The sequence below is a fragment of the Accipiter gentilis genome, chromosome 26 (assembly GCF_929443795.1).
Source record: "Accipiter gentilis chromosome 26, bAccGen1.1, whole genome shotgun sequence".
In the NCBI taxonomy this organism is placed as follows: Eukaryota; Metazoa; Chordata; class Aves; order Accipitriformes; family Accipitridae; genus Astur; species Astur gentilis.
The window spans coordinates 10,717,027-10,957,241 of NC_064905.1; the positions used below are offsets into that span (position 1 = coordinate 10,717,027).

General features: G+C 53.8%; 6 protein-coding genes across 21 annotated transcripts; 3 read left to right on the plus strand and 3 right to left on the minus strand.

The window, feature by feature from the left end:
• Positions 1-11,160: 11,160 nt before the first annotated feature.
• On the plus strand, positions 11,161-49,043 carry CSNK1A1 (casein kinase 1 alpha 1). 4 transcript variants are annotated; one of them, XM_049829157.1, is made up of 11 exons: positions 11,162-11,771; positions 12,644-12,750; positions 26,460-26,586; positions 28,388-28,486; positions 30,910-30,993; positions 34,293-34,432; positions 37,699-37,777; positions 38,794-38,868; positions 40,062-40,168; positions 41,045-41,193; positions 46,351-49,043. In XM_049829157.1, exons 1-11 carry the CDS (start codon positions 11,649-11,651, stop codon positions 46,356-46,358), a joined length of 1,098 nt encoding a protein of 365 aa, XP_049685114.1. In that variant the 5' UTR covers positions 11,162-11,648; the 3' UTR covers positions 46,359-49,043. The 4 variants fall into 4 exon arrangements, with proteins under 4 accessions (XP_049685115.1, XP_049685114.1, XP_049685116.1 ...); XM_049829159.1 differs by having other exon boundaries at positions 41,045-41,157; XM_049829158.1 differs by lacking the exon at positions 46,351-49,043 and having other exon boundaries at positions 11,161-11,771; positions 41,045-41,198.
• Positions 49,044-83,079: 34,036 nt separating this feature from the next.
• IL17B (interleukin 17B) lies at positions 83,080-85,030 on the plus strand. The gene is made up of 3 exons (XM_049829528.1): positions 83,080-83,100; positions 84,063-84,349; positions 84,579-85,030. Exons 1-3 carry the CDS (start codon positions 83,080-83,082, stop codon positions 84,832-84,834), a joined length of 564 nt encoding a protein of 187 aa, XP_049685485.1. The 3' UTR covers positions 84,835-85,030.
• A 932-nt stretch (positions 85,031-85,962) lies between these two features.
• Positions 85,963-106,107, minus strand: LOC126050826 (prenylcysteine oxidase-like). 5 transcript variants are annotated; one of them, XM_049829232.1, is made up of 8 exons: positions 104,758-106,107; positions 99,161-99,329; positions 98,181-98,262; positions 88,630-88,836; positions 87,949-88,123; positions 87,648-87,859; positions 87,409-87,549; positions 85,963-86,792 (listed from the first exon to the last, which is right to left on the minus strand). In XM_049829232.1, exons 1-8 carry the CDS (start codon positions 104,823-104,825, stop codon positions 86,134-86,136), a joined length of 1,713 nt encoding a protein of 570 aa, XP_049685189.1. In that variant the 5' UTR covers positions 104,826-106,107; the 3' UTR covers positions 85,963-86,133. The 5 variants fall into 5 exon arrangements, 3 of the variants coding, with proteins under 3 accessions (XP_049685189.1, XP_049685190.1, XP_049685191.1); XM_049829233.1 differs by lacking the exons at positions 98,181-98,262; positions 99,161-99,329; positions 104,758-106,107 and adding an exon at positions 89,157-89,250; XR_007509659.1 differs by lacking the exons at positions 85,963-86,792; positions 87,409-87,549; positions 87,648-87,859; positions 87,949-88,123; positions 88,630-88,836 and adding exons at positions 91,562-91,593; positions 95,673-96,129.
• Positions 106,108-106,229: 122 nt separating this feature from the next.
• AFAP1L1 (actin filament associated protein 1 like 1) lies at positions 106,230-130,288 on the minus strand. Of its 2 annotated transcripts, XM_049829231.1 has the most exons (20): positions 130,202-130,288; positions 120,361-120,486; positions 115,597-115,725; positions 114,947-115,030; positions 114,483-114,580; positions 114,210-114,321; positions 113,718-113,816; positions 112,801-113,012; positions 112,257-112,436; positions 111,438-111,524; positions 111,045-111,138; positions 110,746-110,898; positions 110,105-110,316; positions 109,527-109,672; positions 109,079-109,157; positions 108,832-108,946; positions 108,454-108,618; positions 108,024-108,202; positions 107,629-107,757; positions 106,230-107,234 (listed from the first exon to the last, which is right to left on the minus strand). In XM_049829231.1, exons 4-20 carry the CDS (start codon positions 115,011-115,013, stop codon positions 107,211-107,213), a joined length of 2,151 nt encoding a protein of 716 aa, XP_049685188.1. In that variant the 5' UTR covers positions 115,014-115,030; positions 115,597-115,725; positions 120,361-120,486; positions 130,202-130,288; the 3' UTR covers positions 106,230-107,210. The 2 variants fall into 2 exon arrangements, with proteins under 2 accessions (XP_049685188.1, XP_049685187.1); XM_049829230.1 differs by lacking the exon at positions 120,361-120,486 and having other exon boundaries at positions 130,202-130,282.
• A 3,081-nt stretch (positions 130,289-133,369) lies between these two features.
• On the minus strand, positions 133,370-190,353 carry ABLIM3 (actin binding LIM protein family member 3). Of its 6 annotated transcripts, XM_049829979.1 has the most exons (23): positions 189,884-190,353; positions 157,412-157,552; positions 154,677-154,860; positions 154,155-154,267; positions 151,459-151,585; positions 151,227-151,320; positions 146,078-146,165; positions 144,633-144,691; positions 143,998-144,069; positions 143,428-143,583; positions 142,236-142,265; positions 141,528-141,657; positions 140,547-140,645; positions 139,062-139,112; positions 137,508-137,642; positions 137,190-137,254; positions 136,700-136,847; positions 135,959-135,988; positions 135,471-135,529; positions 134,913-134,973; positions 134,677-134,684; positions 134,027-134,107; positions 133,370-133,615 (listed from the first exon to the last, which is right to left on the minus strand). In XM_049829979.1, the coding sequence occupies exons 1-23, from the start codon at positions 189,894-189,896 to the stop codon at positions 133,502-133,504; spliced, it is 2,058 nt and encodes a 685-aa protein (XP_049685936.1). In that variant the 5' UTR covers positions 189,897-190,353; the 3' UTR covers positions 133,370-133,501. The 6 variants fall into 6 exon arrangements, with proteins under 6 accessions (XP_049685936.1, XP_049685932.1, XP_049685933.1 ...); XM_049829973.1 differs by lacking the exons at positions 133,370-133,615; positions 134,027-134,107 and having other exon boundaries at positions 134,191-134,684; positions 157,412-157,549; XM_049829974.1 differs by lacking the exons at positions 133,370-133,615; positions 134,027-134,107 and having other exon boundaries at positions 134,191-134,684; positions 137,508-137,627.
• Positions 190,354-204,431: 14,078 nt separating this feature from the next.
• On the plus strand, positions 204,432-223,957 carry SH3TC2 (SH3 domain and tetratricopeptide repeats 2). Of its 3 annotated transcripts, XM_049829963.1 has the most exons (18): positions 204,432-204,533; positions 208,891-209,010; positions 210,133-210,237; positions 210,512-210,639; positions 211,620-211,725; positions 212,082-212,225; positions 212,352-212,553; positions 213,195-213,268; positions 213,896-214,091; positions 215,131-215,267; positions 216,023-216,064; positions 216,168-217,871; positions 217,986-218,166; positions 219,673-219,823; positions 221,261-221,383; positions 221,936-222,086; positions 222,736-222,932; positions 223,293-223,957. In XM_049829963.1, exons 1-18 carry the CDS (start codon positions 204,500-204,502, stop codon positions 223,482-223,484), a joined length of 3,987 nt encoding a protein of 1,328 aa, XP_049685920.1. In that variant the 5' UTR covers positions 204,432-204,499; the 3' UTR covers positions 223,485-223,957. The 3 variants fall into 3 exon arrangements, 2 of the variants coding, with proteins under 2 accessions (XP_049685920.1, XP_049685921.1); XM_049829964.1 differs by lacking the exon at positions 216,023-216,064; XR_007509726.1 differs by lacking the exons at positions 222,736-222,932; positions 223,293-223,957 and having other exon boundaries at positions 221,265-221,383; positions 221,936-222,047.
• The last annotated feature ends 16,258 nt before the right edge of the window (positions 223,958-240,215 follow it).

Here is a 240,215-nt window from a genome sequence, read left to right on the forward strand (position 1 = left end):
GGACTTAGTGAATTGCTGCTGCAGTTCGTGCTGCAGCATCCAAGGGATGCTCTGAATGCATTGCCCACATTTTGGCCAGTGGTGACACAGGACAGAGGAACGCTGTCACCTGCTGCACCCCATGGCTGCGGCAGGTCCACCCTTGGGTGAACGTCAAACACTCATTCCTTCCTCTCTGGTGTCAGACCTTTCTTTGTCTCCCTGCAGAGGGGAAGCAGGTCCACATGTCTGAACTTTCTTGAGAAGATTCAGAGAGTTGTAACTCGCCTGTCTCAGACAGCAGGTTGGGTGCCAGTCCTAGGAGCCTGGCACTATCAGCCTGAGTAGCACAGGCTTGCCATGGGGAGCCACAGCTCAGCTACTGCACGCCTTCCCCTCCTCTGGGGACCCAGTGGGACTCTGCGTCCCACCAGAGGCAGGATCACAAGACACCTTGGGACAGCAGGGGAACTGCCTCACGTAGGAGAGAGGTGATGAGTCTTGTGCCTCAGTCACACGAGATTTCAGTCTGCTCCCCAGGTACTGGAGGGCTTTGGACCAGGCCAGCAGCACCTGTAATCAGGGTGAGCCATCCTTGCTGTGTGACATTCCTGTGCCTGGTGTCAGTCACCACTGCACAGACGTGGCCTCACAGACCCAAAGGAGATGGCTGCAGAAAGGAGCGTCAGTACGAGAGCTCCACACCTGGAGCCTCACGCAGTGATAATAAAACTCCTGTATTTTCACTCGGTCTTAGCACCAACAAGACCAGGCACAGAGCAGCTACTAGCAGAGCTGTGTTCCCGTCATGAAGCTGCTCTGCAGCTGAATCTGGTCACGGGCTGTCGGAGGTGCCCTCCTGCCCCGCAGCAGGGACCAGTCCCCACCAGCACCCGCTCCCCCTCCGTGGAGGATGATGCAGAGGGAGCTCGTGCCGCTCATGCTAGAGCTGCAGTTGGTGCAGAGCAGAAGGGAGGCTCGCCCCTAGCTGGTGCTGCTCCCAAAATTGCATCATGGGTGTCAGCAAAGCACCCTGCTCTTCAAGGCCCCCAGCGACTTCCCAGGGCACTCAGATGACTGGCCCTGTGCATCTGAGCAGCAGGCAGCAATTCGGTCTACTGCCAGAAAACAAGGTGGCCCAAAGCTGCCTTGCTGTGTCACAGAGCCCAGGTTAAGCTGTGCCCACAGGGTCTCCCCGCCACCCAGCCCTGGGACCGAAGCTGGCATGTCCCCGGCTGGTTTGGAGCATGGGCACAGCAAGCTCAGGGCTGCCTGCAAGATCCCGCAGAGCCATTTCTGTGGCTGCCCACGTGTTGGCTGGAGCATCTGACGCGGACACCTGCTTTTGCAAACCACGGCCCCTGCTCCCCTGAGCTGTGCCGAGCTGCTGTTCAGTGGTGCTAAAATTAGCCAAAGGCCCATCAATAAAGGAACCCTTGAAAGAGCTTGCTCTCAAGAGCATGAAAGCGGGACAGCCTGCACCATTTTCATCAGCTCACTCTGCTCCTCAGATGATAAAGTGGGACCCACATGGCGTGACTGCTACTCCGGAGGAGATGTGGAGCAGGGCCTTGCGCATCAAGGGGCTGATTGATTTGTTAGTGATATTTCCAGTACTGTGGCGACAATAACATGTGATGAGCCTTTCCCCTTATCTGGCACTTTCCGCCCTGTGCCTTTCACAAATGCTAATGAACCGGAGCTCGTGATGATCTTTGGAGGATGGGAGAGAAAAAATTTAGGCATAATCAAACAGCATCTCTCAGACCATGTTTGTTTTTTTTTTTTTTTATCTCAATAAGAATCAGCTTTTGAATGACATGAAAAGCTGCTCCATTGAGTACAGAAGATGTTCAGGCCTGCAGGTGACTGTTAGAAGGGACAAGACACAAGTGGATCCTACCCCTGGGAGGACACACTCACGAAGGGGCTGGAGCCCCAGGTTTTCCAGCCATGATTTGTCTGGAATCAGGTGCTCTGGCCTGAGTCCAAATCCTGAGATACTTTGCCCAGTAGCATCCCAGTGCCGTGGCTTTGTGCATGGCTTCTGGGAGATGGGCCAGCACTCAGCATCCATCAGAGTGCAAATCTCCCCCAGGATTTAGAAATCAGGAGGGTGGCCTAGGAAATATTGTATTTAAAATCACAGAGACATTTACAAACAAGCTCCTGGAGGGATGGGACTCCTATCTGCTGTGCCATGCTCTCCAGGCTCTCTGGGGTGCTCTCAAACATGTTTTGCTTTCCAACCTTGGGAGGAAGCAACTTGCTTTAAAAAAAAATGGAAGGAACTGTAATGCTCTGACACCACAGGACTAACTCCATGACCCCCAAGGAGGTGCTGATAAAAGGCACCACATGATGTGCTGTTAGCAATAAAATCACTGGACTTAGCAGCCCTTGATTGGGTCCCTCATCTGCAATCTGCTTGAGTGCTGATCCTCATCCGGAGGCAGCCTCTAAGTGTTTTTAGAATCAGGAGGTGGGAGTCAGAGGGACGATCCCTGCTGCGGAGGGGCCTGGGGGACAGGGGGACACAGCCTCCGCGACATTTGTCCCCTAATGTTTAAAGAGATCCAGAACATCCCAAGAAGAGGGTGATGGGGACCCCACTGTGACAGACTGTGCTTAGTTGGCTCCTGCCACCAAAGACCAGCAGCGTCCACCCAGCACAGCCAAAGCCTGCACTGGGCAGACGGGACCAAGCTGGCCACATCCTGCACTCCAGGCTTTTGATCTGCTGCTGCAGCAGACAACTCTGCACCTGCATTTGTTCCTCTTATCCTCCCTGGCATCCTAAACCACAGCACGTGGCGTGTATAAAACCCATGTTCCCTAAAACTGTTCAAGAAATTATACTTAGGGGGAAGATTTACTCCCAGGTGTATCAGCCGTCATCAACAAGCTGAATTATTTTGCATTAGAGGAGACTCACCTCCGTGATTTAAACCTGACTGATTTAAGCAGTCTCACAGAGGAAATGTGCCTTGGATGCCAAATACCAGCACTCTGCACTAGCAGGGTAATTAATTCAAAAGCACTGGAGAAACTGCTGCTAAAGACTTATCCATAGCACTTGACATGCAGTGAATCAGCTGTGCCACCATTTACATATTTTTTGGCCCATGACTTCTTCGAGTCTCTCGCCCCACCTCCCAGTGCATCTGCTCAAGTACCCAAAGCAATTTCAAGTCTGACATCACCGGAAATTTGGACCTCAGCTTCACCCCCATTCAGCAAATTGAGGCTGTGCCAAAGGGAAGGAGATGCAGTTCCTCTGTATACCTACGAACACTTCTGGTGCTGCACAGCCTCTTGGCACTGGATTAGGGAAGGAACCTGCTTTTGAAATCTCGTGGACTTTCAGAGAGTTAAGGCAAGGTAAAACAAGGTAGCCCAAAAGAAATCAGATGAGCTCCATCAGGAAATAAACTTTCAGGGATCTCATGTCTCTGAACCTTTTTGCCTGGGTGGATAGTCCGGCCTCAGCAGCAGAGCCAGGGCAATCCCAGCAGCCTGCAGACACTGCTGCTTGGCACTAATAAGTTCAGTAGAGAAACTCTCCAGGAAAGTCTTCCAGGGAACAAGTTCATTGGTAGAGCTTCAGCTATGCACTAACGGCATTTCCTATGAATCACCAAAATTACTTGAAAATCCCCCTTTTCCTGCAGTACTTAACAAAACCCCCTCTCCAAACAGCCAGGAATGTCCCAGACTACAGAATTCCGCTCCAGCTTCTTGCAAGGCTCGGAAATGGCACTGTTAGCTCACAGGCACCTTCTCCCCAGACCCAGATAACTTTGGTTCAGTTCAAGCACTGCAGAAATGATATTTGTCCCACTGTCCCAGCCCTTTTCCAGGCTCTGACCCAACGGTCAGAGCCGTGGTCCAGCTCCAATGCCCCCCCGTGTCCCTTCCCTGCTGGAGGACCAGCAAGGCATGATGCTACACCAACGCTGTCGTGGCTGTGAATGATGGGGTCTGTCTGGAGACATGATGTAGTTAAATGCCAGTGTTTGGCCTAAGTGGGGAAGGCTCACCCCAGCCTTGCCTGTCGCTGCTGTCCTTCTCCTGCAGCAGTGCCAGAGACAAAATCCCAGGCTCTGGGTTGGACATGGCACAGCTGTTCATATCTTTTCTGATGCAATAAGGCATCACCTGTGCTGGCTGTAACCCTGGACTACAAGGGATATGACAACTTTCTGAGGGTTAAGTGCGAACACTTAAAGCAGGCACCCTTGCCAAAAATAATGGTGCCTCTTGCCTTGTGCCAGCACTGGCATTGAAGCTTTGTGCTGAGAGCCAGCCTGGCAAATGCAGCCAGTGTCAGACTACTCCAGAAAAACAGAGTTATTTTCAACCTGGACCAGTTCCCTGGGCTGGCTCCCCGCAGCCCCGTGCCTGGCCCTGCCAGCACAAGGGAGGGAGCAGCCGGAGGGCAGGGACAAGTGGCCCTGGCAGGGGTGGCCAGCAGCACCTCTTTGGTGCCTGTGGATGCCCTTGATGTGGGTGGGTGTCAGGCAGGACATTGCCCAAGGAATGCGGAGGGACCGGATCCCTCCCACCCCACTACAATGCCCTGGTGAGTGCCACATCACCCCGCTCTGCCAGAGGCACCTGCGGAGGAGCAGGGTTTGGCTGGATGGGTGGCAAAGCCACGCCATGAGGTGTCCTCGGGCACACAGACAGGACTGTCTGAAGGTGACCTACCTCATGTGAGGTCCCAGAACAAGCCTGGTTTGGTTCCTACTGGCAAAAGCTGCTCCTCTCCAGCTGTTTTCCCAAACACTGTAAGCTCTGCTAAAAATAGCTGGATGCAGAATCAGCTAAGGTCAGCGCAAAGCTGAAGCCCAGGGGCTCAGGAGGGAGGGCAAAGGCCCCTGCGTGAAGGGCACGCTGCTGGTGTAACAGCGTGGGCAGGGGGACTGCGAGGAGATGCTAGAGCAGAACGGGTGTCCCCAGACAAGCAACCTGCTGTGTCTACAAACCTGCAATCCAGATCTAATTTAAAACACAAATCCCTCAGCTGTGCCAGAAGCTCACTTGCCCCTCCTGCCAAAGAGCAAAGAAATACTGACATGACTTTGGCTGCCCAGGACTGAGTGAAACCCATTGCTGGTGTCTCGGTTTGTTCATCTGCACCCAGGTTTTGCTACTTACAGGGAAAATTAAGGGCAAAACTGCCTTGGGTTCTGTCGTGGTTTAACCCCAGCTGGCAACTGAGCACCATGCAGCTGCTCACTCACTCCTTCGCCCCCCCACCCGGTGGGATGGAGAGGAAAATAGGAAAAAAGAGTAAAACTCATGAGTTGAGATCATAAGAACAGTTTAATAACTGAAATAAAATATAAATCAATAATAATAATAATAGTAATGAAAAGGAAGATAAAAAAAGAGAAATAAAACCCAAGAAAAAACAAGTGATACACAACGCAGTTGCTCACCACCTGCTGACCAATGCCCAGTTAGTTCCTGAGCAGCGATCCGCTCCCACCGCCAACTCCTCCCAGTTTATCTACCGAGCATGACGTCCTATGGTATGGAATATTCCTTTGACTAGTTTGGGTCAGCCATCCTGGCTCTGGACCCGCCCAGCTTCTTGTGCACCTCCTCACTGGCAAAGCATGGGAAACTGAAAAATCCTTGACTCAGTATAAGCACTACTTAGCAACAACTAAAACATCAGTGTGTTATCGACATTATTCTCATACTAAATCCAAAACACACTGTACCAGCTACTAAGAATAAAATTAACTCTATCCCAGCCAAAACCAGGAGAGGTTCTCCATCTCTCTGAGACAATAAATGCTTCAGAGAGCAGAGCAGACCTTGGCTTGAAGATATGGACCTTGCTTTTTCTTGGCTATGCAGGGTGCACAGGGTGAACATGCCCCTCTGGAGTGGGGCTGATGCTAGGTGGCTGGAGGGACAAGTCAAAAGACAGAAGACAGCAGTTTTAGTTCTGAAGATCTTGGGCTACTGCTGATCCCACTCTTCTTTTTCCCTTGCATCAGCTCCAGCTTTGTTGAACCTTGCTGTGAGACAATTTGGTTCCCTAAACCATCCGAAAACTAGCCTGGCAAAACAAGGGAATCATCTCCTGCCAGGTTACGAGGTGCATCAGCTCAGTGAGGGGCTGGACTACTGCAGCGGCTGGCCAGGAGTGAGCAGGACTCTGCTGCTGGGCAGGGGATGGGATCTGTCAGCTCAGCTCAGCTGTGGCATGTAACTTTGCCCTTTGCAGTCCGTAACTTTACCCTTGGCGGTCTGTATTGCAGAAGCGCTCAGGATGTGCATCCCTGGTGCTCCTAGGTCCTACCCACAGCAGCAGGAGGAAAGCCCTGTAAAATGGCAGCTCCACTCCAGAGAGGCTCTGAAATTATAACTTGACCTGAATGTGAGTTGACTGCTCCGGAGCAGAAGTGCTCCATGCTCTTTTACTTTTCCAATCATGACTTTGCTTAGCTTGTCATTTCTGCCTCCCCAGGAGCCTTTAGACAGAAGCCCGGAATATCCCTGCTGCCCAGGAGGATGAGCAGTTCCCTGCCGCTCCAGCTGCACAGCAGCACGTATTTTCTGACATGGTTACAAGCATGCAAAGAGGATGTTGCTCCATCAGTGCTGCATGAAACAGCTGGTTTATTACACCGAAAACACTCCTTTCCTTTGCTGGGATTAAATTAAGAGGTTTGGGGATGCTCAGTTCCAAAGCAGGCACAAATAAAAGATGAGCAACGCTGGGATCAAGGAGGGCTGGTCACACTGGAGGCTTGGTCATGCAGCAGGACTTCTGGCCTATCTTCTGGAAAGAGAAGAGAGGGTATTTATTCTTTTCCCTTTATCAAGTGATGCAGATACAAACAGGTTTTCCTTCTCCCAGTGTCCCTGAAAAATGTGAAAAATAATAATGAACAGGAGCTAAAGAATAGCTTGTGGATGCTCTAGCTGTCCAGTTCACCCTGTCTTCTTTGGTGGTGGTGCTGAGGCTGGTGTTCTCCCTGTTAGCAGTGAATTCAACCATTCTCATGTTCTTTCCTGGGTGTCTGCAGAGCGCCTTTCCAGGCAGCAGGGGATGTTTCTTCAGTTTTCCCATCTGACCACTCCCATCTGGTGTTTTGGCTGACAGCATGTCATTGCCAACAGGGGACAACCCTTGCACTGTCCCCTGGAAGTCCTTGAGCCACTTGAGTCACTAGTCTGGCAGAACATTAACCCAGAGAAAACACTAAGAGAAACCATTCGGTCAATTTTCTGTAGGCTTGGAGAGCCAAACTGACCACAGAGAGTCTGACGAGGGGCCAAAGCTGGGCATTTGAGCGGGTTGAGTAGGAGGGGAGAAGGACGCAGAAGTGAGACCACCCTGTATGAGCAGCAGTGAGTCCTGAGATCAGGCCAGCTGCTGTGAAACCACAGCCTAAAATTCCCCTTCTGGCTTACATTTTCAGTGCTTTTAACTGATATAATTTTTAATCCAGTCGGTATCTCCGTGGATTTTATGTTTGTGCAGATCTTGGTATTGTTCGTGTTTGTCTTCACCAATTTCTGTGCTTTCCTAAAGACTCGGGACACAAAACTCAAGGCAGAGGCCATGGCAGGATTTTTACAAGGCCAGGACTGCTTTCAGATTGTCACTATCTTCACTGCTCAGCAGGGCAAACCCCAAACATGGTGCCATAGGATGTGGTTTGCTAGTGGCTAGGAGGGGAATTTTCCTGCACCATGGCATGAAGACAGAACAGATCTGTTGGCCAAAATGAAAAACAGCAAAAGCTTTTGCACAGGTGGACTTTGTCCCAGCACAGGAGAGCACAACACACCAGGTGAGACCCACCTCCAGATCTGATCACCTTCTGGGCATCTAGGATCCATCAGGCTATGAGTCTTCTCCAACTTCATGCTCTGAATAGTGCTGTTCATTTCCTGGGTTAAATTCTGCCCTCACAGAAATACACACGCACCTTCCCTCTTCTCTGAAACTGAACAAAGGTCTCTTTGCTACTATCGAGACGTAAACAGCCCCAGAGTGGCTGAGATGTAAATCTGAAAGGTAGGAGTCAACATGGTGTCCCCAACCCACAAACAGTTGTGGTCTGCAACCACGGGAGTGAGGAAATGGGAAACAGGTTGAGGTCATCTTGGTGTGGCGCACAGTGGGACACTGGCGCATGGGGCTCTCCAGCTCTTCCTTCACGGAGCAGCCAGAGTTGGAGATGGGGTGGTTTTCCCCACACTCCTGGTCCCAGTGCGGGAGGGTGTTCACAGGCATCCTCACTGCTCCTGGGCAGGGGTGATGGAGCTGCAGGTGTGCTGGTAGGTCTTTCTTCTCTTCTGTGTCCTGGTCTTAGCCTCGTTTATGCTGACTGACTTCTGCCATCTCTCTGCTACCCTCCAGCCTGTCCTGCAGTCCTTCCCGCATTGCCTAGACTGATCCTCCTTTGAATCCCCCCATTCCCATCCCTCCTGCAGGACCGTTAGTGAACGCCTGTTAAAAATAACCAAGACAAAAAAATACCAAATGCTGATTGCTGGTCTTTTTTTTTTTTTTTTTTTTGCACAACACCCAGCTAGACTCCAGACACTTTGGGGAAGATGTGTGCCTGGGTGCGTCTGCACAGGGCTCGACTCTGCCAGTCCCTGTCCTGTGTAATGTTCCCTGGTCCGAGGCACCGGCAGCGTCCCCTGGACACAGAGATGTCCCCCGGCAGGCAGGAGGTGGCAGCATTGCATAGCCCAGGAAATCCTGCTCTCCTGCATACCCATGCATGGTGTATTTACTGGCCAGGAGCTGCAGACCTGTTTTTCCAGCTCCTCCAAGGATACGTGACTCAAGCCAAATGCCTCCAAACTGCTCAAATCCCATCCAGAGCAACCATTAAAACCAACTAAACCCCAAAGGCCGCTAAGTGCACATCAGTCCTAAGCTGTGAGCAAATCACCCTTAACAGCAAAGTGAGGGCAACTGAGGACACAGGGGCTCTGCATTTAGAAATGAGTGTGATGTTTAAAGATACCTCATTTGCCCTTGAAACTCCAGCCCCCTTAACTAGTGTGCAATGTATCTGAGCTCCTCCGCACAAGATCCACATTCCCTTTGAGTGACAAGAGTGCAGATATTCTTGCTTGCGCAAATGCTCCTTCACAGAACCAAGGTGGGAATGAGTTGGAGGCTAGCTTGCTCTCGGAGCATCGTTTTCATTCTGGTGCATCTGGCACAGTCCAGGCTGATTTTGAATCCTTCGCATTTTATTTTTATTAGAGATGCAGAGAGACCCGTAGTAAAACCTTGGATCTAAGCTCCCTGAAACACAAGGGGAACTTGGAGCTGATATTTGCAGTTCAGGGCATTGCTGGCTGCCAACCTTCCCTCTCCATTCCTCCTGGTCTCTCACTATGGAGTCATCCTGTAGCTGACTGAGTCCACCACAGGAAGAAACACCGGCAAATCACAGACTTCCCTCGCTGCCTGACAGCCAGAGGGACGCAAGCCAGGACTTTTTTGCACTTGTGCAGACAGAAAGTGTTTGTACCATAGTGCCTTTCCCAAGCTAGAAAGCAACATGGTGAGTGCAATAAAAGCCTCTATCACCATGTGGATGCTGTTCTATTAAGAGGACTCCTCTACCTTTGTATGAACAACTTCCTACCAATATAGCAGTGTCCTAACCTGGACCTCTGAATCTCACTTTTCTTCAAAACAATTAGCTATTGAGAAAAAAATCTGTGTGCAGACCAGTCTTAAAATCAAACTTTTTATTATTCTCATGGCTTTGTATGCACCAGCAGGCTGGAAAGCAGTTTCTCTGACTGCTCCCTTTAAAAGCAGACACCCTGAGTAGGCTTTCCTTCTACATACATGAGCTACATTACTGTAGGAGCTTGCTTTCTTCTGCAGACTGAATCATTTCCCAAATGTAGGCTTGCACAGCAGAAGACGCTGCTCTGACAGGGAGTGATGATGAGTCACCGGGAATTCACAGTTTTGTGTTCCTGCAAAGGAAGAACTCACAGCTCCAAGCAAGGGGGGCAACGGAGGAGATCTCAGCTTTGACAGACAGCAAGAAACAGCTCCTGGAACACGAGCTGCTGGGTCAAAGCAATCTAGGGAAAGGAGAGGAACTGAGTGTAACAGCCACGTGAAGGTGGGGACCGCAAAGCCAAGAGATGTGGCTATGACGGGTGGCTCTGCCCATGATGTGGTCCTTATGGGGGGGCCACAGCCTCCTCAGGCTCCTCCTGAATACTCACCTGGATTGAGAAACGCCCAGCAGAAACACGTGCGGCCCGTCCAGGACCTGCAGTGCTGTGTGCTGCAACTGGAGCAGGCCAAGGCTGAAGGTTGGAGGGATAAATCAGACGTGGCAGGCCGAGCAGGGAAGGGTAATGAAGCAGATGTTGTGTGTGCACAGGAGCAGGGAAGGCGCCACTTGTCCCTCAGCTCAGCCCTACAACCCACCGGGCTGCGGATACCCCAGGGCCTTGGCGCCGCACAAGGACAGGAGACAGCTTGTTGCGGATTCATTTATATACAGAACCAGACCATTAATGTGCACGCAGATCGGGGTTTGGGATGTGGTAAGAGCCTTGAAACAGTGCCAGCAGCCCAGCCACAACCCCGCAGAAAAGAGGTGTGAAGCGTGCGTCACGGCGATGACTCTGGCCCGGCCTTATCTCCTGTTCCCTAGCCCCAAAGGCCACACCAGAGAGGGCGGACGCCCCGCTGCCCAGGCTAGCGAGGAGCTCCCCACCGCCCAAGGGATGCGGAGGCGGGTGGGCAGAGCAAACACCCGGGAGGCTCAGCAGCAGCCTCGCGGCTTTGAGGCCCCCCTGCTCCCAGCCCCAAGTGGGGCAGCGCCCGGAGCCGGCCCTGTCAGGGGCCGCCAGGCGATAGGCTGAGGCGCCTGCCCCTTTAAGAAGCGGGTGGAGGGCACGTATGCTTCTTTCCTTCCTCTTCCGCCCGGGCTCGGGTGGGAGTGGTGCGCATGCGCGCAGCCAGCACGCGACGAGTCGCTGGGCCAGAGCGGGTGAAGAGCGACGCCGGTCATTGGCTTTGAGGGCGAGCGGTGCGTGCGCATGCGCAGAGGGCGGATCACCGCCTTCTCGCCTCCCTCTTCCCCGCCCGCGCAGTCCCGTGCGCAGGCGCGTTGCGGGAAGGAGACGGCCTCTCCCTGGCGCATGCGCGTCGCCCGCCCCGCCCCGTTCCCAGCGTGCCCCGCGCGGTGAAGAAGCGGCGGCTGCAGGCTGGGGGCATTTTGTGTCCGCGGTAGCAGGGGTTGAGAGACAAGATGGCGGCGGCGGCCGAGTGAGGGACCGGCGGCGGCCGCGACCCGGCGGAGCCAGCGGGCTTCGCGTTTCCCTTCCCCTCCCCCCTCTCCCTACCCCTGCCCTTACAGCACCTCGGTGGCCGCCCCTCGTCTTTTCTGGAGGGCGCCGAGAGCCGAGCGCCGCCCGGCTGGGGAGCGGGACAGAGCCGCGTAGGGGGGCGCCCGCCGGAGGGGCCCGGCTGGAGCTGAGCAGCGGGGACCAGCCTTCCTTGTTCTGCCCCCCCCCCCCCCCTCCCCTCCCCTCTTTTCCCTCCCCTGCCCCTTTCCCCTCCTCTGGGGCGGCGGTAGAGCCCTCTTTCTGCCCCCGAGCCTCTCAGCGCCGGGAGGGCCCCTCAGCCGCCCCTCGCCATGGCGAGTAGCAGCGGCTCCAAGGCCGAGTTCATTGTCGGAGGCAAATACAAGCTGGTGCGGAAGATCGGGTCGGGCTCCTTCGGGGACATCTATTTGGCGATCAACATCACCAACGGGGAGGTAAGGGCGGCTCGCACTCCCTCAGCTCCTCGGGCCCGTCGACGCGGTCCTTTCCGCAGCTCGGGGGGAACGGGAGACCAGCGATAATCTTCCCGAGGCCGACTTGAAGCCTGATTTTGCTCCCTCTACCGCTGCCTGCGAGGCACCGGGCGACCCCGTCTCGCCAGGGGTGGCTAAGCCGTCCTCCGCAGGGTGGGGGAGTGAAGGTGCGTACCCCGGGGTTGAGGGGCTTTCCCCCCCCGAGGGCCATCACGCTGAGGGGGGGAGGGGGGGGTGGCACTGCCCCTTCCGACAGCAGAACCGTGCGATCGTGGTCTCCCCCACCCAGCAGTTGCATAGCTCGCTTGCGAGTGCTAGGGAGAGGAGACCACCATTGTGGGAAAACATACTTTGTCTTTTATGAGCAGCCAAAGTCACCCCTCTCCCGCCAATCACCTATCCCCCTTTCTCTCAGCTGGGGAACACTTTATCTCATTTTTGTCAACAGTAATAGAATCAAAGAAGATCCCCTGTTTCTTCGGCTTTTTTTCCTTGGTGTTTTTTTATCTTCTTCCCCCTCACGGCTCTGAGCTGTAAAGAAGAAACACCCACGTATGTTCTTCAGTTATATGGATCTGAAGACTTTACATCTCCAGCTCAGTTTCATGACCTGGGATGGATATTTATGTACAAATCATCAGGATATGGATTTTATTTGAAGATGCTACAAAATGCAGGACATTGAGCACCGAGCCTAAAAAAAAAATTATGTGTCAAAGCATTTGCAGCAGGGGTGTGTGTGGGATATTGAAGTGTTGTGCCCCTTAAACCTCAGTGGCAAGGCTGTACTTGATAGACACTCTGCTCTGACTCCTTGTTCCCTTTCGCTGTAGGAAGTTGCTGTAAAGTTGGAGTCTCAGAAGGCTAGACATCCCCAGCTGCTGTATGAAAGCAAACTATACAAGATTCTGCAGGGAGGAGTTGGCATCCCACATATACGGTAGGAATCATTCATGTATGCCAGTATGGTGATTTTTCTTTAACGTTAGTGTGAGGCAGGACACCGCCAGTAAACAGAGATTTTTGGGGGAGGGATTGGGCTGTTGGGGGGGAAAAGCTTCATTCAAAGCTGTACAACTAGTTGAGTATCCTCCACACTGGCCTGCTGTATTTTCTTACCCGTACATACAGTGCTTTGAAAGTGAGATCTTCAGCAGTCCCTGAGCTGTGAGAAATTCTTGAATTCTTGTTGTGATTAGAACAAAGAGTGAGACTGTTTTGGTGAGAGCCAGTGTTCTTGATGAAGTAGAGAGTTTGGAGCCGGTACTGGAAATGGCTGCTTTCTTTTGTTGCTTCCTTTTTTCTTTTTTTTTTTTTTTTGTTCCAACATGTCTTCCTCCTCCGCTCAGAAAATGGCGGATGGACGTGATTAACCCTCCCCCTTCTCATGTTGGGACAAGGGACGTGCTCAGGCATGTATCTTTTCCTTTCATAGTTATGTGCTGCAAGGCTTGAGACTACAGAGAACCTCAACCGGGAATGAAATGGCAGCCCCTTTCTGTGACCCGCAACAGATGCGTCACTAGGATTTCCATACTGTTAAAGTGCCAAGATTAATCCCTCCCAATTGCTCTTTATGCAGCTTCCTTGTTTCATATTCTGTCTGAAACTTTTGATAGTGTTTAATAATTTCCTGATCTGGAAGAAAATCAGTGGTGCAGCAGACTCTAGGAGGAGTTATTTCTCTTGAGATTATTGAGTTGTTATACTGGGTTAGTTCCAAACTACTGAATCTATGCATCACAGTAGATTAAATAAAACTTCAGTTTTCTCCAGAAAGACTTTGTACAAGAAGTTGTTCTTTTTTAAAACTTTATTAATAATTGGTTTGAAAGTTAGTATTTCTTATGTTTGCGCTATGGCATAAAGGAAATTTTTTCCATGAGCTGCAGAAATGGTTTCAATTTAGATATTGGGTCAAACTGTGGATTCCATTTAATCTGTTAACCCTTCCCTGAGTTTGTTGTGTGTGCATCTATATCAATAGTGGCTTGTAGAGTCTTACTGTAAGGTCATAGTGATGACATTCTAGATGATGTATTAATTTTAACAAAACCTAAAACAAGTCTGCATTTCGGAGGTTAATAGCTTCTCCCCCCTCCCCCAACACAACTGGCTGTAGTTCTGAATGTAAGTTGGAGCTATATAGCAGACAAGACAGTGTTGTTTTGGCCATCTGTCCTCATTGACTACAGCCTTTTGCAGGAATAGAATAAACATACCTGAATTAAGCAGAATACTTGCAGCTTAAACAGAGTTGCTTATGTGAAAACAGATTTAGTCTTTATTTTAGACTACAGTTTTCTTCTTTTCTTCAAATGGGTGCCTTTATTTCACAACTGAAAGAATAGAAATTGCATTTTGGAAAGCTATCACAGTATAGTTAATGTGCAGAACCAGGGATAACTGGGAAAACAGCCAAACCAAGTGGATATCAGGTGTTTCATTGCAAAACTGGAAAAGCAGACATTCTTAAACTATTTTTTGAAAAAGTAAACGAACATTTGGTGCTATAACAAGGCCTAAGTTGCAAACTTTTCGACTTTTCCGTGTTACAGAAGTGAACTACTGTTTTAAGTTCTTGGATTTGGTTAAAATGCCCTGTGAGAGTGTTTTATTTAACACTGAAATACTGGAAGTAATCTTGCATGTTGAGAAACTTGATTCTAGCTTCAATTACAGCAGTCATCTTTAAGTTTTCTTTTCACTGTATTTGATGTTCTTGTATCAGACTTTGTTTTCTGCATAACCAGTGTCTGTGGTTTAGAAGTCTAACCACCACAGGGGAACTACAACCTTTCTTTAACACACACTTCCCCCTGCCCCCATAATACAAGATTACAAGAATCTGAATAAGAATGGACAACTGAGGCAATACTCAAAACAACTCAAATTGATTCATAGACTTATTGTGCTAAAGGTATGTGATCTGTTTAATAATGTCAGTGAGTCTTAAAAGTTTTTCACTTTCAGGTTCTCACAGTGTTATTCTTTGTAGTATTCTTCTAGAAAAGTGTCTTTCAGAAAATTTTTGGAAACACCTTTTTTCTCTTCAGAAGCAGCATGAATTTTAAATCTGTTTGTATGTATCAGATGCTGCTTGACAGGTTCTTTGACTAGGCTTCTGTTACTAGTTGTCATCTTGCTCTATGACATCTGGTGAGGCTTGAAGAAATCTAAAATAATATTTTTACATTTATCTTCTTTAAAAGGAAGCTGAACAGAGTACCCAGCACAGTTCTTGTGGCAAATGTTAAAACGTGATATGTTCGGTAGAAGTAGAATCCATGGTACTGTGAATCTAAGGAGAAGGATTTGGCTTACCAAATGAGATGTATCACTGTGGTGCTTAACAAGGATATGTCTTTGGATAGGTGATTACAAAGAGTAAGACCAAAGTGAAATAACTGTGCATATTGTTTCAGACAATTCAAGCTTTTCTGACATGCGTTTTTGGCAGCAGCTAAGCTGGGAGAACGTATGACTTTGTACTTAGGTCACTTTGCATGTGTAATTGATAATACACATTCTGCCATTGTTTTATAATGGTATGCTGTCAAGTTGGAATAAGCTGTTCTTGGCTCAGTATGTTTAGAAGGATGAATCAAATTGAAGGAATATCTTTCAATACATTTGTTAAAATTTCTGTAATGTGACACCTTTAAACAACAGCAGCGCAAACAGAGCATTTGATAGAAAATTGAGGAATCATTCTAAGCTTTTCCTGTTGCCATGCTGTGTAAGCTGGGCTCAGCAGCATTTTTATCTCAGTGCTACACATCTGGCACACAGAGCCACATAATCTTGCATTCCTCATTTAAGGCTGAGGGACTTGTCTATTTTTCATCTACTTGAGTAATGCATTGGCCAAAATCAATGTACTAGAAGTTGCATTATGTGGCTTTGATTACCAAAGTGGTCTGCTGTGGTTCTTTGACTCACAAAGCTGAAATAATAGGTGAGGTATGGATTGCTCATCATTTTGGGCACCTGTTCTAAATTCTGCCCTTTAGATGTGATTGCAAACTTAGTAATGATAAGGTAGTGTATCTGGAGTGTCACTTAAATTATCTAGAACCAAGCAATTTTTTTTATAGTCTTTAAGGTTGATTTGATGGCCTTTCTGGCTGATGAAAGCTAATGAGGAAAATCTCAGGTTTGGAGTTAAGTTTTTTTTAATATTGCTTCTGTGGAATCAGCTGTGAGCCTTCACTTGTCATGATGGGTGAATAAGGGGCCTTGGTACCCCCACTGTAACAGAACATGTTTGCACATAAAATAGCAAAAATTGAGATTGGAGTGTCTTTATTTTCTGAATATTCTAAACCCTTTTAGATTTGCAAATCTTTGACTTTGCTACTTACTGTTGTTTCCTGGAACAGTAGCAAAGTTTTGGAACTTGTCTGAAGAGTTTCACAAAACCTTATATAAATGCTCTACAGATTTTTAAGCTGTGGTTTGTTCTTGATGTACAAATTTTGGTTAATTATTACCTTCCATTTTTCACAAAAGGCTCTTGAACCAAGCTTAACATTCTAACAATCTGATCTGCCTTTAGGACCCAATGCAAAGTCTGCAGTATTCTGCTGGGCTTATTCTCATTGTTCTCAGCCATCAGCTGTCTTTTTCTTTTTTCCTCTCTTTTTCAGTGGCACAGCATTTTTAGCTGTAATCTTGTTAACTGGGCACTGATCCTGTTAGTTTGTACTATCTACCTTTATTCCTGAATTCTTGGTTCTGGCTTGGAGGAATGCAGCAGAGTGTTTGCTCATTTTTGTATGTTGTTCTGTTCATACTGTAAGTGTTAAACTACTCTTGACAAAAGCAATTCTTCGAGTTGTCTGTGACAGACACTCTTGATTTTTGCCATTTATGGTGTTTATTCACTATTGTTTGTGTCCATTGCAAAGATTACCTTTAGATACTCTTTTAGACATACTTTTGAAAGCAAAGTGGGATTCAGATTTTTTTCCTGACAGTATCATGGGATAACTTGTTTTCATTATCATCCGTTTCAAATGGAAAACAGCTATGATGGAACCAGCTGTGGCTATTGGTGATGTATTAGAAGTGTTGCACTTAAGAGCAGGAAGAGAGCCTAGTGAATGTGAAACAGATACTGCATATATTCTTGTGTGGGCAAGGCCAAAGAGATACTGTACAGCATGTGAGGCTAATCAAGGTGATATTTAAGTTTAGTAATTTTGCAAGTTTAAAAACCAAAAGCTACTGACTTAGTGATTTTTTTTAAACATTCTCTTGCAAACTGAACAAGTAAAATACTTAGGTTTCTGAACTTTTCAATGCAGTAATGTCTTGCAAAATATTTTGATGTTGAGAAATTCAGTATCGCCACCCATGCATCACTACGCAATCTTCTAAATAGTGAAACATTGTAAAGTTTGTGGCAAAAAAAAAAATCTATAAAAGCATCTACTATTTTTGTTCTTCTGGTTGCTTACTGCCATGGTGTTGGATAATCAATAACAGACTGTGTTTGTATTCACCTTCATAATACATGTAATGGAAAAAAAATGTGGTCAAGTTTGGTAATCTTAGGGTTGTTCTCACAATGGATTTTTCCTTCAGCACTTCAGATTTTGATCTCTCAGCAGTGCTTAAAAATCTGTAAATACACCTTTCAAACACCTTAGTTTTAAACTTTTCCCAATAACTTCCTGCAGCATAAAAAACCCAAAACATGCACACACACAAAACCACCACTGAAAAAATACCCACCAAACCCACAAACAAAAACCCCTACCCACCCAACACTTCCCCCCCCCAGGAAAAAAAAAAAAAAAAAAGAAAAAAACCACCCCCAAAACTAGTAGTCAGGTAAAGTCTGAAAAGTTTTCTGTCGTCTTTTCATTGGTAAGACTGATACTTTCATCTAGGTCTGCAGGTAATGAGGAGGAAGGTTCTAGCAATACAGCCTCCTATTAATTAACCTTCTGTTATTACTTAAAGCTGCATACTGAAGGGCAGAACCACCTTAGTGGATAAGGGGAAGCCTGTTGTTCTGGTAGCTAAAAGTAAAATGGGAAGTTAGTCTTTTAAATTGATATCCAAAATTTTTCTACTGAGAGAATGAATATCTTGAAACAAAATGTATTTCATAACAATCTAAACTTCTGTCTTAATTGGTCTTCATGGCCCCCTTAAAAGCATCCAAGAGAGACCACAGTTTGAAAACAAATGAAGCTATCCTTTTTTTCACTTTGTGGGGTTTTTCTTTTTTTCTCCTTGCCTTAGCTCAGCCTTTGCAGAAGGAGCTGCAAAAGTATGCAGTTTCCATTCAGTGTTACTGTTTGGAATAGGTGATGAGCACAGGTACTACTGAAACACTTTTCCTCAACAATGTTCCCTGTACCTACTGTGGATTAATGGATTACCTTCTCAACTGAACTGAACCTTCTGACTTTGATGGAAGAAACTTGACTTGAGTTCTCCTCACTTCCTACCAGGTGTTAGTATACCTCATTAAACAGCTTGCAAAACAGCGAGTCAGCTACATGGAAGTATGTATGTATGCAACATAAGACTAGGCAGATAAAATGACCTTATTGCTTAGGAGATGAGTTGCACTGGCATACTTCATGTATTCATGTTTCTCTCATAACCGTACAAAAAATGATACAGAATTTTATTTATAGAGTCTATCTAACTTCATAGCGTAGGGTGTTCATTGCTGTTTCTTTCTTTAGTACTTGGGTGGCCTAATTCATACTCACCATGGCAACTAACGTTAGATGACATCTGCTAAATATTCGACTTCAGTATTTCAGTCATGCCATATTATGTTAAGATCATTTATATTACTCGTAGCTGGTTAACAGTTAAGTGCTTTTCCAGCTTCAGGGGAAATAAACTAGAAATACAAAATATGTGTCAAGTTAGACATGAATCTTATGATGCTAGATTACCTTTCTTATATGTGTTGCTTCATTATCTGTTAAGACTCAAATTAGTATATTTTTACAGGGATAATATACTTCCCAATTTGTCTGAAACTTCATTATTTGTCAGGAGATGTCTGTCCTGAGAAGTCTAGAATGTGGGACCAGAAGGAACCACTTTGGTCCAAATCCAGCACCTGTTTTGGACAACATGCTATTTTTTCTGTGAATCAGTCAGGTGCAGTGTTAAAACTTTCTAGGCTAGCATGGCAGCACTCATGATTCTGTTGTCAGAGGGAGAGCTTCTGTGCCTAAAGATAAATGCTTGTACCCATAGGCAGTCAGCTCCTATTTATTTCTTCCCTAATTTTTTTTTAATAACCTTCTCCCAGTTACAGTCCTTCTGTATCTATAAAGAATAGTTGTATAACTCTGTAGCTGCCTTGCTGAGCTGTTTGAATACATGATTACAGAGGTCACCACCTTCCCAATCTTTTCTGAAGTCTCCTGTCCCTGTTCTGATTGGGATTTCCTTTTCTGAATGTTGTTGACAGGGCTTGCACATCAGTGCCTTAAGCATTGATACAGATTGCTTCACAGTTTCTGTGTAAAATACCTGTACTTTTCCTGGTTAGGATTACTTATTATTTTTCAGTGATGCCTGGTACTAGAACTGTATGATTATAGGGAGGTCTGTGTTTTCTTTTTAGTCACATCATCTGACTAATGCCTAGTTCAGAGACTTTTGTATAAATGACTTAGTGCTTGCAGAAATGGAATACAGTTCCAGAGTGTTCATCAGTTCAGTGTCATTTGGTTTTCTTTAGGATGTCTGAATCCTTTGTGTTCATGAGGCCTTCCAGACTTGCATATTCACCCTCATGTGCCTGCTGACTTGTCAAACTTGGTAACAAGGTGATCTCAGGTAATTCTAAGTGATCTTAGGTAGTTCTAGTAGTAAGTTCTTTCCAGATTGCTTCTTCACTGTACGCTTTTAATAGCTTTCTTATCCACCTTAGTTCTTCTGACAATCCATTTTTGTCATGTGAACTCTTCCACTTAGTGTTTGAAAGCCCAAGTGCTGGGAAACTAATTGCATAGGACAGGGTAATCATAGGGTCACATACCATGAATTATGAAAGTGGCAAAAGTTTATGTAATCTGAAAGAAGTTTAAATTGGCCTTTTTTTCTTTTTATGTGACTGTAAAGGTTTCTGGAAGTCTAAAGGTTTGAGTTTAACTACTCAGGTCTTGTCACAGAAGCATTGTACTTCCTTGCAGTGAGGCACTAGGAGAATTTTTTTTTGTCTTAAAAAAGCATGACCTTCTTCGGTTCTGTTTGTCATTTCAGGTTGCCACAGCCTCCACTGGCATGATCAATGATATAACTGACAGAAGCCTTAGAGGAGGATAGATTACTTGGCAAAGCAGGTGTTGGTCAAGGAGAGCTTTTATTCAGCTGGAATGAAATAGTCTTGTTATAGTTGCTCTGTTAGTAGGAACACTTTCTTGTGGCACTGAGCTGATGTTCTGGTTTTGTATATAATAAGTTGACAAAACGACATGCCATTATGCTAATGGTGACAATACCTTTACTGCCTTCATGGTTTCAGAATGCATGGTATTTGGGGTTTCTTTACCAGTGATGAACAGCTGTGCAGTTATTCAGTAATTTAGTTCTTGATCTAAATTTGATATTTTTTTTCATGTGAATCTTCTGAATCCTTTTATTCTCACACAGCTTTGATAATTGCGCTGGTTTTGTTATCTTGTTGTTGTAATTACAAGTGCCAGTGTAATGGATTAAACTGCTGGTTGCCTATTAAAATTGTGTAAGTGGTACCATAGTCTGAAACTGAGCCTATAATTTCATGGCCTGTGTCTAAATTCTGTTAGCCCTTCGCCTACCTTTCTTTGCTAGCTGACCTACCTCAATATGACCCTTTCAAAGGATGATAAACGAGATGTGAAGAGAATATTATAATAACCAAATGAAATGTTTTCTCAGTTAATAGCTTTTGTTTGTTTTTTATAACAAATTTATTCAAACATATCTTTTGTCATTGACATTTATGAAATATGCAGTTGTTGAAATAGACATAAAATTTTTGAAAGATGCAGCTATGAAAACAAAGGGTTTTTAAGTTTGGGTAGACCTGACTACAGTACTAAGTGCTAGATGTGTGTCAGTATTTCACTTGCTTGTCTCAGGGTTAGTCAAGAGAATTAAAAAAACACCCCACATGAGTTCAAGTAAACATTCACTTGTCATGTGATCTGGCATCATACCCGCTTTACTGTATGGGATTTGGAAACTGAATACTTTCAGACTACTGTGCCATGTGACTTAGTTGTTCAGCATAGAGCTACAAATACTGAAATTCAAGATGTTACAAAATTTCAGCTGTATATGTGCACTGGGACAATATATCAGGCAGCTAAACCACTTGATTTTACAACTTGTGAGTCTTGGTCTTTCACTTTAGACAAGTCACTGAAGTCAAATTAAGGTCACTGTTCAATCTTTTAGCATGCTTTGACAGAAAGCTTCATAAAGGATATTTACTGTATTCTAACTGATCTGTAGTAATTTGATCTGTAGCTTTAAACACATGAGGTAAGGGAGAGTGACGAAGCATTTTTATGCATGCGAGAGCTTGGGCACGCCTTTCAGCTTGAATATGGACTAAGGTTCTTAACAGCTGTATCGGATGTTACAGTGTTACACTGCCAGTTCAAGGATAAATCTTAGCTCTTCAATAATAATGTTGTCCTGTTAGTGTTTTGTGTAGTCTTCAATAAGATCATCTACTGCTGTTCTTCAGGAAAGCTGATAATAATCTGTACTTGGTGTGGGCCTTTGGCATAAGGAGGTATAAATGGGCCTGTGCTACAGAATCAAAATTCTCCATTTAGAAAATATGTCCTAATGGGACGTACAGCACTGTGGGAACAAATTGGAGAAATAATGAGTTTTCCTAGTCTAGTAATTCAGCTTTTCTTTTTGAAATAATACATTGTATGTAACTATATGCAATGTCATTATCTACCCAAAGTGAACTGTCTAGTTAAATCGCCTGCCCCCACTTTCCACTCCCCTCCAGATCTCTCTCTGCTTAAAATGTATTACTGCTCTTGCTTCCTCAACTTTAGTATGAGAGAGTACTTCCAACTGTTCTTAAAAAAAAAAAAAAAAGTCCATGGAGCTCTAACAGACATGTGGGACACTTGTGTTCTGAGATGCTAGTGTCAACTAATAGTTGCCCAGGGCTTTGTATGGATCATTCCTTCATATTAGTAGTTCACTCCAAGTTTCATTGCTGATGGAGTATTAGAACTCCTGAAGATTTCTCTTTGAGACACTAGCCTTTTTTTTAGAGTTGCGCTCACTTCATTGCCATGTTGTTTTGCACTTTAACCCAGTAGTGTTAAAACATGCATGCCAAAGTGCTCTGAATTTGTGTTCATCCAAAATGTGTGCTTATATGCCATTTTAAATTGATTATGCGAATATGGGAGTAAGGAGTACTTGCCAAGCTCTTATGTATCATAATATCCAAGGTTCCTAAGAAGAGCCAAGACTTCCAACATTTTTACTCAGAGCTGCCAGTAGTAGCAGCTACTGGACTTTGAATGGACATGATGTAGCCTTACTTCTTAATCCCGTTTTCCCTGGAAATGTTCCAAGGGAAATGAAAACTTACTTCCAGTGTTAGCAAAGTAAATAAAGTACAAGTTACTCCAATACCCTAGCAGAAGTTTCAGTTGCCAGTAGTGAAAGGAATAGATGTAGCAGTCTTCTGTGAGGAAATACAGGCAGGTAAATATGAAAACGAAATGTTAAGAGGTCCCATCTTCTTTGTCTTGCAGAGTTGATTCTGCTTTCCACCAGTGCAAAATGGCCAGGAGCTTAAAATTTTCACGTGCATATGTAGAAGTAGGCCAAATGGAGGTTGTGCAATCAACCTGAATTACTGCACTTACTAAGCAGAGATCCCTATAGAGGAACCAAATGCCTTTTAAAATACAGCTCCCAGGGTAGGCTTCTTTTTCATCAGCTTCACTTTTTCTATGATGCTGTAACTAAATTTTTGTAGCTCAGTTGAAGACTGGTCTTTGATCCTTTTTGCTTATACTGTAGTCTCTTGGGCACTGAACCTTTACTGTACTGAACAGTTATGCTCAGCATTTGAATTGGACTTCAATTCTTGAAGAAAATCTTATTTTATCTAGATCTTGATTTACTCCTCTGCTTCAGTTCAGCTTGTTATTCTTTAGACTTTTTTACAACAAACCTAAATTTCATATGACAGAACAACTAGGCAGATCATTTGCTCCAGTTTTCATTACTCTAGATGGTCATAATGTTTAATTTTCAGCTGTGACCCACTGAGTTGTTTATAAAGCCTTGTCAAAACTACTCAGCCATTTGCACAGGTGACTTTGATAGGAACCAAGAAGTAGATTTACAGGCATAGTCAGTAATTCTTGAACAGAAGTTGGTTTGTAGTTAAGAACTTTTCTCAGCAGCATCTCATTTTAACTCTTTCTCCATCCTTGCATTGCATTTTTAAAATACTCTTCTTGGCTGCTCTTGCAGTTGAAACTAGCTTCTGATCACTCCTTAAAAGGCCTTAGCTAGGCAGGTCTTTTCAAAATGTTTACGTTTCATGGCTCGGTGTCAGATTGCAGTGTGAATATTAACCTTTTCATAAATTGCAGACTTTATCAAGTAATACTATCAGCATGCTTTCTTAGTTGAGTCACTTTTAAGTTGGGGCTTTTTGTACATCATAGTACATTCAGTGACTCTTGAGAAGGTAAAAACTGATAAATAGTACTTACAGTATTGGTATGATCATTAACATGTTTGAGGAAAACTGTTTTGTTGATGTTTCATTTGAATGACTGCTTTCAAAATACTTATTTTATCCATCCTCTCCTGATGTAGGGAATGAATAAAGGTCCTAGACTGATCCGTAGAACAATGAGTATGATCCACAGCTCATATATAACTTTTATCAAATTTATAACAATGCATTACAAAGTGCACGGCTTCTACTAGAATCCTGACAATGGGAAGGTACAGGCCAGTAGTTCCTGAAACAAACTGAAATATAGAATCTTTTCTCTGTGGTTTTTAAATGTTTTACTCTACTATCCCGCGTAAGCTTGGAATCCTGTGAGTAACAAGGAATTTATCAGCTTTATCAGGGGTAACTACTTTCCAGACAACTGTGCATTAGTCTTCAGGAGTCATTGCCTAAAGTGGAAATAAAATGTCTATACAGAGGTTGTGGTTTAACCCCAGCCAGCAACTAAACACCACGCAGCCGCTCTATCACTCCCCCCTCAGCTAGACAGGGGAGAGAAAATACAACAAAAGGCTTGTGGGCGGAGATAAGGACAGGGAAAGATCACTCAACCAATTGCTGTCATGGGCAAAACAGACTCAACTTGGGGAATATTAACTTATTGCCAATCAGACCAGAGTAGGGTAATGAGAAATAAAACCAAATCTTTGAAACACCTTCCTCCACCCCTCCCTTCTTCCTGGGCACAGCTTCTCTCCTGAATTCTCTACCTAGCCCCCTCCGCCCCCCCCAGCAGCATGGTGGGATGGCGAATGGGGGTTATGGTCAGTTCATCACACGTTGTCTCTGCCGCTCCCTCCTCAGGGCAGGACTCCTCACACTCTTCCCCTGCTCCAGTGTGGGGTCCCTCCCATGGGAGACAGTTCCCCATGAACTTCTCCAACGTGGGTCCTTCCCACAGGCTGCAGTTCTTTGTGAACTGCTCCAGCATGGGTCCCTTCCACGGGGTGCAGTCCTTCAGGCACAGACTGCTCCAGCATGGGTCCCCCGTGGGGTCACAAGTCCTGCAAGAAAACCTGCTCCGTGGGTTCCTGTCTCCACAGATGTGCAGGTCCTGCCAGGAGCCTGCTCCAGCGTGGGCTTCCCACGGGGTCACAGCCTCCTTCGGGCACCCACCTGCTCTAGCATGGGGTCCTGCATGGGCTGCAGGTGGAGATCTGCTCCACCATGGACCTCCATGTGCTGCTGGGGGACAGCCTCACCATGGTCTTCCCCATGGATTGCAGGGGAATCTCTGCTCTGGTGCCTGGAGCATCTCTTCCCCCTCCTTCACTGACCTTGGTGTCTGCAGGGTTGTTTCTCTTACATGTTCTCAATCCTCTCTCTGGCTGCAATTTCTGTGCTGCAGCAACGTTTTTTTTCCTTCTTAAATATGTTATCCCAGAGGCGCTACCACTGTTGCTGGTTGGCTCGGCCTTGGCCAGCAGCAGGTCCATCTTGGAGCTGGCTGGCATTGGCTCTGTCAGACATAGGGGAAGCTTCTAGCAGCTTCTCACAGAAGCCACCCCTGTATCAACCCTCCTGCTACCAAAATCTTGCTGTGCAAACCCAATACGACAGATGTTTAAGCCTCAGCTTACTACTATGTTTGAACTGAATCTGGATTTTTTAATATTTTTTTTTACCTGCATGCTCTTATTATGGGGTATATTATTGTATTCTTAGTGTATCTTGTCTGCACCTCTGTTGTTGGAAACTTAATACTCCTCCAGGAGAGAGCTGGTCAGTGCCTTATCTATTGAGTGCTGGTGCTAGGTCCTTGTCATAAGGAATAGTTGCCTAGCAAAGGCAAAATGTAGCCTTCCAATCGATAAGGAATCTTTACTGTTACGTACTACTAGTACTCAGCACAGCTTCATGAACAGTTTTTCACACACACCTCACACTTAACTGTAGGTATGTGGAATGTACAGAAGGACTGTAGAGAAGAATATTCAGGTTCTGTCTTTCAGTGCCCATTTAAAATATGGAAATTCACAGCTGAGATTTGCAGAAGTGAAGGGTGTGACTCCAGGTCCTCTCAGGTAGCTTAGATAGTGAAATACTATCCCCAAGTTGCAGATAACATAAAGCAATACTGTGGTGGAAACCCTAGATGTGTATTGGAAGGAAAAATACACATGGGAGGCCTTCTGCTTGTTCTCACAGCATTGGTTAACACTTAATTTTTTGCCCCAAATTGATATATCTACACTTAAGGGCAGATATCACAGTCTGTTTGGCTGCTAGTGATATCTTGCTACATTCTTATTTTTGCTTTTATGACATTTAAGTGTTTTTTACTTTATGATGTTGAAAACGTGGTGAAGAGCCTTTATCTTCTACTTAATAGGACAGTAGAACTTGATTGCTGTGTGTTGAATTTGGGTGAATGAACAAACTGGTCGTATGAGTTAACTGAATGAGCTGCTTTGGTCTGTTGCAAAGAAGTCGCACCTGAAAACAAAGCTTAAAGCATTTAAAGATGTTTTTATGAAGTCAAATAATGCAGGAAACAATGACGGGAGCGTAAGGTGTTCTGCAGATGAGTTTCAGTTCAGACTTTGTACACATACCTCAGTATGTTGACATGTAATGGTTTCTGCTTTGATTGCATTTTGATTTTGGTGTTTGATATTTCAGTTGCTGCTAAAGTGTAGTGGTGTTTCCTCTTAAGGGAAAATTAAACATGTGCACACACACTTGCCAACATGTGTATTCTGTTTTGTCCTCAGACTTTGCTTCCAGGGAAAGTAAGATGCTACTAGCCTTAGCTTTTAGTTAGCTTTTTGAGGTTGAACTTTACTCAGCAACGTACCCTTGTAGCTGAGAGGGCTAATGGTATCCTCGGCTGCATTAGGATTCCTGCTAATGCTGAACAATTTTCTTTGTTGTAGGTGGTATGGTCAAGAAAAGGACTACAATGTTCTAGTTATGGATCTTCTTGGTCCCAGCCTCGAAGACCTATTCAACTTCTGTTCTCGCAGGTTTACGATGAAAACAGTACTTATGTTAGCAGACCAGGTAAGTACAAATATTACTGTGCGAAAGTTAAAAACCCTAAAGCATTTTGTGCACCGTGGTTCTCTTTAAGTGTGTTAATGTTTATGCAGTGTTACATATAGCTAAGTGAACACTTGACCTATATGGGAATGAAGTAGTGGTTTCTGTGTGCTGTGACATACAAAATGAACGTAGGCCTATAGTGGGCGGACAGCGCAGGTACCAACTTCTTGATGCTGCAGATCTAACAAGTGCAGCTTTATTAAAGTATCGAGACTAATATGGGTGGATTAACTCCCAGTATCAGCTGTGGGGGTGGTGGTAGAAGGTCTGAAGCAGTCTCTGGTTATGGTTGATCTGGTTCAATGGAAACCTGCTATGTGTTGGCCAGCTGCGGTGACAGGTGGGCAACATGCAAGTCTACGGGTCTGTTCTTACTGAGTGTCACTATGCACTGACAACCTCCTGTAACTTCTAGTACCAGACCACAAGCTAATAAATACTGTTTAGGTGGTTGTGGTGCTTAAAGACAGTTCTTAAAGCTGTTGGTGGAGATGCTACTTTACCTCAAGCTCAATCAAGGCCTCTAAAACTAAGGTCCATTAAGTCTCTTTCTAGCAATTGATATTTTTTCAGCTTCGTCATGAGAGTGCAGCATTGAAACGGCCAGCCATGGTTATTTCTCGCTATTTATTAAATAGCTTGATTGTGCTGTCTTCAGCTACTTGAAAGGCAGTAAGGGTTTCTTGAGTTGAATATTCAGTGGTAGTTTAAATTTCATCTAATATTACGTAATTGATGTTAGTACCAAGTTGTCACTTAGCCAGATGCTCGTAGAATCCCAGGCTCTTGGCCAAGGAAGCTCATGGCATTTGTATGGAGACAAGGTCAGCTGTTCCTATTCTCAGCTGCCTTAAGTGAGTGGTACGCTTGCTATAGAGAGCCATTTGCCTGCTCAGTTAGCTAGAGTTTGGGTGTTACAGCATCTCCAGGGAATCTGTATGGTTTTCGTACCATATTCCTTTAGATGATAAACACTAATTAGTTGTCATCTGGGAAAAATAGATGGGATGTATGATATCAGTGCATGGAACTGGCTTTTAGGGCATAGTCCAGTAGAACAGCTGTCAAGGGTATGATGTTGTAACAGTTCAACTCAATAAAGGCTTTGTGAAGAGTGTTTTAGTAGCTGGAAAGCTTTACCTCATAAATGCATGTGCTGTGATCTCACGCACAGGAAATTGCATGGCTGTATATGATGATGCAGGTGTGCCGGGGTTTCTCTGCGTCTTCATTGCCAACTGTTATTCCTGGACATGGTAGTGTAGATATGACAGTGTGGGCCACATTCAAATTGTTACTTGCTCTGTGAAAACTGTTACCAGGAAGAGTGGTGCTTGGTGATGAATGAATAACCAGATGAATGAATAACTGGGACAGGGGGAGGGAAAGAGCTGTAAAATTGTCTTGTAGTAGGTATAGAAAACCTTTGTTTGAGGTAAGAAAAAGAAATTACTCTTTAATGGAGCGCTATAGTTAGAACATGAACTTGAATGTCTAAGAAATAGTTTCAGGTATTTAATCTGCCATTGCCTGACCAACATTATGGGATTTAAATTTATCTTTCTTACATGTTAATTTGAACAGCATTAAAAAAAAAAAAAAAAACACCCAAAAAACTTGATTTTCATTAAGCAAATACATAAACTTAAGTTGCAGAGGAAGGTAACACTAAAGATTCATGCTTTCATTGAAGGTTTAAGTGAATTGTATTGCTTTCATTGAAATCTTACCTGTTTTGTTCTTGCTGTTTTTTTTGCAGATGATCAGTAGAATTGAATATGTGCACACAAAGAATTTTATACACAGAGACATTAAACCAGATAACTTCCTAATGGGTATTGGGCGTCACTGTAATAAGGTTAGTCTAATGCTCTTTGTTTAAAAGATCCAAAGGGAATGGCGATGTTACTTGATTCAAGCTGCACAACCTTTTTAAAACTGGTTGCTAAAACTGATGTTTTGGATGCTAAACCATGCTTCTTCAATGTGAGAACTTGGATTTCTCAGTGTCTGCTTCTAAATGCAGTGGCATACACATGTGGGTCTCTGACCCACTCTGTGAGATGCACTTGATTGCAAGATGATTTCTAGGCTTGCAACAAGATTATAAACTAACCCTAGAGAATACTTAGCTACTTTTATCAATGATGAAGTTTCATTATTGAGATGACTGTTGTAATAGCATTTTTTTCCTCAATGATAAAGTCAAATCTTATCTTTGGCTTTGGGGCTGACTTCCCGGGATAAAAAGGATTCATGCCAACGTGGGAGCTCCTGACCTACAGGTCATCAGGGCATTAAATCTTGCAGTGACAGACTGATAAAAGAGAACTCTTCAGCCATCAGAATTGTAGATATGACTAATAGCCAGCATGTAAATCAGTTGTCTTTATAAATAACTGAAATTATGCAAATATGTTGGTGGAGAACTGTTAAGTTGTAGAGTACCCAAATATGTTGTACAACAAAAAACTGCTCTCAATTTGCTTTGTGGAAAAAAAAAAGCAGGGTGAGGGGTGGGCTGAGGGTGTTGCACTTGTTTTGATGGGTAAACGTAGTCAGAAGTGCATGTTTCCTGTTGAAAACCTTATATAGAAAAACTTTTTCATTTTATTTTTAGTTCTCTTGAGTGAAATATGCTTAATTCTGCAACTTGTATGTCGAGCTCGGGCAGACAGGCAGCATTGGCAATGCATTAAGCATGCTACTTAATAGAAATTAACTTCAGGACAAATGTATGTGATCAAGCTGTTTATTGGAAGCAAGATTCCCACTTATCTTCTCTATATGCCATCTGAGAATGTCTCATCTCTTTAGGCACTACTAGTATTTAAAATGTTTACCTTTGTTTGCCTGTATGAATGCCAACTTCAGGGCCATGAACATTAGAAGGGGAAGGCTTGATTAACATGAGATAACAGCTCTTGTCTGAAGAGGTGCAGTGCACTGAATGTTTAGATACAACCATTGTTGGAAAAGCTTGTAAGTCCAGCTGAAAGGCAGTCTTTATGTAATCCTGTTGCTGTTAAACTTTGCTTGTTCCCAAGTTTCATACTTTCACTCTATTTTTCTCTGCTGTGTCGAGCAGTTAGGCTCCTTAATTTTCTGGCATGACTTAGAGTATAACTTGAAAACTTTAATTTTTTTTTTCCTAGTTTTAGTTTCTGATTTCCAATTGTTCTTTTTGGGCCATTTTTCTATACTTTTGCACGGTCATGCTAGGTTGGCATTGCTGCACTCTGTTTCATCTTGATGTGGATTAATGGCCTAGAAATTGCTGCTGTGATTACTTTAGTGGAGGAACACATTAGATTTGCATCAGCTGAAATGAAGAACAAAATTGCCTGTAAACCATTATTATTTTTTTTCCCCCATTAGTAGACTAGTTAGGAAGCCATGCAGTGATATGGTGGTAAACACTGTCTGTGGGCATGGGCTTTGTTACTGTTGCAGGGTTTTAGAGATTAGGGAGTGAGTTCTTGACTGAAGTGCAAATTGATAGGTTTACAAGGAGCAAAATGAGGAATGGGTTGCTTCAGTTTGGAACCAAGTACTTTATCTAGGGAACACTTGCCACCATACAGAATTTACTTTGTTTCTTTTTGTAACTAAGTGTAGTTTTTTAGAGATGACTATACACAGTTCAAAGAAAATCAGCCACAAAGACTAGAACAGTATGGTAATCTTGTTCCAGTAGCTTCCTGTCAGTTATATTTTTTAAGAAATTAAATTGATTTTTTTCAAATTTTGATTTGGTGATTGGGAGAAATTTTGCTCCCACCTTAAAAGATGAATTTTCAGCTCTGCTAGAAGTAAGCCCTGCATGCTTATGAAAGTAAACTTTAAGGTGACTAAATGCCTTCTACCTCTTCCTTACTGAAGATTTACTTTTTCTAAATGTCTTTTGGGGGAAGGGCAGTTTGTGGAACCAAAGGATGCTTATGTAAGCAAAACTTCAATTTCCTTTTTTAATAGAGCCAAATGTCACCATTGTTATCCCTGGTCAAGGCAGTGCCATTTTGGAGCGGCTCACAGTTGAAATTTACCTTGTCATGTCTAACAAATTTTCTCCTTGGGAAAAAAAAAACAACCAAACCAAAACACCAAAAAAAACCCCAAACATACATAGTTTTTTGAAAACTACAGTGCTTGGTGGAAGAAGGATGGCATTTGGCTACCCTGTTCTTTCTCGAACGCCTCGGTGTTGCCTGTCTGCGCCAGCCATTGTTGCAATGTAAGCAATACTGTTTGATGCACTGCCACCCTCTATTGTTTGTTCAGTGTTTAGAATCTCCAGTGGGGAAGAGGAAAAGAAGCATGACTGTTAGTACTTCTCAGGACCCATCTTTCTCAGGATTAAACCAGGTCTGAACTGTCTCCTATTCCAACCTCAACCCCAAATTCATGTGCTTTATTTTTGTTTTGTTTTTGGTTTTGTTTTTTTTTTTTTTTTGTTTTGGTTTTGTTTTTTTTTTTCTGGAGAATGTAGACCTTGCAAAAGCACCTCTTATGTTGGCATTATTCAGACATACTTGGCAAACATGTAACATTACTAAGATGTTTCCTTGTGGCGCTTGTTTAAATTGTGGAATTATTTCTAAACTTGATATTAAAAAGGGCTAAATGTACGTGCTTGATTTCATATGCAGAAGCAAGTTTTATTTTTGTCCTTTGACTTTTAAAGGCAGTCTGTTGAATGTGTTGAAGGATAGACATACTATCCTAGTGAAATAGCAGGGCTTCTGCATAGGACTGTCTGCTTGCCTTGCTGTAGGGTTCCTGCAGTGTCTTTGAATGCACATGGAGAAGTTCTGTTATTGCTTCAGCCAGACTCCTTCCATTGTGCTTACAAAATGAAATTACTCCAACAAGCTGGTTCTTGGAGAATCATGAGCTTATCTTATAGTGTTAAATGTAGTACTCGTGACTCTTAAAAGAGAAGATGAATTGGAGAGAAATGAAGACATATGCCAGTTTGTAGCAGGACACCTGGAAATTGCTGAATATGAATCATAGCTCAGGAGTTTGGCCATAGAATCAGTCTGTAGCTTTCCACAGTGATAGTCTTTGTGTATTAAATTCCAGGCAGCTAGCTGCTGTATGCAAGCTGACAGGCTTCTGTTGTCTGCTTCTGAAACTTTCTTATCAGTTGAAGCAGAGACTTTGATCTACTTCTCTAGTTGCTCTTGGCAAAAATCTTGCCCTACTTCTCCAGTTTCCTGCTGATCATGCAACAAACAGAATTAAGGTGGTACGAGGTTATCTGTGGGAATACATCTGTGTTCCTGCTGGCTGGCATCGGTACATTCTGTGCTCATCCAAATCAGGCTGCATCTTCCAACTTAACTCTTCGCAAGATGAACTTACTCCTTTGCCATCCATCCATCTAGAATGGGAAATACAGAATGAGTCTAAGCTAGGGAACAGAGTAAAATTCCCCAGAGAAATCAGTGCTGTAAAATAATATCCAGTTACTTGACTAGCGTAAAGCAGGTCTGTGTTGCTGAATTGATTGGGTTTTTTTTAAGAAGTTCTGCCCATACCTCTTGAGAGAAGGCAGAATTACCTTTTTCAGGTCTAGCATTGAGAGCTTGTAGCAGCCATCATTTACTTTTATAACTCTTGAAGAAAGTAGTCTAACCATGTCTGTGCTAAACAGGGCTAGGCACTAGCTATTTATGTATTACAGGCACGCTTCCAGTATTAACTATTTTGATTCATGAACTGTGACTTTGTTCCTTCATACCATTAATTAACAGCAAGATCCTCAGGATTACCAAAAGCATGTAAAGACTGAATTGTTTGAAGTGTTTGTAACTAAATGTGCAGTGAAAATATTCTGACTGATGTGTATAGTGTTTGGTTTTCCCTCCTTATCAAGGTATAGTATTTTGCTTAAACTAATGGGCAAAGGCCCTGTAAAAGTAGCTATTGCAAACTATACATTCAGTCTGTCATCAGATCAGAAAGCTTTAATCGGAAAATAAGGGATTGCATTTGAGCTCAGGCTTTGCTTCTAGGAAAGTTGCATTTGCAGTATAGTAATCACATAGAAGCTTTATACTATCTGCTTTAGGAGTTTAGTATCAAAATAGCTAATTTCCTGGTAGATGGAGAACATGTCCGTGCTCACTAAGTGAATAACTACCTCTAGTGGTAGCTGTGGTGGGTGCAACAAAGACAAGACCCTCCACTTCCCTGAACTATCTGACCAGTGTAGTTGATTTAAAAACTTTGTTTTACATCCTCTTGCTCAAAGCATTCTGGATTTTCAGGATGCCTTTCAGTAGAACAGCAAAGGTAGTACTGCTGTGCTTTGTGGTTGTATATAAATCACGGCAAGACATGAACTCAAGGTTTTCTGCTCCAAAATCAGTAGTTTAAGAGATTTTTAGCTTTGTTTTTTCCTGTCTAGATTACTATAGTTAGAAAATCTTCTTCAACCAGAATTCTAAAACATACCTACTGTTCAGTTCGGAAACTTTCAGTCTTTCAGTCTTTGGTACTTCCATGTTGAGTGTCACTTTATAATTCACAGCACTTCCAGTGTGCCAGTGACCCTTTGTTTCAGTCTTGGATGCTGGTGTACCTGCATATCAATTTCTAGTACTTGTCTGCATTTAAAGCTGCATCTTCCATTCTAGAATCACTTTTAAGGTGTTGCTGAATAGGTTTTTACTGAGAATTTCTTGAACCTTATGTCTTCCTTCCTTCCCCCACCCAAATCACTCTTGCAGTATTCATTAATCTGTAGGGGTTGTAGTCCCTGATCCTGTAGCATTAATCCAGCGTTGGAATCAGGAGCTCAGCCTGATGATTTGTAGCTTGAAGACTGATTGCTAGAATTTGAAATGTTCCTTATGTACTTCTGCCTCAGCTTTTTTTGCCTAGTCCTGAAATCTTGTCGCAAGAAGGTACAGTCTGTATTAACCTTTGTAGATAGGCTGGCTGTTAGCACACTAATTAGCACGCACTCAGTTGTTGCTAAATATCAAATCATTGGGCAAGCTTGGTTATTAGAAACCTAAACTGGATTCCATGTACTAGGCTCTAGCTTCCTGGCTGTATTAACGTCATCAGCAAGTGTGTCATGCTGCTGTGGTAGTGTTCTGGTAGTTTTAAAATGAGCATATGATTGAAAGCAGGATGTCTTGTTTGCTGTTGAAGGTTTTGGCCTTATGCTCTGCAGAATGGCCAGTGTTCTTTGAGACATAGAGAAGAATACAGGATATGCATCATTTGCATTAAGCTGCTGAGCTGCCATTAACTATCTGTATGTGTAAACTGCTAGTGTGAGTGGGTTTTTGTGAAGTGTGCTTTTGCACTTACTAGTTTCCTTCCTAAATTGTGCACTGTAGTTATTGAGCTAATGTGATACGAACTACAATAGTAACATAAAATAGTTGTAGAACTAGGCTACAGATGCTGAGTAGCACAATCTAATCTATTCCACTGGATTGAGAAAAGGCTTGAACTAATTCACTATTAAGTTTTTGAACTGGCTAGTTAAAGCGAGTTGTGACTCTGCATTGTTACTTTGCTTCCTCTTAACTGTAGGCTGTTACATTGTGTGGATGTCTTAAAATGGAGCTAATGCCTAGTGAAAGAGGTTGGGGATTCCTTGCACTGTATAGGAATATAATCTATTTTCATTTTTCTTTAAGTTATTCCTTATTGACTTTGGTTTGGCCAAAAAGTACCGGGACAACAGGACAAGGCAACACATACCATACAGAGAAGACAAAAATCTCACTGGCACAGCTCGATATGCCAGTATCAATGCACATCTTGGCATTGAGCAGAGGTGAGTTCAAGGAGATTACTGCTGTGCTTTTGGAGGCTGCAAGATGATCTTATTTGTAAGCTTCTGAAGTGTCTGAACTAATTTTATATGAATAAGTGTATTTATCCCTTTGCAATGCTTTTCTTTGTGGCTGTCTAAACAAGGGTGGGGGGAAAATCCAAGCACCTAACTTGCTTCTTGAAGAGAGTCTAAGTCTTGCGGGCATGAGGTGGATATTCTGCATACTGTTCTGGGTTTTTTTTAAGTATAAGCTATGCTTTCATGTGGATCTGCCAGAGGACCTTCACAAATAAAATGATGCACTTTCCTGATTGTGTTGGTACCTGTTGATGCCACTGCTGACTGGCTTGAGGTGCAATTCTGTAGCCAGAAAGGGTATTCTAAAGCTGGTGTCTGTGTCCTGTTTTCTCACTCTCCCTTCAAGTGAGTACACTATTGTTTATCTTTTTGCCTGCAAGCAAGACTTAAAGATCTACTTCACTCATTGTATTTTGGTTTCTGGTATATGCAACTATAGTTGTGGTGCTGTATGTTTGTATGTACACATGTATATGTGTGTATATGTATGTTTATATGTTTCAGCTTTGCTTAATCAACAAACATGTTTTTATCATCTGGATCAAAAGCATATTGCTACTACAGTATCCTAGCAGTGGTCCAGTGGCGATAGCACTTTGGGTTGTTTGGAAGTGTATGTTAGGTACTTGTGAGATATGAAGTGATGCCTCTCTTCCTTACCTATATGCCTAGATACTGTAATGTATAAGTGTAATAGTGTGGCTTTACCACGTGGTACTGAGGTTGCTTAGACATAGTTAAAACTTCCATGAATGTCTGTGCCTCTGACCTTCAATTTAATCAGGATGGGAATGACTAAAGTCCTAGTGGTCAACTTCAACAGAACATGTGACTTACAAATATTTGGTGCTTTAAAATGCTTCATGCTTTCTCCTTGCCTTAATTTCCTTAAGGTTCCTTAAGTGTATTTTATTGTCTGTCAGTGTCATTATTTAAACCTACTCTGAAGTAAGTGCATTTCATAGAACCCATGCCTTTCTTGTAAGGCAATAGCAGTGCTAGCACCTTACAGTGAAGGGAGGGAACTGCAAAGGTCTATTGTTTTTGAATTTAGTTGGAGGTTTTGTACCATTTCTGCTGGTACTGGGAATTCTAATATAATTAGAAATGTAGCTTGGTGCATGCTGTAAGCTATTAGACTGTCTAGATCAAGCCAACAGTGAGGCAAACAAATAATATTCCTGTAATCAAGAGAAACCAGTCCTGAAGGTTATGGCAGAATATTTCAACTGTTAGTGCTGTACTTCAACTGTTACAGAACATGTTTTCCTATATGTAATGACAGCTATTCTCGGGGAGCTGTTTGCAGTGTTATCCATTTCATGTTTTAGTAATGGAGAATATTGTCCTGTTTTCCAAATCCTGAAAATCACTTTTATCAATATATGATCAAATGTAATATAACCATTACAGATTTACAGAACTAAATGTTTCCTACTACAAAATCATGAAAATAAACATTGAAACAATGAACTGGATGGGGGATGGAAACTATTAATCCCTATTGCTTCTGAATTTACCACTGCCTTCTCAGAAAATGTAATTTTATGTCATGACCCCTTACTGGTTCACTGAATCCTGTTGATTAAAATATGCAATTCTAATAGAATTAGCAAGTTTTGCAGGCTGAAATCTGTGGTCTTAGTATCATTTTTCATCCCTCACTTTGGCTGTGGTTTCGTGTTATAGCTGAGATGACTTCAGAGCTAGCTGCTGTCAAGAGAAGTAAAGCAATCTTCTCTTCCCTGACCCCTGGGCACAGCTAGTGCTTTTTTGGCCTTGTGGTGAAACAGTTTAGGAAGCCAAGCTGATTTTCTTCTCGGATAGCTCCCTGAACAGGTTCCCAAAAGGGTTAGAGAGCTGGAACATGAGTTGAGGGGCTGACAGGCAGGCCATTCTGATGATTATTAGTGGTTATACTGGGTTGGCTATAACATAAAGCATCACCTACCACTTCTTTCCTCTCATACCAAGATCTGGAGGTGGATCTGTCCAGGTTCTTACAGATTTTTTTTTCATTTAAAGGGAGCTGTTTTACACCCATATGTATAATCCTGTTTGCAATACCTCTCTCAGCCTTTTGCTCCCTTGCGGGGGTAGTAGGTGCGTAGTCTTTCTTGCCACCATTTAAATGCTTTTCTTGCAGATCTGCCTGGTTGGCAAAGCAGCAGCAATACCTGTCAGGTTCTTTTGATAAGGAAGCTGGGAGGAGAAAAAGAAGTTATTTTTCTGTCTCCTGTTAAATAGATGTCAGCTGCAGAGGGGCAGTCAGAGGAAAAATCTGATTCTACCACAGCTGGGAAGAGGCAACTTTGCCAAGAGGAAAAAAATCATGGAGTGTTTTTTCCACTTTGGTGAACTGTACTAGCCCTAGTAATCACGAAAGCTGTGTAGCAAAGTATGATGGTGTTCATGTGGCTGAAGTGTGGATCTGGAGCATATGCAGTACAGAAGACATTTGAAGCCTTTTAGATGAGAGCTTGCATGCAAATTCTCACTGAAGTCTATGGATGGATAACGTTGGAGTTCTCTAGCTGCCTTGAAACAGGCTTCATATGGGAAGAAAGCAGAGGCACCTCTCTGATGCATGCACCTTTCTAAATACTGCTTTTCTTTTAAAAATCACAGAGACAGTTCAGGGTTTTTCTTAACAGAAGTGACAAAAGAAAGGAATTATGCCCTTTTGAGGCTAGATGTTCAGCATTGGTCCCAGATTGAGGCAAGGTTCAGGGAAAAATCTTCCTTAACAAAGTTAAAGCTAACGTCATATGTCTTACAATGCATTCTGTGGTTCCTACAGGTGAAACTTCAGTTTCTATCCAAGCTACTTAATTAAATGGGAAAGACATTTAATGTTTCACTCTTTATTTTCCAAAGTTTTTGTTTCCCAAATTATTCTAATGTAACTGCAGATGGAAACTTACCACACACAATACCTACTGACTATTCCTTGCTTGAAAAATGAATAGGATCTTCCTGCTTGTGAAGACTTGTTACGTGCCTGCCAGTGGAATCCTGAACACCTAGATGTCTTAGCTGTATTAGAAAGAGACCTTCCTTTGCACCAAAGCTTAGGTTTTGTTCCTTAATTTCTATTATTATTTTTTAAATTTTTGAATAGTTGCGCTGTTTGGAAAAAAGTATGAAATGCTGAAATACAATTCATCATGTTCTTCCTCTTTCTCCAGTCGTCGGGATGACATGGAATCTCTAGGCTATGTATTGATGTACTTTAACAGAACCAGTCTGCCTTGGCAAGGATTAAAGGTAGGTTATGTTGCCTTCCCACCCCCCTCTTCCTTTTTTTTTTTTTTTTTTTATGTTTGGGTATTGTGCTTCTGCCTGCTGGTCCGGATAGGTGGTTGTATATAATGTTTAGCTTCAGTTATACAAAACGGCTTTTCCCAAGGCATGATATTTATAGAATGTAGAAGAAAAGTTCTTTCTGCTTCTCATGCAGCAGGCAAAATGTGTATTGTCTGACTGTCTTAAAATTTATGCTAAACAATAGCTTATGTCATCTTTGCAAATTATTATTGTTGTCTTGTAGGCTGAGGCCCTTTTTGGGAAGTAGAGAATAACATTGTTAGTGGCTTTTTGAATTGCTGTAGTGAGCATGGAAATAATCTCTCGCCTAGCAAGTTCACCTTTAGCGATATCTTCAGTCCAGTTTATGGCATGACTGAATAATTATTAGCCACAACAGACTTGTTTCAAGTATTTGCATGTATGGTAGCTAAGTACAAGCATGGCAAATATTTCTTTCTTCTGTTATATAGACTTCAGTGATTTGTTTTCATGTTGTAATTGTTTTTCTTCCTCCATGTGAGAATTGTGTGACTCAAATGGAGTTGCAGCTGCAAGTTTTCTAAAAAGGCAAGCAGCTTGTGAAGCACTAGAACTCTTCGTCTGCAAATGAATGTAATGGCTGCTTACTGAAACATGCAGGCAACCCTTGAATGGGGTACTGAGTGGGAATTAATAGAACTTTGGCAAATGTAAATGCAAGTCTGGTCTGTTTAACAGACAAAAGCAGCAGCTAGAACTACACGAGCTGTGCCATGTGATGGAAGCATTAGTCTGCAACAAATGGTATTAAACTGAGTCCAAATCTTAATACCAGATTGACCTTCATTCCCTTTGCAATAAGTGTGTGGGACTTGGAGATTTCACATAAAATACTTATGGTTGACCAAAGGATTTTTGTCATTTTTTTTGGCTACTGTCCTTGTTCATCCAGTGTTGCACAATATCTCTTATATTGTGACCTACATGTTCCACAGGCTGCAACAAAGAAGCAAAAGTATGAAAAGATTAGTGAAAAGAAAATGTCCACTCCTGTTGAGGTTTTGTGTAAGGTAAGAGTTTCCAAATGATGTCATACTGTGAAATGGAAGGTCTTTTCTTTATTGTTTTTTTAAAACTAGAGCCAATATATTAGACAGTCTCACATGGCATTTGCTGCTGAATAATACTTCTCTGGCAGTCATGGGTGCCTTGGGTTTGGCCACCCAGCAAGACTATATGTGTGTAACAGGGCAGGCATTCGCTGCTGTTTCTTGGCATAGTTCATGCCACCATCATACCAGTTCTTGGTGACTGTTGGCTGTGCAAGCTCTCCAGCTCTCTTAGGTGAGGCTTGTTCATTTCTTCAAGATAGAGCTGTATAGCTTGCCTGTATATACTTGTTTCTGCCTCTTCAAGATTGTTCATATTGTCTTCTGTATCTCAAATAGAGGCTGTAGTGAAAATGGATGTCAAGTGATCTTTAAAGCCATATCACAGAATGAAGTTTTTCCAATGCTATCTTTTGGGTCTTAAGATTTCTCTTGAACCGTGGCAGCCACATGCTTCTTGCCATGTATTCTCAAGGACCTTTGTTAATTCTTGCACATCAAACAGCAGCACCAAGGATTGCACTTTATAGTCAGGCACATTTATATACCCTTACAGTCTGACAGCATCTTCCAAACTGCTGAACTGTTATACCCTGTGTTTTCTTTCTTGTAGTACAGCATTATGCTGTGTGCTATTACCTATTCATATGTAGGCTTTAATATAGCATTAAATGTACAAATATGTAAAGCAGGGAATCTTTGAAAAAGGTTTTTGTGGTTTAAGTCTTCATACTTAATAATGTTAACTGACCTTGCCTCTAGTATGTTGAAGTAGATTATCAAGGAAACATAAGTGGAATCTTTTAAGAGACAATAACTACTTGTTTCAGAGACCTAGTTAATAAAAACTAGGTTTAATTAGGATGAATGAAGTGCTTTAAATATGTTGTATGTTGAAGGTTTTGGTAGCAGAGGACTTGTGATTGCAAAACATACATCAGGTAACAATTCTGGGGAAGGAACGTGTACCTCGTAACCTGCTGATCAAATCCACTTTCTGAATAACTAGAGGCAAAGTGGAACTTAAGACTTATGAATCTTCAGCCAGGTTTTTTTTCTGCCATATAGACAGAAATACAGCTTTTTGCCTTCTTATGGGTTGTTAGAAGCTTTTTGCTGCAAGCCATGGCTTGATTAACATTGTTGATTTACAGGGATTCCCTGCAGAATTTGCCATGTATCTGAACTACTGTCGTGGCCTGCGCTTTGAAGAGGCACCAGATTACATGTATCTGAGGCAATTATTCCGTATTCTTTTCAGGTCAGTCTCAAAGTGGAAAAGTACAGAAATTTCTTAGTGCTTTACCAGTTGGTAACTGTTCTGTGGGACTTGCACTGCAGAAAGCTGCTCCATATGTGTATGGTGTAGGGAGTTCCTCTGGGACTTTCTTTCATTTCAGAGTTAGAAAAGCTGTTTGAAGGACCTGAAAAATATTGTTCAATGTTAAACATGAAGGGAAAGACTCCCTTGGTTTTTGTATTGCATGATCTGACCACTAATGCTAGAGGGTTGAGCCCCATGCTTCAAGTTCTGTTGCAAGTAGTTTAAGAAATCAACCCCTCAGTAGAAGTGTTACAGGCTTTTTGTGTTTAGAGATTGGTGATGGGACTAGCAGTTGTGCCCAGGAGATAGATATCAATGGAGGGAAATAGTGCTGTTTCATTGAGCTTGTTAGAAAAACCAGAACATAAACTCAGCCTTGTGGAGTGAACAGCATCTGTCAAAAGAAGAGCTGGTACTGATCTCTCAAGAGTCTCCCCCCAGGTTTCTGGAATCCAAAGGAATTTTTTTTCTGTGATCTATGATACTGCAGTCTGTCTTTAAAACTATATATATTTAAAAAAAAAAAAAAAGGCTGAGAACCTCAGTGAAGAGAAATGTGTAAGCTGGGTTGTGAGGAAGTGCTTCTTCTACAGACTTTTGTGTAAACAGTAAAGAAAACGCTGCTTGATGGTATTTGGGCTTGCTTCAAGAATCCCTTTAAGTTAGTAATACTTAGCATTTGTATACCATTCATAATCTCCAAAGCAGCTTACAGAAAGAGTTAACCTCTAGTTCTGGGTTTTCAGCAAAGGCTTGGTATTAGTAGTAAGGAAGTTATGATGTATTACAGTAAAGTATTTCACTCTTTTCTAGGACCTTGAACCATCAATATGACTACACATTCGACTGGACAATGTTAAAGCAGAAAGCAGCACAGCAGGCAGCCTCTTCCAGTGGGCAGGGGCAGCAGGCCCAAACCCCCACAGGCAAGCAAACTGACAAATCCAAGAGTAACATGAAAGGTTAGTAGCCAAGAACCAAGTGACGTTACAGGAAAAAAAAATTACACTAATTTGGACAATGTCAGCAATTTAAGTGTTAGATCAAGGAGGTGGTTTAAAAAATGTATTTGGCTGTTAATTTAAAAAGCAAAAACAAAAGACGTCCTTGGAGAATTTGACTACTAACTTTATACCAAAATGTCCTTGTTCTTCATATCATTTCTTCTGGGGATGTTGGGTCATTTTAACCACTGCATCTTTTGCTCCCGCATTAACCACTTTCCAAAAACAAGAAACTGACTTGGTGTTGGGAATGTGACATTTTTATTTATATATATACATATATATTTATATATATAAATATATAATACAATCCAAAATCCTAGACCTAACACTTCTTAAGGGATAATTCTCATTAACTAGGCAAGGATCTAGAGACTTTGGGTTCTACTGTGTTCCAGCTGGTATAGTGCTGTGAGTTTGCTTCTGTTCTGTATGTCTTGAACACTGGAAACAGAAAATTGTGAATGATCTGGCTTCCTCCAGTGGGTTTACATTGAGGCATTTGGTCCAGAGTTAAAGGAGAGGACTAGTGAGATCAAATTGTCTTGCCTAAATCAAGGAACTGCTGTGGACTGCCAAGTCACAATTTTCTCAAGTATCTGGATGCTCTGGGGTGGGACTTCAGGTTTCTTGACTTTTTTAATGTTTGTAGGTTATGGTTTCAAAGGGAAATGTGAAATGTTCAAGATGTAATTGTGCAAAAACTGAAAACTGAGTTCTGAAAAGGCACGTGTGGTTTTTTTACACATTCTAGAAGCTTTTTAAATTTTTTTGTGTTGTAAATCTGCCAGTGTTAATCTAGTAAGTCACTAGAATGGAACTGCTACAGCTAGTGACTATTACAGCCAGTCTTGTAATGAAACTGATTCCTCAAGATGAGCTGTGGATAAAATTGAAGCTATTGAGATTGTTCAAGTGAGAATAGAGAAGCTAGATTTAAGTTATTTACTGAGGTATTGCTAGTACTTGCTATTCTTCAGGACATTCTTGTCTTGACTATCACTTTTGTATGTATAAAATTATATATTAAGCTAACATGACAGACTTGGAAGTCAAAGAAATGCTGAAGTGTTTACAATAAACTTATCAAAACATTGTATTTCATGTATTGTGGCAGCATTCGAACATTAGCAGGTGGCTTTAGTCAAAATAGCTATCCAAAAATATAACGCTTCGTCCAGAAAAATATAAAGTGAAATACCTGCTGGTCTTCCCAAGGCTTAATCTGAAATGGTTTCTTGAAGAAAAAAAATTTCCGTAGGATACCATTAAATGTCAGATGCTTTGTGGCATAAAGAATCCAACTTGTTTTGCTGGAGCTGACAGGTATTACAACACTGAAGGCTGTAAACCAGTTCCTTGAGCTGAAAAGCCAGTATGTAGCAGACTTGATGATTAAGCACCCAGGCTTAGGCTGCTTCCTGAAATACAGAAGCTCTGACTGGTGTTCAAAACCCACTGCTGAACCCAGCCTGATGTCAGGGTGTGGAGAGGTTGGCTGTTAGAGCAGGAGGAAATAATCTGATAAAAAAAAGTAGATTCTTCATAACAGCTCGTGCTTAAAGTGAAGGTTTTACAGGAGGTGATGATCTGTAAATGGACACTGCCCTGAAATCAAGTTGTATGCACTTGAAATATTGTTTTGCTGGTGAAGTATTCCAAGGTTTAATGTGCTACTCTCCTGGCTCAGGTGGTCTCTGACCAAATGCTATACCATAAGTGAAGAAAAAGTCATTATAATGATTACCTGCCTCCATCTTGTAGTTATGATTTAGTGATAGAGTGCAAAGCTGCAGCTGACTGACAAGCATGAGTAACAGGGAAGCGGTCTTGCAGTTGAACCTTATAGACCATTTCTCTCTCGATGGACATTCCTCATCACAGTCCTTTGGTAACAAGGCTCATCACTATAGCTGTGGAGAAGTTGCTGTTTTTCTAGCAGAATTTCATTGGCTCTTTCACAAAGTAACAGCCTTTTGGGGGAATGACTCCCTCCTCTCCCCTCACCATCATGAAGAGAAGGCTTGTGACCTTCGGATCAATCAAGTTGTAATGTCAGCAAAGCATTAAAGTAGTGCTTGTCAAACATCTGAAGACTTCCTCAGCTTCCTGAAATAGTTACCTTAGTCTCTTCATCAAAGTAAAGATTCCAGATTTCTAAAATCCTACATGCCTTTTTGTGGGGAATATTGCCTGTTAATGAAGATTTTCTGAAACCAGCTAAGCTCAAGCAGGAGGCTGTATGGCTTATATGTTGCTGCCACATTGAAGATTAATGAAATACCTGGTTATCTTTTCCAGAGTTCAGTTTAATTCTCATGTAGTTGCTGTAGCAAAGCCTATGCTGAAGTGGCTTAAAAGGCTTCATGGTAGCAAATTATACCCTTCTGGTAACCATATCCAGTTTAACAAGAGTACTGGAAATAGCAATTTACAGGTGCATTTATTGGTCAAAATCTTAAAGTATACTGTATAAAGTGCAAGTACTATTGAAGATGTGTATCTGGGGAGGGTGGTAAAACCTTAATTCTTTCAAACAATGTCCAGAGACTTCTTAGATTGTTTGGACAGTGTGCTCATTTATAGCTCTCCCTGGCTACCTTAACTCAGATCCATATTAAACCATCTCACTGACTCTTATAGGTTATTCAGACTGAATATTCTGTTTGGTTCCAGGGTAGCCTGTTCTGTCAATGGCCTTTTTTCTCTTTTTTTTTTTTCTCTTGTCACTCTCTGGAACCCTGTGCAGTGTCTTTTTTAACAGCAAGGTCAGCTGTTTTTTTAACTTGGGAGAGGTGAACTGTTTGAACAGACAGAGCTTCTCTGCTGACTCTGGGAAGTTTAGCTCTTGATCTTTTGACAGTGCAGCAGTTGTTCAGGTGTGATTTGTTACAATGCTTACAGTCAGCTTCCCTCAGTCATAAAACTGACTCAAGCAGTCTATCTCCAGGATAAAGTCTATCAGTTCCATTTGCAAGAGATGTTTTTAATTCACTTCAGTGCGGAGTTCCGTAAGCCTTTCAGCAGTCCCATTAGCATTCACTGGACGCCTATGGTTGTGGCAGTATTTCTCAGAACAGACTATTAGTTCACTACTTGAGATTTAGCCAATTGACAAGTAAATACTTTTCACTGTTTGTCTCTACAGCTACTTAATAGTGAAAAGGTTTGAACACTTCTCAAGTAGAGGTGCTTCTCAAAGTACAACAGTACAGTTACTCTTCCCTGGTTCATCAGATCTCCAGCTATGGTAGTAATAAAGCAATTTGAGTATCCCTGACATAGCATAGAGATTATCAAAGTTTTGGGTAACACCCCGGAAGGACAAGGAGTGATGAATGTGCAGATTTGAGCTGGCCCTGTATATAGTGAAGATTTGTTACAGAGATGCTGGCATAAACTCTTCAGCATGTTCTTCATACTGCCAAAATCTTGTGTGCTACGTGAAGTCTCAACATCTGACAGCTGTGGTCAGGCTGTGTTTGGGAACACTTCTGTGTAGTCTTAATAGGACTTGAAAGGGATGTTGTGGTTTGAATCCAGTTCCCTATTGCTCTCTGTAGAGTTGGGCATTCTCTTGTCCATAACACCTTGAATTTGAGGTATTGTAACAGATAGCAGCATATAATTTGTTAGCATGTCCTTTGTCCTCAGGTTCAGGATCCCATTTTCATTTGAAACGTCCAGGCTTCTAAAGCAATGAGTTGATCTGTTTCCACACTGGGAGCACACTTCTCCTTTGTGTACTTAGTTTTGGCTTCTTTGATGGAGAAAGTGATTCAAATGATGAATGAATGTTCACTACTCAACACACTAAATGGAAAAATGGTGTAACTTTTGGTTGTATGCATCAAGGCTTATGGACAACTTTATGCCAAAGGAACTAAGGAACCACTGGGGTTTCTGTGAGAATTTGCACTCAAGTGGGAATGACTGTCTTAATTCTGGTGCAGGATTTATTTTATTTTTTTAGAATTACGAGTGCTCAATAAAGAGAATTGTCCATCAGTGCATTAAGATTGGGTTCAAACACAGCTATTTAATCTCTTCTAAATTACCTGTAGCCTATTCTGGAAGATTAAACTGTCTTCTGGGTACTATCCAGATACATTTTTGATTGAATGTCAGGCTATGTTTAAGACTTGTCTGCACCTGCTTCTCTCTGGATGACAGCACAAGCTATAGCTGAGGTCAGCTTTGTCTGTATTTCACTGTGAAGAGGTTTCTGTTGCAAAAACTCAGAGCTGTTGCTCAGATGAATTCATACATTGACAGAATACCATGCTGTTTGGAGGGCATCCAGAACGGAAACTTGCTTGGCAAAGTAGTCTTTGATTGAGACTCTTGTTACCTCTTCAAAGCACAGTGCTACTACCTCAGTCACCAGAAATGAGTATATAAGCAGTCACATGAAGAAAAGACTGGCTTAGCTTGCAGTAACTGGTTCTTTGAGATTTGCATATATATTCCTTCACTCTCCCTTTTCCATGATGTGACACCCCCACCCCCCATCACATGAGTTGTGACTCTTGTCCTTCCAAGGACAGAAGGTACGCTGGGTTCCTAGTCGCTGTCAAAGCTTCTCGCTTCTGTTCTGGTTGCCTAGAGCGTCATACATGTGAGCATGTAGTGAACACCAGTTACTGTAAGGTAAGTTATTCCTGTTCGTTTTCCTTCTGTCTGTGTGACATGGCTGTACTGAGTCTCTGAAGAACACCACTGCAATCAGATGACAGTTTGACATTCAAGGGTATAAACATGAGACATTGCAGACAAGTAGAAAACAATCCTATGAAATTACATCCTGCTTCCTAGTGGCAATAACACATCTTGTTTTCAAACTGTTGGTCTGAATTCCTCTTTGAGGAATGTGACATCCAGCTGGTGCATAAGCCTGTTTTCCAGTGCAGCAGTAGGTGTGAGAGGTGTGTGTTTGAGCTAAAGGCTGGTGGCAAATGCTAGCTTTGGAAATGGATGCCAAGAGCTCTGCAATTCTGAGATGGAGGAGCATTTTCCCCTTTGAATGACCATAACTGATGTTTAATTCTCCTACTGTGAAGGTTATTTCTCATTTTCATCCCATATCAGTAAGTTGCCCTTGTGTTTATCTTGCAGGTTTCTGAGCATGGCGAGGATGGGACAAAGCAGAGCAGATCGGAGCAGGACTTGTCACTCCCCAAATCCTAGAAATTTTAGTTCATACGTACACTTGCCAGTGGCTGTGGGCAACCATTTACTTGGTGTAAAGAACTTAATATCAGTATAAACTGGCTCTGGGCAGTGTCAGTGATGCTGCACTTTGAGTTGTAGCAGCTGTAATTGTGAATATTACTGAGATAGTGAAACATGGTGTCCAGTTTTCTATTGCATTTTTTTCAAGTGGAAAAGTTAACTAATGGTTGACACACAAGTGGAGAAAATTGTGCATATGCCAATTTTTGTTACCTTTTTACTTTGAACTACACTGCTTATGAGATCTCATTGTTTTGGAAGAATGGCATGAACAGTCTTCGGCAACAGTTGTGATAATTGTAAATGCTCACAATTGTGCACTCTTTTCTGGTTATTCCTCCCTGGGTTTTGAAAGTTGTACACTTAAAACATTCTTAAAGTTGTTGGCTTCTATGTGCAACATACCAAGCCAGCTGACATGGTAGTAACCAAAGATTCCAGTTTTTAAGCATATGAAAGACTCTGCCTGCTTACCTGTGCTAGAAATAACAGCATCTAAAGTGAAGACTTAAGAGAAACTTAGCGACTACTAGATAATCTTTAGGACTCTGCATTAACTCTATAATGTTCTTGGTATAAAAGGAAAAACAGCATATTTGTCACAAAATTTAGTTAACATCTTACAACTGAACCTGTATGTAAGTTGCTTAGATAAATGTAATCACTGTAAACATCTATATGATCTGGGATTTTGTTTTTATTTTGAAGCGGGAGCTTTTTGTTTACAAGTTCATTAAAAACTAAAAACTGTTTCTGTAAGGAAATGAGAATTTTTTTTAATTTGCCTTGTTAATTCAGTTTAAGAAATCTACATTACCCTGTTTTTAAACCAAGTTTCGAGGCCATTTGTTAAGCAAAAGAAGTCATATTTCTTTCTAAATCATTTTAGATTTAGTGTTGTAACTCTTCCTCATTTTGTTTTTAAATAAATTTTGTATTTTTCCCTTGAGGGGGAAGGGGCAGTCTTGCATTTTTATAACTTGTTGTTTGAGACCAGCCCTCTATACTAAGATTGGACTTTTTTAAAATGAAATGGCATCTTTTGCAGACCTGGTATTGGCAGCCTCCGAGCATTGCCATGTCATGCATCGGCTGGACTGACTGTGATTGCTAGTTTTGAGAAAAATTTGAATGGAGTATTTGGATGGTTTTAAACCAAGGCATTTTCTTTCAAGTTCTTGTGAAGTGGATATGACCAGATTTACTCTTGTTCTTGGGGACAGCCTTGCACCATGCAGAGTTCACATTGGTTACTGCCCCAGGCTGTCTTCCTTCTCACTCCTATTCTAGCCCAGCTGAAAGAAAGAAATACTTTTATTGCTGGTAATTCTTTAACAGTGTAATTTATTCCTTTATAGCATGTCAGAATAAATTAAAAAAATGTCTGAAAATGCTGCCAGATGCCTATTGTGTAAATGTTGTTTGTATGTTAGCTTTTTAGACAGTTTCCATGCATGTAGCAGAGTTCCTGCTCACAGTTCATATTTTTACTGTTTGAAAAGGTCTTTCATTTTTAAAACCATTTCTTCAAGATCATAATACTTACACTGTGCACTCTCTGTCATCACGGAGTGGTAATCTGGATCAAGGCCGTACTGTCCTGCGGTCACTATGCATACTCTCTTTGAGAAGGATCTGCCCTGAGAAGATGTTAAACTTTAGCTGGAGAACATTGTGTGCTAATAAACATTTGTATAGATAATCTGGGAGTACAGGGAGGCAAAAAGTCTTCCGGGCTTCAGAGATATTGGTGCACATTTGGAAACTTCTCTTCTGAGTCAGAATGGTCTCTCTCTGTTACCTGGAAGGTGGAAGAAGAAGTGTAGCTCATTCTTCTGGCTAGGGTGTTTTTCTAGACTCTGAGTATTACCCCATCCGAATAAGGATGCTTTACAAGCAATGCTTCATATGAATACTGGTATGTTTCTAAGAACTGGTATCTAGAATACTATGTTATGTCCTTATTATATGATTTCTACTGTCTAGGCAATGCTTCTGACAACATGCATTGGCAGAAGGGGAAGAAGCATCAATGAAATGTCTTCTTGGCAGCTGTTTTCAGAGTGGCTGCTTGGAATTGTTTTGGCACAACTTTTGTTGCTTTGAGATGAGATATTTGAAAGTCGGAGGAAATTATTTGGTTTCAGAAGAAATTTTTTCCTCTGTCCATTAAGTTTACTCATGACTTTGAGGAGGGTTGTCAAATTTTAGAAACAAAACTGCCCTTGATAAGCACTGTAAGCAAGAACAGTTCATATGCTTGGAGTGTTAAAATGCATTGGTTTGTAGTTCTTAAAACTGCAAGCCTTGTCCTACGGAGGAGCGTGGAGTCCAGTTAGTCTTTCAGACATGGTTTGTTAATAGAGTTTACTTCTGCACAGAAGTGCGGGCTTAAACTGTCAGCTGTGTCATGCTGCTTTGCAGAAAACCAGCCTGCACCAGACATGCTGAACAGTGAACAAGATGGCAACCTTCCTTAAAGAGATGCTGTGATACTGAACACTCATTTGCTGTATAATCTATTTGGTTTGTAACAGACTTAAAACTGAAAGCATTAAAAACTATGTGGATCTTGACTTCTGGTTGCAGCTCTGCAAAGGTTTTGTGTGGGGAGGTTTATTCTTATCTGCTGTCCTGATGCAAAGTGAAAAATTCTTGTAAGCAATCCCAGGCCCTTTACAAGTAATTATCATTATAACAGAGGCTATAAAGCACAAGACTACAACCTCGTGCTCCCTGGAAAGTGCTAGAATTCAGGTAATGATGTTAGGCTGTGACAACAGGTACTCAGTTGTCTTACGAAGCTGTGTACAGGATTTCAAAGAAATTTATTAGCCTCCTAACAATTCTGAGAGGCGTCCCAAGGCCACCTTTTAAATGCTTGCTTAATTTGGAATGTGGTGTGCTCATGTGCAGCATACTGGTTCATTATTTTTAAACTATTTAAGCCATTCCTTGCTACAAGCAATTGAGAGCCTTTTTCTCTTCTCCCATGAAAGGCTCTGCAAGAAGGACATACTGCTGCAGGTCTCAGTTATTAGTAATGTTGTTCTCACTGCCTTGCGCACTGTTCCATGTAGTGTTGGGTATTGGCAATAAGTGATGAATTCGAGCCCTGGTTGTGTTGAAAACAGTCAGTCTCTGAAAGCTAGGTAATGTTTTTCGTAGGTGTGTCAAGCCTGTCCGGTGTGTGCTATCCTTTTGGGGGGGGGCTGATTTCTATTGAATTCTATCTGTATGGGAGTTATTTTTCAAGCTTATGTGTCAGCTTGCTCTGCTCCTGCATTGTTCTGCCTGTTCTTTCAGTTGGCTTTTTCAGGTGCGTTGCTTACAACTTGCAGGAACTTGTACGGGCTTTGTGTGCTGTGCCTTTCCTAAAACACTGCAGCAGAGGTGAAGGTGCCCAAGTCATAGCTGCACTGCTTTGCGCAGGAGGTTGGGCTAGATGCTTCCCTGCAGTCCCTTCTAGCTCAATTTGTCTGTGATCCCAAGTTGGCTTTTTGCATAAGGCTTTAATTTCTCTTGACAGCATTCTCTGATTTAGAAGATTTGTTGCTTAGCCAGCCCCATCTGCTCCTTAATTGCAGTGAAATCATTATTTCATATCAGCTTGATGTCATAATACAAGTTTATGAGCACAGCAGGCTCCAGACAAAAAGGAAGAGTGGGCTGGGAGGAAGAGCTGTCTGCTCAGAGCACTAATGCCTCTGGAAACATGAGGCAAGGGATGACACAGAGGAAGTGCCCACCCTCCTAATAGGGCCTGAGTGGAAGGACTGTGTTCGTGGCATGTTCTAATGTGGAAATGGCTCTTTAATGTAATCCTTGTTATCCAGGGTTAAACAGGAAGGGGGGGAGGGTGGTACCAGGTCTGTATGCAAAGAATCGAGATTGTTGTGCTAGGATGCAAGGATGTTCATCGTTCACAGCTGTATTAATGAAGCTTTTCAAAACTGATGCAGTATGGTGGTGTCCTTAGCCATGACAGAAAGGTGGTGTGTTAAGGGAAGCCTATGTCCAAAACACAGCACTGTGTCCTTGTTTTTAAAGGAACCACAGTGGGCTCGGCTGCTTTGCAAAGCTCAGTACTAAAGGTGTGCAGTCTTTTAAATTAAGAGGCTAACTTGACTTTTTGCATCATGTGAGATGTGACTATTGCTAGTGCTGAATTCGGGTAGTTGGAAATCAGGAGGAGCTAGTGAGTATTCTCACACCAGGCTTGAGTGATAGGTTTCCAAGTATTTTTGTCCATAAAATAACTGCAAAGGTGATGGAGCTCCTTTTTCAGAGAATAGCTTGGCATTTTGGTATTGGGGGCTGCTTCTGGAAGTACCTGAGCACACTCAGTCCTAACTTGTTTTCCCTCCCCTCCCCAGGATCTTCTTGTTCCTGTTGATAATGCAGATTGGTTTCTGTAAACACAGCTGGTCTTCATTTCTTTCTCTCTCCAAATTTGAAGGATAGCATCAATATGTGTAGCTGGTGGAGAAGCTCTTTCAGAGTTACTGTGTGCACTGGTTGTGTCCCAAAGAGCAGGCTCCTGGATCCCTGCGCTGCTCCCCGTTCGCCACCCTTGAAATAATAGTAAGCCTTGAGGTACTCTGCAGGTGATGGACTTTGAACTTTGAATGAGAGCAATTTGAGATCATCAGAAGACCTTGAAGGAGTGTACATGCTGTCGTACAGGGTAGACTGGCTTTTGAGCTTTCATTTTTGCAGTTGAAGCCCCTGTGTGTAATGATAAATCTGGGCCTAACCCTTTACAGTCCTGTAAATAGACAGGGCAGGTGCTTGACTCGGCACAATTCAGCTAACTGGCAGAGGTGGGGCAGTGGTACTTGCATGACTCAGCTGTGCTTTGTGGGACCTCGTGGTTCCCCAGACCAGGGGTGTGATGAACAAATTGTCCCTTTCCCTTCCTCAGACCTTGAACGAGTCCCTTGTGTTGCTGTGGCACATACCGATGCCAAAGCAGTGCAATGGGACTTTTCCAAATGAGACCATCAGATGTGTTTAACTGAGAGCCCCCGGGGTTCTTTGGCATAGCTTACCCTGATGGCTGGCTGGCTGGCCCTCACTGCTGCACACGCTTCTCGTGGTTTTTGTACACCAACTGGTAACTGCTTATCAGCAGGGTGGGTAGTTTTGAAGAGCCTTGTGCCCATCTCTAGATGACTACAAGGACTGATGTCCCCAGGTAGGTACAGTGGGCTGACCCCAGGCCCAGCTTGCGGCTTGCAGTGGGCTCCAGTGTTCAAAAGCAGTTTCTCATGGCTGGCCTGCAGCTGGACCAAGCTGGCTGGCCTCTGCTGATAGGATTTACCAGATCTTCATCTGGTGGCAGCTGTAGGTAGGGCTTTGCCCAGGTCACCCGAGAGGAGCAAGGAAGCATTTGCCTGCCTTGGCATACAGGCAAGTACAGTCAGGCAGTGGGGGAGGAGAGCAGAGAGGTAAAGCTAGAAACTGGTGCAAGTCCTCTGAGCTGAGAAAATCACTTGGGCAGCAAATGGATTCTTTCTTGTGTGCTGAAGCCTTCCAGCTGGCACAGCTCTGACTTGTGCTGAGCTCGTTCCTCCTCGGTGGCTGCCAGTGTGGCAGCAGCTGGTGTTGGGCCAGGACGAGGACTGTTTGCAGCAGACGTGTCTGGGTCGGGGTTACCTGGTGGGGCGAAGCCTGCGAATAGCACCAGGAGTGTTTGCACGGTGGAGCGTGTGTTCGTGTTCCTTCGGGGCTGACACTCGCATTACACCAGTCAGACCTTGTGTTATACCGGTTGGACCTCAGTGCTGCGTGGCACTGTTTGAACAGCAGGTATGGCCAGAAATTCCTGCTGACTCACATCCTGGAAGTGCTTGCCTTCCTTCCCTGAGACTCCTTTCTTCTGGGGGAGGAAAGGCAAGGAACCCAGCTGTGGCCATTCTTCCCTTGGGCTGCCCAGGAAGTATTAATTGATGGCTTTTATTAGATGGGCTCGAGCTACAATGGCCCCGCTGTGCTGCTTGTGTCTGGGTAACTGAGGAGCATCAATAAACCCTGTTTGCGTTGCTCCTCCTGCGTGGGAAGGTGCTGCTGTGCTAAAGCCGTGCTGACGTGGTCGTAGCAAGTTCCCGGCTAGCTAGCCTGAAGCTGCTAACAAATCCCATAAACTGATTATGGGCGTAAGTCACTGCTCGGTGACCTTTCTCTTTTTCACTGACAGCTTTTCACATTGCGCCTCTTGACCTTCCCCGTACCTGCTGGCGGGGGGCTCCCAGCCACGGGGCAGCGCAGGTGGGACGTGAGCTGGGCATGGAGCCGCTCTCTGCCCGCTGCCGGCCCGGGCTGGCTCACGTGCCAGCACCCAGCAGGCTCTGCCAGAGTCTGGCAGCGTGTTCCCAGGAGGCAAAGCACAGGCTTGGGAACTTGATGCTGATTGGAAGTGGCTTGTTTTTGCTTCCCAACATGCAAACAGCTCATGGGGTCCGATCTGTGCTGCGCTCAGCCTTTCCTAGTGAAAGACCGTCGGGGTTTGTCAGCCTGCTGCTCCCACTCCTGCATCTCCCAAATCCCCAGCTGCAGGCAGGGATCGCTGCGTGGGCAGGATCCCTTCTGTGGCTGCGGAGAGGTGGAATCATGGGACTGGACAGACTGGCCCAGTTGCAGCTGGGCAGCTCTTCCAGGGCTGGCTTTTCCAAGGAAGGAGTTGAACATGGGTGACAAGGGACACCTGGGCGTCTGCAGGATGTGCAGTGCAGGGTGTGTTTAGATGTATTTATGGCCCTTCACAGGGTGGGGAGCAGGGGGAGGAAGCAGTTGCTCTCACACAAGCTGGGTCCCAGTGCCAAGATCGTGCAGGCAGCTGCCTGCTCCTCTTTCCTAGAGAACTCTGGTGCGTCCCTCGCCTCGGGAAGTCCCGGGGGAGCTGCCCGGACCCTGCCCCCGTCCACTGGCAAGGGAAAGCCTGGCGCTGCCTGCTTGCTGGCCTCCCACCTTCTCCCCTGCCTTGCTGTTCCTGGGGGCTCAGCAGCTGGGCAGGCTGTGAAAGCGGAGCCAGGGCTGCTCTCCTCGGCAGGGTTGCTGGGAGACTGGTAAACACAGCAAAGGCAGTGGCAGGGGGGCTGGCTGCCCTTTGCCCCCCCTTCCTGGAACCAGGGTACAGCCGTGCCCAGCGGAGCCCGGCAGCTGGGGTGGCAGAGAGGGATCTGGCTTGAGGGGCGCATGGCCCGGTGCTTGGGGCACGGTGAGTCTCCGCTCATGGGCTCACCCCAGCCAGGCATGCGGCACATGCTGGTGACCCAAGCCAAGGGGGCTGCTGGCTGCGGGAGGAGGCTGGTTTCTTGCCCCAGCATTCGGTCTGGCTGCCCAAAGGAGCTCCACTGCCAGAGCAGCCGTGTGCTGAGCCTCCCCGGGGCTGGGCAGCCCAACACAGAGGGGCCCAGAGCTGCTCCATCCCTTCGGGCCATGGTGTCTGTCAAACGCCCAGTTTGCAGCAGCTTCTCTGTAACCTCTAGGAAGAAGTTTAAATACAAGATACTGGAGCAAGCGGGGCACGGACAAGCCTATTGCATGCTTAACTCTTCCTAGGCATGACACGGTGGCTTGCGTGGAGTGTGGCAAGCCTGCGAGGTTCTAGCACGTGTGGGGCTCCAGTGGGGCTGTTGCCTCCAGTGCTGGCAGGCTGTGCCTCTGGCAGGTAATGGGAGAGGAAAGCCATGCTGGGAGCAATCCTGCTACTCTAAATAGCTTGCCAGCTGCTGGTGTTTGTTAACATGGCTGAGCTGTGGGAATGTGGGGTACTCGGGATCAGTGTTGCGAGGGGAGCTTTGTGGGATGGGAAGGAATCCCAAACACCAGTGAACACTTTCCAGGAAAGAAGTGCTTGTGCCTAAATGCCATTTCTAGAAGGGCAGGGCAGCCTCCTGTGTGGATCTATTGCTGCTTTTATTCTCGCTGCAGTAACTGAGAGCTGGGGCTGAAGTCCTGATCTCGGCCTCTCTGCCAACATCCTGGGAGCTAAAGGCTGAACCAGCTCCATGTCAGCTCTCTTGACAGCTCTCCAGCTGCCCTGGAGCTGACTGCTGGCGTCTTGAGGGTGTTGCCCTGGTCTGGAGACCTGCATGTCTACTCCAGAGTGGCTTCGAAAGTGTCGGCCCAGCCCAGAGCTTGGTCCTGTCTGCACCCCGCTCCCCTTGGCCCCCCAGCTGGGTCCTCACCCTGGTGCCAGGGAGCAGCTGTGAGCATCCTGGCTCTGTGGGGGCAGCTGCTGTGGAGATGGTACTGAAACTGCTGCAGCAGCTCTGACTGCTCCCAGCCTGCATGTCAGCGTGCCCAGGAGGACGGAAAGCTGGGGATGTCCTCAGCAGGGCCGACCTGCAGCTGCACACCAGCAGCCTCTTTGGTAAAAGCCCTGACTCTGCTAAACCCCCCATGGATAATCTTAGGTGAACACAAAGCAGCTGGAAGCCTTAAGATCATCCTCGTGCCTGGCTGCCAGGGCTGTGACAGTCCATGGAGCTGTGCCCCAAGTGGGACGGTTGCTGGGGGACCTGCCATGTCTTTTTTCCCCCCCAAGAAAAAGGTTTTCTGCAGCGCTTTGAGTGTGGAGGGGGTTTGGAGGTACCACTGTGCCAGGCTAGCAATGGTGCTGGAGGCTGGTTGACGTGTTTAACAGCTCTGCTGCAAGAGCCTGTAAATGAGACACGGGTGGTCTGGCAGAATGGGCAGAGCATCACAGAACCGGGCTGGGGCTTGCCTCCTCTCTGGGTCTGCCAGGTCAGCTGCGTCTCTGCCTGCCTGGCCAACCTGCTGCTGCCATTTGGGGCGTAGGCAAATGTCTGTGGTGCTTTCCACGTGGGTTCAAAATGAAGTATTGAAAGAGATCTTTTTGTATCTGCTGGTTAACGCAGCTCAGTCTGGCGGCCCTCTCAAATACACCCACCCAGTTCCTGGGTCCCCATGGTCCAGCTCGAGAAGTAGCACTGCTTTTCTTTCAGGTGGGGAGAGAATAAGCTGCTCATTGCTTCAGCTTGCATCAGGAGAAGTGTGGCAGATCCCTAGTGTCTAGCCTGGTTTTGCCTAATAGCTGGAGTATGGAGGTGTTGCTGATGGAAAGCCGAGCGCAGCGTGGGAAGTGCTTCGGCTTAAAACATGTGAGCTGCCGTCCAGTCTCCTTTCTGCAGAGAGGCCTCCAGGTGCCGTGTCTGTTCCTGCTGGGGTTGGTCCGGGGCAGTTGGCTTTCCCAGGCTCTGGAGCAGGAGGGGAGGCTGCAGCTCAGGGCAGCTCTGTCTCTAGAAGGAGAGATACGCATCTGACTCGTAAGTCCTGTTAGATAAGCACTTCTTTTAACACACTTGCTGGGTAGGACCAACGCCTACCTTTCAAAGCTGCCATCGAGTTGAAACACTGCTCCCGCTGTCGGCAGGATTTCATCAGGTGAACGTGTACTCTGGCTCTTCTACCCACTGGGGAACGTCTGCTCCTGCACTGGGAGGAGGCTCCAGCTCTCACCTCCCAGCTGAGAGCATCACCATGGCCCCTGGCAAGAGAGGAGCTGAGAGCCTCCCTGCCACTGCTGAGTGGGCTGCCCCTGCCGATGCACCCTCTCTGTGCCTCTCTCCTGGTCCCTCCGCCTGCCTTTGAGGCACTGGGACTGGCTGAGCCCTGGCTGGTGGCAGGGGATGTCCCCTTGCTGGTGGGCTCAGGAAGGAGGGTGCAGTGTGAGCGGGTTTCCAGACTGGTTTTCTCTTCCCCAGCTATAAAAACTTTTAGGGAATTTCTTAAAATGCTCTGAACTGGCTTCTCTGTCCCATGCTAATCTGGAGCTCCTGGGCTCGGCCTGTTTTGTGCCATGCCACCCCTAAGCAGCCAGCTCCAGCTCCTTCATCCCACTTAGCCCAGATTTTCTTCTAAATAGGTCACTCATTAATTGAGGGCAAGTACAAAGTTGCTCTGTTTCTCCTAGTCCTCCTAGGCTGGACAGACCCACTTCAGAAGCTGCGAGACCCGGGGCAAGGCTGAGTGATGAAATCCTCTGTGGCTGCTGCAGCTCTGGCTGGATTCTCTAGCTCCAGGACTTTGGTCGCTGCTGTGTGAAGCCAGGGAGGGCAGGTTGGGGCTGACTCTTTCTCAACAGCCATGCAAAAGCCTGACCCTTGCTTGTTTGCAGGAAGAAGACAGTAAAAGCAGGAGTCTGGGTCGTGGCTGTTATGAGAGAGGGAGGAGTCCTTGTCTGGTGGGATGGGGTGGTACACGTCCACGGCAAAGGGAAAACAAGTGCTGCATGTGTTCCTGCTCTTGAAAACTGCTCAGCACAGGGACGCTGGTGCTGGGGGAAGTGACAGCCGGGGTGCCAACCCCAGCACGGGCTCAGTGCTGGGGAAAGGGGACAGCGTGAGCTTTGCTCTTCACCTCCCTCATGCCGTGTTGTCGCTGTGCTGTGCAGATCCCACAGGTGCCCCGGTTGTAAGGGGATCCTGGGGCAGCTGGGCACCGCAAGCCAGGCAGCTGCCTGCTCCTGCCCGGCGCAGGCTCTGACTCCCAGTCTCTACGCGTGTGTTTAGCTTTCCCTGCTCGTTTCCATGCAAACGAGGGTGGACGGAGGGAGCCAACTGCAGCCCCTTGTTCGTGGCTCCCATGGACCGAAGTCCATCTGGGAGCACAGCCACAGCCGGCTGGCGGCTGCGGGACCTTTTGCTGCCCAGGGAGAGGTCCGCTGGAGCGGGACAAGCCATGTCTCGGGGTCCTGCCACCCTGCTTATGGCATTACCCTGCTCCTGGATGGTCTGGGGTGGCTGAAGCAGCCCCGAGCTTTTATCCTGCGCAGGAGCTGATCCCCAGCCCCGGGGTAGGGGTTAACGCAGCCTCAGGACCCAGTGCGAGGGCAAGGGCCGCTTCCCTGGAGGAGGAGGCGGCAAGATAAAGCCGGAGCCTAGCCTGTGGCGCCGAGGTTGAGGTGCGCCTTGAATCAATATTGGTTCGCAACAGCCCGTGGGCGATCGTGACAAGGGGAGCAGGGCAGGCAGCTGCTGCCCGCCTGCCCTCTGGGGCTGAGTCTGTGCAGCGAGTTGTGCGCGTTCTCTGCGCTCAGGGCAGGCCCAGCCAGGGGAGGATCAAAGCCAGTCCTTGTCCCAGGCCCCAAGGGGACTCGGGGAGGAGGGAAAGGTGGTGGGAAACTGCCCTGTTGGTGATCGGCTTGCGCAGCCTTGTCCCTCTCTGGGTGCGTTTTGCTTTCCCAGGCTGCCGGGGGGGGCAGAGCAGGGCAAGCTGGCCCCACCTGGGTGCTGTGCCATGCCGAGCAGGTTTGGAGCTGCTGGGCCTGCTTGCCAGGGCAGGGAGGGCCGGGAGCTGCTGACGGAGGGGCTTTCGGGCGGTGCGTCGGTCTGGGGTGAGCGTGCAGGGCCGTGCCTCCTGCCCCAGGGCTGGGCTGGGCACGGCTCAGGGCGCCAGTGGGTCTGCTCCACTAGGCCGGTGGGGCTGTGCCGTGGGGGGCTCCCACAGAGACCCCTCGTGCGGCCCCCCCCCCCCCCCCCCTGCAGCCGAGCAGGGTTATGTGGGGGCTGGCGATGCGTGTGCTGGCAGCACCCTGCCTGCTTGCCTACGCTTTGCTCAACCGGAACATGGCCGCTGAGCTCACCCCACCGGGTTTGGCACTGCAGGGCTTCAGGCACGCCGGGCAGGCTGGTAAGCACCAGCTGCCGACACAACCTTCCTGGGTGCTGACCCAGCAGGGTGGGCGGCTGCGAGCCCAGACTGGGAGCTAGTGTGGCCCTTCAGTGGGCACAGGCGCTCGCGTCCCTCAGCCCTGCACATGGGCTGGCAGCCGCCTCGGTGCTTGCACCCTCCTCCGTGACTCCTGCACGGCTGGACTCCTCAGGGCACCGTGCCTGCCCCCTTCCTCTCCTCCTCCAGCTTCCCAGGAACACTAACACAGCTAATCCCATCCTGCTGCAGCAGCGAGAGTGGCTCAGCAAAAGCGGCTCAAGCCTGACAGGGCTGCGTTTGCTGGCGCAGCTCTGGAGCTGGGGGCCCTGGGATGCTGTGAGCCCCCCGGGATCCGAAGGACACAATCCTGCCTGCACGGAGCTGCCCAAGCCCACATCCCCGTGTTTCCAGCATAGCTCCAGGGAGGTGGGGGACATGGAGCAGGGGGAATGCACCATGGAGGGCCCCTGGAAGGACCGTGCAGAGCAGGCAGGACCAGGGGTGCGTGGGAGGGCCCCTGGGGATGCAGGTGGGCTCCGTTGCTTATCTGCCTCTCACTGGGTGCATGTGCGTATGTGTGCATGTGCACGCACCCTCGTCTCCTCCCAGCTCTGCTGAGCTCTTTGAAAATCTGCATATGCAAAAAGCGCTAATCCCAGGAGCCTTTCCGCAGCTCAGGGGTGTCTTGCCCTTGGCAGAGATAAGCCAAGGTACTCCAAATCACCTTGGGGCTAAGCACTGAAGCATGGTGGTACAGTGCTACAAGAGCCACGATGCTGAGCATGCTGGGCACTCAGGGCTGGCACCTCGACGTGTTGACACCATGCCAGCCTGTGGGAGCTCGGAGAAGGGCAATGGGATACCCTGCTATGGGTGCCGTGGGAGCTGATGGGGTGCAGGCACGCAGATGCCAGTGGCTGTCTGAGGGCTGTCATGCCAGCACCCACTGCCCTCTTGCTTAAAATCACCCTCTTTTCCCCTCAGGCCCTGGCAGCGGGTGGCACCACCCGGCCCCTGCGGGGGCCCTGCACTGGAGGCCAGCGCAGGACATGGGGATTAGTTTTAAGCCGATTGCTGCTGCCCGCTAGGGAAGTGCTGAGGTACTCGGCTGTGGTTCCCCTGGCAGTTGGTGGGTCACGGGGGAGCGTGGCCGCTGTGGGGCTGGCACCGCACCCCAGTGGGGCAGGAGGAGGTTTTGCCCCTTCCCCAATCCATTTGTTTTTGCCACCACAGCTTATAAGGGCTCATCATCCCGATGGCCTCTAGGAGTGAGGGTGACCGGTCCCTGTCCTGCCCCAGCTCAGTGGTCTGGTGGGACACTAGTAGGAGCCTCCTGCCCACCTCCACCCTGGGCACCCGCGGGGATGAGGGTCCCTGTGCTGGGGCAGGGATGACTGCAGGCGCTGGGGTTTGGCTTCCAGCACGGTGCCTCTTCTCTCTCTAGCTAGGCAGTAAGAGACCCCCAATATTTTTTTTGAGGGATGTGGCACACCACGCATGGTTCTGGGAGGAGATGAAGAGGAGGCAGGGAAGCACAAGCGGGCCATCCCTGCGGGCAGAGGAGGATTTATGGCTGCCGAGTTTCTGCAAAGACAATAACTGTGCAGGATTCTTGGAGGGGGAAAAGCTGCCCAAAAAAGGGAGTGTGGCAGCTCGGCCTCCCCTCCTGGGTGCTTTCCAGAGAGCGGGGAACATGGGGGGCTTGTTGTGCCAGGAATAAGGGAAGAATGAACGTGTCTGCCCGCGAGCCTGGGGAAAGGAGCCCTCCTCTGCTATTACTGCCGCGTCCCAGCTCCCTCCTCCATGCTTGGGCGTGGGGCCATGCCAGCGGGTGCTGCTCCCAGGTGGTGCCGGCTGTGCCGGCTGACTCAGGACAACACCCTTCCCGGCACGGCAGGCCTCGCCGCGGCAGCCAGCGGCACAGGGTGGGCTGGTCCCAGGCCAGCGGTAGCATTGAGCTGGTTGAGGCTGAGCTGTGCCGAGTGTCTGAGCGCTACCCAGCAACTCCGTGCCAACGCTGTCTCACCAGTGGGGAAACTGAGGCAGGGAGCGTGCAACGCCGGTGACTGATGCCATGGTGGCATCTTGCCTGGGCGGCATGACTCCCCTTGCTGCCCTTGGCACAGAGCGGCATGGCTGCCCACCCCAACCCAGCCCTGGGCCCCGGTGCTGCCCCGTGCCCGCTCTGCAAACCCCAGCGCTGCCCAGAGGCCCCAGCTGAGCCTCATGGAGGGGAGAGGCTTCGCTCCCCCATCCCATGCGACCCAGCTGTCCTCACCCCAGCTATCCTCATCCTCACCATCCTGGGACGGGTAGTGAAGCCCTGTCTGTCTTGTTCTTGAGGCACAGGACAGGCAGGAGATGTGTGCCTCAGTTTCTCTATCGGGTAGATAGGTCAGCGCTCCAGGCTTTATGCAAAGAGCTCCTGGAGCTGCTGGGGGAGACACCCAGCGAGTCCCAAGGGGGACATTCGCTGAGTGTGGGGTCTCTGCTCTCCCCTCACTGCTGCTCGGGTGGGCTTGGCAACCGCCCGGCTGAAAGCTGGTAGTGAGAGGTGGGGAGCCGAACCCCAGCCCTGCTTTGGTGACAAGGAGGAGACTCGTGCTTCCCCGCAGTGGCAGGGGCAGCTGGTGGAGGCTGGAGGCAGGTCAGGAATTCTTCAGTTAAAGGGCTTTTTTTTTGGCCAGAAATTGCCAATATTGTCCAAACCGAAATCTCACTGAGGGACAGGGTCAGCCTTGATAAATTTTCTGTCTGAAAAAAAGGAGGGGAAAGAAAGAAGGAAACAATCAAAAATCTCTGAGTTGGCATTTCCTGAACTAAGTGCCGTATTTTTTTAATTTGGCTGTGTGTGAGAGAGACATGGCTTTCCATCCTGCACCGGCATGTCATGTAACCCCCCCCCCGCCCTTCCCCCAACAACCAAAATCAAAACAAACTGCTTGGAAAAGGTTGAAACAGAGCAGTTGGAGCCATGGCAAACCAAGAGTGCTGTCACGGCAGGAGGGAGGTTGGGTGTGGGTTTTGGATTGTCATTTCCAGACAGGTTTTGTGATTTCCACTTTTCCTCCTCGTGAGGGATGGGAAGGACTTTCCCCACCCCTGCCTTCTCCTGGCTGGATTTTGGGGTGGGATCTCCTCACCCTCCCGCCCCTGTCTCATCCACCTGCCCAGGCACCCCACACCCCACTGGGAGCCTCAGGAAACCAAACGGCAACAGCCCGGTGCCCCTTCCAGCTCCCCAAACGGGCTGCCAGCCTCCGGGTCCCGACAGAGTGGGCAGCCAGCGCCGCAGGCAGCACCGGCTGCAGGCAGACACGGTTTGCCCGGCTCTTCCCTGCCAGCTGTGGGGAGCGGACGCCAGCACGTGTGGGAGGGTGCCCGCAGGGAGATGCCGGGCACGGGGAGCGCGGGCGATGCGCGGCCCTGCGTCAGCGGCGAAGCCTCAGCGGGGTGGGCTGGGTGCTGCTGGCTGCACCCCGCTGAGTCAGCGGGACGGGCGCAGAGGCGGTTAGCCCTGTGGCGTTTCGGCACAGGCTGGGGTGCCGGGAATGGGCCGGGTGGGAACAGGGCTGCGTGATGTGCAGGGTGCGCCATGCCAGCGGCACGGCACGACGGCTGTGTTGGCATCACGTGGCTGACCCTGGGGACCTGTCCCTGATGCGGGTGTCTGTCCCCCTTGTGGGTGGAGGGGTCTGGCTGCGTTTGGGGCTGGGGGTGACTGGAGGATTAGGGCCTCTGGCCTTTCCTGGCCAGGACATGGGGACCAGCCCGGCCACCCCGCAATGTTCCCTGGCACCCAGTGCTGCCCCTCGCCCCGCACTGTTCTTACAGCCGGGAGGGGGCTCATCCACCGCTCAGCCGTGTACAGCAAGCGGAGCGGGGACAAGCGGGGACCCTGTCCCCACGGCACCCACCGGGGACAGGCTTTGACTCTCCCGCACCCAAGGCTGGCGTCGGGTCAGGCAGGGCATGAGCTGGAGAGGGGGGACGGGGACAGCGGTGCCTGGGGAAGGAGGGGGCACGGGCTGCTTCTCCAGCGCCGTGGGGACGGTTCTGCTATTGCGTGGGGTGGGGGGAAGCCAGGCCAGCCCCAGCCCCTGCCTGCTGGGTGCTCCCCGCCGCCAGGGCTGGCGGGGGTGCAGGAGTAGGCAGGGCTGGCAGATAAGGCAGGAACGGGCAGGACTGGCGGTTCTGGCAGGGCGGGCAGCCCAGCCCGGCCCAGCCCAGCCCAGCCCGGCCTGCTCCGGCCTAGGCAGCACCGCCACCTGCCGTCCGCCCCGGCCTCCCTGCCCGGCCCCGCCGCCTGCCCCGCCTGCTGCACCTGCCGCCTCCGGCCTGCGCCTGCCCCTGTGCAGGCAGGCAGGGCCCTGCGCAGGCAGTGGGCCGCGGGGCACAGCAGGCGTGGGCGGGGTGTGGGGGGGTGTGTGTGTGTGTGTCCCGCCGCCCGGGATGCTCACGCTGCCCAGCGGCAGCCGGGACAGGGACGCGGTGCATCAGTTCCCTTTGCAGGAGCGTGGCAGGGGTGGGAGCTGGGGCGGGGGCGATGTGGCAGGGGACAGCACAGGAGGGAGAGAGCAGGCCCCCCCCCCCCCCCCCCCCCCCCCCCAGGGGCTATGCTTCACAGGCGGTTCTTGTCCCCCCTTTCTCACCCAAACTGTGCTGGCACCAGGCTGTAAGCTCCCACCCTGCTCCCAGCCCCAAAGGACCAGCCAGGACAGAGTCACTTGGGAGTCAAAACCTTTATTGACCCCAGGCTGGCTATTGACCCCTGACATGCGGGGCAGGAGCAGTGTGCAAGGCCATCTGCCCGCCAGCCGCATCCTCTTGCAGTGAGTGGTGACCACGGGGACATCCATCACCCCCTGGTGTGGGGCAGCTGGGGCTGCCTGGGCTGCATTGCCCACCTCCCCGTGTTTGGGGTAGCCAGGGGGCTCCCCCTCCCGCTCGCAGCCCCACCAAGTGGCCCTGTACCTTGTTGACAGCTCTTCCACGGGCTGTAGCTCCCCACGGGATGGGCCGTCTCCAGCTGCCAAGCCGTGGCCCCAAGAACAGTATTTCCAGGAATCCCCAACGTAGCGCCTAAGGGATTCCTGGGAAAACTGGACCCTGAGGGCACGGCGACCCAGGCTTTCTGCCAGCCCCACATGTCCTCGCTGCCGACCGGGCTCCGCACGTGGCTGATGGGGGGTGCCGCTGCCGCGTCCCTGCTGTCCCCCACACCGCACAAGGCTCCCGCATTTCTGTGTGACTCATCCCACCGGTGCCCAGCACCGGGCCGGGGGTCCCGAGCAGACAGAGGGGTCCCTCTGCTGCAAGGAAAAACCTCCCTACCCTCCTCTCCACCCTTGTTCTCTGCAGGGATCTGGAGCTTTGGGGTGAGCCCTTTCCTGTAGCCAGAGGTCAGCTCTCCTTGCGTCACTGGTCCCAGCAGGTGGGTGGGCCCAGAGGTCCCCAGGGTGTGCAGTTCCTCCCTTCCCGAGCTACAGTGCTTCATCTCAGACTCCCAATTGACCAGAGATGCAGCACTGCACCTTGGGCTGGGAGACATGAAGGAGCCCGCTGTCACCCTCGCTGTGGCTGGCACGCATCCGTGGGTCGTGCCACGGCAAAGCTGTCCGTCTGCCTGCCCGCTGGGTGCAGGCAAAGAGGTCTCCCCTTCCAGCCCCCAAAGCCTTGTGCCTGCGTCCTCCGTGCCCAGTCCTAACATGATGGCAGGACACGCCTGGGCTTGGTAGCTCAGCATGGCCCCAGTTCTGCAGAGACAGACAGGAATAGGGACGGATTGGGGGAGTGGTTCTGCCTCCAAATCCATGTACGCACCCTGCCAAGAACCAGTGCAGAACTGGGTGAAAGGGTGAGGGTGATGGGAGTCCCCCCACAAGGGCTGCCAGTCAGCAGGACCAGGACACCCCAGGATGGTGTGGGGCCATGGGTGTCACATAGCACATCCCTCCCTTGCTGCTGTCTGCCCCTTCCCCACCTGGGGAGATGAGGAGCATGTGAAAGCTCCTCCTGTTCCTCCCCACCCTTGTCCCTGTCCCAGTCCCCATCAGAGGAGAGCCTGCAGCTGGCCAGCACTTTGGCTTCCCAAGATCAGACATCGGCCTGATCCATTCCCAGGGTGGCAGGGCTGAGCCCAGCCCTTCCCACGGGCAAGGACCAGGGGCTGCGGGAGGGATGCCGCCTGGACCTTCACCCTCAGATGGGCTGAAGCCCATCCAGATCCAAGGGGCGAGGATCCAGGGGGAAGCAAGGGGAGAGGGAGAATGGAGGGAGCGGCCAAGCCCAAAAATGTCTTTTCACAGGCAAACACTAACATCCTGAGCAGAGCCAAAACGTGATAAACAGACCATCTATCACAACCGAGTCCCGCTGCCGGGCCCCGGCAGCTGCGGCGCTCCCAGCAGCCTGACGAGAAGCAGATGGCGCATCTCCAGCGTGAGCCCCTGCATCCGGCCCTCCCGACCCGGTGCACCCAGCTGGGAACCGGGGCAGAAACCATCCTGTGCAATGTGCCGGGCTCCCCCACCAGCCATCCCTGGTTCTTGGTAGGAAAGAGTGGTGAAAAGAGTCCCGTGGTGCCCCATGCTTGCGGCATCCGTCAGTCAGGAACGAAGTTTGGGAGCAGCCTTGGCCGACGCAAAGGTTATCTCCATACCAGCCATGGCCAGGAGAGCCCTGAGCTCCGGCCAAGTGTGGGAACAGCCACAGAGACCCAGAGCAAGGGGAGGTCCCGCAGGGACCCTCATGCCACCCTATGCCTTTGCGGAGCCTCTGTCCCGCTGATGGGCCCTCTGGGCAGCACCCCGGCCCTGTGCACACCCCCCCCGAAGGGGCCACCATGCTTTCAGCAGGGAGCGATATGTGGCACTGCAGTGTGCCCAAGGAGACAGCCCCGCTTTACACAGCTGGGCAACAGGGAACAGGGGTAGGTTTTCCCGCAATGTGCGGCTGCCTGTCCCCAAGGAAAGGACACGTGGTGGTGCCTGTGCTGGCAGTGTCCTGGCATGCTGGCTCTGCCCATCTCTTGCTGCTGGTCATGTTTCTGGGGCTGTACAGTCAACATGTGCCTTTGGTAACTTCGATATCCCCAGGGACTCCCACCGCTGAGCCTGTAAGACACAGAGGATGGCAGTCAGCGTGGTGGTGCAGAGCCAAGTGTGGACTGGTGTGGAGCTGCAAGCCCTCTGCTATGGGGCCCCCTTGGGTGCCCAGCACCCCACGGGATTGAGGACAGCAATGCCAACAGCTCTGTGCACACAAGAAGCCCTACAATAGCCACTCAAAGGCCTCCCTTTGATTGTGGTGGCTGGCAGGTCCCCAGATGCACGGGGAGCCCTGCCATGGGGCCTGGAGATGGCCCCTGTCCTCTCCCTGCCACTGTCCCACCTTGGTGGGAAAAGACAGGATGGAGCCTTCTCTGCCTTCATGGTGTGGGGCTGGGAGACCTCAGCTGCCATCCCTGGGGAGGTGGTGGCGGGGAAAGAAACATCGAGAAAGGCTGGAGGAATGCACCGGGCTGCGCATCTCGCCAGGTTGGAGGCAAAACATCTGCTGGGGCTCGCCTGCCCCTGCCCAAGGGGAAGTCTCGGGGGGGAGGGAGGCACCCCCCATCCTCCCTCCAATGTCCCCATCACATGTCCCCAAGATGGGGCAAAAAAGCCAGTGCTTCAGGGCCTGCCCTTTCCCCTTGTCTCCATTCAGTTTTGTCCTGGTTTCCCGAGGAAAGGAGGCTGCCACCAGTGTGCCATGCAGCCATCACCCTCTGCTCCCCAGCACTCACCTTGCTGCTGGGGGACCTCTGTGTTGGGGGACACCAGTGTCCCCCGAGCAGTGCTTGCCGGGAGGAGAGCTGTGGCCCCAGGTTGCTCACCCCCTTGCTCGCGTGGGTACGAACATGTCACATGGCTTCAGAAGAAGAAACCAGAATAACAAATGGCTGGACTCATGGTCCTGCCGACACTGGGGGGGCCACCAGCCACCACCACATCCCCGACCAAGGCTCTCCAGAGGGTGCCCGGAGCATGGTGTGCGCACTCAGGGCAGTCCCCCGGCTCCTTCCTTAGTCACACCAGCATTGCCTGGCATTGCCCGGCATTGCCCTTGCTCCTACCTGCTGCTCACCTCCTCTGCCGAGTCGCTTCCCCCGCTCGCCTGCCCTGCCGCTGCTGGAGGGTGCTGGGAGGATGGGAGCAGGCGGGACAGCACTCGGTGGCTGCGAGCTGCCTCCCCGGCGGTACTGGGCTGAGTCAGAGCTCAGCCCTCCCCGCAGTTACAACACAGCGCCCTTTCCCCTCTCCAGGCAGGCTGCCGCTGCAGGAAATGTCCTTTTTTAATAGCAGTTGGGATTTGTTTCCTCCTTGAAATTCCCCGGCTCCACGAGGCCAGCCGCAAGGCCAGACCTGGGTTTTTGAGGAAAGCCTGAACCACCCAACCAGGAGGGCTCTGCCGCGAGTGGCTCCAGGCTGCCCTGCTCTCTGGAGGAGGTTGGAAGGCATTGGGTGATGCTCAGACCCATGCGGGCAGCCTTTCCCCTCCTCCTGGCCCTCAAAAGCCTGATCTCCACCAGCCATCGGGGCTCCGTCCCTGCTCCAGCCGAGTTTTGATCCAGCTCTGGTCATCAGCTGGCCAAGCAGCCCTGAATGACACCTCCCGCTGGCTGAGGAACTCACTGCTGGGTGACACCAGGCAAGGTAAATCCTGCCCAAGGACCCCCCCAGATAACCCCGTCCAGGTGATGGAGGGAAATGTGCTCTTGCTGGAAGGACACACTCCACTCTGTAGAAATTTAAGGGACTGACCCCAGGGCAACTTCTGCTGCCTGTTGGGTGTCCCTCACAGGCAGCGATCACACAGGGATGCTGCTCGCTGTCGCTTTGCAGCACAAGCCGGTTGCAGGACAGCTCCAACACTCCATCCCACCGGGGCCTTCCAGCTCTCCCAGCATCTCCATCCTGTCCCCCAGGATCTCCACCCCGTCCCCCATGGACCATGGTGGCCTCTGTGGAGGAGAGGTGCCTCCTCTCTCTCTTCCTCCCTCCCTCCCTTGCCAGCGCTGGTATTAAATCAAAGGTTTATGAGAAAATGGAGGGGCCAAGGGAGATCCTAATCTGGTCACAGGCTGATTAACCCCGAGTTCAGGCTGAGGTCCTGATGCTCAGCTATAAATAGCTCTGCCTTCCCTTTCCCATCCTCCCGCCGGGGCTGCGGCGTGCCTGCCCTTTTATGGTCAAAAAGGCAGATTTGGAGACCGAGCGGCCCCCATCTCCCATGCTGGGGGCGAGCCAAGGGGGCCCAAGGGGATGCTGCTCTTTCTCGCCGGGTTTTGCTGGGATAAATTATAATGCCAAGAACAAAGGAGCAGGTTTGGGGGCTTGAGAGCAGAGGATGGATGCAGAGGGGAGAGCGCATCTGGTTTGTGCTCCTTCCTCCTGGGCAGGCGGCCCCTCTCCTGGTGCCAGAGCGAGGGAGAAATCGCCTAATTTGGTGTCTCTGTGGAGAGCCAGGCTCCTCTGCATCCCGCTTGCAGCGCGGGGTGGTGGCACGGTGGGGATGGTGGGAGGGACCCTCGGGACAGACGAGGCCTCTGCCACCTCCGGGCTGCAAACGCAAGCTGGCATCTCCCTGTTTGTCACCCTGAGGCAGCAGACCTACCCCACCGTCTCTGCCTGGCCACCGCTGTGCCCAGTCCTGTGCCACCATGCAGAACCCACGGGTTCCTGCAAAGCCGCCGGTGCCAGCCGCTGCGGCGAGGGGCTGCAACCCTCCAGCAACACTAGAGGCTGGGTCGGGGGTGAGAAAGAGGGGCAGGAGCATCAGGAAGGCCATGCATGGCTGGAAGAAGCACGGCTAAGGAAAAGCCAAGGCACACAGCAGCCCGATCATCACCTTTCCCACGGCCTCAGCTCTTCCCCGCTGCCCCCATCTCACTGACCACCATCTCCCCATCCTTAGCTGGTTTCCTCCTCCCAGAGCGGCATCCCCCTCCACGGGGCAGCACAGCCCTGGGCCCCCTCCCCAGCCCACCGCTGGAAGGTGTTTTGGGGGTGCGGGGAGCACGCCGGCGAGGGCTGATGCCTGGTGTCCCTGGTGCCGGCCCCGGGGCACATGGAGCGTGGGAGCGAGTGCCGGCACCAGGGCTCCCGCTCTGTTTACACGTCACATTCCCCGTCTGGAGGAAGTGGTGCAGGGGTGAAGTCCCAGCGGGGACAGGCCATCACGTCACCGGCCTCCAGCCCTCGCTGGGAAGGGCTGGTGGGAACCCAGAGCGCCGCGGGGAGAGCTCCCCACGGACACTGTTCCCAAGCGGTGCGGGGCGGCTGCTCCAGTGTTGTCCTTGCTCCCTGGGCTCTACTCCTCACCCTGCTCTTGCATGGCTCCCAGCCGGAGCTGGCCGGAGGAGCTGGCGCAGGGGATGCTCCTCAGCATGGCGGGCGTGCAGGAGCTCACACGAGGCCAGCAAAGAGCTTGGAGCCGGAACGGGCAGAGAGCAGCGAGGCTCCCTCTCCTCTCACAGAGGCACAGCCATGGTGTGGCTGGAGCTCATTAAGCTGCCAGTGCTCTTGGCTGCTTATCCAAGCTTTATCATCTTATCTCTGCTCCAGCAAGGGAGAGGGGGAGTGGGGATGTGTGTGCAACATCGCCTGGACATGAGAGGAGCCCAGTTAGTAAATCACTTCCCCCGCAGGCCCCAGCTTTCCCAGCCCTGCCTGCTGCCCACCCAGCCGAGCAATAAAAGACACTAAAAGAAAATGCCCTAAATGGGTCGAGCTCCCAGCAAGCAAGAGATGAGATGTGGAAAAAGATCGAGCACAAAAGTTACATCAGGGCTGACAGTCAGGTGCCATTTCCCCGTGGAGGTGGGCTCCCCCATGCCGGCAGACCCTCGGGCAGCTGGCCAGGGAGCACCCAGCCGGTGGGGTGAGCGGTGCCGCTCCTCTGCTCAGGAGGAGCAGATAATAAAAATGAAGGCAGATAATAAAAATGAAATTTAAAAAGTAAGGTTGAAAAGGAAGGGGAAAACAAGGAAGGGCAAATCTGCAGTGAGGGTTCCCAGGTAAGAAGGCCAGGCTGGAAGAGAGAGACGTTGCCCTATGGACCAGCGACCAGCAAGTCGGTCCAACAGTGAGCACCACGGTGACCTATTGGCCACCATGGAGCATCTGCCTCATGTGTGGCACAGCGGGTCCCACAGCCCCATCCCCAGGCCCTGTCCACTGCCGTTCCTTGTCCAAGGGAACCTGCTCATCCACCTCCCAGCAGAGCTCAGCCCAGGGAGAGGCAGCGCCGTCCTTCACCTCGTGGCCCTTTGTTGCCCACCATGACAGGGATGTCCCTGCAGAGCAGGGGAGATGCACTCAGTCCCAGCAGTCTCACGGCAAAGACCTGGCTGCCTGCACGCCGCCAGCCGGCACCCACAGACCCTCCTGCCCTGGGGTGGGAAGCCCCCAGCATTACCAGTACGTCCCATCTCCCTGCACGCACTGAGCAAGGAGCTTAATAGAGCTGTTGCACCCCCAACCCAACACAGCCTCAGCTGGGGCTGAGCTCCCCAGGATTGCCGGGGGGGCAGATTGCCGGGGCAGACAGCACTGCCTGCTGCCTGGAGCAGGATGGTGCTCTGCGGGGCTGGCCATGCCCCGGGCAGCCCCACCAGCACGCTGCCCATCCCCTGCAGCTCTGGCACTGCACAGCACCGTGCTTCGCTGCTTCAGCAACAGCGAGACAGGGAAGACGTTGGTGCTCAGCACCTCCTATTTCGATGTCTCACATCAAACAGAGCCTGGGCAGGCTGCCTGCCTCTCGCTCAGCCTGACCACACGTGTGTCTCTTCGCCTGCCTAGCTGACAGCCGCACACAACACGCAACTAATGCGGGCACAGGGCTGGCCCCGGGAGCTTGCCAGCCCCCCAGAAGCCCTCTTCCCATCCCCATGGGCAGCGTGACCATCCCCAGCTTGTCCACCAGCACAAAGCAGTTTCGTCCCTCACCTCCACCCAGCAGCGGAAAGGTGCTCGCTCACAGCAGCCGCAGCCCAGGCACTGGATGGAGCCCGGGTCTGCTGCACCGGCACTGCAATGGGTTCTCACCATGCTGCTCTGCAGAGCCCAGCTCTGCTCTCATGGCGCTGCTTCTCCCTGCGCCAGGACAGACCTGGCACGGCCTCGCATGGCCACATCAGCTCCATGCTCAGCTCTGCCAGCTGCACGGGCTGAACGTGCAGCAGGGATTTGGCTGCCGCTGCTGGGAAAGGTCCCTATTCGTCCCTGGGATGGCCCAGGGCACCCACCGGCCCCTTTCCCTGCCCAGGCTGGCATCGCTGGGGTGTGGGAGAGAAAAGCCCGGTCCTCCCCAGGTAACCGTGTCCCTGGCTCCACATGGGGTCTGACTCCAGCCTCTGCCCTTTGTCTCCGTGACCATGCCAGGTGAGCCTGGCCCCACACCTGCTGTCCCTGCCCTCCGCCAAAGGGACAGGGTGCCCCAAGGGGCTGGGGGAGCACCAGCACCTCCCAGCCAGTGACCCCCTTGGTGTCTGGTGGGGGAGGAGGAGGAGGCCCTATTCCCCTACGCCCTCCCTGAGCCCGGCTGGTGGGTGTTGGTGGTAGGCAGACACTGCCCCGGCTCCCCTCGACATCCCCAAAGTGCGGCAGGCAGCACATCCCCACTGCCCGGGGAGGGGGGCTAGAGCCAGGCATGGAGGCAGGGCTGAGATGAGCCCTGTGAATGTACATGGTCCTGGGCAGGCAAAGGGTTTTGGGGTTCAGGAGCGGTACGTGCTTCCCCAGCACCCCCTGGCCTGCAGCCATGGGATGTGTGTTGGGCTTCATCCCCCCTGGCTGGAGCCTCCCCCTGTGCAGGATCTGCTCTGCTCGCCTCCTCTGTGTGCTCCCAGCCAAGGTCAAAGGATGGTGAAATGGCTCCAGAGCTCAGATTTCCAGCCTCTTGCCTCATTGTTCGCTGCTCGAAGCTGGCTTGTTCATGAAGACAAGCTTTCACTGCTTCTGCCCCACGCAGGTTAAGGCGCTGGGGCCGTCCCAGAGAGAGCTCTCAGCCCTCTGCACTGCCTGTGCTCCTGCCTGCGCTCCTGCCTGCACTTCTGCCTGCAGGATGCCTGTGCCACACCACTGCCCATCACCTTCACCAAGGCACAGCAGTGACCGGCTGAGTGCAGTGCCTGCACGCCTGCCTGCGGCTGGCAGGAGCCCTCACTTGCCAGGAGGCAAAGCGTGCCACAGGCTGATGGTATGGTTCATCGTGGCCCTGTTCACCGGGAGCCACAGCAGGCTGCACCACCGGGCCCCAGGCACTGGCTGTCCCCGGCTTAGCCCCGGGAGAAGAGGAGCAGAGGGATGTTGGGGATGAGCAAAGGCAGGTTTTGCTTGGAGTGTGGAGGAACAAGCATTGGAAAAGCCTGATCAGGAGCAAACCTGGTTCTCAGATAGAAAAGGAGACCAAGAAAAGAAAAAAAAAGCCCTTAATCATCTCCAGACTGCCTCTTGACAAGCATGGAGGGAAATGCCACTCTATCCAAGAGCCACCCAGAGCTGCAGCCTGTCTAGACACAGCCTTCCCCGAATTCCTGCTGATAACTGGTTGGGAAATCTTTGGCGGAGGCGTCTGCCTGTGTTTGTTGGAAATTAACTCCTGTCCCGTTGGCCGGCAGTGGAGAGTCAATGGCCTTGCCCTTCAGCAGGCCACCCTGGCCAGTGCACAGAGGCTGGGGAGCTGGGACAGGCACAGGCAGGATAGCCCCGTGCCGGGGACACGACTGCTGGGACAGGGATGCAGGCCATGTTGCGTTGGTGGCTACCCATCCCCATGTGCAGCATCCCAGTGCCAAGATGCTGCAACTTCCCCGGGAGCAGCCAGTGACAGCAGGAAGCCCTTGAGGCACAGCGGGATGGGGACAGACTGGGACCATGGTGGCCAAGGCTGCCCTGAGAGGCTATTAGTGCCCTGCTTACTGTCACTGTCCCTTTGCAGAAGGACACGCAGCCCATACAGGAGCTTGCACCCCCAGGGATGGCATTGTACCCTGGCTGGACCCACTGTCCTCATGCAGGACCCGAGTGACAGCTGGAGGTTGTCCCTGCAGCGGTGGGAGCCGTTCTACAGAGGAAGGAGGCAGGGGGACATGGCAGCTTGCTGCCACATGCCAACCGGTCACGGTGTCCCCAGGTGACCTGCTGGGAGGGGACAGCCACTGCTGGCGCCCTGGGAGCAGAGGGATGGTGCGGAGCCAGCCATAACCCTGGCAAAGGCAGCACCGCAACCTGCGAGCGATGGGCAGGAAGGAGGCATGACCTGGAGAGCCTCAGGGAGCCTTTGCAATGCCTAAGCTCAAGGCTGTCTAGGAACAAGCTGTGTCCATCCCCTCACACCACATGGGGCCGGCAGCCCTGCCATCACCTGCTGCACACCCCGCGCCCTCCCCACGAGCCCCGTGGCCGGCCCAGGGCTCAGCCGCTGGCTCCCACAGGGTGACCATGCTCCGCAGCCACTGCTGCAACTCCAGGGGAATGAGGATGCAGCAACCGTTCATCCAGTGAGTGACGGAGCCGGGAAAGGCCAGCGGCTGGGAGCATGACAGCGGTGCCAGCTAGGGGCTGCGGCCAGCGGGACAGGGTGAGGCAGCGGCATAGGCTGGGCTGGCGTTGGGGTCCCAAGAGCTGCGGGCCACGGAATATTCTCAGTTGGTGCGAGTGCACCGAGTAGGGGGCTTCAGCACCCTGCAAGCATCTGGCGGTGAGTCTCGGCCTGTTTTTCCCCCAAAGTGGCAGCAGCATGGCCGCCCAGAGGAGCTGAGCGAGCGGCCCATGGCCCCTGCTGCGTGGGGAGCCTGCCCGGGCTCGCCTCCGGCTTCCCGTTTTTTCCATCCTAGATGTACACAGAGCAGAAAGCAATTCCTCCCCCAGTCCCGGGAGGGCCCTTGCCCACCTCCAAAAAGCTGGGTGAGCCCCACCAAGCCCTTCTCCCAGGGCCAGCATGGAGCTGCGGGGACATATTTTGGGAAACCTCTTTGCTCAGGACCGCCTGGCCCCGAGGTGGCTCTGGCCACTCGTCTCCAGCTCCGTGCCCAGGGGGTTTCGCCACCGGCACCCCATGGCCGTGCTCCACTCACCTCCCTCCTCAGGCACAAGCATCCATGCACCTGGGGTGGGGGTACCTCTGCCCACCTCCCCGCAGCCAGCTGGGCTGAGCACCCCATGGCTGGCAGAGGGGGATGCTGGAGAAGCCATGCTTTCCCCCGCCTCCTGCCTGCCTGTCCCTGCCCACGCCGGGGCAGGCGCTGGGCAGAGCAGAAGCACCCATGCTGCCATGGAGTCCCAGCCCCAACCTCCCCCCGTCCCCGCCGTCCCACGCGGCCGGCCACCCCGCGCACCAGTGCGCCCACCCGTGCGCCCACCCACTCCCTCCATCCACGGTCACCTACCTGCCACCCCACACCTGCGGCGGGGCACCGCGGGGACGTGGGCACACGCCGGCCACCTCCTCCCGGCACATTATAACCCGCCACTGGGACCCCGGTGCCGCCAGCCGGGGATTTTTAAGCGGCTGGCATTGGAGCCCTCGGCAAAAAACTCCTTCCAGGCTGCTCAGAAGCTGGAAAACCTTTTTCTTTTTACCTTATATGAGCTGCAGGAGGAGGCCAGGCTGCCGACGGGCACCGCTGTCAGGGGCGCCGAGGGGATCCATTGGCTGGGGTGCCGTCACGTGGCCCCGCCGCCGCGACCCGCCGCCGCGCAGCCGAGTGTTGCTTTTACCCCCTAAGGAAGGGCTGCTTGACAATTTTCATATTTCTTCTAAATTTGGAGATTTCAGACAATGCTGGGAGGCTTGGCTTGGGATGCCAGAGGCCCATGTGGAAGTCATTAAGTCGGAGAGGGGGAGCGAGGGAAGAAGGGCTGGGGGGAGCAGGGGGGAGGAGAGCGGCCAGGGCTGTGCCGGCTGCCAGCGACGCGCCTGGGAACCCAGGCCATCCCACCCGGAGAAAGTTGTTTGCAATAACTGACTTCCTCCCGGCCCCGAGACCGTGCACGGGGGGGACGCGCATCCCACCGCCGGTGGGGTGGGGGTCCGGCGAAGCAGGCTGGCCGTGGGGCTGGGGAGCCGGGGCGGCGCTGGCGTCTGTCCCACCAGCCGGGGGAAGGAAGCGGAGATGCTCCCTGGCCCGGTTGGAGGTGGCTCGTGATTCCCATTACTTTGAAAAGCTCCATCTGGCCTGGGAAAAAAGGCATTTCGGCGGCCACGGGGCTCTCGCCGGGCTGCCTGTGTGCGCAGGGTGAGATCCCTGCGTGCCAGTGGGGCTGGGACCCCCATGGGACGGTGGTGGCAGGGCCAGGGCTGCAGGACTGGATGCATGTGGCACCTTCCCCCAGGTTTTAGTGGCACGGGGAGCTGGTGTGAGAGCTCCATCACCACGGGGCTGCGTCAGCCCCAGTCCCTCCTGGACTGTGAGTCTATGTACGGCCTCGAGCCGACACTGGGGCCCTGTTAACGAGCGGCCAGTTGGCAGCTCGGGAGGGAAACACCTGGCACCGAAGCGCCTTCGTTCTCCTGCACTGGCCTCCAGCCCCCAGCATGGCAGGGAAAGGGGTCACCTCTGCTCCGGACACTGCTGCCCTGCCCCGAGACTCTCCGGGCGATACAGCTGTTTGCAGGGCTGTGCTGGGATCCCCCAGGCAGCAAAGCCAGCAGCGGAGCACGGCTCCGGAGGAGGAGGAGGAAGCAGCCGCTGCGGGGTTCTCTGCAGGGAGCAATAACTGAGGGAGAGCCAGGGAGCAAGGGGGAGGCACCAACAGCTTCTCCTCTGGGTTTTCCAAGGTGGTGTCACTCCCTGGGGGAGCAAAGAGCTGGTCTCTGGGGTCTCATGCCCTGAGAGTTCCCCTGGCTTGTGGGAAGGAGCTCGATCCTGAGCCATGCACAGGCACAGCGGCAGCAGTGGCTGCTGAGTGCTCCTGGTGCCTGGGGACGTTCATGCACCGCCCTAGTCTCAGGGGGGACAAACATAGAGTAAGAATCTGGTGGGGCAGGACTTCCACCCGCAACACATCCCGGAGGGGTCAGGAAAGGAGAGATGCCCTACTGTCCCCGGACCCCCAAGCCTGGGAGCTGGGAACACCCCCAAATCCAGGACCAGGGCCACTCTGCCTTCATGCCAGGCTTTGTACAGGGATGGTGTGGAGTGGTTGGCATCCCTCCGGCTGCCCCGGACTTATGCACCACCTCAGCACTGAAGCCCGTGCTACAGGAGCCAAACATTCCTGCACCATCTCTGTGTCCCTCCCCACCCCCAGACATCCCTCCCACACTGAGGCCGTGGCTGGCCACCAGCCCTCTCCCCCCACTAGCCTTGCGCCCCTGAAAACTGGGTGGCCACCAGCCCAGCACAGCTCTGGATGGCTGCAGGCACCTCTGGAGGGTCACGGCTGGAAATGAAGCCCTGCTGCCTTCGGCTGGCAGGGAGATGGGTGCTCAGAGTCACCCAGCTCACCTGGGGAGGTGAGAGCAAGCAAGCTGGCAAAGCCGGCTCTAAACTGGCTGGCCTGGTTTTGTTCAGCTGCTGGAGAAGCACCCGCAGCTGGTAAGAGGGAGGGTGGGCAAGTCGCTTTGGGAGTTAAAGAGGTGAGGAGGAGAGGCAGTGGCTGGCCAGGGTGCTCCACAGCAGCCTGGCCAGCCAGCTGGCTCTGGGGACGGTGCCCCAAGGTGCGAGCGGGGGGACAGTGGGGAGCAAAACCAGTGCAGAGGAGCTGTACCGGCAACAGGGTTCAGCTGAGGGAGGGGGCGAGTCGTCCGGGAGGTTGCTGCCCTGTCAGCTGCGGTAAAGGAGAAGCAGGGAACCAAACTGTGTTCTTTGCATCACTACACACACACAGACACTCACGTGCACACACTCACATCTTCCTCCGCTCCAGGCACCCTGCAGCAATGAATGCCGTGGCCAGGCCTTCACAAAACAGGGAAATGTGGGAACCACCATGTGCTCAGCCCTGCTCCCTTCTCTGCAGTGGGCACCGCAGGGCTGGCAGGCCAGCACTGCCCGGCGGGGGTGAGGACAAGACACGGGAAAGCAAATGCCAGCACAGCCCCAGGGGATGCTCAGCATCTGCCAGGAGAGCAGGGACTGGAGTGGCAGTGCCTGAACCTGCCCGCAGCATGCCCAAACCAGGGAGGAGGGAGAGAGGCAGCTGGTGTCCTCCAAGGAGCCAGAGCCATCATCGAGGTACCTGGCCAGGAATATGAAGGACTTCCCTGGAGCTGCTGGCAGCAGACTGGAAAAAAACCACCAACCCTGCTTGTTTCAATCCCTGCACACACAGAAATCCAGTGGCCCCATGGCAGGACAAGCTTCGATTTTGCCACGGCCCAGGAGCAGCCAGCTCCCAGCGGGTCTGCCGGCAGTCACTGGGGTGCGGGGCCGAGCCCGGGCTGGGCTGGACGTGTGAAAGGAACTGTACAGAGCACAGCCCTGCCGCATGCCACCGCACAGCAGGGGCATCCCCCTCCCTCCGCTGCAGATAAGCCTTGGTGCGCGGCACAGAGCTAGGACAGCACGTGTGGCATGTCCCCAGGACACGCTGGGGCTCCTCCATGGGCACAGAGCCCTCCCATGCTGCATCCGACCCCCATACCCCTTGCTGTGTCGGGTACCCCGTGCCCAAGGGTACCGAGCTCATCCCCATCCCGTGCCCGGGGAGCCCAGCAGCCTCACTGGGAGCCAGCACAGAGCCGGCAACTCCTGGTCCCCGCCGCCCTCTGTCCCCTCTCCCCTCCGCATGGCCACACAGCCCCTGCTCTCGGTGGGCTGGCTTTGAGTGAAGCACAACTAACTGCTGCCATTAAACAAACCCTATAATTAGAAACCAGGTTTCCTAAATGAAGTGAAAAATGTAACGTTAGCCTCTGTTTGTTCTCTGGATGCTGCTCTCTTGTTCCATGACCCAGAGGGGTCATGCCCTGTGGTTTCTGAGAAGCCTTAATAAGGTAATGTTTAGGAGGTTACTATCTTTACAACTCTTGTCTTATTACAACTCCATAAGACAAACATTTGGGGCAAAGCAGGATTCCTTGGCGCGGGTTTGTTTTTGTTACTCCTTCTCTAAGATGCTGCCCAGCGATCCCTCCTCATGGCAGATTCAGTTTCAGTATCTCCACAAAAGTGATTTTTTTTTTTTTCCCCAACCCCCATCAACCTCCAGCCCCCTTGGCTGGGTGTGAGGGCCCGAGTGGTCCCGGACAGCCGGGACAGCCCCACTCCCGTCCCAGGCAGGTGGTGAGGGGACCGCTGGCTGCCATGCAGGGGGTGATGCCACAAGACAGCGATGGAGAGAGAGCCCCCGGGCAGGCTCTGCGGGGCTGCTCCCACCTTCCCGAGAGCCCAGGGAGCAATAAGAGAAACCTCTCTCCCATGAGCCCTGCTAACATCCAAACACATTGAATAGACAGCCTTTTCATCTGCTGCCTGACATCAGAGGGGGCTGCTGGGGGGCAGGCGGGCATTTCTGAGCCCGTATATTATTACACCCGAGAGCAGGCAGTCCTTGCCTCCCTCGCCCTCGTGCATGCACCGTTTCCGTTGCAGGGGCAGGACAGTGTGATTAATGGGCAAGCTGGGCTGGAGCAGCTCTGAAGGTGACCTTCAGGACTGGCCTGTGCTGCTTTGTAAATCCCTTTTCTCCACGGACTGCTGAAACAGCAGCATGTAGGAACAGGGGATGGGGACCAGGGCAGGAGACTTTCTGCCCTGACTTCAAACCACCGGTTCCACCCCCCCGGTGATGACTCGGTGGCTGCGTGCCCAGGGCTGCAGGGAGGAGAGGTTTGACTTGAGCATGACCTGCCAGGGCAGACGTCAGTGTCACCGCTGAGCTTTCCATTTACCTCTGCTTTCTGCCTTGCCCTGAGAAACTGGGAACTTGGATGCTTGCCCACAAGCAAAAGCCACCACAGCCCTAAAAATAAGAGGCTTTCTCCTCGCAGACCCAGAGGGCATCACTGCCCTGGAAGCACATCTCTGGGAGCTCTCTCCAGCCCCGTGGCCTTGCAGGGAGGGCAGCAGGGATGGCTCCAGGCTGCTCCTACACGGGGCTGGAGGGCCAGCCCTTCCCGTGGCCAGGAGCTGGGATGCAGAGGGTGTCCTGGCAGGACTGTGTCTCACCTTTGCAATCCGGCACGAAATGCAGCCACCCCTCCAAAATGCTCAGGGGTTGGTGTCTGACCACCACATTGGCTGCAGGGGGAAGCAAAACCGAGTTATTTGGAAACCCAACATTTCCCACCCGTGCTGTGTGCTGGTGGGCAGTGGGGCACAGACAGTACAGGCTGAGGCCAGGAGTCCAAAGGGCTGGGGAAGGCAGGAGGGTAAGCGTGGGGGACGTGGGGGGAGCAGGGCACAGGGCCAGGTGCCCATCAGGTTTGGTAGGCTGACGGGACCTGTGCCTGGGTAGTGCCTCGGCGGTTCCTGCAGCCTCCCTGCCTGGAGAAGACCACAGCTCTGCCCTGCTCCATCCTATGGGGAGCTGGGGCTGCCCCACGCAGAGCACCCAGAGGGGTCCCACGGGGATCAGGGTCTGTCCCTGCTGTGCCCTCACACCTGGCCCCCCCCGCTGCCGTAGGGTGAGCAGCAGGAGAAGGGAGCCGCCGGGGCAGCTGTCTGCGCTGCACCAGGCTCTGTGCCGGGCAGGGGCGGAAGGAAGCGGGTGTTTCCAGCACAGGGAGCGGGAGAGCAGCCTTTTTCCATCAGGTGCTCCGTCTCCAGGAGCAGAAAGCAAAAGAAAACAAAAAGCAGGAGAGGAGCGGGGCAGGAGGAACCTGTGCATCTGGATCGTGTAACCAGCAACGTGCTGTAAACGCTGGGCGGCTGATGGATGCGCCGGCAGGGCCGCAGCAGGATGTGCTGGACGTGCACCTTCCCTCCCGTCCCGCCGTCCTGGCGCTGCCGGCAGCTGCTCTCCGCCGCCTCTGGCCCCCCGTGAGCCTCCTGCCTAGGGCTGGGCAGGCTGGGGTGCTGCTGGCCCCACGGCCCCCAGCCCCAAAGGACAACCCTGCACAGCTCTGCCTCCCGATGCCAAAGCCCGGCTATTATCTCACACGTGTGATCCAAAGGGCGTGATTTACAGACAGCCCAGAGCATCACCCAGCTCCCCATCCAAGAAGGCAGAAGGGCCGCCGAGACAGCTGGATTAGGGTTATATAAATAATACTGTCCTTCGATGCAGAACCCAGGTGTGGCAAGACCCTGGGCTGCCGACAGCTCGTCCAGCCCCTCTCACAGCCACCACAGTCACCCCTGGCACCTCAGGGTGACTCTGCAGCTGCAGCACCCACATGGGGGGATGCCTCTTCCCTCCCACAGGAAAACCCTTCCTACCAGGGAGGGGATTCTGGAGACAGTGCCGGCAACACAGGGGCCTGGGAGGAGATGGGTCTGTGTCCCATGACAGCTGCCTGGGGGAGGGCACCCACCCCGTTCCGTGCCAGCAACAAATTCCTGGCCACCCTCACCAGCCGGGCTGTGGCTCTGTGTTTATGTAACGGCAGGAGCCGGCAGAATTAAGCACTTTTTGTTTTTCCCTTTTTTGAGAACGAGGAGTTTTAATTCCCACCAAACAATGTTCTTTTTCCAGCAAGCTTAAAATAAGCCTTTTTGGCGCAGGCGTCTGTGGAGCCACTCACGCGCTGAGCGGGCCTTTGTGCAAATATGGATGTGAGCACCGCGCTGCCGGCTCGGCCGGGTGCTACCTGCCGGGGAGCGGTGGGGGGACACGGGAGGTCCCCGGCCCCAGCCCTCCTCCCTGCCGTGGCTCTGGGCTGGCTCTGGCGAGGCCAGCTCACTGGAGCATGCTTACGTTTGATGAGTGGAAAATGTTGCTCACGTAGAGATGGGAGGTGCCGTGGCTGTGCCAGCAGCTCCCACCAGCCCTGGCCGCCGGGTCCGTGGGTGTGCGTGTGCTCGGGTGTGCATGTGCTCAGGTGTGCTGGGGCCTGATCCCAGCACGGAGGATCCGGGCTCGGGAGCAGCCTGGTGCCCAGAGAAGCGGCCATGCCCCGTAGCGTGGCACCAGCAGTGATGCTGCCCACTGCCCGCCACAGGTGGAGGCGACCACAGACCCCACGCCAGCGGCTCCCACCCTGGCAGGGCCATTCCGTCTTGTGAAAAAAGGCAAAAAGCTATTTTCTGCCGGGGGGTGAACTGTGGTCTGATTCCCCCCATTCCCCTACCTGCAGCCCCTGTCGTGTGCTCTGCCACAGGCTCCTTGGCCAGTGCATCCCTCCTGCCGAGCAAGGCATGGCACAGCACAGCTGCCCTGCATCCCTCTACCCCAGGAGCTCGGGCTTGGCTTGGGGCATGGCAGCAGGTTCTGTGACAGTGACCCTGGGAAATATGTGCCTGCATTTACTTGGGGCAGGTAGAGCTTATCTTCACAGCACCTCCTGCCCTGTTTGGGGGCCTGTTCCCACTCTCCAGGCTCTTTCCACCCAGGTTTCCTGTGGCAGTGGGGCAACGTGGTGGGGAGGTAGCAGGGATGAGCACATACAACAAAACCCCAAAGCACATTCTCCTCTCCCCCCCAGGTACCCCAAGCCAAGGTGAGCCACGCGGGGGATTCCAGCCCTTCCTGGCCACCTGCTCCCTTGCCTCCCCGCATGGGACTGACCCCAGTGAACCCCACTCCCACAGGGGCAACACCACGGCTGGCATGTGCACATGGATCCCACTGGCTGCCCTGTCCCAGCCGGGAGGCAGGGGCTGGCCATAACCCAGCTGCCCACGCACCCCGGCCCCTTCCCTTGCACGAGGCTGGTGGGGAAAAGCCGCCCATGCCCGCCCCCACCTCCCCCAGCTTATCAAATTTGGCCATGTCTGAAAAGCCCTGGTTTCCTTTTCACCAAAAAAGATCAAAACTGGGTAATTGGCTGCCGGCGCAGATGCCTCTGAGCCTCTCTCATGTGTAAACAGCATTGCCGAGTGCTGACACAACGCAGGCGGCTGCGGCACACGCAGGCGGCCGGCACCCTCCGGGCTCCCTGGGCCCAGGGCTGCTCACTGGCCCTTCTTGGGGGATCCTGGAATAGGGGGTGAAATTGCTGGGGTGCAGGCAGGGCCTGGCTCGGCACCCCAGAAAAGGCTGGCGGTGGAGGGCCGGGCGCTGCCGTACCACCCGGTGCAGTGAAGGCAAGGTGGCTGCAGGACCCCTGCTACGGCCAGGTGCCCTCTGCCAGGTCCCTGAGGTGACAAAAGGGACACGCTGTGCTCAATGCACAGCATCAGACCTCAGCCGAGGGGACGGCAACGCCCCTGAAATGCTGTTCTGGGGCTGTTCTTGGAGATGTTAACGTGGGCTGGGGCTCCCCTGTGGGGGGGAGTAGCCGGGCTGTGTTCCCTGCTGCATCCCGGGGATGGTGGGGCTGGGAGGAGGAGAGGGGTGGTGTGAATTGGGGGTGCGGTGTGTTTTACCCTATTTGCGGAGTTTTCTAGAGGCCCAGTTCATGGACTGGGAAAAGGAGGTGGAAATTTCCCACCGCCCTACAAATCACAAGGGCCTTCAAACCCCTGGGGATGTACAGCAAGTCGGGAGGCAGAGGGAAACTCAACACCTAGTGCTGCCACAAAAGGTGGTGATGCTGGGGAAGGATGAAAGGGGAGGCAGAAAACACCAAAGCGAGGTGGAGCAGCCCCCCAGCGCCGCCCGGGGGCAGCAGCCCTAACGCTGTAAAGGGCCCCTCCAAAGGAGCGGGGCAGACCCTGCCGTCCGTGACCGTGGGGAGCAGCAGCGGGCACCCCCCGCCTCCCGCGGCCGGCGGGGGCTGGCAGGGGAGGAGGGATGGAGGGAGGGATGGAGGGGAGGAGGGATGGAGGGAGGGATGGAGGGGAGGAGGGATGGAGGGAGGGAGGGAGGGGAGGAGGGATGGAGGGAGGGAAGTTGCGGGGGAGGGATGCAGAGGGCGAGGACGGAGGGCTGGCGGTGCGGTTGGGTGGAAGACAGCACCATCGTGTGGCACAGCGGCTGCCTGGCCGCAGGGACGGGGAGAGCCCAGGGCAGGGGGGCTGCAATGCCGGACTGCTGCTGCCCCCAGCCCACGCCCCGGGCCAGCCCCCTCCCGAAGGAGGCCCCTTTTCCCCCCTCCGTGGGACGGGGCGTCGCAGCCCGCACCTCCCGTGCCTCAGTTTCCCCCACCGCAGCAGCCTGCATCCCTATGCTTGGCCCCGGGAAGCCGGGGCAGCACCCCACCGCTAACACCCGCCACCCTGCAGCTCCGGGACCCAGTCCCAAGGCCAGCTGTGAGCAGAGCTGGGCTGTCCTCACTGCCAGGGGTGGGGGACGGGTTTGAGGACAGCAGGAGGGGAAGGGTTTGGGGACAGAGAGACCAGGGGTCCAAGAAGTGATGGCTGCCACGGCCTCACCGCTGGGCAGAAGGGTCTGGTGGCTTCTAGGGACAGCAGAGCTGGCGGTGGCATATGGATGACAGCAAGACAGCCCCAGGCTACCTGCACACCTTGCTGCCAGCGCAGGACACATCCCACCCCGGTCTTCCTGCAATGCCCTGCTCCTCCAGCCCGGCAGCCACGTCCCTCCTGGCCCCAGCAGGGCTGTGAGCATGCTGGTGGCACCACCAGAGCCCAAACCCCCTCCCCGGGGCAAGGTTTTGCCCAGCAAGCCCCTCCGGGCTGCCTGGTCCAGAGGGGACCCGTCACCGTCCACAGCCACAGCCGCAGGTGGAGCCAGCACCCGGGGAGAGGCGGCTGGTGGCCGAGTCCCAGACCACGCTGGCCCCTCGCCCTGCCGGCGCCGAGGCTCCCTGGCACCTCGGGGACCGGACACACCTCCGGCAGAACGGAGCCGGGGGCTGAGGCTTTCCCTTTTTAGCTCCCCAGCTCGCTGGTGCCAGCCACACTGCAGGACGGCAGCCGGCAGCCCCTCCGCGGCGATGGAGCGGGCTCCAAACCTGGTAGGTGACTGCATGGCAGCTAACGGCTTGCTCTTCGTTTTCCTTCTTTAATATAATTATTTGCACGCTTGTTTACGGGTGGCTACCTAGGTTTGTTTGCTTTGGAGATGCATGCTGTGGCCTGCCAGGCCCATCGCTCCCACGCCTGGCACGGTGAGGATGCAACAGCCTTGGAGAGCAAAGCCATGACAGTCCAACTGGACAGTCTGGCATCAGAGGGGGAAAACAGCCCCGCTGAGCGGTCCCTGCCCCCGGGCACCGCACACCCATGGGAAGGGCTGCAGGACGGCGGGCAGGGTGCGGGGCTGCCTGCGGCTGGCTACAGGGACACGAATAGCAGGGAGCAGCACTACAGAAAGCAACTTTGTTTGCCGCTGGGCAGCGTGCCGGCTGTCAGCACACCGGAGCTTGGCCCTGCGAGGCCAGGGGGAGAAGGAAAGGAAAAAGCATCTTTCTTTTCTCTCTCACCGTCCTCGGAGTACAGAGGGAGGGAGAGGAGAGTTTGGATAAAGATGCCATTCTTGACTGTCTCATCTCTAAAGCTCCTTTTAAACCAGAGGCTGCCCAGGTACAGCCTGAGCCGAGGGTGTACCCATCCCTCCCAGCACACAGCTGCCTGGGGGTGGACAGGGAAGAGACCGGGCACGGCTCGGGCAGGGGCACTTTGGGCAATGCAGATTGCCAGCTGCAACCAGGGCAAGGGACTTTGCAGCCACACGCATCCGCTGGGGCCTGGGCTAGGGGCTCACCACAACCGTGTGCCCACCAGCCCTGCACACTGCCCTCGCGTGCTTCCACGGGTCTCGCCCACAGGCCAGCGTTGCCCTTTGGGGGTTGCGCATGCCACCCCAAAGTCAATGTGGTCCTGCCATCAGCCAGTGACCCATGGGAGGTAGGGGAGCTCCCCTTCTGTGCCAGCCCTACAGCCCAGGCAGCCATGCACCATCCTCCTTCCTCCTCAGCTTCTCCTCTGCATCTTCACCTTTGCCATGGTCCCGGTCCCCGAAGCGAAGGACCAAAGCAAGGCAGCAAAGGGCAGGAGAAGGGGTCTGACGCGGCCCCCCACGGCTGCCCCTGCCCTCGCTTGGGCTCTGGACGACCCCTATACCACCATGGCAGACTACGAGCGCAGCATCCAGGACATGGTGCGCCAGCTGAGGAACAGCTCTGAGCCGGGCGACACCAAGTGCCAGGTCAACTTGAGGCTCTGGAGGTCCAACCGGAGGAGCCTGTCCCCCTGGGCCTACAGGTGAGCTTAGGGCAGGGACCTCGGGGACACGCATGGTGGCTCTGTGCCAGCAAGCGCCGCGGTGGGCACGGCTCCAGCATCATGGGGCTGCGGTTGCTGCCGGGGGGGGCGCGATGTGACGCGGCATCCCGTTTCACCCTGCGGAGGCATTGCCCTGCCTGTCCCCAGCCGCCCAGCGCCCCCCATCTCACCGTCTCTCCAGCATCATCTTGCTTTCCCTCTCCTCCAGCATAAACCATGATGCAACACGGATCCCGGCAGACATCCCTGAGGCCCGATGCCTCTGCACTGGCTGTATCAACCCCTTCACGATGCAGGAGGACCGCACCATGGCCAGCATTCCCATCTACAGCCGCCTGCCCGTCCGCCGGCTGCTCTGCCAGGTGCTGGACGAGGTGGGGCACAAGCCTTCTGGGAAAAAGTGTCACAAGAAGTACCAGATGGTCATGGAGACCATTGCTGTGGGCTGCACCTGCATCTTCTGAGGCTGCAAAACTAACTGCTGCAGCTACCTGTGGGCATCTAACCAGCTTGCTCTTGCTTCCTGAGCTTGTCCAGCCCTCTTGGAGAGGGTCACCAGCTGAGCATCAGGGTGAGAAGAGCCCCCGTGCAAGGCGATTCCAGCTCCAAGAGTTCCCCAAAATTCCCCTGCAGACTCCATCAGCCTCAGCCCAAGCAGCCACTTTGGGGACACCCAGTGCAGGGGCAGCCCCTGCAAGTCACCCAGCTACGCAGTCCCACGGCCGGCCTTGCAGCAAGACACTGTCCTGAGCCTCCTCACCCCCAGGTTGGAGCTCAGCAGGGCAGGCTGGGGGAGAGAAGGAGGCAGCTGCCCGCCAGTCCCTCCGGCTGGGCAGGATCAGGCCTTCCCCCTCCCCAAAGTCCCCGTTTGCCTTTGTTCGCTCCATTGGTGCAGCAGCTCTGGGAGCGCCCAACCCTCCCCAGCCCACCTACAAGTTCCTCTGTGCTGGGCCGGGGAGCCCAGGGAGCGGGGCAAGCGGACGGTGGTTTGGCAGCTTCTGAGGTCTTCAATAAAGTGCATTGCTGACCCCTGTCTGAGCCGCCCCCTGCCTCGGCCCATCGCGCTGCCCCTCCGGCCCTGCCTGCCCGGGGGTGGGTGCTGCGAGCCTTCTCCCAGTGAGGTTCTTCCACCCCCCAAAACACAGCCGAGCCCCAGGCTCAGGGAAGCCTGGACACCCCTGGCAACAGGGAGCACCCTGCAGCAAGCACCTCTCCCTGCAAGCTAGGACCTGTGACAGCCCACCCTGCACACCCATTCCTGGGGTGCTGGGCCAGCGAGCGGGTCTAGGCCCCATGCACGCATGGCACGGGAGAGGCCATGGGACATACTGCCCCAGCCGGAGCCAGCCTTACCACCAAGTTTCCCGGGGACAAAGCCAGGAAGGCAGGAGAGGCTGCCGTGGGAGCCAGGAAGCTCACTGTGGGGGGACCCATCTGCTGCTGATGCCAGCCAGCCTCATCCTTGAAAGCCCCCTGAGGTCCCTCTCAAAACCAGATGCACAGTGACCCTTTTTCACCAGAAAAGGCACAGGTTCCTTTCCAGTACAGCCTGGGGAGGGGTAACAGGGAAACTGAGGCACGTGGCACAGACACACAGCAACACTGGGCAGGACTCTATTCCCGAAGGCAACACACGTTCAAGTCATGTGGGACACAGCCCGTCCCTTCTCCCCTAGCCCCAAACCCCCTGGTATCCTCAAGGCAATAAATACTCCCCAAGCTACTACACACAGAAGCTTCCAGCCCACCGCCTCCCCTGGGTGTCACAGCTCGGTCTTCACCTTGTGCATCAAGTCCTTCTGGTCGATTTTGTCCAGGTCCTGATGCCAGCGGTTGTAAGCCAGCAGGGCCACGTTTTTGGCCGCCACTGCTATCATCTCCATGGAGCTGGCCACCCACTCCACGCTGCTGAGGTAGAAGAGGTTTTCGTGGAGCACGATGGGTGGGAGGGACTTGGCAGCATCGTAGCGGGGATACGCCTGCCACTCCGTCACCTGCACTGAGTAGTAGGACCTGAAGAGGGTCTTTAGCTGCTGCTTGTCCAGTGGCTGCTGGGAGAGGACACGCCACACCGCGGCCTCCTGGGGCTGCTTGCGACGGAAAGCTGCTGAGATGTTGACAGGACAGATGTTGTCCATGGCATTGAAGAAGAGGTCAGGGGTGTCGGTGGTGAGGATGCTGGCGAAGGGGAAGAGCTTGGGGTCGGGGAAGCCGAAGTAGGAGGAGTTGAGGTAGCCATGCACCACAGAGGTGACAGAGGGCTGGAAGGCTCCAGGAAAGTCAGCGATGGGCGGCTCAAAGTTCTCAAAGGTGAAGTTGCTCCTGCTGGGGTGCAGGGGAGTCGTCACAACCACCATGTCATAAAAAGCTGAGCCATGGCCTTCACCACCCTCGTAGTGCACCTGGTACAGGGGTCTCCCCTCTGAAAAGAGATGGTGGAAAGTTAGGAGTAGTCCTGAGCCCCAAGTGGTATTTCCTTGGCCCCCTTTTTTCTAGCATGGCCTCCATCCCCTGGTTTTCCAGTACACACCAGTGCTGGACCATAGCATCTGATGGCTATGGATGAATTGCTGATGCTTTAGGGAAGCGGAAAGATTTTATCAAGCCCGTGGGAGAAAGTTTCCAGCCTAGTTGCTGGAAAGTTCCCCAGCCTAGTGGGGCAAGGAGGATTGGGGCAGCACAGCCCACCCCCCAAGCCCCAGCTACCCAGCCCTTCTGCTGTGCTGGACAGGGGAGCAAGCCTGCAACAAGGCTGATACCATAGAAGAGACCTGAGGGACCTCAGAAGGGAGAGAGCAGAACCTCAGGGCCGAGATCCGTACCACAGGCCCCCCACCACATCAGACAAGGGGAGGAGATGGACAGACTCCCAGACCCTCGCCCAAATGCTTTACCAGGACCAGGATGCTCTCCAGTCTCCCAACACTCGCTCTCTGCCCCAGCATCCCCACGCTGCCACCACCAACCTCCTGCCCTGGCTCCCCCAGACCCACGCCCAGGCCAGCAGCACCCAGAGCAGACCCCGTGCCCAGGCTCACCCGAGCTGTGCAGAGAGACGCCCGTCACCCTGGCCGGGATGACGTTGGCTTTGGTCAGCTTCAGCAGACCCGAACACACCAGCTTGTTGCCTCCTTCCACTGCCCAGGTGCTGCCCTGGGCCCCCGCCAGTGACATGGCTCCTGGGGAGAGGAAGAGGAGGGTGGCTCAACAGCCTGCCCACGGAGGGGACGCCAGGGAGAAGAGTCACACGGGGAGGAAAGGGAGTCCCCGGTTTAACCTGCAAAGGCGGGCACCAGCACCGACTGCCCGTAGCTGGAGCGCAGGACGGCCGCGATGACGTCGTCCACGAAGCGCTGCGTGACGCCCACCTCTAGCAAGGACTCGGCCACTGAGCGCTGTGTCATGTTGACGAAGGCATCTCCCCCCAGCGAGCGCAGCATCTCCTCCAGGCTGGAGAAGGCGTAGCCGTGCGCCTGGTACTTGTAGATCCTGGAGAGGACAGGAGAACAGGGCACCCGGTGATGCTCTGGTGCCAGGGAAGAGCCCCTGCGTCCCCCCAGCCCCGCAGGCTCTCCTACCTCATGAACTTCTCCATCACCTCCTCCACCCACATCTGCAGGCGCAGGAAGCTGATGCCATAGTGCCACCAGAGCCGGAAGAGGTTGAGCAGGTACCAGTCAGTCTCCTCCAGGACGAAGTGCTCCCCGCTGAATATGGCACTCTTCCCTGCCACCTCACGCCGGTGCTTGAGGCCTGCAGGGAGCAGAGGGGCCCCGGACCCGCCGGGCTGGCATGCCTCCCTGGGGCTGGCCGGCTGCTGGGAAAGGCCAGCACCAAACACCGCGGCAGTGGGGATGCGGGCAAAGACGCTCTTGGAGGAGCATCAGGGAGCGTGAGACCCCCAGGGCACTGGGACCCTAGGGAGATCCTACATGCTGAGTATCCCATGGAGTTGCCGCTGCCTACTGGGACAAACTGGTGGGAGTTTGTGACCCCCCCCCCCCCTCCCCCCGCCAATTCCACCAGGACCCCTCGCCCTGATGATCTGCTGCGCCACCCCGTCCCTTTCTCTTCCAGGGGACGACAGGGCTGGGGCACAGGGACAGCAAGAGGGTGACCGCACGCCTGGGGTGCCGATGTGGACTGGAAGCAGCCCTCCCCGCTGCCCCAAGCGCACGGCCCGGGGCGGGGGGGGGAGCACCCCAGCCCCCCCCGGCTCAGGGAGGGAGGCCTCCAAGCGCTGGGGTGCCCGCGCTCACCCAGGATCTTGACGAAGTCCAGCATGTGGAGGCTGAGGGCGTGGATGGAGGCTCCCCTGCTCTCGTACTGCTGCTTATTGACGGTGACGGTGGCCAGCCGCCCGCCCACGCCCGCCGGTTCGTACACGTCCAGCTGCACCTGCGGCCCGAAGTGCTGCTGCAGGAAATAGGCGACGGCCGAGCCGCCCAGCCCGGCGCCCACCACGGCTGCCGGCGGGAGAGGGGCGAGGGCGGCCGGGTCAGGCGAGGGACGCCGCTGCGCCCCCCCGCCCGGAGCCCCGGGTTCCCCGGCCGCGGTTGGGGGGGGGGGGGGAGAGGAGGAGGAATTGGGGAAGAGGCCAGCGCCTCTGGGAATTAGGGAAGAGGCGAGAGTGGGGCTGCCGCGGAGGGATGCCGGAGCTCCCCCCTCCCGCCGCCCCCGGAGGCAGGCAGGCGAGCAGAGAGGAGGCCGGGTGCTGCCGGTACCCGGCACGGGTGCCCCCTCCCCACCTCAGTACGCTCCCCGACCCCCCCAGCCCGGCTCCTACCGATGCTGCGCGGCGGGGCGCGGGCGGCGGCGGGCGCGGCCAGGAGGGCGGCGAGGGCCGGCAGGAGCAGCGCGGCGGGCGGCGGGGCCATGGCGGGGACGGCGGCGCGGAGAGCGGGTCCCGGCAGCGGCAGCGCCCGCCCCGCCCCGGCCCCGGCCCCGCCCGCCCCTTACCGCAGGCTCGGCCCCCCGCTGCCGCCCCGGCCCGGTCCGAGCGGGGAGCCCGCTGCTGGCGGGCGGAGGGAGGCCTGCCCCGGCGCTGGGAGCCCTGAGCCGGCGCGGCCGCCGGCGGCGAGGCGAGGAGGAGCGGGGCCAGCACGGGGAGGGGAGCGGGCTTTGTTCCCGCCGAGCCGGAGGGATGCGGGGAGCCTCGGACTGCTCCCCGGCTTTCGGGGGAGGGGTACAGGCGCAGCACCGGGCTCGCCCGAGACACAGCAGCAGCATAAAAGCAGGCCTTGTGACAGCTTATCTCGCAGCACTCGCCTTCCGAGAGCGACGCTGGGGGTCAGAGGAGACCCTCGACATCCAGAAGCGGGGGGTGCGGCACGCGAACGACCCCCGGGACGGCCACAGCGAGGATCCTCAGTGCCCTCCGTTCCTCACACGCCGGCTGCGCGCCCACCAGGACGCTCAGCGGCATCCCACTCGCAATCAACCCCATGGGGAACCAAGGGCCCAAAACCAGGAGCTCCCCTCCCCTGGCACCACCTCTCTCCGCCCGCAAGCGTGCTGGGGCTGCACCGTAGGGCAGTACTCGGGCCAAGCTGCTGCCGGAGCGCATTTCCACGTGCTCAGGCTGCACACGGGCAATGGCACGCAGTGCTCAGTACCTGGAGGAGGGGAACAGGCTGCATCCCGCGGGGGTTCATGCATCGAGCAAGCGCATTTCAAGCTTTTGCTTGCGCTTTTCTGCCCTGGGCAAAACAAGCTGCCCAACAGCCAGCAGCTTGTGCCATCCGAGAGCCTGGTTCCACTCAGATTACAAAGGATAGCAAAGACTAAGCAAAAACTGGAACAGGTAGGACATGTAATGACAGACCCAGAGCCTGTTGTAGCCCAGGGCTGGCTCTGTACCAAGGGACAAAATTTAGTTTGAGAATCCGTCATCTGAACTTTGTCTCAGGAGAAACACAACACAAGCACAGGCCCCCTCCTTTCCTCCAGCCAGCAACCACTTCAGAGCTCCTGCATGGGAGAGCATGCAAAACCCAGAAGGTCAGGCATGAACATTTGCGGGGAAGGGAGGGCCACAGACAAAAACTACCATAGCTCAGCTCACCCAAGCCCTTACAATGGGCAGTATCAACCCACCCAGGATGGGGAGATGACGTTCCCAAAGCTGCTTAAAACACAGCACACAAATATCTTTGCAGCATGCCTCAGGTTTTAACAAGCTCTTACTTAACCAGCCTGATTTCACCATGGCTGTGGGCGACAAAAAACTCTGGCTGTACATGCGGCAAGGCACCTAGGAGTCCGGGTCAGCACCACTCCTGATTGCCTCCCTCTCACGGCAGACCATGCCCTGTGTGCAGGTGTTCTGCAATTCTGTGCCATAAGCAAAATGCTCTTCCGCCTGTTCACAAGCTCCGATGCTTTTCTGCAGATGGCAGTGGCTGTGGTTTGAAAACTCCCAACTCTCCCTGTTGCTACAGAGAAAAACCAGCAGAGCCAGAAATTACTAACACAGCAGCAGGCAGCAGTATTTCCTGGTCTAGTCTGGTTAGCGAACACCGAGCAATGCCACCACAGCTGCTTTTAGGCAGAACGAGTCCACAATCACAAGAGGACTTCGCTGGCAGATCTTTAGCACAAGAATTTACAGCTCACCCCAGAAAGGCCATTTGTAAATTGTCTTTTGCAAAGGTTTTTTCTAGTGGGAAGTGCCATGGCACATTCAGAGGTTCAGGAGATCAAGGCAATCAAGGCCCACCGACATGGCACCAACTGTTACGGAACTAAGGCAAAACCAGGAATGGAGGCCTGGCTATTTTTGTAGAGGATGTGGGAAGGGAGAATGAGATCTGTTACAATCACACACCCTGTGAGAGAAAGCCTGGTTTTTTCTCCAACAAATCCCTGAAATCATAACCTGCCTGCAGATACCACAAGCGTTAATACACACTGTATATTAAGCCATCCTTAATTCAGCTGCCATGCAGTATGTCTGCTACCAACATACCACGTGCAAAAGGGCAAAAATGCAGCAAAGCCAAGCTGTGAGAGAACAGAATGGCTAAAATAAAACCAGGTATCAAGATTGCAACTGTTGGCAGAGTTCTGCAGAATGAACCACTACCAAAGGCTGGCAGACAGCATTTCTCTACACGATGGTCTGTGAGGAGACTTACTAGGAACAGACACAGAAGCAGGCATGGAAGTACCAGAGAATGACACACCCAGACAGTTTATCAGTGCAGAAATACCCAACAACTCACCTGCATGAGGAAAGATGACACGCACACATGTGTGTGCATTTCTGGGAGTCCACATAAAGCATTGTTAATAAAATGTTCAACATGTACTGCCATGGACTATAGCCCTTATTGTAGACAATTGGATCAGGAACAGTGAGAAACCTTTCAATCCACAGTCCCACCTGACTAGAATGGCAGTCGGAACAAGCAGCAGTTTGGTGCAGGGAAGAAAGGAAAAAGAAGCAACTGCAATTCTTTTTTATTAGCAAATGGACAGTATCTGGACATCTAAAGGAAATCAGCCCTTTCCAACATTAACTCAAATGTCATTGTCAATTACTTGCACCACTCCCACACTTCAGTCTTTGTCTTTCATACAGCTAGAACCTTTGGGTAAACAAAGAGCACAGAAACACACAAAAAAATACAATATATACAGGTTTCCCACCAACTAAATGGACTTAGATTTTTGGAGATTAGCAATGCTTTGTTCATTTGACTTTGCAAGTAATATCAAAACATCTCAAGTTTTAAAATAAAAAAATACTACAATATTCACAATATAAAACTTAAATACATTTTTTTAAAAATTAAAGGACTGCTAATAGCTATTGATTTATCACGGCTGTCTCTCTCAACAGAAGCTCTGCTGATGAAGCACTGAGAATTTAAGGTTCACAAAGTGACATTCACATTCTGCACTGCTCCTGGTCAGAGTTAAGACGCTGCCATGCTCATGAGACAGTGCCACTGGAGACTTGTCCAGGAGTTCAACTCAAATACCCCCTCAGCACTGAGGGGTACAGCAAGGTCACAGAACAAGGCAAACCCCCACGTTCAGTGGGGCTGCCCACTTCCCGAGAGGAGAAATGCAGGTCCACACATCAGCATCTCATGCACATCTTATCTAGTTGTCTGCATTCCCAGCTCGAGCCCTTCAGTTCATGGCTAGGCAAACAGAGTGGAAATGACCAAGAGGTACATGACACTTCCTCTCCACTGCTATTCCATCCCTGCTAATGTACTCCTGTGCTTTACTACATAGTCATTGAATAAAGTGACTGGAGAGAAAAAGCTCCTGGCCCTGTCTCCTCTCTGGTCTAACTCTGCAGAGTGCAATGGAACTGCATCAACGGGGACTCTGCCCCACCGTGCTGAGTGTGCAAGCTTTACACAAACAGGGCAGACAAGGGAGCAAGAACCTACAAAGGAGAAATTCAATCCACCCTTATGCAATCTCACCTACGATAAAAGAGATCATTAAGTGTGCTTGAAAGGCAAGAGCATCAAATTTTGCCTAGGAAATCTGGATTCTGTGATGGAATCCAGGTTTGGTTATTTCATTTTCACTTCACTATTCAAAGGAAGCAGAAACTAGGACAAACAACAGCTACAGTATTTATCTCTTTGGTAACTTCTGTAGAAGAGTCTCTAAGCAATGGGTACACCTTACAGTAATCATCTTAAAAGCCCAATAAGATCCTGTAGAAGTTTCATAGATTGAAAAAAACTGGGGCATGAACTGGGAAAATAGCTTGCCCCAAATTAAACAGGGCCTTTGGGAGGGTGAGAAAGACTGCACAGGAACTGGATCCTTCAGATTCCTGCTCTAGCGACACAACAGTGCCGCAGTGAAAGTGGCTCCCAGATATATAAGCTGAATCAATAACCTCTTAGTACAGACAGAAGGTCTGGAGTGCATTTTAGGCTATTTCTTTAAGGCAAAAATGGGTGAATACTAGTTGAGGAAACAGACAGGCTTGGCAAATAGTCCGAAGGTGGACCAAGTAGCTGTAGTATACTTTCACAGCCAAGTGGCTCCATGGGTCCGTTTAAACAGGATTTGGATCCTATTGCATGTGGTCATACACTACTTCTAAATCTGGCTCAGGTAAGCTGCAGCCTTTCTATGACAGAAAACTACCTGTCATGTAAAATGCCTTTGCTTTTGTTTAGTTCCTTATAAATACAGTTTTACATTCAAAGTTAGTTTCCAGAACCAGCTCTCCCCTCATATTGCAAAAAGACTCAGCTGATATAGCAGGGGCTGAAGAGGAAGCAGAGAACCCAACCGCTCCTTCCAGCTGAAGGCAAGGTTTCCTCAGAACAGGCTGCAGACAGTCTTGAGGCAAAACAGCAAGGCTTGCATTGCCACATTTCGTATTTTACCTGTTCTCTGTCTTGAGTAACAGCGTAACCTGCTGACCCAGTCAGCAAGTAGACCAGCAAAACAATGAAGTCCTGTATGTCTCTGTAATTTCCAACAACATGGTAAAACCAGAGCACTTGTCCAAAGTGATCTAATGATGCCATGAAGTGCTGTTTCAGGGCTGAAATCTCAAGTACCTGCCTGAAAACCTACCTACGGAGAGGCAGAAAACCGCACTTCAGAAAGTACCCACTACCGAGTCACCCACACACAGCTGTCACTAAAGCAGCTTGCATGGAGCATATTAGAAACATGCATCTTCCTTAAATTTCTGGAATGACAACCAACTAGCTGCACATAGTCTCCCCAGATGAAAGACTGTCGATAGCTGCTAATTGAAGACTGCGGTAATCTTGAAGTCCACCACAAAAGGATTATGCAACTGAAGCCTGCAAAGGAATGGGAGATGAATAAGCTTTCTTCCAAACCAGTGATGGCATCCACCATAAGTAAAGAGTTTTTGGAAGTGGATCTCAAATAACTGTCCAGCCATGGATCCAATTCCAGAAAGTAAAAAGGCAGGAATTAATGAATCAGTAAGAAACAACCCCAAAACAACCATTCCTGCCTCTGTTTTGTGTAGTGCAGACCATAGGCTGGTTTATATAACTCTTCAGTCATTATACCGCTTGCTGTTCTGTAAAGGGTTAAATTCTGATCTTACTCAGTGACTGCATCCTTTCAGCTGAGATAAATGGACTCCCAGGCAAAAGGGCCACTGGGAAATACATATGCCATGCTGTGACAACAACATGCCTCCAACTAAGAGGACGGCTTGAGGTCAGCTTTCACTTCCTCAGCCTTCTGCTTCTCTGGCTTTCTTGTCACTGCTGCTAAAATTGGTTCAAGGGCACTTGAGACTTTTAGTAGAAAAGATTTTTCTCCTTGCATCAAAACCCAAAAGATTTAATATCTACTATGACCATGCAAAAGTCGAATCTGAGTGTGAATTGGAAGTTAGTGTTATCCGAGTACCATTATTGGAGAGCTGAGAAAACAAAACAGTCCAGATTTCCTGCTTAAGGGCACATCTCCATTTTGCTAGCAGCTGCAACAAAGAGCATATAGTTTATCATGCTTGAAAGCTGCACAAATACCCATCAGGGAAGAGAAATTACTCTCCTTTAAAATATACTTTTTGGTTGGAGAAAAAGAGATTTGAGAACAGTTTTTTGGCTCTACCAAGAACTGCTACTCCCTGTTTTACCTTTCGGAACAAGGAGGCAAGCTAAAATTTTACCTGGAGAACAAATATTAACACATTAGTCTGACCTAACAACTGAATTTTCTTTAAAACTTCATCTGTATTTAACTGTAGTACGACACAAGATTTCACTAATTCAGGATTGTTTTCCTGAAGTGACAGAAGAAAAAGCTGCCCTAAATGTCATTTCAAGTGATCATCTTCATCCCCACCTGAGGGGTCTGGGGACAAAGAGAAGACATGAAAACCACCCTGATAATAATACTCAGCCCTTTGGGCTTTTCTTCTCCCGAGTGCTTTGTAAAGAAAAAGCCTCACCACATCCCTGTGAGGTAGGTCAGTAAGTATTATTATAGTCCCTTAATACAGATACGGAAACTGAGGCAGAGAAGTTACTTTCCTGAAGGCCACTGCAGGAGTCTGTCTTGGAGATGGAACCGGGAGACAAGATTCCTTAGCTCTCAGAGAATTTCCCTTTCTCTCCCATATCTCCCCTCTTCCCCATAAAAATGTTAATGGAGAAATGAGCAACAGAGAAAGGGGCTACAGTGCCACATTTGTGACAAATAGCAGGACTTCTAGTACTACTCCACACACTCCAAAAAGGATTATTAAATATACAGGTACCTTAGAATTAATGGCAAAATGACTGCACACATTATAAAGAAGCCAACATACAATACAAACCTAGCTTAATAAATAAGTAAAGACATGCAGCTGCAGTTGTGACCGAGTGCTGAGGGGTCCTCAGCTCAGTAAGGTCCCAGATGCCAATGGGTAAGCCCACGTCATTCCTGTGACTCTACTGCCACGCCGACAAGTGCGTGTCTGATAGTGCGACCGTGGAGTTTATAGCCATCCTGAGTTACCAGTGCTATTGTGCCTGGCTGCATTCCCTCGGCTGGTACATGGCAGACTATTTCGTGGTCATATGGGTCATATTTGCCACCAACAGGGTTCATTTTCTGAAGGCCATGTTTGGCAAATACACTTTGCAATTTGGCCTCTATGAGAGAGAGGCCTTCATAGATTTTCTTCAGGGTTGGATTTGGATTACTAGGCTCTGCTTCTTCTGCGGCACTCTCGGCAGTCTTCTCCAAGATATCTGCTACCTCCACAAGGTCCCTGCAGAAACTCTGGATCCCTACATGCACAAAGAAGCAAGAAGTAAATGAAGGGCAGTTTACAGAACATACAGAGCTACAGTACCAATGATAGGCACAGAGTCACAGCAGTTTGAAAGCATGTTTAAAGCTCCTAATTGATTTGAACCGTTACTTTAGTGAGAACAGACGGTGCCTTCTGTATCCTGTAGCCAAACCTTTATCATTACATGGGTAGTAATCTAAAAACTCCCCAAATCAAGGTATATGCAGGAAAGGTACATCTATATAAATCAACATATATATATAGTATACCTGACAAAGCAGAGCATTAGTATGTCACTCCAAAAAGTTCTTGCAACTAAGACTTGTCATTTAGGACACTGCTCCACACCCTCTCATACAGTCCCACAGACATAAGTGTTTTGCCAAGCAACTCACACAAATGCGCATGGGCACAGGGAACAAACACAATGGGGGGAAGTAAAAACAATACATGACCATTCAAAAGTACATCCTCAATTTTATTCATAAGTTAAAACTACTGCGGAGGGACTGGGAAAGATGGTCCATGGGCTGGTCATGACAAGTCATGCAGTCTATTTCAATAGAAAAATGGGTTTAGATTGTATACATTTCCAGAAGTGGTGTACTACACAGTGCAGAAATTTCAGGAAAAACAGCCTCCCTCAGTTATATAGATGCCGTAACTAACTTACTGGAAAGACATATTAGGAAAACAAAGAAAGAGAAACAATAGTTAGGTGCTGTCTATGGTTGTACATACATGTTTAAACATCCGCAGAATGAAGAAGCATAAAGGAGAAGCAACAAAGGAGCACACAGAAGCAGACCGGTTACCAACCATTTCATAGAATCACAGGATCATTTAGGCTGGCAAAGACCTTTAAGTCCAACCGTTAACCTAACACTGCCAAGTCCACCACTAAACCATGTCCCTAAGTGCCACATCTACATGTGGCATCTTTTAAATACCTCCAGGGATGGTGACTCAACCACTTCCCTGGGCAGCCTGTTCCAATGCTTGATAACCTTTTCAGTGAAGAAATATTTCTTAGTATCCAATCTAAACCTCCCCTGGCATAACTTGAGGCCATTTCCTCTCATCCTATCGCTTGTTACCTAGGAAAAAGAGACTGACACCCACCTTGCTACAACTTCCTTTCAGGTTTTCCTCTTGCACTAGAGTCTGTTTTAATGCTCTACAGACCCCCATGCCTCACTCTGTGAGCAACTTCTAATAAAGAACCTAATTTTTCTTCAGATCTGAAGCATACTACATATAAAATTCAAAGACCTCAACCCCCCCCCCCTCAAAACCAATGGTGCTGATTATCCCAGAACTCGACAGCCATTTTGTAGCACAATTGGTAGAACAGTAAGAAAAATACAGCAACTCTTATTTCAAAGCTAGAACAAAACTAGAACAAAAAAAACTTCCAAAATTCATGCACTGTGGAGAATAACAGTTTCTCAGAGACGGTGCTGACAGAGTGCAATGATTAAACAGCAGTTTATTCCCTGTTCACCTGCCTCTGTGGCCAAAGCTACAAATTCAGCTCACTTGACTGATGGTAAAATATTTCTTATAGAAGTTTTAAAGAATGTCTGAGATAGGAATTGACAACTTTTGTCCCACCATCTACCTCCTAAAAGCTAGAGCAGAAAAGAAGAGGCTGTTAATATAGTAAAGGAGATCACAACCTGATGACACAGCTGAGTATGAAATACACCCTGCCAGAGCCAAATCTCAGCATACAGAAGAGCCTGTAATTTCAACCAAGTCAGCAGAACTATACTCAACTGCACTGGGCCTATTTCATTAAAAAAAAAATAAAATAAAAAAAAATAATCACAAAACAGTCACTGAGATAAACCTGATGGGACACAGCTGGACATAGAGAAAAAATAGTGAGTAAGCCCAGACACCAAAAGTCCAGGCCAAACATCACACCAAACTTTACAATGAATGAGGGCAAGACAGGGGGAGAGAGAAAAGCTGTTGATCAGCATTTTATGCTCAGGCAGGCAGGCCACCACAGTAAGCGCAGCTCTGTCTCACTTTGCTTACCAAAGAGCTTGGCATCTTCCACAAACTTCTGTGTTCTCCTCCGGACAGTCTCAGAATCTGCCAAGGCTTTCCGGTATCGTTCCTGTAACCACGATAGCAAGGGGACACATCAAACGAGGTGGTAAAATCCATTTCCTGACAGCTGGCAATCCCTTAGAAACACTTTAAAAACAGCCCACTTCATGTCAGAATGTTGTGCTGGGCTTCTGCATTTTCATTACATGCAAACCCAGGTCTCTCTCCTACTGATTAATCAGCACAACTGCAACTCCCTCAAAAGACCCAAGTGAAGGCCAGAAGCATTCAGGGCGAAGCTCAGTTGAACACCACACCGCATTGTCAGGCTGCTGCTTTTTGCATGACTCACTGTGGCTATTCAGACACTCCTTTCTCTAGCAGGCAAGCTGGCAGTCTCAGCAACAGATCTGCAACTGGCTGATTTATCGCTTGGTGCAGTAGTATTCTCAGGGCCATTATCTCCAGAATTGCCCAGTGCTGTGGTATTTAATCCTCTCCTTAGTCACATCTGTTCTTCAAAGTCCCTATAACATGATCCCTACCATTTCCACCACACCACTGTCACTAAGGAGGACTTCCCCTCTTGGACAATCTGAATCCTGTGCAACACAGCATGTGATACTAATCGGATGAATCTACTGCTATCCCCTCTGTACAACACTGTGAAAAAACTGACCAGACCACCTGCAGCATACAGTTTTGCCTGCCAGGATCATACTATCAGTGTCTTGCTCCTAGGTGCTACTGACAGATGGTGTTTCTGAGGAAGGCAGACTGTACTTTCACAGTGCACCCTCTCACACTCAGAGCACAGCTGCTTTGAAGGCTGCCACAGGACAGTGGCATTGTGTGTGTGTGTGTGTGTGTGTTACAGGGCTTACAGAAAAAGCCGGGGCTGAAAGACAGACCTAGTCAAGGGGATTGAACGAAAGACATCATGATGCCACCAGCAGCATACTCACAGTTAAATCCCGGACTTGTTCTTCCAATTTGATGGCTTTGTGCTCTAAGGCACAGTCAGAAAGGGGATGCTTGGGCTCATCACGGGGATCTTCTGGACCACACTCATCTCCTGTACTTCTCTGCTGAGCTGCAGTGCTGAAAACACAGTGGGATCCCCTGAAATACAAACTAGAGACAAAGAAGGGAAGTTAAGTAACAACAGGCTCAACAAGAATTCTAGTTTAGTGTAATTACTAAAAGCAGGCTCTCTTAAAAAAGGTACATAGGATTCTAGATAAAATTTTAGCACTTTTCAGAAAATATGGACAACTAGCACAGAAACACAAAGAAAGAGATGTTTTGCAAAATTCTTTTATTTTAGACTCACATGTCACTACAGAGGCTATACACCACTTCTTTGACATACCTTGAAAAGAGTCAGATTTTCACAGGAAAACAAGTTGTGAGTTGCATTTTTGCTGACCTCCTAGTACAGGTGGTCAATATCAAATGACAAACTTCAGAAAAATGTTTGCAAGGTAGTCTTGAAAAGGAGGCAGGTAGTGTAAAGCTGTTTATACAGTTATTTAAAAAAATCCCCAATGTTCTGAGCAAAATTCAGCAAGAGCTGCAAACCCATGGCACTCTAAGATAGGCATGCAGAGCCTAGTCTGCTACCCAAGATGGTACAGTGACCTCAAAAGAGCAAGTCGCACCAGTGGAATGGCTGTGGATTTCTGTGAAGCAAGTCAACAAGCAAGGAAAGACATACACATCTCAAACTGCTGGCTAGCAGAGGATCCAATTCCCAAATGCTCCGACCCATTTGTTCTCCTGGTTGCAAACAGACATTGTATTTGGTGTATTCAGTTTTCCTCCTATTGAGTGAAGAGGATGAGAGTTTGAACCTTTTGCCAATCAGTTCTTCTTCCAAAGTAACAATTGCTAGACTGTATCCAGCTTTCATGTCCACTGCACAAACAATAGTTAAGAAACCAAAGAGAAGTGTCAGAGACATGACCAAGTTGTGTCCATCCCAAATATTCTGGAGCCTTCTGCCAGGATCTTCACAGCTCCATTAGCTGTGTTTGGAAAAGGAACTGAACATGCCAACTGAAAATTGTCCCTAATATTCTCCAATATTTCTAAGCACTTCAAATGTTTTTATCTCTATTGGCAATGAAAGAGTCCCAAAGGCAAAAAAACCCCAAAACAAGCCCAAGCCTCAAGTGCTTAAGCCCACCCTATTACCAATTACTTTTTCATCCCAGGTATGCTTTTCAACTAAAAAGCACACTTGTCAGTCGTTTGTGTTGGTACAGCAGGTGGAGCTCATCTAGGAGCCTGACTCCACAACTTTTAGATGAAATGATGAAACAACCAACGAGCCAGGTAATTGGATTGAGCTGTATAAAGACCGCCTAGGAGCTTAGCAGCCTATTCTATACTGTAACAATCTCACATGTTTTCAAAAAACTAGATAATAGAAGTCTATCTGAAAACAGTTTGGTCAGCAGATGATCAAAACCAGCATGCTAGACACTTTGAAAAATAAAGAAAACATTTTTCTCTTCATTCTGTTCTTTTCCAGAAAGCCCTTCACCTGTGGTAACAATGCTGTCACTCCAAAGCAAGAGTTTTCACTCCCCCTCCTATACCACTTGCTTTTACAAACCAACCTAGACAGGACCCATTCCTGTCAGCATGAGGCCAAAGCCTCAGCCCACCTCCTTCTCACGCCTTACACCATGAACAGGGTCTGCAGCAGAAAGTTCAGTTTACTTCCAAACCAGGTCCATTCAGGAAACATTTTAACATACACTTAAGAAGGAAGGGTGTTGCCTTTTTTTGGGAACACCTGGGCTCTTCCTTTGAGCAGGGCTTTCAACATCCCCTTTAATAGAGGGGTTTTGCATATACTAAGTGCACAGAGGTTGCTGCACTGTCACCGACTCAAAATACTGTGTTTATACAGCACAATTCAACACTGCACAGAGATGCTAATTTAGGCCCCAGAATCAATATAGCTGAGTTCATGTTACCACGCCTGCACCATTAAGCTTTCTTACTTTTCAGCAAGACTATATTGCTCAGGTACAATGTCGCAGAAGTACACACCTTTTGTTTCTGGGTCTATTAAATCGGTCATGAGACCAAAGTGTTGTTCAGCAATCCAGCTAAGCTGAGCTTACAGTGGCAACTGGGACAGGTTTGCTCCCCTTATTCCAGTACTGGAGCTGTGCAGAACGAAGGTTCAGGGAGTTAAACCAGCTGAAAACTAACCCTACAAAAAAACCTTCAAACCCAACTTTTCTGACTGTGTCCCTGAATAGGTTTGCTGACAGATCAGATGAGTGCAAGTGCCAGTACAAAAGAGAAGAGAAACACGTGAAGCCTGGTGAAATGTGGAAGGGAGAATATGGGGAAGGGAAGAGGTGTCCCCCTTTAGGTGGCAGCCAAGGCTTAGACTGGCTCAGCTCTATGACCAAAGCACAGTTTAAAAGATTTATATCTGCCCAAAGACCACCAAGCATCTCCTACCACTCCCTGCTTAGCAGCCCAGATGTTTCCTCATTTTATCTTTAATACAAGGTTGCTAAATGTCCCACAACACTAATAACAAACTTCCTTTTCCCACCTGAAGACACTTGCATATGCAATTTTTTTACTAAGTGGGTACTTAAAACATGATCTGTATGTCAAACCACTCCTTCTCAACACATTACATACCAGACGCAAGTCTGAAAGTGCTTCTGCTACCTACACTTGCTCTACATCAGGACGTTCCTCACACTAATCTTTAAAGAACCAGACAAGGGGCTGTCACTAGGCTCTTTTCAAAAAGCTGCCCAGCCACAGCGGTTCTGGGTTCCAGGAATGCCAACACAGAAGAAAACCCCACACTTTAACCCTGGCTGCAGAGAGATTTGTTTGGCACACAAGAACCCATCTTGAATGATTTTTAAGATGCTTGTCACATTCGTTTTGTTGACTGGTTAACATAGCACTTTTTCAAAGTTATAGAAAGTAGACTAAACAGGAGTTGAGGACAGAGAACAACCCCCTTCACCAAGCCTTCAAAATCAATCTGTGAAGCTTTAAACAACTGCAAAGCTTTCTTTGTAAATAAAAGGTGCGTCCGTGGTAAGCACCAGCTGCAAGCTTTGTCCTTTATCATCTTGCATTTAAATTAAAGAGCTGCAGGGATGGAAATTAGCCATGCTACAGATGAGCCAAAGAACCTGAAATGCAACTGAGAAAGCAGCCTTGCTAGGTGCCTCACAGGTTAGACTCCTGTGTCTTAAAAAAGCTATACAAATGAGTTAACTCTTCTGCATCCAAGAAGCAAAGGTGAGTCATTTCCCTCTACAAGTGATTTACACTACACAGATGGGTGTGTTTCAGTGTGTAGGAGGAGAGGGGCATGAATGAGCTGGTGCCTCAGCTATGAGGACCTGCCTACGTGAAGCAGAGAGCTGCCTGCATGGACTCCTTTTTCCAGCTTGTGAAACCAAGTCACAGAACACTTCCCCGTGCAGTGAAATGCCCTGGGTATCAAGTGCTGTTCAGACGAGCCTGCCTTAAAAGTTGTAGGCAAGAACCACAGACTGACTCCAAAGGGAATACTTAAGAAGAACTATTATGCAGAACTGAAAATGCCACTCGGTTTACTTCTTCCTTCAGGATGAAAGAAATACTCCACTAAAAAGGGCAGGCGCTATTTACAGTCTGTCCACTGCACTGTGCTCCATCTTCTAAACACAGTCTTGATCACAGCTGCCCTAAAAATAGGCAGAAATCCCACTGGAGGAGTTGACACATCCTGAAGTGACAGACACGTGGAAGTCCCAGAGCGTGTGAAGGGATTATACAAGTAAGCTGGTGATACAAAAAGATTTACAAACTGATGTCACAGAAAGCCAAGCAGATAGATATAGCAGAGGAGTTGATTGTAGCCATATGGTTTAAGCCAATTGTCCTTGAAGATTAGAATTTAAATGAGAACAGGTCTCTGTGGTCAGAACAATAGTATCACCTCTTTCTGGAGCACAGGCACCATACCCTAACATCCCAAACCGACATTGTCAAGTTCCCTCTGAACACAAGGGTCCTACCCGATCTCTCCTTAAACACTCCCTCCTCCTCCCAAATCAGCATGACAAAGCACGCAAGTGCCAAGACACACAGAAACATCTGCATTGGTGTTTTAGCTCTGATGAGCGTGCTTTGGAAGGAAATCTCCTAATTACCCTCAATTACTGCACTCTGTTTCATCAGGGAGCGATACCAGAGATTAATACCATGAGGATTCCTCTTTGACGAAACTGGAGATCAAGTTTGTGCAGTGCACCTTAATGCAGGATGGGTGTTAACTGGGCAGTAGGCTCCCAGTCTACAGCGAGTCCAGGCTAAGAAGTCTCCAAGACGTGGGCAGCATGGGTGTCTGGGCCCCACCACCCACCGCTTTGCTGTACGGAGCCACTCCTGTTGGCTGCAACGCAGCCACGGGCACAGAAAACTTGCATAGAAAGAGGAGTTTCACACCGATGGCAGGTTCTGGCAATCCTCCATGAAGGAAGCCTGCTCAGCTTCCACCAAAGTCACCTATTTCAAACTTGGTGGACATGTTGAAAGGGGCAACGCAGTTTTCACACATGTAAGAGCATATGAAAGAGGAAGGACATTCAGACACGCATTTAGTCCCAAACGCAGATGCTGCTATGATGTGCTGCAGAATTATTTTATTGCATTTAAATGGTCTTTCATTTTTTCCCCCCAGAAAAAAAACTCTGGGATAAACTAACATGCATTTTGGCATTTTTTCTTTTCACCTGCCCACATTCCACTCAAATAACCAAAGCACCTGTTATGGATTTCCATTTTATAAGCCATATTCCACAACGTCCAAAAATATGACTGGACGCTGTTTTTCTGTCTAAATATCGACACAATTAAATGGACCCTCTTCCCTCGACCATCCAAAACACGCTAAAAGTACAGGTGCTGCATCACTAACAAAAACAAAAACTGAGGAGCACATTAAACATATAGGTCACAGATAAATGGTTCAGATGGGCAAGCAGAGACTCAGAAATCCCCCGTGGATACGTGTAACGGCAGGAAACAACCTCACAACGTGACTTACTGACCGCAGAAACGCTTTGCCTCAAAAATGAAAAATGATTTTTTTGTTTTGTTTTCCTCAAAACGTCACTTTTCCAGGAAGGAGGTTGCTTATCGAGAGCTTATTTTTCTTCCAGGCCTTCTGAAGAGCTAAGGGCCGGCTGCGTGCCCCTCATGAAGGGTAAGTAGTTGAGGGGGGGAGAAGGGGACACGGCGTCCTTCCAGGGGAGGCCCGGGCCGGCCCACACCCCCGCGGGCGCCCCAGGCCCGGGCCCGGGCCCGGGCCCGACGAGGAGCCCCTACGGCGGCGGCGGCGGCGGCGACGAAGCTCCTCGTCGGGCCCGGGCCCGGGCCCGGGGCGCTGCCACGTCTCGCAGCGAGCCCGCCACAGGAGGGGAGGGGTCAGCGCCGCAGCCGTTGGCGACCGTTAACGGCTGAGGGAGAGGGACGACGTAGCCCCGTTCCCCTCCTGCACTCCCGCCGCCTCACCTACCTGCCGCGCCTTGGCGAGCCGCCGAGGGAGAAGACGGTCCCGAAGCGCCGCAGGGAACGGGCGGCCATCGCCCCGCCAACCGACGGACTGACTGAGGGAGGGGGAACGACGCGCCGGCGCCGCCCGCCAACTACGACTCCCAGAAGCTCCCCCCGTGCGGACTACGAGTCCCGGCAGGCAGCGCGGAGGGGCGGGCAGCGCCTCAGAGCCGGTCTGGCGCGGTGCTTTGGACCGTTGGTCCGGGCGCGGCGGGGCCGGGACCTCGGGGCTTGACCCGGTGCTCCTGCCGCCGCGGGCCGCGCGGCCTGGGGGGGTAGTAAGGCGGCAGGTTTCACCTCTTGTTCGGTAGAGGCTGAGAGAGGCTTGCGCCAGCAGGCTGACCTGGGGCGGAAGAAAGCGTTTCTCACCCCGTGGTGAATAAAAAAACCCCAAACCTTGGCCAAGCGTGCCTTTTAACTGAGGACTGCCTCCACGGGGGGCCTACGGGAAAGATGGGGAGGGACTCTTTATCAGGGAGTGTAGTGAGAGGATGAGGGGTAATGGTTTTAAACAAGGAGGGTAGATTTACATTGGATATAAGGAAGAAATTCACCTTTACTTTAAGGTGATGAGGCACTGGAACAGGTTGCCCAGGGAGGCTGTGGCTGCCCCATCCCTGGCAGTGTTCAAGGCCAGGTTGGATGGGGCTTGGAGCAACCCGGTCTAGGGGAAGGTGTCCCTGCCCATGGCGGGGGGGTGGAACTAGATGAGCTTTAAGGTCCCTTCCAACCCAAACCATTCTAGGATTCTATGACGTGCTTTCATGGGCTGTGATGGTCCAGCTCCATTTCTCCCCAATGTGGGCAGAGCCTCCTCGTTTCTTTAGTGGGAGAGGCAATGCTTGAGGAGCGGGTTTTTACCCTTTTCCTAAGTGAAATGGGACGGCGCGGCTCCAGGTCTCAGAGGGGACAGGAGCAGTGACAACCGGCACAGGGAAGTTGCTGCCAAGAAGAGGATGAGCACTGTCGGGAACGGGGCTTTCCTGCACCTCATCCCTGGGAGCCCCTCCAGCCTGGGCAGTGGGCAGCTAAGCTTACGGCTCTGAGCTAACTGCAGTCACTAACGTGGTGTACAAGATTCACCCAGCCTGCCTGCCCCAGCAGCTGCTGTCACAGGGGTAACAAGCCCACCCCACACCCACCCTGGCCCATTTCACTGTGAGCAGGAGTAGTTTACCCACCGTGCTCCCTACAGCCAGGGGAAGGGGCATGCCAGTGCCAGCGTTTTTATTTAAAGCTGCTTACCTAGTTACTAACAAGAGGGCTTTGAAAGAGCGAGCTCCAAAGGTTAATTGTGGCAGTTGTTAGCATGAGTGGGCGACAGGCCTGCTCCCTTGTTCCCAGCACAAAAGCCTGGGCCTTTCCTTTTTATTCCTGTCCCTTGTTTCTGCCTGTGCTAAATGACCTTCCTCTATTTCTCTTTTCTGTTCCAGTCCCCTGATTTGAAAGCACCTTTTTTTTTTTTTTTTCAGTTTTAAACTTCCCTTCGCTCCATTTTGACCACATGCCTTGGCAAACCATGTCTGACCACAGCAGCAATAGTGTGAATGCGCTGTTGGCCAGTAGACAACACTGTCCCTTTCCCTGCTTCCCTGAAAGCTAGCATGGGGCTAGGGCAGAGAGAGCTGGGCTGCCTCCAGCCTCAACCCTCTGCAGCACTTCTAAGCTGTTTAGCAAGGTTGAAAGGTATCTGCTGTTAATTTGCTTTCAAATGCTGACACTTGAGCTTTGTTCATTCCGAAGGGAAGCCAGTGTGCCCTCACCCTTACTGCCTGGAGGACAAGAAGGAAATACTGGACAAGGGCACTTGGTTGAGGCATAGCGAGCTTGAGACATGAGGAACCCTGAGATGAGACCCTGCGGAGCTGGGAGCAGTGAGCAGGGTGAATGATCGACGTCTCTGAAGTGTCTGGTCCTGAGCAGCTCGTCAACTCCAACACTGAGGGGGCCAAAAAAACCCAACAAGTCCGTGGTCGCTTTTGAAAGTGTAGCTTGGTCTCCAGCGTCCCAGGGTGGCACACACTGAGCCTGATAAATCGGAGCGCAGTGCCGACTACCAGCCCCTGGGCTCACCCCTCCTTCCTTATGCACCACCACTGGCACACATACCTTGCGTCGAACTCCCGGCCCCACGGGAGGCTCCTCCCAGAGATGGGTTTCCCAGTAGTATGTGACCCTGATCCACGAAGGACTCCCCTTCCCCCCCGCCTCCCAAATCCCCCTCCCGCCCCTTTCCCCATGGTTTATAGTGTTGCCCACGAGGCAGATGGTGCTGCAGTGGTGGGGCATGGGAGGGCATCACTCCCCGCATGCCCTCCCAGCACCCTCCCGGCGCCTCGGAGAAAGGGGGCTTGTAGCTTCTCCATGAGCCCCAGTGTCCGGCGGGGGGCTCAGCAGGTGTTCCCGCAGCCCAGCTTAACTCTGCTTCTTTTCCCACTCCTGCACAGAAAGGAAAAAAAGCAGGGGATGAGGAGACATCACTGGAGAAGTGAGTGCTGAGCCCTTCGTGGGCATCCCTCCTTACCGGGGGCTTTGGACCGCCCCAGCATCTTCAAAGCCTGGGGTCACTGCTGCCCCAGTCATCGTAGAGGCGATGCTCTCCCCGCTGCCCACCCAGCCCTGCACCTTCCAAATCTCCCTGCAAGCCAGGCTCATGCTAACAGTGACTGCCATTAAGCTGGGCTAGCCTGGCTGTAGGGGAACCTGGTAGTACCCCCTACTCTTGGGGTAGGGAGCATCCCCGGTCCCCAAATTTTATGGTCAAGGAAGGGGGACAGGACAAAGGATGAGATTTCCCAGGGGGCCAGAGATGAGAGGGAAAGTGAAGCAGGACCTTGGCCTTTCGCAGCACGTTTCCCTTGTTGGCAGGGAGGATGGAGGGACTTCTTTTCCTTAGTTCGGCTGCACAGTTAACGGGGACCAAGTGCTCAGGAGGGCTCCCGTTTGGCTTGTTTGTAGCTTCCTATGGAAAAGGGTGAGAAAGAAGGAAGAGGATTTAGGAGTCCCAGGGAGCAAGGACAGCCGGGGGAAAAAAAAAAAAGGCACAAACTGCCATGATGTCAAAACTGATGTGGCCAAACCTAACTGATGCCTTGCTTCTGACCTCTGTCCACATGGGACAAAGCAGCAGGGATGTCCCTTCTTCCCCACGTGCTGCTCCCCCCGCCACCCCAAGCACCTTACTGGGGAAAGCCAAAGCCACAAGAGTGAGGAAGAAGGGATGCGTACCCCATTCTCAGCCTTGCCGGTCACAGCTAGTCCCAGGGCCGGCCCTCCCGCCAGCGACTGCTTCAGCTGCTCCTTCACTTCAGACAGCTTAAGCTCCAGGTCAACGCGGCGCTCCTCCTTCTGCCGGCACTGCTCCTCCAGCACTGCCACCCGCTGCTCCAGGTCCTGCAGCTTCGTCCCTGCTTGCACAAGTGCCCCCAGCTCAGCACCTTCACCAGGGCATGAAGCCGCAGGAATGGAGAAGCCACCCATCCTCCTGGATGGGGACACTAGATGGGGCTGCCAGCCCGGCAGCGTGCTGCCGCCAGCCCCGCTCACCACCAGAATGCCACTGCCAGCCCAGCGTCCCCATCCCACCCCAGCTCTACAGCCTTCCCCCTGTACCTGAGTGCCTTCGAGCAGCTGCAGCACTCGGATGGCACCAACCTACCCGTGCTGCCCTTTATGGCTTCCCGCAGCTCTCGCTTCTCTTTCCGCAGCAACAGCAGCTCACTGCGGATTGATGCTTTCTCCTTCTCCAGCTTCTCCTTCTCTGTCAGAAATCGCCTGGCGTCCTCCTCGGCCCGGTTCTTCCCGTACCTGTACTGGTTGGCATCTGCATGCACAAGGAAAGCCTGTCATGAAGGCTCTGGCCCCAGCTACACCGATGCCACCCACGGTCCAGCTGAGCTGGTGCAGTACAACCCATCACCAGTGTGCTGGAACCGGCCAGCCCCAGCCTGATTGCAGACCCCCTTGGGGAAACAGCATCCTCCCACAGTGGCCGGGGTCCCCCTGCGGAGTTTTGCAGCTGAGGGTCCCCACTCACTTGATGCGTGCCTCTTCACTTTCACTTGCGGGTCCACTCGCCGTGACTTCTCACTGCAGGACGAAGCATGGCGCTTCACCTGGGCTCCTGCCGGCCGCCCTGGCTCCTCCTCAGCCTGCGGCAGGGACAGGAGGGAAAGTGTGCTGAAACACTGCGGGGCCATTGCGGCCTCGCCAAGGCTCCTGGGGGCATCTTCTGTAGCCTGGCCACAGTGGCAGGAGAGGGCAAGCCATGGAGCCATGCTCACCTGAACCTTCTCATAGGGGACGTCATCGTACACCACACGGGAGGATTCTGGCCGGTGATCCTGGGAGGAGCTGGCCCACCTGCAGAAGGAGGGATGGGGTCTTTCTTTCCAGGACATCCTTGCCAGTCCCTCAGAGAGCCCTTCCATCTCAGAGGGCTTCCTGCTTTGCCCTCCCAACTTCACTCATGAGCACGCTACCCTACCCTACTCTACCACGTGTATCCCTTAAGTCCTTCATCAGCATTCATGAAACACCTTTTGCTTTCCATTCTGCCTGAGCGAAACTGCCCTGCTTCAGGAACCACCAGCCCCTGGAATGCTGGCTGTCCCCGAGATCACAGCACAAACTGTGTCCCCGCCTGTGCCTTTCCTAGGGAACACACAGGGCTGAGGATCGCCATCCCCAGCCCAACTCTCTGTCCCCGGCACAGCAGGAGGACAGCCTTACAGGTAGGAGTGCCTCACAGCCGTCACTATGTTGGCAATCGTCTCCACGTCCACGTAATCGTAGTGCAAGGCCTCCGGTGCCGTCCGCGAGCCCGTCTCCACCAAGAGGAGACCCAGCCAGCGGCCTAGGTCTTCGGAGCAGCTTGCCTGCAGGAGAGAGAAAGTGTTGAGGTGCATGCCCAGGTCCTGGTCCCTCGCACTCACTCCTGCCTCGCCCCGATGCAAAGTCCCGCTGTGGAGAAGGGCCCTTCGACACAAAGCGTGTGTGTAAGACTTAGGAAGCTCCAAGAGAAAGCACACGGGCACATGCAGGAGGGCCCAGTCCCAAATCCCCAGCCACCACCTGCAACCTGCCTGCTTCAGCCCTGCCAGCCTCCTCCCTGCATCCAGCCTGCAAATACCTGCGCGGCTGCCCCCGGCTCCCCCAAATGATGCCCTGAGCTTCCTTAACGTGCAGGGGAGGGGAAAACAAGGCACTGCTTGCATGCAAGTGTTGATCATCACAGGAGATGCTCCCCCATCTTGACAACCCCCTCCTCACAGGACCAGCACACCCTGCCTGCCCCGCTGCTCGCTCACCTCCAGCGCGGCCACCTCCTGCCCATTGCGAAGGATGCGGAAGGCGAAGGGGTGTTTGGGGCCCAGCCCCGGGACCACCTCACAGCCCCGGAGGACGATGGCGTTCACGTGGGTCCGCAGGTCAGTGCGGTCCTTGTGGAAGTAGAGGGTGTTGCCCTTCAGGCGACACCAGCGCTCCTTCCAGCACTGGTTAACCAGGACGCTGAGGTAGCCTGGGGGGGGTGGCAGGGCCGAGGGAAGGGTCTCAGTGCCTGCTTGGCTGGACCTCGGGCAGGCTTTAACGAGACATGGCTGCCCAGAGATTACAGCATGGCTCTCTACTTGTTTGGTCCTTCTGTGCCTCAGTTTCCCCAGCTGGGACACCCTGGTCCCAGGTGAGGTGCCAGCTCAATGCCACACAGTCACCTGAGCCTGTTTTCTGGGACACGGGTGTTCCCCACGCAGCATGGGAATTTGAAGAGCTGGGACTGGGCACCGTTTCATAGCCTGAGGCAGCTCAGTGAGCTTGCCCCCACCCCACTGCCCCCATACCCCCACTGCCTCCCCCCCATGCGGCCAGGCTGGGGGGGAAGGATGCCAGCTCCCCACCGCTCCCGGCCCAAGCGAGCCAAGCCCTGTCTCTGCCCCCGGCCCAAACGAACCGCAACAGGGGATGTCCTCCTCAGTGGAGGAGGTCTGCGTGTCCTCAGGAGAAGGCTTCTTCTTTGAGAAGCTGATGATCCTGGTGATCTTCTTCCCCGCTGCCCGGCTCATCGAGCCCTTCAGGTCAGCCAAGCCACTCTTTTTGCCTTTCCCTGGAAGGAGGACAGGGTAGGTGTGTGCCCCCAGCACGTGTCACAGCATTCCCCCTCACCAGGAGAGGATGCTCCCCAGCTGTGGTGCACACAGCTGGCCCCTCCGGCAGGGGGACAGCCCGCCTGGCTGGGGGCAGGAGCTGTACCGTGCTCGCCGGGCTCTCTGCGGGCTGCCGGGGAGCCGGTCTCACCCGTCACCACGCTGTCCGAGTCGGAGGTGTGCTTCTCCTGTGACAGCCGCTGCAGGGGGAGTGGAACAGGCACCCTGTCAGCAGTGTCTCCATGCACAGCCTCCAGCAATGGCCACTATCGGCCCTTTGTCCCTCCTGCGCAGGGCTGGGATGTCCCCCAGTGCCAGGGGAGCCCTGTTCCCCTTCCCCAGTGGCAGGGAGCCCCGTAAGTCCCACAGAGGTGCTGCGAGGATGGGAAGGACTCCTCACACAGCACCCGGAGCTCAGTGCTCCCCCGGCCCTGCGTTCCCCAGCCTCTGCTACAGCAGCCCCACACAGCACCTCGGCAGGGCGGTTAGAAACCATCACCTTATCCAGGTCCATCTTGCACGGCATCACTGGGGATGTGGGGGCTTCCATCCCACCTGCTGCCGGACTGCTGGCTTCCTTTATCACCTGCAGAGACAGCCCCCAGAAGCCACTCAAAATGGACCCGAGAGCCAGGGCTACTTTCCCTGGCTCAGCACACTCCCGCCTCACTGCCAGAGCCAGGCTGAACCACACGGAGAGAGGTCCTGGTCTCTGCAGGACGGGACAGTGAGCCCTGCTCAGGGCACAAGCCTGGCTTGCCTGGGGGACTGCACACATCTTGGCCCCTTCAAAACTCCAACTAGTTTTGCAGATTTTGTCAGAGATTTTGGAAATCTCAGAGGTAAGGGACTTGGGTGCCAAGCTGCACAGTCATCCTGCCAGCACAGGACACCTCATGAACCCCCGTTTTACAGTCAGGCACAGTGTGGCTTGCCCCAGCCATGTAAAATAACCCGGTTCTCCCACATTTGGGGTAACAGCAGGGTTTGTGGTGTGCGCAGAGGCTCCTTTCCCACCCGTGGCCCCTTCCCTGCAGCCCCCACCTCCCGCCCCTGAACAAAGGCAGGAAAGGGCCACAGGGAAGAGGAGGGGGAGAGCAAACATTCCCACCCCGCGGGGGCTATCAGCACTGGAGACGCCCAGGCCCTGGGAAGTGGCTGGCCATTCCCCCCCAGCCGATATGAGACAGGAGCAAAGCCCCCTTCCCCTTCCTGGGGGACAAGACCTTTCCCAGGGCAGCCCCCTCCCTGCCTCACCCAGGGAGGATGCCAAGAAGAGTCTGCGGCCCCCTGGGCGAAGTGGGGGCAGACATGGTACCTTCAGCCACTCCTCAGCTTGCTCCTTGCTCTGCACGGCCAGCACCAGCGCCTCAGCCCCCGGCAGCGAGAACCGCAGCTCGTGCTTCTTGCGCCGCCCGTCCTTGGGGACGTAGATGACGTTGCAGGTGCCCAGGGACACCTCCACGTGTGGCTGACGGTCCTTGGAGCTTTTGTAGCACTAGGAGAAGCAAAGGGAACTGCTCAGGGCTCAGCCGACACCTGCCTGTCCCGCTGCCATGCCGGGCAGAGCTGGGGTCCTTCTCAGGGTCCCTCATGTGTGGCACAGATGGAAGTGGCTCAGTCTCTGCAACAGCCTTGGTGGCAGAGGGCTGCAGGGTGCCCTCTCACTCCCTAGGGTCCCAAAAAAGGGGAGCCCCTGTTCGCTTGCAAGGGAAGCGAAGGCAGGCTCTACATGTGCTGTGGGGCAGTGGCGGCCTTGGGGCAGGGTCTTGGCTTGGAGAGTGCTATTTTTCTTTAGCTTGGACCCAACCACCCTCATAACCCACCAAGGGGTTTCTGTCCCCCACCAGCTCTGGGCTCACCAGCAGTTTGCTGTCCCGTATGATGGTGAGCTGCTTGGCCCACTGTCCGAAGCGCTTTTTGCGCAACAGGAAAGCACAAATCCTGCAATCCTTCACCAGGTTCATGGAGGCTTCCTCTGATGGCCACTGGTGTGTCAGCTGCTGGCCCTTCCCCTCCTCCTCCTCCTCATCATACGACTCATAAGAGCTGCTCATCGCATCCGAGTCATTGTCTGGAAGGAAGCGGGCGAGTCACCCCGAATGGCACCCGGGAGCCCTGCCTGCTGGGCACGCTCCCACACTGCCAGGGCTCCCCACCCCTGGAGGGCTCCAGCACAGAGGCTGGGCAGGGTGCTGGGATGGATGGACTCTATATCATGCTCTGCAAACAGCAGCGTTTTGACCCCAGCTGTCTCTGTTTCCCTTCCAAACAAGGCAGAATGCCTGCGGGCCAAACGCCAGTCCCAGGTGCATCTATCCAAACCCCCGGGCTGGCTTATTTCTTTGCAAGGTTCAAACTTTGAAAGCCTGGATTAAACCTTATACCTGCAACAGAGGATCACATGCTGACCTTCTGCCCCACACCTCCCACGCAGGGCACAGAGGAGCAGGGGTCTGCAGCGGCGTCCCTGCCCCAGCCCTCCTCTGCCGTAGCACAAGCAGCTCACGCAGGGCACGAGAGCTGCGTAGGCAGGGACACCCCTTCTCCGTGCTGGTGACAGACATGGCACTGGTTACATCTCTTCCGCAGCGCAAGGGCTCTAGCTTGCATGACAAACAGCACCCCATGCTCCTTGCTTTTTGCCAGCAGCCTCTGACACATGAGAGGTCCTCCAGCTTCAACCCCACCGGACCCCAGCCCAGCGCTCAAGCCCCCATCTCAGGGATGGACTTTGCCGAAGCTCTCCCCTCCCTGGTGAGGGCACCTGGATACTTACAGGAGTTTTTTTGCTCCCCGTTCATCCTGGTGACTGGGTAGTTGCTGTCTGCATCCTCGTAATAGCCATCCTCGATGGAGTTGGGGGGGCTGGAGCTGTCTGCGGAGGAAGCAGAGGGCAGCGGGGGCTATGACACCTGGTTTCCCACCAGGGATGCTTCGAGCAGCGAGCATGCGAGCCAGGCAGAGCGAAGCACAGCCTCCCAGGGCATCCCGGCATCGGTCCCCCCATGGCTCTGACCTCTCCCCATCACCCCCTTCCCAGTCAAGCTGGAGCAAACAGTTCCCTGCAATAACAGTGCAGCAGGATGGAAAGGGAGCAGGACAGGAGCGATGCCCGCGGGAGCAGCGATGTTTCCTTCCCCAGGATGAGCCATCACACCCACTGAGGGCTGCCTGCTTTGCCAGGTGGGTAGGCAGGCTGGGGGATGCAGTGGGCAACTTGCCGGGCTCCCCCCACCCTCCTGCCGCCCCGGTGCAGAGCAGGACCCACTGCGGGAGGTGATGTACTCGGGGGCCTTGCCAGGGCCCAGGGGCAGGGCTTCCTCGTAGTAATCCTCAGGCGGGGGAGTGGTGGGCAGCGGCGGAGCAGGGTCCACAGGAACCTACAGCAGAAACACCACCGGTATTAGCCAGGCAGCAGAGAGTCACGAGTCCCAGCAGCTACTGCGGTGGCAAGGGACAGGAAGGGGTCCCAGCCTGGGCTGCCGCCACCTCCCTGTGTGGGTGCAGATCAGACCTCACAGGTCGGCATTCAGGGACTTACAGTTTTTGCTGTCTGGCTCCTCGCCAGGTCCAAGCCAACACCATCACTGGTGTCCCCCTCCTCCTCCTGCATGTCCTGGAGATCCCGCAGGTCACAGTCTGCCCAGGGATAAGTGGAGAGGGTGAAGGGAGCAGGAAATCCCAGAGCTGGCCTCCCCAGCCATGCCCTCCAGGGACCCCCAAGTCAAGCACCCATGGCCCTTCACTGGGAATGTGCTGGGAGATGGGCATCACTGGTAAACACAGATGGTGCATGGACCGCCCATGGCCAGCCCCCAAACAGCTATGGGGGAGCGGGAGCAAGCACCCGGGGCAACGATGCCCACCCTGGACACAAGGCTACAGCTTTCACCCTCCTTTCCCAGGGTGCCCCAAGAGCCTGTGCTGTCAGTGGGGACCCCAGAGCCAGCACTGCACCCACCCAGTGTGACCCCCAGGGCATCACTCCGAGTCGGCCACACATACCGAACTCCTCAAAGAGAGACTCCACGAAGCTGGTGCCATTGCTCAGGGATGCTGTGTTGACGTACATGTAGTCCACGTCCTTCCCTGGGAGCGAGGGGAATGCTCTCAGCCCCGGGGTGGGCAGGGTGGCCGGGACAAGCACTGGCACCCCTCCTCCCCACAAACACCAACCCAAGGACACAGGCCAGCTCGCCCACGGAGCACACCTCCGGAGCAGGGGCCCAGGGAGCAGAGCAGCCCCCAGGGATGCTGCTGCCCCCCTGCCAGGAGGGCAGGAAGGTGGGAAGGCTGTGAAGCCCCAGGTGCAGGGTCCTCCTGGCCTTCCCACGGAAACCCCTGCGTTCAGCAGAAACCGGTGGCAGGAAGACCTCTGCGAAGCAGCGTTTCCGCAGGGAGCAGCCCCCCTGCAGCCACAGCAGGGCTGACGCCAGCCCCCACGTCTGGGGCGGGGAGAAGCTGGGAAGCAAAAGCGGGGAGCAAAGTGCCCCGAGGGGGCTGAGCAGGTGCTGGGTGCTGGGCACAGAGGCGGCTCATCCTTGCCCTGAAGATGGTTTTCCCTACCCTGCTGGGGTTTTGGCCCAGGCCAGCTGCTGAGGACACCCACTGCCCCTGGGGACAGCCACCGGGCACCACAGGAGGGGGACACAGACCTGCGGGTGGCTGCAGCTTCTGCAGGATGGTGGAGACAGCCAGTTTCTTCTCCTGTGTGGTGGCACTCAGGTACTCATGGTCCAGCAACTTGAGCAAGATGCTGAGCTCTGGCAGGAGCTGGTCCAGCACTGGAGGGAGCAGGAAAAAGCCCGTCAGCCAGGCTGGTGTTGGGGTGCTGGGGTTAAGACAAGGCAGAAGGGGCTGGAACATGTAGAAGACCCTAGAATGGGGGTTTTTCCCAGCTGGCCCAGCACAGCTCAGGCGGAGTTTGCTAAGCGCACACGTGCTCCTTCCATGCACAAGCTCTTCCACCTGCACGCAGATGCCGGGATGCAGCCTGCTGAGCCCACAAACGGAAACACAAGCTCTGCAGGGCTGCTGGACTGCTATCAAAGGGGTCAGCACACGTATTTTTCCACGCAGATAAAACTATACCTCTGTCTGCCTGACAGCTTATCATTGCTGCTGGTGCCCCCTCGCTGTGATGGGTGCTGGGTGGTGGCGGAGAGAAGGAAGGAGGGAAAGGAAACCCAAATGCCATCTCCAGAGCCACCTGGCAATACTGCCCAGGGAGATGCCCTCCCACCCCTCACCTGCTGGGGGATGTTCATATTCCCCTGCTGTGCTCAGACTACCTGTGACCTCCCAACCCAGTGCCACCTCCACAGGATCCCCATACACAGGCTAGAGCCTTCCTCTTCACACTCACCACCAGCAGCTCCTCTGCCTTGCTGTCACTCCTCCCCTGTATCATCCCATCTCATCCACACCACTCCAAGGCCACCCTGCTCTTCCCTCCAGGCATGGAGTGACTGCCCCAAGGGACAGTCCCTGCCCCACACAGGCACCTGCAAGGTGCCCAGGGTCGGGACGGGGCCTGCAGCGCAGGAGGAGCTCTCCCTACCCAGCCCTGTGTTAGCTGAGCCTCGGTCCAACACACACAGCCCCAGAGGCGGCCAAGAGGGTCAGAGCAGCTGAAATCTTGGCAAAGGGGAACCACACCAGAAGCCACCGCTTGTTTGCTTTCCAGTGTGTGGGATCCCAGTACCCACCAGCTCCTGGGCTACTGCTGCACCTGCAGCATCAGCCCACAGACAGAACCTGGCAGGAGAGATAGAGAGAGCCCAGCATAAAGCAGGCAATGAGAATTTGCCACAATCACCATCACAGGCACACACATAAAACTGTGGGTCTCCTCTTTGATGTGGTGAGTCGTGGGCTAGTTTTTACAAAGCAAAAGCACACTGCAGCTGTGGGGTTACCCATGCAGCAAGGCTCCAGAAAACACTTGGGTGTTAGCATATCAGAGCAGGGCTACAAAATAAATTCATCACTGAAAGCAGTATGTACAGTGCTGGCAGCAGCTGACTGGCAGCTTTGGGAAAACGTGTTGGCCAGGGATGGGAAGGACAGGGAGGACTTGAACAACGTAAGCTCTGGGCTCCAAATCTCTCATGAGCTCCCACACCTCCAATTCTGCACGTGCACCAACATCCTCACCCCGGGTCTCTTCCTGTACCTTGCCTCCTCCGAGCAGGGTAAGACAAAACTGAGCTGGATCCAAAGCCAAACTCCAGTTTTATCTGGGACCACACACCCACCCAGCTCCACTGGCATCCAGGGTAGTTCCTGCAGGGTCCAGCGCCTGTGGGAGATGGCCTGCATTGGAGAGGCCAAGCTCAGGGACACCAGCAAACCTGCAGCTCTGGAGGCTATAGAGGGTGGAACAAAAAAAAGCTGTTTCTTCCAGTGCATGCAGGAGCAGGATCCCTTATCTTGGCAGCAACCAAAAGTCATCACAGCACAGCTGGGGCAGCATGCAGCTGGCTTGGGGTCTCCAGGGACAGGAAGAAAAGCCAGAGGTTACCACAGAGGCAGCTTGGACGTGCTGACTGATAGGGACGGTTTGCAAGGAGGGGAGAGCGTGCCCCCCAGCAGCACGGAGCATCGGGGACACCCTGCCCGGTCTGTACCCGTCCCCACCGCTGCCCCTCCAGGTTCTGCCAGGGGAAGGGCCCTGGCAGAGCAGAGCTGGGCAGCAGCGAGGGCTGGCACGGAGCGTATTTCCCAGGGGAAAGGCAGGATGCTGTGCTGCTGCAGCTGATGGGATCCTCCTTACTCATGTTCCTTAACGAGCTTCTGCTGGGCCCTATCCAAACACCACATCCACTCTGCCCAACACCCATCAAATACTGGGCTGCTACAGGTTTGACCTAGGATTTTGGGTGTCCTTCTTCCACTCCTGCAAGCCACGGCCTGGAGCAGGGAGCGAGTCTCCCGGGACTGATGGGAAGCAAGCTGGCACTGCTGCCCAAAGCAGGGACAGTGCAGTAAAACCAACTGCTCTTTCAAAGATTGTTGGCTGAAGGGGAGCCCAACACAAGTGCGTTGATGTGGATCAGCGCCCAGCCAAGACGAGCCCCAGGGCAAGGAGACAGCATGCCCAGCCCCAAATCGCCACCTCCCCAGGACGTGAGGCAGGATGCGGCTCACAAGTCTCTTCCTGCTCCCCCAGCCGATGGGCTTCTATCTCCACAGACCTTCTGCTTCCTCCTCCCTCCACCGCGCCAAGCTAAACAGCAGCCTCAGCCCTTTCGGCAAGAGCAGCTTTGCCAGCGCCCATCTCCCGTGGGCAGGCCAAACCAGGACAGGTAGCCCCCAGGCAGCAGGAGAAGCTCAGCACAGCTCCAGAAGGAGCAAGCAAGCCTGGGGAGCTGGCAGCATCCCCCAGCCCGTGGGGAAGGAGAGGGAAACCACAGAGGGAGCGGGGATTCTGCTCCTTGAGCGCAGGACCCAGGTCCTGCTGATGCTCAACTCGCTGCCCCCCTTGAGCACACGCCTCCCAGGGAGGGGACCTGCTCCAGCCACCCAAAAGCCTCATGCATGTGATGAGCGAGGGTAAGCACTCGGCTTCCACGGCCCTCTCCTTGCCCCTCTGCAGAGGCAGGAAGGGAGCAAAGAGGGGCAGATCCTCCCTGGGATGTTTGCAGCATGCTGCACAGGCAGGATGGGAGCAGGCTCCTGCTCAGGGATGCAGTGGTGTTCTCCAGGCCAGGTGACATCCTCCCCTGCACGGCTCAGTGGGCAGGGGGCTAGCAAGGAAGCAGCTGGGACAGAAAGCAAGATGCCCCCCTAAGTCCAGCCAGCACCTGGAAGCATCTAGGGAGACACTCATCTACCTACCGCCCCAGCTCAGCAGGTTTCAGCTGGCCGTGAGCTCCCACAGAGGAGGTGGGGGCCATGCACATTCTCTATATCAGCTTTCCACAGCACACCGAAGCCTAGGCTGTGGTGCTCACCAGCATCCCCATCCCCTGCTGCGTGTAGAACATCTCCCTTCACAGCCACCAGCTCCTGTGTCAAGGCTTCAGACCAGGCAAGAGCAAAAGGGCGAGAGGGTTCCTATTAATAGTGGCAAAGCAGGCGGCGTGCGGCAAGGAGACCCCACTGCGCACAAGAAACGAGAGTGCCCGATAAGCGAGGTTTGTCGCCCGGCGTGGCGGGCGGGTGAGCTCACCAGCAACACCCCGAGCGCCGGCTCTGAGCCGGGGGCACGAAGCACGGCGCGGGCCGAGCACTGAAGGCGCCTTTGTTTCCCCCCAGCTGAGCTGTCCCCTCCATCTCCCTTGTTAAACATCCTCCAAAATACAAGGGGGGGGGGGGGCAGTCAAAGAGGCCTGTGATCCCAGGAGGGCACACAGCCTGCTGAGCCGAGTGTCTGCCTGGGGGAGCAGAGGAAGGGAAGGGATTAATTTCCTATGCTCCTTGGGCTTCCAGCCTAAATAAGGTTAATGGGGTGGATGCAGGAAGCAAGGGGAGATTGCTCCGGGGTTGCTGCGTGGAGGGCAGCAGGGACCAATGCAACTGACCCAAGGTCACCTGGTGAGCAAGGACCGGCACGTAACTTCTGCAATAGCAGGCAGGAGCGAGCGCAGACCCTGCGCCAGCCTGCCTCCGTGCCCACGCTGTGGTGGTCAGGGGACTGGGCTCACGGGCCGGGGATGGGCGCTGGTGTCCGTGCACGGCCCTGCCCTTGGGGGCTCTAGCAACTGTGGGTGAAACCGTGGAGCCTGGGGACAGATGCGGTGGCAGGACATCAAAGGGCTCCTGGGGGGGAAGGCGGCACGACATCAGAGCGGCCACAGGTGCTGAGCAGGTGACGCAGCCGAAAAAGGGACCTTGCATCCCCCTCCCGTGAGCCACCGCTTCACTCGTGGGATACCTCCGGCTTTGCACCTGCCTCTGATGCTGACAAATGGCTCCCACCTGCTGCTTTCTTCTGGAGCTTCTTTTGCAAGCAAAATCCTGTGGGACTGCACGGCTTCGCTGGGCTCAGGCTTTGGACACAGCCACCCCAGGGCAGGGAGCGACACCAGCCTCCCCTCCCAGAAACTCACTTCTCTCCACATCTGCAGCCTGTCCCACTATCGTGGCGGGATGGGGAGATGTCAGTGAGGTCTCTGAGCCTGGGAAGGCCAGGAACCGTGGCAGCAGATGGCTTTAGCATTAGCTAACTCAGGCTGGATGGGCTGGGGGGACCCAGAGTAGCTTTGCTGGGACGGGGTTAGCCAGGGGACCAGCACCAGGAGGCTGTTGCTGTTCAGGACAACGGGGCAGTATTTACTCTGCTGCTAGAGCCTGCCCTAGAAGCAGCACCAAGCACAATGCTGGCAGAAGAACTGCATCCCCTCCAGCACCCCACCACATGTCTCCACCCTGCACCCAGGCCAGCTCTATTTTTAGACCTCGCGAGCGCTCCCCACCTCAGGGACCCGTTTCCACAGTGCGGAGATAAGGGTCCGGGTGCAGTCTGCAGCTGCAGAGCCCATCTTCCCCTCCCCAGCCTCTGCTCCATCACAGGAGCAAAAATCAGGTCTTGCTCCAGCAACCTGCAGAGAGGAGGAAGAGGAGGAGGAGGAAGAGGCTCCGGTCAGGCCAAAGCAGAAGTTTCCTGGTGTACAAACCCAGCTTTTGCAGGGGGAAAGATAAGACAATGCAGGTGGAGTTGTCACCCCAGGCAAAGCCGGCCTGCAGCCCAAGAGAGAGCCCCGGGAAGGCAGATGCTGTTTCACAGCACAGTAGCGCTTCGAGGCTGCTGCAGTGGGAGGTGCAGGGGGACCCCTGTCCTGCACCCGCAGATCTCCCGTCCTCCGCCTGCCCCCGGCCATGCTTCCTCCCGCACCAGGTGAAGGCTGGGGGCGAGGAGGGCCGGGGGGAAATCGGATGCTGGGAGTAACGGCCATTGTTTGTAGCTAAAATAAAAACCAAGCAAAAATAAATCCTTCCTGTTGGCGCGGGCAGGGCCCTGGGACGCTCTGCCTGCCTGCTTGCTTGCGCAGGGCTGCTTAGAGCTGCCACCGGCAGTAAACAAGCGTTTATAGCTCCTGGGATGCCATAAATAGGTGGGGTGTGGGCCAGGGAAGGGGGCTCAGCCAGGGGCTACCCCAGCACCCAGTGACAGCGGTGACGCCCCAGCCCCAGGAGGAGCCCTGCAGGGAGGTCGCCTACCCCGTGGGACAAAAAGACCCAGCGCTGCCGGAGGAGTTGCTCGCAGCACACAAACCGCTCTGCCTTCTCCACGGGCTGATGTCGAGCCGCCTGCAAGAGACACCCGGGTGCCGGGATGTGCCTCCATACCTCGCTGCCTGCCCCCAGTCTCCTCCTGCCCCAGCATGGGCTGCAGGCATCAGCGGAGGGGTGATACCTGAAGTAGGTGTTGACAGACCCTTCCAGCCCGTGTGCTGCTTCCCACCCCGGCAGGGCCAGCCTTCCCTCACTGCTGCTGCTTGAGGAAGACCATGGCCTCCTGAGCTCTTTGCTGAGCTCCCAAGGCAGTTCCTGTTCCCATTCCCATTCCCAAGGAGGTTTCTTTCCGATGGGGAGGAGGCAGGCGCACAGCCGGCGAGGAAGCGCCTTGGCGGGGGTGGCGCGGCGCTCCCGGAATTGTTCCTTTGTGCAGAAGACAGGAGGACAGACTGCTGCCTGCCTGCACCCTGCCTGCGGCCACCGCTCCTCCGGTGCGGGCAGGAGGAGCACCCTGCCAAGCAGGCAGGAGAAAAGCAGCGCTCAGCCCCCGGGAGGCGGCAGGGGCAAGCAAGGCATCCCTGCCAGCCAGGCTCGGTTTCCTGGCCAGCCATCACCAGCTGGGTGTGGGGCAAACTGGGACGACTGGGACTGGCTGGTGGGGCCAGGACTGCCAGCCTGGAAAGTACCTCCTCCTCCCAGCACAGCTGTCTGTACAGCTATGGAGCAACTTGGCGTGCTCCAGCCCAGAGGGGTTTTAGAGAAAAGCCAACCATTAATGATCACACTTGAGCTCTGACAACATCCCGTAACAGTGGAAGATTTGCTAAGGGGCCACTCCATGCACATGAATCATCTCCTCCCTGGAAACAAGGGCCCCTTGAGTGGGGCGGATGGGGGGAGCACCTCTGGCTGGGCATCCAACAATGTCGGCAGGAGCCTGAGTGCTTGGGGCTGGCTCCTGCACGGCTGGGAGCCCCCCACCCTCCCTGGCTCTTTGGCTGCCCCAGCCGGTGCCTCTTCCCACCCCTCACTGTGATTAACCCCCTTGCCATTAGGCCCAGGACCCTGGCAGTCATCCCTGCTCCCCCAGTGGCTCCCAGCTCAGGCACCGCAGCATCCCTGAGCGTTGTGGAGCACAAGGCGAGCTCAAATCTTTTGACTTGTCCCCCAGACTCCCGGCACCTCCCTGCCGCCTCCCCACCACCCCACAGCACACCCCGTGCCCTGCCAAGACACGCTGCAGCAGGCAGGGCAGGGATACACATCTCCTGGGGATGTCATCATCGTGACCTTACAGTAACTAATATCCTTAGCTGATAACCTTGGAAAATCAATCCTGGGAAATGAATGTGAAACCTGCTTGCTGAAGGGGGCAGAAGGTCCCCCACCAGCTCTCCCTCCCGGCACAGTCACCCGCTGGCTTCTCTCCTTACATGAAGGAGCCCGCAGGGTTCACAGGGCCCCTCCATCCTGCTCCAGCCCTGGGAGAGGGGGAGATGAGCAACCAGAGAGGTTAAATAGTAAGAAGGCTGCCCTGGCTATGCCTGCTGAGCCTCCTTCATCTGTGGCCCCATCTGCTCCAGACACACACCCCAATGCTGACAGCAGCTCGGGGGGGGCATTCCTTTCCTAGCACAGCTCCAGCAGCACAGCCAGCTCAGCCACTTTCAGCAGTGCTCATGTGAAGGGTCCTGCATCTGGCCCAATGCCTTTGCCAGCAGCAGCTCGTCTCCCCAGTAGAAATAGCTCTGCAGAAAGCCTTATCGCATGGCCTTGCTCCCAGCCACTTGCCCACCCCAGCAGAGACCAGCTGAGCAGCAAGTCCAACCTGGGGCTGAGTGGCAGAGCCGCCCTCTCAGCCAAGCTCTCCCCAAGCCCTCCTGCTTCACCCTGGCCCTCTGTGCAGAAAGGGTTTCTCAGAGTCCTCGCCCCCCCCCCCCCCCCCCCCCCCAAAAAGGAGACATGAGCAAGGGGAGCTGCGGCACATGCCTGGGGCTGGTGCTCTGCCCAGTGCACCCAGCCAGAACAAGGGAATCGGACGCAGAAGCAAGACCCCGAACATCCCCAGCCTAGCGTGCTCTTTTCTGGAGGAGAGAGTTTCACATCCTCCCCACCGTCTTAAACTAGAAAACAGGAGTCCTGAATAGAGAGAAGTGTAATTACAGGCCAACAGAGCATGCAAAGGGCAAAGATTATCACCTGCATTCACACCCCTGCCAGTTCACACACTGCAGAAACCATCCCTTACTGCTGTGGTGCCAGTCAAGCCTCTTCTCTATTTAACTAGATTAAAGGAAAAACTGGAGAACAAGGGAATCGTGGTGGTTGCCTTTCTACCCAGCCCGGTGCCGGCAGCACTCCCTTCGCAGCACGGCCCAGAAGAGGGGTGCTGCTCTGCAGCTGAAGCCCCAAGCTGGATCGAGGCTCTCCTTGCAATGCCCACACTCGGAACAGGGGCTGCAAGCGGAAAATCTCCCCCTTAGCAGCAGCAACCACATGCTCAGAGCTGCGGCCTTCCCCCAGGGCTGCAGCACCCTCACCCTGCCTGCTCTGCTTGGTGCCCCAGTCCCCTTGGGCAGTGACTGAGGGAGGGGTGTCACCTCCCCAGGGAGCCCCAACAGAGCCACGGGGCATCGGAGGGGCTGAGGCTCTCTGAACTGGCATTGCTGCTGGAAGAAATCCCCAGGGCAGCCGTCGTTGCTGCAGGGTATGTCCTTCCTTGCAGCAGCTCGCACCAAAGCACAGCAGCTTCACAAGTGGTGCAGGTAGTAATTAACAGGCTGATTAAATTACCCACAAGCATCTCCCGTGACCCAGGCAGATAACGACCCTCCAGTGCCCAGTGCTGCAGTGGGACTTCTTCTCCAGGGGCTGCAGCGGCTGTTCCCCCCACCACTGATGGCTTAGCAGCCCTTTCTCTACGTCTGGGAGAAGACCATGGTGGTTTGCTTTAGCTCACGAAAAGCAAACTTTATCCCTCCAACCCAAAGAGGCTGCAGCTACCCCCACCCCAGAGGAGCCCTCTCTTACTGCTGAGCACAGCAAGAGGTTGAGCAAATAAAAGCACCCAGGTGAGATATCACTGAGTGACCCTGCTCATGTCCCCAGGCAGGGCACAGGCAGCCTCCTCCCTTTGCCTGCTCTGCCCCAGACCCCTGAATCCCCGGGGGCTCCTAATCCAACAAACAAGTTGTTTCCAGCCACAGCTCAGCCCAGTCAATGCAATTAGCTCTGCAAATAACGTGTGGACCAGATTCTGTACTTCCAGGCTACCTTTCAAAACTCAGTGCCAGCCTTAGTGGGCACATGGCAGGATGCTCCGTCAGGCCAGCCTGAGCTGGAGAACGCGTTTAAATAATAAATGAAAAAGAGAGGTTTGAGATACCCTTTAAAGGAATAGTCAGGCAGGGGCAAGACCTGCCGAGTAATGTATAAAAAACAAGCTTCAGGCAGAGGGGAGATGTTAGGATTAGTCAGAACCCAGAATAAACTGTGTTTTCTCCAACCAAAATTTTGGTGTCAGCCTTGTCCAAACAAACTCCAGAGTGCAGGGAGCAGCAGGTTGGCCTGGGCTCCCCTCTGACACTGGGAGAGGCCCCTGGACCAGTGCCACAGCCATTTGCCCACCCCTGTGACCACCCTCCGTGAGGGGCTGAGCACTGGGAATCCTCCCTGGGTCACACCTTCCTGCCTGCTGCTATCTTGGAGCTGGCGGGACCTGAAGCTCTCACCTCCCTGCAGCCCTTAGTCTCCACCAAACCTCAGCCTCCAGGACAGCAGGAATTACAGCTAATTGCAGACACCGTGGTGGGAAACCCGCTGACTCAGCACCCCAGGGCTGATGACGGCTTTCCTGCAGGCATGCCCTCCCCACCGCCCTGCGCCCAGACAGGCATGGCCACGTTACCACCCAGAGCTGGGTGGGTCCTTCAGCCCCCAAATCTCGAAAATGGACACCCCAGCCCCACTGATGGGGGTGGAAAGCTCTCTGCATCCCAAGAGGCGGCTCTCCGTGTCCCATACATCCCCCTTCCCCAAAGCCAAGATCCAAAACATCTCGGATGCAATACCCGACCTGCAGGACTGAGACGTGGGGAGGCTGGCAGGGCTGACACATCTTTCTACGAGGAAGACTCACATGAGGTGATTGTGCCTGGACCCTCGGAGGCAGAGGAGTGTATGGGAGCCTCACCTAGCAGGGTGTGGGCAGGGAGGGCGTGGGATTTGTGGGAAGGAGCTGGTGGATCAGCCACCAGCCAGCTCCGCTTTCCCAAACACTTTCAGCCATGTTGCACAATGCAGAACCCTCTATTCAGAAGCTGTGGGAAGAGAAACCACAGACCCTCTGCGGGTGGAAATATCCCTGTGGAATCGGGGAGAGGGAGTACAAGCACCTGGCATCCAGCCTCCTACGGTAGCATCCCTGCCCCGATCCTGGCAATGCCCAGGACTTCAGGAGGTGTGCAGGGCACAATTCCCCCCCTGCCTGGCAGGGGGATCGGGACCCACTCAGTGGCCACCCCAGCCCTGTCCCTGCAGGAAAGTGATGTTCCTGGGCCGGGGCAGGCAGGGCACGGCAGAGGGTCTCTGCGTTTGGGGGCCGGGGCCGTGCTGCCCCGGAGGACCCTCGGAAGGCAGGATAAGCGTATTTTCTCAGCTGCAAACAGCCCTTCCGTTTCCTTCCCTTGCCCAGCTCCGCCGGGAGCATCAGGTGCAGCGGCAAGGCCACGGGCCGCCAGCATTTCCTACCCGCTTAACCCCTGCGGGGCAGGGGTGGAGTGGCAGGAAAGCCAGTTTATCCTGGTGGGAAAGCTGAAATGCTTGAGCACAGGGGAAGATGCCACTGCTCTGGTTATTGCCGATGGCTCCATCACTGCCAGGACTGGTTCACCGAATCTGCTTTTAACTCCAGGACACAAAAGGCAGCTATCAAACCTGTTGCTACATAACTTCTATTCCTGGCCCTGTGCTTTACAGCCTCGGTTTCCCAAAGCATAAGATGACACTGGGACCACATAAAATGGGAGGCTGAACTCACTGGACAAGGAGCCAAAAAGGGGCTGTTCTCCCATCACCAATTGGGAGGCTTTAAAGTCCAAAAAACCCAGAAGAAAGCCAAAGCCGTTCTCCAAGCTGCTCCTTACACATCTCCTACTAATGGCCAGCAATCAGAGCATACCAGCATCTCCCAGAGCTCCTTCCTATCACTTCAGGATCACATGCACATGAAACCCACTTAAAATAAAATAAAATAAAAAAAAAGTACTTTGAGCATGGAAACCCCTTGCAGCAAAGATCTGTTTTTGTTCCAAACTGTTACGAAATGTCAGCGTTTTCCCTTGCCTGCCAAAGAGCCTGCCTTTGATGTGATGGGAGGCATATCAGAAGCAAAAAGGGAAGGGGTTGCAGCAGCCGTGCCGTGGGGGGGAGCCTGGGGGAGGGAGGGCCAAAGAAGTTATTTTCATCTTTCCCCACTGTGGAGGCTGCAGATCGTCAGCGCAGCATCTGCAGAGTGACCTGAGCTCCCCGAAATGCCGCCGCTTTTAGCACCGCAGGGTGATGAAAGGCGGGCTGGTGGTGGCTGCGCGGGTGCCCTCCCCGCTGGTGGCAGGACCTGCTCTATTCATCCGGCGGGTGCCCTGGCAGGGGGTGCCAGCCCTTGTTTGCGCGGTGGTGGGGCAGGGCTGGCAGAGACAATGCAGAGCTCCTTGGGAGGTTTCCAACCCAATTGTCCTGCTGCTGCCCTGGAAGAGTGACATTTAATAGATATTTTGCAGGACTGACAGTTGTGCCATTAATTTTAAGATTTCTTATATGCAGGAGGAGATGTGTGTTCCTCAGGGGAGAGCTTTAGCTGTGCCAGACTAATAGTAGCCGGTGTAGGGAAGGGTTAAGGTGTCAGGACATGAGTCTGGGATGCCAGAAACCACTTCAAACCTCCACTCTGCTAAATCGTTATCTTCTGTCCCCAGCAAGTTATTTGGCTACTGAACAACAAGCAAATCTTGAGTCAAGCCCAGTTTTCACTCCCTGTCCTCTGAAAAGCCTTCCCACTGTTTGGGATGAGACAACTTCTTCAAAACCTTAAACAAAGCTTTCCTGGGCTGGGATAAGAACTGCCCGCCAGCTGCAGGCGAGAGGATTTCAGGCACATTGGGCCTCAGTGCTGCTCACAGCAAAGGGCACATCAGCCTCGCAGCTCAGCACATTTGCACAGGAAAACAGCACTTTGAGGTCAAGAGCAAGTGCGGGAAAGAAGCAGGTTTTCCAGACAGCCCAGGCAGATAGGACAGTCCCCAGGGTGCCTGGCTGGAGGACACTACCCCTGCAGCAGTCAGTAAGGGGCACCGGCCCGCTCCTTCCCCTCTCTAGCAGCCCCTGCCGCAGCAGGCACCGGTGACGTGCAGGGCAGGGCAGGTCTGTACCCCTCCGGAGCAGCCAGGCTGGCTTCCACAGGGATCCAGTACCTATAGCAAGACCCATTTCCCCTGGTTAAAGGCAGCATTGCACCCAGAAGGATATCAGAAGATACAGAGGGACAAATAACTCCAGTGTCTCCCTGCCCCACTTGGCATCAGCATCCCCAGGGCCGCCCTCCCACCCTGCTTTGCCCGGCACGGTGGGGCCGGAGCAGCCCACGGTGGGCTCAGCCCCCTTCCCCGCACGCTCCCCGGCTATAAACAGGCGGTGGCCCTGGGCAGCTGAGTTTCCAGCGGAAGGAATGGCTGCAATGCAGGGGAGAGCTCAGCACTTGCCTGGCGCGCTAACAGCTGGCCCGATCTGTGTTTCTCACCCACTCCGCACCCCCTTCCACCGGGCTACGTGCACGGGGCAGGCAGGATTCCTGCTGCCAGCTTGCAGGCAGCAGGTCAGGAATGATCCGGGCTCCCTCCCACCAACCCCGTGGCCTCCCCATTCCTGTGGGCGAGCTGGAGCCAAGTTTATCCCTGACACATCTCTGCCGGCTTTGCTGGATTTAGACCCCAGATAAGTTTGGTGCAGGACCTAAATTCTGGTGGCACAAAAGGTCAGGGAAGAGTCGCTAATGAGAAGCCTTGTGCAAGCACAGCCCTGCTAGAGCAAAGGCTTGTGGCACAGATCACCTCCCAAACCACGCACACATGCACTCCTCCATCAGCACAACCTGAAACAACTCTGCAAACAGCCCACAGCACCAATTCCCCTGGTTAGCTGCTGGTGTAGAGCTGAGCCCTGCACCGGGTGCTGCCCAGCCTGCCTGGGAAGGCAGCGAGCTCACCTGGAGCACAGACAGCAACAAAGAAGCTGGCAGATCATAAAGCAAGAGCAAGTCAGAATACACACAGGGCCTGAATGGAGCTGCAGGTGAAAAAAGGGGCTGCCAGAGAGCAGGCAGAGGCTGGGAATGATGCACAGAGCTCCTACCCACCACCAGACCGAGCACACCTTGTGCTAGGGAAGGGAGCCTGGTGAGACCCCCATACCTTCCCTCCATGAGCCACAGCCCCCAGAGGGATCTGGTGGCTCTGGGTGACGAGCAGAAGGGTCTAGGGGAGGTTTACATTAGCAAAGAGCCATCCAGGTGCCAACAGTGATTCATTACAAGCATTCAAGGCAAAGCAGGCAGGCACTGCTGCTGCAGGCACTAGAAAAGGGGATAAAACAGCAGAGGGGCTCTCTCCTGGCAGGGCAAGTCCGCAGAGCAGCCGCACCATGCCCAGGCCCATCTCCATGATGCTCCAGGATGGTTTCCGCAGCGTGCCAGGCACCCCCTGCTCTTCCCTGTGGTGAGGTCCCAGGTTTGATTTTTGGGGTGGGCTGGGATGCAAACAGGGTAGCCTCCCACCAGCTCGCACAGCGAGAGAATGGGGAAGCCAAGACCCTGTGCTCTCCCCATCGGTGAGGTCCTCTGGGACCTTGAAGAACAGCTCTGGCATCACATGTCATTTGACAACACTCCCCCTCCCACAACAGCACCCTCCTTCAGAGCTGGCAAAGCCACCCTGTCTGGCTGGCAGGCAGGGTGAGCCGCAGCCGTGGGGGAAGGCTGTCCCTGTCACCATCCCTGTCCCCTCCCAGGCTGCTGAGCACTGACATTGCTCTCCGAGCACCGACACCGGGAGCTGCAGCCCACAAGTCAAACTCCTCATAACAGTGTTTCCACTGCGGAAACGCCACCCCATCCTTTTACATCGGGAAGGGGAACTCTTGACCCTTGGGTCTTTCTGGTGCTGACCCAGGGCTGCAGACGCAGCACTGCCTGAACCGCCCTGGGACTTCAGCGTGGTCCCAGCCCACAGAGCCGGAGTGATGCCTCTGACCCCGCCGTTACCATTTTTGGCTGGTGCTTCTATAGCACCTCTGAGGACTGGCCAAGGGCCGGGACCCCCATACTACACCATGTCACCACCTGCTCCTTCTCTGCAGCCCCAGGCCACTGTTCAGCAGTAGCAAGCAGCAATCCCCCTGAAAGCCTCCCTCTGCTCTCTCCAGGGACTTGCCAGCCCCAGCAGAAATCCAGGACCCTCTCTGCACGGTTGGCCCAAAGGCCCGGCAGGTTTGTTCATATCCCAGATCAAAGCCTAACAGCTACGTGAGCCCGATGCCACAAGCTGCAGGCGGAAATCACACACATGTGGGAACGCAGCAGCTTCCCAGCAGGGTGGGGATCAGGCCTTCCATGGCTTTACGAGGCCACCGGCATCTTCCCCAGCTAGGGAAACTCTCCGGATCCGATCAGCTCCATCTGGCAACGCCAGTCACCTCCCTTTCTACAACCAGAACTTCCCCTTAACAAGTGCTTACACCCCACAGACTAATTTACAAGCTGCTGGCTTTTCACCCATCTGACCAGCAAAGGGAAACTGGTACCAGTTTGTGTCCCTTGCCGCAGGGCTGGGGGGGGGGGGGGGGGGGCAAAGGCACCCGGGGGCAGGGTCCCGTATCGATCCGGTGAGATGCACCCGCTTGGCTGGGAAGGGATGCGCGACCCCCAGACCCCCGGGACCGGGACGGGCATCCCCTCTCCCACGGCGGGGAGAGGGGATGCCCGTCCCGGTCCGGTCCCGTCCCGTCCCGTCCCCTCGCGTCCCCCCTTACCGCTGAGACGGTCCATGGTCCCGGAGCCGCGGGCAGCACCGGCCGCCCCGGGAGGCGCGGGCGGGCGAGTGTCACCGGTAGCAGCCGCCCGGCGGGGCCGGGTCTTGGCTTCGGAGCGGCCAATGGCTTGGCCCGCCCCTCCCTCGGTGCACGGCAGCGCCGAGCACCGGCACCGCCCGGCACGGCACCGAAAGACCTTCGGGAGGTGTCCCCGCCGGCAGCACGGGGGCAAAGTTTGTCCCGTAGCACCCCCTCCCCGTGCATCTCCCCCGGGTGCTGCCCCACACCGGGCTTTGAGCACCCACCCCCGGCAGCGGCAGCACCCGGAGATCCCCCCCGGTGATGGGTGGGGGGTCCAGAGCGGGCCACCTCCACCCGCCCGCTACCTGCCGGTGGGGGTTCTTGGTTTGGGCGACTTCGGTTTGGGCAAAGATCCAGAACTGATTCCCCCACCCAAATGCACACCCAGCGAGCGAGCGCAGGTCCCCCTTACCACCTCACTCCCCGCTTCACCCGCGCTGTCCCTGCTCCCCCCCCCCCCCCCCCAAACTCCTTCGTATCTGCTCCCTCCTGGTGTCCCTCATCTGCCCAGCCTCTGTCTGGCCGCGGTGCTCATGCCACCGTCACCGTCCCTCCCCAACAAAGACCTTAGGGGACACCGGGGCTTGGGAGACGTGTGGGGTGTGCGAGGGAGCGTCCCGCGTGTGGAGAGCGCGTGGCAGCAGGGGCAGTGACTCCTGGCACCCCCGGGAGAGTTTCTCCCAGCCTCAGGCCTGCAGCTGAGCCCTCCTCTGGGGCCAGCAGGCTGTGACAGAAATGTCATTCGGTTGCACACATACCTAGTTATCACTTGAGAAAGCGATAATTGAAATATTAGACGTGCACTAGCAACTGGTCTCCAGGGCTTCCCCATTTGGAGCACTCTTAGCCCAGGACAGCACGGAGGCAGCAGCCTCTCTCGCACCCCCCTGTGCCCAGCGGGGAGCCAGCCCTGCCCCACTCCCCTCACCCTGCCTGGCTGGTGGTTGCTGGTCCCTCCCTTCTGGATCGAGCCCCATTTTTCTCTCGTAACGTGGGATCACCTCTGGGGCTCTGGTCGGGGCACAGGGCGCTCGCAGGCCAGGGCTGCCAATGCCACCACCCAGCTGGGCTCCAGCTGCTTTGGGGCTGGGACTTGTGAAGCAGCCAAATGAGAGCGTGGGCTCAGGCAGTGATGGCTTCCAGGGCAGGTGCTAATGCCCCCGCCGCCGCTCGCCGGGTGCAGATGGGTGCTCTCTGCACACTTCAGGGCAATGGGAGCCCATGAGGGTCCCACGGGGCGTCTGGTGCCCCTGAACGGCATTGGCCAGAGAGGCTTCCTTGGCTCTGCCTCAGTTTCCCCATCTTTGCCACACAGGTAGTTGTGGGGAACAGTTATTGTCCATAAAAAGCTTTGAAAAGACTCCTGCTGTTGTGTTATTATTATTAACAATAATATCCTCCAGGCTTTATCATTGAAACTGCTGCTGGAACTTTCTTATAGCCACAAATGGTTGAGCTTGAGTTAGGGAGCCATAGTTTATCTGCGTAAAATCATTATAAATAAAATTGGTTTATTTACTGCTGCACTAAAGCAGACAGGAGCAATTACCAGTGCAATATTGCCATCTCCACCTCAGTCCCCAGCCCCCTCCATGCCAGCATAAAGCTCCTGGAGCTGTGGCTGCTGCTGATAGGAGATCTCCTGCCCCAAGCACCCTGGCAAACCCCTGCAAGGGGCCCTGCACGTCTCTCCTGCCTCACACAGGAACCCGGTGACGGCTTTTTGGGCAACAAGCTGAGCAGCCTCAGCACCCAATGGTGGTGGTGCTGATGGCAGGGTGGGCATTTGATCCACCTGATGGGAGACACCAGGACAGGAGACTTTCAAAGAGGACCAGAACAGGCAGAAGCAGAGCTGGCCTGTGGCACAGTGAAGGTGGCTGTCCCCTCAGAGAAGCCCTGCTAACCCAGCTCTTGCAGAGAGCTTGCTGACCTGTTTGGGACTGCTCAGTCCTGTGGTACGTCTGAAAATTGTGCCAGACAAGCAAATAGGAAACCAGAGCACCACGGACACCAAGAAAAGTGTTTGTATGGAAAAAACCCTATTAGTTTCAAGAAAAAATAAGCAAAAGCAAAAAAAAAAAAAAAAAAAAAAATCCCAGTAGTTTGCAGTGGAGTGAATGCTGAATGGCCCTGGTAACAGCCTTCACTCCTGGAGGCTTGCAGAGGTATTGATCTGGACTTCAGGCATCAGTGATGGGGTAATCCAGGAAAACCCCCATGAAAAGGCCCAGCAGTTAGTGGGACCGGCTTCCCCGGCTCCCCCACTCTGGCCTTGCCACCAGCTCCCGGCCAGACTGGTCCCACTGCTGCTCATGTGGGTGTCGAGACCCGGAGCAGCAGGGCTGGGTGTTCACACCATCTCTGGTAGGACCCCATGCACTGTGACCCAGGACGGGACGGCAGCTCAGCTTGTCCGCTCTCGGGCCTTGCTGGCCCTGGACAAACCTGAACGGCAGCAAGAAACTGCACAGGGAAGGAGGTGGCTTTGGCTGTTTCATTTCAGAAGGGCTTGTTTTTGGGATGGCACTTTGGGAGGAAAAACTGGCTCTGTAGCAATACTAGGTTTGCAGGTAAAGCCAACAGCTCAGGACACACCAGGCTCAGGCTTGCACCTTGACCCGTGGGGGTGCACCCTGCTCCTCGTGGGGTCCCCACCACTTTTCCTCCTTGTCCCCTGCTCCAGGCTCTGTATTTCTGATCCTGAGGGTGAGGCTGAAGGTGCCCCAAAGTGCGTGGCCTTGTTAAAGGCAGGGAGGGCATTAAGGAGCCCATGGGGAGATCCCGCTTTCCTGCAATTGTACCCAGGACCTTTTCTAACCCATAAGTAAATACACAGACCAGCTGAGCAGAACGGGATGGGACACCCATGGGGGTGTCCCACCCCCCCATCCCAGGGCCCTGCTCTCCCCCAGCCCTGGGTGCTGTGGCTGCAGCAGGAGAATCCCCCCACTCCGTAGGGCAGCACTGACAGACACCAAGTGCTTCGGGGCCCACGTCGCTTTAGCCCCTGGGAGAACTCAAGGACTGATACAGAATCGGGGTTGGAAAAGAAAAGGAAACAAAGAGCATAAGATGATCTGCAAGACTCCAGTTCACTCTCAGGGGTGCAGAGGGCGCCTCTGCCACATACAGCACCGAGAATCATACAGAGCTGCAATATAGAGATCTTTCTATGTATATATTTATAGGTATGTATATATTTATAGTGCACTGCATTTAAAACAGCCGGGCCTGCTTCTTCAGCTCGTTCCTCTTCCACAGGGCCAGGCGGTCGAACTCGGCGATGGTCATGCCGAAGATCTGGTAGAACTCCTCCTGGGAGAGGTGGCGCTGGGGAAAGACGGGATGCTGGGCCAGGGCTGGGGACCGTGGCCACCACCCGGGGCCAATGGCCACCACACAGGCCGTATGGCTGCAGTGGGGTGGGAGGGCACGCGAGGGGGCCTGATGGCATCCCCTGCCTGGCTGGGTGTAATGGGGTGATACAACCCCCAGCAGCGCTCACTTGGGAGAGGGGGAGCACCCAGCACCCTCCTGCTCCTGCCAAACAAATTCATGCTGCGGGCATGGGGAACAGCTCTGCCAGGCCAGTGCAGCAGCAGGACCACCGTGACAGTGTGCTGGCACACATTTGCTCCTGGAGAGCCCCTCGCAGTCCCACACTGCCTGCTGGGGCTAAGGGGACACCTCGCAGGATCGCGTCCCTCTGAGATTACCCGCCATGGAAAAGGCTCTCCTCACCTCTAACCGAGTCCTGTCCACGTCTTTGGGCAGCTGGTTCCTCCCCCTCGTCTTCACTAGGAGCAGCTCGTAGGGGTATATCTGCACAGGGACAGGAAGACCATGGGGTAGCTCCAGAGCCAGAAGAGGACAGTTGGGGCACACCTGGGAAGGAGGCCATGGGGGCCACCAGGGCAAAGCCTGCTCCTGCTGTATTTAGCAGGATTTGGGTGGCACAGCTGCCTCCAGGGCTTGGATGGGACAAGGCAAGGGGGGACTGGCTCTCAGGGTGATCCTAATCCACCTTGAATCACCTCGGTGGCTCTGGAATAGCCTGCTCACTCTGTGAAGCCGGGAGCGGCCCAGGGAAGAGTGTGAGTAGGGGACCACCAGCACAACCACCCTTCTCTGTTCCCCACCCAGGAGACAATTCTGTTTGGCCAAATGCTTGGGACCCTGGCAGGAGGGGAAGGACTCTGGTCCGAGCCCCACCGTCCCAGGACGGGGCTGTCAGGTGAAGGATGGAGGGGTATGAAGGTAGGGCATTGTGGGCAGAGGGCAAAGCTTCCTTCTGAAGGGCCTGGGGACACAGGGACACGTCTCTGGGACTCCCTCTAGGTGGTACTTGCACCTCCGGCTGGCAGCTCCTCCTTGGAGCAGGAGCATCTTACCTTGTACTCTGTGGGGAGAGAGAAAAGACAAGAGAGACATGAGCCACGCTGACCCCTCTGCTGCCAGGATCCTCCCCCCAGGGCTGCGGGGACCCCCGCTTGTCTCCCAACTTCTCCCCCCAGCCTGGGCCTCATTTTCCATTTCTGCCTGTGGTGGGGTAGGCAGCCACACGGCCTCTGGCTCCATGCCTACAGGGTCCCCTGCCCACGATGCTCCTCAGCCCGCAGCACTTTACCTCGCATCCCCCAGTTGACGGCATTCGTGCTGTCGTAGTGGAAAAGCTCAGCACTGGGAGGCTGCAGGAGGGATACAGGGGGGGGAGAAGTAAGAGGGGGTCCCATCCAGACGCTCAGCATGGCACCCACCCACCCCAAAGCAGGACCCACTCCCCACACCTGGCAGTGGGGAAACTGAGGCACGAGGAGGTGAACTAACAAGTACAGGTCACACAGAGGGAGGACCAGGTCTCCTGACCCCCAGCAATTGCTACCGCAGAGTATAAAGCAAAGCACTTATCCTGGGAAGCAACACCAGGGTCCCTCTGAAATGAACCCAGCAGGACATTCAGGGCAGGTACCTCTGTCCTGCAGCGCCTGGACAGGGAACTTTGGTCCCTAATAAGGGTCATTTTGGATTGGCACAGACCAGCAGTGACAGCAGGCGTGCAAAGAAGCAGGGAGCAGGACACCCTAGTCATGAAAGGAGAGCACCGGGGGCTTTGAGGAGCCTGGGGAGAATGACGAAGGGTGCAGAGATGCCTGGCAGCGGCAGGATGGAGGCAGAAGGCACTTACCCTGTGCAGCCCGTTCCTCCTGTAGGCAGGAAGGGAGGCCGATTTAGAAATGAGGGGATCTGCAAAGAAGCCACCAAGGCGCATAAGGGAAAAAGCAAGGGTGAGCCCCACACTGCAGCCACCCTACCCCTCTGCTCCCACATCGCTACCCAGCTCCGCATTCACCCAGCTCTGTCTCCTGCCAGCTCCGACTCATTTCCAGCCTGGCTTCCTCCTGTGCTGATATTCCTCTCCCCAAAATCCCTTTCCCATGGCAGTCCTCCCACCTCACCCTTCAGCGCAACACAATCTCTGTTTCTCTGATTTGTCCTCTCCCGGTGCTGCCACCAGCTCTGCCCTGGTTCAGCTCTACCCTGGCCCAGCCTTTCAAGGGCACCTTCTTCTCTCCCCTTCTTCCCTCCCTGGTCCCAGCATCTCCTCCAGCTCGGGCTCTGGACCCCACAGCCACGTGGGCTGAGCTGCAGAGGGCTGCAGGCTCACACACTCACCGCTGTCGGCCAGGTAGTGTGTCCGGGGAGCTGCAAGGAGAGCAGAGCCGGGTGTAAGGGAGGACCGAGCACCCCATGCCATGCAGAGCTGCCTTGGGGCATGCGGGTCCTCCTTGGGGCTCCCGGGAGCCCCGCAGGGCTGAGGGGCTCCCTGAGCACCTCTGAAGAGCCCCAGCTCCGTGAGGGCAGATGTGCCACGAGGAAAGAGGGCATGGAGCATGCAGGGGCATCTGTGCTGCCAGGCTCCCCGGTGCCCCTAGCCCCCCCTGCAGCCCTGAAGGGAGAGGGGCTGGGTGCCCTGGGTGCTGTGCAGTGAGAGCAGCGCAAGCAAGGAAGGTGACCCTGGGGCCAGTCAGCAGGTCTGGGGTGCCAGAAGGTCCCAGATATGCCATTAACGAGGAGGTACACACACAGCGAGTCCAAAACAGGTCAGAGCAAACCCAGTGTGGCTGTGCTGTGAGATTCCCAAGGGACCCTTCAACCACCCCATGAGGCACTTCACCAGGCTGCCAGGACAGACTGCAACACCCGCCAGGCAATGCCCCATCCCAGCCAGAGCACAGGGAATGGATGGAGCCCTCCAGAGAGGAAAAGAGCCTCCCAAGTCCAACTCTGGTGCCCAGCACCTCTCCCACCACCCCTTCCCAGTCCCCTGTTCCTTCTCTCTCCACCCCAGCGAACTTCCCACAGGCGCTGGGGCTGTGCCAGGTGGGATGGACAGATGGACAGGGTTGTCCTTACAGCCATTGAGGGAGCCCTCGTAGCCAGCTGTGTGCAGGGCTTCTCTGCTGCTGGCCGAGCTGCGAGGGGGTGTCCAGGGGTCTGCGTAGGAGTTGGACCGAGCCTTCATCTCCTCCCTCAGTATCAGCCTGCCGATGCCGCTCTGGATCTGGGCAGGGGGGGGAAAAGCCACTTTGCACCCCTCCTTTCCCTGCCCGGCCCTTGCTGACCGCTGGCACATCGTGGCAGGGCACAACATCTCCCATCTGCTCCCCTGTCCCTGGGAACGAAGTACTGGGCTGGGGTGCCTCGGCAAGGGGGTGTGCTCCCCCTCCTTCAGACCGCACCTTGGGGGTGGCCAAGGTGGGAGATATAGCAGATAGCAGCAGGGATGCTGGTGGCCCCTTCTTGGGTGACAGAGCTGGGCTGGGCCTCCTCCCCAAAGCCGACCACCACAGGGACAGCTTGGTGCCGCTCTCCCCTGCCAGGCTGCGGCAGGGACATCACTCACCTTGTGCATGCCCCGGTCGTACCCATCCTCCTCGCCTCCTGATGAGAACCTCCGGGCCCGGGGGGCTGCAAGGAGAGAGGTGGGGGGGTCAGATGGGGATGAAGGGGGAGACAGGTAGGGAGAAGACAGTCCCCAGCTGCATGGGGTCCCAAGGGCTGCCAGGATTTTGGGGTCACTTTGGCAGGTATCTCAACCCAACCCCACTTTCAGGTCCAGACCCAACTTGGGGGAGCAGGGGAGTGTTACCTCCCAGGGAATGGCTGGGTTTGGGGGCAGGAATGGCTTTCCCTTTCCCCCAGCCCAATGGGGGACTGTTACCTTTGGGGGAGCCTTGGAAGGACCAGTACTCTGACTCAGAGTGGTAGTATGGGTCTGGGGAGTAGGCAGGGCTATACTTAGATGACTGTGCGATGTCTTCGCTGGTTTTGCTTTTCGTGGCTGCAGGGAGGTTGTCTGCAAAAGGAGCAGGCAGAGCTGTAAGGAGGACTCCGAGTCCCACCAGCAGGACTTGCAAAGATCCACCCTGGGTTGAAGGCAAATCCTCTTCCCTCCCCTCTCCCCAGTGGCCACCAGAAATTTTTGTCTGGGACAACATGGAACAGAGCTGGGAATAATCCATTTTCAAACTGCTGACACCTCCTGGAGACACGGGTGCAGAAGCAGACAGTGGGGACAGTGAAAAGCAGAGGGGCTGTCACTGATGTGGCTGGGAAGGGACCCAAATGGCTCATAGCCCACAGCACCACCACAAGCTCTGGCTCCTGCATAGCGCTCACCCAGCCCCAGTACCACCAGTGCCACCAGCCTCCCCGTGCCCCTGCACCCCAGGCTGTCCCATCACCTGGAAGGCTATAACCGCACAGGTGGGAAGGTACGGAGGAAGGCTGAGATCCAGCAGGGAAAGGGCTCTCTGTGGGTTACTGCCAGGGAAGGCAGCAGTGGGCTGTGTAGCAGGAGCAAGGAGCAGAGGGGTGACCCCAGCAGCTCCGGCTCTGGCAGGGGCTCAGCCCTCCATGGCAGGGCCACACGCAGGGCTCTGCTCAGGCTGGGGACTGAGCCTCAGCAGCACACATGAAAAACCCAAGGGTGAGCCCTGCTCCTTTCCCCCAGAGGCCGGGAGACTCGCAGGGGAAGGAGCTCCAAGGACAGACCATGTGGCAGAGCCATCCCACCACCTCGGGCGCAGGGGACCCTGCCAACAGCAGCTACTTACAGCAGTGGGTACAGCCAGCAGCGGGGCAGCGGGAGTTGGGCAGGTGGGAAGGGAGAGCCCAGGGAGAGAGAAGAGACACAGTTACTGCTCCGGGGGAGCTGCTGTCCCTCTACATGCAGAAGCAAGTAGGGACAGTGCAAGCCAGCCCCGCTGAGAGACACCAAAGACTCCTGTGCCTCCTCCCCACCCCTCAACACCCCCCCACGCCTGTTTCACCCTGGATGGGCTGTCATTTTTCTCCAGGGCTTCACGTGAAACTGCAAATTACCTTCTTCATCCCTTTCCCGAGGCTGCTCTGGCTCCTGGTATCAGCAAACAACGGCCACCCTTGTACCCTCTGCCACCCCTCCACGGCGTTGCTCCCCCTCCCACAGCTATCCCTGGCTCCAGCACCACTGACAGCCTTCTCCTCCATCCCTCAAGAGAGGGATGAGGTCCAGAGCTGCCTTTTTCTAGCACTGAACCCTGCACTCTGCTGCCCGGAGGGGAATCAGGAGCATCGGCCCACCAAAGCCCAGCACCCCAACATCTCGCCTTGATGCCTGCTCCCATCTCCCACCCTGCCCCTAAACGTGACTCAGCCAGACCAAGTCCCACACTGGTACCCTGCCCCGCGTCCCCCACGGAGCGGAGCCCCGTGCACGGCAGGCAGACCGTACCGTGTCGCTTATAGATGGGCGGTTTCCGGTAGATGTTACTCTCGCCGGCAGCTGGTGGAAGAAGAAAGAAAGGGAAGAAAGAAGGAAAGAAGGGAGGAAGGGAAGGTCAGCATGGGTGTGCTCAGCGCGGACAGGACAGAGGTCCTGCAGGAGACGCTACCCCTATACCACGCTTCCATCACACAACTGCCTCCGGGTCCACGTGTCCCACGGGAGCGCAGCACCGGGCCAGGCCCAGGCGGGTTCTGGGACGGGCAGCAGGAGCACGGTCCCGGGGCTGCCCTCGGCAGCGGTGTGCACGGAGAACATGCAGTGAGCGCCCCAGCATCAGCATGCACCGCGGGGCGGCGGGCACTGCCAGCCCCGGGAGGGAGCGGCACAGCCAGGAACCACCGGCCGCCCCTGCCAGCCGGCAGCAATGCACCACGGCTCGCGCTGGTGTGGTTTCTCAGGGGTGCCAGCACCTGTGAGAACCGCCTGCGAGCTAACTGGGGCGAAACAACATCAGCCAAAGCCTCTTTCCGCAGCAGAGAGAGAAAAGAGCGAGCTGGGAGGGAAAGCGAACTGGAGCCTGGTGCTGAGAGCTACAGCCCCCGCGCGGGGGCCAGGCAGCGGAGCTGGCGGAGCAGGGAGGGGGCCATCCATAAACCACCGACCGTCAGCGGGAGGGCAGGGCAGGCAGCGGGGCCAAGCCCTGGCAGGGATGGGATGGGATGGGATGGGAGCAGGGGACCATGGTGGGGAGCCGCTGGGTGTCCTCACGGTGCTGTCCCAGGGCATCAGCTGTACGTTGTGGAGGGTTCCACACTTTGGAGGACAAGGGCAGCGGGAGATGCCTACGGCTGAGCAGGGTGGTCTGGGGCTCTGGCCCCCCTGCAAGTGCTGAAGGATGGATGGGCAGCTCTGCCTGCTTCCCTCCCCACTCTCCCTTTCTGCCCACTCCGTCCCCATCCCCATGGGCTCTGCGTGGCCGGGAGCGGGTGGTGGCCCTTACCTGGTGGCCCCCTGCAATCCCTGCAGAAGGGGAGCAGGCATCTGGCAAGCCCAGAAGACTCTGGGGGGAGGGAGCAGCGGGCCCTAGGGGGAGTATAAAATAGTCATCTGTAGCGGATGGGTGCGGAAAGGCCTCCGGCAGACACGCTTCGGCTCGTGATCCTGGGGGGGGAGGCAGGGGAGGGGGCAGGCTCTCTGCAGGGGACTCATCTTTGTGTGGTGGGTGGAGGAAGGTCAGGGAAGAGGGAGAAGAGGGACATTGCAAGGATCAAGCAGACTGGGCAGCTCTGGGATGTCCGGGTGGTGATGGGGAGGGGAGGAGGGTTCAAGCTGCAGGTCCTGTTTATGGATGGCCTCTACCAGGGGTAGATCCTGCTGCCAGCTGGCTCTAGGCAGGCGGCGGAGCTATGCATGCGACACAGGGGGGACGGCACATGCGGGCATGCCACAGACACGGCGCTTCCCTGGGGACCGGGGTGCTCCAGAGCCTACCTGGGATGTGGAAATGCTTGGGTGCTTGGTATGAGGTTGGTGTGGAGGACCTCACATCTAACTGGCTATAGTAGGGGGAGCTGCGCCCGCTCTCGGTGCCTACGCGGTGCCGAGCAGAAGCAGCCATAAGTGACCGAGAGAGAGAACAAGAGGCAGAAGAAAATGGGTGTTAAATGCAGTGGTGTTAGAAGAGCGGGGGGCGACGGGGACGTGCACCTGGCTGTGGTCCAGGATGGGGCGTGATGGAGCAAGGGGAGATTTCCTGCATCTCCGGAGGAAGGCGGGATGCAGAGGAAACCCCACGTGTGGGTGCTGTTACAGGGCAGCAGGCTGCCCCACCGCTGGTGAGAGGAAAGCCGAGCGTGCTGCAGAGGCAAACGGTGACGAGCCCGTGGCAGTGCAGCATAGAGGGTAGCTCAGGGAATGCGGGACCTCCAGACTTACTGACCTCGGATTTTCCCAGTCGTTCCTCCCCGGCTCCGAAGGACAGGAGACGTGGCACAGACACACTCTGCTTCCCCCCGACATGCTCCAGGGCATGCGTGTGTGTGTGTGTGTGTGTGTGTGTGTGTGTGTAAGGACCCCCTTTACAGCACTGGCTGGGCACAAGCACTCTCGTGCACACCCCTCCCAGAGCTACGAAGCCAGCTGTGGTGTCTTTACTGGACCCGAGGGGTCACCTCCCTCCCCACACCATCCTCCGTGAGCCCCAGCTCAGGTCTGAGCCAGGACAAAGCCCCCTCGGCCTCTCCTCTCTGTTCGCAAGACAAGAGTTGGGGGAACACAGCACACAGCAAAGCTGGTCACTGCCTGACAACTCTTGTTGCTGTCAGCCCCCCACGGACCCCCCAGGCTTCCTGCCTGCTTGCCAGAGGAGGGACCACTGAGGTCCCCTGGGAGAAGCAGGGGACAGTTTGGTGACCCCACTCCAGTTGGGGGTCTGAGCTTAGCCCAGCCTGGAGTTGCAGCTGAAATCCTCACCTGAACGGTAGAAATGGTGGGGGGACCTTGGAATGGTGGGGGACATGCCCTGGCGGCTGTAGGTGGGGGAGTCAATGTAGCCAGGGCTGGAGGCTCGCCTCTGCCGCATGTCAAAGCTCTCGTAGATGTCCTGGGGATGGCGAAAGGCATGGAAAGAAGCAGGGTTAGAGCTGGCAGGATGAGGGACAAGGCAGGTCAGTGCCTCGGCCGCCCTGTGAGGAGGTGTCCCATGGATGGGGGTCCCCATGCTTGTGGCAGCCCAGGAGGGTGCATGCTTTGCAGTGTGACATGCAGGGCAGCGTGCATGTTCTCCACAGCTGGAGGGGTCCCCAGGCTGCTCAGCCTCTCTGCTGCCGAAATGCAGGCAGCAAAGCCCAGGGTTTGGGACCAGGTGACAGTGTCCGTCAAGAGGCTTTCATCCCCTTGCCTAGAGATAGTCCCCTTCCCCTGCGCTTGTTGCCAATTACTGGTGTCCCCCTCCACTCTGGGTGGCACTCTGGGTCCACTCTGCAGGGAGGATTTGCTTGCTGCTATCCCCGGGGCCCTGAAGGACAGAACCCTCCTGGACAGGGTCCCCCGTCTCCCACCACATCAGGGCAGCACCCAGGTGGGGGGACGTTCAGAAGAGCCATCAGTGGTCCCTGGGCAAAGGGACGCCCTGTGGTGGCAGCAGGTGACAGAACCCCCGGTGCCCGCCGGGGGCATTACCTGTGAATATGGGGAGAGGGTCCCCAGGGACTGGAGGCGGCAGGAGGCAAAGTAGGGGTGGGAAGAGAGAGAGAGAGAGAGACAGCACACGGTTAAGGACAGCAGTGACAGACTGAGGTCCCACAGCAGCCCGTTTTCCCCATGTTACAGCCTCATCACGGCTGCCAGGCAGGGAGGGTGGCCGGTGGCATGGCCAGAGCCCAACTATGGCAGGACGCAGGGCAGGGAGCCCCCGGCCAGGAGGGGAGCTGGTGTGAGGATGGCACCTCCTCAATCAGCAGCCTGCACCCCTTTCTCAGAGACCTCGGTGGAGTGGCTGCAAGGGGGGGGAAGGCAGTTGCTGGCCCCACGGTGCTCCACAGTGGGCCACGGCCATGCTGCCTGCACCATCACCGGGTGGGCTGGAGGAAACCAGACTTGTGACAAGCCTTGGGACTCGAGATGCAAGAGATGCTGCTGGTGGCCATTATGAAGTCCTCTTCCAGGATGACCTCAGGTCCCCCATCTCTGTGTGAGCTGCTCAGACCCTCTTCTTCCATGCACTTACTGAATTCATCCAGCAGCCCCGGCCTGCCTGGGGGAGTGGGACAGGGCAATCCCATGCCACGTGCTGCTTGGGCATCATCTCATCACACGCTTGCAAAAATGCACTGACCAAGCCCCCTTCCCCTGGCTGTGGGGCCAGCACCCAACAGGGGCAGCCCTGCTGTGCCGGGGCTGGGTGGCCAGGAGGATTGCCTGCCAGCGGCCAGGCTTTGGCCTGAGCCTGCTGGCTGTCTGTCCCTCCAGCCCGGAGGGATGCACGTGTGCTGCATGCCCTCCTTCTCTCCTGCTGCGGGCTGCGATGGGTGAGCTCTCTGCCACATCACTCCCAAGGGCGACGTCTCCTCCTGCACAGCGCTGTCTGTCCCTGCACATCGGGTCTGTGGCACAGTGTGGGCAGGGCACTGCCATCAGCTGATAAGGTCACTGGTTTCTTTCTTACTCTACAGCACCACCACCAAGATTTTCCTTCCAGCCCAGGCCCTCTTTCCAGTGTCAGGGAGCCTCTGGGAGAGGTCTTACCCCTGCTCCTGCCTCCCTGCAGCATTCCCACTGGAGTGAGCAAACCCACATGAAGTTTTCCCTATTGCCCCGAATCAGGGCCCTGCTCCCTGCGCAGCCCAGCATTTGGCGTATTGAGACTCAGTACCTCCCCATAGCTATATCTTTCCAGCGTCTCATCCGACATGTATCTGTGATAGGGCTCGTAGGAAATGAGGTCAGGACGCTGCACTTCATAGATGGCTTTAATCTTGGGAAGAGCTGCCAGGTCTTTGTAATTAAGGATCTCATTATCCACTTTAGCCTAGGGAGAGGGAGAGACAGACAGAAAGACGGAAAGGAAGAGGAGGAGAGAAGGAAGGGAAGGTTGGAGCGCACAGTGTGGAGCCAGCACAGAGCAGACAGAGCCCAACTCAGGCCAGCAGCAAAAACAGGTAAGAAAGAGGAGATGCCTGAGAGGCAGCAGAGGGAAAGGGCAGAGGAGCTGGGAGGGTGGGACTGTGCCCCTCCGAGCGCTCCTGCTCTGTGCCAAAGGCACTGGCAGCATGGCATGCTTCTGGGACAAGGGTGCATGGCTTGTCTGTGCTGTCCCCAAAAGTTGGGCTCGTCCCTTGGGAGATGCCTCACAGTGCAGAACAACACTGGGAACTGCTGCGCCCTTCCCTGGGGCTGGAGCATCTGTCCTGCCTGCGCTGAGGAGGGTCAGAGCCGTACTTACGCAGATGACACGGTTCGGGGAGCCAATGCTGGAACCAGGGGGTGAGATGGAGGTTTCTGATGTCCTTCTGTGCTGTGGAGGCAGAAAAGCGGAGGACATGTGAGAGCATGGTGAGGAGGGACCCACAATGTTGGGTGCAGCAAGTAAATCATTGGTTTTGGGGCTGAATTTCACTCAAGGTCCAGTTCCTCTGCCCTTTCATCCACTTGCTGCCGGTGCCCATGGCCATTGCAGGCCACCCTGCTGTCCAGCTTTGCACTCTGGCTTCTCTCAGGGCCAGATCTGGAGTCAGGCGAGTGGCCTGGCCAGACCCAGCAGGCAGCTCTCCCCGTGGCCAGCTGGGTGCAGAGAGGGAGCAACAGCTCGAGGGGTGCGGGGGGGTTGGTGAGGGGGCTGCTGTGCCCCCTCCCCGCCTGTGGTGTGGGCTGGTGCCAGCCAGGAGGCAGGTCCCCACTAACAGCCTCGGCCACAGCCACCCGCTGTCCTCTGGGCAGCGGGGACAGAGCTCGTGCCAGCCGCGGGAAGCTGCCCCAGGCTTGGACACCGCCACAACCGTTCACCTCCAGCAGGGACTCAGGGGCAACATCACCCGAGACGTGCCACCTCTCGGAGATGACCCTCACCCTGCTGCCTACCTTTAGCTTCTTCTCTGCTCTGGCCGCCTGCTTGCAGATGGGGTGCCACACTTCGGAGCCTAAAACGCAGCAAAGGGAAAGTGTTTCAGCTCACCCCTGCTGCTAGGGATCGTCCAGCTCCCCCTGCCATGGGGGAGTCCTGTCCTGTCCCTGCCACCTCCAGCACTGACTTGCAGCCCACGGTGCCCTGGGGGTGGGGGACGTGTCAGTGCTCTCCGTAGCAGCAGCCGCATTGAGCAACCGGTGTTATAGGAGTGCAACCCCTGCATGCTGGGGTGGCAGCTCCTGGGGGACCCTGCAGGGGCACAAGGTAGGAACCAGAGTCTCTCCATGGGGAGCAGAGCAGGAGGGAGGCAGCGAGCCCCGAGGATGCAGAGGGAGGTCACCTGCTGGGTCCCACCAGCTTTCCTGGGCGCCTTCTCCACCACAGCACAGCTACAGGCACGTACCCCATGGGGCAGTGGGGACTGGTGTCCCTACTAAGAAATGAAATGGCTCCCAAGCACCGAGATGTAGTGGCCAACACTACTAAACTGTGACAACAAACCCAGGTGTGGTTTTGGCGCAGCCCAACCAGTGCTTAGCCAGGCAGCTCCTGCTGGTTAAACCCGGGGTAACACTGAGCCCAGGGCATCCACAGCCCCTCGTACACCCTTTGGACTGGAACCAGCAAAGCCACCGAGCTTTGCCCAGGTGTGCCCAGGGATGGATGCTGAGCACACCCATCCTGCTGTGCATGACAGGGCCTTACTGAGACCCCCACTCTCGCTCTCTCAGTGCACAATTCCCCTTTGCCACTCATGGGATCATTAGCGAGACAGGGTGACAGGCAAGCGTAGGTTACTGACAGAAAACAAACCCTCCCTCTGCGCTGGAAATAGCCCCTAAGGCAGCTCCAGGCAGGGATGAGCTCCTGCCAAAACCAAACCCAAACCATCCAGCTGTGCCAAGTGAAAGCCTTACCCCTCTGGTGCTGTTCACAGCATAACCCAGACAGGGGGAGTTGAGGGTGGTGGGGAAGGGGTCCTGGACCACCCTTCCCTGGGGTTGGGGAGAGCAGGGAGCCAGGCACCCTGCACCTATCCCAGCCTCTATTCACTGGGTGCAGGCCAGGGACACATCCAGGCATGCCCAGCAGCACTTCCCAGCTGTGCAGGGAGACTCCCAGTGAGCAAAAAGCTGCCGATGATGAACAAAGTCTCCTCCAGCTCATTGGCAGGGAAGGTTTCATGGAGAGAAATGATTGCCACATGGCCCAGGAAGAGCACAAGGGCTGGGCAACAGCAGAGAAGGGGTCTCTGGCATTGCTGCACAGAGACACCCTTTCGGCACTGATTGCCCTAAGGGCCTGAACCCCAAATGCCCCCACACCTCTGCACAGGCATGCTGGTCCATGCCCTGACATGGGGCAGGGGAGTCCCTCCTCAATGCAGTGGGATCCCTACCTGTGAGGTACATCTCCTCTCCTTCTGTGAACATCTGGTGGCAGCGGACACATCTGGCACAGGTGGGGTGGTAGTGCTTCCCTCCTGCCTGCAAGGACAAGCAGAGAAGAGAGGCCCCTGAGCAAGGCAGGACACGGTGACCTGCTCGTGTCCCTGAGGGCAAGTGGCCCTGGCATCACTTGCTGCTGCAGACAACGACAAGGTGAATGGGGCAAAACCGCCCCCGGTGGCCTCAGAGACCACCACAACACATGGAGAAAACCACTTCATCACTAATGCTTCTCACTTGCTGGACTGCAAGTCAGACTGGGAACCTTCTGCTCTCCTTGAACTGTCCAATACACAGGAAAGCAGAGCCAGGAGGTCCCAAACCCCCAAGGAAGGCACCCCTACAAACCTCACCCCTAATAAATTGTCCTTGCACTCTGGAAATAACTGAGACCCTCTGCAGTAACACTCAGCCAAGCAGCCATGCTTTGCACCAGCTCCTTTCCTCTACAGCTTTGAAGAGAAACAGCAAGTTTGGCCCAGGATGTCACAGCAGGGAAGCAATAAAAGGAGCAGGGCCCCCAAGATAAATCTTGCAAAGCACAGGCTTCCTTTTGCTGTCAAACCCTCCCTGGCTACCATCGCCATCCCCTCTCCCTCAAGAAACTTCTCTCCTTCTGTGAAGCCATGCCCAAACTTCAGCTCTAGCGACATGCTATTCCCCAGCTGAGCGGGAGCTGGACTGCTCCCTGTGCTCTTTGACAGGGATAATAGCTTTAATTGGTAGCTGGTTTCCTCTCAAAGTGTCTGCTAGCATTTCAATTACAGGCTCATTTTCTGGGCTGGGAGCTGGGAGGCAGGAGCTGGCTCAGGGCAGGAGGAATCTGGGCTGTGCTGTTAGAGCTTGACCCCAAAGGACATTTTACTCCCATAATAATCCAAGAGAAGAGGAAGGATAATTTAAGGCAGCAGAGGGAAGACAAGGCTCCTGCTGACAAAGAAGGGGGTTATGACAGACGGGGCTGCAGCCGGTTTGAAACAGAGAGGATCAACAGGAAACTTTGCTGTGAGGATAACTGGGAATCTGCCAGTTGGTTGCCCATAAAAACCAACCTGGAATTCAATGTCCTTGGGATGCAGATGGCAACCAGTGGCTTTTGCCCTCCAGTTTATGCCAAAAATGAGTGGAAGGTTTTAGGGCAGGCAGGGGAGACGAGTGGGAGAGTTTGGACCCCTCTTCCTTTCATTGCAATGCACCCCAGTCACCTCCCTGTGCCAGCTGGCAGCAGCACAATGTACTCCTGGGCTGGCCCGAGTGAGCCCACAGCCCAAACATCCCCAGTTGGCACCCAAAAGCTTGATAACATGGCGGGAAAGTCACCGGTGGGAGGGCTGCAGAGACAGACCTACCATGAACGAAGAGGATAAGCAAGGAAGGTCCCAGCCCCAGTCCTCCAGGCTCTCCAGTGGGATGGGAGAGGCTCCCACGGCAGCCCCAGCAAGAAGCCACCCTGAGCCCCGGCCCAGCCACAGCACCCCACGGCAGGGGCTTGCACTGAACACTTCGCCAGCCTGAGCAAACACACCTGCTGGTTCCAGGCTATACAGATCCTAAACCAATTTTACCCCTAAAAGCCTCATCTGGAGCCCCTGGTGTCAGTGACATTGTGCTAACAGGCTCATCGTGTATCATGCCCTTTGCTCCAGGGAGCTGACCCACCGCCCCACCAAGGCAGAGGCTCCTGAAGGACGGCCAGCTCCTCCTGCTCTGCCCAAGCCCCTGTGCACAAAGCCCTGCCTTGGCAGCTGCCCACCACAGCACTGTGCCAGCACCCCTCCGCGGCAGGCACCCACCAGCCAGTGCACCCACGGCAGACACAACGAGCTGCATCAATTAGAGCAGACAGCCATAAACACAGGGAAAAGAGGTGAAAAATAACCCAGGTAAAGCCCAGCTCCTACTCACTTCAAGGCAGTGTGCCTGCAGTTCCCATCACCTGTATTTCCAGCTGGGTAGAGACAGCTAACGCAGGGGACATGGGGCCCTGGTCACTGATGTGCCACCTCTGAATCTGAGATGGGTTTGGTGCTCTTGGACCCTGTTAGTACCCCCAAAGGCTTGGTGTGCTGACAGTAAGGAAAAAACCCCTCACGTATATACATCTTTTCCTATCTAGACTATACAGGCTGCTGTCACAGGTCAGACAATGCCAAAAGGGGATGCCTTGCAGATTGGTGCGTGGATGTAGAGGGAAGCTGGCTGCTCCCCCAGCAGTATATACCAGCCCAGTCTCAACTTTCATTCCAACACACACCTTCTCCAAAAACTACCCATCTCAACACGCACCACTCCTCCTCAAGGAGCAACTCTCCAAACCATGCACAAACCTTGTTCCTTTTACATTGGTTAATACTGCAGCTCGTAAAAGGCTCCTGGAGGCTGCAAGGGAAGAGACCTGCTTGTTATCACTTCGGGTCCCTTAAAGACTCATTAATCATCCAAGCCTGGCTGCGCAGCTCAGAGCAGTTGGGAAAGCCCAGAGGCTGCCGGGATAGCATGAGAAGGCTCCTTAAGGCCTAAAATTATTTAAAGGCATCCTTTCCATTTCACGCTCTGCCGGAGAAGACAATTAAAGCCTCTGGTTTTACAGATCATTCAATACTGCGAGCAGGCACGTACCTGGGGAGGGTGGGGAGCACAGGCCCAGCCCTGGCCGTGGGGAGGCAAGGGGTGCTCGCCTGGCACAGCCCTCCTGCACCCAAACCCTACGCTCCTCTCGGCTCCATGACGGCGCCTGCGAGGAGGTGGAAGCTCGGCTCTGCCCACAGGGACCTGGGTGCCAAGGCACGTTACTTCCAGCCCACAGTGTCCCATTGCAGAAGGAGGGCTCTCGTGCCCAGGCGTGGGTGCGGCAGGCAAGGTGCTAATGTGAGATGGCTGCTGTCCAGAGCATCTTGTGGGATTCAGCCAGCTTCTTCCCATAGCCTGGCATGGCTGGGCAGAGCTGGCTGGCCCCTCCAGCCAGAAAGAGCCAATGTTGGGAGCAGAGCTGGGGATGGAGGGCACAGGGGGAGGCAGAGAGAACCAGAGCTACTGCCAGGACAAGAGCCAGGGGAAATGGAGGTGAGGGAGAAGGAGGAGGGCTGTTCCCTCGTCACCATCCCAGGACTGCCTCCAGCTTGAAGGTGGGCTGCGACTACCCCACCCATCATGGCCCAAGAGCAGCTCTCTATCCATCCCCTGAGACATGCAGCAGCAAGAACATCCTACGCTCATCCTGACTCCACTGTGGTTGACACCAAGCAAGGAAAACCCCGAGAGCAGCGCAACAAGTGGCTTGGAGGCAGCGGTGCCCGATGGTGCCAGCCAGGCTGGCAGCACAGCCTTCGAGCCCGGGGCAGGGGTCCCAGGTCCCTTCTGGCTCCTCTCACCCGCCCTCACCCACTGAATGTCCCGTACCATGTAACACGCAGCCTGCTTGCCCTGCTGGGATGGTTGAGGATGCTCTGTCCTGGCACGGGGTTATCAGGAACCCAAACGCCCAGGGGAACAGCAGCAGGCATTCAATGTCGGGGGAGCCTCCGGCTTCACCCTGCTCCATTCAGACATTTGCTGATCAAGTAGCCCCATGATGGGCAGCTGGCCCGTGGCAGCTGCTGCAGTGCTGAGCTCACGCTCACAGCAGCCAGTGCTGGGACTGCTGCCGAAGCCTGGCGTCAGCAGAAAGTCTTCTCAGGCAGAGGCAGCTCCCTGAAGAGGGAGAAGATGCTGCAGGGCTCCTGGCACCTGGCTCCAGTTTCAGGGGAGGTTCCCTGGCCAGTCTGGGTGCTCTCAGGTCAGCCCAGCCAGCAGGACTAGAGGGGGTGATGACTTCTTGGCAGGCTGTGAGCAAAACAGGCTGGACATGTCCTGGAACAGCTCTCAGCAGGCTGGAGACCTACACAGCCGCCGCCGCTCCAGCCCACAGCACCTGTGGCCTGGCTCGCTGTGGAGGCACGGTACCTCTGATTTTGGGATACAGCTTCCTATCACTGCTCTCTCAGGACTGCAGAGATGTGGGTGCCAATGCCACCCCAGGAGCACTTCCCTTCTGCTCAGCTGCGCAGAGAGGAAAGTCTCAGGAGTGACTGAGCACGCTTTCAGCATTGCTGCCTCTATGCCACCACAGCCCAGCTCCATAGTATCACCAGGGGGTCTAAAAATCACGACAGGCTTTATTCTGGCATCATTCTCTATGCCTCCTGAGCCTTTAGTTTACCCTCAGACCAGATTTTCTGGCTTTTTTTTTAACCCTGCAAACATGGGGGTAGAAACAGAAAGCGTGAGAGGACACCTCACCTCCAGGAGCAGGGACCACAGCCAGGATGTGACCACCTGGCTGATGGGAAGGACCAGCCCTGGTGGACCTGTGAGCCCTTCCCCAGCAGCAACTCCCATTCCCCTTGCCAGCTGTGCAGCTCCACCATCACCCAAAACATGCTCCATGGCCACCTGCAACCATGCTTTACTGTGGGATCCCCATGGGATCCCCGCATCCCTCGGTGGCTCGGCCAGTGCAGGTCCTGCTGGCCAGCAATGTGATGAGCAAAGCCCCCTCCCTCTTTGGCCCAGGGAAGAGGACCCCCTGCTCCGGTTGCTGTCCTGCAAAGGGGTGTGCCATGGGGACGGCTGCCTGTGGGCAGGGTGCTGCAGGAGCGGGCAGCAGTGCTGGATGTGTTTCCAAGGCAACAGGCAGGCTGCCTGCACAGGGATGCGCTCAGAAGGCGAGCTGGGGTGAGCATGGTGGGGACACTCCAGAGTCCGGCATGGCAGCAGCTGGTTAAGGCTTGTGTTCCCACATCTTGAGCTCCAGACACATCCCAGCACACCCTGGCCACTGTGTGCTCTGGCTGCTTCTGGAGTTCCAGTATCCAAGCCACCTCTCCAAAGCTCTGCAGCATGGTGGTGCTCCTTTCCCCACTCCCACCCCTAGAGAAGGCGGTGAGACTGTGTCCACATACCTGCTGCAGGACGAGCCATGGCCCCGAGAGATGGAGGGTAGCATGACAAGGGTGTAGGATGATGAAACTCCCACACCTCCCCAAGGCATGCACCTCTGGGTGGGATGCATGCAGTCCCAATTACAGACCGGGGCGGGTTGGCTGCAGCCCCAGGACTCACCTCCAGGACCCTGCCGCTGATGTACCGGTCACAGGTCTCGCACTTAATGCCAAACTGGGCATGGTAGTCGGACTCACAGTATGGGATGCCATCCCTTTGGGAGAGGGAGGAGAAGGGGGTGAGTGGTGGGGGACCCAGGCTGGGCACCCTGTTGCTGCGGCCCCAGCCCCGGGGGGTGCAGCCTGGCAATGGCCAGCGTGGCCAAGCCTGCTGCCAGGACGGTGGCACTCACTTGCTGATGTACTCGCCGGTGAGGATGATCCCGCATGTTTGGCACTTGAAGCAGCTGACGTGCCACTGCTTCTCCAGGGCCAGGAGGGACTGGCCTTGCTTGATCTCCTCCTTGCAGCCTGCGCAGTCTGGGGGGAACAAAAGCAGGGCGGGGAACGTGGGACCACCACAGCTCCCCGGCGGGGGGCTCGACAGCACGGCAGGAACACCCACATCTGCTGGCCCGTGCTGAGGCACCCCAGCCATTTAACCTGGTGTACCCCTTGCACCCAGAGGAAAGCCCTGCCGCAGAGGATCCCCTTTTCTAGGGGATGCTGCTGTTATAAACACCCTGCTCCTGATACCACTCCAGGAGAAGCCTCTTGGGGATCATTTCTTTATGGGAATATGCCACCTCTGCTCGTTTCCAGCAAAGGAGCCAGGAGGAAAGCCTCCTGCTGGAGCTGGGACCTCCGAGGCACCGCTGGCACCCAGCCACCCCAGCCAAGCACCCGCCGCAGCGCAGTGCCAGGTCTCCCTGCTGGGCTGGCGAATTTAAGCCAGAGCGAGTGCCTGGGCTGCTGGAGCCATGCTGCCCTGGCAGGTCCCCGGGGGCTCCTCTCCGGGACAGGAGCGGTGGGAAGTGTCCGGGAGTGAGCGCAGCAGAGGAAGGGCTGTGCTCTCCGGCAGCCGCGTCCGGCCCCGCTGCAGTATTTACGAGACTCCCTTCCTTCCCTGCTTCCCCTGGCTCCCGTCAAGGCTGGGAGCAGGAAGCACATGGGCCTCGGACTCCTGACCTTGACTTCTCCTTGTCCTCTTCTCCCCCTGGGCAGCAGGTTTGCCCGGATGGGGTTTCTCCTTAACCCCATCCCTGCCACCTCCCTCCCTGCTGCGGCACCAGGGAGGTGCAGCAGCACTGCAGAGGCAGCACAGGCAGCCTGAGCAGGCAGGCTTTTCCACTGAGCCCACCCCAGGCAGCCCTACACCAAGTCCCTGCCTGCTGCACAAAGCTAAGAGGGGAGGATTTTTGACCCCTGGCAAAAAGCAGGCTGGCCAGCTTGGCTGAGCCAGGATCTGTTCCTTCTCTGACACAGATCCTGCTGGTTTTTGAGTCGCTCGCAGGGCTGCAAGGAGAGGCTCAGCATCCTTCTCCTAGGGATGTCCTCCCTGCAGAGTGCACCAGCGCGGGCTCCAGCAGGCACACCTCCCCTGCGACTCCTTCTGGGTAGCACTGTGGCTACCAGCCCCAGGCCACCTGGGCTGCAAGGGGCACATGCAGGCAGCGGGCTACATCTGGCTGCTGCCTGCAGCTGCCTATGAATAAAGCATGGTGCCCTCAGGTAACCCCGCTCTGCAAGCCGGGGAGGAGCGCTGGCGGGAAGGGGATGGGAAGGGAGAGGAAGGCAGGCGAGAAGCAGAGCGTGTGGCTGCCCTTCCTCTGCCCGCTGCCCTGGCCCTGCTATGGCAGACAGCGGGGTGCTGCGGGCTTGGCCACAGCCTGCTGCTGGGCAGCTCGGGGTGCTGATGGGGGAAGCCCTGTCCTCTGGCTGGGGCTCATTCAAACCCTGCCGCGTCCCCTAACTCCATCGGGGCTGTGGTAGAAGCTGGGGGCAGGCACCTTGGGGGGATCCCAGGGACCCATCGCAGCAATTCGTAACTCAACCCAAAAAGTCACCACCAGTGCCACCATGGCAACTGGGTGACAAGGACCATGGGTGACACCACCGTCCTGGGTCTGGCCCTGGCTGCAGGACTCTGCTCCAGGCACTGATGCTCAGGGCTTGCTGAGCCGCAGCAGCATGGGCCCCCAGGCAGCCCCCGCCACCAGGTCAGCCTGCTGACATGGCAGGATTTGGGCACCGTGGTGTGGCACAGCTCCCAGTGCTCCCTGCCTTCTGCCACCTGCCCACACGCTGCGCTGAGACAGCTCCCCTGGAACTTGACAGCAGCAGCAAACATGGAGCATATGGGAGACAGTGAAGCATGGACCACACGTTAATGCTGCAGTCCCCTCACTCCGGACATAGGCTGAAGTGAGCCCTGTGTGCAGCAGCTCTACGCCAGAGGGATGCTCTACCAGCCCCCAAGCACAGCACCCACGGGACGCTCCGCAGTGGCCTGGAGCAGAGAGCCAGCAGCAAGGAAAAACTGGGGGAGCAAAGCATGGCATGAAGGGAGGGTATCCCAAGGAACAACCTGGGGTCAAAAGCAAGGCCAAACCCACCCAAAAGAGCCCATCCATTGCTGTTGTTCAGTTTTAGCTTGGGTTCATTAGTGCATCGGAATGAGCCTAAGAAGCCTTTCGCTGCTTGCAGAGGCAGCGAATAACGCCAGCGTTGGGAAAGCCAGGTGAGCAGTCCCAGGGCTGGCACTTGGACACAGACCTTGGTGCAGCTGGACATACAGCAACATCTGGCCGCTGCCTCAGAGAAAACCCGGCTCCAAAACCCACCCCAGATAACACCCACTGGGGTGACAGCACCCGCCCAGGTCATAAACAGACCAAAGGAGTTTCCAAAACCAGCAGTGACCTGCAATCCTGGCTTGAGCCATGGGACTACCCTGTTTCTCCTCTGAAACCTCTGCAAACACCCACGCCTCCATGCAGTGCTGCACACTGGCTCCAAAGCCCATCCCGTCACCCCCTCCGAGCACCATCCAGGGGCATGTGGTCCCTCTGCTTGCAGCCATCATGTAACACGAGAGCAGTCAACTTACGGCTGGGCCCATGGATCTTGATGGGTTTGGTGCTGATGAGAGAGTGGGAGCAGTTTTGGCAGACGCAGTCCTTCCCGCTGAACGTGACCTTGTCTCCAATGGGGAATGGCTTCCTGTGGCCAAGGAGAAGTGGAGAGGTGTGAGCTGCTCGCTCCCCTCCATGCAATGCTTGTGCTGCCCGTGAGCTCCTTCCCCAGAGGCCAGCAGGACCCACGGTGCTGGGGAGCAGAGGGGCTCCAGGCAAGGGCTACAAGGGGAGGCAGCAAATGCACGTGTGCTGGGGCAGGAGGACCAAGGCAGGCATTAAGGCAGGTCTGCAGGCTGCAAAGGGAAGGGTTGGAGCCATTTCATTGCCTCCCAAGGATTTCCACTAAGATAATGCAGAGGAGCCATCTCCTATGGTGCTGAGTGGGGAACGAGGGGCTGCGGGCTAACTAACAGCCCTCTCCCTGGTGCACAGCCAAGGGCTGTACAGGGCTTCTGCAGGGGGGTCACCCACCCTCAGTGATGGTTTCAGCTCACCTGCAGGTGCTGCAGACAAAACACTTGGGGTGGTAGGTCCTCCCCAGGGCAGAGATGACCTCTCCGGTGATGAAGTCCCCGCAGCTGTCACAGCGGGTCCCGTAGAGCTGCTGGTAGTCGTGGGTGCAGATGTACTCCTGGTTCTTAAAGAAGAAGCCCGACTGGGCCAGGTCACAGCCGCACACTGCAGGGGGAGGACAGGCACCCGTCAAGGGGCCAGCGGGCAGGTCCAGCCCCAAGGGCTCAGCCCGGATCTCTGAGCCCACCTCTGCCGCCTCTGTAGCAGAGGTCCCAGGGCATCCACGAAGACACAGCTTTCTGCAGGTATCTCAGAGGGTTTCCCTTCCCCCCAGATGCTCTAGGGCCTTCCCCCAGCACCACAAGATGTCAGTGTTGGGCTGCGGTGGGGTGCAGGATGGTGCTGCCCAGACAGCCAGGGCTGGGCGCTCCCAGAGGAAACCTCAGTGCCGGGAAGGGAACCCCTGCAGCCCCCCAGTCACCATGCACAAACAGCCCGGGAGAGCCTCTGGCATCCCCTCCTGGACCCACGGCACCTGGATGGGGCTCAGCCCCTCCGTTTGACACTCTCATGGTGTTAGGAAGCCAAGAACAGGACCAGCAGAGGTGGGCATGCCCTAGGGACATTTGGGGAGAGGTCTTCTCCATGCCCTGGGGTGTCCTCTCTCTGCTCCCTGGCCTGGACATGAAGCCGTGCCCTAATGGGAACAGGTCCTGGGACACACTGGGGTTGGTGCTCTCACTGCTCGTTTTTCCATAGGTGTCCAGCCCAACATTGCTTCCTTCCCTGCTGTGGGAACCGTGGGAGGTGCACAGCCCATCAGAGTAATCCAAGGAGATGTGGCAAGCCCTGGCCCTTAGTGTCATTTCCCTCCTATGTCTTCTCCATCCAGAGAGACGTCGAGAGCATCAGACCCTGGAAGGCACCTCAGGAGTAGCACAGGGACCAGGTCCTGGGGCCTCTGCACGATGCCCATCACCTGTCCTGCAAGGTGATGGGGCGCAGGGGGGACTATAGAGCGATGAGCACCTGCTAGCACAGCCCATCTTGGTCTCTGCTTTTACTCTTCACCCGCAAGCACCCCTCTGTCCTGTCCTTGCACACCTCACCTGCACCCATGGGCCAGCCTGCACAGCAGCCACCCTCCCCAGGGCAAGGCTGGACCCACTGGCTGCAGGGCCCACAGGAGCAGAGTTGCAGCTCCTCTCCCGCAGAGCATCCCCTGGGAAAGCTGATCCCTGGAGCTGTGGGTGGACAGCCAGGGGATACAGGGCCAGCACCCACTGCTCTCTGAAAAAGCCTGCCAGCGCTTACTTGTCAGCGACAAGGGCCAGGCCACCAGCTCTGGGACAGCATCGGGAAGCAGAAGGAAGATAAAAACGAGGCAGGTCTGGGCCCTGTTTGCTGTGGGACCCATAGCACATCCCCAGAAGCTGCACCAGCTGTGCCAGGCTCCCCGGGACACATCAGGGACAAGCCATGGGGCTGGCGTGGGAGCCAGCAGTGGCAGGGGGTAAGAGCTGTGAAGGAAGGCGAGACAGGAGGATTTCCTCTCATTACTTATTCCCTTTCACTTGGAAATCAGGCGGTGAGCACTGCCAAGCTCTCCCTGCTGGCTCCTGGACCCTCTGAAGCTGGCGGCTGTCTGAGCTCTTGGGATGAGCAGCTCCCTCTTGATCCTGCACATCCAAGCTCGGAAGAGGCAGGGGGCTCAGCCCAGCACCCCACACGTGTAGGCCAGCCCTGAGGGCAACCTGGGGCCCACAGCCCCTCCCAGAGAGCTGGGGCTGCCTGCTCCATGGGGCACAGGGCTGCAGTAGGGGTGGTGACAGCCCAGGGGAAAAGTCCCCTCCAGCCAAACCCTCTGTTCCCTGGGGAGAAGCAGCAAAGCATGGCCAAAGGGACAGGGATTTATGTCCTGCTTAGTACAAGGTGCTGGGATCTTGAAAGACCAGAGACCTTTAAAAAGCCCTGGTAATGGGATGCTTTACAACCTACAGAAGCAGCCACTGGCCTGGTTGAGAGTGGCTGCTTTAATAAACGCACTAAGGAGCTCTTCAGCCTTGGCTCTGGGCCGTTAGCTTTTACAGCTCCACAGCTCTCCTCTTGTGCTCCGAGAAGATTCAAGCAACCTCCCTCTATTTCTGCCAGCCCCTGGGGGCTGCTGAGCTCCAGCTGCAGCACACAGCATCCCACGGCACCTCAGTTGCATCCCATGCACGGGTAGCAGCGATCCGTCACCCATCTCCAGACCTGTCAGGAGCCGCTCTGGGCACCTCCCCCGCCTCACCGCCTCTCAGCCAAGCTGGCAACACCTCCTCCTCCTCCTGATTTGGGGGCAGGCAGGCAGCTGAAGGACACGGTGGCCCCCCCAGATCACAGATGGGCCGTGGGTACGTTTGGGACCGGCACAGCGTGGGCTGCCGGCATTCAGGCAGCTTGAGGGTAGTGACAGTGCCCAGGTCTCGGCCACCCCTGTTCACAGCCTGACAGCTCTGGCATCACGCAGGGGCATTGCCTGCACCGTGCCAGCCCCGTGCTGTTACCCCCCCGCCTGCACCATGCCACATCCACCCCTGTGGGAAACTACCACCCCCAGGTGCGTGACCACATCTCAGCAGGCCAGGTAGGTCTGTCCCCAGCCTTCTGCTTTCCAGACTGCACCCAGGGCCGTGGGGCAACCTGACCACCAGCTCTTCGGGCGGCACTGTCCTACCTTGGCAGGTGAAGCAGCGGATGTGGAAGTGATTGCTCTGGACACGCACCACCTCACCCTTGCAGGTGTCCCCACAGCGGTAGCACTGGATGACAGTGGAGCTGCTCCCAGGCGTGTAGGGGTTTTGCTGATAGGGAACTGCTGGCAGAAAGGAGGGAGGGAAAAGCAAGAGAGGGGAAGGGTCTGTTAACATTCAGGACACAGCCGAGCATCATGGCACTAACCTCAGCTGGGCAGCTGTAGAAGACCCCTCTGGTGACTGCAACGCAGCAGCCAGACATTAGGCTAAGGGCAAAGGACAGCTGAGATTGTGCCAGCACCCAGTGACTCTGAGCTGGGTATATATCCCTGTCTGGATTTGGGATTTCCCTGTCCCCACAAAAGAGCCACTACCCATGTTTGGCTCACCGGTCTCCAGTCCTAAGTGCTGTGCAGTGCAAGTGCCTGGGCACTGCTCCCAGTTCCTGCATGGATAACCAGCTCACCTGCAGCATCGCCCCAAAGCCATGCAGAGCTCCCCGGACGCTCTCCTACCTCCTAAGCAGGTGCAGGAGGACAATGCAGGGACCAGCTACTCACCGGCTCTGCTCTGCTCAGCCCTTGGGCAGTCCTGGCTGGCTGCTGACCTGCTCAGAAACACGCCAGCCAGCACTGATTTGGCAGCAGCATGGGAAGGAACTGTTGCGTTTTGGAGCTTCCAGTTGTTTGGTTAGGAACTGGATGAAGAAGTAATTTTTCAAGGAGCTTTCAAACATCACAGCAATTGAGTGTTTGGCCCTGGTGGGACTCTCACCTCCCCAGAGAGGAGCAGCATCCCAGCCTCGCTGCTCCTTCCGGAGCGGCACCGCGGCGCGTGCAGGCTCTGTGCTGAGCCGGAGACTGCAGGGAAGGGGAGGGCAATATGACTCCCCTGGAGCTATGGTCAAGAGCTGACCTTCTCTTGCTGCAGATGGTCCTGGGATTTGCCTCCACTCATCGCTCCCCAGCAGCTCTGCAGACCACCACGAAAGGCTGATGCTCTGCAACCTCATCCCACGCTCCAGGGGAGGAACTGTATAGAGGAGGGGGTCTTTCTGCTGTCTCAGCACAATCCCAAAACACATACAGAAAACATTTTAAGGAGCAGCTCCTGCTTTCCCTGCCCCACCTACAAATGCACGGGCTGCTCGCAGGAGCTCCAGGCTGGCTGACACCATGCTCACCGCTGCAGGCAGGGGCCAAGCAGCAAAGGACTTGTGTGCTGTAAGATTTCGGAGAGGGAGTTGCAATTTGGGCAACTCGAGCAGCGAAGGGCAGGATTTCAATGGACCAGAGACTTTCTAACCTAGTGCTGAACTGCATTCCCAGGAACAAGAGAAGCAGTTGATTGAAACCTGGTATGTGAACTCCCTCCAGAGCAGGGAGGAAGGGGCACAGGACAGAGGAGATCACTCATCAGAGAGGCTCCTCGCTCACCGTGAGGGAGATCATGTGACAGGGAAGCGAAACAGCCCATTATTATTGGCTTCAAAAGCAAAGGAAGAGAAGTCAAAATGACATTGAGACTGTCTAACAGTAAAATCCCATCACATATGCCCAGAGATACGCTCTACGGATGTGCAGCACTGCTCACCACTGGGAAAATGGGCTGACCCTCCCTGACCTTATTATTGGCTTCAAAAGCAAAGAAAGAGAAGTCAAAATGACATTGAGACTGCCTCACAGTAAAATCCCATCCCATACACCAGGTGCCCAGAGACACGCTCTACGGACGCGCGGCACTGCTCACCACTGGGAAAATGGGCTGACCCTCCCTGACCCCTGGGGCTATGGAGCTGCCGGGGTCTGGCTGCCTCGCCAAGACCGACCTGAGGGCTGCAAGAAAAGCCAAGGTGCTTTCCTATAAGTGTTCCCCAGACCCCCTGCAAAGCTCAGGCTCCAGCCTTGACACGAACTTCCAAGAGTTGCTGGGACTTCCCTCCTGATTGTGCTCTTGCAGGCCAAGAGCTCTGAGGCCAACAGAGGTACTCGGGGTACTAAAGGGTACTGCAGTGCCAACAGAAGAGCTATAAAACAGGAGTTAGGCCAGCACAGTTAGTGTCTAACTAGTCTAGATCTAAATCACCTTGAGGTCCCAAATACGATGAAGGACGCCTGTAAAGGGAGCAGGGTACCCCCACCCATTCTTCTGCAGGGAGGTGCAAGCCCTGGGAAGAGGTGTCCAGGACCTTCTGCAGCAGCTGCTGCTGGCGGGCACTCCTGAACTCTGCCGCAGCCCGGGGGGACCCAGGGCTGACCCCAACAGGATCTCTCAAGGCTGGAATAAATGGGGGAATCTCTTCTGTAGGGGTCTCCAGCAGAGCAAGAGTTACAGCACTGAAACTTCCTCCCACGCACCCCGTGCTCGCACCCTCGCGGAGAATGAAGCAGAAGCCAAGCCCTGGGACACAGCCACGGCAATCCACAAAGCTCGGAGAGAAAATCAGGAGGGAGGTGGGGTGAAAGGCTAGGAATTAATCAACACTTAAGCAAAAATGAATAATAAAAAATGGGGAAGAAAAAAATAATGTCAGAAAATGCAGGCATCACTTATTCCGGGCTTCTGGTCTCTAGGGGAAACTTCTTGGTGTCCATAGCAACACATCGCCAAGCCCCTGCACTGGCAGGTCTGATGGGAGGGAAGGCAGAGGAAAAGGAGTCGATGGTGGAAGAGATGCTTATAGCTGCGTTATACCACTGGCAGAGATGAAACCGATACGGTCACTCCTATTTGTACCCATGGAGACGGGTCAGGACCCGGCTTAGGCACCATCACCCTCCCGCCTGCCAGCTTTGTTCAGCGCTAAGCCAAAAGCTCCCTGATTTGTGATTAACCTCCGGCCCGTGCTGGAATTTTGCTCTGGGAACATTAATGCATTGTTTTGCTGGGGCTCTGCTTGTTTTTGAGCAGGCAGCTGCCTGCCTCATGGCCTCACGCAGGAAGTATTACACATCACAACACCCCTGAGCAGAGGGACAGCTGAGCAGGGCAAAGCTCATTACACCAAAATAATCCAGTAATAATGTAAGTAGCATTAGTGGCCTCACAGGCTGAGATACAGCAGTCGGGGTGAGGGGGTGGGAGCTGCCCAAGGAATGCCTTAATCTCACCCCAGTTTGCTCATGCTTTTGCTTGTAGAGCGGGAAATTAAGCTGGCTTCGTTCGGCAACTAATGCATTTGTGCTCCACAATGCAGCGCAAAAGGCTGCCCAGGGCCAGGCTCCTGCAGGGCTGACCCCACGTCCCAGCTGGCGCATGATCCGCAGGGTCCGAGGAGCCGTTGTGGCCACAGCCAGGCAGCGAGCTGCCGCACGGGGCTGCGTGGGCACGCAATAGGTTTCCCATTTATCCGGATTAAGGTGGCACCTCCGGTCAGGGATCGGTGCCCCGCACAGTCTTAGGGACAGACAGCGGCAGCCATACGCAAGCAAGGGAGCTTGCGACCCGGGTGGGGGGAGAGACAGTGCCCCCAAAGAACACCCAAGGCTGCACAGAGGAGCTTTGTCCCCAGGAGGGCAGAGGGACCTTGCCCAAGAGATCCTCCACGCCGTGCTGCAGCGAGCAACCTGCAGGTTCCTGCCGTGCATGCCTGGGCAATCCCCCTCCGTTTGCAGAGCACCCACCTTCCGCTTCAGGAGGGTCAATAACCGCGTTTGCCTTCCTGCCCTCTTCCTGCACGGCATCCCAGCCCTCCACCGAGGAGCAGCAGGACAGGGGAACGCTGAACCCTTACACTGCCTCTGAAACACTTTGAGCCCTTCAGGAAGGGTGGCTGATAGACGATCCCCATCTACCTTGGAGTGACAGCAGCTTAACACCAATGTAAATAACAGGGCACAGCTCCCCATAGCAGCTTGGGGCTGAAAGGCTGACATGAAGCAAGCTCCACCAGCTGCTTGGCCCCCCCATCTCTTACCCAGGCAGCCCCATACCCTACCAGCAGCAAATCAGGACCAAGTTTCCAGGAGCACAAGCTGCAAGGAGCAGAACACCCAGTGCCTTTTATAAAGATCCATCCATCATCCCTTACTGGGATCAGACCAGGTCCTCCTGGTTTCCCACCTATCTCCCTCTCCCAGCCCATTAGCCCTCTGGGAGGCTCAGTTAGGTAGAAACTGCTGCAGGTGGGGTTTGCATCATTAGCAACAGGTAATTGGAAGCTCCCACCCAGCTCGGAGAGCCTGCCCTGACACCGTGTTTGCTATCAGCATGTTTATGAGACAGCATCTCCACAGGGGGATGGGGAGGCCTGATTTAATTAATTACCAGTAATTAATATTTGCATAATGCTCAGAGAGCCACAGGTGAAGGGGACTGTGGAAAAGCAAAGCATTCACCCTTTAATTAATAACGAGAGGTGGTACCACAGTGGGAAGCTGAGGTGGGTGGGTGCCAGGGGTTGCTGCTGGGGCCGAGCGCTGGCAGGCGCAGCGAGGTGTGAGCAAGGCGGGTGCTGGCTGCGTGTAGGGAAGATGTCCCCACTGGGTGCAGTGGGTGTCAGCGTGGGGTCCAGGGCGTGCTGGGTGTGTGCCTGGGTGAGACCCGAGTTGGGGTGGATGCCCGGAGGCGAGGGGGAGCAGCAGCAGTGTGCCAGGGCAGGCAGTGCTGCCAGGAGTCCTCGCACCTCCCTGGGGCTGAGCTCTCTTCCAGCAGCCGCTGCCTCCCACTCCTCCCCGCTGCCTGCAGTGAGCGATTCACCACAATCATCCTCTGCGTGCTCCCTGCGCTAACCGGTGCCGTAAATCATCCTCTCGCAAAAACCCACTGGGGGTGGTGGGACCGGGATGGTACCGGGTGCGTGTGGGATGCAGCTCCCCTGGGGAGGGTGAGGGAAGCCGGGCACCCGAACCTTGAGGTGGGCTCGGCTAGCAGACCTCGTGTCCCTAGGGATGAGCCGATGCCACAGCGCTGGGCGAAGGCGAGGAGGGGGCCGGGAGCATGGCGGGGGCTGGGGCGGCTCAGGAAGAGGAAGCCCAGCCCCGCCAGCACGCCAGAGGCGTCGAGGCCGAGGGGCCGCAATGACTGGCCAGAAAGGAATTTTGCTGGAAGCACTGGAGGCTGAGGGAGAGGCTGGGGTGAAGCGCTGGTGATGGGACACAATGTGCTGGGCTGGGGGCAGAGAGCGAGGGGACACAGAAGAAACGCCTGCCGGGATGCGGGGGAAAGAGGTGGTGCTCCGGGAGCCCGCACCCCAAAAATCCTCTTGCTGCAGCAGGGACGCAGGGTGACCTGGCCGGCTCCAAGCCCCGTGGGAGATGAGGGCGAGGGGGAGGATTTCCCCTCCAGGCAGGAGCTGCGCTGCGCCCCAAGGGCGGCCGGGGAGGAAGGGTGGGAGCTCCAGCGGCTGCGGGATATGGGTTTCTCATCAGCAGCGGGGCTGAGGGCTCCTGCCTGCTGTCCTGCAGCGGCCAAAGAGCTCGGCCGCAGCCATAAAAACGCCTTGGGGAGGAAGGGAAAGACGAGCTTGGAGCCAAATGATGCTGGTGCTGGAGGGGGGGACACAGGGAGAGCTGCAGCCAGCCATCCTGTGGGGCTGCCTCCGACCCCAGCACGTGGGAATGAGCCTGCTCCGGCCACCCTGGCTGCTTGCCCACCCCAGCTGCCTGCTGAGAAGGAGATGGTGGGCAAAGGTGCTGGGGGCTGTCGGCCGCGGGTAGCTGGGTAAGGGGTACAATGTGGGCACGTGTGCCCTGCCATGGCGGTGCTGGTGGTCCAGTTGAAAGATCAGCCAAATTACCCCTGGAATAAAGGAAGGGGCTAATGGGGATGCACAGCTCCAGCGGTGAATCTGACACCTGCTGTGACATCTGCACGGCCATCTCGGTGCTCAGGCAGCTGGCCACTGCTTTCCATCAGGGTTCCACAGATAAAAGTCATTTGAATTAAGGAGAAAATTATATATTTACCTTTGGTCAAATATTTTCTCTTTTGATCCTTCCAGATCCAGAAGTGTCACATGATTCCTTACTTAGTATTTACATTTTAAGCTGGGGCAGGCCAGGTGCTCCTGATAAAGTCATGGGCCAAGGGCAGGTACCATGGATCTGCTGTGGGATAGTTTGAGCCTGGAGCAGCTCTGGCTGCTTCTCCCAATGTTTGCATTGCATCTATTGCTGTCCTCATGTGTGCAGCACAGGAGTGGGCTGTGAGGGGCACCAGCAGAGCGGGCAGGGAGTGGGGCAGTGCAGGGAGTGTGGGCTGGGAGCACTGGGGAACACCCGCCTTATGCAGACCAGGCACTGAGGTACTTCCAAGCCATCAGAAAACAGTCATGTTAGTCGGCACAGAGCGTCGTGCAGGCAGGATTACAGATCCCAGCAAGTCCACGACAGCTTCCCCTCTCCTCTCCCAGCTCGCAGGCAGAGCCATCTGTGGCTTATGGCTAAAAACCGTGTCACAGCTCCTAATCTAGCCCTAGGGCTTCCCTAATTAGATCATGACCAATTATTGCTTCCACCTGCCTCACACTGTCCCCTTGCCCCCCACCACTGTCACTCCCGCACTGCGTCACCTTCCTCGGCGTGACACAGGACAGAAGATGTGGGTGCTGCAAGGATGGGAGTCAGCAGAGCTGGAGTGGCAGATGCCAACGTGGGCGAGGGCATGTGGCTGCCGGCAACAGGACAGGGCTGGGATGGGGATGCTGGGCCAGCACTGGCACCATATGGGGGAGAGAGTGTTCTTTAGCTGGGTATCACGGGTAGGACCTGTATGAGCGTGGCTGGATATCACAGAGGATAATGGCAGCTAAACTCCATGCAAGTCCTTTCTTTGCAGAGGCAGGTCAAGGATGCAGGGCAGAGGTGCCAGCCCCATGCTCCTGCTCCACAGCACCTTTGCTGCTCCCCATGTGCCACTGCCCGGCCCATCTGCACCTCTCCTGGGAGGGCTGGCAGCCGGGTGAAACCACCGCAACAGGCTCCTAACGAGCTCAAACACATGGTCTGGCCCTGCTCCAGCCCCCAGCTGTGGGGCTCACTGCAGCTTTGAACCTCGGGACGCTTGAAGGCTTGCACCCTGCCTTGGCAGGATGGCAGGCGAGAAGGATGGGGGCTGGGGGCGTGGGCACCATGATTTGCACTGCAGAGGCAGTGCTGCCCGCGCAGAGGGGGGGAGCGGGCAGAACCAGCCTCTCCTCTTGCTCTGTTCCCCAAGCTCCCAGCACCATGCTGGGAAGCAAAGCAGCCAGTACTGGGGGGGGGGGGGGGTTCCCGAGATCTCATGTCAAGCTGAAACTGGGAGGAGGCAGCAAATTGTCACTGTCACACAGACTCAAGTGGTGGCAGCTGCTGTGGCTGGCCAGTGATGCAGGAAGGTGCCCAAATGGGTGCCAAAGCCTCATGCTAACAGCAAGGGCATGGCAGGACCACGTGCTGGGGTGGGAGCTGGTCTGCAGGGGGGATGCACTGGTACCACTCTGAAAAGAGAGAGAAGGGAGCTCAAAAACACAGTCAGAGGAGACAAAGGAGAAGGGTAAAGAAAAAGAGGGAAGGAGAGAAGGAGAAAAAGAAAGAGAATAGAAGGAAAAAAGGAAAAAAGATGGAGCAGTAAACAGCAAAGGCCCTGCCCGCACAGCAAACTTTGTTTCTGGCTGCATACGTGGAAATTATTCTCCAAATGCGAGTGGTGAGGAAGCCGGCGATTGTCTCCCCGCACTGACCCAGCTGCTGGCAGCTGCCTGTGCCTGCCCGCAGGATGTTTACTTCCCCAGTGCAGGCAGCCCAGGCAGGGCTCTAACATGCCGGGGAAACCCGAAGACCCCACTGCCAGCTGAGGCTGCAGCAGGTTTTACCTCCTCCCCTGCAGAAACCTGCTACCCCCTGGGGAACCCGCTGCCCCCACCACCTCCCAGTCCCAGCCCCACTGCCAGCAGGGCCATGGGGTGTGCTGGGCAAGGGGCCCCAGCATGTCCCTGGTTTGCTGAAACCACCAACTGCTCCAATTGTGATTTTTCCAGATTCTCAAGAAAAAGAGGAAAAAGTTGCTCTTCTAGTTTTTGCAGCTGCAGGGAAATTTGAAGACCTTGGTGCAAAGCAGCACGACAACAGAAAGCCTTGTGTAGTGCTCACAAGCAGCCACAGCCTGACAGCTATTCCCTGGGCTGCCCAGAGCTGGCGAGCCAAGGAGCATGTTGTCCCAACAACCCCCAACCATCCAGCCCAGCAGTGGCCAGGGAGCACCACAGGGAACAAGCCTGTGTGTGGCATCCTCACTCACAGGGTTGCAGCAATGGTCGCACCCAGAGCACCACTGTGGCAAGAGTCATCATCCAGAGAAAGAGGTCCTTTCACCGCTCACCAGGCAAAGGAGGAAGATGAGCATCCTGCCACAGGCATCCCCAGCTCCACGCTGGTCTGTGCCACGGGGCACGTGCCCAGAGCTGGGCTGCACCCCTTGCTACTGATGCTCTCATCCCAGTAGCAGCGTCCGCTCAGAAGTGCCAGGGTTTTTAACAGTGTTTGCTTCCCAGCACAGAACCACCCTTTAAAGTTTAATCATCACTCACCAGGCCCTGCTACTAAATAAATGAAGAAGTGGAGGGCTTGGTGGGCGCGAGCCTCCACTGCCTGGCAAGCGCTGTGGCATGGGGCTGGCATCTCCTGAGAGCTTCGCTAACACCTCTTTCCTGCAAGGGCCCTGCCAGGATGGCTGTGTGGGGACCGGAGGAGGGTGAGGGGCCGGGAGCGTGGCTGTGCACCCCCACGTGTGGGATTTTGGGGGGCGTGGAGCTCGAGAGGGGGCTGAAGCAGGGCAGGAGGTCTTGGGGGTGTAACACTGGAAGATAACACGTGTTAGAAGGAGTTTAACATCTGCATTTGAACAGCCACATTAGTGCATGGCTTGCATGGTATGTATGTGCCCTCCACACTGGCTGCTTTTCTCCCATCTCCAACAAGCGCTGCTGAGGTCTTTTTTTCCCAGATAATACTTGTACAGCTTGTCATGGCAACAAGATCTCCTTGAACTGCAATTGCAGTCGGGACGCCTGGTGCTAGCACGTTTGCCTGTCTGCAGACATCACAGAAGCCCCTTCCAGCAGAGCTCTGTCCTCCACAGATCCCCAAACTGGGTGCGAGTAGAAGCCCCAAGGGAGGGCGGCAGCCTGCCTCCCCGCACCGGGCCCAAGCTGCCCCCCGAGTCGGATGCAACAGGGATTTGGGGATTTTTGCAATGACTAACAAACACTACCAGGCAGTTCCTCCCATTTCACCCCCTCCAAGAAGGGTCTGTGGGATGCTCAGCCCCCTACGCTGGGCCAGTTGCTCCCCACCTTGTGCACGCCTGCCCCCAGCAGCAATTTGCAGGAGGAATGGAAGAACTGGGTGATGCGGGAGAAGTAAGGCTGTGCATCCAGCAACCCCCTCCTCGCAGGCAGCGCAGAGGCTGGGGCTGCTCCTCCCATGGTCACCCTCCTGGGCACAGCACTCAGAGCTGCAGGCAAAATCCTCTTGGCTGCTGCCCACCTCTGCTCCCAGCACCTCACTTGCTCCAGGAGCCACTCTCCACAAGCAATATTGTTCTCATCCTAACATGTGGTATCACACCCAGAGCGCCTGTCCCATCGGGGCCCCAGGCTGCATCCCAGAACTGACACCAAGTGCTGCAGATAACCACACAGGTTAAGAGACAAGGAGTTCAGCCCCTCCGACAGCTCGCGAAAAAGAGATCCCCCAGCACCTGGTGTACCATATCTATATGCAGGCTGAACGTGCCGCAGCTGCCTGTATATCTTACATGGCATGCCCAGTCTCCCAGGCAGGCATGGTATTTCCACTGAGCGTGGGGCTGGAGACGTAGTACTCAACAGGGAATCGCAGGCACTAGGAATGGCAATAAATCTCCAAAAGGCACAGCTCAAATTTCACAGTAACTACTTAATTCCCCTCCCTATTATCCCTGAGAATATTTTAGCAGTACTTGGCGTCTTGGGGAGAGGAAGAGAAAGGATAGATTGCATTTTAATTAATAATGGCTGAAATGCATGGCTGCCCAGGGCAGGAGCCATGGTGAGCCTGGAGCAGGGAGTTATGCTGAACAGAAGGGGATGGCATGGAGGGCCCCAGGCATCAGAGGGCTCGTGCTGGGTCCTGCCCCAGGGTGGCTCCAGCATGACAGCTGTGAGTAGCACCCTCTGCCCCATTCCCAGGCAGGAGCAAGGATGCTCTATACCTCTGCAAGCCAGGCAGCTACCTTCCTTCTTCCTCTTAAAATCTTTGTGAGGACATTAGCTAGTCACAGCCCTGAAGCTCACACCCCACTCTGACACGAGGTCAGGCTCATGAATAGGGAAAAAAGCCCAGTGAAGGGGGAGCCGCCCCGATGGTGAAGCTGGGGAGTGGCAGCCGTCCACATAGCCAGCCCCTGCTGCAGCACCCGGAGGTGGCTAAGGCTCTTGGTTGCCAGAGCCCAGGATCACTGGGGCACTAGCAAGGACCGTGGCAGTCCCAAGCATCCTTTTGGGGTGAGCAGGACTGCTCCTTGCTGCTCCTCAGCATTTGGCTATCCAATTGCTATCCAGATCCATTACAGCAGTAGGAAGCCCCCACCAGCTACCTGGGACTAGCAGTGCTGGGAAGTGAGATGCTTCCCCCAGCATGTGGAATACAAGTCTCCATCCCCTGACGGCTATGAGGTGACTTGTGCCGCCAGTAACGCCAGGTCCCCCACCCCCTGCAAGAGAAGCCTGGCCAGGAAAACTCCCTAGCTTGCACGGGTACCAAGTGCAGCAAGGGTGGAGGGGACCAGATCAGAGCTGCTTTGGCCCCATGAGCAAGCCTCCGGGGCCAACTAGACCAGATCCACCGGGCTCCCCAAAGCCACACTGACATCCCTCCACAATGCACCTTCACCCTAAGCTTGGGTGTCTGGTGGCTTTGGTGCCATAAGCCACTCCTCACAGGATGTGCAGGGCTGAGAAGTGCGTGATTCAGACACCCCGAAGCACCCTGCAGCTCCCACAGCCGGGGGTCAGGAGCCCAAGGGCCACCCGCAGTCTGGGAGCCGGCCAAGCTGTGCAGGGACAGCCACCGAGCTGGTGCAGAGCTGGAAGCCAGGCAGGGCACCATGGCAGCACACCGGGCTGCATGGCACAAGCAGGCATAGGGCTGGGGAGCTGCACGGAGCCTCCCAGGAGTCCAGGCAACTATCGATTTGCTTCGCTTTCAAGAAAAACAGAGCAGTGAAGCCATGGGGGAGAGAGGGCGAGAGGCACGTGTGTGTGAGCTGAAGGAGAGATGGAGGATACAGACAGCAAACAGGCGTCCCCAGGGGCCGAATCCAGAGCACATGCACTGTCCAGAGCTCTCCTCTGCACCCAGAGGTGCCCCGCCACCGTGGGGGACACAAGCATTCAGATACCCCAAGCAGATGCCTGCACGCACACGCTCTTCACTTGGGAGGCTGCTAAGATGCTGGATCCAGGCCCAGAAAGCCAGAACAGGTCCCTCTTGAGGGACTGCCTCTCAATTCAGAGGGTCAGCCACCATTTAGGAGGTCTGATGAAGCAATAAGCAGCAGGAGTGAAGCCCAGTGTGACGCAGAGATACAGGAACCAGCGGGGAGCTGCCTCGTACTGTGTGTCCCAGCCCTGCACTGGGGTGGGGGGGTCACAGCCCTTCGGTCCACAGCCCCCATGGCACCTGCTGGGAGAGGCAAGACCAGACTCCCACAGCTCTGCACAAAACCCACCCTTTTACACGCAAATCCAACAACAATCCGGCCAGGGACGCAGAGAGAGCCGACAAACACCCTCCTGCCCTCTCACCCCATGCACATCTCTCTGCAGCGTCCCAGCCCCAACCCACAGCCAGAGGCATCCCTTGCCTGCCACGTGCAGCCAGGGCACGGTGCCGGAGCCGCTCCCGCTGTTGGCATTTGCTACCGCTCCCACTGACCACTGCCTCCTCAGCAGATGTGCGGCACTCTCCGAGATCAGCATTTTGGGCTGCAGAAAGGTTTATTTGAGGCGGGTGAGGAGGGATCCCTGCTGAGAGGCTGAAGATGGGATTTCATCCTTACATCTGCTTCAGCTTAAAAAAATCTTGCCCGAGCTGCTATAGATACAAATAAATTGTGTATGAGCGAGGGGGTGTGAGGCAGATGAGCGCATCCTGCACAGAAACACATTGCACATCCATGGCTTGAGCTTTGCCTGGGTCCCAAAGCAGGGCTGGGGTGTGGACTACCCTAGGACAGGGATCTGGGTGAGCACAAACCCACACGAGCAGTCAGAGGCACATGGCTGCTCTTGGTGGCCCTCTCTGGTTCCCAGGTGCAGGAGGACCACCTGAGGCCGCGTTCTCTGGAGGACACCGTGCTGCAGCGTACAGCCAAATCCTTGGTGGCAGCCTCCCTCTGCCCTGCTCTGGACTCTGCTGTCCCCAGGGCATGCACGCCTCATGGGGCGACACGCCGTCCCAGCCCTGAATCTCCAGGGCAATGGGATGCTGAAGAGCAAGAGCAAATGAAGCCTTCCCCACGTCCCCTCCTCCACTGCGGCCATCCTGTGACATTCCCCTCCCTCAATACACATGACCACTGCATCCCACCCATCCTCTGAGTGTGGGGCCAAACCAGAGCTGCTTCCCCCAGCAGGAGCTTAGGGCCACCCAAGAGCCGCACGGGTCCTACCAGCCCTACTGCTGCCCTTGGCCACCCCAGCCTCTCTCCTGCTCACCTAGGGTGATGCTGGCTGGGGAGGGGACCCGGCAGGGTGGTCTCAAGGGAGGCAGCCCACTTGGCAGCCAGACACTGGCCAGAGCCCATCTCCTCCCCCAGATTTTATTCATGAGGCATGACAAGTGGGTGAGCTAGAGCCAGCCAAACAGCTCACCCAGCAGCCTCAGACAGTGAGAATACAGGAGGAACGTGCCTCGGTTGGAGGTTGGACCCAGCCCACATGATGCTATTTTCTGCTCTAACCAGGCTGGACAGGTTTGGGGGTGGGGTCCCTGTGAGAGGACGCCCTTGGGTCCCAGAGTCAAGGGATGCCAGATGTGCGTGGTAGAAGAGACTAAACTTGAGGTCCTGGCCAAAAGATGAAAACCGTTAGCTCATCGTTTTGCCGAGGCCAAATCTCCTGCTAAATAGAGTCTATGTTCAACGCTGGGAGGCAGTCCGTGCTGCGTGGGAGTGCAGGGAGCCCAGAGAGACTCTCCCCTCCACTGCCAAAGCCCACCCGCTGCCACCAGCCAGGGAGGCAGCAGACCGGCTGAGCTTTAGCAGGAAGGATCCATCCCAGCCAAAAAAGAGAGAGAGAAAAAAAGAAAACCCCCAAACCCAGAAAGGGGTTTTCTGAGGAAGGGAAAGGGCAAAGGAGCTGTCAGATGGTCTCTGACACGGTGGCATCTCCCACTGGGCCTTGGAGGGGGCTGTGGAGTCAGTGCCAGGGTGTCCAGGACAGGAGCTGACACAATGGAAACATTCAGGCTGGTTCCTTGCACGCACACAAATGTGCCGGAGACAGCCAGGACAGAAAGGAGCTTATTTCTGGCTGATGCATGGAGGGATTTTCTGTTTGCTGCTGTGTTTTGTATTTGTGGCTTCCCGTATGGAAATGCTTTTTCCCTTTAACCTCCACCCACAAGCCCAATGGATTTTGTTGCAGTTTTCAAAACATATGGTGCATACATCAAAAACATAAAGGATGCTATATTTAAAATATTATAAAGCAAGCCAGGAGCCAGCATTTTTAAACTAGGGCAGGGTCTGAGAGTGAAAAATGTGGGGATTTAGGATTTTCTGTACCAGATCAGAGAAAAAGCCCCGTTAGACAAGACAGAGCCAGGCTGGCAACCCGCCACCTTGCAGCAGACTGTTGCTTACATAGTCTGGTACCAAATTCTGGGAGAGGATCCACCTGGTTAGCCTGCATGTCTGCACCCTGCTATTTCAGAGGGGCCACAGTGCTGCTGAGTCCAGCACCTCTCTGCCCTGATCATTCAGTTTAGCATCCAGCTGATACTTGGCAAAGTGGTCTGCATGTGATGCTCTAGAAAGGCAGCCCCAAACCATAATCCACTGAGCTACTTTCTTCCTGGCTTCTGCAATCAGTTGATTCCCTGATGGGCTGAATACCGCCTGTATTACTCCACTAATCGCTCTGTGCATAGCATCATTTAGCTGGCCAATACGAGCACGGCAAGGATGAGAACTTCTTGCCTTTTGCAAGCACAGGTTAGAAGACCAGAAACTCCTCCATGTCATTTCTCCAGCCTGGAGCTTGTTCTATTCTGCAGAGTGCAGTACACTCACTCGCTTTATTTTAAACCATACTCACACTGGCATTGTAACTTCAACCCAGGAGACTGCGTCATAGCCAGGGAATGAAGGGTGTTGGATTTGCTATTTTTAACTCCTTCTACTCCAGGGGGGGAACTGAAATCAAATCTCTATCCAGAAACACTATAGATATTAGTGCAATGAAATGGGAATTTGGACTGGAGGTGACAGCTGGCAAAGTGAGCCCTGGCGTCACAGAGGAGACAATCTCCCCATAAATAGGATGCATAGGAGGGATATACGTTACAGAGCAATCTCAGTGCCACCAGCCTGTGCTCAGAGGGACAGGAGGTTCAAGACCAGCCACCCCCCCAGCCAGTCCCATTCCAGGGGATGAATTATGGCTCAGGGCTGGCAGCAAACACCATCAGGAGCTTCCCCAACAGGCTCCAAATTCCTCTATCCACTCTTATATCCTGGGAAGGTGCTTTCTAAAACAACTGGGATCTCATCAGCTGTGGCCCTGGGAGGGGGAGGGCAACACAGCCCAAGACTGCAGCACAAAGGGCATCACCACATCCCCTTGGAGCCTTGCTGAACCAAACTGCCTGCAAACCATGGGGTTGGAAGAGACAAAATATACACCTCCAGTCAATTAATACAGACCATCCCACAAAAACTGTGCAAACCTTCTTTCAGAGAAGGGCTTATCAGAGCCCCAGGCCTCCTGACCGCAGCAGGGTCCCTGCAGCCGAGAGCCATGCAGCACAGAGGGTGTTTACTGCTTTTCTTAATCTACTGTGATCCCCACTCTAACTCTGTTAAATGTAGCAAATGGAGCCTTTAAGTGGTCATAAAAAGATTGTACCCACCCCCTACGGAGCTTATTTGAGACACCTGGCCGTGCATATGGGTGGCAGAGAGGGGAGCACAGCAGACACCAGGGCTGTGCAGGTGGTGGGGTGCAGTGGGGGACAGCACCGTGCCAGGAAAAGCCCCATGGCCACCAATGGGTTTCAGGCACCACAAGCACTGCAGGATGGCACAAGGCATCAGACAGGCATGCTGACCCACAGGCTCCTCAGGACAGTGCTAGAAGACACCGCATCACCAGCCCCTTGCTGCCTGATGTCCACCTCGCCCACTCCACCCTTAGGACCTGCAGTAAGGGTAAAACCCCACAGGACGGAGCATCTTTTACAAGTTATGAAGAGCACAGCCTCTCAGCACTGCAAGGGGGTATCCTTGTGTGGATACCCCAGAGGGGTACCCCGGAGGATACCCCGGTGGGGATGCTCCCCTGCCAGCAGCACCCCTCCCTGAGCTGGCTGACAGTGGTGACAATGTCTGATGGCAGCATCTCAGGTCTCTCTGCAAGCCACTGCCCCAACCCACCTACCAAAGGTGAAAGGTGGGTTCAGAGCGAGGGAACTCCCTCCCTGCAATGCAGGGATGCACTAAGGAGTCTCTGGGACAGGGGACAGAGCAGGCTGGAGCAGCCACGGGCCACCCCTGGTGCAGAGCCAGCGTGGGGCTCTTGGCAGCCTGCAGCTGCAAGCCCTGCCCACGGCTGTCTCCTAGCACACGTAGATGTGCACTCATGCAGGCGTGCGTGGCCAGCCACAACAGCCTGGCCTCCCTGCTCCTCCACCAGCGACTGCTCCAGGCTGAGGTCCATCCCGCTGCCCCAGGAGAGGCAGATCCCCCCTCTGGGCTCTGCAAGGGCTCCAGGAGATCCTGCACAGACTGGTGAGGCACTCCGGTCTCACCCAAAACTGTTAGCGTTTAGCTTCTATGTCGGTTTCAGTTGGCCAGAAACTGAGCTTTTGCTATTAAGAGACAGCAGTTTTTGTTCTTCTTGCCATCTGTATGTTTGTGTATTTCCCCTACCACCATAATTAGCAGGCTGGGCTCCAGCCAGGCTCAGGAGGAGATCTTAGTAGATGTCTTCCCAGCAACTTGAACAGCTTCATCTTTTTTTTATGGCTGCCCTAGTGCGGTCCCCATCACCAAGATCATCACAGCCCAAGCTGTCACTCCTGGCACCCCAGCAGAGGCAGCAGGGATGGGGACACTGCGCTCCAAAGAGCATCAGGCCCTGCAGCTGCAGGGGCCAGCACCCAAGTAGCACAGGTGAAGGTCAAAACCCCACACCACAAAAGGAGGTGGAAGGTTTGCCATACTCCTGCCAGGTCTCCCAGCATGGGCCCACGTCACCAGCACCTCCAGAGCTCTGCCACACAAGCCCAGCTCTCTCTGCCCTCTCTGGGGTGTGCACCACTGCAGCTAGCTGTGTACTACTTACAAAAACAAGACGATAAAATAAATTCGTGTGGCCCTAACAACAAATGAAGCCCAGCTGGTGCCTGGAATCTCCCTCCAGCTCTGAAGGAAGCTGGTAGCACTGCATCCCGCTAGTCCAGGGCCAGCCACCTCCTGCCTGCAGCATGCCCCTGCTTCTGCCCCCTCTGCCAGCACTAAGACTTGAAAAGTCACTGTGGCTGGCCCCAGGGTGGTCAGTACTCGATCAGGCTCAACAAGACCTCAGCTTCCATCCCAGCCTAGCATGGTTGAAAGCTTCTGCATGGGTTTCGGCAACGGCATCTCTCCTCCCTGCCCCTCCCTGAGCATGCCCATGCACCTTGGGCAAGCCTGGGTTCCTCCAGGTGTACAGTCTCCTACAGTTGCTCCTGCTGCCCTCACTGCAAACCCCAGCACAAAGACAACGGCCAGGGAAGGGCCATGCACAGTGATGTTTGCAAAGCACTTGTGTTTGAGCAGCTCTGGCAGCAGGAAGCCAGGATGTGATGGGTTCTCCATGTGGGACCACGGGAGAGGATTGTTGCTGTTACTGTAACTGCTCCGCCTTGGCAAACCATATTCTGGTTTTAGGCTGTCTGATAAACAGACTTGAGCTTGCACATACACAGACATCTGCCTGAGGCAAACAGCAGGACAGAAATGTACAAGCAAATTTGGCAACTTTATGTGAATTAAATGTGCATTTAATTGAGATTTATGGGGGGGTTGCAATAGCGATTGATTATCAAAATCAGATTATTTATGGGGGTTTAGCAACTATACAGGAGATTAATGTTGCTTCCAGAATAAATCCTCACTAAATATATGCTTCCCCAGTAATCAGCTAATAACACGTCATCCTAATTATCTCATGAAAGGGGCACAGAAGCTTTGACAAATACTGAAAAGATATATTGTTGTCTGCAAATCAGCACCAGAAGGCCACAAGCCGCGCTCTGCCTCCAAACCACGGCTCCACTTGCATCCTCCAACACTAGACCATGGCTAGGGGATGCATCCAAGTCCCTGCTGCCAGCCTTAGTCCTCCACATGTCATGAGCAAAAACTAGATCTAGGATCCAGATGACACTTTGCCCAAAGACACAATGAGGTTTGCACCCCGGGGCCCTGAGCCTGACCAAGGCAAGGTCAAGTCAGTGCAGTCACTTGCATGGCGACAAGTGACGACATCATGAGAAGAAATAGCATGGCTCCTAGAACGGGAAAAAGAAGCTTATTTGCAAGAGGAAAGGTGCCTGTGTCCTGCAATGGGGTACAGCTCTGTATATGAATACAGTTTTATACTCCTCTCTGCTGGCAGGTGGTGGTGCCCCATCGCCCCATTAAACCTAAAGGGACTGTCTGTGGTGCAGCAGCTCCTCTATTTTCTTTAAGTAGCGCTCGCTCGTTAAAAAAATATGTATTGAAGATTAACAGTTCTGGCAGCAAGAGGCAAATAAAGCTGTGCCATGCAGCCAGCCCTGCCAGTTCCTCCCCCAGACCCCTGCACAAGGTGCTGCACAGCCCCATACTGAGCTGGTGAGGACCACGCTGTGCCCTGTCCTCTCCCCTCCCCAGACACCAGGATGTGTCACAGGGATGTCCCCAGGGACCTCCATCCCTGGGAGGAGGCAACAGTTGGTCCCTTTGAGGGGCAGGAGGGTGCCCTACCACTCCCCATGACCAGGGCAAGCCTAGGACCACGACTCCAGGATGCAGAGATGCTCTGGCAGTCACCATGGCAACCCCGGTACACAGCCAGGGCGAACAAAGCTGACAGGAGAGAAACAGAAGAAAAAGGAAAGGGAGTGAGGAAAAAAAAAAAAGGAAGGAAAGGGAAACAGTCTCAAGTCATGGAGCAAAGGCTGTGGCAGGAGGGAGCGACAGGGTGGGAAAGCACAGGTATTGTGGCAGAGGAAGAGAGCTGCCTTTAGGCTGCTCACCTTGGGATGACCTTCAGCAAGGTGACCCACAGTGTGCACCAAGTGCACCACCAAGATGTCTGTTGGACCTGCTGTGACCATCCCAGTAAAGGGTCCCTCCAGGACATGGCACGTCCCCCCTGCCAGTTCCCAGGCTGGCAGCCTGAGGCTGTGCTGCAGGACAGGCAGGCAGCACCCTGCTAGAGACCCAGGAGGCTGCAAGGAGCCCTTCCCACACCCCGAGGCAGCTCTCAAACCCCAAACTGAAGAGACCCTTAAGGTGATGGACAGATGGGTGTCTGGGGCCAGGTTATTCAGCACCTTCTTTCTTCTGCTAGCACAGATGGACTGGCCTAGTTTTCGGGTCACAGCACGTCACACACAGCATGCTAGCTCAGGGCTGCCCATACTCCCACCGCACCCCCAGTTTTGGGGTCCAGGCCCATTTCTCAGCCCAGCTGTACCAGCTCTTTGCCCTGCTACTTCCCAAGCAGAGCAGGGCTGCCTGCATCCCCTTGAGCCCACAAGAAGGCATTTTGGAGGCCAGACTACCAAGACCCTCAAATGGAGCACAGAGCCCTTCAGAGCAATAGCCAGTCCCAACCCCACAATGGTGGGCCATCTCCATGGCTGGTTGTGAAAGGAGCCCAGAGGCAGCAGGGGACAAGGTATGCTTTGTCACATGGCTTGGGGCTCACCTGAAGCCCTAACCCAAGGTCAGGGTAGGGGCAGAGAGGCAGCAACAAATACACTGACATAAGCCCTCATACTGCAAGAATGCAAGCTGCGTCCACTGCCAAAGCATGCTCTGCTCTCACTTCTCCATCCCACTTCATTAAAGGCAGAGAATTAAAAAACAGACATCGGGGTTTGGGTCAAAAAGCAGCAAGTACAACCTCTCTCAGCTGGAATGGAAAATAACATCCCACTTGGCTGTTTATTCTAATGAAATAACAAATCCCAAAGGGAAGCTCCCCCTCTGCTGAGCTGCCCTCACGATAGCTGAATGGTAAACACAGAAACAGCCTCTTGCAGGCAGATAGCAAGTGCTGGGGTGGTGCCTCAGCCCACCGATTGCGGGGATGAGAGTGGGTGCCCAGGGAGCAGGAGGCAGTCAGTGGGACTGGCTGTACACAAAAGCCTGGCAGGAATGGGAGAAAACCTGAAAAAACTCCCAGGAAGAGCACTGGGTGAAACAGCTCAGCCATTTTAGCAAAGAGAAGATGAGAGAAACTACTGAAGTCATTTGCATGGATGCTACAGGAGCAGCTGGAGCAGGACAGCAGGCGATGGGCACCTGCAAAGCTGCTGCTGCTGTGGGAGAGGAGAGCCTGTCCCCACTGCAGCATGGGGCTGCCTCAGCAGGTAAAAGCACACGTCTGCTCACACAGCACAACACTAAGGGAGCCCCCAGCCACATTCTGAGCCTCTGCTGGTAGGACATGGGGTGGCCGAGCAATGGGGCCAAGAATTGCCAAGCAAGGCTCGGTGCTGGGCAAGGACAAACCAGGCTGGGGACAGCGGGGGACGTGGCAGGACAAGGCACATCTAGAACAATAAACTCCCATGAGCGTATGAGGGGTTTTGGCACAGACGTAATCATCTCCCCTCCTCCTTCCTGCACTCATGCTCTCCTCGGCTCCTGTGTACGCCCAGAAACCCGACTTCAAAAGGAGGGGGGGCTGCCAGTGTGGGAAGCAGCAGGCAGACGTGGCTGTCTCCTGCTAAAAGCCTTTGGTGCCTTTCATCAGGGCCAGGGAAAAACAGCCTTCAACTGTGAGGCTGGAGGCAAATGGCCAAGCCCTGGCATCAGGTCCTGCTGCCCAGCAGCCCTGTGCTCCCAACATGGGCCAGCCACAGAGATTTAACCCTCCCTCCCAGACAAGGTGGGTTTAGCCCTCCCCATCCCACCTCCCTGCTATATATACATAAATAAATCCATCTGTGTACAGTAAGCACCAGAGATCCTCTTAACCCTCCACACTCTCCGCTCTGGAGTCGGGTCTAAGCATTGCCGCCCCATGCCATAGGCACAGGAATTGGGGCATTCTCCAGTAACAAACACATGCATGCAGCTCAACTCGCCTACACCGAGGTCACGGCTCCCTTCCCCGCTGAGCTGTTCCTCCCAACCCAAAGCGACGTCTGTCCCCAACAGCCTCTGGAAGCCACATCTCCCAGCTCCTCATTAGTGACAATTAACAGGCAATCAACAGGCCCAGCAGAGCTGGCACTTTCCAGGGAACAAGTCCCCTTTCAATAGGGGAAAATGAACATGTGCTTTGTTATGCACGCTTTTGGCTTAAATGAGCCAAAACCTGCCTGCCAAGGAACAGAATTATTTCCCAAACCGGACCCTTTATGCCACCTGACCAACCAAGCAGGGAGCGAGGGCTGGGGCAGCCGCAGATGACCTCTCTTGGCAAGCCCTTGCTCTGCCACGTGCCCGCAGGATGCTCTCACAGCAGCCCAGAAAAGGGCAGGCAAGGTGGGAGCAGGGACTGGGGGTACCCCCTGCCTTGGGGAGAGTAACGGGCACTCACCAGCAAGGACTGTGCTGCTGGCTCAGAACCACCTGCTGCTCCTCCAGAAGTTATTTCAGACCAGGTGAGAAGCTCTTCAGAGTCAGCAGAAGCCAGCCAGGGCAGGAGACACCTCTTCACCCTCCCCAGGCTAGGGGCTGCCCCGGGGTTTGGCAAGGGAGATAGGGTAGAGACCTCAGCACCCACAGAGGGTGGTTGGTCTTGCACTTCAACTCCCATGCTACAGCATTAAAAAAAAAGCTGTGGCCTTGAGAAATAATAGCGAGATCAGTGCACAGATGAGTGGCAACCCTTTGCAAGAGGCCAGCACAAGGACCAGGCAGCACACGCTCCCTGGCTTTGCCATTCCCCAGCCTGGAGCCGGACAGGGCTAACTCATCATCAGCCTCTGCTTCCCTGGGTATTTGCCTAGCTGATAAGGAAGAAAGACAAGAAAGCAAGCAAGAGGGAGATGGCCTGGATGTGACAGGCTAGCAAGATTGACAGAGGAGTCTTGTTAGCAGCATTTTTTCCCTGCAGTTTGAGCAGGGGCAAAGCCACGGAATGCTTCCCAACAGCCTGCACCTAACAAGCCTGGCTGCACAGAGCTTTAATTGCCAGTGACAGAGCAGGGGTGGGCAGTAGCAGCTGAGGGGTCCAGGAGGACAGACAGCAGAGCAGTGCTGACGGCTTCTGCCACAGCATGAGCTCCATCCTCATCCTCCAGAATGGGAAAAGTCCTGTTGTCTCTCCAGCCACCCTTCCTCCAGCACGAGGGATGCATCTCACCCCACAGTGTGCCTGCCAGGGGCTGAGCTTGGGGTATTTCACCCCAAGGCTGCAACACCCCAATGAGAGTGCACCATGCCTTGTGCCACCAGGTATTTGGGACCACAGGTCTGGGCCAGTTTGGGTGCAAGCCTGCAGCTCAGCTGGGGCCCAGGGATGTGGGGATGAGCAACAGCCACAGCAGACCTCCACTGGCTCTCCAGGGGAAGGAGAAGGAGGATCTGGCAGATCTCTAAGCTGACTAAGAGCTCTGAGTGCCCGGTGGCTCTGCTGTACCAAGCACAAGCCAAAGCAATTAGCATTTCTTGGAGACACTCTGTGTAATCTTCCCTGAGTGGTGGGGAGAGCTGCCACAAGCACAGGGAAGGGCCTGGAGCCACTTCCCGGGACCGGGGAGATGCTGCGCTGGCAGCGGCGCAAGGCAGAGCAGGGCTGTCCCACTGAAGGGGCCTTCTGCCAGCAGCTCTGGAACTGCTGCTCCAGCCAGGTGCTGGGGAACTGCACCCTCACCCAGCCACAGCTCCAGACCCACCACCACTAGATCTTGCCTCCGGGTGCTGCAAGCTGTCAGGCAGCAGAGAGCCAGAAGACAGAACAGAGGCAGCTCTCAGCATCTTTCTTGGAGCACAGCCCAGGTGGGAAAGGCCACCTTGGGGAAAAGCCAGGGCCAGGACCAACCTCACCCATCAGCTCCCAGGCAAGGCTGTCAGCCTGAGCCTCAAGGCAGGAGAGGAGCACATATGAGCCTGGGGCTGTTTGAGGAATCACGCAAGAGCAACAGCAGCAGCCAGCCAGCCAAGAGTCACAGATTATTTTTAATGGCTACTTGTAGAACACAGCGAGCACCCATAGGAGAGACAGCCTGAGCTGATGCTCACCCCATCCCTCTCCCCAGCACGTGCAAGGAACATCTCACAGCCAGGCTTTTTATAGGGTTTCCCATTCCCGCTGGGCATGCAGCTCAGCGGCTCAGTACAACCACACCACTCCCTCCCTCAGTAATCACTCACATGCCGTTCACGAAAGTCTTTCCATTCCCTCTCTAGCTGTTTCCTCTTCTCTCCTTATTAGGGATCCACCTACCTATCCATCTTCTCATTCTCTCCCCCTCTGTGGCTATTTTTAAAATGCCATAAAAGCTTTCAACTGGTAGCATCCTCGGGGATGCGAGGGATTTTATATGTAACCCATCATGAGCCGTCATCACCACATAACTCACCATGCAGGCAGAGACTTTTCTTTTTTCAAAAGCTCGGCTCTCCCTGCCAGCTCAGCCAGGGCAGCACTGCCAGGCATCTCCTGTCCCAGAGGGGAAGGATCAGGTCCATCCCACTCCTTTCTGAAGGGGGCAGCTGGGCCAGATGGTGGGGCAACAGCGCAAGTCCTCTCAAGTAGCATCTGTGGGTGTATGAAGGGATGGTTTTGCTCACTGACTAAAAGGCTCTGAACTGGGGATCATCCAGCTTCGTGCCTTAGCATCTGCTGCCAGATGAAGGAGGGCTTGCTTGCTGAGAAGATGGCTGGGCTCCTCCCTGTATGCCCATGCACATGTAAGCTGCTGTACTGCTTGGTTCCCATGCTGGTTGATGGTCAAGCAGTGGGGGATATTGGCGCTGCCAGCAAAACTCCCTCCAAAGGCACAGTCTGCCCCAAGAACTGACTCTGGTGACAGCCTGGATAGATAGCTAGGAGCAAGGTTTTCCTGATCAACCCTAACCTCCAGCCCAGCCTGGATGGATGGAGTTAATAAGCATTCAAGGACCACACAGGCACTGCACCAGCACCACAAAAACCACTTTTCTCTCACCAATCCGGTTATTCCCTACAGAAGAGCTGCCTTCCCCTTCCCTCCCAAAGATCTGGCGAAAGACACGACACACATACCAAAGACACCCCGTTGCCCTGGCCCATCCATGCCACCTGCACTCCAGCACAGCTTGGCAAGAGCTGAAGGCAGCTTCCTAAATCTTTATTGCAGGGGGAAGGCTCCCTGGTGCAAGCTGTCTGGCTGCCGCTGCCAGCGAGGTGCGGGCATGCTGACCCAGCCGCTGCAGGATGCCAGCCTCGGCGGCTGCCAGATGAAATTAGGCTGTGCATAACCTGAGAGGTGTCCTGCTGCGCGCTAATGCGATGACACGCTCCCTGTCACCAGCGGGACCCACGGGAGCCTTTTTGACCAAGTGTTGGGTGCATCTGTGATAGGCAGCAGGTCTCCAGGAGCCTGAACTTGGTCACATCACTCAGACGATGCTTGGGTAACGCGGCTATTTATAGCACGGAGGAGGTTAGAGGGAGCTCATCTTACCTTGCTCCACCTTCTTCATCCTCTGAGGACCAGGAGCTGATGCAGAAGGTGCCAAGGCAGAGGGGGAAGCGGGGTGATGCAGAGGGATACCCCAGGCCCCCTGGCACAGCGCAGGGCAGCCGAGGTGGAGGGAGGGAAAGAAGGCTTTGTAGGGACCAGCGCAGTGCCGTGATCTGAGCACAGACGAGAGGCTGTGTGAGCACAGACGAGAGCCGGGGAAGCCTGTACTCTATCACACTCTGAGGACTGCTGTGATATGAGCAGAGAGAGGGAAAATCCGGAGCAGAGCTGCCTGATCAGATGGCAGGAGAAGCCAGCGCCAAGCTGCACAGCACACTGCCTGCCCAGACCTGGCTCCCACAGCCCTGCACAGACTGGGGCAACCTACTCCTTACCTGGGCTGTATTTCAGCTGAGTGCTGAGAGCAAGTAGGGTCTGCACCACCTCCAGAGGGGCTCTGGGACCTCTGCCTGCCCCAGCCCCCATTTCTTTGGGCCAGGCAAGGAGACCCTTTCCATGCCTTCGCTGTACTCAGCACCTGACCGCTGATCTCCAGTTTGCAGGGCAAGCATGGACCACGGGGACCTGCTGCAGGTCCTTCCTGGCAGCCCAGACCTGTCTGCCTGTATAGTCACACACAGGCACCCCAGCTGATGCAGACCTTGCAGCCACACCAGCCTGCTGAGAAACCCACTCACCGCCCCAGCTGGGCACCACTGTGGCCAAGCCAGCTGGAGGTTATTTTACCCAGGAAGAGCACTCTGATTCAGTGCAGCAGGAGACAGACAGGGCAGTAGCAGCTGACAGAGGCGGCCTGATCCAGCCCTGCCTCATGGCCAAGGCAAAGAAGCCTCTTCTTTTGGAGAGGGGTTGCTGGGGGGAGGCAGCTGCCCCTCTCACATAGCTCTGGGGCTTGGATGGGCTGCAGCTCCTGATGTGCAACAGAAATGGGTTTCCACACAGAGCTTCTTTCCCTCCTCCTCTAAAGCTTTTAGCAGGGAAAAGTCCTTGACCAGGGGTTGAAACACAGCTGCCCTGCGCCAGCCATCCTGCTGGGATCCTCCCTGCCACTGCTGAAAATCCAGACTGGGGAGCAGCTGCAACTGGGAGATCCCCACCACAGCACCCAACATGTCCCAGCAAGTGCTGCTGAGCCAGGGAACAACCCACTTGGTCCCCCAGCTGCTTTAAAAATAGCTCCCCTTCACAAGCAAGCATCCCTGCGCTGGGCAGTCCTCCCTGGGACACCTCTGTGCAAAGGGGTCCCCAGGGCTGGTAAGGGGATGGATGCCAGGAGAAAAGCAGCAAGATCTTCAGGGTCAGCTAGTACAAAATACAGATGCTGGGAAGGACAGGCAGGGCCTTGCAACATGCTTTCACAAGCAAGATGCTACAAGCGTGTTTGTGAGGGGTGCTGTACTGCAGAGCCTGGCACAGGCACTTCAGAGCTCACGCTTTGAGTCCTCGTCTAGGTTATGCTTGTCTCATCCAGCAGCAGACTGCAGCCTGGCTGCCTGTATCTGAGAAACAGTCACATAATTCCCTACTGTGAGAACAGGTCAAACCCTGAAACTTAAGCTCAGATTACAATGGACTTGAGTTGGGCTGAGGAAGGGCTCTGAGGCTGGCATTGCACCAGAAAAGCCTTCCTTGCCCCACAGCAGTGTAGTGCTCTCCAAAATGTGCCACTTGTTGGCTTCTATTCTTTCTTGGCAACAGGAGGGCTTCAAACCCTCAAGCACATGCTCCCCTCTTACACTGTCCTGTTCCTTAGAGAAACCTTCCCTCCCCCGCCAAGGACTTTCCCAGTTGTCCGAGTCTCAGAAACAAGATGATTCAAAATTGGAGTAAAATGTCCATGAACAGAAAAACAAGTGATGCTTGGGGCTCAGAGGACCTTGTCAGGGTAGAAAGGGTAAGAAGGAAGGAAGGTCAGACAGGCTGCATAAGGAAGCCGTAGTACCAGCTCCTTTTTCTTCCAGATCTCCACCCCAGGCAGCAGAGAAGGCACACCAACTCCCAGACCAGACATTACAGCTGATACTGAAAAAGCATTCAGAGGACTATATCCAAACTGCAAAATGCATGGATAAACTATGGCCTACCAAAAACCTGAGCCACCATCAGATAAATGGTAACTGTGCACCCAAGTTTGCTGCCATGCTAGATCAGTTTGGTCCCGTTAAGCTTTAGACAGCCCTTTTCTAGAAAAGAAGGCATGTCTATCAGGGCTCTGCATCAGTGCATTCAAGCTCTTCTACTTCCCCAGTGATTTACTGAGCCGACAGACTCAAGAGGCAGATGCTGGGCACAGGAGGACTTGGGACAGCCTAGGTATCCTCCAAGGAAGAATCAACTTCCCTGCTGCAGGCTGCCAGTTACCCTGTCATGCTTGCCCTGAGCTGCTCACAAACAAACTTCCTGGGCCTGAAACATCTGGACTTGGGCTCTGCTTTCCCTGTGGCTACTGTGGTCACTCCCAGTCCCCTTTCATCCTGCAACACACTCTCCTTCCGCCATCACTCACCACCTGAGTCCTTGCCATCACCAGTCTACCCCCGGGATGCTTTCTGGAGGTGCTGCAGTGCTCACAACTGAGAGACACTGATGTATTTAGTCTAAAAATATCTAATTAGATGTTCCAACCACTTCATTATGGCACCGTCATGATAGGACTGCAGGGTCTGGCAGGAACTTGGTGGGTTTGCCTTCACAGCTTTGCAGAGACCAAAGGCAGCACCACACTGACTCCTTGCTGATAACAGGACAGTCTGTCATTAGTCCAGCCTGCTGGCATCACAAATACAGTTATCTGGCTAAACCGATTGTCACTTTGTCATTAGAAAACTTGCTATTTATTTTATAAGAGCATTGTAGGCCTTTGAAATAATTCAATTGCTTCAATTGACTTTGCAGCATGCACTTCATTGGCCTGCAGGGCCACTTTCCATGGCTTCTGCTCTTCAAAGGGCAAGCTGCCAAGAAAGATGGTTTGCAGGAGAGCCTGAACACAGCTTGGTGAGAGGATGAGTCCATCCACCAGCCTGAGGACAGAGAGAAGCTGCCCAGGCTCTGAATTTTCTGGCACCAAAGTGAATGCAATGGATGATTGTCCCTTTGCTAGGCTGCCCAGGAGAACAGAGGGGACAATTCATATCAAGTTGTTTGAGGCAGCAGAGTCAGGCTTGAGTGTTGAGAGGACCACCATGTGGGTGGAGACCCTGGAGTTCCCCTTGGTGCCCAAATTCTGCAAAATTCAGTGCTAGAGCCCTCCCTGGAGAAGCATAGATGCTACATAATGTTCATGGCTGGGTCTAGAGAGAACACACTAGGAAGGAAGCTCTTCATCTCTTGCAAGACTCTGTCTTGCACCTGTGTACCTTCTTTCTTCTCTGTTCCACCTACACCCATACCTTGAACTCTGAGTCTACTCCAGCCCTTCTGAAAGCTCTCCTCCTTCTACAAGCCTCATCCATGGAGACCTGCCTCTTTCCCCACTGCATGTGAAAAGCCTGTCCAGCAGCTCTTGAGGGAGCAGGGGTGATGAGTGTGAAGGCTTATCCAGAGCCAGAGCCCACCTCACCAAGCACCCAGGGACTAGGCAGCAGCACCACCACTCTGCTGGGTCCTCCCTCACGGGTCTGCGCTTTGTCCCCAGTTCACTGCATGCCTGTGGCAGCCTCTCCAGCATTGCAAAGATGAAATGGGAACCAGTGTCGACCAGGAACCACGAGTGCTATGCCTGAAAAGGCTCATCTGTACCATAGCCCTCCACGCCCAGCGTCACCCCCACAAGAACTAGAGCCTCCCCACAGGGAAGACACTAACACCGCTCATCACACTGACAGGCTGATCCCTTCAGGTTCACTGCACTTCTGAACACATGAGAAACACCATGTCCTTCTCAGCAGGTCCTACCCCACTGGGTGGGGAGACCTGGTGAATCACCCTGCCTGATGAGCTGTACAGAGCAGAGCTGGAGCTCCCAGAGATGTGCAGCACCATGTGATTTCTCTTTAATTACACAGGGACTTAATAGAGTTTGCTGGTAAACACCTTGTAACCACATGTGCCTAGAGATTACTGGGTAATTATGCTTAGTGGATCACCATGTAACAGGGAGCACGATTTAGGAAAGACAAAAATAACCAAGCAAACATGCTGCATTCATCAGTATCTGTCATGAAGCCTTCCTGCCCAAATGCTTAGCTGGCCAGCCTTTCCTCATGTCTCCTTTCTCAGCTTTCTGAGACTAGGGGAGCCTCCAAGCAGGAATTTGAGAGGTGCCAGGGGTTGGGATGGTCTGGGGAAACTTTCCACTTCACATACCAAGCCCTCTGCAAGAGCTCTCTGTGCTCTGATAGGCTGTCAGCTGCTCAGAGGAAAGAGGATGGGGGATAGAGGGTACTGGTTCCCCCCTACCCTGAATTAACTTGCCGTGGGGACAGACTCTGGTCTCCCTCTTCAGGGTGCATGTGGGAGACAGGAGTCTGGAAGATCCCTAGTTTGTGAAGCAATTTCAATCACCCATTGCAATGCTGATCCAGAGCCTGCCAAACCTGGTTTGATTTGGGAGTTCACTGGGGTTTCACCTCCCCCAGGAGTTGCGCATCTTTGCACAGACCAGCGTGGCCCATAACAATGAGGGGCACCTTGCTCCCTGACAAGACCAGTGCCAAGGCTTCCAGCAGCCCCTCTCCCACCCCAACAGAGCTGGACTGAAAGAGACCACGTGCAAGTGCCATCACCCATGGGTCCCACCAGGGTAACCCCTACTCACAGACTGCGCTCACCGCATGGACCTGCGGCACCCAAACCTGATGGCGACCTTCAAAGCAGCAGAAAGGATTATTCACACTCCTTTCAGAGAGTCTTAAATCCCTGGGGCAGTTGACAACTTCAACTCTTTGCCTTTTAATGAGCACAAACACAGCATTGGTCACGTTAAAATCCCTGCACCAGGCCAGTTCCCAAGGCAGAGGTTGAGCACAGAATGGAAGAGATTAAGGGGTGATTTTAAGGGATGTTCTCTTGGGCAACAGTTTGTACTACAGGATCCAGGTTCAATGGAAGCGCAGAGCAGCACCAATAGATCCATTTATGAATGTATGAATCCATTTGCAACCAATTAGCAGTGCTAACCAGAAGGGGAGGTATAAATAGTGTAGCTAGTGTAAATATCAACACTGTGCCCTCCAAATGCTTGCTGCACACCTGGTGAGCCCAGGAGGAGGGGCTGTCTTCCCAGCCAGCACAACCCTTGCACCCTCAGGGCCATCTGGTCTTCTCTGCAGCCCCAGGATATGAGTTTACACCCAACATCACAGGCCTTTTCTCCTTCCCCTTAAAAGCAAGTTCTCCACATGGCTTTGCCTTCCCTGTATCATGGGAGAGATGACAACGCGGGGCCTCCAACCCTGGGACCCATAACGAAGTGAAAAGCAAACCCCTGTCCCCTCAACAGGGCAGGCAAGACTCCTGTGTGCTGTGCACGAAGCATCTTCAGCGATACACCTGTACAGTCCAGCAAATCCTGCAGAGCTTCCTGGAGGCCTCACAGATAGTTTTGCACAACAGCATGGCTTAAGGCCAGCCAGGGCCCACAGTCCCAGGTTTACTGCCTCAGATCAGCTTCAGACAGGATAGAAGCATTATCAAAATGCACCAAGTAAAATGGAAAGGAGTAGTGGGAATCACAGATCAGATGGTGGCTTTTTATCCTCAGCTGAGGATTGACCTCATTGACCTGCGAGCCCCCAAATTCTCGTTCTGCAGCCACAGGTACACTTGTATGTCATCACCCCATGCACAATTTGACTTTATCATCCATCCTCCTCTTCCTGTGTCTCCCTCTTTCCTCATATCTGCACAGGTAGGGTCCTGTGCACCAGGGGAGAGGCCAAACTAGGGAGGCTGGAGTGCAGTTGAGCCTGCTGGCTGGGCTCACCACCTTCTAAGCCCTCAGTCACTACAGGGGCTGGGGGAAACAAACAAACAAAAAGCAACACAGCTGGCCATGCCCAAGAGGCAGAGCTGCGAGCAGGGCTGGGAAGCCTCCGACCAACAAGTGGCACCGAGCTCCCCAAGCCATTGGCAGCTAGCAAAGAGCTGCAAAAGCCATTGCAGGTCACCACCAAGTAGCATCAGTGGGGTGAAATAGAGATGAAACAGAGTGCACTGACACAAGACTCCTGGGCTCCTTTTTTGCCTTCCAGGCACATGGACCTGAGGGATACAGGCTGGGTAAGGATGCGCAGAGCTCAGCAAGGCAGCAGCGAGAGGGGAGAGACAGCTTTTGGCAATATTCACACCAGTCACAGAACATGCTGGTGGAAGAGATGGCCCTGCACCCCATGCCTTGCTCACGGAACCAGCTAGTAGAGGATCATGCCATTGCTAAGAATGGACATGAGCCAACATTTGGGTATGGGAAGCCCTGCTTTGAGCTCCTCAGCTATTGGGAAAGAGTCTGGAAGCCTAACAGGGCAAAGCCCACTGTCTTGCAGGGTTTGCACAGCCTTTGTACCAGGTGTGGTCCCAAAGGTACCATAAGTAATCAACCCACAGCACAGGAAGCGATTAGCAGATGTTACAAAGTTCCCAAACCTTTACTAAAACATATGGCTACTTAGAAAGACATAATGGCAATATTTAGGCAAAGACTGCAAAGCCACCCAAAGGGCTGGGCAAGAGCCACGGTGGCAGCCTACTGCTGGCAAATCCAGAAGCTGAGGCACAGCCGAGTGATGTGCCCAAGGTCACAGAGCAAGGCAGTGGCAGGAAGAGGAACACCTCCCAAGAGACTCCTAGCTCTGCACTCGCTGCCTGCCTGGTGGCCTGCTCCCATGAGTCATGTCAGAGCCACAGGCAGGCAGCACATTTGGGTTCAGTGGAACCTCTCTCTGTGTGGGGGAGGACGACCCAGTAAAGGAGTTTTGCAGCACAGTCAGATAGCTGTAACACACCAGTGCCATGAACAGCCCTTATCACTATTAGCAGCCAAGCTGGCTAATGAAGAGCTGGAAAGGAATCCCAAAAGGAACCAACACACGCTTGTCAAAATTGGCTTAGAGAAACCTTAGTGGTCCCACCTGACCACCGTGGTCACTGACCCCAGCTAGCACTGTGTGCCATCCTAGCCCTCCGCACTGGACCCGAGCTCCTCACCCAGAGAGACAGAGGGAGGACCCTTTGTTATCAGGCATCCAGCAGGCTCAGAAAGAATGAGTCCCTATTGTTTCCTACCTGGGCACTGCCAGCCCCGCTCCCCCGGGAGGGGGACTAGCTCCTGTCCCAGGTGTGGCTGGTACAGAGGGCACCTGGAAAGTTTTCTCACCTCTGACACAGCCCAACAGAGCTGGAATCACCTGTTCTGTTGCCTTGCAGCATGCCAAGGCATTTTTCACAGTGTTTTGCTTGGGAACCACCCCAAGCCCTTGGATTGAGAAACCTCAACACACCAATGCAATGGAGAAGTCACTGCTCTGTCGCTTTCTGCCTGGGGGAGTCCTCCTTTCTTCACATAGCCTCTAGGACCCACAGGAGGGAGGGCACCTTCCTTGGGGAGGTTATTCCAGGAGAAAGACCCTCAGGTGGCCATCAGCATCAACTCCTTTGGCTGGGGACTCACTGCTTTTAAAGGAATAGATCAAAGCTGTGCTAGCAAGGTGGGTACAGCTGTCACACATCACATCAGTGAGGAAAAAAGAAATTGATTATGACTTGATCAAACCTGATCAATCTTTCCAGACTTTGCAACAAGGACACAAAACCAGAAGTAACCAGACTAGTACCAGGTGCCAGTTCTCATCTTGTGCAGCACATTTCCAAGCTCTGCTTCTTTAGCAATTCATACATAGTGCATGAGTGCCTCTGTCCTTGTCTCACACACACAATAGAAACACCCACATCCCCAACTGCAGAAGGTACGTGTTTTTCAGTATTGCACCTGTGTTTTGCTCAGATCCCTGGTTTCTGTGTCTCTCCTTACCGTGCTCCTCCTCCCCATCGACTGTTCCCCCTATGTCCATTTACACGTAGGCAGTGGCATCAGCAAGTGAGCCTGCTGCCTGTCAGAGTGCTCCTGGCTCCCTCTCACCATGTTGCATATCGACATTTTGGTCCATGATGTGCCCTCCAAACCCCAGAAATACAAGCCAAGAGAAGTACTCAGCGGAGATAAGCACCGTGGCTTAGCACCTATGAAAGAAGGGCCAGCAAAGCCAGACCCTGTCAGAAAGCAAAAGGCAGGCAGGAAAATAAAAAAAAATAATAAAATCTATCCCATTGGGCTTGTCAACCCTGTTGTGACATTTTCGTTCCAATTCCTCCCAGCCAGATCAGTGCAATACCAGCCCCGTTCCCCCAGCAAAGGCAAGGGAAAGCCGTACTTACTGCTAGTGCTCATCTTGCCGGTCCTCCTCCGTCCTTCTCATTCAACAAAGGGGGCAAAGATGCTCTTTAAATCCTCCTTCTCTTCCCTCCGCCCCCGTCAGCGGGAGTAGGTTGCCTCTCTCCTTCCTGGGAGAAATATTTCTGTGCGATCCGCCGGCTAACGCATCCCAAGGCAGCTCCGCGACCCCCGGCTCTCCCTCCCGAGCTGCCGGACGGCAAGGTCAAGGGTGTCGGCGGCCGGGAGAAGGCGAGGCGGGAAGGGGGACGCCCGGCTCCGGCCCGGGGGAAGGGTCCCGGCGGAGCCGCCGCCGCCGCCGCCGCCGCCGCCTCCTCCTCCTCCTCCTCCGCGTCCCGGTCGAGGCGCTGCCATGCACTGCAGAGCGCGGCCGCGGCCGCCGCTCTTATAGCGGGGTGTGGAGCCGCGGCGGGGGCCGCGCAGCGCCGCGCAGCGCCGCGCCTCTCCCCGCCCCGCCCCGGCGGCTCAGCCCGCGGACGGCCGCGCCGGGCGGGGCAGCGCGGAGCGGCGCGGGGGGCAGCGCCGGGGGGGCGGCGGCGGCGGCCCGGCCCGGCCCGGCCCGGCCCCGGGGGGGCGGCTGCGGGCCGCGCCGCCTCGGCACCGCCGCCATCTGCTGGGCACCGCCTGCCCGCTGCCCTGCCTGCAGTCCTGCCTCCGCTCCGGCCCTGCCTGCAGTCCTGCCCGCCGGCCGGCCCTGCCCGCTGCGCTACCCTGCCCTTCCTTGCCGCCCCGTCTTCGGTCTTGCGCGCTCGCCCTGGCCGGCGACCTGCTCGCCGCCCTGCCTGCAGCTCCCGGGGTCTCCAGGCTGGTCCCTCCTTGCCGCGGAGCTCCCGCCCAGCCCTGGCTGAGACCGGCTGCCGGTCCCGCACCGCTCACTCACCGCCTTGGCCCTGCGGTGGCCGAGCGTGCGAAGAAACGCTGTCCCAGGACGGGGCGGGGAGGGGTTGGGGGGGGGGAGAGATACCATTTCTGCAGAAAAATCAGATCGCGTCTAGTGCCGAGGTTGCCCTCCAGCAGCCGTCCAGGCTGGCCGCCCTCGCCTGCCCCGGCGGCGCCACGCGAGGCAGCCCCGGGTGCCCGTCCCACGCCGGGAGCGGGGAGGGGGCTGTGGGTGTCTGCGGGGCACCTGGCTGCAGGACGGAGAGGGGCTCTTCCCTCAGCAAACAGCGAGGAGCCTTCTCTGCTTGGCAGCACGTCAGGGTTCCCTGGAAGGGCTTCAAAGCCATTAGCTCCTTGTTTTGTTTGTGAGATGCTATCCGTCAGGATAAAACCTTCCCCAGCGGAGCTGCTCCCGGGGTGCGAGCGGAGCGGGGCTGTGCCTGCCCTGCCTGCGGAGCCCCCGAGAAGCTGCGCTGCGATTCAGAGGCGAGCTACGATCTTGCCACTAATGAAAGGGGTTTTTCATGCAGCGTGACAGGCTCCACATCTCTCCCGCTCCTGGGGCTGGAGTGCCGCCCGGAGAGGGCCTTTTGCTTTCCCTTTCTCTTGCTGTTTTGTTTGCGGCAGCAGATGTTTGCGGTGACGAGACAAGACAGGTAGCAGGTCGTGTGAGCTACGCCTGTGCTGCCGGTAAGGCAGCCAGCTCGCTGCAAGCCCTGCTGCCTGTCCCCTTCGGCTCTGTCCCCTCCCCAGAGGCGCTGGGTGTGTGGGAAGAGAGGGACCAGCAGCGGGGCTGAGGGTCCAGGGGTCCCTGCAGGGCTGGGGGGAACAGGCAAGGGGAAAGCCATACTGCTGACTCAGCACGGCTCGGGCTGACCTGTAGCGCAGATTTGGGGCCCTCGGTGAAGCTTCCCTGTGCCTGACAAGTGCCCGGGGTGTCCCCTTGTCAAGAGAAGAGCGCAGGGCCCCGTCGCAGCGATGCTCACGCCTATCGTATCAATAACGTCCATTCGGGGAGTCAATAAAGCAGATACGATGTGAGCTGGTCCCCACGGTTCAGCGAGCTAATTAAGCTTCTTCCGCTGACCTGGTTTCCAAATCTTGTTAACTTGCTGCCTTCAGAACGACTTGAAATTTCCAGCAGAGACAGACTGGGATTGAAGAGGGCTGCGCGGGAGGACAGGGTGCTTTGGCGGAGCTCAGGGGGCACCGGCTCAGAACCTCTTCCCCTTCGTCCCCTCCCAGCACCACGGTGCTGTGCCACAGGTAAGGGGCAGTGGGTGCCGCCAGCGGGGCAGGCTGGCAGGGCATCGGGTGCCCCCCGCCATGGTTTTTTGGCACTTGTGAGCTGACAGCAGGGAGCTCAAATTCCTGCCACTCCCCCACCTTGGCCAGTGGTCCCTGCACAGGGACCTGGCCCCCAGCCGGGCTGCAGCAGGGGCCCATGGTGCAGGGTGCTGGTTGGAGCCCCTCACCATCGGCACTGTCCCAGGGTGTTTTGGAATAAAAGGGTGCTAGGGATGCCTGAGACAAGAAGTCAGAAATGAGGAAATGTCAGGATGTTAACGCAGCCTCCTTTCATCCCTTTGTGTCTGTGCATTGCAACACAGTCTTTCACGGCAATTATTAGATGCGTGTTTTTCCCATAAGGCGCCTGCCTCATTCAGTACCCAGCATGTACCACGTAGCTCACGCTGTGCAGAGGAGGATGCTGCCTGCAGGACCCTGCATCGTTCAGTGAAAAGGAACATAGTAGTGATGGGGGTAAGAGGATGGAAGAGAAAAAGGTGCTAATTTAATTTAATTTACTGACTATTTCCCTGGACACTGGGTTTCTTATCCCTGCCTCCGTGCCCTTGTGAGATACTAAGAGAGTCACCTGAACCAAACTTTCCCCACCTGGTTGATAATTGTGTTTCTTCTTTCCCTCATGCCCGACTCAAACACTGGCTGGCTGATCACTGGGAGAGCTGGAAGTTGCTGACTGCATGTGGAATCACTGGGAGCTGGGCTCAAAACCTATCTTGTGCTATACCAACACCAGGAACTCGGAGAAATCAGGCTCACTGCCTCTCCCGCCGGCGGCTCGGGTAGAGCCACAACCCATGTGTTTCTGTGTGGGGCTGCACTCAGCTGCTGTCCCTGGGAAGGGATGCTGGTCCCCAGGGCTGGAGGGGGAGCCCCCGTCCCGCTGCTGCAGAGCGGGGTGCCTGGGGAAAGCCCTGGGGAAGGGGATCCCTCCTCACTCCTTCGTGACTTGGGGGCCAGGTGAGGAATGGAGAGGGGAATGCAAGGGAAATATCGGATAGCAGGTCCCAAGGCCAGGGGAGACAGGGTTAAGAGAGGTCGGAGAGTTAAATGATCATGTAAGCATCTCTGTCCTCAAATCGCATGGGGGGATGGTTCATCAACAGCCTTAGCTCTGGCGTTTCTGGTTTACTTGAAGCCATAGCATCCCTTTCAGCGCACCTCGGTACAGGCACATGCATACATACGTATTTGCAAACACACATACATGCAGTCATATGGAACAGCTTTCAGAGGTCTCTCTGTAGGAGCCCCAGGCTTTCCACCCACTTTCTTTCCCCTTCAACTGGTAGTCGTCTTGGTGAACAGCCTTCACTGCTGAATCACAGTTGCAGGAGGAGTGGAAATGCCTTGGCCAGAGATCCCAGCTGCAGCCCTTGCTCCAGGGTGCCGTAGCACAAATGTATCTGTCTGTCCCAGAGGCACCAGCTGGCCGAACATGTCCCTGCCAGCCCAAGCTCCCGGCAGACCTGCCTGCATGTGTGCTGGCAGCAAAAAGCTCTCCTTTCTCAGCAAGAAGATTTAAGGCCAAACAACGGCAGCGAGATGCCCGTGGGGACCCCAGCACGGCGCAGCCCGACGCCTCGCGCGAAGCACTGGGCAGGCTGCAGAGAAGCAGGACTCTGACTCATCGGAAGCTGGTGACATTTTCCAAAAAAAGCCTGTAAGTCCAGGGCTGTAATGTTCCCAAAAGGCAGCAGAGAAGCCTAAGGGGTCTGGAGACCCCATTATACCACAGCACATGGTCTGTGTCACGGGATGGAGGAAATTCTGCCTCACTGGGCAGTTCCCCACCCATTTTTCTCTTGTTCCCTGCCTCCCTGTGAGGTGGGATCTGGCAGAGGTGAAGTGAGGAGTGGTCAGATGCTGCTGCCTGCTGCCCCAGTGCAAAGCCAGACTCGCTGTTCTGGTGATGACAGAATTACTTTCAGATGGTGTAGGTCAGAATTTTACTTTGGGAGTCCCTGGAAAACATAGCAACTGGGACCAGAGGCAATGAACTGGGCAGGGGGTGTTTTAAGAGGGGGCCCTGGGAGGCTATGGTGGGACCTGAGAGCACAGCTGGTGCCTCATCCAGCGCAGGACCCCACTCCTTTTCCTCAGTGACAGCAACCACCAAGTCATTCACCAGTGGTTTGGCTTTCTTCCAGTTCACACAGCAGCACAACAGCCCTTCCCAGCAATTCCCCGTGTCGGCAGGAGGAGTCACAGACAGGCAGAGGCAGATGTTCCCCAGGCTGCCTGCATTAAAGTGATAATCAAATGATAGATTATTTTCAAGCAAACTCGCATTTTCAGTCATTAATTTTAGTGCTGTGCAAATAGTTTCAAGCGAGAAAAAATACCCAGACAGTGAAGAATGGTTGTGAGCTGGATCTGCTCCAGGCCACGCTGGTGAGCACCATAGCCCATCTGTAACCTGCAGCCATCCTGCAAAGCCAGGAAGGGATACCTACGCCGTGCACAGGAGGAGCGACAGGTCCTCTGGCATTACCCATCTTACCATCACAGGTGCCGAGTCCCTAGGTCAAGTGCAACAAATGTTCCCCAGTCAGAAGGAGACGAGTGAAAACAAGTGCTGCAGAAGCTCTAGAGTGACTTGTCTGCTATGTTGGGAGTGCTGGGCCTTCACCTCCCCTCCTGAAAGATCAGGGCACCAGGAGAAGACTGGTGCTGCATGATCCGCCTAAGGAAGGGGTGGTGGCAGAGGCTTCAGGGCATTGGAAACCAGCGTTTGTCCTAAAACCTGCAAGAGTCTTTCACTCTCTTGCCCTTCAGGAGAGCTAATGTCCCTGTGCAGACCTCTGCCGCAGCAGCGTGCCGCAAAAGCCAAAGAGCACACTGTTGTGTCACGCAGCAAGGCTGGGGCTCCCAGGCAATATCAGGGCTTATTGCCTGAGGTCAGGCATCTCGAGGCTGCTTCGTTTCCCCTTCTGCATGTGTAGCTGAGTAGCTGAGCACACCATGGGGGTGCGGTCCCTGCTCCCGGCCCTGCTGCAGGGCCGGCGAGGACCCACTGGGGACAGCTGCCCCGCAAAGCCCGGCTAGCGGTTCCTGCCAAGCAGCATCAGCAAAGCAATGCAAAGGGAGATTTATACCAGCCACAGCTCTGGCCCCCAAGGTACCTGACCTGCTTTCCCATTGCCAACTATGTTTCAACCCATTAAAGGTCATCGGAAGTTGGGTTTATTTTTAGTTTCCCCTTTTAAGTTGCCTTGAAGCAGCGAGGACTGATGGAAGGAAGAAACATCCTCCCTCCCATCAGCCGTTAGGTCAGGATCCCGAGATGTTGTTAATGGACAGCCTTGCCTATCATGAGCCACTTGTGAGAAGCCCAGCCCTTGGACCTCTCTGCTCGTGGAAGCTGGCTGGCACCCCCCCCCCCCCCATCTTCCCAGAGCTCCTTGGGGAGCACCACCTTCTCAGAAAGAGCAATTTAGCCTTGGCAAATGCTGCTTCTTTCTCATTGCTGGAATGGTGTTATCACGAAAACTTGTTTTTCCTTTTGTTCCTCATATTGTTTCATGGGGAAACTGAGAATCAGGGTGATGCTGGGAGAATCTGGGGGACCTTCAGACCGGAGCATGGCACTCCTCACTCTGGGGGCTGGCGGCAAAGCTCAGACCAGGTCTCCGGACCATGCTGCCCATACAGTTCAGAAGGAGACCAAAAGATGTAATTAAGAAAAGATAATTTATTTTTACACTTCTAAGCATACGAAATACTGCAGAATGGCTAGCCCCGGGTAAGCAGCGGGTTATCTCTTTTCTAGGAAATCATGCATTTTTTTTCCCCCGGTCTAAAAACAGAATGCAGACACTTAAAATAAATTCCCAGAGAACAAAACTGAGAAAACACAACGGGATTTGAATCAAAGTGTTTGGATTAATTAGTTTAAACTGAAAGCTTTCATTCTGATTTCAGCCTTGGCTTTATGTACAAAAAATTAAAGCGGCAAAGCTCTGTAAGTTGAAAAATCAAAATGTTCCACCCTGAAAATATCAAAATGAGATGCTTAGTCTTACTGAGCTGCTTTGTTGCTTTCTAAAAGGAAATGGCATCAAGACCAACACCTTTACAAGCAGCTTGGATCATTAAGAGCTTCAAAAAAACCTAGATCAGCACAAGCAATTAATATCTTAATCAGGTTTTTTCTTCCAGAGGAAAGTCTAAAAATATTGATTTTTTTTCCCAAATTATCAACATATTTCTTTAAATATGTTCCCTTTACTGTATGGTTAAGCTTGAGCTTGAGCTGTGTGAATTAGATGGAGTGCTTCATACAAATCATGTCTTTGCTCAGGCTCCATGGCGAGCACTGCTCATATCAACACTTGCTGGGCTGGCGGTGGGGAAAGCAGCACTGGATTTGCTTTTTGGTGCTGTATGTGTGGGTGATAGCTATTCAGCCCCTTGCAACTCATATCATGGATGTTGGAAGGAAAAGTAATGCGGAGGTTGGGATTTTATACATTTGTAGTCTAAAGATGACCAAAATGCATTTTCGTGACCATTTTCCTACTGTGGGTGAAATTGAAAAATGAAAAATTGGAGATCTGGGGGGTTGTGCTCACTTTGTCATTTTTAGTGCTCCTTCCTCGTCCTGTTCATTTCTGTTTCAATGGCAAAATAGGAACAGGGCAAAAGCAGAGGACAATAATAAAAGAAAAGAGAGACTGGAAGGGAGAAATATAGGGAAATTGAGAAGTTAAAATGAAATATTTAGAAAGTTTGATTTTCCTTTGGAAACCTCTCCAAGGAGAACAACTTGGATGTTTTGAGCAGGTTTTGCTTCTGATTTTCAGTCAGCTCTATGCAATGCAGCACCTGAACAACCTTGGCTGCACATCCCAGGCGGGATTTGCCCAGCGTGTTACCTGACCTGTAGCGTCTTTAACACAGAGGCAATAAAATCACCGCTGGAAACGAGTGCGGCTTCACTGGCTGCTTGTTAGCGCGGTGCGCAGAGGCTGGCTTTCGCAAGTCAGCAGCTGGTGGTTCCCAGCTGTGTGCTCGCAGCGGTCCTTTGCAGATGGACTCCAGTGAGTCGTCTTCTCCAGAGACATCCTCCAGACCCGGCTGGTCACGCTCGTGTGCCCCGCTGAGCCCGATGTTGCTGCTCGGGATGCCGGTCCCCTATTTTGGAACCTTCCCTCGTTTTTCTCCTTGCAAGCCCCGTTCTGCGGTCCCGCAGCGCTTGCCCCATCCCGGGGTTATTTGCCCAGCCCGTGGTGCAGGTGCTGGTGCCCGGGGGCTGTGGGCAGCAGGGCTGGGGCCTGGCCCCAAACCCGTTTTGGCAAAGGCTTGGACGGCGTGGGGAGCGGGACGCTGGTGGCACGGTAGCTGCTGCCATCTAATGGCTCTGGCAATTAATATGCAAGAAGGGGAGAGCCCAGCTGCGCCGTGCACCGCTGCCGGCGTGGGAGCCATCAGGTAACGAGCTCTCCCGTGGGGCTGCTGGGGGGCACACGGAGGTGGAAAAGCAGCACGATGTCCCGTAAGGTGACAGTGGGCACAGAGGGGAAGGCAGAGGTCCGGCGTTCCTGTTTCAAGATCCTTAGAGTTGATGCTTGCTGGTCCCAGCAGCTCTGCCCTTCCTGGGGGAGGTCGGATGCAGCATCGCACCCTGCCGCATGCAAACTCATGGAAGTAGCAGGATTTCCATGCTGAAGGTCTGCATCCCAAACTCACCTCGGGAGGTGCGATGGGAGTCTCCCAGCAGACAAGAGCATCCCTCAGCTGATCGGCCCTTTTGCACTGGGGAGCTGGGCAATCCAGCGAGTCCCAGGCAGGGCTGTGCTCCCAACACCAGCTGTGCCCAGTGCTGGAGGTCCCTGGATGGCAGACTCCCAGCCTCCCAGATGGGGACCCCCAGTTCAGTCTGCAACTCCAGCTCAGATTGACCTCTCTTGGACACGTAGCCCTGATGCAACGGCTTTCTGAGCATCTTTGCAAAGAAAGGCACAGTTCCACCTTTTTTCCATTTTATTGGATGGGAATAGCACAGCCTCTGGGCTTAGCAACAGCTCCCCAACACAGAGGGAACACATCAGAGAGACCTTCCTTTGCTGTCCCCAGCACAGCCTGATAGCCAGCAGCTACCTGGGGCCACAGGAAAACCTGTCCAGCACATACACGGTCACAGAGCAAAAGCTGTGACAGCTGCTTGCACTTAGCTGTGTTCAGCCAGTGCTTTCCCTGTGTCCCTCTGGCTGGTGACAGCACGTGGGCTAGCAGAGAGGATCCCCTTGAGGTCACTCCAGGTCCAGAGAGGTGGGCAAGGCAGGAGGGCTCCCAGTCAGATCCTGCCTGAGTTCACCACCCCAGTGTGGGCTGCAGGCATTTTTCTGCACCCCAGGTCCTGCCTGGCCATACTCAGGGAGGTGTCAGTGCCCCTCAGAGGCTGGCAGCTGTCTACAAGCTACCTGCCATCAATTCTTCTGCATTATTGATAGGCTTAAGGCCACTTAACGTTCTGGCCAGTGCTGGGCAGAGATACTTCCAGCCTGGGAGAAGAGCAGGGATAAAAGGCCAACGAGAGAAGCTGTGACTGGATGGGGCAGCAGGAAGGGTGGAGCTGGGGGACCTCTGTGTAGCAGCTCTTCCACCAGTCAAGAGAGGTCAGGTGGCCAAGAGACAATTTTTGTCACCTGGGGACCTTCTTCTGCTGTGGGGACGGGGTAGATCTGGCTGCCAGCTGTGAGTCTGTTCTTGTGGGGCTGATTCCTGGGGTGGGTGGCCATCCTGGCTGGGTGCATAGCAAGGCCAGGCTTCACAGCGGTGGGAGAGCTGAGAAAGCGGCGTTGGGGGTGAGAGAGGGCACAATGGCTCCAGGGGAGGCACTGGTTAGAGGGGTGGTGGGAAGGGCTCCTCTTCTGCAGGTGACATGGAGAGCAGCCCCTGCTCCATCCCAGGAGAGTCAGGGGTCGGGGACTGGGCTGCCTGGGGATGTGGGACAAGCTGAGAACGTCAGAAGCTCATGACACATCTCCTGGTGTCCCCCTGTGCTCTCCACTGGGCGCAGGTGTCCTTGTGCAGGATGGAGTCGCTGTGCAGCAGAGACCCTGGCACCTCACCCCTCATCCCTGCAACCTTGTCGTAGTGCAGGCAGGAGAGACCTGACAGGAGTCAGAGGGAGCTGGGAGGAGTACCCTGAGGGTGCGCGGTGGTTTCATGAGCTGTTAGCTCAGATCTTGCAGAGGACATGAGGTCTGGGCTACCTATGCGACCTTGGAAGAAGCTGTTCTAGAGGCAGAAAGAGGTTTTCCCTGAGAGTCCTGTGCCTAAAAACTGCTGTGATGTCTGATGCTGTGGCTGTCCCCGCTGCAACCACTGCCAAAGCAGTGGCGGTGCTGGAAGGTGCTGTAGCTCTGCCTGTGCCTGGGCGAGGGTGCCCGAGCAAGGCAGCATGCCCCAGTGACTGCTGGGGGCAGGATGGCCGAAGAAGGGATGCAACGATCAAATGGGCTCAAAAAGCCTTTGAGAGGCAGCCTCATGGGGCTGTATGCTTGCAAATGCTATTCCTTGCTGCTCTCCTAGACCTTATCATTAAGCTCTCTATAGCAATCCCAGTGCCTCTGAGACACCTGCACATGGAGTATTACAGTGGGGCTTTCCCTGACGCCTCCAAACCTTCCTGCAGGCTGAACTGGAAAAAACCCAAGATGTTTGCACAGGGGTGAACTAGAAAGCTCCTTTCGGCAACAGTGCCAGGCAGGGGCTGTAGCGATCTTCAAACCCTGGAGCTCAGCTGGCTGGCTCTGGTCCTTCCTTCTTCCTTCCCATGCCTTATCTGTGGCCTCCACTTCCCTGGCTCTGTCTCCATACAGTCTGGAGGCTCCCCTGGGTGGTGACGCCGCACCGCTGCCTTTGAAGCGGTGGTCATGTTCAGAGAGCCGCAGGCAGGAGCAGGGAGGATGCTCGGGGTTCATACCCCAGTGCCAGGGATGACACCCCAAAGCAGCAGCCCGGGCTGCTCCCCGCACAGCTCCCCAGCACTGGGGTGGCCGCTGTATGGGCCGAAGGGTGGTCGCAGCCTCCTGACCCACTCCGGCACGGCACAGCTGCCCCACACGGTCTGTTTTCCAAGAGCGCTTACTTCCTCCGCCTCTGGCTGAAAACAATGCGAGAGGAGCAGGCCTCAGCATTTCTGAAAATTAAGCGCTGAGTTCAGCTTAGTTCAGCCCTGGAGCCCGCTTAACCCTTTAGTTCCGGGATGGAGCAAATTTCCTGGTGCAAGCAGCAGCTTTGGATTGCCGCGTGCCGCACAGGATGAAGAAAAGTAAGAAGGGTCTTGGAGGTGGAAGAAGCGTCTTGAGTGAGGGCCATCAGCGAAAAGAAATATCTTGCAGGCCTGGCTGGCTGCATTTCAGTGACTTGCCTTGCCAGTTTTGCTGCAAAACCATGGCACTTCCCCTGTGTCCTGCAGCCATGCATGAACCCCCTCCTTCCCGAGCTGCCCCCAGCTGCCGGCACACCAGGAAAGATGCTGTCCCCAACGCCACCCACTCTTGGGCATGCAAGGGTATGAGTAGAGGTACGTGGGGGCAGATCCCTCTCCCCCACCCTCCTGTTCCCCCACCTGAGCAGGCAGGCACTGACGGGCAGCCTGAAGGGCCCAAGATTGCAGGGGGTGGGCAAGGCGTGGGCAGGTGCTTATCACCGCTCTGCACCCATTTGCAGAGGGTGAAAGCAAAAGCAGAGAGTGCAAGAATGAGGAAATGTCCCCGCTGGCCCTGCTTGCTCCTGCCAGTGTCCCTGCAGCCCCCCCGCCGCTGCAGTCGGTGCTCGGGCTGGGTGGGCTTTCAGAGGACAAGGGAAGGAAAGCACTGCTCCACCTAACACCAAAACGGGTCCCCCCCACCCATATCAGAGAATCAAAACCATGAAACAGGAGTTTGTTTGACCTGAAACAAAATGTTTCATCTTGTTTGTTTGCTTTTTCCCCTGACTGAAGTCAGGTTTAGGCTGACTTCCTTTTTCATTCAGGTTCATTTTTAAATAACAACGTGAAAAGCAATGAGGCTTCGTTTTGAACCTGCCAAGGAATGGTCAACTTCTGAGCACTCCCAGAAGGAAACAGGAATATTAGAAAAGCTTGATATTAACTCTTCCATTGTTTTCAAAAGGAAAAAAAAAAAGATCCCCGAATTTTTCTCTGCTAGCCCTGTTTGTGGAGTTTAGCCAGGGTGCACAAATACTGCTGGGTCCACAGATCTCTTGTTCTGTGTGTCTGTATTTGCATTTTGTCAGAGAAGAAGGGGGTTTCGGAGCTGAGCGCCTCTGCCACCTCCCCAGGATGCCCAAACTGTGGCACAGGTAGAGCCTCTCCCTGGAGCTTTGCTGTAGCAGAGGCAGTCGGTGCACAGCGAGGACGGAAGGTCCTGAGCCCCAAGGACGGCAGCGCCAGGGCTGGGAGCGGGGGACAGGTGAGTCCGGGCGAGACTGCTCACGCAAAGCAGCTGCTTGCAATGGGAGGGAGCCGTGGCCGGTGCGGCCACCCTGGGGCTGAGCAGAGCCCCGAGCTGCTCCGTGACGCCGTGCCCGTGGGCAGCCTCGCCGGCCCTTGTTTACTGCAGAGCCAGGGCGAAGGTGGTGCCTGGGCGTACATGCTTCCCCTCGGGAGCCGGCGGTCTGCCGGCGTGCTGGGCTGTTTATAGCATAACTCCGGGTAACTCATTGACCTCCGTGCCGGCGGCTCTGCTGGGAAGCGGAGGTTCCCAAGATGATAAGCCGCTCTTGGAAGAAATTCCTTTCCTCGTGCAAGGGAGTGGCGGCGCTGGGCACGGTCGCCCGCCTTGCAAACACGTACGCAGCCCCGTGCACACGCACGGGCGCGCGCGCCGCGTCCCGGCGCCGGCAGCGTTCCCTTGGGGGACCCGGCTTGGAGAGATTGGAGCTTCATGGTCAAGAGTTCTCCGGGAGGAAAGCGGTGCTGGGGAGCAGAGCAAGGGGCCCTGCGCAGGCGTGTGCAGAGGAGCAGGTCAGTACAGTCACTTGCACCACTCTGCCCTTGCAGCCGCCGTGCTGGGTCTCTCGCTGGGTGCCGGTTGCATGTCTGCGCCCTTCGTCCCCAGCTGAGCAAACACAGCCAGGACGCGGCGGTTGCAGGTGGCTGGGGCGGTCCAGTGCAGGGACACGGCTGGGTAAATCCAGGTTAGGGCAGAGAGTTTGCATTTTTCACCCCGGCTGAATTTGAGGCTCAGATGCGGTAGTCATGAGCACACCGGGGAAGGATAGGTTTGGTTTGGGTCCTTTGTACCCAGAAACTGATAGGAGAAGGGCATCAGAAATCACAGCAGGCACACTGGATTTAGGAAAGCGGATTTGGTCCCGGGGAAGGGTGCTGCTGTGTGACAGCACTGGAGACCGACAGCGTCTGTGGCAGCTACGTCCCCCAGACAAAGGGTGCCCAGACAGTCACCCTGCCTCCCGTTTCGTGCCCTGGGGAGGGAAGTGTGGCCGGCTGGCGCGCTGCCTGCAGAGCCTGCCCGGCTGGCATGGCTACACCGGGTTTACAAAGGGAGCAGAGACCCTGGACAACTGGCACAAGCAGAGACACCCAGCCAGCTCAGGCTGAGACTTTCAGGAAATTGCTTCTGTACTTCTTAGGACCGGGCTTTTGCAGGGAGGCCAGGCTGAAGGCTTCAGCAGCAGCAATGGGGGCTCTCCAGGGGAGATCCAGGGGTGGTAAGCAGTGGGGTAGGGAGTGGAATGGAAGGTTTTGGGGTTGTTGGCCAAAAGGAAAATTCCATTTCAGGTCAAACAGGAGGTTGATACCTTTGCTTGTAGAGGTGTGGGTTTGGTCACTAAGTAAGTTATCTAGGTAAACTTAAGAGCAAAATGAAATTTCAACACCACAAAGGAAGACATTTTTGTTTAGGAAATGGAACATAACATTCTGTTGATTTTAAAAAAATAATATTTTTTTCCCCTGGGTAGAATAATTTGATGCTAATTGGCGAGCAGGTATTGATAAAATCAACAGCATTCTGAGTGAAGCAAAAAGCTTTGTCTCAAAACACCTGCCCTGTTTGAGCACTGACCACTTTGACAACACGGGCCCAAAACAGCAACATCTTTCGTGTAAAGGTGTGCCTGACTCCACCACAGAAACCTGGGCTGTGTGCTCTGAGTACAAGCAGGCCAAAACCTGTGCCTGAATCTGAATTTCCCCTCTGGTTTCTGCACCTTCAGAGCATCCCTAGGTTGACTGGGAGAGTTTTCTAAATGTGGAGCTTTCCAGGGCCGGCATGCAACAGGAACAGACAGTGTCCTTGCCACAGGGAGAGCAGTGCCAGCCTGTCCCAGCAGCTCACCTTCGTGCAGGTCCCTGCAGCCACGCAGCTTTGCATGGGAAACATCAGCTTGACTTTAGCACGCCAGGAGAGAGCTGCAGCTCTTTGCACCCTAGCGTCTAGGGCTCAGGAGGGCAGGCGGGCTGCAGCGAGGAGGATGAGGAGGATGGTTCCTTCTCCCAGGCAACCCCAATTTTTTGACATCTGATTTCTCCCTGGGCAGGCAGGCTGGTGCCTGGCTAGGACTCCACAGGCGCATGGCTCAGTGCAACCCTCCCTGCAAAGCCTTTTGGTGTGACTTCACTTTTGTTAGAAGTTTCCCAGCCAGCTCCATGAACATAGACATCCTGCCACAGCCTGTCCCACAGCTAGCTACTCCTCATGCTTTGCTTTAGGGATATTGCAGTGGTGCCAGGGCAGCCCCTGTCATGGCACGGAAATCCATCTGGTAAGAAATTATTCACTGGAGTAATTACTCACTACTCTGGAGAAGCTCAAGGCCTTGTCATGCATTGGGATGCAGCCTGGCTGTTTGTGAGAGCCAGCAATGCTCCTAGAGCACACCACAGCAAACAAGTCACTGCTGTGGTGGCACTGGCATTGTCTGGTTGGTGAAGTAAAGGTCCATCCCTAAAAGACCTCCCTATCTGTGACTTGTGTCCCTAGACCTTTTGGGGTTTTTTTTGCAGGGGCTGTGTTGCTCTTCCCCAGAGATGCTCTGTGGACATCTGCCACCCACAGTGCAGTGAGACCACGCAACCAGTCCTGAGTCCTGGTCCTGGAGGCCGGGGAAGGTCAGAGTGTGTGAGCGAAGAGGGAATGAGACGCCATCCTGGGCAGCCCAAGGGATCCTGCACAGCAGTTGAATCGGTCCCTCCTGGTGTTTGCATCTGGGCTTCAGACAATTCTGCTCTCGGAGATGAGACAAGCCCTGCTAGCCCCGCAGGAGCCCACAGTGTCTGTCCTTGCAGAGAACTCACCTGTGGCTTGCCTGGACGTAGGTCTGCTCTACTGAGGTTGGTGCCAACTGCCCTCACTGTGAAAGAGGGAGTGCGCCGGCTGGGTTGGGTGGGAAGGTGGTCCAGGAACGGCTGCACAGCCAGCCCCGGGTGGAGGATGCTGGACGAGCCCCAGCGGGGCGTCCCCGCAGGTGAGGCAGGGGCTTTCCGTGGCGTCAGGAACAGGGTTGCCTTTGGAGGTAGGGGGAGATCAGCGTTGAAGCTTTCCGCAGGGGCCAGCTGGAAGCATGGGCAGGCTCAGCAGACCATGGGGCTCCCAGTGCCGCGGCCGGCAGGAGGAATGAGAGGAATGTGCCACGTGGGCTGGGCGACACACTTCCAAAGGCAAGGGCGGGAGCGGAGCCCAGGGCAACGGTGGGGCCAGCACAGGGCGGCAACGCCAGACGGCAGGATGAGAGCCCCCAGGGTGCTGCATCCAGCTCTGCGGCCCCCAGCACAAGAAAGACATGGACCTGTCAGAGAGAATCCAGAGGAGGGCCGTGAAATGACTGGAGGAATGGAACCCCTCTCCTAGGAAGAAAGGCTGAGAAGAGAAGGCTCAGGGGAGGCTTGTTGCAGCCTTTCAGTACCTAAAGGCAGCTTATAAGAAGGATGGAGAGGGGCTTTTTACTAGGCCCTGCAGTGACAGGACAAGGGGCAATGGTTTTAAACTGAAAGAGGGTAGATTTACGTTGGATATAAGGAAGAAATTCTTCACTGTGAGGGTGGTGAGGCACTGGAACAGGTTGCCCAGGGAGGCTGTGGATGCCCCATGGCTGGCAGTGTTGCAGGCCAGGTTGGATGGGGCTTTGAGCAACCTGGTCTAGTGGAAGGTGTCCCTGCCCATGGCAGGGGGGTTGGAACAAAGTCATTAAAGGTCCCTTGGGTGAATTCAACTTACCAGCTGTCTGCTGGAAATACAATACAGTGAAAGAGAACTTCCCCTGACACAGTGGGTAAGGGAGCCAACCAGGGAAGGCCCCCCACTGGACCTGTTTCCAAAAAGAGAAGGACTTGTGGGTGATATGATGGTCGGAGGCAATCTTGGTTGCAGTGATCATGAAATGATAGAGTTTTTGATTCTCGGAGAAGTAAGGAGGGGGACAGCAGAACTGCTACCTTGGACAGTACCAGAGGGCAGACCTTGGCCTCTTTAGGGGCCTGGTTGACAGGGTCACTTGGGAAGCAGTCCTGAAGGGCAAAGGAGCCCAGGAAGGCTGGACATTGTTCAGGAAGGAAATCTTCAAGGCAAGGAGCAGGCTGTCCCTACGTGCCAAAGAAGAGCCAGCAGGGAAGAAGACCAGCCTGCCTGAACAGAGAGCTTTGGCTGGAACTCAGGAAAAAAAAGAAAAAAAAAGTTTATGACCTTTGGAAGAAGGGGCAGGCACTCAGGAGGACTACAAAGATGTCGTGAGGTTATGCAGGGAGAAAATTAGAAGGGCCAGAGCCCAACTAGAAATTAAACTGGCTACTGCTGTAAAAGACAATAAAAAATGCTTCTATAAATATGTTAACAACAAAAGGAGGGCGAAGGAGAATCTCCATCCATTATCGGACGCAGGCAGAAACATAGTGACAAAGGGTGAGGAAAAGGCTGAGGTACTTAATGCCTTCTTTGCTTCAGTCCTGAATAGTAAGACCAGTTGTTCTTGGGGTACCCAGCCCCCTAAGCTGGGAGACAGGGTCAGGGAGCAGAATGAAGCCCTCATAACCCAAGGGCAAATGGTTAACGATCTGCTACACCACTTAGGCACACACAAGCCTATGGGGCCAGATGGGATCCACCCAAGGGTACTGAGGGAGCTGGTGGAAGCACTCACCAAGCCACCTTCAACCGTTTATGAGCAGTCCTGGCTAACTGGGGAGGGCCCAGTTGACTGGAGGTCAGCACATGTGGTGCCCATTTACAAGAAGGGCTGGAAGGAGGATCCGGGGAACTGCAGGCCTGTCAGTCTGACCTCGGTGCTGGGGAAGTTATGGAGCAGATCGTCTTGAGTGCCATCATGAGGCATGTACAGGACAACCGGGCGATCAGGCCCAGTCTGCATGGGTTTATGAAAGGCTTGACTAACCTGATCTCCTGCTATGACAAGGTGACCCACTTAGTGGATGAGGGAAAGGCTGTGGATATTGTTTACCTGGACTTCAGCAAAGCCTTTGACACCGTTTCTGACAGCATTCTCCTGGAGAAACCGGCTGCTCATGGCTTGGACGGGTGTACTCTTCACTGGATAAAAAACTGTCTGGGCCCAAAGAGTGGTGGTGAACACAGTTAAATCCAGTCGGTGGCCGGTCACAAGTTGTGTTCCCCAGGGCTCAGTACTGGGGCCAGTTCTGTTTAATATCTTTATTGATGATCTGGACGAGGGGATCGAGTGCACCCTCAGTAAGTTTGCAGACAACACCAAGTTGGGTGGGAGTGTTGGTCTGCTCGAGGGTAGGAAGGCTCTACAGAGGGATCTGGACAGGCTGGATCGATGGGCCGAGGCCAATCGTACGAGGTTCAACAAGGCCAAGTGCCGGGCCCTGCACCTGGGTCACAACAACCCCACGCAGCGCTACAGGCTTGGGGAAGAGTGGCTGGAAAGCTGCCCGGCAGAAAAGGACCTGGGGGCGCTGGTCGACAGCCGGCTGAGTACGAGCCGGCAATGTGCCCAGGTGGCCAAGAAGGCCGATGGCATCCTGGCCTGTATCAGAAATAGCGTGGCCAGCAGGAGCAGGGAGGCGATTGTCCCCCTGTACTCGGCACTGGTGAGGCTGCACCTCTAGTGCTGTCTTCAGTTTTGGGCCCCTCATTGCAAGAAAGGCACGGAGGTGCTGGAGTGTGTCCAAAGAAGAGCAACGAAGCTGGTGAAGGGTCTGGAGCACAAGTCTTATGAGGAGCGGCTGAGGGAACTGGGGTTGTTTAGCCTGGAGAAAAGGAGGCTGAGGGGAGACCTGATCGCTCTCTACAAACAACTACCTGAAAGGAGGTCGTAGCGAGGTGGGTGTTGGTCTCTTCTCCCAAGTAACAAGTGACAGGATGAGAGAAAACGGCCTCAAGTTGTGCCAGGGGAGGTTTAGATTGTATACTAGGAAAAATTTCTGCGCCAAAAGGGTTGTCAAACATTGAAACAGGCTGCCTAGGGAAGTGGTTGAGTCACCATCCCTGGAGGTATTTAAAAGAGGTGTAGATGTGGCTCTTAGGGACATGGTTTAGTGGCGGGCTTGGCAGTGTTAGGTTTATGGTTGGACTCGATGATTTTAAAGGTCTTTTCCAACCTAAGTGGTGCTCTGATTCTAACCCAAACCATTCTCTGACTCTGTGCCCATCGCCCCCGCCTCGCCGGCAGACGGTGCCCGCTCAAAAGGCGCATTGTGCATTGTGGCTGGGGCTGGGGCCGAGCCGCAGTGCCGGCCGGGCAGCGAGCAGCGCGCTCACCCCTGCCCGTGCAGCAGCAGCCTGCCGTCTCGGGGCTGGCGGTGTTCCTGGACATATGGGCTGCTGCCTGGGGACTCCCTGGCACCAGGACCTGTCCCTGGGGTGCACAGGTAAGCTGTCTGTGGGGGTGCCACGGCTCTGCTCTGTCCAAGCGGGGCTGTGAGACCCGCGGCTGCAGAGCTCACCCCGCTGACGGGGCCGCTGGGGAGACTCCAGCACTGAGCACCGGCTGCCTTTGGCTGCTTGCCTGCCTTTCCCAACATTGGCCACTGGTGTCCCATCCTCTGGCTGGGCACTTGCTGTGTCACTAGGTTTGGGTGCGTGGGGAACGAGGCTGAGCATTTTGGCCAGGGAGGGAAGAGGATGACTCAGGGGGCTGGTTTAATCCCATGCTGTTGGCTTTTCAGGACCCCCTTTGCCACCCCTGTCTGCTGCCACTGCTGCCCAGGAGCACCCCAAGCATGGCAAAGCTTGCAGAGCGCATGGGGTGCTGCCAGTCCCCAGGGCACGATTCCCATACTGGTGTGCTCAAATGAGCTGACGGGGCTGTGCTAACGGGCTGGAGGAGGGAGGTGGCTCGGGGCCAGCGGCTGTGGCCACGTGTCCCCCGAGAGAGACGGTGCCAGTGGGTGCCACGAGCGCCTCAGACCCAGCTGCCAGGAGTGCAGCCCTGAGCACCGGGACCTGCGCTCAGCTCTGGGCTGGGGCTGTTTCCTGCCCGCTGTTAGAAAATATTTCAGCACCGGGGAGGTAAATGAGTCACTGGTACGACTGGGAATGACTCCCCACCAGCAGTTTCAATTGGTCTCTTGAAAAAGCTCCCAGTTCCCTTTCTGAGCCTGGCCCAAACAAAAATAAACACTGAATCAGCAAGTGCTGTGGGGAGCAAACCCATTTCTCCTCTCACCCAAACGAGCCCTGCCTGGCTCTGCGAAGACCCACCAGCATGCTTTGTCATGCTGCTGGCAGAGGTGGCATGAGTGGTGTCCGACCTGCCACCTCTTTCAGCACATCCTATGGAGACCCCTCAGGCAGGGAGCATTCTGCTCGGGGTCTGAACGCTTCTCCCCACCACCCGTCTTCCCCAGGTGAAGAGTGTGACTCCTGCTGCCCCCACTCGCCCGTGCTCCTGCCCCGCTGGGACCGCCTGCAGCGCACCGCAGCTGAGCGCCGGGGAAAATGGTGGCGGGAGAAGACCATGGCATCAGGTACCCATCCCTGGGGAAGGGGGACCCAGCCCCTGCCCACCGGGCCCTGCCGAACCCAGTGGAGCCCACTGGGGTCTGCTGGGATGCAGAGAGAAGAGGAAGGGAGGGAGGAGTGAAGCAACCGGCAGGCAAGCCCAGCCCGGGCAGGAGCCAGCTCAGGTTTGGCTCTGCCTCCGGCTCGTTTCGCTTCCCCATCTCCGTTTCCCCTGTGTGTGGAAGGGGACGGAGTTGCTGGATGAAGTCCTTTGTTAAGTGTGTTCAAATCAGCTGTTGAGAAATGTAGAGCCTTTTGTTTCAAAGAAAAGCTCATTCATTACATGTCCACCCTTGGGCCATTCTTTTCTACTGCTAACTATAAATAAGGATTATAATTCTGCATGCAAATAGCATTTTATTTGACTGACTAGCAAAGCTGGCTCAATAAAAAGAGCTGTAAAGTATAGTTATGGTCACAGAAGTGACTTACAAAAGCTGCTGCATGTTCCAGCTCCAGATCTCCGGGTGCATGTTTGTCTTACAAATCCAATCTGATTACTGACAAAAATTGGTTCTTAATCTTATCCCTCCGCAGCCAATACAACTGTGGAAGAGCTAGCTGGATTTTTATGTGCCTCAGCCTTCATTAACATAATTACCAGCTAAAGTTTCAGTTCCTGAATCCTTTATGGCAATAGTTGACGATGTGTAAAGCAGAGAGAATGCAGCTTGGATTTCAGATACCGACCAGAGCAGACAGGGGAGAAAATCTCATTTTCAAATTGTCAAATTGATGAGCAAAGAGTTTTGCAAGCCCTTGGTTCTCCTGTGCTGGGGAAGTGCTCTCACTCTGAGGTCTCCTCCAAAAAAATCTGTGTCACAGGGTCATCCTTCTACCAGATCTGCTTCGTGACTTTCTATCTCAAGAGCAAGGAGGGAAAGTCCCCTCATGTCAAGGCCACTCCCATGGATCTTGCCTCCAAACTTGAGCATGATTTTAGGGTGATACCAGATTTGCACAATCCCCAGCCAGATCTGCAGTGCAACCCACGGGCTTTGCTTTCAGGTGGCATGGTTGGGCAGAATATCCTAGACCTCTGCCACAAAATTTGACAGCAGCTCTTCTGTGTCCTCCCTCCTTGCTAGGTAAGGCTGGGGCATCAGAGCCAAGCAACCCTGCTACTGAGGCAGCAGAATGCTCGCCGGACACCTCCTTGGTGCTGCTGGCTGTCAGGGAGGGCTTTCCACCAGGTAAGATGCTGCCTTTGGCATCACCCAGATTTCCCGTGGTTGGATGTAGCAAGGCCTATCACTGCCGTCAACCGACCCCCTGTCATCCCTCGAGTTTCTCATCTTTGCTGCGGAAGGGGGATGACGGGCTGGGTTTGTGGTGTTTGAGCATCGCAACCAGGCAAGGGCTGGAGGCGCTGGTGGGCCTGGCTGCAGGGACGCAAGTGCAACGGAGACAGGTCTGTGTGGCATGGAGCTCCTTCTCCCACTTAACTCTGCACATTTCCTTTTCAAGAGATTTCGCTCTTCTTCTCTGTTGAGAGCCGCTCCTCCCGGTGCCTCAACTCCCAGCTCCAGGAAGCAGCCAGAAAGAAACTGTGGGCCCTGGAGAGTGATGACAGAGATGTCTGTGCCCTGTTCAAGGTAGGAGCCCCAGCTGGGTGGGCAGAGCATGTACTGGGAGGTTCCTGGCGTGATGGGGTGTGCGATGGGATACCAAACCCAGCCAAGAAAGAGAAGTTCCTCCAAGGCCACTGCAGAGTGTGTTCCTGTACATGCAGACTCTGTAGGGGACTGGGATGTTGGGAGAAATGAACTGGTAACAGGTGAGAGACAGATGCAAAGCTGAGCCTCATGTCAGGAGCTTCACATTGAAGGCTCTGAGCTGCCTGAGAGATCATGCAGATAGCCCTGGGGTGAGTCTAAATAGCCAGCATTTCACAGGGCTGGGATCGCCAAAGCTGTGTGCCAGACTCAGGTCCCTGGTGGAGGTGGCATCTCTGGGCTTGCACAGGGGTTCTCAGAGTACTGGGCTTCATACAGAAAAATCACTACAGGTATAGAGATGTTTCCTGGACTGAACTCTCCTTCCCTGCTGGTTTTTAAGGCCCTGGCCCCTCAGGGCTCCCTGCAGAGCTTCCCAGAAGACCTGTAACAGTGCAGACATACCAGTGCCAGCAATAGTGAAAGGAGAGCTTCTCCCTGGAGGCACAGTTACTGCTTTCAGCCTCAAAGCTGCAACTTGGAAGCTGTGCCTGTCCTGACTGAACATTAACCCATGTGTGGTATGGTTCAGGTGTCTGGGTTTCAAAAGCACAGTGGTTCTGGTGTGCGCCACAAGGAAAAAGATTTGGAGGAGGAGATGGAGCTTCTTCGCCCTCCCACTGCTGCACCATGGGGAGTTGTCACTGCGGGTACTCTGGCCCTCCTGGCTGAAGGACTCAGCTGGCTGCAGCACCCTCCCCTTAACCCCAGGCAACCAACTCGCACAGCTTCGCTCTCAATTCTAATGAATGAATGCCTAGTCTCATTCCAGGGTCTAATATTATTCCCACACTGACAAAGACCACCCCCATCAGAGTCCCAGGACTATCCCTTATTCTTGCTTTGCCTTCCATGTGTAGGAACTGTCAGCCAGGTTGGTCTGTATGCAAGCACAGGAGGATCGGTTCCTTCTCACCTTCAGAACCCTAGAAGAAGTCTGGAAGTTTTCCACGTATCTGACTTTAGGTAATGTTTTCAAGGTGTGGGAGATCTAAACAGACAATGTGAGAAGCATTTTTGGAGAAGGTGTTCTTTGACACCAAAAGAACAGTAATGTAACAGGGTGGACAGATGAAGGATATGAAATAGAAGACCTTGGTGTCCATCTACGGATTTATAAAACCATTGTCTGGATCAGTGAAAGACACCCAGGAGGATGTCTTTTGGGTAATCCCTCTACTGCATTTTGGGGATGGAGACAGAATTAGGGGCTGTTGCCTTACAGCGTGGTTGCAGGTGGCAGAGTGGGAAACATCCAAACAGCACTTCATCCTGCGCAGTGACGGAGGGTGCTAACACTGCTTTCCCTCTTGGTTTCTTAGGGTATGTGGGCAGCTGCCTGGAGCAGCTTCTCTTTGACCAGGAGTACTGGCTAAACTGTGCTCTGATGGAGGACACAGAGATCAGAGTTACTGTGGATGAAGATCGCTTGGCCACCATATATATGAGTCTGCTACTCCAGGAAGGTGAGAAGGGACTGCCTATGGAGGGACTCCCTCAAAAGCATCTCAGCAGGGCTGTGTTGTGGTCCTGTGCTGGGCTATGTCTTGCACTGATGCCATTGACCTGGGCATGACTCTTTCTATCTGCAGGTAACTTTTTTTCCAGAGCAGTGCCTGGTGTCTGGCAGCCGGAGCAGGAGGGAGAAGAGAGCCTGCAGCTCTGCAAAAATGAGCTGATCCACGTGAAGAACGTTGGAGAGGAGTCCAAGTGGGAAGGGATGTCCTTACTGACGGGTCAGCGAGGCCTGGTGCCTGTGACAGCTCTAGATCCAATACCTCACCCATTTTACCAGTAAGTAGACTGGCCAATTAATAGGGCTCAAGCCAAGATTCTTCACTGATCCTGATGCATGAGCTGGCACCAAGCCTGGGGTGAGAAACTGCTCTTGCCTCTGGCAATGGGCAAGAGATACACAATTTTGTGAGGATATACATTACGCATAAAGGCAACCACTGGAACCAATTCAGATCCTGTTAATGGGACAGAGCAAGGACATACTTCAGATATCATTCTTGTATGATATTGATTTAGGTCATACATGAGATTGTTTATAATTTACAGGTGAATAACTGGGAGAAAAAGCACAGCCCAAGACTTAGGTAATGCCAGTCAAAGTGGGGCCTCATGTTGGACAGCTGGCTGAGCCTCAAAGGCACCCGCAGCTCCTCTCATACTCACATGGTGAAATCCTCCTTAGAGCCTGGCAAATTTGTCCTGCTCTTACCATGCAGTGTGAGGTGCAAACTGCCTTCCATGCCCAGTAACACCACTACAAGGAATTACTGGACTGGCCGTGCTGGCCATGCTCCATAGTATCTCTGGCACTCCCAGGGGACAGAACATCTGTCCTGCTTGTGTGGGACCAGCGCTGGTGCTGGCCTGAGGACTGGACTGCTAAGAGAGGACCAGTGTGGCTCCCCTTTGCCTTGCAGGTGGTTCCTGAAGAATTACACTGTGGGTTTTGGCATCTCCCAGGAGATCAGTGGGACGACCTCCCAGCCAATTGGTGAGTGATACCTGTGTAATGCAGCTGCCCTTCCTAGGGAAGGGCACGGCTCTTGCAAACCTGGGTTTGGCCACAAATGCAAAGGGACCGTCCCTTGTTATGACAATGACGCTCCATTGCAAGGTGCAAAAATTTTAAATAATTAGGCTCCCACCAGTGTGCACATGAAACCTGTGCCCACCATTCACCCGTTAGCCCCAGGCCATTCCTGCCTGGACATGGGCACTGTACAGAGCATGCTGGACATGGGAGGTTACTGCAGATGTGAATTTGGCATGTAGTGTGATGGACATGTGCACTGTTATAGGTTTCACTCCTGGCAGAGAGTTGAGACAGTGCAGCTTCTGTGAAGCTCCATGTTTCCAGCCACCTTCCATGCTGCAGCTCTCAGACATTTCAGTCTTTGGCTGTGTGGTGTTTATCCATGCCTCTTGTATATTTTATTGTAATCATCTTCTCAAGAAGGAACTGCAGAGATATGAGTCCGAGAGCACAATAAATCTTAGGGGACAGAGAGGCAGCCTTCTCAAGCTGAAATCATGGTCTCTCCTTGCCCAAGTCTTCTCCAGTGAGAAGTTTTAATGGTGGCCTCACACTGAAATGCCCTTGTTTGCCTTGGTTTCCCAGTCAAAGGCAGGTGCACAGCCACAGAGGACCACAGAGGAGCAGCATGGGATGAACTGAGTTTCTCCAAAGGAGACAGCATTGAAGTCATCGGCTTCTTCATTCCAGGACTCCCGTGGTTTGTGGGCAAATCCGTCAGCAGTGGGAGCATCGGCTTTGTCCCAACCCGATACATAAGTCCCGAGGCTTGCGAACCTCTGTAAGTTTACTGCTGCCATCTAGATTAAATTAAATTTAGGAGAAAATGAAGGGAAGACTCCAAGTCCCGACTCAAGGCTATGTGAGAGTCCAGGGCAGGTAATTTGTTTGTAAGGCCTTCATAGAGGATCCATCTGAGGTCTGTCCAGAAGCTTTGGCCAGGGTCTGCTGCCAACAGGCTGCAGAAGTCTCTGCCCAGACAAAACAATCGTATTTCAATTGCCTCAGGTGATCCTTGGAGAGGAACAGATCTGGCCCTGGGCTAAACCTGACTTTATGCTAAGGCAGCCCAGGACATCTGTGTACCAGACAAGCTGGCTTCACAGTTCCACCTAGAAATGTTCTTGACTTTGTAGCTTTGTCTGAGGGGCTGTGAGTCTGGCAAAGGTGGGGAGAGTGGTCGCTGCCAAGGAAACAAAGTCCTGCTTTGCTTCCTTCTGCCCCATTGCTTTCTGTGGGATGTTGAGGCAGAATGACCACTGATACGGTTCTTCACTAAGCAGAATTAAAAACCCTCCCAAGGACACAGACAAGAGTTGTCTGGGGTGGGATGGTGACACAACCCCACTCTGACGACCCAGTCAGTTGTCTTTGTTGGTGGCATAAAGACATAGCTCCAGTTCAATACCCATCCAAAAAGGCTTCTCCTCCAAGTGTGTGTGTGGGAGGACAAGGTCTTAACCTGTTGCTAGGTCTGTTGGGCTTTTCTGGATCAGGCTCACTCAAGGTAAGTCTTAGGCAATTTTCTCTGTCACTACAGAGAACAGAGAGGAGATCAGATGATGCCCTGTGCTCAGAAAGGGCTTCTGGAGACAAAAAAGACCAGTAGATCCCTCTGCCTGTTCATTCCTTCATGGAGAACCTGGATCTGAGAGCACTGATGGGGAAGGTGTTCAGACTCCTGTAATCATCTGCAGCAGAGCTTTTCTGGTGGCAGGAAGAGGAGGGATGGGAAAGCCCATCCCATCCCACAGGACATGTGTAGAGTCCTGGGATGGGGAGACACTGACTGTTTTCCCCTTACATCTGCCTCAACCTAGGGGAAAGGGCTTGGTGTTTCTGACTGAAGAAGAAAAATGCCCCTTCCTGCGCATCCCCTGCAATGATGGCGAGCAGCACTTCACCACCCTCCTCAGTGACCTGGCACGCACTGACATCACCTCTGTGTACCGGCTGGGTGAGTTTCCCCTCTTCTTATGTGCCCAGCCCCATGGCTCCCCACGGAGACCAATGCTGGGCAGTGTCTAGAGAGCTCCTTGCTTCGGGCTTTGCAGGGGAGACAACTGCTGTGGTTGAGACAGCCTCCAAAACCCTGTCAGCCTAGTTGTGGAGGTTGTAGATATGCTCAAGAGCTTGGCCCTGCCACACAGCAGCTGTAGGGGTCTTCTCTGCTTCCAGGGCAACTCCTCAGCTGTGGTTCACCCCGGCAGATGCTGCTCTCGCCTGATCCTAGCTGTAGGTCCCTGCCTAAAGCAGGTCCCCTGCTACTGTCTGACCTTTGGGTGTGTATTGAGGGGGAAGCACAGCTAAAGTGGCAGGTGACATCCTCTCCATGCCCATAGCAGGAGCCAGGTCAGGGTTCCTGGGTGCTCTTCTCAGTTTCTCTATGCTTGCTGTGTGGCTTTTGGACCACAGCTGATTTCTCTGTCTCTGTTTCTTGCCTTCTCACTACCTAGAAGCACCATGTGGCCATGCAGGGCTGAGCTTGGGATCCCCTGGGATTCAGGGGACCTCCCAGACCAGCCAGCTCAGGGGGGGTTGAAACTGCAGCTGCATGTGGTGTCTGCAGCCAGAAATAAGCCTGTTCTCCCAAATACAGGTCTGGGGTTTAGCAGAGCAGCAGGAGATCTCTATAAGGTTTGAGCACTGTCTGCACAATTAACACTGAGCAAGGCTTTGGGCGCTTTGTTTTCTGTTTGTCTCTTTGTATAGATGGTTTTGAACCTACAGCCACGCTCCCGAAAGTGCCATCAGGTGAGTATGTGGAGGGGACAGAATGGGATGCTTTTATGATGACTTCTGAGGGTGAATTTTGACACGGGGAAACATCCCACTGTGGTTTGCCTGTCCCTTCCAGAGGCTGTCCTCCATGGCTGTAAAGATATCCAGCTGCTCCAGTCTTGGGAGGAAATAAATGACTTGGCTACGACTAGCACCTCCGAGCTGTCTAGCCCAGGGAGTGACTTGGCCCCTGCTACATTGGAGGATGTTCTCCTGGAGAAGCTGGATGATTTTGATGATCCCAAGTTCTTTATTGACCTGAATGCTGGACACATGGAAGATGCTGATGTCTTTGACCCCATATTGACCTTCCTTAACCAAGACAGTTATGTGCCCAGTTTTCAAAGCCTCTATGATCTCAGTTTTTCCTTTCTCAACTCCACTTTTTATGGTTTCTCTGATGAGGATGAACTAGTCTTGTACCTTGAGACATCCAGGAACTGGGCCAAGAGGACTCATTCAGTTTGGGCTCATGTCAGGCTCTGTTTCCTCTTGGGTAAGCTCTGCATCAAAAAGGTCAAGTTCTCCCAGGCTCGAGTCTACTTTGAGGAAGCCATGAGCATCCTGGACAGGGGTTTTGGGGACCTGCCCCTGTTGGCTGCATTGCATGTGAACCTTGCCTCCATCTACTTGAAGCAGAATATGAAGCACAAGTTCTCCTCCTTGCTGGGAAAAACAGTGGCCTTGCTTGTCTGCTTACCTGGCCACTCTTTCAGCTCTGAGAATGAGCTGGAAGTCATGATGTACGTCCTGAGGGAAGCCATTGCTGTGGGTAATGCTCCCCTGGAGGCACGGGTCTGCTTCCTTATTGTCAAGCTCTTCCTACAACTGGGCAAAAATGATGAAGTGCTGCCCTTTACTGAGCATCTTCAATGTCTCAGCACCACTTTACTCAGCCCGGACACTAGTTCTGTGCCACTGGATGCCACCCCCATCTTGAGCTACCTGTATGACAAGAAGTACTTGCCAAATATCGCACTGGCCTCTGCCAGGTTGTTTGTTCCTAGTGGTGTCAAGGGGGCACCGACACCCATTTGGAGAGCTGGTTTCATCCTCCAGAATACTTCCAAACTCCTGGGAAGCCAGCTGGAGAGGAGCAGCATCCCAGCACTGGCTTGTTTCTATCTTAAGCAAGCGCTGCATTTCTCCTACGAGACCAGAGCTGTGCCCATCCAGAGGACGCTGTGTGCCATCTTGTCCAGGATGTACCTCCAGCATGGTGTGTTGGACGGGGCGGTTTGTTATGCAGCCATGGCCGTAACCCTCAGCAGACTGATGGGCGAGGAGGAGGCTTTTGAGTCTTCCCTCTCTTTGGGGTGGATGTATCTCCTGCACAGCCAGCCAGGCCCAGCTGCAGCCATCATGTGGCAGCTCTTGCGCTCTCTGCACGGGACAGACAGCGTGACGCAGGGTGGAGCTGTGCACAATCTCCTGGCCATTGCCCTCAAAGGAGAAGGGCAGGTCCAAAAGGCTGCAGAGAACTACCTCCGGGCCCTGCACAAAGCCAAGGAGACCGGGAACAAGAGAAACCAGGCTATCGCTCTGGCTAACCTGGGGCAGCTGAGCCTCTCGCACGGGGCGAGCCAGCTGTCTGAGCTCTACCTGCTCCAGTCAGCTCAGCTCTACGCTGAGCTCCAGGGCAGCGAAGACCTGGAGATGGAGTTGGTGCGGGTGCTGCTGTGGCTAGCGCAGGCCATGGTGAACAGGCAGAGGATGGAAGACGGCAAACTCTGTTATGAACTGGCGTTGGTTTTTGCCCTGAAGTGGCATAACGTGAGGAGTGAGTACAGCTTTGCTGACGGGACCCAGGGCAGTGTTCGCCTCTGTGCAGCACCCTGTCAGGTCCCTAACGCAGTCCCCTGACCTGTCCTTTTCCCTTCCCTGTACCATGCAGGTCAGCTTCACATCACTGAATGTCTCTGCCATTTCTACACCAAAGTGTCCCCCAATCCCCAGGCCTCCATTACCTATCATGAGCATTGGGTATCTTTGGCACAACAGCTGCAGGACAGAGAGCTGGAAGGCAATGTCTGGCAGACCCTCAGCCAGCTCTACCAGGCTTTGGGCACATCTGAGTAAGTCCTGTCTGTGGGTATTAGATGCTTCTGTGGCTATTAGAGTGGTGTCCCTGCTCACCCAAAGCAAGAGCAGTGGCTTTCCTGGGGTGTCCCTTGAGAGAGGTGGGGAAGGTGTATGGTAGCTCTAGCTGCTAGGTAATGCACTGCTGAGATTCGTGAGCTGTCGCTGTGCGGTGAAAAGGGGAACAGTTCAATGTCAACCAGAGCGCCGCGACAGCCAGGCAAATGCCGGGCTGTTAGCTGGGACAGAACTGGGGTCTGGCCAAACACAGTTTTCCAGAGAGACATCCAGACTTGATCAGAGGGGACCCAGCGGCAGGGAATTCATCACTTCCCTTAGAGGCTTATTTCAGTGATTAATCACCATTCACCAGTAAAAATAGGTTCCTTATCTGTTATTTGAATAAGTCTGGCTTCAGCCTCCAGCTGCTGAGTCTGCCCTCCCTATCTCTGCTGGAATATTTTCCCCAGGGAGGTACTTAAGACCCTGTATCAGCTCACTTTTCCATCTCCCGCTGGACACATGCAGGTGACTGATTAGATTAGGCGGGAGGGAAGAGAAAGAGACTTGGACAGACCACAGACTTTCTTCACTCTTTGAAGGCGAATGTCTCAAACAGTGGAGTGCTAGCTCCCATGTCCCAGAAGGACAAATGGGCAGAGGCTGTTATTGACTTGGATGTTAACCTTCCCATGCTATGTCACAGTGAGTTCAGAAGGAAGGTATTTAGGAAGCAGACGCCTGTCATGTGAATGGTGCTATTTAAGATCACAAAGCAACCCATTCCCTGGACTCGAAGGACAGCTGGAGTCCAGCAGGCGAGACACCAAGCAAACAAACATGCCCTGGGCACTGCCCAGTGCTGCCTGTGCCACAGCTGCCTTCTGCAGGCAGCGTGTCCACCCGCTGGTTTGTGCTGCTGCTTTTCCCTTTGTCAGCTAGTGACCAGGGGCTTGAAAAGTGTCTATAAAATCTTGCACATGTAGCCACAGATCTGCTTCTTTGGCCGCACCCAGGGACAAACAATAGGCAGAGATGTGGTTTTGGGTGCCAGATGCTGGCTGGAAAATGAAGGTGCAAGCACTCCCCGCCTATGCTCCCATGTGTAGCTGGGAGTAATTTTGGGGCTTATTGTAGGGGGGCAAACAGGGTTTGCAGATGACCTGGACAAAACCCTCTTTATCAGCTGAAACAAGCCAGGGTGGGGAGCAGCCCCTTTGGGAGCAGGCTGCCTTGGGGCTGTGCTGAGCACTGGGGTCCCAGGCTGGTCTAAGATTGCCAGATGATGCACGCACATGCACTAAAGCATGGAGACTTCCACACTTTTACCAGGACACAGTGCTCAGAGCTGTGGCTGTCCATTTGTCTCTAGCCTTTGGCAACTGTAGGAGGAGAAGATGGGATTGCCAATGGGGAGGTGTTGAGGTAGCTTTGCAGCTGATTGATTGCTGGTGGTGGCTTGTGATTTCTCCGTAACGGCTTTTTGCCTGTTACCATCACAGGGCTTTGAGACAGTCCCTGGACTGCACCAAACAGAGTCTAAGGCTCTTCATTGACCTTGAGGAGACTGTGAAAGCAGCAGAGGCCTGGCTGCAGGCAGGAAGGCTCTACTATCTTATGCAAGAAGATGAGCTGGTGGAAATGTACTTTCAGGTATGGAGGAGGTGGCTGGAGCAGTCCCATTCCCACCCTGGCTAGCTGCATTCCCATCACAGCTCCTTGACAGGAGCCTTTTGGGACTGGTAGACCTGGAGGGGAAAGTTCTTATAAGCAGTGTAAACCTGCTGCTGAAAGGAGGAGCTGTTGCCTTACACTCATGCACTATCTGGCACTAACTTCCCTATCTTTCCTTCCATACACTGGGTTTAGAGGATTCTTGGGTGAAAGTAAGTGAATTTCTTGACTAAGAAAGTGATGTAGGAGTGCCAAAGGAAGCTGGAGCTGCCAGGTGACCGGTTCCCATTGAAATACACATAGATAAGGGGTAAGTTGCCAGGGAAGTACTTGGAGACTTCTTGGAGTAGAAGACTACTGGCTTCTTTCCATCTCTAGCATTATTTTATCAGCTGACCTGCAAAGTGGAAGAGCAGCTCATAAAATCTTAGGGTTCCCTCATTCCAACATATATCCAACAATGTATCCAACAAAGCACCAGCCTGGACACTTGCAGAGGGTGTTCGGGATCCTCACTCTGTTACTCAGAAGCACTTCTGAACTGGTGGGGCCGGGTGGCTGAGGTAAACGGTGGTGAGAACAAGGAGAGGAGCCTTTCCCATCAGCCACACCAGCCTGCCCCTAAATCAGGGTGGCAGAGGCAGGGAGTTACTGGTACGGGGTGGCTGCTCAGTGACATGGGTGAAATGAATAGATGGCTCTGGTGTCAGCCTGTTTCCTAGTGTTCACAAGGGAGATCTGAGGCCCATAACAAAGAGCCATCATTGCCTCCCTGACTCATGGTTTCAGCAGGGAAGCAGTGGCTAAAGGAGGGGTGACTTCCCATTAAGAAGGGCCAGTTGACACCAGATCTCAGCAGGGCATGTCTCAGTCTCTGAGGGGCTCCTTCCCATGCAAGGTCACCGGCAATGATAAGTCGTCACGTGTAAGGAACAATATGTTCTGGCTAGAAGGTGGCACCAGGGCCAAGTGCATAATTGGCACAAATAACTGTTCTTCCCAGAATTTAGCATACCTTCCCTCCCTCCTGCTGGCTCTGCCCTTTCTCTGTGTAAGCTGTCCATTCCTCTCATCAATCTTCACGTTGGCTCCATCACACCAATGGCAGACCAGGGCCAGGACAGCTGCTGGCCACACTGTCCCAACTCTAAATCCTGATGCCATTGCATATCCCAGCTGATCAGTTAGCTGCACTGACCCTGCACGGGGATGGTTTATCTGGCTCCTGGCTCCATCCTTACACATATCACTTGCAAATGCAGCACAATAGTCCCATACACCTGCTGGCCAACCTGTCTCCATGCTGTTTGGAGCACTGGGGCTCACATTTACAATGACTTGTTTTTATTTAATCACACCGATGTCTATGTGCAAATGACTCTTTCCAAATCTCACTCTGGTTCCTCTTCCTTCTAGGCAGCCATTCAGACTGCTCTGAAACGGGAGAACTTCTCCTTGGCCATGGATCTTTATGAAAAAGCAGGTGATACCTTTTTTAATGGCAGCCGACACAGAGATCGAGCGGTGGAATTTTACAGGGTACTGATCCCTCCAAGCATTTCTGTCCTTGTGTCCCCGCAAGGCGATGGCCATAGGGATCTTTGTCCCAGGGCTGGCTGCAGCACTGCATGGCCAGGCTGGAGGGATGGAGGGTGGAAACGGATGGCGTGGATCTGAGTGTGCCAGAGTACAAATATCACTGCAGGGGGGAAGCCTGGAGCATAGATGTATTTTGCAATGGCTGCAACTCACCCCAGAGATCATTTGGGAGGTGGAAACAGAGTCCTTACATTACAACTCCTGGCAGTGTTAGGTGTGAGCTGGTCACTCCTGGGGACATGCTCAGAGTCAGAATTTCAGGCACCTAAGGAAGGGCAGAGATGTGAGGCTCCAGTTTTGAGAACCACGCTCTGGGATATGAAACTTATTTTCAGGGGAAAGAAGGGGCTAGAATCTGAACCTGCAACACAACCACCCGCTTGTCTGCCTGCCATGCCAAGCGGTTGGTCCATCTCCTGCTCCTCTATCACTGCTCCGTGGGCAGTGCTGTATGTCCCAGAACAACCTGGATTGACTATTCTCTCTCCTCAGGGAGGTGCTGTGCCCTTGGCCAGGAAACTAAAGGCCATTAAGACAGAGCTACGGCTGTTCAATAAGCTGGCAGAGCTGCAGATTGGACTGCAGGGCTACGAGAAGGCCCTGGAGTTTGCCACACTGGCAGCCAGGCTGAGCATCAGGGTCGGTGAGTGATGCACACCCGCAGGGTACGGGGAGTTACTGGCTCCTGCAGATGGGGTTGCCTTTTTGGATGAGAACAGCCTGCTTGTGAAAGGGGGATCTTCCGCTTTCATAAGACTGCTGGACGTATTCTTATCCTAAGTGTTAACATCTTTTTAAGGCCACTTCCCATTTTAAGCTGCATGACAGCCACATGGGAGTGCTCTGCCGTGGTGGTGGTGGGACCGGCTGAGCAGAGGGTTGTTGCTACACCAGAGCACGCGAAGTCTGATGAAGGCACAGGACTGAACAGTTCCTCCCTGTCCTAGCTCTTCTGATAAACTCATCCCTTCCCATTGCAGAAATAGTTTGAATGGGCAAAATGCCAGCACAAATGTCTGAGATGGATCCAGTCTTGTAATAGCCCTTTCCAGCACCCAAGAAATCCCTTGGTTGAATGATATACTCCCTGGGCAATCTGTCCAGCCTTGGTATCAACAACCCTTCCCATGGCACTGTTTTCTCCGAACCATCTTCAAACCCAGTGTCTCCTTATGAAGATACCCATGCCCCCAGGCTGTTGAGCAAATGCAACCCCAAGCAGCTCAGCATGCTGGGCCGGGGATGTATTGTGAACACGCTGCAGGCTGACTGTATCAGCAACTCTTTTCCAGGAGATCAATTGCAAGAGCTGGTTGCATTCCACCGCCTGGCTACAGTCTACTATTTTCTGCATATGTATGAGATGGCAGAAGATTGCTACCTGAAGACACTTGCCTTGCGTCCCCCCTTGCTGCAGTGCTCTGGAGAGGCCCTGTACTACTGCAAGGTGTATTGCCACCTTGGCAACCTCACCCTGCACAAACTGAAGGTAGGAAACCTTTCCATGATACTGTTTAGAGCACGCTGGTCTTGACAGAGAGCTGGAGGTGGCGTATCTCATCTACTGGCAGAGCAGCCACACATGTAGACAGCTGCATCCTGTGACTCTCCATCCTGTCTGCAGCTTTAGAATAAATGCACACAATGCTGGCACAACCAGGTTTTGAAGGGGGAAAGGCAATTTGGAAAGACGTGCTGGCACTTAGCTGCAACTATATAGAGCCCATTGCAATGAAGTCAGGTGTCACTGGGTTCTGCCTGGAACCACCGGTCTCTGCTCCAGCGCCCTTATACCCTGTGACCTTCAATTAAACCACTTCCTAATGCCTGTCCTGTCCTTTATGGTTAGGATGAACAGGACGCAGCAGCCTACTTCCTCCTGGCCCTCGCCGCAGCGACCGAGCTGGAAGACCAGGAGCTGCAAGGCCTCATCTGCGCCAAGCTGGGTGACATCCCCAGTGCCCCGGGGAGGCCCGAGGGCACACCAGGCTGTGCTACATACCGGCCCAGGTGGCTGAGCGAAGGCGGCCGCATCGTCTGACCGACCCGTCATCCCCAGGGACTCCTGTGCGAGCTGTCAAGCAGCGTCGTGCGGTGCCGCTGGCACAGGTCCGCGTGCTCTCCAGAACAACCGGCCCAGGAGAGGTCTTGCACCACATCCTATGGAGCTGGCAGTTTGGTCTTCTTGTCCCCGACAGGCAAGGGACCAAGCACTTGGGATCCTGCCCTCATTTTTTGGGAGTAAGGCTGCGCACCTCAGCCAGGCAGCACGTCAAGGCTGGGCATCCAGGCAGGATGAGGCCCTGGCAGCGGTGCTGGAGCGGGCGGTGCAGCAAGGCTGGGTGACAGATGGCATTTCAGGAAGGCTCTGCCCTGCCTGGGGTGGGCACAGGGGAGTCCTGCCATGTGCCTGCCTGTCCCCCCAGCTGCCCCACACACCTCAGGTCCCATGGGGCAGCTTAGCCTGACCCAAACGTGTTTTAACTTGAATAGCAACTCCTTTATTTATTCCTATTTGGTTTCTGTCCTGTCTGCTCTGGGGAGGCCTGCAACCCATACCTCTGGAGAGCCCGGGGCCTCTTTGATACAAGGCACCACCAAAGCTTTTGGCAGTGAGAGGCAGAATTAGGGAAAGGAGGAGAAATGAAAGGGGCTGGTCAAGCCTCGCCTGGGGACAAGCCCCATATGCAGGTGGGTGGCTGCTCGGGGGGGAGGCAGAGCCCACCCTCACCCCAGCACTGCCATTCAGCCTCAGCTCTGGCACTGGAGCAGCTGGGGTGGCCTCTTCTGCCCCACAGCCCATGTGCACTTTCAGCACATAAAGCATGAGAACACTATGGGTCCCCCACGGGAAAAGAGCTGTCAGTCCTGACCCAGCCCTGGCTTTGCAGCCCAGCACCCTCCCCAGCCTCTCTTCTGCAGGCTGCAGAGCCCCGCAGGATGCAGGAGTGCCGGGGAGCGGACGGTGAGGCTGGGCGCACTGGCCTGCCCTGTGGCACCCATCCAGCCCCCTGGGCAGGGATGCCGACAGGGTTTTGGCAGGGAGAGGCGGCTGCGCTGCCTTTGCATGGGCCGCTGGCAACCCAAGGAGAAGCCTGGCAGGCAGCGAGGTGCCTTCAGGTGCCCTGAGCTACATGGCTGGAGGAGAAGCAAAAGCTCCTCTGCAGAGCGAGCAGGGGGAGCGGGAGGCACCGAGGAGGCATCTCCTGAGAGCTGCTGCCCAGCACACAGCTCTCCTCCGCAGCCCGTCTCGCCACCAGAGAGCAATAAATGCCCATGTTTGCAGCCTTACACAGGCAAGTGCCGCTTCCCAGCTAATACCGACCTCATTTTTCAGTCTGGACTGGTGCAGAGTGAGGAATGAGCAGTTTTTCCACCTCATCTCTTTGCTCTGACAACCAGTGGCCAGACATCCAGCTGGGGCTTCACAGGGGGACCCTGTTCCAAGTCTTTCCCTCCCTGATGCGCTCCACTGCTTGGAAATGCTAAATGCAGAACATTTATTTCCTCGCTGCTCTTTGCAAATGCCGAGTTTATCTTCCCTTTCTAATCCCTGTGAGGCATCCATCATCGGGGCAATGAATAGTTTACTGCTTGTTTACCAAGCATTCCTGCGATGCCATTAGGGGAGCCTCAGCGCTGAGCTCAGAGGAGGTAAATCTTCATCCTGTTTGAAATACAGCAAGCTCAGGGGAGAACCAGTCCCCCAAACCTTCCTGCCTCACCCTACAGAGCTGCCTCTTCTCAGTTCAGGTTGCTGATGCTCACCGTGCTAGGGCAGGATTTTTTCAGCAGTTTTTCATACATAGGGAAATGTACAGTCCCACATCTTCGTACCAGAAGGCAGATTGACGACTGGACATCAGGCTATCGAGGGGAGGGGAGAGAGGGAAGCATTGATGCCTCTGGAAGACCTGAGGGTCTGTGTGGTGCAGAATTGCCCTGCCCTGGCACCAAGATCTCCACCCATCTCTCCTGCCATCCCCAGCACCTCACTCAGGGATGCTGCCCACCCCCACGGTAACTTGCCTGCAGCAGCTGCTCTACCCAGACTGTCTGGTCCTCAGCAGTGCCCTTTGGGTCCTTGAGGTGCAAGGTCACCACGAGGCTGATGCCCAGACATCCCAGCAGGGCTTTTGTTACTAGTGGTTGTAGCGGCTGGTGCTGTGCTGCTGGCCAGGCTCTGCACTTGGGGGCCAGGATGTGGGTGGCTGTGCCTCTATCTGTGGCAGAGCCCCCAGACCCACACCGGTAACCAGGGGCTGTTGTGGTTCTTGTCAAAGTTAAGCCCAGTGGAGGATGAATCATGCAGAGAGCATCCCCACCAAAATATCCCTTCCAGAGCCAAACCTGAGGCTGTTCTGCCTAGCACCAGTGAGAAAAAATGGGTTTTGTTTAAACATAGAGGGGCAGTGTCTCAGCTGGTCTAAATCAGCTAAGATCCATGAAGTCAGAGATGTTCTGATTTGCAGGGACTGTGGATCCGGCCCATATTTTTTAACTAGATGTGTCCTCTTTAAATCACAGGAAACAAATTTGTGGTCGGGGGGGGGGGGGGGGGGGGGCTGGGGTGTGACTTGCTCTTTGGGAAAGTCCCATAAAACATCATTTCCCCTGTCACTCATCTCCTCGCCCACTCCCACATGCTGTGACAAAGCTGGGCTGTTTTACTAGTGGGATGAGAGGTCAGGGTGGGCAGGGCTATTTAAGCTCCATAATAATACTTGGAAATAAAGTGAAACTTAGAGCAGTCAGTCATGTGTACCAGCTCGTAGGCCTGTGCCCAAGGGAGGGTGAGGGTACCTTGTCCCCCCAGCCACTGGCACAGTTCCGTGGGCAGAGAAGCAGATGCTTTGGGGACTTTGTGCCAGAGGAGGTCACCAGGTGATGGCTCAGGTCCTGCGGCAGCCAGGCTGGGGTTTATCATCCTCCACCCCTTCCTGGCTTGGGGGGATATTGTCCATCATTCCCAGGGCTGTCTGTCTCAGACACAGCAGGGAGGACTGGTGTGTGTATGTAGAGAGGAAGCACAGGGACCACATAAGGGGTAGGGACCCAAGGTGCTGCAGGGTGCAGAGCCCTGGCCAGAGCTGTGATGTTGCTCCAAGAGAAGGTTGGAAGAGCAGGGCTGTAGAAACACAGGAGGTATTTATCCTACAGTAGGCATTGGCCACCAGTGTCGAGCCCTCCTTCACCAGCACTAACGTCAGCCCAAACAGATGGAGGAAGAAATAGGGGAAAGGGAAAGGATGGATCAAGTCTCCTCTTACACCAGGTGTCGTTATCTTGCTGTGGCTTGTGACTTATTTCTGAGATGCATGTGACTGTCTGCTCCATGCCCAGTCCCAGGAGTTTTCCTTCCTTCGGTCCTCAGTCAGCCGAGCTGGAAATAGGACTGGTGGGGACCACGTGCAGCAGCACATGCCTTCACACGGCTGCTAAAAGCAGCACCTTCCTTTCCAGCGCTTCCAAAGGGTGAAGGGTGCTGTAGGAAACTCATTGCTTTGGCTCTGATCCTTCTGCGTCCCAGTGTCTGGACCTGGTGCCGACCTGTCTCGCTCCAATCTTTCACCAGTGTGACCCTCTGGGCATCAGTGCTACCAGTCCTGACGTAAGCCCACCTAAGAGCCAGTGCTGGCACTCTGACCTCATTTTTGTTTAATGCCTCAGGGGGTCATTTAAGGCTTGGAATAAAGAGGGACTGGATTTCTTTAACATATGGTCATTCTTGGACAGTGGAAATACCATGACAAGAATAATTCTTGGATAATCTTAGCTCTGGTGTGAGTCTCCTGAGGCGTTAGGAAAAAGGAAGCGCTGATAACTAACTACAGATATGGACAGAGGTGTAGAGGTAGCTAGATTTATTTGCATTTACACAGAAACTACTCTTTCCTGCAGAAATACAACACCCAACAATAATAATTATTATCAGCAGACATCTTTCATCATTCCTTCACTGTACAGTGCTGCAAATCTTCATTGGCCCTGTGCTGGATGGAGGCTGGGCTGGATGGAGAGACCTTCCTATTCCCATCTGCACCATCCAGCTCCAACCCAGCCTGTTTCCACTGCATGCCCCGGATCCCATGGGTTAAACAAGGGATAGAAACCCTCTCTGAGTACTGTCAAAGCCTGGCAGTTGGGCAGGGAAAACACATGCTGCTTGGGAGGGAAGCCTGAATTTTGGTAGTGTGCTGCACAGATCCGGGGTGTGGGTGGGAGCTGCTTCTCCCATCCCAAGGACATGCACCTGGGCCTCTCCTTAACCAGGGAAATCAACCACAGCTGATGCTGCTGCACCACACCCTGGTGAAAGCACACTGGCTGTGCAGAGCTGCTTTGGAGTTCATTGCCCAAGTTTTGTAGCTGGTATCTGTCATCTCATTTATCCATCTCTACCAACTTTGGCAGAAGCTGGTCTCCAGCACAGCCTGCCTTTGCTGGAGGCTCGTAAGTGATGTGGAGGAGCAGAGAGTCTGAGGCAGAGGTAAATCTGAGCTCATCTTATCTCAGAGGTGGCTGGTCCTCTCCAGCCAGCATCTTCTTGTGTTGCTTGGAACAGTAATGAGAAGTTGGTAAACACCAGCTGTTCTGCTAAGCAGAGGTGGGTGAAGTATATAAACTGGGTAATTTAGATTAAAAATCATTTATTTTCACAGCAACCTGGTTTTTTGTTCAGTGATAATTGGGATCATAAATATGTATGCCAGAAGGCGTAGCAGAGGTTGATGCTGGGAGGCTGAGCAACAGCCAAGAGTCACTAACTGTAACTGCATGTGCTTAAATAAACCTTCCCTTCCCTGCACTAGGGTAAGGTGGGCAGCAGCGCAATGCAGCCTGTGTGTGCTGAGGTGGGGGGGCTCTGTCTGCACTGCTGTGTCCCTGCCCTGAGAGCTTGCCATGTCCCTGGGGGAGGGGAGAAGCAAAACCAAAAAGAGAGGAAGGAGAGGGCAGCTGGGAAGTGACCAATGACTGTGGACAGGGAATAGTAAGGCCAGATGTAAAAAAAAAAAAAAAAAAAAAAAAAAATCCCAACAGAGATTGAATACTTCTTGTGCTGAGATAGCATTAGGCATGGGTCAGCCCTGGAACTGTCATCTCTGCTATCGCTGGCCACAGGGCACCCAGATATCCCCAGGACTTACCCGCACTGATCTCCAGAGTCACCTTCTGCTCTTGTGGGCACTTTGCATTCAGCAGGACTGATGGGAGACCAGTGCTGGATGCTGTGCTGGGCTTTGCCAGGGAAAACATCTCTCTGGGAGTGGAGAGGGCAGAGAGAGTGAACTGGTAAACATGGTACAGAAAACATTATCCCTTCCAAGTATACAGCTGGTAGGAACCATGTGTGCTAGAGACAGGGACACATGGAAGGGCAACTGGCTCTCCTGGGTACCAGCTGATGGGCAAAGATCTCCATGTTCCCATCTTGTCCCAGCTCTGCACGCAAACACAATGTTGCTGGCATGTGCTAAGGGTCCCAGCTAAGCTGCTTATAGCTCCCCAGCTCCCTCCTGCACGCTGTCCCAACAACTACGGCTCCTCCGAGATGGAAAGGCGGGCAGGAAACCTGGCAGCAAGAGGCTCCCCTCACTGCAGCACTGGAGACAAGTGTAGGAAATGGCGCAAGTGCCAACAATTCCTGTCACACTACAGGAGAGGGGAAAAATAAAAAATAAAAAAGACTCTGTATTTGGCTGCCGTGAAGGCTGTTGGGATACAGTCCAGGAATTGGGATGAATACAAAGAAATGAGTGCCTGAGCACCAGATGATTTTTGAGAAAGGAAGAATAAATTCTTACATAACCAAATTCCCTTTGTGTACTAGTTATGGGGTAGTTGTTTTATTTTGCTATTTTGTTTTGGTTTTTTTCTTTCTTTTGCACCTGCTCTGATAGTGGTGTTGGGGCCACACAAGGATGCATAAACATACATTGGTGTGTAGGGAGCAACGGCTGCACCATCTATGTCCTGACTCTAAGGTTTAATTCTGTCTAGGATGCCTTCAGTTCCTTGCAGCTGGCTTTTGAATTGCAGCATGACTCTTTCTTACCGCTGTCCAAGGTTTAAGCCATGCTTGATCCCAAAGTATTAGTACAATGTTAATCAGGTTAAAAAAACCCCCTTGCTCCAGTGCTTTGGGAGGGATTTGCAGAAGTTCCTATATGACTCCAGCATGTTAGGCTTGTGTTCTTCTGAATTCTCTTCCAGATTTCCCTAACCCATCAGCTGGGCTTTCCTATCTTGTCCATCTCATGATCTGAAAGAAGAATAAACTGTGTGTTCTGGTGATGGCTACACTTGGGGCAGACCACACTGGAGCACCGCTGAGGTGCAAGGCACCTGCAGGGATGCTGTGTATCCCTGGGCAGCCAAACTCAGCAGGAGTGTCATTGTCTTCTGAGCCGTCTTTTTGTCCTCTGTGTCTGCATCATCTTATGTCTATTTTGGAAGCTATTTGATACTCCAGAAGCTTCAGTCTTTGGGGATGACAGGGCCTGCTTTGTACCTGACTTCTGCAGAGTAGGGTTTCTGAGTCTGCTCTGGCTTCTGTCAGTCTTTTCCTTCTGTGTCCTGCTGAACTCCTCCTTAAAGTACCTTTGTCTGGAATTGACATCTTTTCTCCTTAAATCTCCTTGATGCTGTCTTGATAAACTAGTAGATGTGAGCACTAGCAGTACAGTTTGTTCTCAAATTCTTCCCAAACCTGCCTTGAAAACTGGCACACAACTACTCTTCTGATGCCATGTCCCTCTGTGCTCTTGGCATTTATCTCAGATTGGAAATCTCTTGATCTTGCTTATCTGTTGTATTTTCATGCGGAAGGATACAATGGATAAAGAGACACTCAGGCAAGAGTGTCTATTAGATGCTTTACAAATCCTAATAATCTCTGAAAGGACATCTGGTGATTTGCATTTGCTTTTTGGCAGGAAGGCTGTGGCCTTTGGAAGTCAGCAGGTGTCCCTTCAATAGTGCCACAGTTGCTGAAAATTTCATCTTGCTTTTGTCCAATCTGAAACCTGCTCCTGCCTCTCCTTGAAGACCTAAGCCAGGGCTGTGATGAGTGGTGTTTCAGTGCCTTACCCCACCATGTCATCTGCTGTGGCGTTGTCCTGCCAGCCTGGCATGCTGCTGGCAGTCCTGTTCTTCCACTTGCATTTTAACAGGTTTGTGACTGTCAACATCTGGCTGATGGAGAAAGAAAATGTCACATGAAGGACTGAGAATGGGTGATGGTCTCTGCCTTGTTGGTTGAGGGGCTTCTCTTCCAATTCACTTCATTACCTCCCTTATTTTTACCTCCAGTGCAGTACATCTTCCCTGGGCAGATCCTGTACTGCATGAATCATTCCTTTCTTTTTATTGGTACCATTTTTGTAAGAGTCCTCCTCCTGGAAATCCATCTTGGGTACTTTACTCTGTGTTAGTAAAGGCATGTCACTTGCATTTGGGACTCCTTGTGTTTTTCTTCTGCCTGTAATACACAAGAACTTTCTCTGAGGTTTGGTGGCACCAAGTTTGTGAGCTGGTGGTATTGCCTACAGTAACCAAAGTCTACAACTGCATTGCTTCCCATGGGGTTGTGGGAATTTCCACCCTGCAGCTCCTGCTGTGGTTGTGCCAGCATAGCCACTTCAGCGTGGCTTTGCCTGCTTGGACTGTGCCATCACCACCTCCAGAGTGCTGAAGAGGTTTCTATCCACTCACAAATCTCCTGATGTTCTGGTGCCATTTTGACACAGTGTGAGGTTGATCTGCACACAAGTGCCTTGCTTTGACTGAGCTAGTAAGGGCACTCATTTTTCTGCAAATTTGCACTACCAGCAGTGTCACCCATGGGCACAACAGAAACCTGCAGTCATGGCTTTGACAGGGTGGCTCTTTCTCTTGCTTTTCTGCTTTGCAAGCTTTAGGATAACAATTTCTTTTGCCATAGTGACTGTACAGGAACTATATGCATATCATTTTCCATTGTCGTGTTTTCCTGAGCACCACCCACAGACCTTTCTCTGCAGTTATCTTTCTCTTCTGCTTTTTATCTCCGCATATTCTCTTGGATGTGTTTTACTTTTTTCTCTCATTTCCTCTGCTGGACTTTGGAATATTGCTGAGCCTGTTTCAGTTGCCCAGCAAGCGTGCCCCTAGGTGCCCTTTTTCAGACAAGCTCCGTCTTCCCATTCTGTAGTGAAAAAACACAGCTCTGAAGGCTGCATTATCTTACAGATCAGGTGTTTTGTGAACTTCAGCCATAAACAAATCTGTTGCTTTCCAGGCTCACAACTGGATGTTGTTTTCCTGGATCACAACTGTTGATAAGATGCTGCTCACCAATAGCAGACAGAAAGCCTTTCCCATGCCTACCCATCACTTCTGCAGATGGGATGTTGAGGGATCTTCCAGAGCTGCTAGCAGCATATGCACATGCAGTCTTTGCCCATTTCTGCTTGTAATGCCGCTGCTCTGGCTTCACAACCCTCTCCCAGCCAGCCTTGCTACAGTTCAGCTCTCTTCCCGTCGTACTCTGACAAATGCCCAATTGCTATACATTTCCCTTCTCCTGTCGAAAGCCTTGGGGCCTGGAAGCTGGTGCGTTGCTCTGCGTGCCGTTTTCTGGGTGCTGTTTGTTTGGTTTCTGTTTGCCTTGCTGGGTTTCTTGGCTCTGATTGCCTGTGCCTGTGGGAGCCAGCTTGTCTCTGAACCCCGTTAGTGCCCCAGCCTAAGAAACAAGGAAGTGGCATGTCACAGCCATGCTTTTAGCCAGCTCTGCTCTCAGGATGACATGACTACATGCATGTGGCTCTGGACCCGCTTGCCCAGGGGCAGAAGCTCTTTGCTTTGCTGTGGGTGCCAGGCTAAGACAGTCTCTCTGCCTGTGCCTGGTGCTCGCCACAGCAAGCTTGTGCTGGATCAGCACATGGCACAAACCCATGTTTCCCTGCTTGCCTCCTGCTCCAGGTCCTTCAGTGCTGCCTGGAAGTATCAGTCCCTACAGTCCCAGGTATTGCCTTTATTGCTTGAGCATGCTAATGAACCATGGGGTAGCTGCTAGTGCACCTTTGGCAAGCTTCAGTGCTTGGTCCAGGACAAGGCACTGAGGAAGCTGCAGGTGCTGTTTCCTATTCCCCAGTCACATATCTGCCACATATCTTGCTTGATTTGGCCATCTGAAATGGCCAGTATCTGGCTTTTCCCAGGACTACAGGGGGCACAGAGTTTGCAGGGCTTGGTACCAGCAGCTGAGAGCAAGGTAAAGCACTGCCTGGCTTGGGCAGCACTGCTCTGACCCCTCACCAGCCTCCTGGCATTCTGGAACAAATGTCCAAAGCAAATTTACACAGTGGTGTAAACACCCATTCCCTGGACATTGTGTTTCTCCAAGGGCATTGCACTGCCTGAACTACAGGGAAGGGGAAGCATTCATAGCTTCTCTGTAAAGGACAAGGAGATGAAGATGCTCAGATGGCAGGTAGATAGGTGGGAAATGATGGGAGATGGGTCTGGGAGGTTTGGACCACAGGTTAGAGAGAAAATATCAGAGAACTGCACTTTTTTGGATGGTTGAGGTGTTGCCAACACCCCCTCGCCCAGACCGGTGTGAGTGCCTGTGTGCAGCGGGTGTATGTGTGAGAGAGAGAGAAGCTCACGAGTAACAGCTCATTAATATTCCCTGCTCTCCAGGCTAAAGGCTATTACCTTGAGCAGCCTCGCAGACACAGCTCTGCTCTCACAGGCATCCTGAACCCATCCCCTGCCAAACCACAGCTGCCATTCCTGTGTGATTGAGGGGAAATGAGCCCTTTCCTTTCCCTTGCTTTCAAACAAGGGTGAGAGGCCTTGGCTGATGCAAAAAATAAACATGAACCATGACTAGGACAAAGGCGAGTCACTGGGCCAGCTGCTATTGTAAACAGTGCCTTTTCTCCCCTCCCCAGGCACCAGGCTTTCCTGGAGGTCCCCTCCATTCCCTGGCAGCCTGGCTCTTCTCCCTACATGGGGCTTCTCTGCCTTCTTTTGGGTGTTACTTCCCCAAAAGCTCACAGCTGGGCTGATACGTGAGCAGTGCTGTCCAGTATCTGTGTGAGAGGAAGAGGATGAAGGCAGCAGAGAAAGGGAACCGGAGTCACTATTCACTCCTGGGAGCTGTGGGGATTTGAAGCATTGCTCTGGTGCCCCTCCACCTGCCACCGCAGCCTTTCCTGGACATCCCTTCTTCAGGCCCAGGAGCAAAGCCCGTCTGTACCTGTCATCGCAGGGAGCTGCCCGGGGGGCATACGCTGAGCTGCTCAGCTCACTGGTAGCCCATTCGCACTGGGCTTTGGAGATAATGTTCCTGCTCTGACCCGTCTTGCTCACAAGCAGCAGAAGAGGAGGAAGGAATGGTACACGGAGAGAGATGCTGGCCTGAAATCAAGCGCTAGCAAGGTGGAATGTCCTTAGTGGGGAGATGCTTTGCAGCTCTCCTTTAGGATGGAGGATCCCTTGGTCAGCTCTCTGGTGGTGCTTCAGTGGGGGAAAGATGCAGCACAAGTCCCTTCCAGAAGGCTGCAGGCAGCTGCCCTCAGTGTCACCCCGTGTCTGGGTGTTGGTGTCTGCCTAGGAGAGGCAGCACGGTGAATGACAGGGGACAGGGCTGTAGGTGACCACCTCATCACGCTGGGCTTCTGGTAGTGAGAGAAGTTGGCTGGTCTCAGCCTACAGTGGCCTGTAGATGCGGAGATGAGCCAACACTCAACTCACTTAGGAATGTGGCACGCAGCCAGCCTCGTCCCTTTCTCTTTTAAGAAGCATTAATTCGGCTAGATTCACTTGGCTAAGGGACACCTTGAGTCAAGACATGTCCGGTGTAGCTGTTTATGCATTGTTTCTCAGGCAATTAGACTGCAGTAAATGATAATCATTATCAGCTTCTGACACTGAGATTGTGTAAACATTTAAATTACCCTTCTGGACCTCAAAAGGCTCATCCAGCAAGGCTCGGGCAGCTCCTCTGGCCCCACCAAGCCCAGTACCTTGTGCCCTTGCCCCTGGGGAGCAGCTGGCAGCTGCTGATGGCAGGAGGTTGGTTGGGGGAGCTCTGCGCCCCTGCCTGGCCTCCCACCCAGTGCACCTTTGCGGTGTTAAGCAACTCAAAGCCTCACCCTAGGAGCAAGCAAGGGCCAGCCTCAGTGAACTGTAACGTGTGCTGGGATGCATGCTGTAATTTATGCCCATTTGTGTGCTAATATTGATAGAGATGGGCTTTGTTATGGATATGAAAGTGGCAGGGACTGAAGTGCAGCCCAAAAACAGCTACAGCTGCTTCAGGCGATGTCCTTCATGCTGGCAGGCTCCGATCTGCTGCAGACATGGCACATGCAGACTGTGCATCACGCTGTGGCTGATCCATGGTGTTTCCCTGCTGCAGGGTAGAGTTTTCAAAGGTCTTGAAAGCAGGTAGTGCTCCAACAGCCTCAGCTATTTCCCCTATTGTACCTTTTAAAATCCCAAATCTTTCCTCATTATTCAAGTTTTTAATCAACATTAATTCTGAAAGTTATCATTCTGGGCTCCCCAGGACACTAACACATTCCCCTGTCGGCCCTAGATCTCCTGGTTTAGTCTTTTAGAAAGACATCCAGTCCCAATTTTCAAAGCCTGCAAGTAGTAGTGAATCACTCCATTCCTGTGCCTGCTGTCCTGCTATTTCTTACCCTGCTTCCTATTCCAAATTTGTCTAATTTCAATTTCCAGGCTCTGGATCTGCCTGTGTCTTCTGCTACTCAGCTGAAACCCTTATCATCACAAAGCTTTTTCTAAGCTGGCATTTATAGTCTGTAATCAAGTTACCCATCTGTCTTCTCTTTTTCTGAGAAAATAGATTGGGTTTCTTTAATCTGTTACCGCAAGTCAGGTTGCCAGACCCTTTTTCTTTTCTTATGTACAGAGTGCACCTTGGCAAGAGTTGTAAGTATCATATATGTGCCGAGGGAGCTTTTTAAGGGGAGGAGAGAGAACTTCTCTCCAAAACTGGCTGAATTTTGCAGTTCAGATTGGCATCGCACTCACCAGTTTTGATACTGCTCCCATATATTAAGAAATGTGTTTAATGTTCAGTTCCACTGGTTAATAAACATGACCCTTTTCTGGCTGCTTTTAGTTAGGCAAGATGATTGTTTATACTGCAAAATTCAGCCCCTGTCCTGAAGCTTTTACAAGCTCATGTAAAACAAGGTACAAGGGATGCCATGTACAATGGCAGATGAAAAAGCACCAGGGGAAGCGACAAGAGGAACACCTGGGCATAAATGCCTGCTTCGTGCTTACAAAGATGGCTAAAGGCACTTCATGTTTTTAGAAGAACAAAGCGCTGACACGAGGGAAGCATCAGCCACAGGCACATGCAGACAGCCAAGGAGCAACCCAAATCTGGGTACAGTAGGTGCATCTGAGCGTGCAACCGTGGCTGCGTGGGAGCCCAGCGCTGGGAGCCAGCCCACGTCTCTCTTGGGGCAGGCAGCCAGCCAGAGTCTCCTTCAGCTGCTCTTTCTGGGCAGGACTGTTGCTCGATGTGCTGGGAAGAGCTGGCTGAGGATGTCGGGCTGGGGGTACGGAGGTGGCAGCAGAGGAGGAATGGGATACGGGGGGAGAATTGCTGATGGGGATGTGCATGGGGATGGTTTCAGTGGCTGAAGGACAGTCCGCACACCAGTTTCTTGGCTCTTGTTCTGCGACAGATTGGCCGCGCCAGGCTTGTAGGGCTGCAATCGCAGCTCCCAGGGATGTGCCACGAGTAGCCACAAACTCGTTATCGTTGCTCAGTGACCTGTGAACAAGCCTGGCCATGACTGTACTTCCTGCCCCCGCAGATTCATCAGCTCTCAGCAGTTTGAGATGGGCAAAGAAGTGACGAAAGAGATTTTAAACCCAATCTGGGAAGTTCGAGTCTGTGGGAGATTTCCCACAGCCCCCCAGTCAGTCCGTCTGCTGGCGGAGCAGTGCTGGCGTGTCCGTGCTGTAGCCACCTCCGCCTGCAGCTGCCTCTCCCCTGCCATGCCGGACAGGGGCTGCGGGAACAGCACGAGAGGTACAGGGGCATTGGCTTACTTGGTTCATCGTGAAACAAAACATTCAGACAGGCAGGTCCTGGGGTAGCCCTCTGTCTGCTTAATTTGTCCTCTTCCACAAGATCAATATAGAAAGCTTCACTCTGAAGAGGCTATTCTGCATTTTCTGCATTTTTTTTTAGGGTGCAGGCAGGCTTTCATGGGAAGGCTAGGGTCTGCACCCAGTGGGTTGGCCCAGAGCATGAGTTTGTGAGGGACATCATCTAAAACTCAGAGGCTGCCTGAGAAAAACACGAGCCGGGGCCGGCAGGTGGAAAGGCTTCATGTGGCCAGGCGGAAAGGGGTTACCATGGCAAGGAGCACCGGCTGCTCCGAAGCGGGGCTGTGCTGGGCCACCCTGGAGCTCTTCCAGAGAGAAGACCAAGCTGGAGCCTGTAGAAATCGCTGCCACCCACCAGAGCTGCTTTACGTACAGGCAAACATCAGCTGAATTTGTTAATTCAGTTTTACTAGGACAATAATTGCATGTTTATTAAAAAAACCCAGATTTTTAAAAATGACTGATATTCAGTGACTGCCCAGGAGACATGGATTGATTTCCTGCTCGTCAGCCAATTTTAATTATCATTATGCATCATTGTATTTAGTTTCATAAACAAAAGGCAATGAAAAACAAAGAGATTAACATTAGATACCTATAACTTAATTTACGTGTAATAGCTTTATTAGCTCAAAGCCTGGAACATTCCAAGGGAGTTTTACCTCGCATCCTCAAGAAACACGCGCTCATGATAACTCTACGGCAGCTTTAAAAATGTGGGTGTCACGCTGCCTTGAACAGAGGCAGACTCCCAGAGAAGCCAGCGATCTTCTCCCACCCCTCCTGGGGATGTCTTGCAGCGGCAGGCACTCGGGCGGCAGGAGCACCCTGGGGTTAAACAGCTTTGAGTCTCTTCCGAGACCTGTGGTGTTCTCGCTTTAAAAGTGCTCGTATTTCAATGTATATTAGCACGTTAGCTCTGAAAGCTTGCCCCACGCCTGCTGCTTTGCAGGGCGCCCGAGGGGAATGCCACACTGAAGCACTCGGTGGCCCTGTCATTTCTTGTGCATGTCACGGCTTCATCATATGTCTCGTTAGTTAATTAGAGGACAGAAAAGCAAGCGGCAGAAGTCAGAGAAGCCCTACAAACCGTGTGCGAAAATGTCAAACCAGCTCAGAAAGCAAAGCCCAAGGTGCTGCCCTTCGTGAAAGCCACACTTTGGGCATCTTGTTCCTGTCGTTCAGGATGAACAGGGAGCACAGGCAGATGCTTGTGCCACACCAGGACAGCTCTATTAGAGGAAGAAGACACTTAGCACAGCACCTCGCTGCTGGACCGTGCCCAGAGGGCACCTCCTGTCCACGGGTGACCATCAGCAGGGACCCTCCTGGCCGCAGAGCAGGGCCCAGAGGGAGCATCTCCAGAGACTGTCCTGTGCTGGCACACCCTGGCTGCCCGGCGGCTATCCGCCAGCCTTCAAGGGTGATTTCCAGCAGTACGCTATTTTTACGGCACTGGAGCTGGGTTACGCTGCCCTGGGGAAGCTGAGATGCCCGTTAGTCATGCGGTCGGTGATGACTGCTCTGCTTCTGTTTTGCCGTGGGCCCTCTCTGCCGCCCTGATCTCTTCTGTTAATTTATTTACCGAACAAATGGCATTTCCCCAGCTCTGCAGTGATGCGCACTCAGCCCCACACCACAGCCAGCCAGGGAAGCACCAACTCTTGGTCCCACCGGCATTGGAGAAGGGCACGAGGAGGTTCTCAGCCGCTGCCCAAGAGGCAGAGCAGGCAGTGCTGAATTTCCCTCTGCCCAAACCAATTTGAAAAGTGAAAGAACTTGCTGTAGAAGGTCTACCGGTGCTTTCTTCCTGCAGCCCATGCCACGGGCAGTGTGTACGTCAGTGCTGTTCCAGGCTCGCGGGGGACAAGGGAAGGCAGGAATAAGTCCTCCATTGCAAAATGCATACAGTGCTTTCTGGAATTTGCTTTGCCATGTGGCCTGCAATATTGACTTTTAAAACCCCTCTGCTGGTTATTTAGTTCTGAAATCGAGCAATGTGCCTGTGAGCTCTAAATTTTAGGGAGTAAATTGTTGTACCTGACTAATTTTATGGTCTGCACTGCCTTTTATCTTTGCTGGCTATTAATTTAACAGCAAATCTCTGTATTTGTCAGTTTTGATTCCTGGGGTACCATATAATTTCGTTTGTAAATTGATTTGTGCTTTCTGATACTTCAATAAACCCATTTGGTATAAACACAGCTCTTCATTTCCCTGCGAGTACGTGGTGAACAAGCAGAAGCTGAGCACAAAAATAGACATTTATTTAACCAACAAGTGTAACAAGGGGAGGGCAGCAGGAACACAGCAGTTGGACCAGCAGTCTGCTGACAGCCTCTAAACAAGGTGCAGGTTACAGTGAAAACTAACCAGCAGTTTTATCTTCAGGCAGGACCTACTGAATGCAGTATCCTGCTTATTTGCTGTCTGCTGTGTGCAGGTGAGAAGTTTTGGGGACCCCCAGCTTCCTGTGTATGCGTTGCCCAAGATGCCCTGGTGTTTCCCAGCCCTGGCACCTCTCTGGGTGTTCAACACACTGGAGAGGGTAAGAGTGGGTGGTTGATCAGGGACCAAGGGAAACCAAGCCAAAACTGGGAGTTTGTCACTCCTCTCTGGGAGGTCAACTAGGCTCCCTGCCTCTTTCTCCCCACTGCGTATGTCCCTATAGTCTATGCTTATTCTCTCCATTCCCTTCTCACACCTGATTTCTTACCAGCCCCACCAGCTGTGGATTGAGACCCCAGGTGCCATTGCCGGTGTAGCAGAAGAGAAAAGGCATGGTCCGTTTTCATTTCTTTTTTGCAAACAACTTTTCCTCTGTGTTATCCTGCGGAATGCCAGGGCCACAGCATGGAGAGTTCGTCATTCTCACCCTGCCCACATTTCTCATGGGGAGATGGGCTGCAGGTTGAGGCTTAGCCAGATGGCTGTTCGGCCACTGCGGCATGTTCAGTGCACAAATGGCTCTTGAAAGCCTGCGGTAACTAGTAATTAAATTAATTTGATAGCTGACGTCCCAGCTCTAGGTGGTGGGTGATTCATAACAGGGCTCTTGTTAGCAGTATTGGCTCAGAAACCTTTTTCAGGCTGGGGACCATCTGAAACATTGATGAACACAGAGGAGAGACACAGCATTCTCCACCAGGAGAGGGGCTCTGCCCGGGCCCATGCCCACAGGCTGGGGTACCTGCCCAGCATCCTGGCAGGAGAAGGGGATGGAGTGGAGCACCATGTGGTGGACAGACCTCCGGCTGAATCTCTGGGCCAGAACCGTTGCCCAGTGGGAGACGGCCAGTGCCCACTGCAGCAGCCAGGGAACCCCAGGCAGCACGGACCAGCTGCTGCAAAGCTGGGGACACTGGGGCTGACGACCCTGGTGTGCCAACACACCACCACCTTCCTGGGAAAGACCAGGAGGAGGTGGACAACCATTCTGGAGGCTTTTAGCACCAAAGACATTGTCATTTACATGCATTTCTCTTCTACACCACCCGTGCAAAGGAACTTGCAAGAAGACCATCAGGTTTTGCTGACTGCATTGCTAAGGACTTTGGTATAGGGGATGCTACATATAGCCTACATGAGCAGGGCCTGCAGGAAAAGCAGGGCATCATCCTAA

Bases quoted from the DNA above. Each gene is read 5' to 3' on its own strand.
- IL17B (XM_049829528.1), top strand. From the start codon at position 83,080: ATGGAGCGGGCTCCAAACCTG. The intron at 83,101-84,062 runs GTAGGTGACTGC...CTTCCTCCTCAG, and splicing joins TGGAGCGGGCTCCAAACCTG to CTTCTCCTCTGCATCTTCAC. The intron at 84,350-84,578 runs GTGAGCTTAGGG...CCTCTCCTCCAG, and splicing joins CTGTCCCCCTGGGCCTACAG to CATAAACCATGATGCAACAC.
- CSNK1A1 (XM_049829157.1), top strand. From the start codon at position 11,649: ATGGCGAGTAGCAGCGGCTCCAAGGCCGAGTTCATTGTCGGAGGCAAA. The intron at 28,487-30,909 runs GTTAGTCTAATG...TTGTTTGTTCAG, and splicing joins TTGGGCGTCACTGTAATAAG to TGTTTAGAATCTCCAGTGGG. The intron at 34,433-37,698 runs GTGAGTTCAAGG...CTCTTTCTCCAG, and splicing joins CATCTTGGCATTGAGCAGAG to TCGTCGGGATGACATGGAAT.
- LOC126050826 (XM_049829232.1), bottom strand. From the start codon at position 104,825: ATGGCCGCCCGTTCCCTGCGGCGCTTCGGGACCGTCTTCTCCCTCGGC. The intron at 98,263-99,160 runs GTGAGTATGCTG...TCGTGGTTACAG, and splicing joins AACAAGTCCGGGATTTAACT to GAACGATACCGGAAAGCCTT. The intron at 88,837-98,180 runs GTAAGCAAAGTG...TCCCGCCGGCAG, and splicing joins GGAAGATGCCAAGCTCTTTG to CCGTGGTGGGCGCCGGGCTG.
- AFAP1L1 (XM_049829230.1), bottom strand. The intron at 110,317-110,745 runs GTTCGTTTGGGC...CACCCCCCCCAG, and splicing joins GGAGGACATCCCCTGTTGCG to GCTACCTCAGCGTCCTGGTT. The intron at 109,673-110,104 runs GTGAGCGAGCAG...TCTCTCCTGCAG, and splicing joins AGGAGGTGGCCGCGCTGGAG to GCAAGCTGCTCCGAAGACCT.
- ABLIM3 (XM_049829979.1), bottom strand. The intron at 154,861-157,411 runs GTAGGACAGTGC...CTCCCCCTGCAG, and splicing joins CCGCTGCTTCACCTGCCAAG to TGTGCGGCTGTGACCTGGCC. The intron at 142,266-143,427 runs GTACTGAGTCTC...TGCCGCCTCCAG, and splicing joins AAAGATATAGCTATGGGGAG to TCCCTGGGGACCCTCTCCCC.
- SH3TC2 (XM_049829963.1), top strand. From the start codon at position 204,500: ATGCTGGACGAGCCCCAGCGGGGCGTCCCCGCAG. The intron at 211,726-212,081 runs GTAATGTTTTCA...TTGGTTTCTTAG, and splicing joins TTCCACGTATCTGACTTTAG to GGTATGTGGGCAGCTGCCTG. The intron at 216,065-216,167 runs GTGAGTATGTGG...TGTCCCTTCCAG, and splicing joins GCTCCCGAAAGTGCCATCAG to AGGCTGTCCTCCATGGCTGT.